Raw genomic sequence first — 254,294 nt, forward strand, 5'->3', positions numbered from 1 at the left:
AGTTACATTTCCTCCTGTTCGTGTGGCATTCCTGTTGCCTTCTGGGGAGGAGCAAAAACCCGGGTTCGACAGCGGGCCGCCTCATCCCCCCGACTGGGGTCAGGAACGATAATTCGCTGAGGTTGTTGTGTGGGCCGCCCGCTCGTTCTTTGACATTTATCAATCTCCCAAACTTTCCCAGCACCAGCGTGCGAGTCTGCCAAGTTCAGTTGTGTGAAGCACTTCTTTGCGACGGGGAGTGGAATGCGCCCCTCCACACTCCGCTTTGACCCGATCGTCCATAAATGTCAGGGGCAACTAATTGTTTTTATCAGTGTATGAAATGCTCCCGCCCCATGCCCTTGTGGGTGGCACAGGGAAATCGGGGTCAGGCCGCAAAAGCAGCTGAAAAGGAAGAAAAACCAGGGAGGAGAAAAAGGGAGGCCCTGACCCCCCGCCCAGCCCAGATGCCATCTTTTTCAGCAGAGTTTGCCCTTGAAAAAGGCATACGTTCAAAATGGGTCAGGCCTGATTCGTAACTATTTTTCTTCACCAGTACTGGGGTGGCCGTTCCTCCACTAAAGAATCTGACCTGGAATGTTTTGCTCTCTTTTTCCCCATCAAATCCGTTTTAGCATAACACACCTCTTTCTCTATTCCTAATCTTCCCCCTTACTTTTCCTTTTCGTATGGCAAACTTTCTGGACCGGATGTTTGTGAAGTCCTGGGCGATCCTGTCGTGCAGTTCCGTTAGTCCGAGGGTCTGGATAGCACCTAGACAGCTGATCAATGAATGTGAATCCAAAATCCTTCTAAAAAGTTTTCAAGTTGTCTTTGCCTTACTGGTAAATCTTGCAGAGATGCAATACGTCTGTGTTTCTGCATTGGTCCATTTTTCTGGGATTGTATAATGCAGACGCGCTAAGCCATGAAAAAGGCTACAAGATTAGCCCTAACCATAATTAACCTCACTGAACAAGGATAGCCCCTAACTCTAACTACCTTGATTAAAGTGTGAATTGTTTGAATGGAGTCTATGCATCAGTAGGACTTGTAAAAAGGAACTTTATCATATTTACATAGCCCAGTTTTTCTCAACTTCCCCTGACACCTAGCCAGATTTATGGAAGGTGAAGTCCAAAACACCTGGAGGGCACCAGATTGGGGAAGGCTTTACAATGTACACATCCTTAGCTGCCAAGTTAATAGAACTGAACTGATCAAGTCTGTTTGCAATAATCTACTTTGATACTGCATCACTCTAATATCTCTTTACCATTTCACTCATTTTTAAATTTAGGAACTCATTCTCAGCATTAACATGCTACCAGTTTAGCATCCTGGCCAGTTGGAGAAGTTAATATCTAAGTAATCAAAAATCTAACGTTTTTGCCTTACTTTGCTAATGGGGCTCTTAGCGCTCCTTCGACAGAAATCCCCCTCCCCTCCCAATTTATAGATTTCCAATATAATTTTCCAAGTCATATTCGATTGACCCCTCTGCCCTCCAATACTTACGGAGGGCTTTTGCAGTAAGATCACCCCTCCTCTACTCCAGACATTCCCCAAAGCGAAACCCCTTGCCCCTACCCAAGAAGTGCACGTGTGTACGCGCCTCCGTGTCCCACCCAGGAGGGAGGGGGAGAAAGGAGGCGTTGCAGGCAAGGGCGCGTCCCCACGACCCCCAAGCCCTGGCCCGGGGAGGGGGCGGGAGAGGGGTCCTCTCTGCTCCGAGCGAGCAGGAGGCGGGGAAGGCGCGGGGAGGGGAAAGCGAGGCGAGCTCGGGCGCGCTAGAGGCGAGGAGGGCGGCGCGGGGCGGCGAGCTCGCCGGAGGAGGAGCGAGGAGGCTCCGCTCGGGGTCCGGGCCGGGCTCGCCTTGGGGGCCGGGCTGCAGCTGGAGCGGGGCCAGGCGGCAGCAGCGGAGGCAAGCCGCGCCGCGCGAATTTCCCCGCGCTGCGCTCTCCGCCCGCCCGCAGAGCTCGCCGGAGACGCGCCGCTCCAACGTACGGGCTCGGGGCTGGCGGGGCTCTTCCCGCTCGGAAGCGCGCGGCTCCGGCCGGGCCGGGCCGGGCCGGGCCGGGCCAAGCGCGGCGGAAGGGAAGGCGGGCCGGGCGGCGGGTTGGAAGCGGCGCTCCGGAGGGGTCGGCGGGAGAAGGCGGGTGGGCGGGCGGGAGCCGGCCCGGCCGGCGGGGAGCCCCGCGTCCCTGCGCCCTCTCCATCCTGCGCGCGGGGCACCCACCGACGAAGCGAGGCGCAGCTTCCCAGCGCCGGGCCGGGGGCAGCGGAGCCGGAGGGCAGCTGGGGACGAGCGGGCAGGCAGGGCGAAGTCGCCCAGCCCCGTCCCGGGCGCTTGGCTGCTCCGAAGAGTTTGGGTCGGCGGGGAGGGCGGCGGCGGCGGCGCGTCCCGGACGCCGTGCGCCCTGCCCTGGCGCCCGGCTCCGGCAGCCCCGCGCGAGGCTTGGGGGCCGGCGGGCGCAGTCGGGGCGCCGAAGAGGACGGGGAGCGCGTGGGGTGCCCCCTCCCCGAGGCCGGGCCGGGCCGGGCCGGGGAGAACCGTCGCCGCTTCGTGCGGTCCGAGTGAGGGGTCGGCCGGCTTCCCGGGACGCGTTGAGCCGGGAGCCGGGCGAGGGCTCTCCCGCCCTGGCCGGGGACGAACCCGCGGCTCGCTGCGGCGCAGGGCTGCCTTTGCCCCAGCCAGCCTTCCTGGGGATTGAGAAGCCAAGTCTCTTGTGAATGCAGCCCAGAGAGATGAAGGCAGGTCAGGTCATTCCTGGAGGGCCGGGGGGAACGGAGCGGAAGACGCGCACTAGCGGCTTTCCCAGATCCATGGAGGAAAAAAATACCGTTTCAGCTTGAGATTGTGGGGACAGTGAATTTAAGATTGCCTCCTCTCCCCGGTTGCCCCTAACTCGGTTCGCCTTCGGTGGGCAAAACCCAGAAGGCCCTGCCAGCACCTTTTCCGACTGGCATCGTCCCCTTGGGGGATCTGCCGCTTGCTTCCCGGGTTGCACGGAGCGGCTAGAGCCACGCCGGATTTAAATGCCAGGTTCTGAAGACCTTCCATCCCGGCTTCAGGTCGGCTCGCAAGGCAGAGCCTGAAATTCTCACCTCCGAGGAAGCAAGGGAGGTTGAATGGCAGAGGGGTAAGACCACCCCTTAGGAGCGGAGGGGGGGGGGGCTGCAGCGGTTGCCAAACTCCAAACTTCAGCTTGTGAGCAGGGCTGAAGATGACCGCTCTTTCCGTCCGTTCATTTTGCTATTGACCATCTTCTCTCGGAGAGCTTGGAATAGTGTTGGTGGGAATCACTCCTATTCTCCCCCCGCCCCCCAGGTTGAGCTGAGGCTGGGAGAAGTCATCCCCTGAGCTCCGGGGACTTGAAATGGAGTCTCCTGGGCCCCAGCTCCACCTTAACCCTGTACCGCATTGCTTCTGAGGGACGTTAGGAGGGCCACAGGCTCTCTGTCCCAGAGAAGGCTGGAGAAATTGAAACTTTATTTATGAACGTGTTATATCCCTCCTTTCTTCCAAGGGGCTCCAGGGAAACCCAAGGTCGGCCTCACCACAACCCTGCAAGGTAGGCTCCGCTGGAAAGGGCTGGCTGGCCGCGTCCCAACCACAATCTGTGATCTTTCCAACAGGGATCACCGGCCTTCCGAGGACCAACCGGAGCCCCGCTGGCTGGCTGAGGACCCTTCTGCCCCCCTCCTCTTTTCCCTCCCTGGGAGAGGAGGTGGATTTTCTGCAGCTCGGTGGCTTTTGTCTTCATTACCCCCTTCCCACCTCCCCCCCCCCCCAGTCATGGTGGGTCACCTGCAGTTGCAAGGAATGGAAAACAGCATCAAGGAAAAGAACCGGGAGAGTCTACTGGACAGTCCTGATTCGGGGCTGCCCCCTAGCCCGAGCCCCCCTTTCTACTCCTTGTCTCTGGGTGGAGCTGAGAGCAAAGCCGCAGGCAAGAATCCCTGCTCGGAAGCTGTGGACCATGGGCCTGTGAGAGATGGGCAGGAAGGGAGACCGGTAAGTTTGGCAAGCTTTTTTTTCTCTTTCTCCTGCTCTCTGTGTCTGTGAATTGGACGCTGCAATTTGCTGGCCTTGTTCAGAGAAACCCGGATTTTAATTTGGGATGTTTGCATTCGGTACACATATCACCTTGCAAGGCTGCATCCTTTCCTGCTACAGAACATGCTGTTATCATCAAACCCCTATCCCATTGTGGCCAACCGTACTGGCCAAGAATTGGGCCGTTTCTAAAGCGGGATACCTGCTCTCTTGACAGAACTAGGTTTTCTAACCTCTGTTAAAAAGATGGATCCCCCCACAACGTGACTGGACAACTGCTGACATAGGTGTCACAGTCAATAAGTTGACATGTTCCCTTTGCCTGGTGACCTAGCCCGGATTTTTACTCACCCCTGGCAACCGAGCAGATGGTTATAAACTGACCTGAATGGAATGCCAGTTCCATCTGGCATGAAAAGACCTACTAGGGACTCTAGATATTAAGATAAAAGAGAACTTTGTTGTGGCTGTTCTAATAACAATGGCAACTGAGTTAATGCCGTTTGCTTTTCTGGAATTAATTAGCTTGGAAGTAGATGCTATCAGAGGGAGTTTCAATCAGCCATCAATAGACACATAGAAATAAATCACATTTACACACCATTCAGAAGAGACAATAAAAAAAACTAAAAAGGAAACAGAAAGTCCAGAACACATCTCCTCCAGCAGCCAACACCCAGATAAGCGTGGATTAATGCCAGACAAACGATCAGGCAGAAAACAATACCCTAATCAAGGAACTACAAGGAGAAAACAACACCCCACCAACACTGGCAGGGGAAGCAACTGTATATTAACAGGGAGCAGACCCCACACTCACTAGCACTGATGATGTTACCTAGTCAGGTAATGAAACGTCTACAAGAAAACAACCCAGCTCAGAGAACTCCAAGGACTTCACAGTTTGCATACTGTGTTTTATCATAAACTAATTAATTGGGTGGAGTCACCTAACATGTTAAATTGCAAACCAACCGACTAGGGTGAACCCTAGTCAAGCTTGTTACGTTGAGCAAATGAATCTGTTAGCTCTTGACCACGCTGGTTACAAGTGTCTGTGAGTTTAGGTATGGGCAGGTCAAAATGTTGTGGGTGAGTGGAGGTCGTTGTGTTGTTTTGACACCCCTTGGTCTGCATGGGAACCAGTTGGCTTCCCTGGAGTTAATCAGAGCTGCACCCTTGAAGGGAGGAGCTAAATTCAGTGGATTTCTAAATTCAGAAAAAACAGCGCTTCCCAAAAATCCAGAGCGCGAACCTTCCTTGTTGCGGTGGTAAGATTAAAAAATTGGGAGGCCTTGTGATTTCTTTAATTTGTCTTTATGGCAGGCTTTCCTTGGGAAAAATGAGGTCCTGGCAGTTTTTCATCTCTCTGTTGGCTGGCTGAAACTTGCTAATCTTTCTCTCTCAAAACAAACTAGGAGAAAACAGAATCAGCAACAGTCACTCCATGTAGTACATTCACTTCCTGCGTATCGAAGGAACCCGGGTTCTAGGTTTGCACCATCAGCTAGCCCAGTGGGCTCGGTTTTTATCACACAGAAGCCACCCACCCACTTGAAAAAGCTAGCCAAGACTCACACTAACCAAGCTAAGAATCTGCTGGATTTTTACCCGACTGGGTTGAGCATCTTGTGTGAATACCCTCTGGATTTGCACACTTCTTGGAACCTTCTTAGGTGAGCGGCAGACTTAGGGAGGGCCATGCGCCCCTCGCTGCACCAGTTTTAGCTCCCACCGGGTGCAGAAGAGAAGTGGTGGTTGTGAGTGATTCATTATTCGCTTCCTTTCCAAGCTGCCGTCTTTGGACCGGGGGCCAATAAATCCCGTGCAGGCTGACTCAGACGCAAAGCAAGGAAAACGTTCTGTGCCTGATTCTGGAGCGGCCGGAAATCAGTGGTGGTGGCCAGGGTGCGCGCTTTGTTTTAGCTGCCCCAGCACATTCTCCCCCGGCACCAGATGATGGCCAAAGATGGCTTAGATTTTAAAAAGCCCTGCGGGTAGTGAGCTGTTGCGAGAAACGGTGGACTTCCCTTGGGAAAGTCACCTCGCCCGCATGCACCTTATCTGACGATAAATAGCATATTGATTATTCGTTCGATGCTCTTCTTCCTCTTGGAGAGAATCTGCAGCCCCATCAGGGACATGTCACCGTCTTGTAGTTCCAGAATGTTCTTGTTCAAGATGCCAGCCACCAGCCTGTGCCCTTTCCTAGGCTATTCCTAGAATCGTAGGGTGGGAAGAGACCTTGGGGCCTTCTTCCGGTCCACCCCCCATTCTTTTCCTCCATACCTTCTTTGTCCTGTGCGGCAAGCTGTGTTTGGTGGCCATGAGACCCAGATGCTGGGCGTGGAGGGTGAGGTGAAGCCACAAGAAGAGGTCTTCTGACCCCAAAAGGTTGCCTTGAGGTCAGAGAATATCTTCTGAACTAGGAGGAGGAATTCTCACTGATGGGACTGGTCACCTTTCAAGTCTGGGTGCTTGAGATGATAGGTGAGATGCCTGCCCCAAATTAGCACAGCTTTCATTGTGGATATTACCCTGTTCACTTTAGAAAGAAGGCTTCCACTTCCCGAAGCAAAGTACAGAGAGTCCTCGCTTAGTGAGCACAATAGGGACCAGAAAATTCATTGTTAAGTGGGATGGTTGTTAAGCGAGTCAAGCCCGATTTTATGATCTTTTTTGCAACGGTCATTAAGCAAATCACATTGATTTTGCTTGCCAGAAGCCAGCTGGGAAGGTTGCAAATAGCAATCATGTGACCTTGGGACGCTCCAACCGTCATAAGTGCAAGCTGGTTGCCAAGCACCCAGTTTGCGATCACGTGACCGTGGGGGTGCTGCGACAGTTGTAAGTGCGAGGACTGGTTGCAAGTTCCTTTGTTCAGCACCATTGTAACTTCAAACGGTCAGTAAATGAATGGTTGTTAAATGAGGACTACCTGTAATGTGATTTTCTACCATTTTGTTCTAACAGAGCTAGACCCCTTGGGTACCCTATCACGTGATGTGTCATAATATCACCGGGGGGGGGTAATACTTCAAGACTTTAATATGATGCCCCTGAAATATCTCTTGCTGGATGGGCACTTTCACACCCACAGGAGCTGTCAGTACCTCTGGCACGAGTCCATGGCCAACATACTTGGATATGCACCCTGGGTATTAAACCTGCATGAAGCAGGGGTGAAAATGTATGGGGGAACCTGTTTTTGTTGGCCAATAAATGCCCCTTTTCCGGCACAGTTGCCCCCTTTGCAGTGGTGGAGCCCCGCTGAGTTAGCTGCTGGTGGTTCTGCTCAAACGAGAATCTGGATGTTCCTTCCAGCATCCCTGTTCTGAGCATGATTCGAATGACCCGAAGATGCTCCCGTGTAAAGAAAGGGGGTTAAAACGTTGCTTACTTCTGGGCTGTTTTTGCAGAGGGTCCGCACAGAAGGACACAGAGGTCCGAAGGGTAGTTTGCTGGGTGACCGGGCTCCGAAGGTTTGCGGACGAGCCGCGAGTAGGTCAGGGAGGGGTTCTGGGCCTCGCTGCTGTGTTTATGCTCCTCTGATGGCTCCTCCTGGCTTTGCCAAAGAGGAGTCCGACGCTGCCAAACCTTGGCGGGAAGGCATTCCGCGTTGTAAGGAACGGGGTGAAACTTTGCTTGCCTGCTCTAATTTATTTGGAGTGCCACATTTCTGCTTCCTTGGCACCGAACTTAGATTCCTTGGCCTAGGTTTAAGACCTTCCCCCCCCCCATTTTTGGCCAAGGGTATGTATAACTTTGGCACCCGTGGCCACTGCATTGCTGAGATTTCAAGTCTTCGTCTGTTTGTGGTTACTGAAATTGCCTGTGGCAGCTTGCTTCAGAAGTGTGTGGTGTGTCTCTGCGTTAACCCATCTAGGTTAGTGCGATTCCCGTTGCGAAAACCAGAAAGCCACATGGCTTGGACCCCCTTTAGACCCCAGATTGGAGGGGAGGCCTTTGTCCCTGGCTCCTGGCAGCTGGAAGATCAGCTGGGAAAGATCCAGAACTGAATTAGAAGTTCTGCTTAACCCTCAATTTAATATTCAAGAGAGCCAGTTGCACCACGGCTTGGATTCCCCCCAGGGATCCATCTTGGAGCTGCTGGAACCTCTTCCCCTTCTCCCTGCCTCCTCCGTATCGGCAGGTAAACGTAAAAGGCGTGTACTCCAAAGCGAGAGAGAAATGCTAAAGAGAAAAGAAATGTTAGGAAGAGAAGCTGATTACTAAATCCGTACAGCAGCGGAACACAATCCTGGCGCCGTTTATGTCGACTTTCAAACAATGCCTCCCCAAGGCGCTAGTCCCTAAGAACTTTCCACCTCCAGATACCCTCTATTATTTCAGGGGTCAGCCCACAGGGGCACACCCCTTCTAATTCAGTGCAGCGTTCTCCTACCTTCTTGCAACAAATGGCATTCGCAATATTTTGTTCGTTCATACTCCAGGGTTTCATTTCCAGGGACGTCCGAATCTCAGGGTTGCGTTAGTGCCTCCTCTCTCTCTCTCTCTCTCTCTTTGCATTGCGCTGGGAAGATTTTTCTTCTCCGTGCAATTCGAGGGGAAAACACCTGCTGCTTCACGTCCTTTCTTTCCGTTTGCAGCAGAAATATTTAGGCACTCCTGATTGGGACACTGAACCAACACAGGCTGCACAGATCCAAAATATGCATTGTTCTGTGTTTTATTTGGACGTTCCCTGGAGTGTGCAAATAGCCTTATGCGTCTCTGGATACTGATAAAGGCTGCTATCCAGAAAGTTACCATCTGTTATTCCATAAATCTCACGCCAAAAGATCACGTTGGGGTTTTTTTTCATGCAAATTGCCCCCTGCAGCTGGGAATATTATAGTCCTTAAGCGTAACTGATTAAAGAGCAGGCCTTCCAGATGTTTTAGAACAGTGTTTCTCAACCTCAGCAACTTTAAGATGGGTGGACTTCAACTCCCAGAATTCCCCAGCCAGCATGGCTGGCTGGGGAATTCTGGGAGTTGAAGTCCACAAATCCTGGCAGGGGAATTCTGGGAGTTGAAGTCCACCCATCTTAAAGTTGCTGAGGTTGAGAGAGACAGTTTCAGACCACAACCCAGCCAAGAGGGCCAGTGGTCAAGGATTATGGGAATTGTTATATACCCAAACAATCAAGAGGATGCTCAGCAAATAGAAGCGTTTGAGTGATACTGAAACAATAACTAAAGATTTGCGCTTCAGGAAGGAAGGCTGTAATTCTCTTTTTCGTTACAGGAAGATGCTTGAACCTAAAAGCAAAGTAGCGTTGAAAGAATAAACCCTACATTCTCAGCATTGTCTTTTAAAGTCCTCTGCTGTGCCCCACAGATAGCTGGCTGAGATGAAGTTACCAGTGAAAGCAGACAGATTTGTGAATTGCCACTCCAAATGTACCTTCCCTTTTACTCGCCCACGCAAGAGCGGGATCGGGTGAAATCCCCACATACCATACTGTGCAAGAGTCACATCGGAAACGCTGTTCTCCGTAATATTGTGCACGCCCCAGCTGTTGTTGATCACAGCAGAATCGAGTACCCTAATTAAGAATGAGCTGAGTGTGCTTTTTCTTTTCTTTTTTTTTTGGTTTCAAAGTTCCTGGGAAAAAGCAAGTGTGGATAATGGGAAAATGGTGTGGTTCAATCTCGAACTCAGGGCTAGGATCCAGTGACTTGTAACTTTGGAGCGGAAGCTAAGAGTCAGGGTTTGTCCCTTGGGTCAGAACTGCGAACATCCCACCAGCCCAAAGTGGATAAACGGGAGTTTATAAGCATCATAGAATTAGATAAAAATGTTCAATATTTCACTGATTCCTTTTAAGTAACTGAATTATCTATATCTATCATCTGTCTTTCTGTACACACACACAAAGCTATGCCCTGTGAAATTGTGAGGCTCTGTCAGCATCTGCAACACGCTTGGAATTTAGGGCGGTTCCTGAGGACCAGAATGTTTATTTGAATTAAATCAGGATTTGCTCCTGTTCTTCTTTTACCCCTGCTGGTTTATTTTCCTTTTTTTTCCCCCGCCCCCTATAGATTCCTTATGTCCTTCTGAACTCCTCTGCTTCTGAAATCAGACCTCGAATGTACCCGGTGTTTTTTGGGGAAAGCATAGAGGTCAACCCTGAGCCAGCGCAGGAAATCAGGTAATGCACGGCTTGCTCTTTGGTGCTGCTTCTCTCTTTCTCCGTCTTCTGCAAGGAAAAAAAAATTAGCAGGGTTTATGAATGGATTGAGGGCTGTTGGAGTGGGTGGGTGGTGGGTGGTGGGTGGAACGTGATGGGTGGGCTTAAAAAAGCATAGCAGGGAGATGGAAGGGACTTAGATCCCGCATGGAATTCATCTCAGATTTGAAGCAGAAAATTGGGGCTTGAATCCTGGGCACCAAGATGGGTAAGTGGGCTTCAAGCGTGGCTCCTTCCCAGTTCAGTCAAATGACCTCCCACGCCGAAACGTCCCCAGAAGGTGGGGAATGGACCTCCCCGCTGAAAACACTCCAACCACATTGCGCAGGGTGATTTTTCTCCTAGCTAACCGGGAACTCCTTTTAAAGAGAATCTGCCAACGATGGGCACGTACGTATTTTTCCCAGTTGCCTCCACTCAGGCTGGTGTTTCCCCCACCAAACGCTTTGCAGGGCTCTGAACTGAACTGCAAAACTCATTAAGCAGATTATACACCCTCGTCGAGGGCGTCGGCCGGTGCCGCGCGCCACGCCTGGCGCTTAATCTTTTTATACCCGAGCAGCAGTTCCTACAGCTGCTGCTGGCTTCTCCCTGAGAGATACGGAAGCAGCAAATTGCAGAGAGCCGGTTCCCTGAAGACAGGGCTGCGTTTTTTCCGACGCGAGAAAAGCTCGCTATGCTACTTCGGAGGCTTTGCCGAAATCTGTCAAAAGGGCCGTTTTTAGCAACCAAGTGGCTGATTCCGGAATTCTAGAATCGGGAGGGGTCCTTGAGGCCATCTAGTCCAACCCACTGGTCTGGGCAGGAATCGAAATGAAAGCATGGCAGAAGGTTGTTTGGGCTCTGGTTGAAGATATCCACCAGAGGGGAGCCCATCTTCCCCCTAGACCAGTGTTTCTCAACCTCAACAACTTTAAGACGTGTGGACTTCAACTCCCAGAATTCCCCAGCCAGCATGGCTGGCTGGGGAATTCTGGGAGTTGAAGTCCACACGTCTTAAAGTTGCTGCGGTTGAGAAACACTGCCCTAGACAATCTTTCAGGATATTACTGTGGTCAAGGACTGAGAAACAGGATAGCAAAGGCAAGCAGAAATCATCATTTTTCAGAAAAATAGGCGGGTTGGCTCTTGCAAGCCAGAGAAATTTAGGGTTGTGGCCTACCACACGGGCAGGCCCCCAACTGAAGAGATTCTCAGGGGGTTGAGTTTTGAGGGAATCTTGGGGTCGGTGCAGTTGTCAGAGTTCAACGGGAAACCTTGATTGCCATAACCAGTGACGTTCCAGCAGTAGACGGATGCTGGCTTAAAGCCACCAGGATTCGTCTCCTACTGGCCCTCTCGCTTCCTGTTTCCCTGGCACAGATGCAATTCGGAGATCAAGTACGGCTCGGAGAGGCATTACCGGGACGACATCTTCTACCACCCCATGCCCACCATCACGACGTACCGAGAGACTGTCGTTGTGGCCCCCAACTGCACTTGGCGCAGCTACAAGTCTCAGCTGCTTTTGGAGCCTCGCCAGAAGCCCCTCAGGTTTCGGAGCACCACCATCATTTTCCCCAAACGGGCCAAAAACCTTTACCGGACCACGCTGAACTACCGGCTGGGGTCTGCCAAGAGGTGGTTTGCCTCCAGCGTGCAACTCGCCTTGTGCGAGGAGAACAACCCGGGCGTGATGTATTCCGAGAACTTGTCCTAGACCTCCCAGAGGTCAGGTTAGGCTACACCTCACCCTACAGTTTAGGACTGCCTCTTGGAGACACCTTTTCAAGCTTAGTCATCATCTGGCTGAAGGCATCTCTGGAACGTCAGCAGGGTTACGATCTTCTCTTGCCAACTTGATTGCAGGGCATGCAAGTGTTTTTCATGTTCCAAGAACCGGTTGGGAGAGAGAACCTCATCTGAAGAGGTTAAAATGAGGGTTGGATACTGGTCCTCCTTGGATCCAGCCTTATTTATGTAGCACTTAAATGCAATGTTAATCATGAAGTCTTGCTTAGTAGTTTGCTATTTAAAACCCACCCCCCAAACTATTCCTTTCTATACGTTTTTGCAGATTTCTCTGTTGTTGACCGGACGCTTAAGCATACGTTTCCTTGGAAAAGAATATTATTCAAGAAGCTCCTTGCCAGTTTGAGGAGCCTAAGTGTTAATTTCATCCATAGCATTTTGCTAGAAAGCCCAAGATATCAATGATGGGGTCAGAGTCTGGATTAACATATAGATGTGACCCCCAGAATGTGGAGGAATGTTTTGTAAGAATCATGCCGGCTAAACCATTTTAAAGTTAGCTTTTGAGGGGAAAAAACAACAGTTGTCTTGGACCAAATGTCTTCTCCCCCCCCCAAAACATTCTGTAAAAACGGTCTATGAAATTCACACTAAGGCTTTCTAAATGAAGAGTTTGCCTGTATAATGCCTGGGGTGTTTTTCCAGATGGGACAGGAAGTGAATGCATGGAAACAAGAAGGAAAATTGACTTAAAATTGCCAGCCATTGTGCAACTGAGGAACTGAAGAAAACTCTGGATATGCCACGCCACAATCTCATTGCTAGTGTATTTACTGCTTTTAAAGACTGGGATTTTGAGCATATTTGGGCTGCAAAAATCCAGACCTCCGTTAGAAGCAGCAAAAAGAGAGAGAGGCAGACCAGCACTGTGTGCAACCCTGATTTGATCTTCGTTGTGCTGGGTTTTTTTGTTTTTTAAAGCTTTTGAAAGGAAGACGAATCCAAATGAATCTTTTGGCACGATCAGAAAGTCAGAATTTTGGAGAAATTCTTACTCGGAACGATCTTAAAACAATGCCTTGGTGAGCCGTAGGAAATGCAGTTCTAAACCTTTTTTTGGTATTTAAGACTGGAGAAATCGAAGCACAGAGAAGGAATTAGACAAGTCGCTAGAAATGTTGCTTGGGGATGGCAGACTGTTGCTTAGAGAGGGCTCAATTGCACAGAAACGGTTAAAGAAGTAAATCGTTCTCGGAATATATATATATATATATATGGCATAGTTTGAATTGTCCGCCCAACGTTGAGCGTCGTGCCCGCTTTCTCCATAGGACGTCCGCAGCAACGGCTTCAACACGGTGATGCAGACCGGATGATCGGAGGTTCCCCTCTGCGTAAGGTGCGTTGTGCGTATTGTATGTACACGAAAAAGCGGTGGGGCTCAGACCGCCCATCACTTTGGAGCCTGTGAGAGTCACAGTGGATGCCCCCAGCCTAAGTGACACAATTATCCCGCCTTAAAGACTTAACGGCACCCAAAACCAGTAAAAGAATCTCAACCCAGCCACGAGTCTTTGCACTGAACGTTTTGCATGGCTTGGGGGCGGTAGGAAACACGCTCGTATGCATCGGAGGCCGGGCCTTTTTTCAATAAAGTCCTTCAGCTGCGGTGGGTGGTTTTTTTTAAAACCAAGCTGACATATGGACAAGACTGGGAAATCCACGAGTGGAACATCGACAAGGCTGGTCGCCAAGGAGCTGAAGTTCTGGAGATGGCTGCACTCTGTTGCATTCCTTCTCTTCCGTTTCTCACATGGAGCGCGCGTGCTCAAGCCCTACACCCTTCTCCAGGTGGTTTAGATTAGGGCCCCCAAAAATATCCAGAAGGAAAAGATGCAAACTGTTGCACGGATTAGACAGTGCGGAAGTCTGACGGAGGGACAGCCTTCGCCAAACGCTGATTTTTGCACCTTGTCGCGTCTTCCAGGGCCTGTTTTAAGCTGAGGTTTTCTCTTTGGCCAACGCAACTTAGTTGGACTTCTCCCAAATCTCATTATTCAGGACCTCAGAGGGTTGGGTTGGGGTGTATTCAACTGAAGTGGCTGTTGTAGCTCTAGAAAGTATGCAAGGTTTAATGCTAGGGTCATGGGAGAAACCGTAAGACGTATTCTTCAGAGGTAAATCAGTTACAGCCTGCTTGTAGAAGCTGAGATTACTATTCTCGTTTCAAGGAATGAGCTTCTCTCCGCGCAGGTTGGCGTTTAACCAAAGGCCATACATGTTTTCCCTCACGTGAGGAGTCACGCTGGTCATACATGTACCGTTTCTTCCCTGGTGTCCTTGCCTAAAGCAAGACCACCGTGTTGACTCAACTTGAATGCGTCCAATTTGAGTTTTTTATAGATATTTGAAGCTAAGCTGTTGCAGAGGAAGGGTTAATGACAGGTTTTTAATAGGGTCGTGTCTGATGCAACACCAAATTATTGATCCGACTCTGATCTACTCTAGATGGGACTACAAACCACCATTGTGTCTTTCGGGCACACAGGTGAACCCTAGTCGGTTCTCGTTCTTTACATCTTCCTCCGGATACGATCACAGACGGTAGTGACTGGTCTTCTGGTCGGTTCTCCTCTAAACCCCGAGGCAAAATTTGCACATCTTCTTTGTATGCTGGATTCAAATTACGCTTTGGACTTTGGCTGTTAAACGTTGTGATCTAGACAAGGCCTGTCTGAACAATTTGTTGCCCTGAATAAACTGGTAGGTTCGTCGAGCATCATTGTAGGGTCGGAAAGTTGAAGTTAAGATGTAAGTGTACAAATGTGGCGGAAGATGGTTCGGTGGTCAGACGTGGGGTGATTAGAGAATACCGAATGACTCTTGGGATCTTAGATCTGTCGTTATAGCTCTGCTCTTGCTGAACACTAATGAAAGTATTTTTGGTTTTTTATATGTTACAATAAAGCGGTGTTTTTCAAACTTGGCCACTTGGAGAGGGGTGGATTTTGCAGTCGCTTTTTATTTTTATATCTCTATAAATGTATATATTTCTCCTGATGCCTCTTCAATAATGCCTTCCTGTCCAACTAACAGAAATAATTTAAGGATTTCCAAAGGCGTTTACAAAACATATCTAACTTAATAAAACGAGGAAAAGATGCCAGTTGTTGGGAAGTCTGTTGTGATTGAATGAACACACCCCTATTCTTCATATCTAGAGCTGAGTTTGGGTTAGGGCTATCGCGTTGGTCTGGTTTTCCCCCCTTGATCTTACTGATTTATGCTATTCCTACACTGACAACTTCATCCAGACTTTACCACCATATAAAATCACGCAACCACCCCACATCTGCCCAAGCAAACAAATAAATACCCTATCAGACTTACACTCTGCCTTTTGTAACAGGAGCTCAAGGCATGGCTTCCTTTTCCTCTTTTTCGCCGTAACAACCACCCTGTGAGGTAGGTCAGACTAGGAAGAGCTGGCCCCAAATCACTCGAGCATCAGTTCTGTGGCCGAGGGGGGAATGGAGTTGCCCCCAAGAAACTGGACCAGTGCTGATTGCAAACCAGGTTTAATGGCTTGATAGGGCATCTAATCTCTACTCTACCCCCAAAATTTGGATGGCCCCGACTCGGCTAGGCTGAAAACCTGGGCTGTGGGGTCAGAACGTGGGAATGAGCCCATCCAGAAATGAAAGATCTTGCATACGGAATACACGATGGTAGACCTTGGTTATTCTGTTCTGGGTGTTGGTTGGGGTTATTAATTAATTAATTTGATTGATTGATTGATTGATATTTCAAATGTGTCGCCGCCCGTCTTCCTGAATTTTTAATGTTGTTTTTATGCTTCTGGCCAATTATAAGCTGCCCAGACTTGCGGGAGGGTGGCGTGGGGGCTGAAAAAAATCGAATCCATAACCAAACAGCCTGCAAACTGAGCCTGCTGGGACTGAGTTGACCAGCCGTGGATCCATTCAGCCAGAGGGGTGGGCTCACAGCAATAATAAAACCACAATAGGAAAAACGTGAAAACCAAGGGGAAAAACTCCAAGGGCCTGATCCATCATCTCCAGCATTTATCTATACCGGTGTTTCTCAAGCTTGGGAACTTTAAGACGTGGGGACTTCAACTCCCTCGCTACTCAAGGCTTTAGAAAAGCAGAGTATCTGATGATTCAAGCCTCCTTGCACGCACCTTATCCATTAAATCCCACCTAGGTTCTAGAGCCATGACCAGAATTTGGCTGTATTTGTACACCATAGAAATGTTATGCCTCCATTTTTTGGACGCGTACAATTTAGACAGGCTCAGGTACAAATCCAATTCGGAATTAACCCCTCCCTTTAGGCTTCACGGCAAGATCTGAAACATTTTTCTTTAAACTTCCTAAACGACACCACATGTTGCTGTATTAAATATCGCAATGGTGGTTCCCTCGTAGCCTGCTGCAGGTTGGCGGGGCTCAACCTTGGAAAAAGAAAAGGCGGCCCGTGAATTGAATTACAGCCTCGCGCTGCCTTGGGGGCTGGGCTGAGTTAAGGGGGCGACCCGTGTTTTAGATCAGAGGGAGATCCAGTGGGAAACGGCCCGGTGGTCTTCGCTTGGAGGTTGCAGATGAAGATGTGGTCCAGAATTCAATGTGTTTGCAAGAGGAGGGGGGAGGAGGAGAGGAAGGAGGAGGAGGAGAAGAGGAGGAGGAGGAGGAGGAGGAAGACAGAGACAAAGAAGGAGAAGCTCTCATTTCAAAAGCAGTTTTAACCATGAGGAGAAGGGAAGAAGGAAGGAAGAAGAAGAGGAGGATGAAGAGAGGAGAAGGAAGAGGAAGAAGAGAAAGAGGAGGAGGAAGGGAGAAGAAGAAGGGGGGAGGAGGAGGAGGAGGAGATCTCATTTCAAAACCAGTCTTAACCATGAAAGGAAGGAAGGAAGGAAGGAAGGAAGGAAGGAAGGAAGGAAGGAAGGAAGGAAGGAAGGAAGGAAGGAAGGAAGAGGAGGAGGAGGAGGAGGAGGAGGAGGAAGAAGAAGAAGAAGAAGAAGAAGAAGAAGAAGAAGAAGAAGAAGAAGAAGAAGAAGAAGAAGAAGAAGAAGAAGAAGAAGAAGAAGAAGTAGTAGTAGTAGTAGTAGTAGTAGTAGTAGTAGTAGTGGCATTTATAACCTGCCTTTCTGTCTGTCAGGCACGTTTCCACTCTTCCCTCCCAACCCTGAAGAGGAGAAACCAAGCCCTTGAGCCCCTGCTCTGGTTAATTAAAATTCTGCAGAAGTTAACTCAGTTAGTGGCTCTTCATCCAAGTTGGATAGGAAAGTGAGAGACAAGCAGCAGCAGTGGGAACCCTTCTGCAGTGAGCCACAGGGTTATTTTAATCTCCACCTACTTTTGCATACCCAAACTGTAGTCTACTGACTACAGATTCTGAAAGAGAATATTGTTCTGATCTTTCCAGGTGTGAACCTTTTAAATGACCCACGGAAACATTTTTTCTTTTAAATAAAAAGTCAGTCCTGAAAAATGAAGGCGTCTTCTTTAGCCCGTTCTGGGCCACAGCCTTCTTGAACATATTCTTCATTCATTCTCTGTTCAAAAGGAAGACTTTCCCACACCAAATGTATTTATTTTAAAGTTTTATACGGCCGCCCATCTCGTAAAACACGACTCTGGGTGGGCTCACAATAATAAAACCACAATAGGAAAAACGTGAAAACCAAGGGGAAAAACTCTAAGTGGCTGATCCATCATCTCCAGCATTTATCTATACCAGTGTTTCTCAAGCTTGGGAACTTTAAGACGTGTGGACTTCAACTCCCAGAATTCCCCAGCCAGCCCATGCTGGCTGGGGAATTCTGGGAGTTGAAGTCCACACGTCTTAAAGTTCCCAAGCTTGAGAAACACTGATCTGTACAATTCCAGGCTCCAACCTTACTATCTCAGGCCCTTTTTACAAAATTTACTAAATACAAAAATAGTTTGTATTTAAAAAGGGCCGTTGCAGGAGATGTTGGAAAGAATAAGCTACGTGAAAGAGCCTCTATTTAGAAAGAGTCATTCATGCTTGTGGATTTACCTTAATTATCATTGACTGATTGATTGATTGCAACCTGGCATTCTCATAATTGAAAACCTTCATCCCGCACTGTCCTGTTGAGAAATTGGATTTTTCTCACTTGAGGACCGCTCAGATGGTTAATTTTTTCTAAATGGCTTGGATGGAAAAACAAAATGCAGCTTTTATCCCTAGAGATTGGGACGTGTTTTTTTTTTAATGCAATCTTTGTCTTTGGCCACGGATCCTGTTGACAATTGGGTGAGTTCTGCAAACAGTGTAACAGCAGCCTCTAGTGACTGGAAACAAGAGTTAGAACAACCCACTTACTCAAAAGGAAAAAAAAAAAGACATTTGCTATACCTTCCAAGTTTGGTGTGTGTATTTCAAACCAAATCCCAACCAGGGAACAACACTGACAGCAACTTTAAGATGTGTGGACTTCAACTCCCAGAATTCCCCAGCCAGCATGGCTGGCTGGGGAATTCTGGGAGTTGAAGTCCACCCATGCTGGCTGAGGAATTCTGGGAGCTGAAGTCCACCCTTCTTAAAGTTGCTGAGGTTAAGAAATAGACTGATCCTGAACAATTGTTTAAAAAGGACACCAAGAAACTCTTCCTATTTATCCTTGATAAACTCCAGGGCTTTTCCCATCTTTTCACCACCATTTTTCACCGATCCCTGAAGAATTAAGGACGTGCTCAAGGTGTTCAAAACATCAAATACAGCATCCTTTGCGGCTGGCAGCTTTTCTTAATTAGCCTGTTCGCTGTTTCTTTTCTCCAGTCCCCCCCCCCCCCTTAACCAAAAACGAAGCCATTTTCCAGCTCGACCTTGGGGTTGTCAGACCTCTTGCTGTGGAAGAAAGCAAGCGGTGATTGTGTTTTATAGGGGAAAGGGGCTGAGAAAATCCAAAATAACCAAACCACAAGATCAATCTTCTCTAGCAACAGTTAAGACTTTCTTTCTCTCCCCCCTCTTTTTTGGGGTAAAAGGACCATTAAATGTTTCTATCTTGGCTTCAAAGAAGACAGCAAAGACCTCCAGATAGAGTTTGGCATTATTCGGAAGACAAAAGGAGCTTCATCAAGTTACACATTTACATCAAGAAAGGGGTTTGGTTGTTCCCAAAAGGTGGGGTTGAAACTGGAGACTAAGCTTCCCAGATCTGACTTTGTACAGAAAGAAAGGCCATATTTTCAAGGCTAGACTTCTGAATAATAAAGCCTACATCTCGATGGTGTTTCCCCCTCGTGTGTGATTATTCACACCTGCTCTGTGCTCCTTCCTATATGGGCCCCAAAGCTGGTCTCCTCCAGAAGTCACACACGGTCAGGGCACTGCCTAAAAGACCAGCTTTGTTCCTCCTTGGGTTGTGGTGGTTTAAACCCGATGCACGGGGCTAGCTCTGCCAAATATATCTCAAAAGGACAGATGCAGCGGGAGACGTTTGGTTGCGGTTGGACAATGTGTTCTCTGTGGGTCAAGAGATGCAGCTTGGTTCTGCTGCGGGAGGTGGCCAAGACCAGCTCTCAGTTTTGGCGTCTCTTGAAGGGGACGTGATGATTTCAATACCCTGTTCTCTGTGGGTGGAGAGAGACTGTGATTTTTCCCTTTTATGCTTGGATACCGTCTGATCCCATGTCTGAAAAATTCAGGCTTGTTGGATCTGGGGGTGGCCACTGACCGTGTCCCAGACTTAACACGGATTTACAGAATAAGGGAACCCTTTGCCTTCAGATGGTTGAGTTACAACTTTTCAAGTTGTCGGGGAAAAGAAGCTACATCTTGGTTGACCTGAGCCATATTGCGCAACAGCCCCACCATTCTTCATCTCAAAGTGATAGCTTGTTCCACCGGAACCCACCCACTTAACTGAGATGCCAAGCTGTGGCTTGCAGAGGTCCGTTAAACAAGGACTGCTTTTCAAGTTGGTCAGCCTGGTCGCAGAATCCATTGGGCCTTGGAGGGCTGAGAGGGACAAGCCAGATGTTGGTTGCCTACTAGCTCCTTTTTAAGGGGGTGGGTTCCAGAGCTAGATGGAGGCAGATGGATCTAAGGAAGTACATCAGTGAAGCAAGAGGGTTTAAGATGGCACTCAGAGCCAGAACTTCTAAGTCTTGAGTTTCTCCAGGGAGTTAGAAGCACCGTAAGTTTCAGGTTACCCCTTCTTCGGTACTTCCATCCAAATCTTCCTAGGGGTTATTGCTTCCCAACCTGGCATCCCCATGGGTATTGCTCACGGTTGGATGAGGCTCGGGGCCAACAATTCCAAGTCATGCCATCTTCATTTTTTATGAAATGGATACCAAGGAATGGGCAACATTTCTCTGTGTTTGAGTGAACAGTGCTGACACTAGCTTAATACCTCTTCATAATGTCTTGGGTTTACTTCAGAAGTCTTTATGAAGAACTGAATCTTCATTTCTTACCGGTCGATTAATTCAGAGATGTCACCATGCCTCCCACTTTGGGGGTGGGGACAAGGTTGCCCGTACCTTGCATCTGAAAGACGCTCCGAAACTTGATTTTATGCCAAGGTGGTACCTCAAGCTAGGGTTGCTGGTTCAAACAGGATTAGATGATCCTCTTCCAGAGATGTCATAATGGATTTTGCACCCAGCAGAGCAGTGGACTAGTTGACCTCTAATGTGGTTTCCCCCTCTGAGCCCAGGAATCCTGTAAGAAACAGCAAGCTGGATACACACATTGCACCAAGCCAAAATAAGTTGATTGGGTTTTGACATTCTTCTCCACAAACTGAAAACCCAACCGGCCAACGGGACCCGGGATTATGGATCTGCAACTGAAACAAATGATCAATAGAGCTCTTATCAATAGAGAACTCATGAAAGCATGCAAGCTAGTTAGGTCTTCATGCAGACATATGATTCAGCTGTTGGCTATAAGGAGAAGCTTTGGTTAACTATGGGAGGTGATTTGGGGAATTTGGAAACTCCAGCGTTGGGGTCTTTCTTAATGTAAACCAGTAACTTTGGAGCGCACCTCTGTCAATCTGTGGAATATAATCTCCCACTGAGTTTGTTCCTCCAGCAGTTTCTCTCTCTCGGCCTCTGATTAAAATTGACACAAATTCTGGGCTGCTTGAAACCCGAACCTTCCAACTTCCAGTCGGTGGTGAATGATTTATCTGTTGGCCAGATTCCCGAAGGAGATTCATTTCAGTCATTACAATAGCTCTCTCTGCCTTCAGAGTGAGAGGAATATATGAATTTAACACTCAGCTGGCTGAAAGAGGGGGAGAGCGCCCTTTTCTTACTGCCTCTGCGGTTTCGGGGGGCACGATACTGCAGATTCCCACCCTCCAGGGGAGACGTCAAGCCCCCCAAAGTCTTTGAACGCTCTGCTAGAACAATAGTCGACCTCTCCCAGCTGCTAAAACGGTTCTTCTCTGTTTCTTGCCAACCACCCACAGGCTTTTTAAGCCCTGCCAAAAACAGCTTTTTGGCCCGATGTATCGTTATTAAGGATCACATCTCAGGTCGTGGCAAAACCCCAGGAACTGCTGAAGGATTTTGTTTGGGATTGCAATTGTCCAAGGAGCAGGAAATACTTCCCGGGGTGAGGAATTTAAGCAATGCTACCTGCTCTTCTTGGGAGCCAAGGACACGGTTGACAAAATCCAGCCCACCTTCAAAATGTTTCTGGTTCAAATTCCGAGGCCGAAGCAGGTCTTGTGGGAAGTGGTTTCGCCGACATTCCTCTTGGTATTGCTGATTCCCTCTCTCCTGATATCAGAGGGGATCTTCTGGGACCTGTTTGGAAACCCATCCAGTCCTCCTCTGCTGGATATTTCCCAGAAAACAAGGTGAGGGAGCATCTTATGGAAATTCCTCCCTCTCCCCTCCCCTCCCCAATTTCAGATGTCCCCCAGAGTCCAGCCTGCCATCTGTCTGCAGGTGAAGGCAGATGGGCGATAGGTTTGGGGAGGGGAGGTTCGACTATCGCCAGATGGAGAGAAGCAGAGCTAGCGGGAAGATCTCCCCACCCAACGATGCTTGAGGAGCAGAATTTTCCCTGGAAAAATAATGCATGCAGAGCCCAACTGGTGCACCATTCTGAGATGAGGTCCTCTCACTTCTTCAGATGCACCAAAGTGGGGCTTAAATAGAGAAAAGGCTGGGTGGGGGGAGAAGGAAGGGTGGTTGGCAAATGTCTCTTCAATGTGAGACAGAAGACAAGTACCTTATCCATTTACAGTTGTGTTTAAAAACCCCTTGTGTTTGCTGAGACCTTCTGAGGTAGCCTGAAACTTTTGGCAGGACCTGAGGTCAGCCCTCTGTCCCTTCATTGTGGGGATGAAGTTTCTTTTCCCCTCAAAGAGGTCTGCAAAGGCGCGTCGTGGATGGTTGAAATGCTCCAATATCACTTGGTCCTTGTTCTGAGTCCTGATGTCAAACTTGCCTCTGTTGAGTCTTCTGCACAACATTTGTCCTACGCAGAATCCAGAACGGCACTGTTGGTGGTTGACCGCACGCATCACCTCCAAGGAAGAGCACGTGAAGGCCCCTCTGATCTTGGGTGTGTGCTTGTTGGGGCCTGTGATAATGCTGTTGGTGTAGATGTGGAGGCCAAGCAGACACCTGGGTTGATTGCACGGTCTGGTTCCCACGCTGGCATCAGGATCCTGTGGTTTCTTCTCGTAAGAATCTTCTTCAGGTGGATATTGCATGCAAGCATGGGCCTGCCACGCACTCCGGGAGAAAGTGGAAGGTCATTAGAGGTCTGGGAAAAAAAATGGGGGAACCTGCCCAGATGAAACCATGCCTAGCAATGCCTGGGTTTCAAAAGCCGCCTGTTCTTTAACTCTGAACCTAGTTCCGCACCTCAACCGGGGGGAAGCGGGCAGGGTTGGTAAACATAACATGGCTGGACCACCCCAAGCTAGACCAATATAAATCTCAGGTGGCCTCAATGAAGTTTCTGTCTGCATCCCCCTGGCAGGCGTCCCATCGCCTTCATCCAGGCTACCTTTCCCGAAAACCGAAAGGCAGCTGCGGAAGAAGTCAACAGCGAGATTTTGGGGGAGACGAAGAGGTGTTACCGTTCCCCTCGGAAAGACACACCAATGAAAACAGTCTACTTGTGTGCCGCGAAGGGCCCCATCCCATACAGTCTGTGGTCAAGCGTTTCCTGTTATTTATCATTGCCAGTAAAAACGGAATCTTTTTTTTTTTTAATTAAATTACGCTGGAGGAAAAGACAGGCTCGGGTGTTGAAAAGCTGGCATTTGGGGAGATGCGTATTTCCGTGCCCACAGGCCCAAATTTGCTGGAAAAGGGGAAATCTGGTTGCCTTGTCCATTCTTAGTTTCAAGCAAGGAAGGAACAAAGCTTGCTGCTGGGGTTTTGGGGTTGGCAGACATCCTTTCTGTGCAACTGTGGCGACAGATAACCACTAGGCCTTGCGTCCCCTGCCCTACCCAGGCGTATTTGTTTTCTCAGCTGTTGAACTTTACCTACCTTTACCTGAGACAACAGTTCCCAGCCCGCTCCTTCTTGTTAGACATACCCAAGCTGGTTAATCATCTTTCAACCTGGCTACGCTGGCAATGCGGGGTGCATTTTCTCGATAACAGACCACTAGGTCCAACCTGGTCCAGGTGGCACTGTGCCTCCGCCTGACTTCCAGGCTCACATTTGAGAGGCATTTCATTCATTCTTCCCTTGCATCTTAACCAGCACTGCTCCTCTAAAAGGCGAAAAGGCATCTTGAACGCCTGGTTTTAACGTTGTGGACACACTCATGTGGGGATCTGGGCAGCAGTACGAAACTGGCACGCCACTGACTCCTTCCACGATAGGTTTCTGATTTCTGAGGTCTCCTTGTGGTCTTCCATCCAAGTACAAACCGGGCCTGAAACGCCTGGCACCTGAAGCAGAGGACACCCCTTCCATTCTTTTAACGTTTTGTGGAGCAGATGTGGGGCCCCTGACGAGAACGTGAAAGCTGGGACCCTATTCTGTGATCTTTTCCTCAGCCAAATGACAATATGGTCCTGTTTTGGAAGCTTTCTAAAGTCCAAAATAGAATTATTTGTATTATCCGTTTATGGACAACCCTGGGCTATATCAGCCATTGCAAAACAAGTCCACGAATGGAGGATGGGGGCATTTGATTGCAGGGTTGAGGGGACCAAGAACAACACACGCCATTGAAAGAGCTATTTTGCACCTCCGTGTGATTCCAAAGTAAATTCCGCCTGGTCTGAGGTGGCTTTAACAAGGTGGAGCTGCTTATTTAGTTCATCTTTCTTGACTTGGCCAGTCTGAAAATCATCATGAAGGTGTCCCATTGAAAAAGTCCCATTTATAAAAAGTTAGCCAAACACCTCCGCGTTTCCTCTTGCGTCTTGGAGAGTTTGGGAACAGCAGAGTCTCTGTTTGTCCTGCTCTGAAAGCCTGCTTGAAATCGGTCCTCCTGGAAGAATCGCATCTTGTGTGCCTGGAAAGGGGGGGATTCTGCCAGGGATCAAGTTGGCAGGGCCCAACCAGATCACAGTCTTGGCGGGTCGGGTACTCAGGAGGGGAGGGAGGGCCATGGGTGGTTCTTGACACATCTGGAAGTGAACATGTGGGGGATCTGTGCATACCAAACCTGCCTGAAAAGGGCTGGGCTATCATAAATGATAAAGGTGAAAATTTGGGGGGCATCTCTGACGTTTTGGATGGGTGAAAAGGCTCAATATGGAATTTTGGGCATCAGGGAGAAGGAATCGGGAGTTCCTGGTTCTCTCTCTGGCTACTGCAATCTTCTGTCCCATTAAAAAAACACATATCTCCTTACAAAGATGAGCTTCGCAACTGACAAGCTTTCCTTGTTTCATTCCCATCATCCACTCCTTGAAAAAAGGATTTTTTCCCCTTGGATCACCCAAGTCTCCTGACTGCAAACATGTGGTCTACCTTTTCAGGAAAGTCTTTCTGTAATACAGACGTTTGTGCATGCCAAGAAGTTTGTCCACAAGGAGAAACAGAACTGGGTCCTCTGGGACCCTCATCTTCATCCCCAAAGCAATCCACAGACGAGAAGAATCTGCAATTTTCTAAAGCCGGTTGGCTTCATCTTCAGTTTGCAGCTTTTTCGAGCAGAGATTTTTAGAAGTTGCTTCTTTGGAGACCAGCATTCAATACATCCGGGGCTACTTGGAGAATGTGCTTCTCGGGCCCCCGTAATAAAATTAATTGTGTATTAATGAATGAAATGTAGAGTTTTGACCAGCAGGGAAAAAAAATTCTTTTTGGAACAGAAGGAAAACTCTGGCCTTGTAGAATGCTGCCCCTCGCTGGTCAGATCGGGAACGGCACCAACTTTTCCCATGTGCTCGAAAAGTTCATCTTTCAAGCAACTTGCTCGCTTCTTAGGTGACTTTGGGAAGAGCATCTGGAACAGAGCTCTGGCCAAAAGGCTGCACTGGGCATTAAACAAGCCAGGGCTGTGGCGTTCTACCCTCTTGAAACTTGGTTAGGGCGTAAAGTTTCGTCTCTGCAATCGATGGAAGGAAAATGTTTTAGGGAGGCAACTTTGACGCTGTGCTAGCGGGAAGCAGTCTGAGCATCTAATGGAGAAAAGGTTTGTCTGAGCATCTAGAACAGTGTTTCTCAACCTTGGCAACTTCTAGATGTGTGGACTTCAACTCCCGTGGCTGGGGAATTCTGGGAGTTGAAGTCCATCCATGCTGGCTGGGGAATTCTGGGAGCTGACATCCATACATCTTGAAGTTGCCAAGGTTGAGAAACACTGATCTATGAAGTCCTTCTCCCAGTTCATCTCTAGTCCTACGCATCCCTCCCTCTGGGCCGGAAGATTTTTAACAGGCTCAATTCCCCTGGACTGCCATATGCCATCAGCAATTGTACTCCGGTCCAAGGAGATACATAACTCAATTGCAAAGTCTGAACTTAAATGCAGAAGAGCATGCTCCTTTTCTGCACGCCTTGGCAAGATGAAGAAGCAGAATTGGCCTTGTGGTAGCAAAGATGTGGGTCACGGCTCTAGCCAGAGTGATCTTTAAACGTTGAGGGCTGAAGGAAGAGGGGGGTCAATGATAAAGGGATGTTGGAGAGCAGAGAGGGAGCCCATAAAGTCATAGAGAAGGGGGCTAGACTAGTGAATAGATTTTGGGAAACCCAAACACATATTAAATTGGAAAGGCCCAGCACAGGAAGCCCTAGAAGGGACTAGATATGGTGAGTAGTGGGTTTGCCTTAGGAGTTTACTCAGGAGAAGAATGGACAGGAGGTCGTTCCTCTTGGAAAAAAACCTCAGACCTCTTACCGAAGGATCCAATCCAAGTCGTTTTTGCAAGGAAGCCTGCTTTCAGAGAATTGCACTCCCAAGGAAGAAACGGCCAAGCCAAGAATTAAAACCGATTACTTTGGAAACGGCCACCCAAGGGAAGAAGCGACAGAGTAAATCGCCCAGACCGTGTCTGACAATGCAAAAACAAGGTGGGGAAACCACAAAAGAATTGTCTCTTTTCTACCACGATTCTCCCGCAAAGAAGGGTGGGGCTTCAACCGGGTGGTCATGGCCACCATCTTGACTCTTTTGACCCCCTCCCTGCAGACGCTCCTCCGGGAGAGAGGAGAGCGTCGCCGTTCTGTCGCTTCTCCTGCTCTCTCACCGAACGAACGTGACCGTCGCAGAGAAGAATCTGGAGAACTGCATTTAACTGGAAAAAAGCATTTCCCTCTCTTTTTTTATTCGTTATTTAAACAGGAAGGCAGTGCTTCGCCACTGCAAATCCGCAGCACTTGCTTTGTGGCCCTGTTTTGAGCAAAAAGAAACAAAAAACCAAAAAACCCCAAAATCAAACAACAATGAACAAAACTTCACTTTCAATAGAAAGGAGGAAAAAAAAAAAAAAAAAAGAACGTTTTAGAGCAAGCTGCATAAATATTTACAATTTGCAGTTTCTATGTACAGTCTGTTCTATCATACAACTCACTATGCACAGTTTGGTTGTACAAAAGATAGATTTCTTCTCTCCCCCCACCCCGACCCCCCTTGTACAGTTCAAACAATAACATTGTCCTTTTTTTTTTTTTTTAAAGTTCTTTTTGTGTGTTGGTACAAATTGCAAAGCTGAGAACACTTCCAACTTTAATAGGTTAACAGGGCTTCCTCTTTTCCGGATTGCACAATTAAAAAAGAAGTTATCGCAAATAGCACAGTAAGATCTATATGTCACTAAAACAGACATAAATTATGCAGACAATGTGCGTGGACAATGGCTTTCCTCTGAAGCAAACACACAGTGCTTGGCGCTCACCTAACGTAGAGCTAACAGTCGGCAGAGACGGTGCCTCTCTGCGTGTGATCGAACGGTACGAAGTTGGGTTTTAACCAAGATCGTCGCATCACGCAAGCATGCCTGTGGGAACTGTGCCAGGCCACTAATTCAGGCACTCAAAAAGGTGTGTCTATGTATTTCTTATACATGCACACGCAAACGGAATAATATGTATATACAGAACCCAAGAGTGTGTGTTTTTGTGTGTAGGTATGTGCGTGCGGGGGTGTGGACGTACGTCCGCACAACCCCCCACGAACATACAGAGAGAGAAATACAACTTTTGGTAATGCAGAAATAACCTTTTGAAAAGGAAGAGGGTGCATAATAAAATCCCTTCCTGGAATGTACACATCTCAGTTTGCAAACTCTGGCAAGGGGCGTCGACGTGTTGTGTTCCAGTTGTGAGTGTGTGCGGCCAAAGGCAGAGGAGGGTGAAGCTGCGTGAGTTCAGCGCGGTTTAATAACCACCAAGTGACCTCGTTGGCTACGAGGCCGTCCCGTCTAAGCTGAGCCAAGAAATCTGCTCTGGAGAAGATGTTATGGATAGGAAATTTATCGAACTCTGTGTGCATGTGTGTGTGTGTGTGGGTGTCTGTCAGTGTAAAGGAAAAGGGTGTGAAGTCTTGTGAAGATGAGGCAGATTGAAGTAAAGGGCTCGTGGCATTTTCTGCCCATCTGTCCCATGCTCTTCTATGAACATCAGGTACGTGTGGAGGTATCTGCAGATAACCTGGTGTATTTGAGAAGTCTGCATCTTCTTCAACAGTTGGACCTATCCGTGCATGGTCAAAAGCAAAGAAATTGTGAGAGTTACACTCGTGGTGAGTTGGAGGCCATCAATGCGCCTGAAGACCCGGAGTATTTCTATTGCGATAAGGGTCCAAAAAGCCATTAGGCACAGGGGCTTCCTGAATCTGGGATCTGGTTGCAAGATCCCTTGCTCTCTGGACATGGTCCTCCGGGGAAGAGCTTTGGGTTGGCCAAAACATAATGGCAGGCCACTTCTATAGCAGTGCTCAGGAAGGAAAGATAACTTCTTGGGCTGACCTCACAGTTGCTCCAATCAACTTGAAAGATCAGGAGATGTATCAACGAAGTAGAAGTCAAGGTTTGCTGATCTATCGTTGTGCTCCTCTAGGGAGACACAGTCTATTATCTGAGAATGGGTTAAAGATCTGGCCTTGACCGATGGAAAGAGAGGGACAATTCTACTGAAGAATAAAGGATAGGAACTGCAGGATGGTTAATTCTGGGTGAAAACCAAGCTAGCTTGCAGCTCTCCTCAAGATATTTTGACCTTTTCTTTGCCACAGCACAGACAACAGGCAACAAGATTTGGTTTGAAGATCACATGGCTGCTAAGTAGTTTTTCTGATACAGAACTAGGATCGGAAAGGCAAACCCCTGATTGGATGCCCAGGCTGAGGGAGCCTCCATTGCCATCACTCTCCCCGACCTTTTCTAGGCACATGTGGCGAATTACACTTTGATCTACAACAGATCGAGCCCCTTCCCAGCTACAACACTCAAAAGCAAGATAGGTAAGGGGAGGTTTTCAAAACAAGGCAGTGTACCAGCAACAGACAGGTATACAAAGATGCGATGGAGTGGGTGTTCCTTCTTTTCTACAATTACAGTTTTGCTTCCTTGCCTATGTCTCGGCTATCCTGGTTGAAAGCTTCGTGTCGGCGAACCAGCTATCGGGGCCAAGAATAAGCAACATGGGCACCCACCAGATACAATGAAGAACATCACCTTCTTTGTAAGGAAACACGTTGACTGTAGCTGACTGGAGTTTGAATCAGTTTAAGGCAGATGCATGACCTATGCTATAGAAAACTGGGTATGTGTGACGTACATGGGGCGTGCTTCATTTCCCCTGTCCCGAGAAAGCATCTAGGATCCTCGAGGAAGAAAGATGGACAGGCTTTTTAAGACGTAGCACAGCGCCACAGCCCTCAACCATCTAAAGCAGCTTCTACCTGCCTGCCATTGTAAGACCTTTGTTCCCTGTAAGACTGAAATCTGGTAGTATTTGCTACCAAAGTACTGAGCAACATCTGGGCTTGTCGCAAGGGGATTTCTGCACCCCCTGGCTCTGAACAAACCTCAGACCATTCCCTTTTAGGAGAGGCTGCACTGCTAGGAAGATCTGCTTGAACTCTGGAGTCCATTCCCTCCAGAACTTGTCTGCCACCAGGCCATCCCCCTACGCCGTGCTAAGGCATCTTCGTTTGCAGGTCCTTCCTTGCCACGACTTCACGGGGAGGGAGGGGAGGCACTCTTTCTAAACTGTAGCACCACTAGACCAAGTCCTTTAGCCTCAGAAATTCAGAAGTCTCAACAGGCGGAAAACATAACGGTTCCTCTGATTCTTTTCCCTTTTCCTTTTTTTGAGCCCTTACCCTCGCAAGTTTTGGAAAATGATGCTGGGGTTTAAAATACTGTAACAAGGAGCTGCATCAGCAGGAGGAAAGGAAGAGGTTTCGTAGAAGGGAGATGGCCGGGAAGGCAAACCTCACCGTAGAAACAAATTTCAACCACGCGACAGGGTGATGTTATCCTTGCTCAGCTACACAAACGTGGCTGTTGTCTGCTCCAGGCGAGACTCGGCTGTCTGGGATCCTTGTCTTCAAGTATAAGTAAGAAGTAAGAAAGTAAGGTATTTTTCTTCAAGTAAGAAAAAGATCTGAGGCTACCTGGCAACCATCGTTCTACGGTCTAATGAAAAGGAAAGAGAAGCGAAGGGGGGAAAGTGGGAATGTTGTGCACCCAACTGTAGCCCTGGTGGTCTGTGAGGGTTTGAAGGGGTGAAAGGGACTGCTCCTCGTGCCCCCCCACAAATGAAGAAGCACACGGCACGGGGGTCAGAAATCTACTTATTTAAACTCCCCTGCAAGGGTCTTGCCCTCTCTCCTTCTTCTCTACAGAGACAAATGTTTGAAAAGTGTCGCCCTCTCCCTTGCTGGAGGGTTACTCTACGTGACAAAGGCCTTGCAATTAAGATGTGTGTGTAGGTGTGTGCGTGTATATATGTATGTGTTTGTCTATATATATATATATTCACATTTCTTTTTTTAATAAAAGAGCTAAGTTAATACATTCTACTGAATTACAGAACCATTTTGCTGGAACATTGTTACCTCTTGACGTTTCCATACAATGGACAAACAGATCAAAAATCTTGCACGCAACATAGAAATCCTCTTTGTACAAGAGTAGAGACCAAAAAAAGCAGCATATAACACTGTTTTAGAGTCCTTCCTTGCCCCCGAAACCGAGAAACAAAAACAACCCCCCGAAACACCTGGCATAATTTCCCAACGTAACAAAAATATACCCTGTGGATGATACCAACGGCAGCGTTTTGAGAAAGCAGCGGACTCCAGCAGCTGTCTCTTGCGCTCCCCGGCTCTCCATCTACAGTCAACCCACGAACGCACAGAGGAATTAATTCCCATGATTATTCCAACTCGGCTTCTCTCCCCCCCACAAATGGCCTTTTCTGTTTTGGTTTTTCTCTTGGTTGTCGATCTCTGCACCCCACGTTCTGGCTACCTGCTTCTCACATGTTCCAAGTTCAGCCGGGCAAACTCCCACCCTTCAATGTCTACAGGGGCACCAAACAAGGAGACCACCCCACTTTGAATGACCAGAAGCCAGATCTAACTTTCAGTGGGTCGCCCTGGTTCATCTTCCCCAGATGAACAACATGCAGCTCCACCGAGGTGGTCTCTCGTAAAGCTACACGAGGCGATACGGAAAGGGCGGTCGAGTGATCTGTGTTTCAAGTACTAGATTAACAGCCCATCTCAAGAAGATGCTTGGGCCAATACGAGAAGCTGAACTCAACCAAGGTTGGCCAAGCCAACACGCTGCCTTCTCCCTCTTTCTCCGCTGGGCTGAAGGACAAAACTGATGCAGAAGATGAAACCCCCTGAGTATTGGTAACTGAGATTTAGCCATCTCAAAGCCTCTCCCTCCTGGCCATCCGCCCTCCCCGCAAAAGTGGGGGAGAAGATGGGGGTGGGTTCCATTTCCTTGTTGTTTTTAAGGCTTTAAACCAATGAGCTTTTTTGTTTGTTTCCTATTCCCTCTTTCCAGATGTAACAAAAAAATTAAACAAAAAACAAAAACAGCTGACGGGAACAGCGCTGCTCTGGCAGCTGGCCTGCGAGAGGCAGGCTCCCAGAATCCCCCAGCCCCGACCCGTTCCATAGCCACCACATCCATCTGTCCATTGGTCTTCCCCGTCACGGCCTTCCCTCTTCTCATTCACTGTCCGAGAGGGTCTCATACTGTGAGACGAGCAGCGGTTTGGGCTCCTCCTCCCAACCGTGGTTCTGGCTGTTGGAGTTGCCCTGTAGAACGGTGGCAGGGGGTGGCGGTGGACCAGTCACTATTCCTGTGGAAAGCCTCACCGTCAAGGGGTTGTACGGAAACGGCGTTGAACCTGCAGTGGAACAGGACAACGAAAAAGCGGAGGGATGAATGGCGTTGGAGTTCCGCTCCAGGAATTCTTCAGAAAGTAGCCTTGGTTGCCAGACCCCCAGCCCATCCCTTCCTTCACACTTCCTCGCACGCACGGTCAAGTTCACGCCGGTAGCTCTCCCTTCTGGGAAGATCTTCCCGTTTGGGAGAACTGGGATTAGCCCTGTCTGCTCCACAGAATTCAATCTATGGAAAGGCTTACATCTCTTTGGGAACGAGCGGGGAAGAAGAGAGCTTCTCATGCATGAAGTCTCTGGTTCGATCTGGGATGTTCTCAGGAGGGAGACATCCCGGATGAAACTCTAGAGTGGTGTTTCTCAGCCTCAGCAACTTTAAGAAGAGTGGACTTCAAATGAAAGTCCGATGCTATCACATGGGGAAAACACCATCCAGATCATGGCACTGTTGTTGGTTTATTTGATTTATAGCCCCCCTCTCCTCCAAGAGCAAAAGGCAGTGTACAAGCACACCCTCCTCCTTTTCCATGTAACAACCACCCTGGGATCTAGGTTGGGCTGAGAGAGAGTGGCTGGCCCAAAGTCACCTAGTGAACTTCCACAGCTGAGGAAGGAGGAAAATCCGGGCCTCCTTGGTACCTTCACCATCACATCACCCTACTTTCCCAAGGTCATTAGCTTTCCTGCCTACACGTACCTAAATTGAAATAGGTTGACACATCACACCTTCCAAAGCTTTCCCACAACAAACCTGCAGCAGAGTTGGCTGGGCCAAGATAGACAACCCAAAGTCACCGGTGACTTCTGTAGCTATAGGGAACTGAACCTGGGTCTCCTCACTCCAGGTCCAATCCTTCAACCGCTCCACCCTGACAGCTCTCTAACATCTGGGCCATGTTCTGCTGGCTGTTCCTGATAATGGATTTCCCAACCAAACTGCTGCCTGGCTGCACATTCAGGACATCTATCCCCACCCCCCACCCCCCAGGAATTGCAAACCCAGCATACAGAGACACGCCAGTACCTGCGGATGATGGCCTGTCCTCCCAAACCCGGTTGGTGAGAGGTGTCCTCCTGTTACAGTCCCCCTCCGAGTGAACGGATGAAACAGATGGTGGCCTCTCAGTGGAGGACAGGCCTGGGGCTGGAGATCTGGCCTTACGACTGTTAGCTCGGGCGGTGGCCTTTGGTTTCCCCCCACCTGCAAAAAGAAGCATTTTTCAAGCCCCTGCTGGTAGTCACACTACGTAAAATGGCACTGGCGGCAGGATGCTGGGTGCCCCACCAACACGTCTTCCAAGGGACTTTATCACAACAGGAGAACAACAAGGCTTAGCAGATAGCAGGAAAAAGAGAGAGGGCTGAGAAACGAAGGTAAACTTCCCCCACTTCACCCCAACAATTAGCCCCAAACTCTGCTACCAGCAAAAGGAGGTTGCTGTAACAGGCTCGGACTGTCATCTTGTAAAACGGAAGGTGTTATCCTGCTCCAGAGAATAACTGCTCCTAAAACAGGATCGGAAGGCCAAGCTTTTATGAAAATGGAGTTGTCTTCCCAAAGCTCTACCCAAAGAAAATCGGCATGTAGGGCACTGCTCTTTGGAAGAGGTGAGGACAAGATGCAGGTCGAAGACACCGCCATCTCTCTGCCCTGCTTCCAACGGGTCAGGTGCCCAGGTGCACAATCGATCCACGTGTCTGTTGACACCCAGGGCACGTCTGACTGACATCAGCCCAGAGACCAGGACCTGGATTTGCACGTACATTGGTGTCACTTCTGACCTAGCCAATAACTTTCATTCAAAGGCCTACCCTTGAAAGGAAGAATGCCAATATGTTCCAGGGCCACCTAAAAGTTCTGTGCACCCTCACCCTAAATGCAGAGTTTTTCCTTGGTCTCAACCACCGTCTTCATGCTTTTATTGGGCACTATCTTTTCCCATGGGGGGGGGGCTTAGCTACCCCGTGTCCCAGGCTGCCTGGAGTGGGAATCCCAGATGGGTCTCCCCAACCTCCCCGTGTCTTTAACCACCGAGTTCTGGACAACGTGGGAAGCGAATGATCGATTAAAAACGAGGATGAAAGACAGGACAGCCGGAGGGTCAGTGGTTTACGGGAAGCCAGAGGAGGTTTTCAGCGTATTTGCTAAGCGCTTATGCACATAAACAAACAAACAAACAAACAAACAAACAAAACCCAGAGATTAATGGGCATAATTAAACACTAACACACAAGGACAGGCCCAAAGCTGAACGGGAAGAGAGGCAGAAAGACAGAGGGGATTAATCACGTCAACGCAACCAAGATGGGAAGAGCTGCCAACCTGGCGTGGGAGACTGAATGTCGTCAATCTGTCCATCAGCAGAGGTTACGGGCAGAGCAGCGGGCAAGCTTGCGTTGGCATTCAGAGGGTTAAAAGCATTGGTACTAAGAGGAGCGGGATCGTCCCACCGATGGTCATATTTACCCATGAGAGCTTTCCTGATAATGGCCTCCAGCCCCATGTTGGAACTGGAATTTTCTTGGACCGCCTGGTTCCTACAACTGATTAACCCTGGGGGTACGGAAGGAAGAAAGGGGTTGGGGGGGCAGAGAAATGGGGAGCCGAGTAAGACATTGGGGAGGTGGGAGGAAGAGGGGAGGCAACAAAGGAACGGGGAGGGGGGAGAAACAAAACTGTCAGCACATCCTTGCGAAACGACACAACACTGTCGCGCCTGTTCTTTCCCCCAAACCCTGCAACGCAGACAACGCCTGGCCTGCTCCCAAGGACGTTGTGGAGATGTCCCAAGGGAAGCCAAAACTATGTATGGGTTTTTGTTTGTTTCTGGAATGCCACACTGGGCACATGAACCTACTACAGAGTTTCTTCCTCAAGGCTAAAGGCGAGGCGGTGGGAAGGATGCTGGCTCCTAATCACCCCTGGCCCAGTTTTATCTTGGCTTAACTTAAGTGGGTTCAGATGTCAAAAACACTCGTATTCCTTTCTCGTGGTGCCTCTCTGACAAAGGGTGGCTTCCGACCGCAATTTATGTTGACTGGAGGGCAGAAAAGGGGGGGAGGGTTCACCCAGATCCCCCGTCCCCAGGAAGCCACTCCATTGCAGCCATGGGTGGGTCATCCTCCTCAGAAATGACTTGTTCTGAGGTCTTTCTGATGTCCTTGTTCCAGACAGAACTAGCTGTATTTCAGTGAAGCACGCCATTACTGAAAGAACGGTGGCATTCATTGTAATACGTCTTCACCTTCTTCTATGGAACAGGTGACAAGCACACACTCTGGGAGGGAAGCCCAACATATCTGCAGCAGCATGATTTTATGGTTCAGAACTTCTTGGATGTGGCCCTGAATATGCTTGTCGGTAAAAAAATGGCACCCTAGCTGCCAGAGGTCATGAGAGGACTCCAATGGGCTTGGTCGGACCTCACAATGTTCCTTGAGGTACACTGAGATCAACATTTATGGACAATGCCATTGGCAAAGTCCTTCATCTCTTGGTTGATACCTTGGTTGACTGTCTTCACTGCAAATATGACTTCAATATAACATGAGGATTTCTTTCAATGAGAGCAATTTATCTCCACTTCTGCTTTCTCAGACACATACTCCAGCTTATCCTATTTCTGTAACTTGACCATGGCTATCTCCCTTACTGGGAAGATTCAAAATGGAGGAACTGGCCTACTCCCAACTTCAACACCTCATGGGACAAACTGCCATCACAAAGTCTGAGTGCCAAGTTCATGTAGCCCCAAGGGAGTCGTTCCGTCCACCAGCCATGCAAATTTCCCCTGATCCCTCCCCAGCTCCCTCCAGCCTATTTCCCCATTTTAGGGGGGAGGCAAAGAGGTCCTCAGCTGAGTGGGTGGTCCCTGGTGTGTATGTTTGCATTGGGATAAATGTCGGGGTGGTGTCGTGATGGTGGTTGTATCGCAATTGTGAGTCATCAGAAGCCATGCAGTTAAGGTGCGGCAGTGCAAAAAGATCAAAGAAGGCACTAAGGGGCGGGTATTTGCCCAACGTTCCCAGGGAAAGAGGAATAATAAAATATAATAAAATAAGGCTAAGAAATAGAGGTTGAGCAATAAGGAAGGGGTGATCTTTATAAAAAAAAATGGTAACAATCCAACCTACGACTGGTCTTGCTCCCCGTTCAACCCTTTCTGGACATCTGCCTCCTAGAAAACTTGGCCCTTCCCAAATGTTATAAAGACTTTTCACTCTTCGGTTGTACTGTGTGCGTTGTAGGATGTTCAGCTTTATCAGAGGTCGATAAGTCTCAATAAGTCGTGGTGGCTTGCAAAAGTCATCCCCAACCTCACGTGCCACGTGGACCCAAAAGGGCAACATTCCACGCTGGGAGAACCAAATGCAGGGCCCAGAAGAGTGTAGCTGTTACCTGTTCCTGTCATCGCTGGCATGTAAAAAATCTCTGTTCCGGGTTGTCCCACATCTGGAGGGGAGAAGAAAGAGAAGCACCTTAGAGGAGGCAGCAACATCACAAGAAGTCCTACTACAATTTCAGGACCTCATGTTTGGAAAAAACCCTGGGGCTACCATGGGAGAAAATTCAGATGAACTCTCTTCAAAGCCTACCCCCTCATCCTTGAGCAAAAACGTTGGAACTGGACTTCATAACCTCAAGATTCCCAGGGCAGGGTCAATTTTTCACGCGGAGGGAAGAACTAAAGCAAGGGGTGTTGGATTCAGCCCTTGAAAGCAATGGCAACAATTAAGAACAATCTTTATGTGCATTTTTGTCTCAACGCAATTGTTCTTCTGAAGGAGTCCCAGGCTGGATTAAGAGCAACTGCTGGAACTGGAGTTCAAAAGCTGAACCGGATTCAGGTGGAAAGGGAGGCTTGATCCAGGACATTCTTAGCAACCATAACTAGGGCTTTCCTCCAGTTTGGTTTGCATAAATCTCCATATCCGCAAAATAAACAAACAAACAAATAAATAAATAAAAACCCCAGAGCTTCCTTTCTTTGATGCAGGCGCTGCGCTGAAAGAGGCATTCCCTCTCGATGAGTTCATACAAGAAGGAAGGCCTCTTCTAATCCTGCAGCTCTCTGGCGTATTTGAAAAAAAATATAATAAAATTAAGATACGCTGAAGAATGATCAGGGCCACTCTTTTAGTCGCTCAATTGCAGCCCCATTGGAGCTGCTGCCTTGGCTCATGTCCCCCCCCCCGCCAAAAAAAATTACAGGAAAAAAAAGCCAAGTTAAATTCTCACTGTATTCTGCCTCGTTCCTGTTGCTCGTGCTGAGTTTTTTGATGATCTCTTGCTTCTTCGATTTCACCATGGCGGAATTGCTCTCCGTCAGTTTGCTGAAAAAAGCTGGCGGTTGGATGCTGTTTCCCGGGGATCGGGTGCCGCCTCTGCGCGATTGAAAAGTCGTCAAGTTGCTGGCACAGCTCCTTCTCTCTAGCTCGCTCTGTTTACGAGCTCTTACCACGTGATTAATTTCTAAAAGGACGCCTAGCCAAGCGCGGGTCACTTGGGGCCGGAGGCTAAACACGAGATGCGAGAGAGGCTCGCTTTGGGGTTTGCTAACTTCCTCTTAACCTCTTCAACATCTACTTTCCTGACAAACCAAATGCTGATTTTTCAGGACTTTTCAGATAAGTTAGAAGCCACAACCCTGGGCCATCCAGGGAAGATTTAAAAAGTGGGAGAACACCGAAGTGCAGACACACCGAGCCACGTCCTCCCGTGCTCCCGATAACGTGGCTAGCTACATTGTCCACCCTCCATTCCTTACCTCAGCTCCAGCTGTTCCCCTTCACGATACAGAATGGGGTAGGCGTTGTTCCGGATGCGTTCAGATTCCCCGGTTCCCTCGGGCGGAGAGATCGGCTCTATGCAGTTGTCCGAAGCAGAAATCTTAATTTGCTCGGGCGACCTGTGGACGTTAAGAGGGAGAATGTGAGACTTGGGCGACCACAAGCTCATGAAACCGAAGGAGGATGGGTTGGGGGCCTCATCTCGTGCCGAGCGCGGACGCTTCTCCCTTGTTTGCAGGTGAGATGGGAAAGAGAGGGGACTTTGGAGGAAGATCGGTGAGGCTGGAGTGCAGAAAACGAGAGTTGCAACAGGCTTTTTGCAGGAGAAGGTGGGAGAATAAAAAAACGTAGGCCAGATATGGAAGGTCAGGTGTCTTTCTCAGAGCTTACACCTTTACTTCAAGGGTTTGCTGTCACAAAGACACTTTGACCTTGACTCTCTAATCCCTGAATGTGACCTCCAGGATGATAAGTTTCCTGTTGCCATGGGAAAGTCAACTCTGCTCAATTTCCTCCCCCAACCTTGGCTTGGGCACCTCTTTCTCCTCCGATAGCCCATCCTCCACATTCAGGGACCTCTTTCCTAGCCAGAGGGAGAGAAGATGATCTCACCTTCGGTCTGCTTCACTTTCGGGGGAGATTCTAGAAGTGGGGATGTGCTCCATCGGTTGGTGCTGGAGGTAAGATTCAGTAGGAGCTCGGCGGAGATCCAGCACGGGACCGGCAGTCCCCAAGTAGGAGTACATGGGAGACTGGATATGGGGATTGAGCTGCTGGGGATGATGGCGCGTGTAGTCTTGAGTGATGACTTCCTGCAAGAAGGGGATATCCCTCTGTTTTTCTTTTGGGTCATTTCTCAAAAGAGTTCACTATCACTTTAGGGCACCATTTAAGCATTATATGTTCTGTCTACATTCTGATCCTGCTGCTGTCTGGAGAGACCCTTTCCCCCCTACTCTTTCCATCAGCAAAATTTCACAGAAGTAGCATGTCTGCACTGAGTTGTACTCAAAATCTCTTATTTGGAAAAGGATGGATTTTCTCCCATGCAGCCAGCCTTTATCTCAGCTGCAGGAGAAGAATTCTCTCTCTGCTTGGCACGACGGCAAAATACTCCAAGCACGCACTTGCACTTCAGTAGGGCAAGCTAAGATTAGCACCAGCGGACAAACTGCCTTTTGATGCAATCTGTCTCTCGTTATTACGAATCCCTCATTAACGTCCAAAGAGATACACGACTATCCGAAATGGACAATCTGAGCAAACTGCCAAAGTAGTATTTGACAATACATTTCCACTTCCCGGCACAAACGTTTATTTCCCATTTAGGGGTAGATGTGAAGGAATGGTTGGATGAAGGCCACGCTCGAGGAGAGAAGCGTTTCCTTAGCCCCCAACAGGAGCGTGGGAAGTTCAAGAAGATGAGACTGGCACCACCCTAAGGTGTTGCAGTATAACACCCCATCACATGCTAGGCATTTCTGTTAGTGCAGACTAGTAAAATCAGTCGTACGCGAACAAGGAAGCTAGCATGGAAAAGTACCAGCAACAACCTGGGGAAAAGCCTCAAATTTCAGGAGGCAAGCCCCCGCAGCTTGTCACGTGCTCAATCGGAGCACATGATCCCTTGCGCTTCATGTATTACCATATATAGTTATGAGCTTGTATTAGGTAGTGTGACGTATATATGCTTAACCCTGCCCTCTGATGTACTCAATAAAAGAGGTTTCCAGACTCCGGTCTGGGCGCTCTCATCCCCCTCGAAGGAGAATCAGTTTGGTGTCTTCTTTCCCCTCACTCGTGAGAGGCCCGCGGTAACTGCGTGAATGTTACACTAAGGCATTCACGGCGTTGTGGCTGGCTGGCTTGGGAACTTGGGTTCAGTCTGGGGAGATTCTGTCTTGAGGTGGAAGCTAATAAACGCAACAGAACTGTATCTGCACTGTCTCGGGGAGTTCTTTGGGCTGAACCTGACAGTAGAGAACGTTTTCCATGCTCCAGGTCCAGAAAGGAGAGAAACAGACTTCCCCACCCAAGCAGTACCCAAATGTAGAGTTTTACAAAGGGGCAATGAATTAATTACAATTAATTCATCAACCGGCAATTTCAACACTCATCCAAAGATGACAAATTAGCCATGATTCTCATTCAAAGTCCCCTGGGCTGATCTGGAGGGTTGAGACATACAGCGGTGAAGTTTGCAGAGTTTCTCCTTTTCAAGGATTAAATGCTCAGTAAGAGAAACCAGCCTGAGATGATTCCTGTTTGAGGGAAAGAGAACTTACATTGATGTGCTGAGCCAAGGTGACAACGCGCTGATGGCCTTTGGTGTTTGGGGGTCCTTGCAACGGCTGGCTTGGGGACTGACGACCTTCGCTGATCTGGTGGAGCTGCTGAATGTGTGAGATTTCTGTTGCAGAAGGTTTGAGGGAACCTGCATGAGAAAAGTGAATGGGTGTGATGGAAGATGCCATCACCAAACGGGGAAGGGTTCCTGTGGTGGAAGGAGGAGAACCTGACCTTTCTCCTTTTCTTGAGTAAGCTTCACCCCTTTCTCATGGAGGACAGAGGGGGAGTTCACGGGGCTTATGGCTTCAATGCCATCAGGACTGTAGCTTCCACGGAAAACTGAGGAACACAAAAGAGTGTCTTAAGTGTGGGGGGTAGACTTTCTTTCTAAGCACTGCGACAGCTGCTGGGAGAACCGAAAGGATGAGAGTCATCCTCAAAGGCCACTTTTTATGCCTGGAAAAGGGTGGCATTCTGAGATCTCAGCACTTGTATCCCTACGCAGAGAAGACGACTGAGAACGTTGTCTTTCCCATCCGAGTTCAGTCCGGGCTGGACTGCCCCAGGGGCCCTTGATGGAGGATGCCTTCGAGAGGCACGCAACGGCTTCTGATATGGCTTTTGGAACACAGTGTGGTGTAAAATGGTACAGTCACCCACCCCAAGCCATCCAACAGCAAAGCTTCAGTAATATAATCAAAACAGCTTCGGTTCTGGACAAGCAACGTCATGGTTAAAACACACCCATTGGCAGAGCCACCCTGATCATGGCTGCATGTTGCTGAGAGTTTGGGGATTCCTCCAAGTGTCACTTCCATTCAAACAACAACAACAAAACCCATGGTTCTAGTTCTAGAATGACTTCCCCAACCTGGTTGGTGATCTTGGGAGTTGCAGTCCCAACCTATCTGGGGAACCAGCGATTGGGGAAGGGGCGACCGAGGAACAATGTAGTAACCTCATTCTCTCTCCCAACATTGTTGTCACTCAACACCAGATACATCACTCATGTTGCAATCCACGCATCTCGGTCAACTTTAGTAAATATATGCAATTTGTGGTCAAACGGTAACATAAATGGTTGTTTCAGGTGGGAAATACAGCCCACCTGGAATTGGACGCAAGCACAGTGCCATAGTTCGTGACCTTACTTGTTCCTCTACATTTTGCAGATGTCCATGGAGGTGCGGGTGGGGGGGGGGGTGTTAAAAAAGTGAAGATGGCAGTTGCGACCATGCAACAGAACCCCGCACACCTTTGTACGTGCCTTGATAACACATGCATGGCCAAGTGGGGGGCTTCGATGGTGCAACTGTGACCCCACCTTCGCTTTTTTGATGCCCCTCCCCTGCAGAAGGCCTGTTTCCATGTCTACAGGTAGTCTTCGACTTACAGCCATTCGTTTAGTGACAGTTTGAAGTTACAACGGCGCTGAAAATAGTGACATGACTTGCCCTCGCACTCATGACCATCATAGTGTCCCCATGGTCACATGATCAAAATTCAACTGCTTGGCAAATGGCATGTATTTATGATGGTTGCAGTTTCCCGGGGTCATGTGATCACCATTTGTGACCTTCCCAACCAGCTTCCAACATGCAAAATTAATGGAAAACAGCGTGATTCACTTAATGAGCATGCAATTCGCTTAATGACATGATTCACTTAATGACCACAGTGATTCGCTTAACAACCGCCACAAAAATGTCATAAAATCGGGTGCGGTCATGTGATAACTTGCCTAAAGACTGTACTGTTTAACGACAAATTTTTTGGTCCCAATTGTGGTTGTAAGTCGAGGACTACCTATACTCCATAGCACTCACACTTTTGCATCAGAACTACATGCTCAGAAGGAAATCAAATGTATTGTGACTGAGAAAAAAAAAGTAAATGTTAAAAATGTAAGCCAAAAAAGGAAAAAAGGAAGAAGCATGAAGATGGGGGGAACAGGAGCTTTTATGCAGATGACGCTGAAAACATAAATGGGCCATCACCACAAACGTGAAAATTAAAACGTGGAAAAAAAATGATTCAGGGAAGGAGGGGTCTTTGGTAATGTCTCCGGGTGCGGGTTGGAAGGCTACCAACTCGGAGAGCTGCCCCGCTGCCCCCTCCAATGTCTTACCATCGCCATTGGCGTCGTTATTTAACGAGCTTCTCTCTCGCTTCCCCTTATCGCAAGAAATTTGGCGCATGATAATGACATCTATGAAGCTGGCCGCTGTCATGGTGGTCTTACCGAGTACTCGGAGCTCCTGTTCCTGAACTGAAAAGGGTTTACTCTTTTCTCTACTCAGCTGCTCAGGGGCCGAAACTGCGTGCAGCGATGGGTCCAGGGGTGCGTGATGCGGAGGATGGATTTTCCCCTGTCCTCTGCTAAACGGGTGGGTTGCACCTGACCCAGAAGAGGGCAAAGACTTGGGCTCCGTTGCTTTTACGGGCGAAGGTGTCTGTTCTAGGCCCGGCCCTGTGGACAACTTTGAGGTGAACAGGTGGTTGGTCTCAGGCTGAGCCCGTTCGCTTTTGACATCCTGGGTCCTGGAAGAAGAGGCCTCCTTCTGTACGTGGACTGACTCCACCACCGAGGCATAGCTGTCCAGGCCACTTACGGAGCTGCGCAACGTCGATGCCGAACAGAAGCCAGAGGAGCAAGCTGGGGACGTGGTGGCAGTGGACGAGGAAGAGGAGGAGGAGGAGGAAGAAGAGGATCTGCAAAGCAGAAAACCACATTAAGAGATCTATTGGGGAAAGAAGGAAGTGCCTTGTATTTTGCAAGGGGCCTCAAGGAGAACGTAGTTATGAGATTATTAAACTCCTTTATTTCTGTGGTGGTCCACTCAGAAGATCTTCCAAGTCCAAGATGGTAGCTGAACTGCAGATAGGCTGAACTACGGAGAGTCACAGCTGGTCTACGAACTGTCGCAACATTTACTCCAGACCTTCATGTCCAACATAGAAGGAACCCTGCCAGACCAGACCATTGAACATCTAATTCAAAGTGGGGTGGCCCCCAAAACACCTCCAGAAACCTCACCGCCAGACGGGGAAAGGGCTACCCTAATCTGCTTCTCCTTGGCAAATCATATTCAGAGCAAATCGAGTTTATGAACATTTAATTTAGCCGGGCTCTGAGAGGGATCCTCCACACATCTGTTGAATCTTATCAGCAAAGGCAGAGGGGCCAGCTGCCATTGGCGTGCTGAATTTTAAAAACGCAACTGCATTAGGAAAAGAAGCACATTCTCTTGGCTGCGTTGATCTTCCCTCCCAAGCAGATTTTATTGACTTGTCTCTATAACTAGCAAGAGAGGAGGAATATAAAATGCATTTCCTTCAGAGCTCAAGACCCTGCTGGAGGGCCTCTGAGTCAGCGGAGAGCCACAATTAAAATACAAATCCGATATATCAAGAAACAGGCAAGTAGAGCACTCAAATCAAGCTTTCTCCAGGTGCACAGATGGAGGGGACAGGCAGTGTTTCTGTCTGGGTTGCTGTGACTGAAAAAATGTCTTGTGCAGGGTTTCTCATCCTTGGCGACTTGAAGATGTGTGGACTTCAACTCCCAGAATTCCCCCAGCCAGCATGGCTGGCTGGGGGAATTCTGGGAGCTGAAGTCCACACATCTTCAAGTCGCCAAGGTTGAGAAACCCTGGTCTAGTGGGAGAATGGGTGAAAATTGTCTTCATTTCTAACCAATTCCCCTCCCTACACAAACACACAGCGTTTCCCTATAAGGCACGTTCGCTACAAGAGTTTTGCCCCTTTGAACCTTTGCAGGAAAGACAGGAGGTAAAGCTAGAAAACTAATAAATGAATAATAATAATAATAATATAATAACAATTATTATTAATAATAATAATATAATTAATAATAATAAACAACAGACAACCACCCTGGGTTCTGGGCTGCGCGCATTCCATTTCGTGCCACGAGAGGAACTCACTTCCCCCGTCCCGGAATTTGACATACCGCAACACGGAGGAAGCGAGGCCTTCCGGGGAGATCATATTGGTGTTATGTAGCACGCTGGGGCGCTGCTGAATGTTCTCCTGTGCCCGGGGGGAGACGGGGGAGTGCTTGTGAGAGAGCGCGGATGCACGGCCGCCACTCTGCTCGGTGCCTGCGGTAAAAGATGGAGGGGAGGCAAAATGAGATGATAAAACGGCAGGTTGCTGGCCCCCTCTCCTTCCTGTCCGAGGATCTGGCCCCAGCTCACCTGGCCGCCAGATGGGCGCGTGCTCCACTGTGGTGGTGGTGGTCACCACTGATTTTTTGCGTTCCTTCTCACGCTCCCGTTCGCGTTCTTGTTCCCGTTCGGAAACCGAGGGTCCCGTCTTGGGTAAGTGTGTGGGGGCACCTGTGAAGGACAGGCTGTTTTCCCATGAGCGGCTACAGAACAGGCACTCTGGACATGCTCGGGCAGCAGGATTTGTCCTCCTTGAGGATGACTCAGCTGCTCTGCTATTTCATCCACCAGTTCTATCCCACCCTCCAAAAAAGCATGCAGCTTGAAAGGGTGTTGACAAAAACCACGCTGGAGAACACTGGTAGGGCTCTCAAAAACCCTGAAGCCTTCAGACCCAAATAAAGCTTTGGCAGTCCGCTTCATCATCCCTCCCCTTTTACCTTGTTCTTCTATAGGAACCTATTTCTCTTTGCCTTTCCTTCCTTCTTTCCTTCCTTCAACATTATTTTCAAAACAAAAGAACATTGCAACACCCACATTCCTAACATTATCTTCCAGGATTATGGGGTTCTTGAACATGAGAATGGGGAGTCAGACTCAACCATCTTTAATTCTGGGCTGAACTAAACCACAGGCCTGTGGTTTTCTCTACTTGGGCACTGTCAAGAAGGCCAGGGGTGGCTCTGTGCATCTCAGGATCACAGAAGTGGGTCAAACCACCAGCAAATCAATACTTCCCAGTTGGTTTGGACCTCACCGTTTCCTTTCTTGTTTCGCTTCTCCAAGCAAGTTCTAGCTACTTCCTTGGGCTGATCTAGAACAGCTTTCTTCCCTCCAGCTTGAATTATCTTGTTCTTGTTTTTCTCCACCTCCCTTTCTTGAACCTTTCACCTGTCTACGATGTGGACCTCCTTGCCAGTCAGTTCCCAAAGAAAGAAATTTGGAAGCATCTAACCTATGTTAGGTTCTTCGTTACCTGCTGACTCACCTGGGGACAGTGGCGAGCTACTATGTCGGCTGCTGAAAGGCTGGGCGGTGCTGTGGATGTAGGTGAGCCGGTCCATGGAGGCTGCGGAGGTGCCAGGGGTAGGGGGCACGAGCACGGGGAGGTGTGGCACTTGAGACAGGTCAATTATCCCTGCTTGAAGAAGCAGAAGGAAATGCAGAAGATGGTTAGGAGTGGAAGGGGAAGCCCAGAACCAACTGGGCACTGCCCTCTTGTGGTGGGCCAAGGGGCTCAGATTTGTTCTGCTCTAAATTCTCTGGGTTTCTGTTTCCTTCATGTGGACTCTTCTCTTTAAGAGCCAACTTGTGCAATGGGGCCTCACTTCAAGAAGAATCCTTATGGCCAAGCAAGCCAACAGCTTTGCTCAGAATGAACAACTGGCAAAGAAAGAAGAGTTTGCTTTTTAAGATGACTTGAGACTTTTGTTTTAGGGAAAGGCTGGAACCATCAAGATCCATCAAGCCAGCATTGTCCTCTGCAGCCGGCAGATTCTCTGCCTGCGGTGCGCTCCGTTTTCATGACCCAATGTCCCCATCACAGTACAACCCAGAGCAAAAACAATTTATGGAAGTCACTCTTCTAAGCCATTTTGCCTTGTCTCTGACCCCACGTGGTCCACCATCTCATCCGTGTTCATGTGTGCTAGTGCAAATGAGTCTGCTTCCCCTCCCACCTGGGCCTGCTAGCACCCCATGGATTTCAGACCTGCTGCATAGTTGAGAGCCAGGGAGGGCTCTCGTGGAGACAGGCCCCGCAGGAGATCTACCCTCTGGGCCATGGTGGTAGCTGTGGCGGCGTTGTGGTGCATCTGTTGGGAGGTGATGTAATCATTGATGATGGTCTGTCTGTTCTCCATGGCGGCAGTGTCCGGATAACCACGGATGAGGTAGGGTGGGTAGAGATGAGGGTACGTAGGACTAGGAGCAAGGTGCCTTGGCAGGTAATAGGCAGCTGTTGAATCAAGCAGAGATGAAGAAGAGAGGGTGCATTTCCACATGTTCCAGATCTAGTATTAGAACATTTACAGCCAATCCTGCTAGATCTCAACTCCTTATCTTCTACATCTCTCCATAAGCTCCCCCTAAGCTCTTCCAAATGCTTCCCCCCCCCTTTCTAGTGCCAACCCCTAGGTCTGATGCAACCACACCACACTGAGGAACCCACTTTCAAAAGCTGCTGCAAAATTCTCCACGAGCTTCAAGATCTGCTAACATTTTGATTCAGTCCGAGTCCTGTACGAAGGTCCGTATTCTTAAAAACCAGTCCAACCTGCACCGGGACTAAACTGCACAACGCCCAATGGGTTCCAGTGATGGTTTGATGGACTTTTCATTTTCAGAGGTTCATACCTGCTTCCAAGGGAATCCCCCGGGGAATGACAGCAGGGTCAAAGGTCAGCGGAATGTGGCCTCTATACAGGTCCATGCCACTTGCTCCCCGGAGCAGATGCTCATATGGAGACATCGGGTGATGGTGGTCTGCAAGTGGGGTATGAGGAGATTTGGAGCTGGTGATTTCTCTGGAGGTTGGGGTGACCTTCCTGTCTTGAGACACTGGTTTTCCAGCAGTGATGCTCCCTGTTAAAGGAGAGAAGAGCTTTGGCTGGGTGGCTTGCAAGCAGATCAGCCCAAGGGTTTTTAACCTCTTGCAAACAGAATAAAGAAAAAAAAAATCATCCCTAAAATGGGTATGCGAGGAAATGAACTTTTTTGATCAATTATACTATGTATTCTTCTTTTTTTAAAAAAAAAACAACAAAACCCAACCAGTTGTATCTGGGACTGCAATCATCCATACCAATAATCAATTGCCACATTTGCAATGACAGATTTTCAAACACTTCTACATCTTCTCCACCCATAAGCACTGTTCCCATGACATTCTTGAACTGGGGGAAACTGAGCCATTCCTTTAATCCCCAAAACTGTATTTAATGTAGCCTGTTACTGACCCAGTCATGCACAGGTGAAACTAGTGCCACCGAGATGGGAAAAGAGCTAAACTCAGTGAATTAATAGGTTGGCCTGCTTATAGGTGGGGAGAAATGAAGGCTAAGCATCAACCTGAAATAAACCATCCTCTCCATCACATAACCCACGCCAAACTCTGACTGTAGAGCTAAATGTTCTCTCTGGCCTGGAATTTAAACAATGCTTAAGAAGGAGAAGAGAAGGAGAAGGAGAAGAGGAAGAATCATCATCATCATCAACATCATCATCATCATCATCTCTGGCCTTTTCTCTAGAACTTATCCTATAATCTCAGTCAAAGAATATTAGCTGTATGTCTACATTCCTCAAATGCCACCCAAGCAAATCCTCTGCTCTGTGAAATGAAGACATTGGGATTGAGGCTCTTGGAAGGGAGAAGAACACGTCCACAAATGGATATGAAGACCATGATGGTGGGAAGACATGAGCAATTTTTCTCAAGCTGGATTGGTTCTGGCCTGAAAGATGAAGTAGGCATTTCCTTCCTTGAAAAAGCAAGCCAGCCCAACAGGGATTAGAAGCAGGGCCCATAATTTCCCACAAACTGTCATGCTGTGCCTCAAACATCTCCAAGAATGGTGTCTGCAGAACATCAGTGCCTCAGAGCTTCTTCCTGTACAGAGTTGTGCTTAAATACCCTGATTTCTAGAGCCACGTAACCCATCTCAAAGGTGTCAAGAGAAAAAGCACTGAGCTCCCACACAAATCCCACACAAGTCCCTGGGAACAAGCATGACGGCTGACCTTCAAGCTGCCTGGGGGCTGACTCCCTTGTGGAGACGGGGGACCCTCGATGCAAGTGACTTCCGAAAGCTGCCCCATGGGCCGTCTGGTGGTCCTCGTATGTGAGAGGGCTATGGCGAGGCTTCCCTGGCTCAGGAATAATCATGGGGGCTCCCCTTGTGATGGAGCCACCAGAGTTTGTCACTGGGCTGGGCCTGCTTTTCAAATTTTCCTCGTAAGCTCTTTCCAGCGTCCTTGGGTCCTGCATAGCCTCCATCGGAAGCATGGGATGAAAATTTCTGCCCGGGCTCCCGATAATAGACCGGACGTCGTGCTTTTTGGTATTTGTGGCAGTGTTTGTGTCATATTTCAGTGGGGTACCCTGGAGGTGAGAGACAGAAAGAAGGATCAATAAGTTGGCAGATAAAGGACAGGAGCATGCTAGGTCAAGGCTGAGGTGTAAAGTTTCGTTGGCTGGTTTATTTTAATTCACACTCCGAGAGTTTGTTGGGTTGGATCATCATCTAACAGGAACTTCCTTTGGACATGATAGTCCAGAAGTTTTCAGCTTCCGGGCTGCAGCATCTTCCATGTTCAAGCCCAACTGAGAAAGTTCAGCTTTGCTTTGGCAACAGACTGTGGCCTGGAATGAGCGGGCAAGGCAGACCCCCAAGATGCCTTCAAACCACAGCTGGGCTTTGTCGTCAGGTTCCATACAGTGACAAACCACAATTATCATTTGTTCTGCTCCCAAAACAAACTAAACCCAACCTCGCCAATCGACTACAACGCCTCTCGCACGCCAGCATTCAAACTCGAGCTTGCATTCTAAATTAGGGTTCGTGCAAACCACGGGTTGCAGTCTAGAAGTGGAAGGTGGACCCAACCAGTGGGAGGTTAGGAATTTAAACTACAACCAATATTTATCCTGCAGTGAGAAAATCAGAGATGGAGAAGGATGCTGTCATCCAGCCTTGGCAACTTTTCTTTTCTTTTGAGAAAACCTGGGTAAGCTTTGAAGAAAACTGCAAAAATTCCAAGGGGGGAAAATCACTTTGTCTCTATAGACCAGTGTTTCTCAACCTTAGCAACTCTAAGATGTGTGGACTTCAACTCCCAGAATTCCCCAGCCAGCCATGCTGGCTGGGGAATTCTGGGAATTGAAGTCCTCACATCTTAGAGTTGCCAAGGTTGAGAAATACTGCTATAGACAATTCAATTTAGATGAGCTAATGTATGTTAGAGAGATGCTCTTGAGAAGACATATTCCGTTTCATCTAACACCAATCCCAGCATGAAAGCAGGGGGCACCAAGGCTCTCCTTGAATTTGGTGATCTGTTACCGCAGGGCCTGGGAACATATGGTATCCCTGTGATAGCCCCCATCCTGCTTCTATGGAGACCACCCCAAAAATTTACCAGCCTAGAGAGAGAGAGAGGACATGGTCCAAGCCCTGATTCAACATGTTGTAAATCTGGAACTACTAGGAGACCATGTGCTTGCAAACAGACGCAGAGGTTCAAGCTGGAGAAAGCAGAGGAGAGGCCTGGATTCAAATCCATCTAAGGCAAAGATCACATCTGGCAGTTTTGGAACAAGCCGGTGCCCTGGGTTGTGTGTAATGCCAAGCCATAATTTGGCACCGTGTAAATGCACTCGGGCAGGCCTCCAAGGAGAGGTTAGAAACATCTGTTTGCTCTACATGAGTGCAGTTCATCATTAAATCTCATGGGGGTCAAGCTGGGGTTAATTTAAATGAAGGGCAGCCAACCCAAGGCCCAAAGGAATGCACCAACCCCAACTGTGCTGGGGAATTTGGGCACCAGATTGCCAAGAAACGGCAAAGTAACTTCCAACTCTTTTCTTTTTTAGTTAAAAAAAAAAAAAAAAAGGAGAACACTTATCAATACATTTTTGTTTAGCTTAATGCACCCCGACACCCAATCACATTCCCTATCTTTTTATCCAGGGGGGAATTTCAAATAGGCTGCTCTATGACCACAATAAAGATTTGATTTGATTTATTTCAAGGGTTACAAGCCCCGTGAGATACCTGGGTAATCGAGCCTTCCTTAACGGGCCGGGCCATCAGAGAAATATCAGGCGTGTGCCGTAGATCCTCCTTGGGAATTTCATGGATTGATCTCCCGGCTTCTTTCACGGTGGTGACCAGCCCTTCGTGAACCGCTTTCAACTTCAATGGGGTGAGGTTCTCATGGCTCCTGACCTTGTAGGCTTCTGGCAACTCCCTTGGAGGTGTGTTCTCCCTCTTCAGCTGCTTGGCTTCCCTTCGGGGATAGTCCTCTGGAACTTCCACGTAGGATCTAGGAATTCCTAAAAGAAAACAATATGGAGAGGTCCCATCAATGCTTCTTCTCCTTCCTTCAGGATAAAAAAAAGAGACATCTTTCCACTTCGTTTCTTCCTTGACCTAGCAGAATCAAACCAAGCTAAGCCTAGGCAGAAAATGGACACCGAGAAAGCTCTCCTGCCTTTCTAGCATGATTACCTTGCGTGATGGAGCCCCGGATGTGATGTGGTTCTTTTAAGTTGAGTGGACTGTGTCTGTCCGGAGGGATGGCTCGGCCCATTAAACCTAAAATGAGTCCCCACCAAGAAAAAAAAAAAAGCAATGAAATTTCCAGGCATGTAGATCTTTATTCCCCACTCCAAAATGGAATGATTTGAGGCTTTGAATACCCTGAAAAATGGATGATAGAAAAGGACATGTTTTTTTTAAAAACACTTTCGGTGCACCGAGATCTCCAGCATCTGTTACCCCAAACAACGGTACGTAGATGAAACTTCTTTAAAAATCCTCACAGTGCCCTGTCTTTTCTATTATAAGGTTCACCACTCCCCACAGAAAGAAAAACAGCTTTTGGGCCTGTTTTACCTTTTCAGTGAACTAAGGTACAGAAAGGTACAGCCTTTCATTATTGAACTGAATTGCAAAATTGCTTCAGTGGTGCTTACGATTACATGTCGTTCTTAGCACATGAAGGCACCATAAACCGAATCTAGAAGAGCTGCACGCAGGCACCTAATCGTTTGATGGCAAAGGAGTCTGAGATCCTTCTTCCCCAAGGTGTATTCTTACGTACAAGGGAGCACGTGTGCGTACTGCAACCATGTGAGCTGATTGGGTGAGTTTTAGGCCTTCCAAAGCCATCTTTCCTTCCCATGACCAGAAGCTGGTAAGAACAGGGCACTGGGAACTTTCTGTGAAGGCCCCTCCTGGTTCGTTCTATGAGAGGAATCTAAACAGCGATGGCAGCTTCATCCTGTCCAGGAAATCCAAGCATCCTGTGACCCACTTTTTAACACTGACCCTATGCCTTGAGACTCCAGTTTGCACTTTGCTCCTACAGCAAACATACAGAAACGGAGAACGATCTGGAAAGTTTTTGGCCGGCCAAAGAAAAAATATACACAGCACAGCTTGCCAACGTTCAAGCCTGGCTTTGCCCAAGCTGGAAAAGCTGCTAATAGCCCAACACTTACAAGAATCTGGAGATCTACAGTCATCTGCTATAAGGGAGGTTCTACTCACTGATACGAATATCAGTTGAAAGGTGTCCAGTATATTACCGATCCAGATGTGGGAGGTATTATTTTTATCTGCTTTCCCAACACATACCTAGAAGGACTTGACCACCAGCAGAAGAAGGGGATTCCAATTCAGTGTTTTATTTATTTGGGAAATTTAAATGGCCACCCATTTTAAGGAAATGACTGTGCAGCTAACAATACAACCATAATCCTTATTATAGTTGAGAAGAACTATAGATCTACCTTCCAGACACATTGGGACTTCAAATCACAGAATTCTTAGCCAGGAAGAGGAATTCTGGGAACGTCAGCCCCAACACATCTTTCTTGGAAGGTCCATCATTGGAAATACAACTCTGAATTGTTTGGTAGTAACTGCCAACTTGGCTAGTTCACTCGGTATCACAAAGACAAGATCACCCTCACCATCAGCACCTCCAGATCTGGGCTGTAATAATCTGGATGACTTCTAGATGACATCAAAGTGTTACAGAACCTCTAACTTACCACCATCTGGTGGCTGTATGGATTTTTACCATCCAGACTCGGTAGCTTCCTCATAAGAAAGAATGACAGAAGGCAGACATGAATTTCCTTCTAACTAGAAAGAAATTTTTCCAGGGAAATCTCTACGTTCTCCCTCTTTCTATCCAGTAGAGGCAAAGATCTAAGAAAGCCCAAGCAATTAAATATTTTTATCAATATATGACTGCTTCCAAGGTGTTTGCTAAATCCCACCTTCTATATTAGCAGAGGAAAGTTCTCGTCCAGGTAACACCCTGGAGGTCCTTCCTTCCATCATGTCATACGTTCTCTTGGTGCCGGTCATCTCCTGTGTCCCTCCTGCGCTCCTGCTGTTCTCTTTAGGGCCCTGGGTAGCAACAGCACCTGGAAGAGGAAAAGACAAGGAAGAAGAGGAAATGCATCAAGGTGAAATGGAAGTCCTACAAGGCACTCAAGCTCTTCTCAACATACTTCCTTAAGGTTGTAACCCACCCTAACTCATCAAGGAGGAGCCAAAATATGTTTTTTTCCCCAATTGGCCATTTCTAATTTGATGGTCTCATGACTCGACTTCCTCCAACTTCTTCCACCACTCAGTCATGATCAGGGAAGGTTTGATAAAGGAGTACCTTCAAGGTCCCCTGCCTTTGGCTTGGTCTCCAGGACCTCCTGCCCTGAAATCTAATGGCCTCACTTATTTTTTTGGCTTCTTTTAGGAATTAGGAATCAAACTGATTGGTTGATGGTGAGAAATACGCCTTTCTATTCTTATTTTGAATCAACAGATGGTTCAAAACATCCTCCACATTTGTAAAAGTGGAAAGATGGACTTGAGGGAAAAAAAAACAAGACAAGCAAAGAAAACCTTTTCCTCTACTAAGGGAAAGGACTAGAAATTGACTCCATTTCATCTATGATTCCTCAATCAGCTGCATCTCCTGCCCCAACTTGAAGTGAATTTCCATCTTTTATCTCTGGGCAAGCTCTGAACTCTTCGCTTCCTGACCTTGGGGCCGGTTCATGCAACTGTTTTCATTTACCGAGGCTGAGATTTGGCACCAAGTCATCATTTTTTGTCTTTTGTAATCTGAAGAGATGAATGGCGGCAACGCAATCAAACCTTGAAAAGCGTTTGGAAAATTTCTCCTGGGCCGTTTTTTAGCGTTCATTAGGACTTGAACGCACAGCAAGAAACTGCAAACTTATTCTATTGTTCCCAAAAGCAGGAAAGATGTAAGCAGGAACTGAAGATCTTGAATCCAGATGATGGCTGGTCATATGAAACTTCCACAACTCTCCATCTTTATCTGCTACTCTGCTCTCCATCATAAAACAAAACCCTTAGGGACAGTCTGATGGTTTCCACCCTGCCTGTCCTTGAAGATCAAGAAGAAGGGCCCTTTCTGGTCCTTCCCCATATCAGAAGTCCTCTTCTGGGACCACTATGTAGTGGTGCTCCACATCCCTCAAACAGAACTCCCCAGAGATTAAATTAGCCCCAATCTCCCAAGTTTCAGAAAAGCTATAAAGACTTGGCTTTTTCAGCATGTTTTCGACATGCAATATGCTGTTTTATGTTCAGACACAGGATGCAAAGACCTCACTCTCTGGAGAAGGCTCTGATGCTGGAAAAGGTGGAGAGAAAGAGAGGATGAGGACAATCAGCAGCAAGGTGGATGGACTCAATTACAGCGGTGATGAGGGCACCTTGGAAGATCTGAAGAACCATGTTGGGGATAGATCCTCCTGGAGAAAATCTATCTATGGGGTTGCTAAGAGCTGACGCTGATTTGATGGCACATAATTAGTCAATCAGTGCAAAGACCCGGCTCTCTGCAGAAGCCTCTAATGCTGGGAAAGGAAGAAGGAAAGAGAAGAAGAGGACAACTAGCGGCAAGGGGGATGGACTCAGAGTAGCAACAAGTACATCATTGGAATCCTTGAAGGACCAGGTTGGGGACAGACCCTCCTGGAGAAAAAGCTATCTACGTCGTTGCTAAGAGTCAACACTGACTTGATGGCACATAATCAATCCATGCTGTTTTACGATTTGTCACCAACAGTGCCTGGGGTGTTTTGGACGATGCACATTTTTATATATCTGTTTTCTAATCTGATTACTGTGCCGGGGAGGCACGCAGTTCAGAGTTTATTATGACTGAAGTGGCATATATGCCCAGTATATAAAACAATTATGAAATAAACTCTCCTGTGGCTGCCCATTTGTCCATTCAGTTTTGTTTTCCTCCAGCAACCAGTCGAGGGAATTCCGGGGGACACAAAAGCTGTATTCTTCTTCCCTTGCCTGCCCTCGTTTTCAAATCACCCAGCCCGTATGCAGCAAGGAGCCAAAAGTTTTGAGACGCAGGATGTGTGTGCGCACCAGAAAGTTACCGCTGCATCCTGTCATCAAGGAACATCTGCTCCAAAGTGTTTCTAGCGCAAGAAGAGGAGATGCCCACCCCCCACCCCCTGCCAACTCCGGTTCAATCATGGCAAAGAGGTACGAAAAGAGAAAGAAAAAGCTTCTGTAAACACTTCCCTTCTTCGCAGACGAGTCATTAGCAGTAAGAATAACCAATCTTGTACAATTCAGCTCGGAGACGCTGCAAAATTTTGCCTCATTAGAGACCTTTTATTGGAAAGTATCATCATGGCATCCATGCACCAGCAGGGTGGTGTTCCCCGCTCCGCCAGCCCCCCCCCCCATCTCCTCCTTCCTGCCCATCTGAGCACATAGCCACAGATGTCTTTATTTCCAAATCTTTCCTTTCTGGATCTGACAGTTCCTTTCCTAGAGCCGCAGCTAAGAGAATCTGAAAGCCCTACCTCATTTTGGAAAAATGGGATTTTTCTTCCTTGGCACAGCAGATGTCCACGTGGCTACTTCAGGTCAACAAACCCCAGCCCTCCCTGGGAAAAAAGCCCTAAAGGGTCCTCTGGTTTGTTTGGGTTATTTTTTGTGATCTCCCTCGACATCTGGGCTGACTCTGCCAAGGGTCTCCTGGACATCTCTTGGCTGAACCTCCTCGTTCAACACTTGTTCTCTGGGGCAACAGTTAAACAGGAGTGTAAGAGGAGGAAGATTTATCTGTCTTGTCTGATCCCTGAGGACTTTACTCCGAGAGAGAGCTGGACAGGCAGCTTCTGTTGTGTCTAAGGCAGGCTTGGAGATCTGGCTGAAAAACCCCAGGGGTAGCCTGTGAATTTTCAGCTCTGTTCCATCTCCATAAAGGAAACAGCTCTTACAAAGTCAACCAGCGTTAGTCTGACACGCAGGCAGGTCTCCACCAGTTCAGAAAGCAAGGGGGTGTGCTCTCCTTGCCAGCACAACTCTTGCTCAACGTATACCTCTCGAGCAAAACTCATTTATGTATCTCCCATCTTTCATTCAGGAACTCACGATGGCGTACATGCCCTATTTCTATCGTTCCTTGCAATAACAATCTTGAGAGGCAGGTGAGGCTGAGGAGACAGACAGGGACAGGCCCAAAGTCACCCAGCAAGCTTCCATAACTGAGGATGAACTAGAACCTGATTCCCCTTCTTCTAGTCCAACCCCTTCACCATTACACCACCCCAGCTCTCTGACTGTTTAGAAGCACCCTACCGACAACACTCAGAACGGAGTGGAGCCAGAGAGGACCATGTTTCAACACCTCTTTTTTAGAGCACAAGCTGTGGGCTGAGACCTCTTGTGCTTGGCTTAAACATTCAGGATCCATAAACACACCAAGGTGGCTGCTTTGCTAGCATGCCCCACAAACGTCTTTCGGAGTCCTTGGAGAGAACTTAGGAGATGCCGTGAAAAAAGACGAAGATGAAGCTTCACGGTCAGAGGTCTTTAGCAATCTTCTTATCTAGCTCAGCTTACATCTGAAAGTTGCCCTTTGTCTGAAAAACAGCCGTTATGGGACTGCCTTTCTAATGGCCTGGCTTTGGCCCTGTGGTAAAGATAAGCTGCAACAGACGGAAAAAATGCTAATCTGGAGAAACAGCGTCCTTCCAAAGGGACACTCAACCCACAGGAGCAATGATTTGCAAGAGTGCAAAAGAGCATCTGAGGGCACCGCAGATCAAGATCTAGCACTCTTTCACCCCTCGGCTGTACTCAAGACCCAAATGACGCAGTCTGATAAAACAGATATGCACAAAATCAACTCTGCAAAGTTGCAGCTAATCCTGATGTGTCATGGGGGCAGAGAAGACACCCACACTAAATTTAAACTCTGATTTGCCTAGTCTGTAAACCAGCCTTCCTTTGCAGACCTCCAGTTCACATCAGAGGGCCAGAAGTACGGAGGGAAAATTTTACTCTGTTGGCCAAGTCTTCCGGTAAGCTGAAGGACGGGGGAGTCTCTTGATTTAAGTCCCTTTGGGAAATCAGTCTATGGTGATGGGAGCTGTGTTCCAAATATCTGAAGGGCTCTAGGTTGAGGAAGACTGGATTAAACCATGTTCTGTTTTTAAAAAGTATTAAGAACCATGCCTTGATCATGACTTGTTTAAACAAACCATACACTATCCGGTTTGTTCTAGACAGATGTAACAATAAATCACAGTGAATGTAATCCTAGATGCAGATGCTTCTCACTTCTTCCTTTAGGGTGGGTTAGAAGAGAGGGGTGAGTTGAGAGGAGCTCATAAACGCTGCTCAAACAGACTCGGTCCCACACTGCCAAGCAATGACTCAGCAGGCATCTGAAGGACTTCTCCATCACTCCAAAACCTTGCATTGCCTCCCCCTTGTTTTAATCCAAGGCACGGACCCACTGATATTCCCTTGGGAGATTCCCCACCCACGTGGCACCAGGCAGTGGGATTCCCGTCAAAGTGAGCTTCGACTCACCATCGTAGGTCAGGATGTGTCCTTTCTTCCCCTCATAAATGACATGTCCCTTGGGCAAGGCCTCCTCTCTTGCTTTCTCCGCTCTGCTGGGACTGTCTGCTCCAATTATTTTGGTAATGGTTCCTTTGTACAGCACTTCAGCCGGGGTGCCCTTGGAAAGAGACCAAGAGTCTTATTTAACAGTGTCACAAGCAATTAAGGCAGAAATGGCAAAGCAGGATTGCACACATGCGTATCGCAGGCCCAGGCAGAGGAGGGCCGTGTTCCAAGAAACAGACTGAACAGAGGAAAGCAATATCGAGCAAATACCAGCTCGGAACTCTGCTTCCCGTCACCTGCCACAGGCAGAAGATTACAGATTAATTATTGGAAGCACCAGTTTTGGGGTGGAAGTTATGTTTTCTTTAACATTAGGAGGAGACAAGAGGAGCAGAAGAGGCAACTATTGGATTCCACAGAGCTAGGAGCTAGTCAAGGACCCAGAGATGGAAACCTTCTGTGAAGGAGAGGGTTAAGATGAGGTGAAGGCAGGTATATTCACACACCCATAGAAACACATCCTGCATCTCCCTTTCGACACCCTCTGTTCCCCTCCACCATCACTTTTTATTTCTCTCTACCAATGTTCCAGCTTGTACAAGACTCTTTTCCTTTACTTTGGCCCTTGTGGAATGAGACCTGGGGATTTCTGTGCTTTAAAACAGGCTTCTCCTTTGTTTGAAAAACCAGGTCAGGTATACTTCTCAGATGCCAAAACAAATATCTGGTTGCAGAAAAGAGTGTATGTTCTCCTGACTTAGACCACTGCATTACCCAATGTCAATCTTGGGTCACAAAATCCATTCTTCAAGAATCAGAGGTGGATTAATGACATTCTGATCTTTGGATTTGCTGGGAATCAGGTCTGGATTATTTTGCATGCCAAATACATGCCTTGCCACTGAGTAACATCTCGCTCCCCCCAAATGACTGGGTGGGGCCAGCAAACTTTAGATTCCATCCAGCTGCAGGACCAGACTTGACAAACACATGACAAGCCCTCTGTTTTGTGGCGCCCCTGCCAGAGATAAGGACTAATCTGTTTAAAGATAAGAGATCCAACATCTAAATGTTCATAAGCATGCTCAGTGCACTAACTACCCTGTCTTGAAGTTGACTCACAATCAGGGATATTGAAGAGGGTGTTGCTTTTTGCAATTCTTAGTGCATACTTTAGGGATGAAACTACAGCTGCAATCATGTAAAAAGCGAGATGACAGCTTACTTCTTGAAGTGGGATGTGGCAAGAGGCTGAAACGAGTAAAAACTGAGCAACACTTGCAGAAAAACTGGAGGTAAAAGTAGTGGCCCTTCGTTGGCTTCTGGCAACTGATGCCCTAGGTGAACTATGCCATTAATCCATTTATCACTCTAGAATTTAAATGTGTTCAAAGTAGGCTGAGATTATGTCTGTGGCCTACACACGTCCTGTAGCAACAGCCAAGCTGCAGAAGTTTCACCATCACATCCTACGATGGATCTCTTGAGGGCATTAGTTGGACTAGTGCTGCTGATAGGACTGCAGTGCTAAACGGGTAATTGCTTGGATGCAGTGCAAATGTTCTTACAAGGAACTGAGGTTCAGAGGGATGGCTGAAAGAACCCGATCCAGCCAGAGAGTAAGATATAGACAGTCCTTGTTTAATTATTGCCTTGTTTAGCGACCATTCGCAGTTACAACGGTGATGAAAAAGTAACTTTGCGACCAATCCTCGCATTTACGACCTTTGCAGGTCTGTAAAGCAAAGGAAAGCTGAAGTAAGATCATAAGCACAGTCACGGTTTCACTTACTTCGCTTAATGGCCGAGTGACTGCTCCCAATTGTGGTCACTAAATGAGGACGGCCTGTACAAATTCAGAGGTGAAGAGCAATACAATTCCAGAATCTCCAGATCCAACAGACTGGCTCTGAGTTCCTCCACAACATAAACAGAGACACCGCATTACAAACACGGCACTTTGAGATGTGCCTGAACCGAAGGGCTTGGCATTAGACACAAAACATAGAGCACTGGCTTTGGATGAGCTTCAGTGAACAAGCTCACAGGAGAACTGAAAAGAGAACAGCATCAGATGGCTCTAGGGAAGGATTTCTCTTAAACAGCTGTCTTCGGCAGCCTGGGCTTGCAAATGGGTATTGCTGCACCCAGCAGGCCAGAAACTGCCTTTAGGCCATGTGGGGTGCGTGCTCTTTGCGAGAGAGACCTTTGGCAGTTGCAGTTCAAAAGCCCCCATGCACTGGATGCAAATCGCAGCTAGATCACCATGGGTGGTAACAGTACATGCATAGATTTTAGGCAAGTCTATACTCAGAAAAGTATGCAAATAAAAGCTTGATTTAATGAACCATTCCGAGGGAGGGGGCATGCATTCTTCCCAACTGCCCACGTCCCCTCCCTAAAACCACTGGCCCTGATTTTTGTCTCTTGTCACGATGCCAGGACTTAAATGGATGCAAATGATGTAATTTGGGCCATGGCGTCACGATGCAAAATGTTGCAAATTGATACAAATGCGGGAATTCGCATTATGATGCAAATGATGTGATTTAATGCAAAGGATGTATTATGCATCCTGACACAAATGACGTAAACCACCATGAATGAGATCAAATCCCAGGGGGGAAGGGTTGACTTTTTGAAGCGACTTGCCTGGATTATTTTGGATGCAACTATTTTGCATGCAACAGACTGGTTTGCTATTTCGCAGGGATGTCTAAATAGCTCAAGATAATTTCTGAATGCTGTCTTAAGGCCGGAAACCAGCCATCCTATCTGATGCTACCTAAACTGGCAATTGGGGAAGTGACGCTTTGCGTTAATTAAAGATTCTGGGATGGTATATTGGATACCTCCCATATTTCTTCAGGGAGGGCAGAGAAATGTGGCAGAGTTCTGTCCCTTCTGCTAGATTAACTCTTCAATCTTTGGGAACTTATTTACGAATTTCTTAAATTTATATAGCTAGCTGCCTGTCTCATGTATGTGGCTCTGGGTGGCGCACACCATTCAAGCAAAACACTGAAACCAAAACCATTAAAACCATTCAGAACCATACATCGAAACGACTGCATCTGGAAACAGGATCCTGATAAACAGGGATGTATGTTTCCAAGTAAAATATTCAGAACACAGTGCGAGGATAAATGTCGTCAAGAAGCAGCAAACATTAGTATTCAGGTGGTAGCAAAGTATTTTCACTGCCACACTTGAGTGGATATTATTTTAAACTTTTTTTAAAAGCTTCTAGCTGCATAGATGGAAACATAAACTACCCTAACTAAGATGATTATTTCAGTAATGTAACGTAAGATCCCTCAGAACTATCTCATGGCAGCCCAACCCGACATTTATCCTTCCGAGAAAAGGAGCTGAGAAATCCAGTGTTCTCATATGTATCTTTAAAGATCTGAATGTCAGCCAGGGGAAAAAACCCAAAGGAAAATACGTTCTCTCTGCTCTGTTTCCAGAGAAAGCAATAACTCGACAGTACAAAGCTATCACCCATTTGGCAGACCTTCTGTCTCGAGAGCTGATTGATGGGAACCATGAATTCCTTGCTCTGCGTGTGTGTGTGTGTGTGTGTGCGCGCGCGCCAGTGGATGTGCACACCAAAGTAAAGTGTCTGGAAAGAGCTCCAGGAGACTCAAAGCACAGTTCACACTCCCCAAGGAAGAGAAACAGCTTGCGTTTCCACCCGCTGGTTGTCTCACGCGGAAATAAGACCACATTCTGAACATCAGTTTACTTCTCCTGGGCCATCCCTTGACTAAGACAATATGGCTGACTTCAAGAACAGTCAAAGATCTTTAGCAAGTATTAACTATCCCACCTCTTCTTCACCGTTTTGTGCACTGGCCAATCTTTAGCGACACCTTCTGGAACCTCAGGAGGAACATTAGGGTCCAGTGACAAGCACATTCACTGTTATTTGCACCACTCGATTTGCATCGCTTTAGAATACGAATAAATCTTTGCCAAGGATCAAAATGCCATGAGACAAGTTGTGTTTCCGGCAACCACTTCAGGGTCTGCAATTTTGCCAGATTATTGTGCTGCCAACGAGATAAATAAAAAAATCCTGTCCTTCCTAGGATGATGAATAGCAGAAGGGTCTATCATAACCTAGAGATAAAACACTATGTTCTAGAGGATTGGTGGCGAAAAATGTCTGAATGGATAAAACCAAGTTCTCAGGAAAGTCTCGCCCAACCCCAACCCAGAGGGGTTGACCTTGGCCACTAGTTATGAAAGTTGAAGGCCATCACATTGGAAAGGCATTAAGTTTGGAAGGATGGTTGAGGACAGCAGGGTGACCAGAATGACTTTCAACTAGGCGAGAAACGTTTTTGCTACTATGTTTCATGGTAAGTCTACAGCAAAGCATTCTGGGATATGTATGAAACTGACTGTCCTCTATCTTCTACTGCCTAGGAGACAACTGTTAAGAGTAATGGGTTTCAAACTTTGTAATTCAAGGATCCCTTCCCACACCTGAGTCTATCATACTCAACTTCCTTGGGCAACAACCTTTTCATGTGTACTGAGAGTGTACAAGTCTACATGGACAGGCAAGGAAGACTGTTTCACACCACAGGTTCTTCTCTTCACCAAGACACCTCTAATCCATTTCTGGTGCGCTCCTGGAAAAGCCCCACACTTACATGTGTGATGGAACCCCGATATGTGATGGTGGATTCTGAGGGTGGCCTCGTGCTAGGAATGCCTTTAATGATGCTTCCACCTGACAAGGCGGTACCTGCAGGATACAACAAGAAGAGCTGATAGTTTCAAAAATCATTTAGTTGTTATGAACAACCGGCCTATTCCAGGGCACTTGGAGAGTAAAGGTAGTATTTCAGAAGCCAAACAGATTTATGGGCCAATGACCTCAGCACTGTTTCTGTGGGTTGGAAAGCTGCTGCCAATGACTTCAACAAAAGGACTCTGCCATCACCTGTGACCTTCCTAAAACCAGAGATCCATGTAAATTATGAGTTCCACCATGAAAGGTTCTTGCCCATGAAATCTTTTGATGTTTCGGGAGGCCCAGTGAGGCTTATAAACACAGTGTAAGCCCAACTTCACAGTATTTTTTGTCTGAGGAGGCTAAAGAGTGCAGAAGGTGACCGGTGTAGCCCAGAACTTTGCACAGTGCCTTCCAAGATACCTGTACAATGCTTAGCTAGAGCTTATGTTAAAAGAGAATCTTCTAGAAAAACTTCTCTGCTTCTGCAGTTCAAGAGACTTACCTCGAAGAACAGAGCTCTCCTGTGAAGTCTGCACAACCAAGCTTTCAGATTGACCAGCTTGGCTTCTAGGAGAGAGCTGCTCCTGTTTCACTCCAGGAAATGGCACTGGAAAACAAGAGGGCACCACCTTTACTTTACTGTACGAGGAGCAGAGAAAATTACTTGGTTGATTAGCTGGTTTCAGCTTGGCTGCTGTCCAACCAGGTCCCTCCCCTTCTTTGGCCAGCTGTGGCTCTGATAACATCTTCACGGCCACCCACCATGTCAGAACAAAGATCGGCTTCTCTCTTACCCAACTTCTTGGGATCCATAGTCAAAGGCACAGTGATGGAACCAATGGAGACTTTCGCATGCTCTGAACTGAACGGACCATGGAGCTGTAGAGGCACCCCCTGAAAATCCCATCAAAGAGCTTGTTATGGGGGAACACAGCAACCAAAGCATTGTTGCAACCATACTTTGAGCCCATTTCCTTGTTCCTCTTGATCTACTGGAAGTGGGCCAGGCTCAGAAAGTTGGGTTATAGTCTTACCTGGGCGATACAGCCTGGGGTTCTTTCAAGAACAGAGGGATGCTTGTTGGAGATCAGAGGAGGAGGATTGGAGATGGCTGACAATCTTGGTGGGCCAGTCCGAGAATTGTCATGAGCATTTAAGGAGAGGGAATGACCTGCTGTATAGAGGGAGAGGGAGAGAGAGAGGGAGAGAGAGAGGGAGAGAGAGAGAGAGAGAGAGAGAGATTAAAGCAATACAAGAGCTATTTGAAATCAGTTTTTTCTAAGAAAGATCTGCCTACTTTGTTATGAGAAACTTGGATTTGTAACTTACACAGCCCCAAGTAACTCATGACTGTCTGCATCACTTGTGTCCCACTGAGCCAAAAATCTAAAGATCCACATGGGATTTCTTTTACAATCCTTATTCTGCTGTTCTCTGCTTCTGTCCTGGATTTGGAATTTGGCTACCCCATGGAGCAACCTTTCAACTCACCATCTCCAAGAACTACAATCTGTCCAAAGCCATTGGCATTGACAACCCTGGACATTTCAGACCACCAACCTAGGAGCAAAGAGCTGGACTCACCAGAGGGGTTATACTGAAATGCATGAGACTCAGTGTGCGGAGAGGTTCGGATCACATCTCTTGATGATCCTTGGTAGGGAAGGACTGGTGGCCAACAGGTTGTAATGGCAGATTCCCCACCCGGCTTCTGCCCATCCGGAAGCGGGGTGAAAAGCACCGGTTTTTCTACAAGGGGAAAGAAACAGCAAGACAACTGGACGTCAGAATGGCCAGTTTAGGAAGATTGTACAGTATATTTCATGAGTAAATCACTGGATGTGTGTGTGTGTGTGTGTGTGTAATGCACTTGAGGCAGTCTTGACTTCTGGAGACCATATGGATGAATCCATGAAGTTTTCTTGGCAACATTTTTGGAACTAGCTTCCTATTACCATCTTCTGAGGGCTGAGAGAGGGACCCAGCTGGCTTTGAGCCTAAGGTCTGCAACTCACCGTCTCCTGGCCTCTAGTTCAGCACTGCACCAAACTGGAGGTGCAGTACCCAGATTGAAATCCCAACTGGCTAATTCAGCTGAACTGCCCCCAAATCAACCTCGTTGGGTGAATGGGCCATCACAGATCTAACATCACAGATCTACCTAGCCGGGTAATGAAACGTTTGCAAGAAAAGAACCAAGCTCAGAGAACCCCAAGGCCTCCACAGATCTAACAGGCAGGCAGAACTTTTACGATGAGCTTGAAATGCATTGCTTTACACCTGAACCTTTGAGTTACATTTTGAAATTTTAACTGCAATGGAGCCTGCTGCCATTCTGTTTTGCAGCCTGTTGTTGTTTAAAGTGGGCTGTTGGAACAGTATTTGGCGTCAGAATGAAAGAGCCTAACTTTTTCAAAAGTTAATTGCAAGAGCCTCCATTACCCTTGTTTTTCAGACTGTTGGTGTTTCTGCGTGTCTTATTTTGGAGTTGCCCTTCATTGGTTTTCATAGTGAGAAGCCCTAATAATATTTCATATGTAAAGAAGGGTAAAAAAAACTTTCAGTCCTGAGCTCAGTTTCTTTAGCTTGGAGTCAGAGAAGGGGGCAGAAAATGGAAGCTTGAAAGATGCCCTCCAGGACCTTCCCCAAAGGAAGGACAGAATGCTTGTGTTACTTTTGTTCATGCGAATGCAGATTTACCGAGTGTCCCTAAGCTAAGAAAAGAAATCAAGTCCTCCCACAGGCAGCTAACATTAAGTCACAAGGCGGGGCTTCAAGTCCTTGGCTCATTTTGCCATGGCAAAGGACCAGAGCTCTGAGGACTTCAATGGGTGCTGCTCCATCAAGGAAGGTCTCTGGAGGAATCCAACAGCCCACATTTTCAAGAGAGTAGCTTTCCTGTTGTGCTTTCTATGGGCAGAAAGTGGCTGGCTGGCCCTCCCCCTTCCATGCTGGTGCTAGGACTCCCACTGCAGATGTGAGAAAGAGACGGCAATGAGAGAAGTCAAGAACATCTGCACCTTCCGGAGCAGCTCCTTCAGCTTTTGGAAGGCTGCCTTGTGCTTTGAAGAAAGGATTCTAAGTGACATCCATGCTTTCCTTTAGCTTTCATGATTTACAACCTGAACTGTGGTTTTGATGCAGTTTCCCAAGGACAGCACCAGAGCAGACAGGCTGGTCAACTGCATAGCTTAGAGGCGGACATCGGCAGGGGAGAGGTCTCTAGCTGATACTCATTTTTCTTGGTAATTCCCTGTCTGCCACGCTGTAGATGGGAGCAGGACCTCCATGTCTCTCCTGCAGAGATGGTTAAGGCCAGGCCCAGGCGGAGATGTGGAAATTATGGCCTTTCACAATGCCTTTACAACGGAGAGGTCTTGAATCAGGCGAGGTGGCAGTCCAAGCCTTGATCCAATGGAGAAGATACATTCATGAGGAAGTTCTTCTTAAAAGTGACCATGCTCGGATAAAGAGATTGACTTTGGGCTTATTAGAGAAAGGGCGAGCATTTCTTTAGTGCTTCTTTCAAAGAAAAGGAACAAACTGAACCATCTAAGGCCCTGCCCTGCCTCCATGCAAAAATCCTGGAAGAGTTATTTGGTATGATAAAAGACTTTATGGCCTTCCAAGAAGTTCATAGGCATCTGCAAAAGGCCAGTATACCAGAGAGGCTTTGGGGGTGGTCCAAAGCCAGAGTTCAAGTCTATGCTTTGCCTTGTGGGTGATGCCACGTGAATGCAGAACAATAGCTCCTTGGTGAGCACCCAAAATTGCCATATCGAAAAAGTCCAAATGTTGAGTCCAGCAGGTGAGTCTTCTCCACTGAATCACCATCTGAATCACAGAACTCTAAGTTGGTAGAATCCCCAAGAATCATCTAACCCACGGTTTCTCAACCTTGGCGACTTGAAGTTGTGTGGACTTCAACTCCCAGAATTCCCCAGCCATCATGCTGGCTGGGGAATTCTGGGAGTTGAAGTCCACACAACTTCAAGTCGCCAAGGTTGAGAAACCCTGATCCAACCCAACCCTCTGCAATATGCCAGAAAACCAATTAAACCATCCATGAGAGGTGGCTGTTCAGCTTCTTCTTAAAAGCCTCCAGAGATGGAAGGCATCCAGACTGAAAACACATAGTTAACCAGAGTCAAGTGGGTGGGTTGAGGAGGATTACAGCCACTGTGTTGGAAAGCTTGCACTGGCGCTACATTTGGTTTTATGGCTCTCACTACTTGACCCAACCGGGGTTATCTAATAGGAGACAAGAAAGATCTAGAGCAGATCCCATTCATGACATGAGGAAGCCAGCTACTTATCCATGGTCTACCATCCGTGGTGGGTCTCTAGGCCTCCCGGGTCAAATGAGAGACGCTCTTCATGTATCTAGAAAGCCCTTCAAGCCCCAACTGGGGAAGAAAATGCTTTGAAGTTTAAACCATGGCTGACTTTATTCTGGCTTTCCCCCTCCCTTACGATGTACATTAAAGATGAGTCATAACTCAAGCCCTTCTTGATAAAATAGCACTTATCCCCAGAAAGAAGGTTACTACTGTCATTTATCAAGGCCCTGGAATTGGAGCAAGGGAGATGTTGTTTATACGATTTGTCATCCAAATGAATATTCTTGGCTCGGCAGCCGTCCTCAAAAGGCCAAGTGAAAAGGGGGCAACTAAATCAATAGGAAATGCGCAGCTTGCACTGAAGCTGTATGGCCCGAAAGAGAAGAAATGCCAACTGTTCTGAATCCATCCACTCCTCTTCCTGTCTACGATGCAGCTTTGCTGCTGCACACAGAAAAGGAAGAGGAAAAAGGCTGCTGGGGGGCGGGGGGGGGGGAGAAGGGAACGATCCACATGCTAATGTTTCCCAAACCTTCCAAAGCTTTTTGTGGAAGAGAGGTGAAGGTCTGCCAAAATATGCTTTGGCTGGAAGTCCAGTTCAGGAACAACATGGTTGGCAGATGGGGGCGGGTGTCTCGAGGTCACAGATGCAACATGTGCTTGCGTGACTCACTCGCCAAGTCTTTCTAGATTATCTGGGGTGCACCAGAGCAAGACTGACCTTTCTTCTCACGCTGGAATTCCCATCTCCAGCCCCCTCTGCTTTGCTCAAAAGGCGGGGAGGTTGCAAAGAGGGCATTAAAATCAGGAGGAGGCTGTTTGGGATGGGGGGGATGAAAAAAAGATGACCACGCTCTATCTACCTGGGGTGAAGGAAGTGAAAGGGGTGGGCCTTCTTGAAAATCCTGCTTAGGGTTGAGTATTATATTCATTAAGGGGTGGAGTCCTGGACGCACTGATGATGTTACCTAGTTGGATAATGAAACGTCTCCAAGCTCAGAGAACACCAAGAACTCCACAGTTCAACCCTGAGCTACAGATCTCCTCTTTTGCTGGAATCATTAAGGAGTTTTATAGGATCATATTTTGTCAAATCAGACAACCGGGGGGAGGGGGGGATCTTAACATTACCTAAGTATTTAAGTTCCTGCCTTGCAAAATGTGCCGCCTTCTCACGATTAGCCTATACTTTGCATTGTTTTAGATCTGCTGTCATTTGACAGAAACTGCTTCTGTCTTTCGAGGTGGGATTCATCGTTTTAACTGCAAAGCGGTTTATCGCGCTGGTCAGTGGCCGCAACAAGGGCCATCCCTAGAAACCTCTGCTTGGTCTTCCGACATGCGGCCGTAGCGGGCTTACACACTTCCAGGCTTGCCCACGTGTGCCCGATCCATACCTTGCCCCCAACTCCCCAAGAGGCCGAGATGCAGAAACAGAGAACGGCCTCTTTTCCGAGAACAAGAGCTTTGACGACACAAGTCAACCCGAAGCTGTTGTCCTTTGAAACCTGAGACGTCTCCGAGGGAGGGAACGGAAAACTGTAAATCCTACATGAGGAGCTTCACTACTTTCCGCCCTGAGTGCAAAAAGGACTCTTTTACAAGAAGCATTGCTCCGGCAAGCCTTGCAGCTGATTGCACGTGAAAGGTGGGGTCCAGCTGAGCATTAAAAGCCGTAAAGAAGGGCGGGAGAGCCGTCTGCCCGTGGCCTGGCGCTGCTCCTTTCCGAACACCCGAGTAGCAGGAAGGTGAATAAAAGTGATCTCCTGCCTCTGGGCATTGAAACGGGGCTGTCGAGACACCCCTTTTCCCCAGGTTAACCCTGATTCCCTACAAGGGGGAGAAAGCAGAGTTTTGCCCTGCCCTGAAGCGGGCTATGAAGTTCCTCTCCTTCCCGAGCATCTCTCCAAGCAGCCTGGTCTTGCACCCCAAAGCACACTCACCGTCCTTGTCGGCCTCGGCAGGGCTCCGGTGCTGAGCTCCCCGGGGGCTGCTGGCGAGCTGGGACTCTTTCTCCGAGGGGGGAGGCAGCTGGAGCGGCTTGCTGGGCGCAGCGTCCTCCTGGGCACACTCGTGGGCCATGGTGATCTGCTGCTGGTAGAGGGCCAAGGCGTGAGCCGGCACCGGGGGTTTCGCAGCCCCACTCTGCAGCGCTCCCTCCAGCACGCCTTCCGAAATCTGCGGGGAAAGGAGGAAAGGAGAAGCTGGGGGGCGGGGTGGAGTCATGTCCTTGGCAATGGCCCCCCCAGCCCACTTCAGGACCTTGGTGGAGAAATTTCTAGCACCGCTGAATTTCTTCTCTCCCTTCTTTCATTCCAAGAGCAGCTGGAGGGCAAAGTGCATGCAACGCTTGAGTTGGCGATGCTATTCCTAGAGCACGCCCGGGGCCCTCTTGACTTGGGGGCCCCTTGTCCGACTTGGAGATGTTGCAGAAGCCACCAACACCTTCCCATTCCACCCCATCCGTGCCCAATTCTTCAGCGAGCCAATGGTGGTCAGGCCTGTCTTCTTCCAAAGCACGGGTTTCCAGCGCAGCCAGGGGCTACGAATTCCTCTCGAGGCTTCAGCCAGAGCACTTGCCTTCTGGAACACCCTCCCACCTGCAATGCGCCTGGCACCCCACCCCACCCCGGCCGTGTCCCAAAGAGCCCTGAAACCCTGCTTCTTTCTCCAGGCCTTGGCCCAGAACGGGTGGTGGATCCTGCGTGTCTGATTGTCTTTTATGGGTTGTTTCCTTTCTGATGCTTTGGGGGGGGGGCGGTTAATTGTATTGTACGACTGCTTTTACCATATGCTGTCCAAAGCTGTTGTAGAGGTGGGTGACCTTATACATTGAGAGAGGGAAGGAAAAAAGGAAGGAAGGAGAGGGAAGGAAGGAAGGAGATGAGGAACAGGGAGGAGGAGGAGGAGGAGGAGGAGGAAGAGAGAGGGAGGGAGGGAAGGGAGGAGGAGGAGAAGGAAAAGAAGAGGAAGAGGGAGGGAGGGAAGGAGAAAGAGAAGGAGAAGGAGGAGGAGGAGGAGGAGGAGGAGGAGGAGAAGGAGAGGAAGAGAAGGAGAAGGAGAAGGAGAAGGAGAAGGGGAAGGAGAAGGAGGAGTGACTCACGATGGGCGGGATGGCAGCAGCCCTCTGCTTCAGCTGCTTCAGGTCCAGAGGCTTCTGAGGTGAGGAGCTGAGCCGGGCATCGTTGGGGGCATTGAGGAGACTCAAGCGGGCAGCCGGCAACCTGCAGGGAGACCAAGAACCCTGCTTGAGAATCCGGTTCCAAACACCACTTTGGCCCAGAAATCCAGACTGCTTCGCGATCAGGAGATTGGGGGACTTGTTCCGACCACACACCCAGAAGGCTTTGGAGGGGAAGGGCTTTTCTACCCCAACCCTAACAAGCAAACCAGGAGAGTGAGAAATATCTGATGTTCAAGAAAGGGCATTTTTTAAATCCCCCCCTCCCTGCTCCCAGAAACCCTGTGAGGTGGGTTAGGCGAGCAACAATACCAAGAAAAGCCATTGGGACGCAGGGCTAAAAGAAGCTTTGAACAGAGGCCTTCTCCTTCACTCTGAATTGACTCGTAAAGCCATTTGGAGGAGGATTGTGATATCCCTCTTCTCTCTGCCAAGGGGCGGGGGGCTCTTTGGGTCCATCCCAGCCCTGAGAGAAGTGAGCACATCCACCGTCAGGACTGGCCCACCCCCTGAATCCCAAGCCCACCTCCCCTGCAAGAGAAGAATCCGGGCCACTTGAGTCTTAAGGGGGCCAAAGAAAATCCAGTCAAAGTGAAAAACGGTTTCCTGGGTCAGACGCCAAGCACCACCAAAGGCCAGACCCACAGCACACCTTGTTTGCAAACTTTGTTTGCTCTGAACGCTATAAACTGGGGCTGAAGGAAATCTATTATTAGCCAACAAGACTGTGGTTTGTCTGTCTGCATGAACATAGCATTGTTCCAGGGGATTGGTAAACCTGTTAACTTGGAAGCTCTACCCCAGTTTCCAGGGCATAACCTGGTCTTTCCTCCCTGAATGTCACTGATCTGGTCACTGCTATTCCTGTACTGCCAACCTGGATTTGGTTCCACCGCAGACCAGTAACTCTGACCTGGCTGAAAGTTAAACTCTTTGCGTCCTTAGATAACTCTTTTGTCAGGCTTCCCCTGGTTTCACTTTGGGCTAAGAGATGAGGAAATCAAGCATCTTCTTGACCCTCAGGGACCCCATCAGAAGGGTTTAGGGTCTTTGGGGCTGATCCCACCAGGGCAAAACCTTTTGGTACATGGCTGACGGCCTCGTGCTCAGACCCATCCCCTTGATAGGTTGCCAGAAGATAATGGCATGACTTCTACGCTTTGGAGATTTATAGGAGAAGATGATCAACCATGTTGGAATGTCACGGTCATGCAACTGGCTGAAAGAGGAACAGACTCAACCATCCAAGTTATCCCAGGGGGCTTTAAACCACCAGGAAAATGGGATTAGATTTCTGCTTGGCGCATTCTCGCTCACTTTTACCCCCTTAACATCTTTGGCTTTTCCCTTAGCGATAAACTGACAACAGTTAATGCATGACTGTACAGGTCTTCTGTATTCATTTATATTTAGCATGACCTACGGTTGAACTTCTATTCCTAGCACCGCCAGCAGCCTTTATAAAATATATATGTAAAGATAATTATCTTTGAAGACCTTTTACCTTCAATTTGGCTTGGAAGTAGCCAGGAGGAGCCTACGAAACAGCTGAACGCTGTTAAAGCCTTCCCGGGAAGGCCGTGAAGACATGGCCTTCCCCCCAGGCATTGGGGCCAGGATGTTAATGGAACCTGGCATGTATGTATGGGTTATGTTGTTAAGGGGTTTTATATCAATCTGTTAAACAAAACAAAATAAAATAATAAATATACAACCTGCACACCACTGACCCTGTGACCCAGATCATCTAGGCAAGGTGAATCTCCCTCTTATTCAAGAACGTCATGGTGGAATCTTCCACACTTAGCTTGGATAATCTGATTCTAGAGCTGCAAACAAGGAAGAGCTTTCCTTGGCTTGTAACTCTGTTTTTGACCCTTCCAAAGCTACATCCAGCTGGGGGATCCAGGAGACACTTCTGGGCTTTAAAAAGATTCTTATCTTTTGAGCAAAGCAACGGAAGATAGACTCATTAGAGCAGTGTTTCTCAACCATGTGCTGGCTGGGGAATTCTGGGAGTTGAAGTCCACCCTTCAATCTTAAAGTTGTCAAGGTTGGGAAATACTGCATTAGAGAATGCTCAGTAGCAAACCAGAAGTAGATCAAGAAGTCTATGGCCAAAGTGTTGGTGAACCACCAGATATCTCCTGGGGCAAAAATGATTTGAAAGTGGTGGTGAGGTGCTCAACCTAAGCTGGAGGAGATGGTTTGTGCAAGGATGAAAAGATCTGATCTAGAAACAGCAGAGCAGAAGCAGCCTTTTCTAGAAGGGCTGGGCGTCCTTTTTTCATCAAGAGTCACATTCTTGGGGGAATCATCTGCTGGAGGCCATATTACATTCCAATGGGAGGAGGAGCCAGAGTCAAAAGTGGGTGGAGCTCTCCAGCATCTTTATTGGAAATATACATGTGTTTCCTTCCGTTCATCCGAACACGCTCTTTTCCTTCTCTTCCTCCCCACAAGAAGAAACAGCTTTTGGCAACGGTAGCAAATAAGCGTAACTCAGGATTGGCATATTGTACTTCTGGAATGGTCTGAGCTACATTTTGGGGTTGCAGAAGTTTTGTGACCATACCAGGCAGTGATGTTGGGTAACAACTGGTTTCAGTGCCAGACTGGTTTTTGTTCTATGCTTTTATGGTTCTGTGGTTTTATTGTTGATGTGAGCCCCCCAGAGTTGGGCAGCCGCACAAATCTTTTAAATAAATAAAAATGAATAAAGATGATGTTACCAAGCAGGGCAATGAAACATCTGTACACCCAAAACTGTGTTTGGAGAACCGCAACAATGGATCCAGACAGCTTCTTGTCAAGGATTGGAATAAACAGTGGGAAAAGTGCTCTTGAAATGAGGCTGGGGGCCACAGCATTTAAATCTCTAGAGTTATAAGCCCCTTTCTGGATTGACCAAGAAACAACGCTGGGTCTGTTACAAAAGCCCCCAACCCAGAGGGAGGAAGATCCCCTGAACGTTTGCAAAACTCCAAGTAAAACAAAACATACAGGTGTCCTTCTTGCTTTCGTTCATTTTAGAAAGTATCTTGAGCGCTTCCCCTAAATTGCTGGTTCCAAAATTTGCCATCACCCTTAAATTACAGCCAAAGCGTTCGAGTCAGAAATTGAGCAGATGCTTACCAGGGAGATAGCAGTTAATCTTCCCAGATGTTTAACAATATGGCTGTGTCTTTACTGTGTGGATTTTGGGGTGGGGGTGGGGAGTATCTGGCCGGCTTCCACCAAAATGAAATAATTTGTACTCCCAGAGCTCTTGTTTTTCCTGCCCTGGTCAGTCATTGCTTGATGAATGTCTGCCTGAGAATATGGAGGCATTTAAGGAAATTGACTGAACCTCTGCACTAAATCACCTCTCAGCCACGGGAGGCAGACAGTCATCCTTGCAGAGAACCGGCCAACGGTATGGGAAGTGACCGTCTCACGGCGCCTGACCTCCTTTAACCCCGGACGACGGGCATCGATCCATCGTAAAGCTGCCGTCACAAGGTGTCACAAATCATTAGCCACGTGCAAAATTCTCTGAGAATATCAGGGCAATAAATCAGCCCTTTGGAAGTCACCGGTCTGAACGGAGGCCCTGCTGAGGCAGCTTCCAGCTGTTCCGGAGAGATCTACAGTCCTTCTGATCCAGAGGAAGCTCTAGTTTTTCAGCAAGGAGACTCTATGCACATTGCCTGCCTTCCTGACGCATGGGACTCTGCAAGCAATAGCTCTCACGGTTGTAGGAAAAGAACAAAACACTTACCAAGACTTTACTATTCGCCTCTCCCTGTCTCTCATTTCCATACACCCCACCCAATGTATTCAGAAACCTGAATCATCCCGAAGGAAGCACCAGAAACTCAATGTTACGCATGCATAATGGAGCTCTTTGGCTAAACGTGAGCTTTGGGAAGGGCACGATCCCATCCCATAATGCCTGCCACGCTGCCACCTACAAAATCCCTCGCCCTCCTTGGGCCCAGCAGACCAGTCCCAGCCACTCTGGGATCTCTCCCCCTGGCGGCATCAGCCCCAAACGTAGACTCAAACCGGGTCCCACTGCTGAAAATCGGACAACTTCTCCGTGGAGAGGACTCGCCTAATCCCGCGCAGGAACAAGGAAGCTAGCCCGCTTGCAGGTGCTAACGCTACATGTTCAGGGGTGGCAAAAGCTTGCACCCTGAGATGGTGCGGGAGCTTTTCCACGGAGATATCTGCGCCCTTCCAGGGACCCTCTGTCTTTCTGCTTACTTGGTTTTGTCGGTGGGATCCTGCTCGTCCATCTCGTCCGCGCTACACGTAGCACTAGAATCACTGTCGGGGTGAGCACTCCCGGTTTTGCTGGCTTTCTGGCTCTCCTTCTTCTCCGGCTTGGGGGCTTCCTCTGCCTCCGTCCCCACGCCATTACTGCTCTCGCTCTTCTGGTCATCGGCCTTTTCCCCTTCTTGACCCTCTGCCCCTTCCTCCATTTTTATCTCAGCCCCATCCGGCTCTGCGTCCTTAGGATTTTCCTCTGCATCTTCTGTTTTCACCGCATCAACCTGGGGCTCCTCCTGCAGTTTTTCACTACAAGCTGGACCAGGGTCGCTCCCCTCCAGCGTCTGGCCAGTAGAGTCCACGGCGTTGGCTTCTGGGCAAGTCGTGGCTTTCTCCGTGTTGACCGCTGTTTCTTCTTCGGCCTCCGCATTCGGTTTGGACCCGTTTTCTGGGGGTTTTTTGGTGTCGAGTCTTGGAGAAGGAAGGCTCTCTGTGTCTGAGCTGTTATTAACGGCAACTGGAATTAAACAAAAAGACATACTGTTCATTTCGATGCCTAGGTTCCATTTGCAACACACAAACAGTAAGCCCTCCCAGAGGAGCCCTAAAAAAATATTTTATTGCAGCGAGCTAGTGAATTGCAATGCATTATTTAACTCTGAATAGTGGTAGCCAGAGAAGGGCTATGACTGTTGATTTCGGAGAAGAGAGGCTTCCTCTGATTTTTGCAAGCAGAATGAGAGAGGGTTCCTTCTCTACCTAGGTGCCAAAGAGTCACATCTGATAGGCCCGGCGCAAAACACTGCTTAGATGATTGCTTTCAACTACCATTACGGGCTTGTCCACCAAAGACCATCTTCTTTTCTTTAGGCCCGTTGGTTATTATTACACTAACTGTTTTTAGGAGGGGAACTTTTTGCTGCAAGCACACCTATTGCAACGCTACCACCATCTGTGGGGGGTCTTAATTGTGGCTATTCTTCTTGATCTGTGCACAGCTTTTCATCAAAGCAAAACCTCGCGGAGCCGTCTACTAAATAGAAACAAGAGAGAAATCACTAACAGCGACACTAAAACACGACACGTGCCAATCCACCGGCATCAAAACCCATCAGAAGCCCCCCCCCAAACCCATGGTGTCAGATCAGCAATTGATCAGCATCTTCCCTTCCAAAGGTCTTAAAAGGTGGGCATTCACACACACACACATGGATTTTTCTTGTGCTCCATACACAGAATTATCTGGGCCCTCATTATTACTTATTAGCTCATGGGTACAAGCTAGAAAAAAACATGGGTCCTTTTGTCTTACAAATGTATATATGCAGGAGACGAAGCACAATATACACTTAGCTGGACTGTTTCTTAAGAGGGCCAAATTAATCAGAGATTCAGACAGAAGTTCCCCGTTCTCTTTGTTAAATGATCTGAAACTGACTCCCCAACTTGTCTGCCTCTATGTTCAAACTCATAAATATACAACAGCCATCTCCATTTTGTCTGTACAGAAGCGGTAAGAAAAACTCATCATTTTTCAACACTGTAATCTGAAAGGTGAGCCTTACCGGAAGCAAAGCGACCTGTCCCACCCCAGCTCCTCAAATTAATATTCTAAAAGGTTCCAGATTAGGAAGGAAAAAAAAGTTGTTTCTAAACTATCCTACAAGTAAATATAAGCAAAAATATTCTATAAATAAATATATATAAGAAACAAAAGTAAGTCGTTTCTAAACTATTCTAAACTGTACAAATTGAATAAATAAATAAATAAGTAAGCTAGAACAATATCAGCATCTGCCGTGGTTTGCGGAAGAGAAAAAGAAAGACGAATATGTTTGGCCTTGGGACGCACTGCCCTCGGCCTGCCTGAGCATTTCTGCCTGAAAGCCAAGAACTTCTTGTTCCTATAAGCTTTAGTTTATAGTAGAGCTTGGTTAGATGCAAAGGAGTTGGTTTTTCTTTGTTTTCTTAAACCAGCGTTTTCAGTGATGTCCAGCCAGGAAAATTATGATAACATTATGTGGGAACTAGACCACATAACCAGCAAACATGGTTCAAGTTCCTGGTTTACTGTGATGTGTGAAGTCAGTCACTGTTTCTGGTTCAATGTAAGAATTTTACAACTATAGAACCAGCATGGGGAGAGAGCTTGTCCTTGGTCAGCAGACACATAACGTGCTAAGTCATAATTTTAGATTAATTTACCACTGGCTCGATTTCCCCAATACACACTGAATAATCAGATTAAAGCCACATAAGCCACTTAGTGAAAATTTCTGAATCTAGCTCAGCATGTTAAACCAGGATTGCTCTTTCTGAGTCAAGCCACGGATGGTGATTATTCAAGCCCTTATGCATCCATCTCCATTTACTCCCCTCCCTGGGCTATGAAGACCCTTCGCTCTTCAAAAGAACTCCCTCCACCAAGTTCCTGAACCTCCTTGAGCAACTCAGAATGGAGGCAACAGTGGATGCCACTAACACCAAGGGCACAGAAAGTCAAAAAGATGAGCCTGGAAATTAAGAATGAGTCTGCTAAGCATCCGATAACGGTTTCAGAGAATCTCTTCCTCTTCCTTTAAAATTAATTCCGCCTGTTCTGAAGCATCTGGGTAGATGGTCCCTACCTCAAGGTCACCCGCTTTAACACAGAAAGAGGAAGGCAACGTAATTCTGCCTGCCCTTGTGAGGGGCTGCCAACCCTACCCAACTAAAAAAAATTAACAGCCTCCCATCTGCCCATCTGCGAAGAAGTCCTACAGCCTTCCAATTTGATTTTATGTTCTTTACAGCTGCAATCCCACTGAAGTGAAATGCAGGTCAAGGTCGGTAGGAAATTAATAGCAGCAGCCTTAAAACCCACTCCACGAACCTAGCAGAGCTTCAGGATCAAGTTAATAATTACAACTTTGGAACCAGGGCTGGGGGGTAAATCTTGACGTTCTCCAAACAGGGACATGTCTCTAATTCTCCATGAAAACAAAGGGCGAGATGAAGATGACCGAAATGGAGCCAAAGAACCGCAGGTTTCACGCTGTTTGTTGGTGTCTGTTTTGAGCTCAGGGTGGTAGTAAAACCTGGGCACAATGCTCAGCGTGAACAATGAAAGGTCAAGAAAACTAGGGTTGAAGTCCTCTTTTTGGGGTCATAAACAACAGGGGACACCTTGCAACTCTGGAACCAGGTAACAGCTCCATGTGGTCCTCAGGAGTCAAGCTTGACATGAGGGGGATGGGACGGGGGGACATTACCCTAGATTTGGGGGGAGAAGGTTCTCGATGAGAAGTTCTTGGGAGTCAAGTGAACACGCCGGCAAACTTGTGCAGGTTCTGACCACGCCATCAGCACATTTGACTTGATAAGGAGGTGCAGAACTCTGCAGCAACATCATTATTAAAAAGTTGCCCGGTTGCATCATGACAATTTCCCCAGGTTTGTTGCACAATGCCCCGCACACATGTGAAACCAATGTTCATCTAGGTAGGCACCTTCCCCAATTTTAATTAAAACCGCCTTGCTTGTTTGGAGAACAGAATGTGTCTCGGCTTGGCGCGGAACCTGGAATTTCTGGCACAACGGAAGAAAAGCTTATAACGTGTATCTTTATATATCCTTTTTGGCTTGCCCCAGAAGAGTTTCAAATTCTGGTGGAGCAAAGGGAACGGAGTTCCATACTCCACCCCAGCTCCGGGATTGAATCCAAAAAGGCACCACAAGGATGCAGGGAATGTACGGGTGCGCTTTAAAATGGAGATTGCTGCAGCCGCCGCGAGGGGAGGCCGAATGGAGGGAGGGAGCCGGAGCCCCGGGCTTGGCAGTGGGGTAGAGGGGGAAGGAAATGATCTCACCACTTCCTGAAACTTATTTGGAAATCTTCAGGTGCTCAAGGATCCCTCCAAAGAGCAAGGCGTGTGAAAGTCTGTTGGAACCTGGTTCCAAATAAACTATGGGAGGGAGATGAAGAGGTCTTAAAAAGGATGGGGAGGAATTTCCCCCAAAGCCAGATTTTGGGAAAGGCAGAAGTACGGGGGCTGGGGGGGGGCTTTAGGTTGGATCAGTGTTTCTCAAACTTGGCCACTTGAAGACATGTGGACTTCAACTCCCAGAATTCCCAGCCAGCATGGCTGGCTGGGGGATTCTGGGAGTTGAAGTCCACCCAGACTGGCTGGGGGATTCTGGGAGTTGAAGTCCACATGTCTTACAGAGGCCAAGTTTGAGAAACCCTGGTTGAATCAACTCAACAGGGAATAGTAGCCACCCAGTCTGGGGAGGTCTCTGCCCGTTTCATACGTTTCTCCAACCGAATTCTGAGCATCGCTGATGTTTATTTCCCTGTCAAGATTTGCTGAAAAGCAATTCCCTTCTTCCTGTCCCCAAAACTAACCAGAAAGGAATCTGTCTTAGGTTGGGAGAGATTTAGCCCACATTTGGTTAGAGAGAGAAAGGAGAAAAAAAATGTCACTCTCCCCATTTCAGTTGGGAAAGCGTGCAGGATCTTGGGTTTGCTCCACTTTGATTGCTACTAAATTCTTAATTTTTTTTTGCACTTTTCAATCTGGGGAAATCCTAGGAGGGGCTGAGCGGGTCGCCGGGAAACAGCCTTGGGTAATTTGAATCCGTCGCAAGAGGCTGAGCGATGCCAACGGGAACGCTGAAAGGTGGCCCAGGGCAAGCAATGCTCGTGGGCAGCGCACGCTCACGACTCGGTTCCCGCAGGACCGACACACCTCCCAAATGTGAAACAACCAAGGGACGAGGCAGAGGGCTGAGTGACTCTCCTGATCTTGTGACACTTTGGCCACTGAAAGACCCCTTTCAATCCACTCCCTCCAGCTAAGACAGATGTCTCAGCGCCTGGCCTTAAATTATGACGAACCGGAGCAGCTGTCGCTCAGAGTGCTTGCAAAACACATCATGTATGTGTACCGGGTGTCCTCTGAACCAGCTGTTGCATTCCCATCTGAATGAGATCCCCCCACCACCGTTTCTGACTCACACCTGCTTCTCTGACCCAGAATATTTACCTGAAAACTGCTTTGTAATGAGTTCCTTTAAGCACTGCCTGGAAGAGATTTTCAACCGCCTCTACGCCACCGCCGGTCCTTCTCTTTGGAGCTGGGGGCGGAGGCTGTTAAGTTATTCAATCGCTCCCACGGAAGTTAAATGGGGCGATTGCGATAAATTACAAGCATCTTCTGCAAGTTGCTGGCTCAGTTCCCGAGGAAGAACAGGGACGACTGATCATTTCCATTTTCTGTTCTTATACCCTCTCTCTCTGATGCCAACTAGCCAATGAGCCAACACTTTATGCCACACTGACCTGGACCAATGACTACCAAAGATGAAACCAAGGAGCCATGTTAAGTAACAATTGGGAAACGTAATTTCTGGCCCCTTCTCCAGAAAATCTGGTAGTACTTAGTATTTATCAGCATCTTGTAGCATTACAACGCTCTGGTTTTTTCCTAGGGCCACCACATACTATTCAATGGAAGCCACTAAGGTTGGTGAAGAGAACCTGGGCGGGCTTCAAAGCATAAAGGTCAGCCCTTAGAGGCAGGCCAGCTGAAGAAACAGAAATATTAAGGATTACAGGAATGCTACTTTGTGGTTATTGGGTATCACAACAGCATCTTGAAAACCTGCCACAGCTTTCCTTTGTCTCCCCTTACACCAAATAGAATCAAGGCGGGCTTATCTTGAGTTTCTTTCTCACTCGTTCCCCTTTCCCAGGACTGAAATGTCATTTTCTCTCCCCTAACGGCTCCTATGTGCCTTCCTTAAGGTCATCCCACATTCTTCTGCCATAGGAAAGTCCTAACAAGGTGCTGGGGAGATAGATGGGAGGTTATGGGTATTAAATACACAAAGCAATACCAGGAAGGGAGAAAACTAATAATCAGGAAAGAACTGAGCAATGTTTGCAATATGCCACTCAACCGTAGCAAGTTAGAAAACAGGCCGAGGAGCTCAACCACGGCATAACATCTGCTCAACAGCAAAACATATAGTTATGGGGTTGTCCTTGCTGTAAACAGCAGCACATCTGCATTTAATAGGCAGTTTTCTCTTCAGATGCCCTGTTTCCTAAGAAAACACTCAGCAAGATAAGGGAGGGTGAGCGCCAGTTCTTAATTACAAACAGCCTGATAACAGCACAGTCCGTTACCAAACAAGAGAAGGTGGAACCCATTTCTCAGACTCAAAAGCCACAAGAATTCGAACCGTGATGTCGCTATAAACTGAACTCATGTTTGATAGACAGCCGTCGCCAGAATTCTTTCACAATGGCTTCCCTGCCTTTCTTATAATAAATCTACTTCTCAGAGCTTCAGGGTTCTTGCTATTTCTCCAGGCGAGCGACGTCTGACACCGAAGTTAGTTCTCGGGAGGTCCTGCATGACCAAAGCCTGCGTTTCTGCCCATCTGCTTCTCTGCCACGCATCTCTGGCGTGGGGTTGCCCTGCCCTTTACTCATCTTGCAGACAGTGACATTTAAGGCTACCCAAACTCTTTCCTTCAGTGGAAGAAAGATGCCGCCCATTTGCTTATTTGTCTAAGCAAAAACAGGCCAAGAGATTCAGCTTCATCCTGAGGATGAACATCTTACCTTCCGTCTCGACCTCCTCGGCCATTTCCTCCTCGTTGCCACTGGTGCCCGACCCATCTTGCCCCATCTCCTCGTCCTCAGCCACGGGGGGAAAAGGTCTTTCCTCGTTTTGGACCACAGGGGCCTTTTTCTTCTTTCTCCGAGCGTTCCTTTCTTTCTCCTGAGCAAGCAAAACAGAAAAGAAGGGTGTGAATCTTGGTAGAACACCATCTTGATGTCAATCGCCGCGTCAGCAAAGATGATATTCCACTGGGGAGGGGCAGCTGGGAGCCAAAACTGGGCAGAGAAAGGGACTGTTTTGCTAAAAAAAATTTTAAAAAATACCAGGCGGTCAAAACAATCAGAAAATGTTGTGCATGAGGGCGGGTATGCTAAGGGGGAGCCTAAAGAAAGAAGAGGTTGTGAGAATTGGCTTAACATGCACATCTTCAAAAGCGCTTTTTCTAAGGTCTACCTTCCCACCCTCACGACGTCTTACAGCATCAACTGCACCACAATAGGAAGGAGCACATACACAACCACACACACACACACAAATGCACACCTGCTGCTATTACTTTGGTCTATTGCATTAATTATGTTTTTGTACAGAGAATGCTTTGAAATATTTACACCGGCTTTACAAAGACCTAGAGTTCAGGGCTTGGCCCCCCTCTTTAAAAAAGGCCATTTTACCAAAACGGCCATTCTCTGCTCAAGATTCTGGAAAACAACAATCACCGAGGGGACAATGCAGTGCTAAATGGGCCCAAAAGCCATTTTGTATAACCTAACATGATATGTCTGGCGTTAGATATCAGAATTCCTGTATTACGAAGGAGAGCCATGCGTGTTCCAACCTGTTCTAAAGCCATTGACCCATTTTACGGACAGGTACCCACCATTTACCCAGGACCCTTCCCAAATGTTATTGCTGCAATGGGGAAATCAAGTCATTTTAGAGGCATCTGTACAGAAAACCCATTTCTTATTTTAGCAGAGAACGAAATTCCCAAAGCATAGAGCCCAAACTCACTCTAGGCTCCATAAAACGGTGGGGTTTGCTCCGGGACAAAAACCACGCAGGACAAAAAGCTACTCATTTCCTTTAAAAAAAAGAAGAAGTAGTATTTTTCAGGTTTTATTAGAGAACGGGCAGCCCCTAATTATGTCAGCAGGGTGGTCTGGGGGATCGAATGGATTTCCAACCACGGGGGTAGGATTAGAGCTCCCTGGATCATGGTCAATCATCAGACAGAAGCGAGGGTTTAAAAGAAGCAAGCAGATTTGAATTTGGTCACTACGGTAGATTCCTGAGATCATCCTGGAAAGGTGCATGACTCCAGATCAGATGGAAGATGCTCGCCTGAAACGCTGAAGGAGTCACCCGCTTCCATGGAACGTAAGAGTTGAAGGGGTCTTAGAAAACATCTAGGAAATCCCCCATGGGATTACAGAAGGGATGGGATGGAGAGGGTCATACAGTTTAAGATCAGGTGCACTCCCACCACGGCAGGATTTTAGCAAGTGCAAAAACCAGAATAAAAGGTATCAATGGAAGAGAACAGAAAATAGAATCGAGACAGAGAAATAGAGAGAAAATAGAAATAGAGAAACAGAAACAAAAAGGAGATAGAAAATAGAGAAAAGAAAAGGCTTTAACTTGTCTATAACTTTATTTCCCGCCATGGCCCAATCCCTGAGGTTTCTGTGACCTTCCACAGACGACTTCTTCTCTGGCCACTTACTGACCAGTCAAACCATTTCTTTGCCTGTTTACGTGGTGGACTCCCAGTGCCAGTTCTTTTTCGGGTCCTCAAACTTTTCAAAAGTTCCCCTGCCAAGAGGCCGGAGGTGCACTGAAAGGGAGGGGGGTCTAAATTCAGCGGACAAACCCAGAGATGAAATAATTCCACAGGTTGGGTCTGAGAACTGCACCTCAATCCCAGGGGGCTGCCCCCAAAGGAGGGGTCGGGAAAAACATGCTGCTTTGCCATAAAGCCAAGGGTGGGTTGGCTTCCCGGCGTCATGTGGTGGAATATCATTTTAGGGTTTTGCAGTTTGGATGGCCAACGGCCTTTTGAGAGCGGTTCCCGTGCTGGCATAAGGGAGAGGGGAAAAGCGATGCATCGGGCCCCCGTTCCCCAGCTGCGGAAGGGGAACGTCAGCAGCCCCACCCGCAGACCCGTGGCAGGGGGACACAGCCCAACCAGCAGCCCAACCAGCAGCCGGGAAGTCCTTGGCACGTCGATCAGGCGGCTTTCCTCCGTGGAGGAGAGCCTTGGCTGGGTTTGGACGCCTGCCAGGGACACCATTTGCATAAGTGCCCATTATCGGGGGAGAAACAGCCTGCCCGTCGCTGGGGCGCTCGATGATGTGAATACAAGCGCGGCAACGCTCCCGTTACTATGGCAAAGTGGTCCTGGCCAGGCCGCCTCTTCCGTGCGTCCTGGGTGACTCATGCAAACCGACGGAGCAAGAGAATAACCTGGGGTGGGCAGCTGGAAAACCAGCTTTTGAGTGCGCTCTGCCCTCCCGCTGACAGATGTTCTCCCCGAGAGCTTTCCATTTGGAGAACGGGGTCAAGGCAAGAGAGGGAGAGGAAGAGACTCGAGATTAAAAAGCACAGGGCTGCCGATGTGCCACGGGAACGTGAATGCAGACGTTGAAGATTATGGAGGAGGAGGCAGATCTTCCGCAAGATCAGGGCGGGTGGAAAATGGTCTCGCCAGGCTAACCAATCCTCACCAGAAGATGGTGATGGACATCTGGAGACCAGGCAAATATTTGCAAAATCTGGAGGACTAAGGCCGGGCCAAAGCGAGTTCATCCCGAGGCACGTTTGCAATCCTTGGCTGGTGGTTTAACCATTACGCCAGACTGCTGGCACCGGGCAATCAAGATAAAGTTGAGCTTGACTCCTGGATGACCCCATCGATGGAGCCAGGCAGTTTTTCCCAGCGAGTGTGTCGAAGTGCTTTGCTCCAGGACATGCTTTTGACTTCCTGGTCTTGCCTACAGGGTAGAGATTTCGTCGTGGTCTCCCATCCAGGCACCAATCAGGTCTGGCTTGCCTTGGCTTTCAAAGATCAGCCAAGGTCAGCCGGGGGATGACCGCAGGAGATGTTTTTGTCAACTCCAGGCCGATGACGTTTTCAAGGACGGAAGGACGTCCTTGTCCTTGAGCATTAGCAAATCCATGCAAATCCGGGCTCCCCCCAACATTTGAGAACATCAGCACAAGAGACCCAAGGCCGTAAACTCACCTGGAATGATCCCTCAGCCGCCGTGGAGGTCTCACATCCTTGGTGGCATTTACAAATATTCTCAACATCGCGTTAGCTTTTTCCCCCCTTCTCACTGGCCTTCAGATGCTTTTTTTTTTAATACTGAGGCTGTCTAGGCACCTTTCAGTCAGTTTGATCTCTCCAGAATCGTTCAGTGGGCTTGGGGATTCTGTTTGCAAATACCCCAGAGAGGCGGAGGACCGGGTGGTGCAAAAATGCAACAAGGAACAAATTTAAAAATGCAATGAATTGAGTTAATAATGTAGGTGACTTGGGGGGACTAAAACCTCTGAGCAGAACCCCGTCGGATGGCGGAAACCCAGTGGATGGGTCTGCCCGTAGCCCTAAGCCATGATGTGTTAAATCCGGTTTGTTTGACAGCTGAATCCGAGCCTTGTAAATCAAAACCAAGCAGTTCCAGTGAAGGCTCTGCTTATTGCACCAACCAGGCCCCATTTTTAATTCTTCTCCCAAGCTTGTCGGCTTCCTAACTTTCCCAGCGACCTTTCTGATCAGCCCAACATCAAAATGCCTTTGAATTCTTCAGCGCACCCCCGCCCCTCCCCACGACCCAACCGTCCCGCCTGCTGTGTGCACGCAAAGTAGCAAATGTTTAGGAAAACGGGATGTTGGATTAACCGCAGCTTTTGTTCTCTCCTCTCTACATTCAGATTTATGACATCTGTTGTTGCCAGCAAACAATAGCGTATTTTTTTTTTAAAGAAAAAGAAAAAGGAAAGAAGAATGGCAATACGAACCAGCTGAGCGTTCATTGTTCTTTTGCCAAAACAAAAGAAAGAGAGAGAGAGAAAGAGAAAATACCCCAAAAAAACTGCTGGTCCAAAGAAAATGACCGAATCAGGCTAATGACATCAACCCGGGAGACGCAGAGGCTAAAGGAGGATGATCAAGGAGCACAGAGATCCTACACCAGAAAGCAGAAACCGGGGAAAATGAACTGGCACCCGGAGCAGGGCTAGATGCCCAAGATATCTGAAATGCCAAAGAGGAAGAAAACGGGCACCGGCAAATGCCCAACTAGCTAGGGTTTCCTGCAAGGGAGAAACATAAGGGTGAAAGAGCATGCCTAGGCCGTAATGTGTGAATGTGTCGACTCGGAAGGGGATTGGCTGAGCTGCTGTGAGGTCACCGAAGGGCCGAGCCGATGGCTTCTGCCTCCTCTCTGAGGGACCCCTGAGGTCGAAGAGGAAGTCCCCAGATCAAGGCTTGGGGAGCTCAGGAGATTTGGATTTTTCTGTCTCTTACACACTCACACACATGTTTAACGTTGAAACAACGCCACCGATATTCAATGGATACTCAATAGGTATCCAAGACTTTCTCTCTCTCTTTTTAACGTTTCGCCCAACGTGGCATTTTGCTATCCTCCGGACTGGCCTTCTCTCGCCATTTTCAATTCATCAATGGATTGTGCCTTGCTCGCCACTGATGAATCGATCCATCGCCAACGAGAAAGAATGCTGGCGCACAGGGCAACTTCAGGAACTCGCCGCCGCAAGGGGGGACGCTGGCATGGGATTATGGCGAAGAACAGGGGTGCCCAGTGGGGTCCTGGGAAAGTAGGGTTACGGGGGATTAGCTGTGATCCAGCAGGATCACTCTTGGGGAGAGAAAGCCACCGCCAGCATCCGAAGAGGAAGAACGGAGAAATGGGAACGAAAGGCAGAAAGGGCAGAGCTGGAAAGTGGAGAATTGAAATCCTACCCTCCACCACCCTGTTCCTTAAAACTGACCCATTCTGCCTTTGCCCATTGGCACCCCTTCCCTCCAGAGATCAGAGGAGACACTCATATTCCCAGGGGCACTAACAAGCAAACTGCAAACTCTTGCATCAGTACACCCACTGGCACGAGCCTGGCATTCAGCTGTGCTTTGTGATGACTGCAGAGCCCCCCCCCCCCCCCCCGGGCCAAGCTGAAGAATTCGATTAGCGCAGGACCCAGGGATGCCCCCGCAAAGTTTTCCGAATGAAGGAATAATCATGGCGGCGCTCAGTCGTTCCAAAGCAGCCTGCTGGGCCCTTGAAAGGACCGGTGGGACATCAGTGAGCTTGGTAACATCTGCCCAATTGAGGCAGCATCTTTCTCTGCGTGCGCGTCAATTCTCCTTGGTGCAGAAGGGACAGAAGAGACGCCAGAACGACACGTTGCAACTGATGTACCTGCAGGGCCCAGGACTGCCACATCACGTTTCTTTTCTTCCCTTTGCCGTTCAGCAAGGAGGCAACCGCCAAGGTGGAGTACACCCACCCTCACCATGACTGCTGAAAATTGGTGGAAGGATGAGCTTTAAAATAAGTTTGGCTTAAGGATGAAAAAAGATCCTCTCCCTGCAAACTCAGGAAGAAAAGGGAGGCACCACTGATATGCATGATATATTTTACAAGCAGCCCTTACCTACCCACACCCTGACTGACCGCAGAGCCATCAGCAGCCAGAACGCTTGCTTTGGAATGGCAAAAGAGATTGAATCAGGACCATGAGAAGGGCCACCATCAAAGAGAGAAAAAGAAAGGGGGAACAGCAAAACGCCAGGAATCCTGCTCACTCTTTTGCCCCAGCAGGTCCACGAAACTAGGAATCGACCTGGGCGACAAATGGTGAGACCTACCTCAGTACAGTTAAATCTGCTTCATGCCTGTATCTGCCATCTGCTGCCTCTTTCTCTACTTTTCTCTTCTCCCTTCTTTCCCTGCAAATTCCATCCTCATTGCTAAGATTTCTTTTTTTACCTCGCTCAATTACTTTTTCTCTGCCTTGCCCTGTTTGATCCTTTTGATAAGATTAGGCCCAGGGGGGGAAAAAAAATAAAAAAGAACAGCAGCTGTTGCTGTTCCTCTCTGCTAGGTAACTTTTTAAACAATGGATAGGTGCGCGCATGCACGCACATGCACACACACACACGCGCGCACACACCCAGTGCCTCTGCCCTACTGCTCATCTCCACGCCACGAATAGTTTTATTGGGGCAATTCCGGTTTTTTCGCAAGGTTGTTCAAGAGACCCACGCGGGCTTGGAAAGGGGGAAAAAAAAAAATAAGAAAAGCCACAAAAAGGTGGAAAAGAAAGAGGCATTTGTTTTTGGCCTTATATCAAACGCAGCTGAACCAGGCCACAATATGGCTTAACGTCATGTGCTGTTTGGCTTAGCTGAGGTCTGCCAGATACCCACCTCCTTCCCCTCTATTCCAGCTTGACCCTCTACACATTCCCATCTTGACACCCTACACCAGTGTTTCTCAACCTTGGCAATTTTAAGATACGTTGACTTCAACCCCTAGAATTCTGGGAGTTGAAGTCCACATATCTTAAAAGTTGCTAAGGTTGAGAAACATTGCCCTACGCATTCCCAGGACTCCCCCCTTCCCCTCTATTCCAGCTTGACCCCTTACAGCTTGACCCCCCCTTCCAGAGCCCTTGATTAGAGTGTCCTCACACTGGGATTTGGGGGGGACGGGGGGGGGTTCCCAGGACTATCCCCCAGCCTCTTGCAGAATATTCCCCCAGCACCTACTTTATCCTCTTTTGGGTGTTCAGTCCTCTTAAGCTTTTCCAGCATCTTCCATTCCTGCTTCTACCCTAATATTTTAAAGAAGTTTTATCCTGAAACATCCCAGGCCTTCAGCCTCTGCTGCCTCGGGACAGAACTCTGCTTTTAATTCATGTTGTTTCACCAGGGGTTTTATTTGTGCTGTTTTAGACTTGATTTACATGGCTTCCTTTATGTTTTTATTGAACGCTGCCCTGCTGCCGCCCTGAACTGGAAGGTGAGAAATAAATCTTTGGGATAATAATTATGAAAAAGGGGAAGATTTGGCAGCAGGAAAGTAACCATGACCCAGTGGTTTGAGCCAACGTTCATCCAAGGAGCAGGGTGCCCTAAAACACCCGTATCAACAGGGCTTAGGGGGCTTAAAAATAGCCACATCTGTCATCACAAGCTCACTTTTCCATCTGAGCAAAACTGGGGCTAAGGATTAAAGCTTTCTAACCGGCAATCAAAGATCACTGTTCCCCCTCTGCTGCTTTCACACCACTCACCTACACACGCAAATGCTTCCTGGTAGCGAGAAATACCTCCGCGGGTCAGAAACTCACCTGCCGCGTACACTAAGGTGCACATGACCCACAAACGACAGCTGCCCGCTTTGCCAATGCAAATATTTTTTCCTCTGGACTAAAAACATTTGGATACAAAGCTGGGCCACCATGGCTGCTAGACACACCCAGGCACACCGTTTTCGCACTCACTCCAAGCCATGCCGAAGGTAAGAGCAACCGCTGCGGAGAACGAGGCCGCGTCGGAGGACTCGGCGACGCGCTGCCGGCAACCCGCGGGGCTTACCATTTTCAGTTTGTGCTGCTGCAGAATCTCATCCAAGTTTTGTCTTTTCTTGTAGTTGAAGTAGAAATTTTTACACTGCGAGACGCTCTTAGACCCCACCATCCGGGCAATTGCTGACCAGTTGCGTCCATGTTCAAGAAGACCTGTGGATCGTACAGGTAGAACAGCACAAGTCACAAGGGTTAAAACCCGATACGGTGTCAGAACGCTTTGCGTTTTCCTGTCTGGTTTTAAAAAGAAAAGCACGCCTCTAGCCTTGATGGCCAGCTTTCAGGGCTTCCCAAAGGTGGTTGCATGGGGGCTTAACATCTGGAGATAAAAATGGAAGAGGTTTAAAAATGGAAGAGGTTTAAAAATGGTTTCAAAAGACCAAGATGAGTGGGCTCTAATTCTCACTGGCCTTGTTCTCCTTAACAGAAAGCCAGCAAGAGCGACGTAGTCACAGAATGGGGCCGTGCATCCTTTTTACACACACCTCGTTAAAAAAAAAAACAACCCAAACCTTAAGTGTAACACGAGACAAATCGCTGGGGGGAAAAAAAGTCACGCTGGCCACCGATGTTGTATTAAAGCTAGCTCTCTGAAACAGGACAAAGTCAAGTTCAACTGTCAACATTCTGGGTTAGAAAGTGACAACCTGCTCCTGCTTCCTACAGACTTGAGGGACGGAGCTCGGTGGGCCTTTCTAGGAAGGGATGAGATGGCAACCGATGAGAGACGCTGGGTGGGAACGGCCGTTCAGTATCTTGAAAGAACCACCTTGGAGCGCAACCTATCAACTGCTAAGAAACATAATACCCGGAACAATGACCATAAAAACTCCGGATGTTCCTGTAGATATCTGGCCAGCTAGCCAACCCCTGTGCCATTTGTGATAGCATTGTATTTATCGATTTGATTCAGGCTCTGCTTTTCTGCTCCAGCCAGCAATCTATCTTCCCACTGACATGCGGAATAGGTTGATTTCAGACCTAGCCTTATTTAGAAGAGTCCCGTTGATTTCCATGGGCTTAAAAATAAAGGCTGGATCCGGTCCATCATTTTGACCATTGTTCTTAGCTGGGACGATGTCGGCAGGGCACCCACCGAGATCTAGCAATCTGGACCGCCCCCCCGAAAGTGTCAAAGCGACTTATGCCATCCGCAGGAACATTAAAAATGCCTCCAACCCCGCTGAAGCCCCAAGATATTCCTTGATAAAAACGAAGCGCTCGCCAGTGAGGAAAACGGCAGAAACCGTCCGAATCTCAGCGGGAGACCGTGCAGATAGGTTTCCCCCTGTAAAACCTAAAACGCAGCCAACCTGACTCGCTCGTGCGGTAATGCCTTTTTAATGAACCAACGCTAACACTGCCAAAGGAGAAACAATTCTCGCTCGAAAGGGGAGAGCCGTAAAAACAGTTAATCTTCTCCAGATTAAAAATAAAATAAAATAAAATAAAATAAAGACGAGGATAAAAATAGAAGTAACGAGGTTGGGAAAACTGCCTGAGAACTTTGCCTTTTAACAGGCCCCGTTTGAGGATCGGATGCAAACCAAATTGCTTCATCTGTTTGTCATCTGACTTGGGAATAGGGAAGGTAATTCTTTGCGACACTGTTTTTCTTGGCACCCGTTAAGGACTAGAAACTTGTTTTTTTTTCTCCAGCCCGCTGGGCCTGCACCAACACCAACGTTCCTATGAAACTTCTGAGAGTCTGCAAACACTCCCTGGAACACGCCTGCAGTTTGAGCCTTCATTTTGAAAGAGAGGAGGCTAGCAGCCTGGAGTGGATGGCCCTGAGGTCTTTTTATCACTCCCGGAAGCACTAATCTTTGGGGAGGTCATGTCACGTCTCCTCTCCCTTTCGCTTGAATGAGGGGTACTCCACGGCCTACTTCACAGGGTTGTTGCAAGGCCATCTGTCTGTGAGCAGACTCGACTGAAAGCAAGCGAGTGGCCGGCTCCATGCCATCAGCTCTGCGGCCGGGGTAAGATCTGAACTTGTGTCCAGTCCTAATCTGCATTCTCGCTGCCAGGGTGCTTGGCTAAAGCGACATCTCACCTAAGTCTACCTTTTAGGGCTGTTAGAATCAATGTGGAGGGGGGAGAGATGCTCCTCCCGAACTCTGAAAATCCCTGCAAAGGTCTCAGAAAACTGTCTTCAAACACGGGAAAACAGAGGCAAATAAAATAAAATAATTGCAATCCAAACAGTTGATTGAAGGGCAGGAAGCTGGTGGCTGGCAAAACCACGGGGTTCTATGCTCGGTGATTGTGCCCAGCAGAAAAATGCCCAGGCTTTGGAGCCTGGGCCTTCAGGCCTGGCTGGCACCACGCTGGCCCACCCCCGTGCGGCCCCGCGTGTATTGCCCGTGTACACACCCGCACGTCTTCCCTTGCAGCCACCAACTCGCGTGTACACACACTGTCCTTATCTTTACAGCTCCTCCGCTAAAAACACCAACACCTGCTTTCCAAAACTATAATTACACACACAGAGATACACACACACACACACACACACACACGCGCCTGGGGAAAGAAATGTCAGCAGCTACCTTCTTGCCAGGAAACACCCAGGGTGTCCCACCACCGGGAAACGCCGCCCCCCACTAAGGAGTCCTCCCCCAATCTCCCCATTGAACTCCACGCCCGCCTACCTGCCTTAGGTTCCCCGTGCCCTAGAAGTCCCCTGCGAAGTTGCAAAGGGCTTTTTAGGGAGGAGAGCGGGAAACCCTAACCCTCCCAGCCAGATCTGTGCGCGGGGAGGTCTGGAGCAGAGGGCACGGCTGCTGGACATCACCCATCTGGACCTTTCCACCAGGAACCGCGCCAGCAGGACACTCCTTCCCTCCCTCCCCCTCCCTCTTCCTCCTTCTCTTCCACACACCTCGCACACTCAAAGCAGCTCAGATTTTCCACTGCCCGCCCCCCCCCCCCCCGCACGCCCCCACTTACATCCTCTTCCAGATTCACCTGCTGGTTGCTCGACAGAAACCATGCGGTGAGGGGACGATTTTCTTTTTCGGGAGCCGCAGGGAGGGAGGGAGGGAGAGGAGGCCAAACCCGACAAAGCAGCCCGGGTTCAAAATAAAAGAAAATGAGGAGGAGGAGGAGGAGGAGGAGGAGGAGGAGGAGAGCCTGGCGGGTGGCTCAGATGCCCTCTTCCCTGGCCCGTCCCTTGCGCTCTCGCCAGCTGCGGACGCTCTCCTCCGGGCAGTCCACAGGAAGAGGCATGCTGCGCCCAGCCTCTGATCCGGGGAGGGTTTTCTGCTGCTGGCGCCCGAGTCCAAACTGGGGGAGAGGTCAGCTGAGATCCCGGAAGGTTTTCTGGCCGGGCGCTGCCAATGCTCCAACTCGGTCGCCGCCTCTGAGCGCAGGCTCCCACCTGCCTGGTCCCTTGGCACTCTCCAGCCGTCGGGGAGGCAGCCTCTCACGGCGGAGTCGCTTCCCTCCCTCCTCCAGCCTCCACGAACTCCGTCGCCAGCCTTCTCCCGCCTGCCTTTCCGAGAGCGGCTCCTCCGGGTGCCCGGGAGGGGAGGAAGGGAGGAGAAGCAGCAGCAGGAGGAGGAGGAGGAGGAGGAGGAGCAGGAGGAGGCAGCCCAGAGAGACAGATTTCGGGAGATGCTCCAGGCCGTGGCCGAAAAAGCGCAGACGGTGCAGCCTCGGCGGGAGCGCAGTGGGAGGGAGGGAGGGAGGGAGGGAGGGAGGGGGGCTGGCTTGCAAGGGAGGAGGCAGAGCGCGCTGCGGGGAGCTGGCCCCCTCCGCTTCCCCGCCCGCCCGCCCGCCCTGCCCCCGGGTGACCCAGAAGTTTGCTTCGTCTGAATGTGACCTCTAGACGGCGTCCACAAGCGGCGTGGCACCGGCCCAAGACGGCGAGGGTGCGGCCAACTTGGCAGCGCTCCCCCCTTCCCTCTCTCTCTCTCTCTCTCTCATCTGAATGTCAACAGCCGGGGAAAGAGATCCAGGAAAACAAAGCGTTTCTTAATAGCTTCCTTCTCTCTGATGTGAATCAAAGGGGTTGTTCTTGGCAGCAGCTCCGCCGCGAACTGGCCCCCCCTCCTGTTGTTCCCCGGTTCCTCCCCAGAGGGTGGATTTGGACCCAAACCCTTTGGCTTCTTCGCCGGGCTACACCAGGACGCTGGAAGTGGAAGGAGGTGGGTAGAAAGGGGACCCCCTCCCCAGGAACGAGTGGACGGAGAGCCCCGTTCATGGGGGAGAGTCAAAGACCCCTCCAAATGCAGGAAGTTGAGAGAGGCACGCTCCCCCCCATGCACGAAGCTGCATCTTTCCTGCCCCCCAAATGCGTCAGAGTGTGAAATCACCTGTCCGAATCTTAGCTCTGGCCACCGACTCACTCGCCCGCCTAAAGGGGCACCTACAGCTTTGGTGGGACGGAGCATCTTCTCCCCTCCCCAGCTTCCTCCAGGAACATGTCCCCCTTCTCCTCAACCCACAGCACCTGCACAGCCCACCCAGGGGTCAGCCCCAAACTTCAAAAGGTCGGCAGGACCCGATGTTCTGGATTAGGCTGGGCCACCAACCTTCAAAAAGCCTGCGAGCCAAAAAAAAAAAAATCAAAGAAGGAAGAGGAGGCGGCAAGTAAGGGGGGGGGAATCTGAATTCTGCAGCTGGTATAAATTATGCAAATTAAATTCATTTGCATACATGTATGAGCCTCGATTAGACACTTTCAGTCAGCTACTGGAGATTGAGGGGCTGGGAGAGGGGGCTAAAAGAGCTGGGGCATCTTTGTCTAAAGTGCCTCTTAATCCAAGCAAGACCAGCTAGTCCAGGCTAAATTCTTATGGAAACATAGAACAGCCTAGAACAAGGTCCTCTTACGTTCTCCGACTCTGTGAAGGTCATTAAGGAGTAGAAACATGGACTGGCATTATTTCCAAGAAGCACAGTAAGTCTGGGAATAATCAAGTCTTCAGTTAACAGGTTCCTAAATTCCAGCAAGCAAAGATCTGGATGCAGATGGAAGCCTGGAGACCAGCCGAAATTTAGATCTCGAATAAGACTTCCAACAGCAAGCTCCACTCTGCTAAATTTATTTATCGATTAACGCCAATAATATATTAATTAAGCATGGAGGTTCTCCAAGATTGGAAAGAGTTCTCTTCTGCAAGGCCTCCAGGTTTTATGGGAAGGTGGGAGTTTGCGAGGGGGAGTGGAGGGAAATGTTATCAGATTGGATTCGGTCTCCAAGAACGCCCCTCAATGGGTTGACCCAGGAGTAAGAGCCAAAAAAGTGGAGGAAGTCAACACAAACAGACCCCACCGTTCCTACCTACATGGTTGCTGTTTGAAACAACACATATTTCCTTGCATTGAGAAAACGCCAGAGAACATAAAAGGATTTACTCCTCAACGCGCTCAACACACTCTCCTCAACGCACAACTCCCCAACGTACTGACCGCACACCAAACTGATTTTTTTTTAAAAGGCAGCATCCTTAAAAAAAGAAAAAAATCCAAGCTAAGAGAGCATGCATTCATCGAAAACTTTTTTTTGCATTCTAGCCTGCCATCAGAGGATATACCAACAACAGCTAACAACCACAGATCAAAATAAAACAGCCGACAGGAAAAAGGAAACAAGGCGCACACTGTAATAAAAACACCCCAAGGGAGTTCCTTCAAATGCTGGTAAGGTCAAGTACTATCCCAAAGAGTGGTATTTTAAATCCAGGCCCTGAAGGCAGAAGCAGAGACCCAAAGGAGTTTTTAAGGTTCCCTAGAAAGGAAAATGCCCATCACAAAATTCTCCAGAATTTGCATTCCATAACAAGCCCATGGAAGGGGATCCGGAGAAGAATGTGCCCAGAGAACCACAGAGATTTCAAAACAGGATCTGTTTCTCCCATGAACTCCAGATCGCTCAGGTGTCCTGGCCAACGGTCCACCAACCAAATCCCAGATTTCCAGATTCCAGGAATGCTTCCCCAGGACGTTCTGTTCAACTGTGTGAGAACATGAGTTTTGCAGAGCACATGGAAAACAATTTGAATCTCAAAAGGGGAAGGTGATGATGCTTAAGGAGATGACCCCCACCACACCAGGACACCTCCCTGAATTGAGAGGGCTTCTTTTCATGAGGAGCCAGGTCTAAAAAAAAAAAGAGAGAGAGAATGTTGCAGAGAAGTAAAGCAACTTCTTTTTCATCCCAATTCTGGAGTTTTTGGAGCAGCTGATTTGTAGCATGCAAATGTCCCATTGACCACAAGGGAATGCAGATGTGACATTGGACTTATTGCTCAGTTTTGTAGCAACGAATCTGTTCATTTTCTCTGTTTGTGGGGAGGGGGGAATGTCTAGCTAAAGAACATTCCATCATATAAGCTCATCTCTCCTAATGTTGCTCCTTTCAGCTTTGATGGACTTCAACTCCCACAAACATCTGGTTGATGTGAGTCCTTATTTATAATCTGAAGCACTAGAGCCTTGGCTCAGCTTTCCCCCTGGCACTCTGCCAATGCAGAGAGGAGACACCAAGTTACAGCTCAGCTCCATCCTCTCTGCTCCATCCAAAATATAACAGCCAGTGGCATGATGAAATGGGATGGAGAAAATAGAATTGCATTCATTACAAACCACCAGGCCTTCTCATTCCTGCTTCCAATGCTTAGTAAGCACTTGTGTTCTTCTCCAACGGAATGTAAACAGCCCGGCTCAGTTCCATAAAACTTGTCACGTCAGACAGCCAAGCGTGCAGGTGGAAGAGCAACACGGTAGGTGAGGCACTGAGAGCAGCGCTCAACCCTTGCTCCCACACCTCCAAGGCATTACTCAGGTTGCTACAGAAATGCCTTCTAAATGGCAAGGGTGAGAAAAATGCTGGGTGGGAGGGCAGAGTGCCAGTCCCATCAAGTCGCGAGCCAAGTCATTCCTGGATCTCCAACATGGAGAACAGCCATGTAGTCACTTCTACACATTGCTGGTAGGACACTCAGTCATTCTAGCAACAGCTGGAGGATGATCGATGGGGTGGCCGTGAACAAAGACCTACGGGAACCCGAGGAGACCTGGAGCTCCAGATGCAACCCAGGAAGCCATAGTGTGGGAGATGACCCTCCTATCTGGACATCATCCAGATCTGACAAAGGCAACTCCCAGAACTCTAAGCAGCCTGGTGCATGCTGGGAGATGAAGTTCCTCCCCGGTTGGAGAGTGCCCAGCTTACAGAAGAACTGCCTTAAATAGCTGCCAAGGTACGCCAACTCTCCAATGAATCCCATTCTCCTTCGGGGCCAGCCATTTGGTTGGCTTCCTGCAACTGGGAGGCTGCTTTGAAAAACGAGAAGGAAGAAGACCTCCGAGAACAGGACCCCAGCCCATCATTACAGCCCCTGCTGAATGTGTCGACGGCCTGTTGGATCGAGGGTTTCACGATAAAACTGTCACTGTGCAAGAACTTTCCTTGCGCTTGCCTTGTCTCTCCTTGCTTCGGCGTTAATTACAGGGCGCGCCCTTCTTTTGTCTCGCCAGCGATACATAATCTCTCCTCCTTTGCTTCAACCTCCTGGTCATAGCCAGGGATTCCACAACTACTCACTTCTCGCAAGGGACTACACACCGACGCCGCCGGCCACGAGCCGAGCAATTTCTCTGCCATCAGAGTCACCCTGAGCCGCCCCGCTGCAAAACACGACGTGGGGGCTAAACTAAAGCCTTATTCAGACACCCACCTCCCACCCTGGGCACCGTTTCTTCCCTGTTTTTGCCCCAAATGCACGACACAGACTGCTAGACTTCTCCTAAGCTGGGCCACATCCTCACACACAACGGCAGCTCTTCCTGCCTCCTTGCAGGATTTGCAACTTCCTGCATTTGCGCAGTGCAAAATACGCTATTGGGCCTCACAGACGACCGCTCACAACTGGAAGCGGCGTGAGCTGAGACGGGATGCTTCCATCAGCCGTGCCAAACCCCTTCCATCCCGTGGTGGCCCACCGAGCAACGGACCCTCCAAGCACCGAACGCGCTCACTCGAAACGGGCGACATGAAAAGAGAAAACCAGGACGTCACCTTTCTTAGCCGTTTCCATTTCCTCCTCCGTCCAGCGAGAACTTTCGTTCATCTCCAAAGAAGCTGGTGGAAAGAAAGGAAGAGAAAAGCAAAGATTACAAGAAGAAAAAAACAGAGTTCTCGGAGACGTGTGTGTGCATGTGTCCGCACGCAAAAAGCGTGCAATTTGCAATGGCCTTCCTAAGCCTTGACGGTTGCAGCCTTCTCAACCTGCAGTCCTGTTTTTCGTCCCCTCCTTTCTGCGGGGGGTCTACAGCTAAGAGAGCCACCATCTGCGTTACCCAAGGTGGCCTTGACATCCATCTCCAGCAAAACAAGGATTTCAGATACAAAAGAAAAGTTGTCAAAACAACAGGGCTGCTTGCTGCTGGACAGAGGTGGGCGTAAGAAAATATATTCCAGGTCCGGTTTCCAGATTCTACAACCTGTCCCCATCATCTTTCCAGCTGTCCTCCTGTTTGCATGGGGGCGGCGGGGGGACACAGCCATGGGAAGAGGCTTGGAAGGGAAATCTAGCTGGAGGCCGTGGGTTGGGCGCTCCCTCTGGGGGGGCTTCCGTAGCCGAAAGTGAGTTTCCGCGGAGCTGGAGCGGGGCCAGGAGAGTGCGTAAGTCCCTTCGGGGCTGGGAAGCAGAATTCGCCAATCTCCCGGCCAAGTATTTACAGATCCAGCATCCGAAAAAAACATGGAAGGGTGACAAATCGTCCTTCCCATTGAATGTGGCTTTCTCCAAACCAGGAATGGAACAACGGGAGTCAGGATGTCTGAAGGATCGGAGCAGCCCCAAGGTAAGTTTGGGAGAATGATGGAGAAGAGAAGGTGGTGGGTCTGGGTTTGGCCTGAATGCCTTTATTCTGCTCCTCTTCCAGTTCTTGGAGGGCCATGGCTGTGTGTGTGTGTGTCTGTGTGTGTCTTTGGGCAGCTGTGATCACATGACATGCAACCAGAAACCACCTTAGCCCCGTGTGTGGCGTGACCCAACCCAGGGGGCTTGTTTTTCATCAGGCTACCACCCAAAATGGGGTTCACTGGCTTAAATGAGGTTCCCTTTCCAAAACATTTTATTGCACGATTTTACTTCTCAACTCAGCCTTCCAGCCTGAACAGCAAGGGGCATTTTGGCAGGGGACGATGGGAGCTGGGATCAGCACACCCCGAAGGTGCATGGCTGGGGAAGGTGGTCACGTTTCTCCCTTCCACAAGCACCTGCTGTTTTCACAATTTTTTGCTTGGGGCTAACCCGACTCCTTGGCTCGAGCGGATGCTGAAAACCGGATGGGGAAGGCAAAGACGGAACAGAACCTCCTGCCAGAATGTAAAATTCAAAACTCTGAACCTGAAACTGCTCGCACGTGTCCCTGTTTGCTAACCCCGGGTGCCTACGAGAGAAAAACCCGAGTCCAGGAACACACTCATGCACACACAGCCAGGCACATACACACATCTCCTGGTCACGAAGGAGATTTCTGTTCCATGAACGATAGCCCCTAAACCAGTGTTTCTCAACCTTGGCAGCTTGAAGATGTATGGACTTCAACTCCCAGAATTCCCCAGCCAGCTATGGTTGGCGGATGACAATTTTCAGTAGGCTGCAAACATCCGGGAGGCACTGAAAAGAGGGGAGAGTTTGGTTCCATAGTCTCAGCCCCAAAGCTTCTGCAAAGGATTGTGGGGGGATTATCAGCGCCTTGGAACTAGAACATGAGCAGAAAGGGCACCCACAAAGACCCACTGAGTGTCTGCAATGCCCCCCACTGAAATGGAGATGTTCTCTCCCTTCTGCACTAACGCACGAAGCTGTCTTCAAGGGACACCCCAAGTGGAATGCGTTGTAGTAGCCAAGTCTGAAAACCACACAAGGGTAAATACTAAAATAAATAATTAATTTTCAAGGGGAGGAGCGCCTAAGTCCTGGAGCCGTAGAGGGTTTGGATCTGAAAAGGGCGACGTTGCTTTGGATACGGCGTAAGTGCCCTCACCGTACCGCTACGAATAGATTATCTTCAAGCTTAAATCTGGAGTTGGGAAACAATCTGGTTTCCCATCTCGGGCCTTGATTCACTCATTCAGCTGGAAACCTGGAAGCAGCTTGTAGAAAGGATGTTTCTACAAAGAGGAGTGTTGCCAAGAAGTAAAAAAAACAGAAGCTCTATAGATAAACTTCCTTTTAGCAGCATTTTTATTACCTTGAAGCCAACACCAAAGATTGCTCTCTAGCTGACTTCTCTAGCTCTGTAGGCCCTTTGCTACATTATCATCACCACCACCACCACGTTATGATTCCTAAACACTTAACAAGAAGAAAGAAAAAAGAGTGGTTTCATTCTTATCTTGAGGCAGACGTACTGGATCAAGCAGTTCAACCATTCAATTCCACCTTACTCAGAACACCACCAAGTCACCCAAAAGTATTAAAATCATCTCGCACTTTAACAAGGCGAGAAGCTGCTACCGTTAACCGTCTATTCTGATCGTCGTATCTTTGGAAATCAAACAAGACCCAGAGGACATGAACAGAATCAAACCACAAACACCAGATGAGTAGGTAACCACCTCCAGAGTGGTAGAACCAGCTCTCCACCAGTTCCTCAGCTGAAGCCCTAGTTAATCATCTACCAGTTCTTCCCATTCAAGCTAAGCCTAACTAGGTCTAGATCCCAGCTCTGCTACACACCATCTCTTTCCAAGACAAGATTGCTCAGTTCTCCGCAGCCCTCAAGTGGCCATGAAAGGCAATTTCCCACGGAGAAGCCTGCAGAGAAGGAAGTGGCTTTGAAAAGAATTTCAGTCCAAAATTTGTCATCTCCTGTCCTACTTCTTCAACTCTGGCTCCACCCGTGTTTTGAAACAAGTCTCCTAGCACGCCCTTCCAGGTTGTCCTAGAAAACCAGCGCCGTTCAGGGCAGTTCTGACTTCCCCACCTATATTGTCTGTCGGTTAAAATCTTCCAAATCAAAAGAGGGTAAGTTGTGAAAGCAATGTTTTAATTTAATTAAAAAAAAAAAAAGGTCAACCACTCCACTGTGGTTTATTCTTCTCCCTAGCTGAGGTTAAAGACTAACACAACCACCTCTGCTGAGAATTCCAGTCGCTTGTTAGAATAAAATTAGAGTCGATAATACGGTATTTTCTAATGGCTTCCGTTCTTTCCCTGTTTATGCGCCCACTTGGAAAATTTAGTGCAGTGGGTCCAGTGTGTGTGTGTGTGTCCTTTTCCAGTACCATGTAATTAAAAAAGAAGAAATTCAAACACCCAACCGCACACATGCACGCCTTGTTCTTTCAGCCCTTGCTCTGATGGGTCCCCACCTTCGTTCTGCCCACGTGAATCCCCGAATCCGTTCATCCGTGCCACGACGGGGACGTACCTAGCTCCGAATTCTGCTGGGGTACCGCCACCTCCTCGTGGTTGGCCTCGTTGGCCATAGATCGAGTGATGCGCCCTTTGCGCCAGCCCTGGCTATTGGCTGTTTTGCGCCCTTTGGAGGCGACGGCTTCTTTCTCGTCATTGTCCTCGCCCGACGTATCCTCGTTCTTCTCCCTGATGGAACCGGAACAAGAGAAGCAGACATGATCAGCTTGGGTTTCCTGCAGGGCGCTGTGGTTTCTTAGTTGCAGCTGTGGAGAGACCCAGCAGAGACAGGTGGAGCATCACGGCAGCCAAATCGCACTGGCTTCTCTTTTTCTAGTTTCCCAAAAGTGGGAGGGGGAGAGACCTGGCTGAGAAACACAAAGGCAACCGAGCCAAATGTTCCTTCCAGCCAAGGCTTAAGCTCTGTTAGAGAAAGACGGCCAACTCTTCCATCAAAGTCTAGAAATGCTCATTTCCCCTCCCTGTTAACTCAGAGGCACGGCCTTTCCAAGTCCTTGTTGCAACCCTCGACTGCCAGCCTCAACTCGGCTGCTCTGGTTGGAAGCAGGAAGGGTTCTCACACTTCCTTCAGCGCATTTCAGAAAGACCTTGAGAATCAGCCCCGTGGCCACCACTTGGAGCAACACAATGTCCAGGAGCAAGTTTTTTCATGGAGGGTCAGCTGACATGCCCCCAGTTCTACAGACTCAAAATCAGACCATCCACAGAGCCCAGCGGGTCTCCACTGAACGTCCAGCCAGATGCGGACATGGCCTGCAAGAGATCTCAGAGGAGAAATTTGTCCCGAGCAGCTTTAATTAAAAAAGGTAAAGCTATTTCCCTAGATGGTGCTCCTGAAGGGCCTTCCCAAAGCAACATTGTGTGAAATCCCCAACTAGGACATTCACCGAGTGCCACCTCTAAACGCGGAGGCTCCATCAACCTTGTCCTCTAGGATGACCTTCCTCACCTTCCAGATCGGCTGACTTCCTTTCCCAGAATTCCCCAGCCAGCGTGATCTTGACGAACAACTCTGGGAATGGAAATCCCCACCCTCTGCAGAGCTGCGAGGCGGCGAGGGCCGTTGATAAAGTCCTCCCTCGCAGAAGCCAAATTCAAGTCCATCTGCCAGATTTTGGGGCAGAGGGTTCCACATATACGAGTCCCGCTCTTGTCGGTCGTGAAGCTACGAAACCTCCGTGGCATTTACTGCATCGGAAGGGTAAAATAGCAAAGGTTTGGGGAGGAAAAATATTCTCTCGGCAGGAGCTCCACAGCACAAAACTGCAGCAAGCCCAACCCTGGTAGACGAGAAACGCTCGTTTCAACCCAAGCTCCCTCGAGTTTAAGAAGAAAAGAAAGCCATCAACATCCTCTTTCATCCTTGTCAGAAAGGGAAATGAGGAACATACCCAGCAAATGTAGCGTTTTATGGTTTTACTTGGAAGATCCATCTCCCTGCCTTGCCCCAAATGGCACCCAAGCCAATTGCATGATGGGAAGGCAGTGGGGGAGATCCAGCTGCGTTCTGCAGCAAACTTCTGGAGAAGGAAACAAGGTGGGTCACAAAGACCGAGACGAGAAACAGATGCAGCGCGAGATCCACCTTGGTTCCTGGAAAGCAAACCCCATCCAACTTACTTTGTCAGTTCCTCTTTGTCATTTTCAGATTCTGGTTTCTCCTCTTCCTTCTCCCCATCCTTCTCTTTTTCTTCTTTTTCTTCTTGATTATTCCGGGGCATTTGCTGCTGCTGCTGCTGCTGCTGCTGCTGCTGCTGCTGCAAGGTGGGAAGGAGAATCAAAAATATGGAAGTTGAGCGCCCGGAGGAGACTAAAACATCGGAGCCGTGACTTTCAAGCCAAGCCAGAACGCCGCGTTGTTGTTTTTCCCCCTGCTCAGAGGAGAAAAAAATCGGACATTTTTCGAGAAAAGCATCAGCGCGCCTTCGTGTCCGGATTTCATCGGATCACCCCGTTTTATCCGTCGTCGCGCCTTTTGACTTGGTTTTAAGTATGGGCATCCTGCCCATCCTTAAGCAGACTTGCGACAGCTTACCAATGAAAAGGATACCGTTCAGGGCATCCTTCGCTCCTGGGCCATAAGGAGGAAAAGGAGGACCATTTGCAGAGAAAGGAAAGAGGGTGCTTTTTTAAACCCCGATTCCCTGGGGTTACGAAACAAACCCACCTCCTTTCAGGTTAAAAAAAAAATCTGGTAAGGGGGTAAGGAGGATTCAGGAGGGATAGAAAGCGACAATTCAAAAGCCTCGGGGCATAAGTGTAAAAGCGGGCGTGAATTTGCCCCTCTTCTGAATCTTGCTTATTAAATTTCTATTCCACCTGTCCTCCAGGACATGAATACAAACTTTCGTGGTTCTCCTTTCTCCCTTTTATCCCTACAGAATTTTAGGAAGCTCTGCGCTTTGCCAGTTTTAGCGCAGGCACGAGGCTTCTTCTACTTTCTCGTAGCCCCACGCCCGATGCACACTTACACACGCAAACACGCCTCCTAGAAGTCCAGTCTCCACACCGGCTGCAAAACAGAGGCCAGCAAAGAAAAAAAGCCTGCAACGAAAAATCTCTGAGAAAGGGACCGAGCTGGCATCGCCCGGCTACAGCCAAGCCTTTTCCTAAAAAGGGGGGGCACGCTGGCAAGTTTTCAGTCCGGGTGACTAAACCGGTTGGCCACCGTTACAAAGGGGCCAGGAGATGGCCATAAAAAACAGGCAGCCACCATCTTGACTTTTTTGACCACCCAAGTCAAGCTGTGCCGACCATGGGCCTGTCTGCATCGCTTCTGGATCTGCTTCAGCAAAAACAGCACTCTCTGCGAGAAACCATCGCTTTTAGTGCCCCTTGCGCACGAGTCCCTGCCACGCACCAAGGCACATATGCCAGCCGGCTGGATGACTTTGAACCAGCCCCTTTTGGCCCAACTGAACTTGCAGGGTCGTTGTTAGGGAAGAAACAAGAGGAGGGGGCATTCCATTCACTGCCTGGCGTTGTGCCAATCGAGGCACGATCTTGATCCAACTGATCAAACTACAAATAAATGCAGATCCAGCCCCATATCAATGCTGTTGGTGTAATGGATAAAGGGTTAACGCGCTTTGATTTCAACCTCAGTTTGGGGATTGTGGCCAAAGGCACCGTGCAAATTATTATCTGCACATATAGGGCTAGACTGCATGATTAATTGGGCTTTACACCCAGCCTGTCTTCCAGGGATCCAGAACGCTCCTTCCTGTAACATCATCCCCATAACACCCCTGTGAGGTAGGCCAGTGTGCTGCCGCGGTAGGAGGAGGACTTCCCCCTGCTCTCCACAGTCACGCGAGGACCAGCTTTTGTTTCTCTAACGCCCTGAGAATTCGGGGGGGGGGGAGGGAGGGTTGAGCTTGGCAGGCTGGGAGCAGGCCGTTCCAAAGCCCCTGTGACACATCTCTTGGACAAACACAAGCCTGGTGAACTTCTGCCTAAATGAGTCAGGCATCCCGCAGGATGGCCCTCCTCCAAATCCGCACAGAGCATTGGCAAGCTTTTCCCCTTGGAAAAGAGTCCCAGCCCTTGGCTGGATTTCTGCGCCACGCAGGGGGTCGTCTGGGTGGCCTCCGGGCGCCCCGCTGGACCCGTCGTGCTGGTCTCTTGCAGAAGAGAATCTGCTGTTTGGCCCCGTCTCCCCCACCCACTCAGAACGGAGCGCGCATTCCTCTCCGGCACTATCTCGTCACGCCTTTCCCCTCCTGCCTAAATCGCTCTGCAGGGTTGCAAAAAGCCTGCCGGCGTATTCCCCGTTCTCGCCTCGCTGGTCAGGAGCCGGGGGCCCCGCCAGCCTGACAGTCCTCCCAGGGCTCGGGACGCCTGGCGGCTGCTGGCACCATCCTCCTCCTCCACACACGAATTATAAACAGCGCCCGACCTTTGCTCTGATTTCCAGTTGCATCCCGTACGGCGCAGCTCCTCCGCTCCCCCCGCCGAGGGAATCCGGCGTCCCAGAAGAGTTCCCCCACCTACGCCACGGTGCAAGCCCACACCAGTGCACCGCACGCCCACCGATCACCAGGGAAACACCAGCCCAGCAAGATAGCTTATCTGCCCAACAGCACGCGGGCTGCTGGAAACGGCGGGCAGCCGTTGCAGCGTTGGCCGGCGCTCCCAGACCGTGCCTCTCCGGGGCCTGCCGTGTTTCCCCTTCTCGGGACCTGTTCTTGGCTCCCCTTCCTGACACACTTCGCGCGTACAAGGAGCAAGGCTCTTCTTGCTCCCTGCTTGCCGTCCAAGAGCGGGGAGGGGTTGCATTTACATCCCCCCCTCCTGTTTAGTTCAAGGAAACTACTGACGAATGGGGGACGAGAGAGAGGACTTTTCACGTTGTTCAGAGACGGTCCCGGACGCATCCCCAGAAGCTCCCCCTTTCCCAACGTGGGTGTCCGACGGTCCCTGGAAGAGGCCCTCTTCCTCGGAGCAGAAAAGGACCGGAGAGAGACGGCCCTTTAGCGAAAAGCAGGTGGGGCGGGGGGATTTTCCCGGCCAAAGGTTGGCCTTTCGCTCTCGGGACCTGCTCACCTCCCAGGCCTGCTCTCCCAAGGAGTTCAACACCACCAGCATCTCTTCTGCCTGCCGTCCCCGAGGCCTCCTCATCGCGCGGCCATCCCCGTGCGGCGTGCTTCACGCTCTCCGGCTCAAATGGCTTCCTGGGGATTTGCATAGCTGAGCCGTAGACTCGCCACGACATTCCTGTTATGATTTTGCAATCGCCTGGAATAACACGGCTGCTCTCCGTCGACGAGCCGAGATGAGTCATGAGCTATAAAACCACCACGCTCGTCACCGGGGACCTTCTGCGTTGGCTGCAGCCTTGGCGTGATTCATCTCGACGGATGCCAACCTTAACCCCGTAGCCCAATTCTCTCCTGCTGCTGGCCGCTGACTTTTGAGGCCTCGTGAGGGGTTATGCAGTCCTCCCAGGGAGGGGGGCGTGCACATACACACGCGCACACGTGGGTGTGTGTGTTTGTATGCACGGTTCCCAACGGCAGAACAACCAGGCCCTCTGAGTCGTGGCTGATGTTTGTGCCTGTGGTGTTTTAAACCTTCGGGGCCAAAAGGAAACACACAGACACATTTTTGTCCTGGGTCAAAACAGCCTTCTGTTCAAACCACGAATGCGGGTTTTCCTCAAGCCTAAAATGAGTCAAACACCAGTGGGGGGGCCTCTCCTGCTCTCCCTATTTGCCAGTTGGTTGAAGGAAGCAGAGGTGGGGTTATTTGCCTTGGTCTACAAGTGCAAATGTCCCTAGAACAGTGTTTCTCAACCTTGGCGAGTTGAAGGTGTGTGGACTTCAACTCCCAGAATTCCCCAGCTAGCCGTGCTGGCTGGGGAATTCTGGGAGTTGAAGTCCACACACCTTCAACTCGCCAAGGTTGAGAACCACTGCCCTAGAGGGATACTGAAAACCACCTGCATTCACGTAACACATTCTATCCTAAACCCACATAACTGGAGATCCACAAAACAGCCATCCTACCTACCTACCTACCTACTGTGGCTTAAGGAATAGACCCAGATCACACTATTGGCTAAAATAATGGCTGGGTTTTAACAATGCTAAGCCACAAACAACCCATCTAGCCTTCAGTCCCACGCTGCGATGACCCAAGCGTGTTAAATGACCCAAAGCTTCATTAAAACTAACTTAACCCTAACTCAACTATTTCTTGAAAGGTTTTTATATACTCCTGACTTCTGAGAAGATTCCTACCTGTTGTCCTCCCTTCCTTTTTAATTCTTTTAACTTCTTAAAAATATCTACCGCTGGCTTCCAGAAGGACGGCCAGCTATTTACAGTATAATCAGATAAAATCAATGGAGCACATACATAACCAAGACAACACTAATAAAATCTTCAGAGGTCCAACGTCCACCCAATGGGAGATGAAGACCTCCATGGAAAAGCTCTACCTTGACCATCTTCTTAAACACCAGCAGAGAAACAACCCCAAATCTCTCATGTCAGGCAGTTCCTGAAGAATGGTACAATCAGAGAGAAAATCATGGGTCTTCCAGGCCCCTCTCCCACTTCATCCCTGGAAGGGACCTTCAACATCACATGTGGGGTAGTTCTGTTCCCTCTGAAGGAGATGGTCTCCATCTTTTGTGAATGACAGCTCCTGCTATCCCTTGCTCCTGGCCACGTTGGTTAGGGCAGGGAGGAAGTGGGAGTCTCAACCTGGAAGAATGTTTGTGTTGCCAGTTCTGCATTAGTCACCGTATCGTGTTTGTTGGCTAACCCAGTGCACATAGCAACATGTGGTTATCCACCCATGGTTTTTCACTGGCTTCCTCTGCTCTCCCAGTTGGCTAGTAGAGGGGCCGTTTCCAACTCATCCAGCCTCCAATGAAAAGTAAAGCCTCTGCAACAATTGTCCTTCCTTCAATTTTTCCTTAAAACCACAAAGTTAAGGGATGGAGGAAGGCTGGCCCGTTCATGGATTCCCCCTGCACCCCGGCAACTCTTGTACTTAACATGAAGCCCACGTGCAAAAATAGCCTAACTGACCCAAGAAATTTTGGCGATTTCTGAGAAATGTTTGGGATGAACCTCTAGGGAGCAGGAGAGTTTTTGTAATTGTGAGCCAACTCACCAAGGAACATGCACGACCAAAAGAAGAACCTTGTGGGTCAAATAATAAAGGGCAGTCTAGAGATATGAAAACTCAGAGGAAAATATCTTCCCCAAAAATCAGGGGAACCCCCCCCCCCAATGATTCTGTTTTTCTCCTCTACACACGTCTTGGCCCAATTATTTATAGGAGGTGAGTTGTCCTGATTTCTACAAGTCAATCAGATGCCAAAATGCAAGGTATATAAGGCAGCAGCTGTGCCTACTGTGTTCACCTTCCCCAGTTATTGTTATTCCATAGCCAACTATCTTGGAAAACAGGCACCTTCTAACTAGCTTGGCTACAGACTCACATTCCATGAAACTGTCTCATCCTGCTTTGAAAGTGGCCACTGTTGCATCTGTTCCACTGAATTCCACCCCCAAGTGGGCTTGCTGGGCATGGGGAAAAAATGCCTCTTGTCGCCTTCTCACTGCAAGGACACAGATGGAACAGCTAAAAGGACAGATCTTCACAATCACAGCATGAGAAGGAAAAACAAGCTGGCATCAGGCAAGTAAAGAACCCAAGACGTCTTATTTTAAACCAGCATTATATGCAAGAGACAGCAGAAAGCTGGGTTAGATCTCAAGACGGTATCTGCAGGAATTTGAGCCAGCTCCGATGTCAAGTACTTGTACAAGAATCTACCTTTAAGAATAGGTGTGTGCAATTTCAGGCACTCAGATTTGCCTTGACCCATCTAGGTGTCTCACACTACTTCTACCAACCAGAATAATCAACTGTCTGATCGTTCATCCTGCAGAAAAGTCTGTAACCTGAACTCAAGTTTCCAGTAGCTCCATAGGTCAGATTTCAATCTTGGATAGGAACAAACAACTGTTACAAAGTGAGATGGTCTGTGATTCATCTAGTGTTAGCCCTTTGAGGTAGACCAGACTAAGAAACCAAAGTTATGAATACTAAACCTACTGTTATTACAGGGTTACAGTAAAAGATTCTTGCAAGTCTAAAGAGTCACCCCTCCCTGTCTTTACAAGAGAACTAGGGAGGGTCAAGTCTGAGGTGCTTCCTCAAATTACATTTCTGCTCCAGACTCAGATTTCTCTTATCTGACCACTGTTTTAATTGCAGCTCTCTTTCCTGTTCCTCAAGGTTATTCTCACATCCCATTACATCTAGGTTAGCACTGCTGCTACTGATACTTTATGTGTTGGGTGAAGCCATGGTTTCTTTAACCATAGTCAGTCAATTAATCTACAACGGCTGAGTTCACACAAGACACGCACTATGTGTTCACGTGACTGCTTAGTTTGGTTATGGAATTAACCCATTTTCTGAATGAACCCACATTACAGGCTTCGCTGAGTTTGGAATTAACCCATTCAATCAACCACTCCACTTCCAAATAGCACAAAACGTATCATCAGAAATGGTTCCAAACAGGCTGTTCTAGCTCGAAAGAAGTCTAGAAGTGATCCATCCAACTGTGGACAACCATCCTGTTCTAGGATGGGCCATTTCACTCCCCTCCCACCAACGTCAACGGCCTTTACTCAACCTATCAAACTAGTCCAAGGGCAACTAACCAGCTTTGGCACTTGTACCAATGCAGTCATTCCGGTTGAAATTCACTTAAGGAAGTGTGTTTTTCTGAACACAACTGCCAAGCTAAAAACAAACCGAATGATAGCTTAGTCGCCACTGATGGTGGCTCTCCAAGATTCCAGCAAAAGGATACCCAAGACTGAATAGAATCATGCAAAGCAAGGGCTCCTTAGGTTTGGGTCCCTCCCTATATTGACTATGGGTACAGTGACCCTATTTTCTTGGAAAGAGTAAAGGATAAACCTGAAAAGGGGGCAAATCTGAAAGAGGTTCATAAGGATTAAAAAAAACAGAACTGTTTACGTTTGCAACTTTGCTTTACAAAGGGAAATTCAAGAGCAAAACCAGGAAAATAAAGAATTAAATTAAATCAATCTTAAAGGACAGCTTTCTGAAATAAAGGACTGTTCTTTATAAGAAAGGGCGGAGGGTCACTGTAACTATGGGTCGCACACTCACCATAGTATCTCAAACACGTCCTTACAATAGATTAGATGCATTCTAAAGGACACAACAACGTCCCTTGGAACAACAGAGTTTTATGGAGCAGCGGTGGAAACCAAGGGAGGGGAGGGGAAAAAAGAAAACAGCTAAACAACCATTTTGGTGTTCAAACCTCCCACCCACGCAGACCACAAATGAGAATGAAAAGAGCCTTTAAAAGCAACCTCCGCTCCTTCACAGGTAAAAGCAGAAACTGCAAAGTAAGTGAGACGTTTCCTCACCACTTGGACACCCTCCAAGTCTCAGGGTGCAGTGAAATTTTACAATATTTTTGCCCGCAACGCCAGTCTTCATAGCACATGTTTTGCAAACACGACGGTGGTCCATCTCTCCCTCGTGAACTCCCGGTTTTGCCTGTCTGTTCTCCAAAGCCACGCGACGACGTAACGCTTTAATCTCTTGACTCTCTTACATCAAAATTCTTAAAAGCAAGCTAGCAAACTCTGGCACCTTAACAAACATCTCAGACTATATAAACCAGCTCTGGAAGCAGAAAATTAAAAAAGGCAGTTCCAGGAATAAACAGGAGGAATCACAAAGCTGCCTTTGCACTATACAGGGGGAAGAAAAACAGGGGTTTCCCATGACTGTTGTTTTTTTAACACTCAGCAACCTCATTTTTGGCCATACTGAACAGAAGCACTAGAAGTTATCATTTAGCCATGTCTAGAACAGGATTTTCCCATTCTTTTCAGGCTGCAGAACCCTGCTCAAGAGGCAAAATTAGAGCTATCCTTTCTGTTGTTGTTACAGCTTCCGTTTTTTTTTTTTAAAAAAGCTACAGCTTTGTCAGAAAATTGGTGATGTTCAAGTGAACATTTTCTCCTCCACTTAAGTCTCTCCAGGAATCGTGGAAGTTTAGAGTTCTGCAAAGCACAGATTGGAAAATCCCAGTCTAGAGGCTCTGCGCCCCTGCACTCTGGAGAAAACACACAAATCAGTGGCAAAACATGTGTTTTGGATTCTCAAAGGAGGACTCATAAAGACCTGGGGCACCTCCGATGAAAAGATCCCACAGACCAGGCTGGAGAAGGCAAAGAACCGAGGCCTACAGCCCTGCAAAACGTTGGCGCCCACTCCCAAACCATCCCCAGGCGCTTCCTGCTTCCAATTGGGTTTCCTTACCTGGTTCTTTCCTCGCCTGCGATAATTTCTTCTCACCAAGTTCTTATAGTTCTCATTCTTCTTGGTCAAATAGTAGTAGAGAACGCAATCCGCCACCGTCTAGAAAAAACGAACCACCACACGTGTTGGTGATACTTGATAACAAGGGCGTGGAAGAGAAGCACACTTTGGATAACACAGTATGGAACTTGGGCTGCAATTGGGGAGGAGGAGGGCGCCTTTCGAAGCATCACAACCCACAAGAGGATCACCAACCAGTACGTCCAGCTCTTAACCCAGGGATGGGCCAATTCTCCAGAGCTTCCTTGGACAACAGCTGCCACCGGCAAGGTTTCTGGTTTCATAGGGGACGTGGGGAAGACATATAGCCAAATTTGAGGACGAGTTCTTAAAGAGGCTGAACCCAGTCTCTTTTGAACAGGGAAAAATGCCCCCGTAAAGCTGAATAAAAAAGAAAAATTCCAACCAAGCACGTGTACTTGATAAGAAAATTCCCTCTTTGCAATCATCCCTTGCTGGGGTCTTCGGTCCATTTCCCCCCTCCACCTTAAATTTAAGTGTAACTTCTGGGCCCTAATAATGTCTTGTTCCTATTGTAAGACATTTTCAGTTTCAATTTATTACAATCCACTACCGTAAGAGAAATGCTCTTTCCGGGGTTCCAGGCAGAGGGGTGAACCTGGGCTTTGTAAACCACAAATTGCAACTTGGATTTTTGTACAATTCAATAAACTATGTTTAAGCAAACCACGGTTTGGTGTGGTGTTTGAACTAGGCCATTGGGCCGTCCTACTGTCCCAGAATTACGGTTTCATAGTGTTGTCAAACAATGGCGCTCTTTTGCCTGTAACTGACAAAATTACCCAACCATTTTTGTTAATGTAATTTAATTTAGGGGCCGCCTGACAATCAAATGATTCTGGGCAGCTTATAACTCAAAACCAACTTATTGTAAGAAAAGAAAAATACAATGGATCAGAGGAGCAGAGTACTAAAATCAAACTCAAAACCACGCAAAGCAAAGCAAAATAAAATAAAATAAAATAAAATAAAGCAAAGGGAAACACAATCAATCCAAGAAGGGGCCCCAGAATCATCCTGTCACCAAGCCCTGGAAGAACCACCAGGTCTTCCACGACTTCCTGAATGACATTATCTAGGAGACACGCCATTTTTGGAAGCTGGAAGGCCTGTTCTCAGAACACAAGTTTCTTGTGTGGAAACCACTTCACAACTTTATCCCAGTCTTCTGTTCTTTCTGGCCTTGAGTTTGCAGGCTGAGTTACTGTTTTAGTAAGCAGAATCTGGGGTACTGACAAAGAAGATCCAGCAGCTTCTTCACATTATGGAAAGAAGGAATTGTCTGGGATGAGCTTTCTTTGATAAAAGACATTAATGGGAAAGGATTAAAAAAAAATCCACTTACTTTCCTGTCCAGAAAGGACGCAATAAGACCAAAATTCTTTGGATGTTGCATGAACCTGGAAGCAGAGGGACGAAAACAGTGATTAAGAAAACAATCACAAAGACATTTGGTTCATTTGGTTGGAGTAACCAACCAGTACTTTTATCTAAATAACCATCAGAAGCAAGAGTTGGGCTGAAACATACACAGCAGAGGGTGTCCTACAGGTACTACAGATACTCTGTAGACTACAGATACTCTGAGCTATGCTTCCCCAAAATCCCTCACCACAGGCCATGCAAGTTGGGGACGATGAGAGTTAGAAGTCCAAACCACAAGGGACATCAGGTTGTCTACAGAGGTTCCACACTTCTTGGAGTGAAGAACTCCCCATCTTAGCCTGCACTCAACAATTCTCAATGACAACTGCTCTCCACTCACTTCTCCCGGAAGATCTCTTTCTCCTGCTCGCTCCACATGTTCATCACCTGCCGGTCCTTGTACACCTTCATGGGGTCATCCATAAGGCCATTCATGTTGATGAACTTGATGCGTTGCTGCTCAGCGTCATACAGCATTGGCGGAATGACAGCAAGCTGGCGCATCTGTTTCTCCAGATTCTGTTGGGGAAGAGTAAAGATGACAGAGGGGTCTTGGGAGGGAGCAAAGCACGGGGAAAAAATAGCCCAAGACTTAGACAGAGGACAAACCAGAGAGAGAGATTTTTGGGACTGCAAGAAGATGAACTTTCATTCATTACTCATCCATCTGTTGTAAGCCTCACCCCACTTTTCAGATAATTACTGTCTTGTGTTTCCTTGGAACCCCAAAACACAGCTCAAATGGTACCAGATTAAAAAATTGCGCTTCATTTCATAAACCTATGGGGTCTTTTGGGATTGATGGTGGATGGAGTATAATCAAGGGCTAACTAATGGTTAATGGTGAATTTCTGTTAGTGTCAGTTTCACTGAGGAATTTGGGATGATAGAAAAATACTGTAAAGCAAATAAATAACTCGCATGACATCTATGTGGAAACCTCCACAGTCAGAGGTAGCCTATCCTTGAAAATGATGTTCTGGAGGGGACAAACAATCAGAGAACACCTGCAGCCTGCAGGCCCAGCTTGTGAACTTCCCAGAGGCACCCACAGGGCCATTTTGGGAAGTCTGATGCTGGATTAGATGTTCCTTGGACATGACCCAGCTTCTTATTTTATATTAGCTAGTGATGGAAGCTCCAGATATTGAGGAAATCCACCTCAGAGTACTGAGGACTATGGAAAAGGAGAGGACCACAGACCTTACTTCCTGCTTGAAGGCTTCTTGGAAACATCTGGTTGGCCATGAATGAAAAAGGTGTGTTGGATTCGACTGGCCTTTGGCTTGATCCAGCAAAGCTTTATTATACCGACAATCAGTACCGAAACAGCAGACTTTGGAGAACTTAGCTCCATCTGATTTTTCTATCTTGGGAGAATCAAGCTGGGCTTTTGCTTTCACCTTACAAAAGGCTATCTGGGAAATGAACAGGGAGGCCTCCCAAAGAGTTACAGAACAGGGTTGAGCCCCATCAAGATGGCAGTGCAAATGTTTGTGGGTGGTGTTTGCTCATAAGGGCCCAAAAGCAGGAGACCAGGGAGCCCAAAGTGCAAGGCAGGAGAAGCTCTTGGTCCAATCCATCTAGACCAGGATTTGCTGGACCGTTGGGCAGCAACATTAACAACCAGTTCCAGTGTCCAGATCGGTTGCGGCTGCATCGCTTCCCCAGAGAAGAAATGAGAGCTGAGAAGGACAGGACGTGAAGCATGGAGGAACTGGTGACCCAGCCTCACCTCTTGTTCCGAGAGCCCATCAATAATCTCTGACACCTCGTGTTCGCTGCGTGCTGCCGACATGGAGAGTCCGCTGCCTCTTTGTCCTCCCCTGCTGAGAAACGGCAGAGAAAAATGCTGAAAAAGAGACGTTTGGTTCCTCGCTCCCCATGGTCTCCTCTGACAACGTTGGCGTCCGTAAGGGCCAAGGAAGAGGAAGAGAGATCAATGCTGGGAAAGACAAAGGGTGTGGAAAAGTAGACCGGGGGGGGGGGTTATGGGAGCAGGACCTAATGAGCAGAACGCAGACCTTCCCAACGATTCAGCCAATCAGTTATGCAAAGAAGGGCTTAGCTGAGCATGACAAAGTGTTTTGACCATTTTTGACACAACATGCATGTTCTGAGGCCACACTGGCTCTCTTGAGAAGCTACACGCTCCAAAAAACATTATTGGGGAGGGGCCTCCAGATAAAGAAATGGATGAGGATGAGCCTCCGGCCTGATTTAACTCCAACCCAACTGAAGCTTAATTGCAACGAAAACAAATCAATAACCTGCAGTTCATAGGGCTATTCCCCTGTGTATTTTTTTTTTTTTTTAATCCTTCTCTCACATTAAAAACTGCAATTTGACAGCAACCTCTTGGAGAAAATGCTGTAATTTATTTCACAGTAGGATGCTAAAGTAACCAAGATGGTCTGAGATGGTCCTATCTTCTCTCTTCAAAGCTCACGCTGGCAGAAGAGAGGACGTAACTGGGTTGACATGGATGGCTAGACCTTGGTCTCAGGGAAGGACCAAAAAGTTTCCTAGAGGGAAGGAGGAAATGATCTCTGGAGCATAAATCTTCTTTTTGGCCACAACTTGTCATACCCTCAAAGACCACAAATGGAGCAGCAGATTCCCTTCAAACAACCCACATGCCTCCAGCTGACCTTTGCATTCGCTCCTGAAGTTCTCTCTGCTTTCTGATCTCAGGGAACTGTTTCTCATAATATTCACGCACTCTGCTCTCCTTGGCTCGGCGCCGGGGGTTATTTTCAATACGTTCCACCTTTTTCTCCCAAGCTTCCATCAGCTGGTCATACCGCTGGCAAAACTTCTGCTCCTGAAGAGCCAGGGCAAGTGATTGTGAGGGAAAGAGAAGCAGAGAGAAGTCATGAAGCAGGTTCCCCTCTTCTCCCCAAATCCAATTTCAAGCCGTATCTAGTCAGGGAAAATTAATAGGGATTTTCAGGACCAATTTACACCTCCTGAAACTCATCCAGATAACAACTCCTGAGTTCATTCAACATGCAGCATCACACTTTGATCTGGGTGAAGGGTATTGTGTGAGTGTAGCTACTGTATTTTGTCAACGACGGTGTGTGGCCTGGCATGAACCTAGCCCACTATGGTTTCATCAACAAAGCGTGGTTTTAGGGTGGACTTAGCTCCACAAGAGTCAGAATTCTGCACGAACCAAGATATATTCTAGGACACTTCTCACATCCTTTCGCAGCAAGCAAGATTTCCCAGGAAGACTTGGTGTGCAATATGGCGAGGGCATCATTTTTCAAGTCTGAAAAGCAAGGCCACTGAAATTCACACAACACAGCACACACGAACACACAGAACAGAAAAGCAGAAAGATCAAGACACAGAGCCCTGCCGTCCGCGTATGATTCCTCGTTTTGTGTCCTCAAAATAAATAAATAAAGATCTGCAACCTGAAGGGACAGGAAGAGAAATCTTTCTATAAGTGCACCTCCAAAAACGGAGATGTGTCTACGTAGAGATGGAAGCCAAGAAGAAGATGTGCGTTGAAAGTAGCGTGACCGACTAAAAGGCACCCCTGAAGAAAAAGGACTTCAGAGGACCAAAAAGAAGGTTCTGAGAACGTAAAGAACATCTCTGTGGGAACCATCTTGGCCTTTCATAAAGAAAGCGCGCTGGTGTCACACCACTTGTTTTGGGCCTACAACAACTCTAATTCCGTAGCATCCAATCTTTAATTCTGCTGTGTTTGCTTTGTCGGGCACTTCTCAAACACAACAGTACTGTAGCGTTTTGGCCTGGTTTTCAACCCAAAATCCATTTGTCTGAATGACCATTGTACCCTTCCTAATTTCTGTTCCAGCTCCAAGAATCTTCTTCCCCTCCACCCCTCCTTTTTGAATATAAAGGACTACTGACACCATTCATTCCTGGAAAAAAAAATCCCCTTGCAACTTTTATATTAGAAGGAGATTTTTTAAATTAAGGAGAAAAACCCTAGATTGATGTGGTCTCCATTCTTAGCAACCGCCCTACAGTGCTCTAATGTCGGTGTGCTGTATTTCTTCTGTTATTTATTAGGTACACCAGGAATAGGCAACTGGAAACAGTACAGATACAATAAAAATAAAACAAAACACTGTTAAGTTCAACATAAGATGCCGGCATGTTGATACTGCTAATTTTTCCCAGCCTCAAAACTGCAAACACGACTATAGAACAGCCTGGGAATTTAGTGAATTCATAAATTCAGTCGCGGCGTTTCTCAATTTCTGCTTCCACCTTTCTGTACACACGCAGCGGATTGATTTATTCATCCGCCGTCATTTTTAGCCATCGACGTAACGGTACAAAAAAGCATTCGTTTCCAAAGTGGCAAATTTTTAAAAGTTAAAATCAAGGCAAAACCCACAGAAATACCCCAGATTGAAACAGCGGCTGAGGGCCGGCGCAGCCTCGATTCAGAAGGAACTCCACCTGACCTGAGCGATAATCGGTGTTAATAATTAATGTTTCATTATTGTTCCTGTTACAAATTACGCCACCTTTCAAGGCAAAGTCTCTTCATAATTGGCACCAGCAGCAACCAGAGTTATTTCTGGTCTTCAGAAAGACAAAAGAAACGATGTCCTCAGAGGTGAAGAATCCAGGACCAGGTGTAGGTAGAAACCAACATTGCTAACTACTCCTAAAATACTACACAGGGCAAGTAAGAAACTTCTACGAGTAAAATAATGCCTGGAGGGGCAGGTGGGGGGAGATCTATTCTGAAAAATATGCCTCTCATACCCCTTGGTGGCAATTTCCTTGCAAAGTCATGCTGGGAAAGAGAAGTCCCCATTTTCTTGCAGAAGAGAAGAGATTCCTTGTGCACCCGGCCAAAGACACGGCCTCTCTCCTCCCAGGTAAAACCCATAAACCTTCCAAGGGCAATTCTGATGCAGCCAAGAATAAAACCTCCCTCCGTTCCAGCTGCATCTGACGCCAGGCCAGAGGGGAAACAAAATGACCATTCAGGATAAAATGATCTCCAAGCCATGCCGTTATGGATCTGGATGGCTTTTAGTTTCTGTTTAGCTTTGTGGTTTGAACCGATGGGCATCTACTTGGCACGGAAATTGCGGCACCGTCTTTGCGTTATTGATTCACCCGCCTCTGCCTTTGATCCCTTTCGGGAATGGTTTCAAAGCCACCCCTTCAAGGCTTCTTAGCAACGGGGTGGGAACGAATCCAGAAATTCTTGCAACAGAGCTCCTTTGTAAGTCCCCTAAGGTTGGGTAACGTCTTGAGCCATTCCGTTTTCTAAGCATCGCACAATTCAACCCGCTGCACCAAGGGCCTCCCGAGGCCACAGCAGGTGTGCGAAGCCTCCAGGGACGCTGGAGATGGACTGCTCTGAATTGGGCTGCTGAATTTTGGTGGCCAAACCCCGTAAACCGAGGAATACCGGTCAGCCCTACCCACAGAACACCATTCTGTTTGCGGGGGGCCTCGGACCATGCATCCCCAAATAGGGAAGTGCAAATATGTCTCAAAGCAGGACGGTTTTGAATTTAAAATGTCCCTCACTCCCCTTTCCAAAAGTGGTTTCAAACACTTTGGCCCTCAAAACCCCTCTGTTTGGAGCAAAAAGACACTTCCAAAATGCTCTACGCAGCTTGGGCTGGGCCTGAAACAGCTCTCGCCTGCGCAAATCCAGGTGTTTTGTGCTCAAAACCGTGGTGGTGCTCGTGGTAGTCTGAATTCAAAGGGTTTTGCACAACCCCACCAGACACTAACTTTAAAAAGAGGCGTCCCAGCCACTGAACACCCCCAAGGAAGACGGGGATAGCCCCGTCTGGGGTTTCGAAAGGAAGCAACATTTCTTACCCACTGCTTACGAGCATGATTTCTCCTCTTGAAGTATAAAATCAGCTTCTTCCGCATTGCCTGATTTCTGCAAAGGAGATGAAAAGCACAGTTTGACCACGGGCAAACCAGATTTTCTCTGCACCCCGAATCGCCCGCTGCAATGAAAACAGTGCGCCGTCATGCCAGAAACCCTGGGCCTTTTCACGCACGCGTTGCAACGTTGCCCGGGTGTGCAAAAGGGCTGGCGCTCGCACAAGACCGCGTCATACTTTCGACAAAAGCATCGGCCGCTTCGGACGCCGAAGCGCAGCACCTTCAATAAAGTCGGGGCGGTGGTTTCCGTCTGGGGTCATCATGGTCACCGAGCACCCGTTCACAACACGTGCTCCTCAACATCTACAACCTTCTTTGGGCCCTACACGCTAACTCAGTGTTGTCCAAACTTGGCCACTTTAAGATGAGTGGACTTCAACTCCCAGAATTCCCCAGCCAGCATGGCTGGCTGGGGAATTCTGGGAGTTGAAGTCCACTCATCTTAAAGTGGCCAAGTTTGGACAACACTGCACTAACTCAACCGCTATGGGAAGAAGCTGCCGCAAAGTAAACCACAGCATGCAGATGCCGTTTGGGGCTCAGGAATTTAAACAGCTGCAGAAGCTTAAATCTGGCACAGGTTTGGCGTAACTGCACCACGTCACGGCAGTCACTCAATAAGGAACAAGGAAACACCAGCCTCAAGAGAAGACGCGGGGGCTTTTTGGAAACGCTAGCGTCGGAAGAGAAGCCCACGTAGCGTTTGGAGCCCAGGCGGGGAGCCGAACCGAGGGTCTGTGAAGTCCTTTCCTTCTTCCATTGAGTCGCAGAGGACTATTCTGAGAAAATTCGCGGCAGACGTAGATTAGTTTAACAGGCATTCCTGGCATTTGAGGGAAGACTTTCTGTGGAAGTGGGGCAGCGATATTTCAACACCCTTAGACATTTCTAAGGAAAATGAAGTAAGAGAATAGAAAGCCAAGAGCAACATTTGCAAGACAGATATTCCTAGAACGAGGATGGGAGAAGGGCCTTCTTTGCAACCATCTGCTTGGATCTTCCTTTCTCTAGTACTGTTTTAAATTTTGGATGTTTTATGTCTTTTAGATGTATTTATAGTTTTCATGTTTTTTGTAAGTCGCCCAGAGTCCCCTATTGTGGGGGAGATGGGCGGCGGAGAAATCCCATAAAATAAAATAAATAAAAATAAAATAAAATAAACCACATACAGCTGAAGGTAGGACCTCTTATTCCCACCCTGCTCAGCCCTGTGGATAAACAGACGACTCATGCAAGTAAGCCACGTTACAGATTGCCCTGGCTTTTCGAATTCCCAATAAACCAGCTTCACGGGGGAGCTTCTGGACCCCCAGCTTCTCCTGGGCCTTACAAACCCCTCTCTCATTAAACCTGAGTCTGCTCCAAAGTTTTGGGGGTCCCTGATAAACTCTGATTTGGTTCACAAAGCTCTTGGCTGTATTCACAGGACCAGTTTAGCCCGGCCAGTTCCAACCCTTGCAGCTTCATTCGCACCACACACAAAGCTTCTTTTGTTTTTTTCTCCATAGATTGCAGGGTGTAGTTTTTGGTTCAATATACTGCATGAAAATGCTGATTCGGGAACTAAGTCAAAGGGGATGCACACAAGCACAATATTACTACCGTTCCCCTTGGCAGGAGAGCAACATCTGTTTGTTATAGAAGAAACCAACCTGGTATTTTGGCCTCCTGGATTTAAAACATCTGCATAAAACAGGAGCAACAGCATCACAGCGTTCTCCTCTGCTCTTTTCCAAAGTAAATAAATAAAAAAAACAGCGTCTTGAATGGCCAGGCAAACTCTAGTGAGTTCTCAAAAGAAAAGGGGTCAAGCTAAATTCCATTTTGGCTGGAAAAAGGGCTCAGCTGTAAAAAAACAAAAAAACAAATTTGATTTCTAAGGTAGCAATCGGCAGGTGGTAGCCACTGCTTTTTTTCAGCAGAAAATAGCAGTTAATTAGAAACACAACCTGCCAACCTTACAAATAAAGGTAAAAGCAGACTGAAAACCTCTCCATTGTGCTGAGATGCGGAACAATAATGGGAAAAAAAGCTCACGGGGAAATTAATAGGCCGAATTACTAAGTGCTTTCAAAAGAGACCTGCTTCACAGTTGGTAAATTTTTTAAAAAATCCCTCCAACGGAGCTCAGAATTAAATCTGACCTGGTAGCTGAATTTCATTCCTATGTAAGCCAACTTCCATGTTTCTAGACCTTATGATGGGACCAAACCACCACCTCCTAAAGCTTAAACCCTTGGAAGATGCTTCTGGTGCACTTTCAAATCCACAACAACCAAGGATCGGTTATAAAGTCAGGAATTGGGAGTCACAAATCCACTTTCTGGAGATGTGGGCAACTGGGGGGGAAAAACCCTCATCTGAAAACAAAGAAAGGAACTGGGTGAATTTATGAGCCACAGAAAGCTTCTGGAAGCTGCCAAGGATCTCTTAAGCTCATTGAAAAGTCTTTAGAAGGAGGAAGAAACAAGGTGAAGTTCTAAATGTCTATGCGATCTTCAGAAGATGAACCCAGAAGGGGCCGGATTGCTCCCTCGGCCTTGGGAAAGTCAACAAAGAATTTTGGGAGGGACACTGGGTGCTGAGACCACCCCCTCCCCAATCTTCTGGTTGCTCTTCCTCCATCCCTCCCTTCTTTCCAATCTGGTAGCTCCCTCTGCAATCCGCTGGGAATGGCCCCTGAGAACTTCAAGCGTGTGCCAGCGTGCTTCGGCTGTTAGTCCTTGCAACTTGCAGTTAGTCTAAGACGCAGGAAACTGTAGAAAGGTTAAACCAGGCCAGGTCCTGGAGGCATCACACGTCTTGTTCCCGGGGAAGAGCTGAGGCAAGCACAGGTTGGCTGCTGCAGCTGAGAAAGAAGAGAACCCCCCCCCCCCCACACACACACACACAGAGGGAGGAAGGAGGCACGCCGTGTTTGCAAGCAGCCCTTGGGGACCATCAGGCCCAACTTCCTGGCAGCAAACATCTAATGGTGGATGCCAAGAGAAGGAAAATTAGAAGCTTAAAAGCCACCAGGTTGTATGTCAAAAATCTCACGTTCATGCACACGGAGGAATGCCTGCTTTCTGCCCGAACAAGTTTTTTTTTAAACAAAATAAAACAAAACCAGACACACACACACACACAGGGGCAGCCATCGAAAAACACTTCAATTTTTCCAGTTGGCACCATCGATAGAAACAGTATCAGCCCCTTTCCTCGGGGGACGCTGGCTGCACTCGCAGATCTCATCTGAGAACAGATTTTAGGTCCTCTCTTTAGAAGGCTCAGCCAGGATCACAAATTGTAGCTCAAATGGGACCAAAGTATACCAGAGGCCATACACATCCTTTACTCTTAGATGCAGATCCAGGGGATGATCTACGTTTGTATTTTCCCCACCCGGTGTGTGACTCCCCCAAGAGTGGGGGAATGGTTCTCGAATCATCTGCCCGTGTTTTCACTTGAAATGCAGACATGGCTGCCAAGACATGGATTTCATTTCCATGTATCTTTCAGGATCTGAACACCAAGTCAGCATTGGCTAGGGGCCGTAAACTTACTTCTGGACCTCCGGAGAGTTCACACAGCCTCTCCAGCGCAGCGGAAGACCTGAGCACAGAACCACTCCAAGGCCACACCCAACTTAACCAACCACAGTGTGTCTTCTCCAAACAAGATGGCTCAGTCTGGTGGTCCAGTTCATGCCTCCTGAATCACAAACCTCTCAGCCTCACAAACTTCCCAGCCTTCCCTAGTTGTGTTGTGTAGGGCAGATGGTTGCTAGGGGGTCTCAAAGAAACCTCTCTTTGTTGCTGCCTAAAAACCATTTGAATTTTTGCAACCCCGCCTTGGTCATTCCACTGATGACTCCCATGTGGGGCTCTCTGTTTCTCCTGCAGCAGGTTTGGAAAAGAGACTTCGCCAGGAAAAGCTAGGGGGACAAGAAGCTGGGCTGCCATCGACACCTCCAGAAAAGGAGGTTCTTCCCTTGGGCTACGGCATCTTCCCAACTATTTCCCTTCTTTTTTTAATTATTAAAGATTTTTTAAAAAATGAAGATAAAAACAAATATGACCTAAAAAAAGAAATTGAAGAGAAAGCTAAAAGTGCAAGAAAGGAAGAAAAGGTAAAAGAAAAATGGAAAAGAAAGAAAAAATATATAAAGAAGTAGCTTCCGATCTTCGTAGCAGTTATTACACAGTCATAAATGTACCTCTTGCTCTATGGTTATAACATCATTTTCTCCTTTCTATAATCTATCCTGTCTAATCATCAAAACCATAAATCATAAGTTCATTTTTTTCTGTTTCATGCAAAAAGTCCATAAGGGGTTTCCAGTCAGCAATAAACGTAGATATTGTCTTTTCTCTGGTCAAAGAAGTCAATTTGGCCATCTCAGTGAGTTCCATCATCTTCACCAACCATTCCTCTATTGCCGGTAGTGCCGAATCTTTCCATCTTACTTCCCAACTATTTCCAACCATCACTCCGCTGGCAGAGACAAAGACCCGAACCACAACAAAGAACTGGGCCACATAATAATTTATTCAACTTGTATTATGCAAACCCACCCAAAATTATTAAGCAAACGCTAGCTTAGTATGATGTGATCTACATTCCCAACCTAGGAGTGAACACCTAACAAAGATCTCCAGATGATTTTAAGTACCTTTGTGAACACACCAAATTCTCATCTTTTCCAGTTCTCCTTCCATCATATAAAAATGCAACTCTTCATCCCTTCCTGTATGCTTGCCCTCCCTCTCTGTTATCTCCAAAGGATGAATCACTTGAGGCACCTCATCACTTCAAGCCTCCAAAGATGTCACGCTTCCTTTCTCCCTTCACGGGAAGAGGAGAACCAAGGTAAGGCAAGCAAAAACATTTTCTTTCTTTCCACTGTGGCTTTAATGTCCTCCTTGGGTGGACCTTTGAAAGACAGGAGTAGTGAAGCACAGAGACGGGAGATTTTTCGCTGCTGGCTACTTACATTTTAATGTTTTCATGGTATTGCCTTGTGTCCGAAGGCTGGTTGTACAATGGCTGAAAGAGAAAAGAACATTTGAAGTGTGAAAGAGAGCAAGGACAAATCTTTCGAAATGGGGGCATGCTGGCGTTCAGAAGTTCTTGACTGCTTGGAAGCATCTAGGTTCTCCTTCCAACCAGGAGCGATGCCCCCAAAGATCCACTTTTTGTCAAACATCCAGCTAACACCACTGCCCTTCTGCCTCTCTCATTCATGTTTCTCCCCTCTGGATTCCCTTCTTATGTCCTACTTGACCTGTCAAGACCATTTTTCAAAAGGGAGAACCTACTCTAAAACAAATGATGGCAACAAAACACCACTGCAGATCACAGCAGACTGTTATTAATTTGACCGTGGAAGGAGAAATGACCTAGGAATGAGCGCCATCCAGCAGCAGACCAGGAGCTTCCTTCTCTGAAGATCCCAAAATCAACTCTAAGCTGAAAACAGAATCAAGTTGCCAAGCTGGGAGAACCTATTTTCAATCTTTTATGAAATACAACTGAGATCAAAGTGCAAGAACACATCTTTTCTATATTCCGTATCACTGAATCATAGAATTGTACAGTTGGAAAAGACCACAAAGGTCATCTCCTCCAACCTTCTGCAATCTTCAGGAAACCTAATTAAACCATCTTCCAGAGGTGGCTATCCCACCTCTTCTGAAAAGCCTCCAGAGATGGAGAAGCCACCACCTCACTAAGTAGATCTTTCCAGTGGTGGGCAGATCATCAAGAGGTTTTCTCTTATCTTTAAATGAAATCTAGGAATCTACAACTTACACCATTTCTGGTCCCAGTTTCTGTGGCTATGGAAAATAGTTTCTCTCCATCTTTCCTGGAGCCTCCCTTCATGTACAGGTAGTCCCTGGGTTAAGAACACCCGGTTTACAGACGACCCACATTTAAGAATGGAGCCTACTGTAGCAAAATTCAAGTTAAATACACAATGGTTCAAGTTCATAACACAATACTACTTATACAGTATTATACAATAATACTGTTCTGGCCTACATACAAATTTGACTTAAGGACAAATCTTGGGAAAGGAATTCGTTCTTCAACTGGGGACCACCTGCACCTGAAAATGGCTATCACGTTTCCTATAAGTCTGCTTTTCTTCAGACTGAATATCCCAAGTTCCTGTCCAGCCAAGTTGGCTTTTCTCCTATGACCGTAAGACAAATTTCCATAGCCTCCTTACCCATTACTAACATTTCAACTGATTAATCATTCATTACAGTTATGACTCCTTGGGTTCTTTCCAGATGAGTCACACAGCCAAGGCTTTCAAAGCTGAACATAACTCATGAGCTGGGAAGCTTCACAATAGCTTTGGTTTTACAGGGTCAGCATGATCATCTCTCCCAGCCGACTGTTCAAGTAAGGACAAGCAAAAGATGAGGAAGTCTCTCTCCACACAGAGATACTTCTGCCAGACTGCATCACTTCAGTCAGTGTTTCTAAACCTTGGCAATTTGAAGATAAGTGGACTTCAACTCTCAGAATTCCCCTGGGGAATGGCTGGCTGGGGAATTCTGGGAGTTGAAGTCCACATGCCTTCAAGTTGCCAAGGTTGAGAAACACTGACTTAGGTCAACCATTCCATACTGAGTAATACAACTCAATCCCTGGTAGGAGGCCAGCAAGGTAGGGGGAAGGATTTGAATGCTATCTTTTTCCCATGCCATATTTTTTATCCTAAGGGAGCTTTTTAGGAAACTGAAGAGAGAGATTTGAATAATAGGAAACTGCATCTCGCTGTTGCCAGAAATTCTCCTTAGAAAAGGCCGTATCTACCCTATCAGCTTCAACTGTTATGAAAAGTGGGTCACAGCCACCTGAGCACATTTCTGAAGACTACATCCCCATTCATGAAGACTCAAAGGTCTTATCCCTTTGTGGATGAGACCACTTACATGGAATTAAAATTAAATATTATGAACAGATTGCTGTTCACTGGGTGCAACACCTGGAACAACAAAGAAGATGATCAGAGGCTACCAGCAACCACGGGACTCTGAATGAAGACCTTTGGCATGGAAGGTCATCACGAGAAGAACAAGTTCTCAGATTCAACCCCAGGCAACCAAAAGGTCTCTCAGAAGAGATCTTGATGATCTGTTTGCTGATCTGAGGTGAAAGCTTTCCCCACCCAGTATGCTGTAGGTATGATGACATGTGGATGGGGGTGGGACGATGGGAGTTGTAATCCAATATATTGGGTGGATATGAAGTGACGGTAGATAATTGTGCAGCAAATAAATGAAGTCATGGCCGCCTTCTCGGCCACAGTTGTCTGCCAAGAGTTTCCCCTAGTCTTATTTTTTCCTCGCACTACACTTGGTCACCCTAGCACTTACCCAACCGGAAGTGTCATATGGAAATTAATCACAGCTGCCACTGCTAGTGAACTTCTCCATGTGCAGAAACTTCTTGAAAAATAACAAACAAAAGCTATCTAGGCCTTGCTCTCAAAATGGATCTCGATTTTTTTCTTGATTTCCAACAAGGTTTTGGAAAACAGGGTGGCTTGGAAACCCTTCTGTTCTACCGTCACTTCTCGATGTCATCTTAAGGACCCCGGATTGTCAACACACTCATTCAACATCTGCACATTAGATGGACCCAACAGTGACCAACCATGTGCATGAACTGGAAGTTTTTTTCACTTTGAGAAGAGACTCTGCTCTTCATGCAAGCTTTCTGACCAGGACTAGTTGTCGTCGTAGCAGCTTTAAATCATTTCTAACTGTTTATATTTTATTTTAGAGCCCTGAGCAGCCCAGGGGCAGAAACGCAAGAGATAAAGTAAATAAATAATATAAAAGAGCAAGGCTCTTGTTCCCGAGGCAGAAGACGCCAGGTTTAGCTTCTCACATCTCAAATTCAATGGCCCTAGATCCGATTTGCCAACCTAATGGTTAATTAAAGTGGTTTAACCCCCCACTTTTTAACATGGCAGTTTTTATTTACAGATAAAAATATCTGCTTCATTGCCTAATAGTAGAGCCGGCCCACCCAACCCAAAGTCTTACTTCCAAGGCAAGGCCAGCTCTACCATTAGGAAAAGAAACTGCCTAGGAATGGAGAGATTCTTCTCAAGCCCTGATCATTTTCCTTCCTAAACTAACTAGGTCTGCCAACCCCAGTCTCTCCTCCACCTCTTAAACTAGCTTGATACTTATGGGGGCAATGGAGAACACCGCCCTGCTGTCACTGCAGATGGAAGTCCACAGCTCATCTTGTTTGCTTCTGGAGAAAGGGGGCACCATCCTGGCTTAACACACCTGGCCAACCCTGCTCTGGAGTAGCTCTTAAGCTGGGTTTGAAAGCAAACGCTCTCTGCTCGCGCCTACTTCCCAGCAAACCACAGACCGTGAGATTCCTTATACTGGTTGTCTAACAGTCAAATCCAAGGTGGACAGGCCCAACGCCTTGGCCAATGCAACGGGAGGCCGCTCAGATGACCCTGGCGCCTTGCTCCACAAACGTACATGCCATGCACCCTAAGAGGACTGAAGGACGCCCTCCAGGCTGAAATGCCCACGGGCCTTTTGCGGGCACTCACCCACCTGGCAACTTCACCGCTCTCCCAGCTGCAACCAGGCAGGGAGGTTGCCAAACCATCATTTATTTTAAAGTGGAAAGAGCCTCGGGCCAGCCTTGAAAAACAAGGGCTCTTATCGTTCTACTTTGCCCCAATTTGCCATTCAAACCAGGAAGGGCAAACCAACAGATGCCCGGCAGGGTCGGCACACTGCTTTTCCAAAGAAAGGTGTTCTTAGGTGACCCCGGGAACTGTACCGTCAGCTCGGCTTCCTGCTTTGGCTGCCAGCCAGCAAGACGATGAGCCAACGCTTGGGGGGGGGGGCTTCCTTGTTGCTGCCCTCTGTCCCAGTTTGCAACCGCTCTCTTCCCAAACTAAGGCTAGCCGATAAGGGGGGACACTCTGAATGCCAACCCAGGCAAACCCTCTTCACTCCCGGGGGGGGGAGAAACGGAGGACCAAACGTGGACTCCACTTACCAGCTCCACCTGGGGCCCCAATCCTTCCAGTATTCTGTGAGCGGCTTCTGCCTTTTTCTGCAAAAGAAGGGAGGCGGGGGGGCCAGCGGGCACAGGAGGGAATTGGGGGGGTGGAGGGGGCAGGGGGGCGGGGAGAAAGAAACACACAGAAAATGAGGATTCCCAACTGCAGGAGAAGCTGCTCGTGGGCTTCCCCTCCCAGCCGCCAGAATCCCGGCTCCAATTTCTCCTTGCGGAGATGACAAATTAAAGCACACTTCCTTCTCCGCCCTTCCCCAGGGCAGGAGAAAAGTTAGCAGCGCAGAGAGACGGGGAGGGAGGAGGAAAGGACGCGCGCGCATGCACTCCGAAGCCTTCCCCCACCACACACCGCCTCTGGCTGAGACGCCAGCTGGAACGGCTGCCGAGCGAGAAAGCCTTTAAAAAAAAAAAAAAATGATCAGAACCACCCGCTGCGGGCATCCAAGGGCGAGGGGAAATAGGAAGGGTTGGACGTCCCTGTGGCTGCCGACGGGTCTTCTGCGCCCAGCGCTCATGCACCGAGGTCTTTTTTGGTGCCATGAATAAAAGCTTTTTCGCTTTCTTCCCGGGGATGGCTCGGGAGGGTGGAGAAGAGGGTCAGAAGAAGGGGGAAAGGCGGTTGTCAAGAGGTCCTTCCTTTGCACACGTGCCGGTGCCATCCACCCCACGGCTCTGGGTCCGTCTCCGAATCTTCCCTTCCCACCACCCTGCTTCGCCCACCTCCTGCCCGTCCCGGGAGAGACCACTTCGGGCTCCTAAGAAAGGTCCATGAACATCAAAAATGCCCCCCCGCCGAAGACCCCACTCAGAACAGGGCAAGGGAAGTCAGAGGGATAAACGCGAAGATGACTTTTGCTTGAAAAGTGGGAGATTTCTCCCATGGGTCCCGCGACAAGCCTACTTATTCATTTATTACTTCCATTTACAGAGCCGTCCCGCACTGCTTCGTGACTCTGGGCCACTAACCACGTTAAAAGAACATATAAAAAACTTTTTTTAAAAAAACCTTCTATTTGAGTACTGACATCTGCAGGACAGATCTGCTCTGGGGTCAGAGGGTCATCTCTTTGGCCCAGAAGAGAAGGCCTGGTCTTTGCTCCCACTCCTTGGGATCTACACGTGGTCTCCACTCTTTCTTCTTCTAAAAGAGCAGCCAAGTGTTGAACAAGTCATCCATGGTTATGTAGCTTTTGATTATATCACTTTCCCCCCCCCCCCATTTTGCATCTGACTGAAAGTTAGCTTTTGGGGCACTCAGATCAAGTCCAAGGTGATGATCTCAATGTTTCTCAACCTTGGCAACTTTTTAAGTTTTGTGGACTTCAACTCCCAGAATTCTCCAGCCAGCCATGCTGGCTGGGGAATTCTGGGAGTTGAAGTCCACGCGTATTAGAGTGGCCAAGGTTGAGAAACACCAAAAATCATACACTTGTGTCCAACAGCCTGGCTCGTTTGAAGACAGAAGGAACAGAGAGTAACCATCGGATGCCAGCAATGTCATTCAATGGGAAAACAAGGAGTCGCCTTCTCCTAGACCACAGGCCACATGCCGGGTTGCATTTCACCAGGGAGGCCCCAGGGAAAAGCAGTTCGTAGAATCATTGAGTTGGAGGGGACCTAAAAAGTCATCCAGCCCAACCCCCTGCACACGGCAGGATTCACTACACCAGGATTACTAACCTTGCTAAGAAATTAGAATGGGTTTTTCAGACACTTGCCTGCCTCTGTGCCACTCAAGCTATTTCAGGTTGCTCAAGGAAAAGGGGTGGATGGGGGTTTATACCCTGCCTCCCTTGCGCACTTAGAAAGATGTATTAATCGAGGTCAGGAATTGGAAGAGGGGACCACACAGAACCGGGAAAGTCATTTTGGCCTGGAAGGACAGGACCTGCCTTAATGGGTAGAAACCGAGGGGCCCAAATCCAATTCAAAGCCTGTCCAGACCAACAGCTGCATCTCAACGCAGCCTCTGAAAATCAAAGGACTGTTTTCCTGCAGCTGGAAACCCAGAAAAAGCCTCTTCTGTTTTCAAGGACTGCCGATGGGGTTCGGCGAAGGGGTCTACAGCCCAAATGCTGCAATGTCTACCAAAATGAAGGGCAAATCCAGTTTTGTTCTTGCAAACATTCGGGTGAACCTGGGGCTTTTTGCTTTGCAGGTGAGAAGATCAAAAGCTGAGGTTTTATTTGCAGACAACTGTACCTCCTTTTCCGGGGGTTCACTGAACCATACACAGAAGGATGCTGTGGATTCCATGAAACCATGATGGCTAATCCGGTAAATATTCTGGTAATTTCATGGCTTGGTAGATGGTAGCCTGTAGCCAACTTGACTGCTGGGGAAAGCCAAGCTGGGTCAGAGCTGCTCAGATGGGACACGAAGAAGAAAACTCCAAGGCTGGGAAGTCCAAAAAATAACTTCTATCCTGCTGCAAAGAGGACCACACCACCCTTCCTCCAAGGAACTGAGTACACCTTGAATGCCACTCTTCAGCTTCAGGACCATCACCGAGAAGACGTGGTGGAGAACACTGGAGCACAGTGGACAACCTGGAGGACCCACCGAAGGTGATGCAGAATCCCCTTCCTTAGAAAATGGGGACATCCTTTTCAAGGGCACCTGAAATACCCAGGATATTTCAAAATATCTCCACAATATCCAGCTGAGAACCAGAAGGGGGCTGCCCAAGATCCCCCAAAATACGTGAACCAGAAGAGTGGCTTGCATGCTCCTCAACACGGCACCTTGTCTCACGCGTGTGCAAAAAAGGCATTCCTACAACAAGGAATGTAGGGGAAAAAAGGCTTTGCTCTGCAAGGGTGTTGTACCACCAGCCGCAGATGACTGGAGGGCTGCGGGGAGAGGAATTTGGAGAATGAAAACGATGCATTCCACAAGGATCCACAAGGAACCCGCCTGCTGCTTCTAGAAGGAGCCACACGAGGGGTCAACCCCGAGTGGAAGCCATCCACGTGGACGTGCTTTTGCCCCCTGCTTCTGGATGCACGAAGACTGCACGGTGGCTTAACAGCCAGGAAGGGAAACCACATTACAGTCACTCTGCAGTACCAACCTCACAGTTGGCAGCCTGGAATTACGGCGGCAAAGACGCTGCAAAAAATGAACGTTCGGCCCCACTTTGACCTGGATGACCCACCCCTTGACGCAGCCATGCAGAGCCCCAAAGGAGCAGCTTTTTCTGGGGGATATTTACACAACCAGAGAACCACCCAGTGGCTGGCTCTCGCATTACCAGCCGGGCTGCCTCTCTGACGCAAAAGCCGGGTGAGAAAAAGAAAGCGAGAAGGGGAAGGTTTTTGCCAGCAGCCCACAGCTGTGTGGGAGCCAACCACGGGGCGTAAGAGGGCATCTAGCCTGAAGAGCCACAATGACCCAGGACAGTCCTGCCTCGCTGGAAGAGGGTGGCCCAGGAGCATTTGCTCCAGCTGTCCTGGGCAAAGCTCTCCCACATGCCCGCCGATGGGACCCAGAAGGGTCCAACGCTCTCAAGGCGAAGCAGCCAGTCTGCTCTCCCAAGGGTTGCCAAAAATCAAGCCAGATTTTTAAGGCATCTTGTCAGAGGGTCAGGAGCTGGACAGCCCGAAGGCGGATTTGATCCCCGGGGTGCCCGCTGGAATGTCCCCTCCAATCTGCAGGAATTCCTCCCGTTTGGGGGCAGCCTCGTTTTCAGAAAAATTGATGAGTTGCACTGGCTCTGCTTGGGGCAGGGTCGTCTCCCGGTGACCCATCCTGGGAACGGCGGTCCCTCGAAAAGCGAGACGGTTCAACGACTGAAACGCTGGGACTCGAAACAGCCTCCCTGCTGGGTGCCCCTCCAGAAATCCATCCACCCACCCAACCCCGCTTCGCTTCGATGAAGGGGTCACCGCCAGGCCCTTCCGCCGTGTCCCGAGACTGCAGCGCGTGAAAGCACGCATTTCTGCTGCGGTTCATTTTGTCCGCAAAGGCCAGGGCTGGAATGTAAACAGGCCACCCCTTTGCCATTGAAGCAAATATTTTTAGCCTACGGTAATATGAAGGACAACTAGTTTGCACCAGTCCCAGCAGTCCCAAAGCAGTCGTCCACAACTGGGGGCCATATCCAGCCTCTTGGCTTGGATTCCTGACAGCTCCCCCCCCAAGATTATTCACCTCTTTGGAGTCCTCTGGAAGAAGGGGGAAACGCACACCTAAATCCTCCCCAACATAACAGTCAAAAAGGTCCGTTTAAGGTGGGGGAAGAAACAAACGACATTTGGAATTGAAATGACTCGATAGCAAACTTGTTATGTACACCAGTCAACGAGGGGTTAGCAAGAATTAAACAACTTCTCCTCCTCCTCCTCCTCCTCCTCCCTATCCCTTTAGCAGCTCAAGGCTATACACGAAACCCTCCCTCTGCAACCTGAAGGCTATATTTTTTAACCCCCTGGGCAGAAATGCAGGCTAGAAGGCAAATCGTAATCATAATTGCGACAACAACCCCACAAGGGAGGCCGGGCTGGGACGTAGGACCTGATCTGGCATCCTTCATCCCGTTTTCCGCTCTGAACGTCCCTGTTTAGCATCCTCCCCTCTCCATCCCTCCTGCCCCGATCCACGGCCGAGAACCCTTTGCCCGAGGAAGAAAAAAGGGAGTAGCGTGATCCACTCTGCGGATCCGGTTTCTGAAAAGAAGAGGTTGCTGCAGTTCAGCTAGATCAGCTAATGCCTATCGGAGGAGGAAATGGGTTTCCTCCGAAAAACCACCGTCACAATTCTTGTGCAAAGAGATGAGAAAACAGGTTTCGTTTCCTCTCCAGCCTGCATCTACAAGCAGCTGTACTGAAAGTTCCTCCTTGGCTTTTCAAGAGGTGAGTCTCCATTTCGGCCATAAAAGGCCATCCGTTGAAGGGGGGCTCCAAAACCCAAAAGAAAACCTTTCTTTGCTCTTCTTCCTCCTCTTCTTCCGTCCTGCGTCGACTATAACCGTGTTTGAAATGTCTGCTTGATCCAAGCCACCAATTTCAGAAAAGCTTCTTCTTTTCTTTTTCTCACGCTTTCCTCTGAACAGACCAGCTCTTGAATTTTCGCTCTCAGCTGGGATTTCCATCATTAGTAGGGTGTTTTTAAAGCTCCGTCTTTTTAGCTTTCTTCACGTTTAGCTTTTTGTTCCTTTCAGGCCAACGGCTTCCAGTTTTGCCTTTCCACCCAGGCCTGCGTGGTGGACTTGTAAAAAAGCTAGAAAATTCTGGGTACAAATACCTACAGTGATTCAAGGAATTTCAAAGACGATACAGCTGAAGCCAGAACTTTTCTTGTTGGGAGTTATGAAAAGTCAACTGGAAAAGAGTTGGGGGAGATTATTTTCGTACATGGCAGCTGCAGCGAGATTATTGTATGCACAAAGATGGGAAGATTCTGAAACATCCATGACGGAGGAAGGGTTGGTGAAGGCGACAGAACTTGCAGAAATGACAAAATTGACTTGTTTGATTAGGGAGAAGACAGCATTTATTAGTGACTGGAAATCCTTTACGGACTTTTTGCTGGAAACTGAAAAGAATGGTGATTTATGGATTTGATGATTAGGAAGAGAAAAGTATGGGAAGAAAAGAGTTATAATGTGGTCACATTATAGAGGGAGGACAGACGATAAATTTATTTGTCACTGCTGTAAAGAAGGCCAGAAGCCGATCCTTTATATATTTTCTTTTTTCTTTCTTTCCTCTATTTTCCCTCTCTCTCTCTCTCTCTCTCTCTCCCTCCCTCCCTCCCTCCTTCCTTCCTTCCTTCCTTCCTTCCTTCCTTCCTTCCTTCCTTCCTCTCTCTCTCTCTCTCTTTCCCTTCCCTTCCCTTCCCTTCCCTTCCCTTCCCTTCCCATTTGCTTTTACTATTGCATAAAGTCTCTTAATAAAAATTCTGGAAAAAAAATGGTCCCAGGCCAACCTTGCCCTGCGGTCTGTCTAGTTTGAGGATGTTTCCACAAATTATCAGCCTGGATTGAGTGCAAGTTATCCTTGGCAGTCTCTAGCCAGACTGTGGCAGACCTGAGACTTTTCATACCTAAACCCTCTCCTGTCTCCTCCAAGCCGCAGCCTCTCCAACCCATTGCTCCCCTGACTGGTACACTGCCTCCAAAGCTGGAGGTTCTATTTACCTATCCTGGATCCTAGTCGATGACAGATGAACTCTCGCTGCACGGGCAAAAAAGGGGCATGACTATCTGCATGATTCTGTCAGATTTATTGGCCGCCTGATGCAAACTGTACTCTGCTGCAATTAATTTCTTTTTTTAAAAATGGGGCGGGGGGGGAAGTGCTCAACTTTCCATTTCTCAGCCTGCAGCTGTGTATTTATAGACCGTCAGCAATGTCCTTTCGGAGGTACAAGCACCGAGACAGAAAACAAATTAAAATTCAGCCTTATTGATTGCTATAGATACTGTCCCAAGAGCCCAACAGCCACGGCGGCCTCTTTTCTCTGGCTGAGCTGCATCATACTTTTCCTTCATTTAAAAAAAAAAAAAAGGAAAGGAGCAGGTTCTCTGCCCCCCCCACCCCGTTCTCCCCCAGCCCTGCTCCCTTCATCTGAAAACCAAGGGGCAGAGAAGGGATGACTCTGTGTATCCCCAAACGGGGACCCTGCTCTTTAATAGCTTGCTTCATCCCAGCCCTTTGCTTTTTCTTGACACAGCAGAAGTGCAGAAAGGGGGGGGGGGGGAAAAAGACGTTGCAGTGGCTGTCCTTGCATGAACTCGACAGCAAGCGAGAGAGAGTGTGCGCGAGCACCGGAGAGGAAAAACTGGGAGGGAGAGTGCGAAGGGGGGAAGCGATGAGGTCAACTCTCAGAAAGGAAGCTGACAGGCGTTTGCTCCGAGGCAAGCCCGCATCAGAGGAGCAACTGCAGCGCTCGGGGACAGATGAAAAATAACCTGCTGGCGAGAAGGCGAGATTCGCTTGGCAACGCCCCGCCGAACTCAGGAAGGCGAGCGCCACGTTTGACCCGGTTCGATCAGCAGCGTTTCCAAGGGGACGAGGGTTTGTAAACCCTGCAGAGCTGCTGTTCGTCAGAAGAGCAAACCCCACGCCGGGTGGAGTGTGAGGGCCATATTCACACAATCCCGGCTGACCCACTTAACTCTGCCCCTGGGGAAGGGACCTAGATCCGTGCCCTATCGGCACATGGGCTACCCCAGCCCAGTCAACCAGGGATTGGCCATTTTTAAGTCCCCCTGCTGCCCCCAAGGTGGTGGGGGGCTCTCGCAGCCCCTCTGTCACAGGAACCAAGCAACATTTTTAAAGCATCTATAATACCCCAGTTAGAGTCAGGGGAAGAGATCTTTTTTTTTTCTGTCTTCCTTTCTAGCCTTTCAGCACCCCACTGTTTGGGGGGTGAAAACTCCAACAGTGAGAAGGAAGGCGCCCCAGGCGTTTGTGGCTCTCTCAAAGGAAGGACATTTGGTCCCTAAGAAATGGTTTCCACAGACAAGGGAAGTTATTTAAGCCCACCCCCCACCCCGCATCGCCACAGCTATTTGGGATGAAAATTTGCCCTCTCCGGTCATCACAGAATTCACACCCCAGCTCCCCTCTGACCGGCCCGTCAAGCACATGGTGCAAAGGAAGCCAATGTTTTGATGGAACCGATTTAGCCAAGATAGCTAAACCAAACTCCGGACCAAAATACCGCTGATAGAAAAGCAGAAGCTGGCTTATTAATAGCCCAGCAGCCTGAGAAGTAGCTGGCTAGGATTTCCCAGAGAGGAAAGGAGCCCACTGTCCCTCCAGCTTTAACTAGGAACAAGGCACCGGTTTCAAAACTGTAAACCCGGCTGAAAAGAGGATTTGCGAGAGGAGCTCACCCGATTCTCATCGTAGATGATCTGGACCAGGCTGCGGTGCTTCGACTCCAGCGGCGGGGGAGAGATCGACTTCTCGGGCTCCAGGGGCTTGGCTGCTTCTTCCTCCAGCTGTTGCTGTAGAATAAGGAGAGAAATGGAAAGGAAGAGGGGCACTCTTTGGAAGACCCGCTCAGAGAGACAACTCCTCCCTGGACTGCCCGAGTTACCTACGGATTGCCATTTATGCGGATCACAGCATGTAAAAAAGTTCTAATGCAACCACTGACTGCAAAGGGTTGGAACAGTGTTTCTCAACCCTGGCAATTTTAAGATGAGTGGACTTCAACTCCCATAATTCCCCAGCCACCATATATTAGTGTCTCTCAACCTTGGCAACTTTAAGCATTCCCCAGCCAGACAACTCAACTCCTGGTGATTTTATGGATACACCCCTATCATCCTCTTGGCAACAGCTTGGAACCGATTTGCCCTTGCCTCCTTCCTGAATATATTTCACTTTCTCATTCCAGCCTACAACACTGGATTTCCTAGTGGTCTCCCATCCAAGGACTAATTAGATCTGGCTGTACTTAGCTGTTTGCAGTTAGCCAAGGTTGGCTAAGGGCTACTGTTTCTCTGGGCCCTTAGAAAAACCTCTCGTCTTCCTAAAAAGTGGAAATTAAGGAGTTTTGCCGATCTGATTGAATTGACGAGCCTTGGTGGTGGTTGCAGAAATGTAAAGAAAATTGGTTGGTGAGGTCAGAGAACAATGGATTTTATTATAGAGGTCCACCAGAAGGGAGGGAGGGAGGGAGGGAGGGAGGGAGGGCGGAAGGAAGGAAGGAAGGAAGGAAGGAAGGAAGGAAGGAAGGAAGGAGAAGGAGAAAGAAGAGAAGGAGAGGAAGAAAGGAAGGGAGGAAAATAAACAAGTGCAGAATGTGAATCCAGCCAAATCCAGCTTATTCAACTAACCATGATTAAATAAACCACCGCCCAGGATCAGCAGCACCAGGCTCAGAGTGCGAATGCTTGTGAACTCAGATTTATGTCAGGCGAAGCTTTCTGTGCAAGAAAAAGGGGTGCCCCAAAGCAAAGGTCCTGGATGGTAGGGACGGGGACAACACCATCCCCAAACCATGGCGTTCTGCAATAACCGAGCTGAAAAACGTTGGGACCACGTTCCCTCCGCCACCCCCCTGCAACCCGCGAGAGAGTTTCGTCTTCCCCCTTCCCCTTCCCTTTCCCATTTTTGGAAGTCTCGAGGACACTTGCTTTGCTCGGCCGGGCTAAAATGTAATTCATTATCTTCTGGAGCCCTTCCAGAGAGAGAAAGAGAGAGGCGAGGCAATGTGCCGAACCCAAGACGCCCAGAGGAGTTCCACAAGGCCTCACGGCCACGACTGGCTTTTGTTTCCTCTCCCCTTCTCTCCAACCGCCCGTGATCGTTTACGTGCTTTCGGGTGCCAGCTCTCGTATTCTCCAAATATCTTCCCCGGGTGGCTAATCAAGACAATATTGTCTTCAAGGGGTGGGCAGAGAGAAAGAGGAGGCAAGAAAAGCAGCGTGAGATAGCCGCTCTAGCCTGAATCCTGGGCCCAAGGGACCGAGTTCAGATCCACACTAAGCCACCAGGAAGCTGGCCATGGCGCTTACTCTCTCCTTCCCTGTCCTACTTAGTGGGGCGAAAGGGGGAGCACCACGTCTGGAGCATGCTGGGCAAACTTCTCATTGTTATTCTTGGCAACCGAGATATCAGCAAGGCCCGTTTAAGGGGTTGGGGATTTTCATTAATTTTTTTTTTAAGCACACCTGATTTTGCCCCGTTCCATTGGCAAAACAGTGGGAAATCGCCCTGCCGACATTCAGCGCAGTCCTGGGACGACAGGATTTGCTGATGTTCCTGACTGACCCCCATCAGCCTCCAAACCCCCCCTTTATTGGAGGGTCTCCCTGTCACCCTCCGAGAAATCCTCCCTGGTAGCCATAGCAGTTCAGTTCCTATTATGGTTGCCACCAACACTTAACTGCCTACACCCTCCACCACGCTATGCTGGTCCCCGTGTTCTACCTGGCAAAACGAAGTGGTCTAGTACAGCTGGAATCCGGTAAAAACGGATTCACGTCTCTGACTAACTCCACTTTAGACCTCCTTGAGTTGAAATCTGGATGAAAAGATCTCAGCCGATTTCCGCAATGTTGGTTTTGGGAGAGGCATTACCTGCTTTTTTCTCAGCTTGGAAATCTGCTGTTCCACCATGGTGATTTCTCGGTCGACACGGTCCATGTTCTGGATCAGCTCCTCCTTCGAGAGCCGGGATGGCAGAAGATCCAGGTCCGAGTCAGGATGGGCAGAGGTGATGGGAGAAACAGGCTCCAGTTTACCAGTTATGCCTCGATCCTGCAAATGGGAAAGGGGAACGGAAGTTCATGAGAAGAAAGCTTCTTCTTCCTGTCTAGGGAGCCTCTAGGAAAAGGTACAGGATGTACTTCATGAACATCCAAAGCTTCCGTTGTCTGAATGTAGCCAAGGCATCTCGTTTGGACCCATTTATTTGGCAACTGTCCTTAACCCCTCACACAGATCCTCCTGTCTTTCCCCAGATGGCTCCATCTGTAACCTTAAACCAGGGAGAAACTGCCGAGCTGGCCCTCAAAACAGCTGCTTCACACCAGGAGACCTCATCCAAGTCGGCTATCTCAATTTCCAACTAGTGGGAAGAGAGACAAGACCTTCATTGTTCCGTAATACCAACTGTCACTCCCTCTGGGTCCTCCAGAAGGTTCCCCACCTTTATCCTCTCCCCACAACACAACTTCCTGTCTTTAGACAGCTGGCTGGGGAGGGGGTTGCCTTCTTTGAAGGCACCAGGAGACAAGTCCCTCCATCATCTTGGCAGGCTTATGACTTTCTTTGGACAGAATGCCTCAGATACCCTATTCAGCCCCCCGACCCCAACTGCAAAAGATTAACCATCTCAGCTTCTTCCCAGGTTGAAGCATGGCCAGCTTTATCATGGCTAAAGACTGGAACCCTAAGGGCACACCTTCTGCTTTCCAGCTCAAACACGTCCCCTTTTCTGTGGCTCCAAAAACAAGGCCCCTTCACCTCCCAACGGGGACAAGTTAAAGGTTGCCAGAATGCAGCATTGCAGGATCAGTTACACCTACTCGGCCTGCACATCTGAGTAGCTTCAAGCACTCCAAGTGGGTGATTCCAGCCGAGACGCACCCCAAATGCACGGAAGCCCAAAACACAATCAAGATGAGACAAGGCCTGCTATTTTTAACCCTGGAAAATGAGATGGATGAATTCTTCCTCTCTTCCTAGCACTGCTCTGGCTGCTAGAACTTCTCTGAGCTTTTGCACATCTCAGGATGAGGGGAGGGAGGGCAAAAACTAGGTTAAATGAAGCCACAGATGTGCAGGTCTCAGAGCAGTAAGTGGAAACTCCCTCCGTTGCTCTCTTACTGTTTCGACTGCAGTTTCCAGCAGTTTTATGGCTCTCTTTCAGGATTAGCAAACCCTAAGACTAACCTAAATCCAGGTGTTACATCTCAACTCCTAGAATTCTCAGCAAAGGTTACGCAGGCTGGGGAATTCTAGGAGCTGAAGTCTTAGGAAGGCACTCCAGGTAAGGAAGGGCACCTGAATGTTTGCTAACAGCTAAGAAAAGAATTCGAGACCCATTCAGGTCAAGGGAAACCCATGGCTGAACATCTGGTCTGCATGCAGGAAGACCTGGGTTCAGAACTTGAGATCTCCAGGTAGGACTTGAAAAGATACACCCCCCTGTTTAGATGATCTCTGATTCATGCAACAGCTTTCACAGGCTGCAAGAAGCCACAGCAGTTTCGTCAACTGTGACGGGTGGCACGTTACCAAGCCTTGCTAGAGTAAGAAAACGTCCTGCGTTCACACTTAGCACGACAAAGCCAACGCTTCCCCTTATTCCTTATCGAATTCCATTTCCCCAAGAAAAAAATGCAGCCCACAAAATGCGTCTGCAGTTGGAAAGGAAGACCATTTAAAAATAAAAGCCCATAATTCACTCTTTCCACAGCCTTCAATCAGGAGCAAATACCCCGAAGAGAGACTCAGCAAATCTCTCTTGGCCTTCTTCAACCAAGTTGGGTCACGAAAACGCAACTCTGAATCATACGTCCTGGAAAAGCTCCCTCAAGCAAGAGATCTCCAGCTTTGTGCCACCACCCACAACAATTCTTGGAGAAGGCTGCTGTGGCGGTTGGGAAAAGTTAAACCCAACAACGTCTTTCCATTCATCAACTTGATCTCCCCTTGGGGAATTTCATCAACGTGCAAAGAGCCCTTTTGGAAACCGACAATCCCCAACAGGCGCTTGCTGTTCATTGGGATTTCTTTGGTGGTGAAGTTAATTATATATTACTAAACACAACCATTTTGTGCAAAGGGTGCTTCCCTTTCTAAGAGGACGCACAGATGTGATCCAGCAGAAGGCCTCTTCAGAAGAGGCATTCCTTCTCTAAGGAAGAGGAATGCCTCAATTAATGCAAAAAAAAAATCATTAACTGACCAGGGGAGGTAGAGTAATTCTTTTTAGATAGATCTGGCTTTTTATCCTAAGCATTTTAAAAAAAAATGTTCAAGAGTTGTGTTGGGCATGGAAAGGTTCGACACTACCCACAATGGAGGAATGAAGAGGATGGAACTTGCAGAGATGGCTAAATTAACTTCTTTGATCAGAGAAAAAAACAATATCTACATTTATGGCTGACTTGAAACCCCTTACAGATTTTTTGCATGAAACAGGAAAAAATGCACTTATGACTTGTGGTTTTGATGATTAGAAAAAAATTGGATAACAGAAAAAAATGAGCTTTTTTTGTCATCATAGAGTAAGAAATAATTTTGTAATTGTACTTATATTTGCTGCAAAGAAACTGGAAACTGGAAAGAAACTAGCTTGCTTCTTTCTTTCTTTCTTTCTTTCTTTCTTTCTTTCTTTCTTTCTTTCTTTCTTTCTTTCTTTCTTTCTTTCTTTCCTTCCTTCCTTCCTTCCTTCCTTCCTTCCTTCCTTTCTCTCTCTCTCTCTCTTTCTCTCTCTCCTTCCGTCCTTCCTTCCTTCCTTCCTTCCTTCCTTCCTTCCTTCCTTCCTTCCTTCCTTCCTTCCTTCCTTCTCTTTATTAGTTTGTGTTAGTTTTTATGTTCTTGTAAAGCTTTTAATAACACACATATATATAAAAATAGAGCGTTGTGTTTGGTTTATCGATTTATTTGGATTTAAACGGCTGCTGTGACAATGTGCCTGACATTTGTTTCACCAACTGGATTGTGCCAGGAGCTCAACAGAGATGAGCAGGTAAGAAATATTTTAACTCCCAAACAACTGTGTGTGCACATGACAAAAATGCAAACAGTCTCTGCTTGCGGAATACGTCAACCGCTGTGGCTTTGCTGTCGTCATCAGCCTTGAGAGCTTGGAAAACATCAGCAAAGGAAAATAAACTTTGCTGGAATTTTGTTTATGGGAAAAAAGGGTTTTTTTTTTTAAGGGGGGGAGAAGGGAGGACATGGACAGCCCAGCGTCATCAGAGGGAGGACATTAGATTTCCAAAGCCTCCATCCAAATTGAAGAAACAAAACGAAGGTCCGCTTGAGATGGGCACTTCAGCCAATTATCCTTTGACGTGGAAAGGCCAGTCTTTGGAAACCCTCGGATTTCAGAAAGGGATTGGAAGAGAGGGGGAAGGAAAAAACCCTTTGCTTGCAAGGAGTCTTTTAAACGCTGCCTCCTGGGTATCCTTTTGGGGAGGGGAGGCAAAGAAGGCGGGGGGGGAGAGGAGAGAGATTTTTCCAGCTATTAATCCACAACAGAGGATAACACTGGGGAGTAGGCTTGTGGGGTTCCTGGGAGAAACAGTCGCTTTTATTCCATATTTTGGCAAGCAGGACCTCCTCCCTCTCCCAATTCCATAACTGCGGATATCAAGGTCCCAACTGTACAAAGAATTTGGCTCCAGGAGAGCATGTTCTCTCAACGGGGCCGGGAGACTTTGCAATTACTTCTTTGCGTGGGCCCCCAACGCTGAGACCGGCTTGAACCGTGTTTTGCTGGATCGATCACCTGTCACACTAAGCCAGCGGTTCTCAAGGCTTTTGGTCTCGGGACCCCTTTGCATTCTTAAAAATGAAGGAGGACCCCAAAGATTGGCTTGACGTGGGTTCTATCGATCAATACTGATGGCCTTAGAAATTAAAATTGGGGAACTGGAAAGTATTTATTTGTTTGACTTCGCAGACTCCCTGAAAGGGTCTCAGGGACCCTCGGGCGTCCCCAGATCACCTTTGAGAATCACTGCTCTATGATTCGTTAGTGGGGAAAAACACAATTACTTGGGTTCCCACTCAAGATACAGCCTGCCTTGGGGTTTCCTGCCAATGCAGGAGCATCCATGCATTTTTCTCAGTCACAATAGAGAAGGTACTTTATTCTTTGGGATATTACAAGCCTGGGATCTTCCAGTGGCCTCCCATCCAAGGGCAATCTGACGCCAGGGTTAGCCAAATGCCACCTACCGCCTGCTGGTGGGACGAGCACACGATCTCACGACTAGACCATTCCAACTCTGAAGTCATGCTCAGACGCGTGGGGTCACAACGTCGCAACCCTGAACCACGCAGTGCGTTTCTACCCACACCACAAGCAAAGCCCAAACGACACAAACCACAATTTCTTATTGCTTGTATGAACTCAGGTCTTGCAATGAGGAAACTGATCCTGCCCTTTTCCCTTTTAACATTTAATTCCTCCCCCCATTTCCTAGCATTTCTTTTGCCCTGAAAATGAATTTATCACAAAGACAAATCAGGAATAAAAGGAGGATTCCCATATACAGGAACAACCTATGGCAGTGTTTCTTAACCTCAGCAAGTTTAAGATGGGTGGACTTCAACTTCTGGCGTGCTGGCTGGGGAATTCTGGGGGTTGAAGTCCACCCATCTTAAACTTGCTAAGGTGGAGAAACACTGACCTACAGCTACAACAAGATTCCCAACCCAACAACAAATGCCTCTGAAATGATGGTTTACTACCCTAAAATAAGGGCATGGTTTGTTTCCTGGAGTGTACACGCATTATGCAAACCACCATGCAAAGAAGTCACCTTAAGGCTTAGCACGATGTGCTTCCGGTTTAGCATTCCACGCAACGTGTTGACCCTACCACCTTCCTGCGGCCCAAATCCCTGCAAGGTTAACTTGCAAAACAGAAAGACCCCTCCAGCTGCCATGCTGTTTTCTTCTCTAGATTCTGGCCCTGCGTCCGTCTCCTTTCTGACGGCCGGAGGCATAAACAGGCGCTCCATTTTTCAGCCGACGTCTCAGCCGACCGACTCAGACGAATGGTTTTCTCTTCCCCCCCATTACGGAGGTGGAAACTCCTGAAGGAAACCGTTTCTCTTTCAGTGGATGGGGTGAGGTGTCACCTTGTAGAATGGATGGAAGACAACGGACGGCTCTCGTTATGCAGATGACCAGCCGGCCTCGCTAGGCACAGAGCGGCCGCCGTAATGGGGAAAACCGGGGGACGGAGGAAGCGTCTTTCAAGGGTAATTTAAACCTCGGCCACAATGATCCATCAGAAAAACAGAGCATGGGATGCGCACAACCATTTCTAACCCCCCTGCAGAAGGTCCAGGGGAAGAGAGAAGAAGGGATCTCTTTCCAACGTGCGAGTTTGGAAATTTGCACCCTGCAAGACGTAGCGGGGAGAGGGATGGGCAAATTAAGAAGGGCGAGGATGGAGCTAAAGACAGGGTTACTTCTGGGCATCGAATGGGCCATCTTTGGCTGCCCTCACACCCGAGCCCGAGCCTGCAATGAGCATGGGCAAGCAGTGGGGTCCAGCTTCCCCCAACCTCAGCCTTTCCTTTTAAAAACGGCACAGATTTGCAGAGGCAGGAAGGAAATGCTCGAGTTATTCATCACACGCCTGGCTCCAGGACAGAGCACCGATCTAGATGATTACTGCTAACCGTCCGTTGCTATTTCCTAACGGAGCTTTTCCCAGGCTAACGTCCACCAGAGGTGTCGAACACTACAACTCCCATCACACCCAGCCCCTAGTTATTCCATCCTTCATCTCCCCACGCCAAACGAGCACTGCGTCCCTGCAAGATGCAGAGGCATTGGGCTAGGGCTTGATAAAATTTACAGAACCACCAGCAGGACAGCCCAACTCTTGGAAGTTAGCAGAACATTTCCTCGGCTCCACTCCGAATCTCGTCGGGTCGCATGCAAGAGCGTTGGGATCCCACGGGACTCGGCAGTCTGCAGGAATTTGGGACCTTCGTTCTCTGGATGCTGCAAGGGGGTCACCCTGAGTACGTGTTGCCCACAGATGCCCGACACAGCCAGCTCATACTGCAGGTTGGCAGGGCCACGCACAAGGCACAGAGGACGGGTCACTTAGAGTTAGACCCAAAAGAAGAAGAAAACAACTGCTGCCCTATATTGCAATCAAATACTACATCAAATGCTCTAATACTCCAGCCCGCTGTAATGGTAGGTGGGAAAGACCTTGGGAGACGGGGCCAAGAGATGCTGCAAAGGGAATGGTCTGATAAGAGAAGGCATAGCCCACAGCTGCACAAGGGGTGGAGAAAGAGGCTCAGAAGGGACCCTCCCTAGCTTCCCAGGCTGTAAAGGAGATCCGGGGAGGGGGGGTGAATTGTATTTTCAGACCTGCAAGATTCTGTTAATGTAGCCTTACAGTAATGTAGAATTAGCTCATCTGGTCGTGTTTCCCGTTTGGTCTACCTGGGAAGGCTGACATCCACCGAGAACTAGCGTAGGATGTTTTTCTCCTGGATCTTCCTGCCAAGCCAAGACACTTTCTCTTTTCAGCTTACCCTGGAGAGACCCTCTGTGCCTCCCTGGCTGAGCAGAGTTGGCGGCCTCAGCAACGGCTCCTGTAACAGTTCCAGCCGAGGTCGCTTGATCTCGATGAACTCCATTTCTGACTGTTTACTCAGGTCAGAGAGATAGGAATGTGTCTCCGTCCGGGCGTGTGTCTCCTGTGACCTGCAAAGAGATTGGGTCAAGGATCTCCGTGCAGAACGGGTTAGAAAAGAAAAAAACACCTTATATGGGTAGTCCTCGCTTAATGACCACAATAGGGACTGGAAAATTGGTTGTTAAGCTGGGTGGTTGTTAAGCGAATCGGACCCAGTTTTGTGACCTTTTTTGCGGTGGCTGTTAAGCAAATCATCACGGCTGTTAAGTGAATCACGTGGTTTCCCATTAATTTTGCTTGCTGGAAGCCAGCTGGGAAGGTCATAAATGATGATCACATGACCCCAGGACATTGCAACCGTTGTAAGTGTGAGCTGGTTGCATCACAATCAAATGACCGGGGGGGAGGGGGCTGCTGAGACAGTCATAACTGCAGGCACCAGTCATAAGTCACTTTTTTTAGCACTGTTGTAACTTTGAACAGTCACTAAACACGATTGTTAAGTGAGAACTACCTGTGTTTTATACTTATCAATAGTGGCTGGTTCCTTAAGGAATTCACTACAGTGATAGGAACGATACAAAATATTGTTGTACAATGTCACAACATCTCTGCCATAGTAACATAGACGCTTTGTCATATTGCCGCATCCTTAGATTAGCAGAAAATATTGCCTCTTCCTTCTTTTTTTAATCATTTTTACTGAAATTTGTTTACGCGAATAAAAGAAACATGGAACAAGATCAAGCAGAGAGTTAAGAAAAAAGAAGAAACAGTGCAGAAAAGAAAAAAGAAAAATAGAAAAAAAGAAGCAACTTCTGATCTTCTTTACAGCAGTGACAAACAAGCTTCTTTTCTCTCCCCCCCCTTTAAAATTTCATACACAATTCCCCTCTCCCCATATTCAACGCTTCAAATATTGCTTTTTCCAAAACAGATAAATCGGACGTGGTTCCCCGTTTACAGGACCCCCTTCCCTCCCCGAGTTGTCACACTTCCCTTGGATTCCCAAAGAGCTCCAACCCAAGATCACGGACACGTCCCATCTCTTTAGCCTTACCTTTCATTCCCTGGCTGGAATTCAGATAACAAGGACGGTCTCCGACGTTGTGGGTGCAAGAGAGATCCTGGGGGCAGGTGGGAAGGGTATTCTCTGGGATGGTGCTGATATTCCAAGAGACCCACATCCTGCAATGGACGGGACGAAACCAAGTTTAGAGCTTAAGATCCAAACCATTATCATACAACCAATACTTTGACACGAGCTACAATGGTTCTTTTTTTAATGTTATATTTTGCTTTGGATGAAAAAGCCAAACAATTCTACGCTTGTAACGTCGGCATCCTAAATGGTAATGAATATTGATAGATTTTTTCCCCCTTTCCTTTCTCTATTTTCAATACTCTAAGCTGGCTCAATAACAGACTGTTCATCGTCCCTCATTGTATCATATTAACAACCCTGTAGGGAAACCATGCCCTGTATGGAGATTGATAACCAAAGCATAAAAAGGGAAAATAGAATTTAAAAAAAGAAACTGTGTTGAGAAAGAGTTAGGAACTCCCCGTTTGTTTTAAGCGCTCACATTGCCCGGAGCGAAATCAAGAAGGACCAATCTTCTCTACACAGTTTGAAAACCCAGCTCCCCCGTGATCTTTCCAGCTCCTATGAAGTTACCCTGGGAAACCTTTTAAACCAACAAGGGTTATCAATACACTTTTCTACAAGTCTGGATTTGCATGGAATGATGACCATCCAGGTTTGGGAGTCTGTGCTATTTCACAAGGACTAGAAGCTTGTCTTCCGAGATCCAGCCCACCATAAAAGGAAGGAGATGTTGAGGTCAATCCTTCCATTCACTTCAAGCATTTCAACCCTGCCTTTTCAGGGAAGGGTCTGGTCGCAGCAAGCAAGGATCCTTGAACAAAACAAATCATTTTTTTTTCCTCTCCTGTCCCCAGCCTACCGCTGGGCCAAAGTCTAGAACAAACATCTGTCCTGTGCATTGCTGGTGTATATAGTGAAATGCCAAGATGTTTTCCTGGCCATCAAGTCTCCCCAAGCTCCAGCCCAAAAGCCCACCAAGGTAGACCAGACTAAGCAACCAATGCCATGTAGGTCCAACACTACTTTAATTGTAAAGTTATAGTAACATAATCTTGCAAATCTGACTGCGCTTCCCTCCTCCCTCCCTTTATCTTCATGAGAATCAGGGAGGGTCTTATCCGAGATGTTTTCTCAAGTTACTTTCTTAGTCTGGGCTCAAGCCCCTCTTATCTAAGCGTTGCCTTGGTGCTGGTTCTTCCTTCCCTTCTTCAAGGCCATTCCCAATTCCCTCTACATCACCTATCCTTGTCCAACTACACTAGCTTCTGGGGTCTTCTGGAAAAACAAGGGAAATAAGAAATTTTAATTCCCAGCCACCTTATTCCCAAACCTTTTCTCCTTTCTCAGTGTCAGAAGTGGAAACAAAGGGGCTCTGGTTTTGGCGAGCTACTGACTGAGACTCTCTGGAGACGCTTAGGGTTCCTGATGCAATAAGAGAAGACGCTCCCAATTTGAGGAAGCATCTTCATTCTTGTATATGGGAGAGTCTGGAGAAATTTGAGGCACACACAAGGCTCCAAAATATACACTTACCCATACAGGTCAAAACTACTCAGAAAAAAAAAGGAGAACTAAGGAAAACCCCTAGTCAACCACCATTTGGTCAAAAGAGAAACTTCCCCAAAATTAACTGCCATCTTTAGAGTAAAAACCACATCAACTGCACCAGAATATTCTCAAGATGTCAACATCTTGGTTGGGATTTCCTTCCTGATCTGAGCATTTTTTCCACTGCTTGATTATTCCTTTTCTTGCTTTCATGTCAAGCCACTGTAACCTGTGTCTGGACACCCCACTCTCCGACTCCGGTCTCCCCCTCCCACTGGGCCTGACCCTGTGTCTGAATCTGCATTTCAGATCCAGCCACAGCTTGCTTCAACCATGCTTCCTTGAATAAGCTACGACTGATTGGTTTTGCAGATCATCTGAACCCCCCCAATGGCTGGATTCACCCAACATGCTAAACCAAATCAAGATGCAGGTGGAATCAGACCTTCTCTGTTGCCCAGTTAAGCCATTCCTTAATTCATACACTCTCCCAGGGTGGTTCTAAATGCCTGGAGGTGCAACCCCCTTCATCTCAAAAGCTTCCATGGATACCTTTCGAGGTAGGGCTGAACTACACACTGTGTCGTGTGAAAAGGGGAAGAGGAAAGTCAACCAAGGACCAACCACAAGACTTTCTATGCTCAGTTGATACTCTGAACTCATCCCCATGAAACAAACCTCCTCCTACAGCAAACAGTCACCTTCTCCCGGTTTGACAACGCCAACCTTTTTGATAAACCACCGTCACCATACAGCGATCCTAAAGTTGATCCCCAAAGCAGCCTACAGCCCACCCAGGCACCCACCAAGCGCACATGGTGCCAGTGGGGCTAGAAAAGATGTTTGGAGATTGAAGGAAACACCCCATCCACCATGTCAACCCACCAAACTGGCCCAGCTTGCTTCCCACCGCTGTGAAGTCCTTGGCTTCCAGCTCTAGAAGGGCCCATTTTTTAAATGTCATGTCTCCCTTTCTCTAGACCAGCGTTTCTCAACCTTGGCAACTCAAAAATGTGTGGACTTCAACTCCCAGAATTCTGGGAGTTGAAGTCCACAGATCTTCAAGCTGCCAAGGTTGAGCAACACCGTTCTAGAGAGTTACGGGCTTCCCCTCTCAAGAACCTCCTAGCCTGTTGGATTTCAACAGCTCAGAAAAACTGCTGGCCGTGGCCTTTTCAAGCGCCACAAACCGGCCAGAGAAATTCCAAGCAACGTTGAGGAAACGGGCGGCGGACAAACGCCGGCAATAAATAAAAAACATAAATAGCCCAATTCGCAGAAAAAAACAAGTTACTCGGAGGTCACGAAGGGCAAAAACACCTTCCTGGCTTTTAAGTGGCGTTCCGAGGAGCCCTGCTCCAAATGAATGAGCGAGCCACGGCAGGCCCTCGGCTCAATTTCATTTATATTCAACCGAAATTAATTTCATCTACAGACGTTTACAGAAGATGGCACTCTTTGGGTTTATCCACTGGGTTCCTTTTTTCCCGACTGTGGACGTTGCATTGAACTTTATCTTGTAAGCCGTGGAGAGTTAGAATGACTCAAATCGTCATCATAATACCTCTCGCGCTTCCCAGCCTTCAAGCTTCTTAAGTTCCTGTGATAGATTGCTTTGTGTGTGGGTTTTTTTCCCCCTTATTCATCTCAGGGGTTATTTTTGGCAAGTCTGAGATTACAATGGGCTTGTTTTGATGTTTCTTTCTCTGCTCCCAGTGGGAAGAGGCCCTGTTTCACTTCAGATCTAGAAAGCCGAGCCGAAAAACAAATATTTTGATGGGACTCGCCTGCCCCGGGCATTACGCTTCTCAGAGCAGAAGTCTTTCAGCCCCAAATTGTGGGTGACGATGACGACGATGCAGAACGAAGGTGAAAGCGCGCTGCAGACAGCGGAGGAGCACCAGTAATTATGGTTATTTTATGCAGACCTCCCGCCTACAAGGAGCCAGTATCTTTGGTCTTCCACTCCCAGGAGATTTTAAACCCAACTCTGACCTCTGAGCGCATTTCCGTTTCCAGAGCTTCATCTCTAGCTGACTTGAAAGCAATCTGACTTCGGGGAGACCCTTTTGACATCCGCTCAGCTGAGCTGGCTTTTCCTTGCTAATGTAGAACTGGAGACCTTGGACTCGGTCAAGACTTCGTAGAGTAATCTGTAAAAGCCACGCGTGCCAAACGGAGGACAGGCTGGGCCAAGGATTTATGACAAGGGGAGGGGGCACAGCCCCATTTCAGTGGGGTAAACTCTGCTCTAACACAAACCGCCTGTTCAAGGTACGTCCCTTCGACGGCTGGAGGACCTCCAGACCACCATGCAAGATTAAGAGATGTTGAATTTCAATCCAAATAAAATATCCTCGGTGGTTCCAAAAGCATTCCGGGATTCTGCTGAGCTTCAGGAGAAAATAAATTCCACAAACCAACCCAGCCAGTAAGAATCGCTTTCTGGGTGTCCCAAATGCTCTTCTTCAGCACACGGAGTCTCTTGCCAAGATGGATCAGGTCAACCTCTTCATTTCAGGTTGTATCTTCTGCTTCCCACAATTGCAGATCCCAGAAACGAGGCCCGAGGTGCAAACTGATAGGCTTAGTTCAGTGTTGTCCAAACTTGGCCACTTTAAGATGAGTGGACTTCAACTCCCAGAATTGCTGGCTGGGGAATTCTGGGAGTTGAAGTCCACTCATCTTAAAGTGGCCAAGTTTGGACAACACTGGCTTCGTTTCTCGGATCCTGTGGAATTACTCCGCTCTGGCAAACTAATCCTCTTCTGGCTGTTTGGTGGAATGGGAGGTAGCTTAAAAGTTTCTGGGCCTTCAGAAATGGAGAACGCTACCTAAAATGAATCTAGATTTGTCTCTATAAAGGCTCTTCGCTAGCTTGGGAACATGGCTTCGTTCACATGGTACATTTGAGGGACGAGGAACCAGGCCTTTATGGTTTCACAGGATCACCTGTTGTACCCGAAGTGTGAGGAGCAATTGGTTAGTTTCTGAAGAACCCAGGGATTGGTGCATTTAGTCTGCAAAGTCCACCTTGAAACCAATTCTAAACGGTATATCTCTGGACCAGTGTTTCTCAACCTTGGCAGCTTGAAGATGGGTGGACTTCAACTCCCAGAATTCCCCAGCCAGCCCTGCTGGCTGGGGAATTCTGGGAGTTGAAGTCCACCCATCTTCAAGCTGCCAAGGTTGAGAAACACTGCTCTGGAGTAAGATTCCAAGCTGAAAGCTTTAATCTCTCGGCTTATGCTGCAGAATTTCAAAACTTCTGGGGTGTTTTCGGTGGTTCTCCCGAAGAGAGAATTACTGAGAAAAATTCCAACGGCTTTCAAACAAGAGACCCACGTTGCAGGTTGAAATCAGGGAAATCTGCTGGACTTCTGGTGCATATGGGTGGTTTCAGATAAGGGCTCGGCCGGGGAGAAAACAATTCTTCGATTCTTCGTGACCGAGTCCTTGCTGCCAAGATCCTAACCTGCATAGTTAAATACTTTTTTTATTCTTATTCTTTTATTTTCCAGGTAGTAACTAAAGTATCAGTGACCTCGTTTATCTTGGCAGTTTGCAGAGAGTTCCAGGAGCTAATCATCTTTTCCGTATCAGCTGGGGTAGGTGAGGGACCCCAGCCTGATGCCACGGGAGGGAAAAAAATAATGCAGAAGGAAAATAATTCTTTTGCTTTCTGGAAGGAAAAAAAAAAGATGTCTTGCTCATTCTCTATAATCCTCTGGATGCTGGGGCGAAAAATAAGAATGTTGTCCAACTTTTTGGCGGAGACACCATTAGAGGGGTCTGCAGGAGAGAAAACGGCGTTGCACCATTGTGATGTGAACCCCACCCATTTTTGCACACGCATCGTGATGCCGGGAGGCCTGGGCAGAAGGGGTGTGGCTTGCACACGGCTCCACGACTCACACTTAGGAATAACGCTGCGCGGACCAAGGTGTGCAAGGCTTTCTGCCTTCCCCTTTAAATTAGGGGCTCGCTAATTGAAACCCTAAAGCTAATTTAAAAGTAATCTCCTGATTCATGCAATTAATTAAGCACAGTTAATAACATTTGCACGCCTAAGCCTTTACCAATATAACGCTCCGCTCTTTTCTAAGCGCTTTTCTTCTTTCTGTTTTGTTTGGTTCTCTCTTTGCTTTCTTTTCTTAAATAAATAAAGGCCCTTTTTAAAAAACAAGCCAACCCACAAACAAGTGGGGTTGTTCTTTCTCCCCCGCGGTTTATAAGTCCCCCCTTTTTTGCACTGTTTCAGAAGGAGGCGTCCCCGGGGCGCGTTGGCTGGAGCTGAAAAGCCAAGCAGGGCGAGGGCAGGTTGGGGGGCCGAGAAAGAGAATGAATGAGAGAATGAAAGAGAAAGAAGGAATGAAAGCAAGGGAGAGAAAGGACAAGAAAGAGAAAGAAAAAGAATGAATGAGAGAAAGAGAGAATGAAAGAGAAAGAAGGAATGAAAGAGAGAAAGAGAGAGAGAGAGAGAGAGAAAGAAAAGAAAGAAAGAGAGAGAGAGAGAGAGAAAGAGAGAGAGAGAGAGAGAGAGAGAGAGAGAGAGAGAGAGACAGAGAGAGAGAGAGAGAGAGAGTAAGAAAGAAAGAAAGAAAGAAAGAAAGAAAGAAAGAAAGAAAGAGAGAGAAAGAGAGAGAGAGAGAGGAAGGGAGGGAGGGAGGGAGAGAGAGCAAGAGAGAGAGCAAGAGAAAGAGAGAGAGAGAGAGAGAGAGAAAACATGAATGAAAGTGAGAGAGGGAGGGGAGGGGAGGGGAGGGGAGGCCCGGCTTGCCATGCCAGGGAACACATAGTCCCGCTGCCCTGATTCAGCAGGTCCTAAAACTGGAGTGCAAGCGACACAAAGGGAAGGCTCGTTAATCTGACAATGGTGGTTAACCGCATTTCCCCCCTCTCCTAACGCTCGACGGCCCCTTCAACCCAGCCCCTACGAAGAGGCAAATTGCACCGTTTGTCAGAGGCCGGCAATGGCAAGCCCCCCCCCCAGTATTGCCTGCCAAGACAACAGCCCGGCCACCGTGGCGCTTTTGCCTCGTGCACTAAAAGGGCACCAGCCACAGAGCTGACTGGGTGGTGTGCCAAGCGATGCCCAAGGAAGCCGGTCAACCGACTCTTGCCTGGCAACTTCCTTTGAAAGACCACCCCAAGGTTCTAGTCCTCATGGCCCAGAGGCCCGCTCTGCCCCGCCCGCGTGCCCACAGGTTAGAGCCAGCCCAAGGCAATTAGGTTCAACTCACCACATGAGGCTGATTTAGCGCCACGGGGTAGGACATGGCGTGAGAAGGGTAGTGGGTCTCTGCCCCCCGCCAGGTCTGGGCTGCTGGTTGCGTAGATCCAGCCATTGCCAAAGGGGGGGGGCGGTCTTCTCGGCGGGGTCTCTCCTGCCAATCAGGGATGCGGCGCACTAGGGAGTCCCGGAGCTGGGCCCCGCGATGCCCGTCTCGGCCATGTCACGTCGCACCTGCAAGGGAAGCAAAGGCGGCATGAGGTTATCATTGTCATTTATTTATTAATTCATCACTTTTATGCAGCTGCCCGGCTCACCAGAAGCGACTCAGGGCGGCGCAGAACCATCTCGTAAAGCCACAGTAGAAGAACAGTCGTCATAAGACACCCACAACGGATGAGATTCCCGTCGACAAAATGGGGGGAGTTTGAGAGAGTGAACGGGGGGGCATCTCCCTCCCACGCAGAAAGTCCCAACTTTAATTCCCGGTCCCGAGAAAAGGGGACCACAGTCCGGCAAGAGCACCTTGAGGGCTACGTCATTTATTATTTTATTTATTTCCTATTTATGATTCTAATTTTGTCGTTTTCACTGATTTTAATTGTTTTGTAAACCGCCCGGGGTGGTGTGATGAGATGGGCGGTGACCAATTCGATATATAAAAAGTAAATAAATAGGCCGTGCCTTTCCCGGAGATGCGTCCTGTACAGCCCGTGGGGCTGCCTGCATAAACCAGGGTTTGTTTTAAGCTTGGTTAATTGGTTCAATTTTCTTTTGGACGCACCCGCGTTGGCCAGAGGGGCAAACGCAAGCCTTTGGCTGGTTTAGGATCTGGCGCACGGTGTGCACTCGAAATTAATGTTAGCCGAGAGATTGCGCGGGTTGGGGTCCAACAACAGTTGCGTGTGACCGTAGGCAAACCTGAGTCGGCCGGTGGACTCGGGCCAGGGTGATCCTCTGCACTAAACAATGGTTTGCTTAGCCCTGTAAAATGCAGTGCGCTGAGGATGCATAGCATCCTAAACCAGAAATCAGGGTTGACCAACCGCAAGTGCTCAGTTTATGAATCCCACAGTGTCAGTGTTTCTCAGCCTCAGCAACTTTGAAACGGGTGGACTTCAACTCCCAGAATTCCCTAGCCAGCATGGGTGGACCAACTCCCAGAATTCCCTAGCCACTCATGCTGGCTGGGGAACTCTGGGAGTTGAAGCCCACCCGTTTTAAAGTTGCTGAGGTTGAGAAATACTGCACTACCCCGTAACATGGTTAGGTTTTGGAATATGGTTTGCACAATCTGAGCATCTGGATAGCTCCAAGTTTTTAAAGCCCCCTGGCAACTGGAAAATTCACCTTTTTTATCCAGATGCACGATGATACGAACCCTGAAGCCTTCCAGATGTCACCTTGGGGTCAAAAAAGGAATCGTCTAAAAGATCGGAAAGGGGCCAGATAAAAAGCGGCAAAACCAAGCTTCCAGTTTCTTCCAGAAATTCAGAAAGGTAATGCTAGGAAGCTGTAGGACGCGTGTCACTTCCATGCTGTCGCTATTCAGCAACAGATAGACTGCCACTACACCTGGAGGTTCTACTTCGCCTCATCATTCACAGCGGTTTACCAGGATTCCCTTTTCCTTCCTCCTCCTGCCCGTTGGCCAAACCCCTGGCTTAAAGCCACGTGCGTTTTTGCATCTCGGGGGAAGCAACTTTCTTAAATTAATTATTTCTCTCTCCCGGCTCGGCTCTCACATCTCCATTCAGTCCCTCGAGGGTTGGTGGTTTGTTTGCTTGGCGCCAGCTGTCATTTGCCGAGTCCCTCCCATGCGCCCCCCCAGCCTCCCCTTAGCCGGCTGCCAAGGATGATGGAAGCTGGAGTCCAAAACATCCAAAATGCGCTGGAGGAGATTTCCGTTTCAAACATCCAAATAAACGCACCGCTGCTTTGGCCCGTGATCCCAAACCTCTAGCTGGAAAGCCTTTCTTAATGACACAGCAGGATTATTCCTGCAAAAATGGAAAGAGGGGAGAACGGCGTAGCCCCCGTTCTGAGAGGTGCAAAAATAAAGGTTTTTATAACCTGCTGTTTTTCACAGACCCTTAAATTACTTTGCTGGCGGACGATGGTGCACTTTGCTTGGTCAGGACTTCTATTAAAAGCCACCCAGCTCTCCAGGTGCCCCCCTCGACCTCCAGCTGCTTAAATAAGCATTAAACCCAGATCCTGAATTAACTCTTAATGATACATCGCCTAAACTGGCCACAGGGAGATAGAGCGGTTGACCCACACTCTGCTCTGCTCCATCTTTCAAAAGCACGTCTCCCGTTTTTTTCCCCCTTCCGGTGCATCACGTCGCGGCGTTTAAATGCTTTTTTTGCACGGTTTGCAAAAGGGAAGACCGAGGGGAGGCCAAACCTACCGCAAACAGAACTCTGCTTCCTCTGCTTTGCTCCCTATTATTGCACAACCCAAGGACGGGGCCACCCTCTGCACCCCGTCCCCAAATCCATTCACGAACATCTCAGGTTTCCACCAAAGATGGGGTAGTTGGAACAAGTTCCCTCGCCGGTTGAACTTGCGCCTGTTTAAAGAGCTTCCTCTGGAGTCATTTCAAATCCGCCCCCCATCGTTGACCGAGTTTGGCAGCGCGGCAGCAACTTTCTCCATCTTTTAAATCGGTATATATTTTTGTAAAGGTTTCTATCGGTTTGTCATCACTTTCTTACTTGTCAGCCGCCCAGAGTCCCTTCTACAGTGAGACGGGCGGCGTATAAATTTGATTAATCAAATAAATAATCAAATAAACCCCCCATTTTCCCACCCAAGCCCCACAATGAAATTCCATTTTTTCCCCCAGGCTGAACTCTCACAAAACATCTCACAAGAGAGAGCAACAGGCAAGGTTTTAACCTACTTTAAACACCAAACGGATTGTTTTTGGCCACCCAACACCTCAATTGTAAGCTTGGTGCCGTTGTGCAAACACATTCTCGCTTCATCAACAGATCATGATTCAGTGATTCAGTAAACCGCAGCTGTGTGCGTTACCTATTTGCCCCTATAAGGCTCTGGATAAAGGCCCAAGGACATACAATTTCACAAGAAGTTCGCAGTGTATTTACTTCCACTATTTATATCCTGCTCCAAACGTTATGTTCTCTGGGAGGGTAAACTACAGAAGTTCACTGTTTCTATGCAAAGCAGTAAAACCCACGCAGGAGGAGGAAAGAGAGAAAGGAGTTGGGGGGAGAGAGAAAAGAAGCCTATCCAAGCATTGATTCTTCACAAAATTACGTTACGCCAACCACGCTGAATTTTTAAAAAACTATCAGGCTCCCCCTCCTTAAAAAATGGTGGGTAAAAGCTCAGTTAAAAAGGAAGCAGTTAATATCCTCTGAACACCAACTTCCACACGTAAGAAACACAGAAGAGAGAAGGGACAGTGAAAACAGAGTAGCTACCTTGCTAAACTGGAAAAAAGAATAATCTAAAAGACGTTTACCAACCGAACTGCAGTCCTTATATACTTGAGGAAGCACCATCGTTGCCTTCTATGCTCAGCAACCCTCCTGCCCCCACGGATTAGGATGAACGGCATTTTGCCACTTCCTTTCCATTTCAAGAACCTGCAAGGAGACTTCCTTACAAAACTGCAGTGTTTATTTTTGCATTCTCCCACCCTCCGACATATTTCCAGGAGAACACAGATTTTATCAGGGGCACCCACAGCCTCTGATTCCTCCAGAATATCATGAAAACGGCCTGCTGGAGATCCTTTTGTCAAATCTAATTGCCTGGATCACAAAACACCACTTTCAATGACTGAATGTCCTGAACAAAAGCAGCAAAATAGCGTGACTGGATTACTCTGAACTCACCCTACCTCTCTAAATGGCTTTTGTGATTTCCCACCTCAAATAACTTCAACTAAAAAATAAGAACCTCCCGCCTGTTTTAAATTCAGGATATTCTTTCTCCTGCTACTGCGGTATTCCGTTTCTGTTTCATCTTGCACTTCATAACACATCGACCCACCTGTAGTTCTTAAAAGGCCGAGAAAACTCTTTTTACAAATGCCAAGTCGCCTCAGAGAAAATCCTACTCGCTCTAGGTGATCAAGATAAAGGCTGGCTGTTCGCTTGGCTTTGAGGCTAAAGCCATGATACTAATTATGGTCAAATATTCTTTCTCTTTCAACCCCACACTTCGTTTAACGTGGAATTGATTTGGTCCATTCCTGCTTGGTGTCGTAACAGGTTGGCACGTCGTCCAGCTGCAAGGTGGGCCTACGCTGAATTTACAGCATCAGTGAGCGATTGCCAATTATGCTTGGACCTATTTATTTTCTATTTATTATTGTAATTTTGTCATTCTAATTGATTTTAACTGTCTTGTAAACTGCCCAGAGTCATTCAACGAGACGGGCAGTGACAAATTTGATATATAAATAAATCAGCAACCAGGGCCACCAACAGAAATCTTGCTGCAAATCTAGGAGGCTCCATCCAGCAAGCGACTTCATTCTTCCTGATGATCCAAACAGCTTTAAAGCAAAATGCATTGTCCACCAACAAACCACTCAATGGATAAGTCTGTACAATGTACTAAAAAAAGAAAAAAGACTCAGAGCATTGTAGAAATCCAGATTGCCAGCCAAACTCAATAAACCTGACTCAGTTAACAGCGGGTTAGTGGGTTGTGTGAATACAGCCAACCGAAGTCCAGAAACTCAGCAATCTTAGGAGTGGTTGAGAGATGGGATCTTATTCCATATTTTCCAGTCGTACGCGGGAACAAGTCTACCATTGGACGATGGTGTTTTTAGATTTTTTTAAACAAGAAAAACCATCAACCCCTTTTCCCCCAGGGTGGGGCTTGTTTGGAAGCTAAACCAGGATGTGTCCCATGCCGAGAGACTCAAAAGGTCTTTAGAAGGTGGAGGTTTAAAGAATAAATCTGCGCCTTCAAGGACAAACGGCTTCCAGGGGTCACAGGCCAAGATTCAGAAGTTATGAACTGGAGAAGATGCAGAGAATTCAACCCGGGAGGGACTTAAAATTGCTACTCCCCTCAAACAGAGTCTGAATTTCTGATCTAATGTGGCGAAGTCAGGAAAAACATTGTTTTAGAGCAATAATAGACATCCGAGCGCAACTTCTTCTGAAAGAATCAAAGGGAAACCAACAGACTTCTGTGGTCAGATATTGTAAATATATCCACATTATTAAGAAGGATTAAGGGGTCTGCGTTGGCCAAGTTGGGTTACTGCAGCACACTCTCCCAGAAATCATGGTTTATAAGCTGGCTGAGTTTGGGTCACCTGCTAGACCACAAGCAAGGCTACACATATCTTAGTTTCATTCATTCATTCATTCATTCAATCTGTATAGCCGCCCATCTCAACAGCTGCCTCATATTTAGTGCAAGAAGGGTGAACCCATCCAATGATGGCTTATAAATGTCTTGCCATTTGGGGGTGTTGCTTATTAATCTAGTGAAGGGGAGCAGCCTTTTAACTGTCCCCTTGTGGCTACTTCTCCTCTCTCTTGCACCCAGGTCAGGACCCCCCATCACCTAAGCCACCATGGGCTTGTGCAAACTCAACCAAGAGTGCTTTCTTCAACAAACCACGCTTAAGCAAACCACTGTTTAGGGCAGCGTGCAGAGCCCACCCAAGAACGGCTGAGGAATCCGTCAAGGGCCCGGAGCCTGACTCCGAGTAACGGCCCTCCAATCTTGAAACTCCTACGAAGGGGCTACAAGGAGCCCACATCTGTCCCCTGTAAACCTGGATTGGTTCAGCAGCTGGCTGAGGACGATGGGAGGCAAAATCCAGCCTGTGTCGGAGGATGAGGGTTGAGGAAAACATTGAATGCACAAAAACAGTTTAGGCTAAAAACAGAAAATAAAGGCAACTCAACCGCATTGGCTTTTGAGCGCAAGGCATGGACATGAGCTTGAGGGTTGATCAACATCAACTCCAATTCCAACATGCCCCCACGAAACCAAGCCACTCACCAAACCTAAGATACCCACCCTTTTTTCCCAGCCTGTGTCAGCCTACCAAACGTTCAAAAAATCGCATCAAAGCCGGGGCGGGGGGGGGGAATTCAAAAAGAGGATCAATTCACCCTCTTTGCCTCCTGTAAGGTTTCTGGCTGCCAACAATTATTCTTTGTAGCTATGGAAACTCTGGTTCCCGTTCAAGGCGACTGTGGGCGAACCTCTGCAGCCCCTTTTTCACTGCTGTTTTTGTAAAATAAATCCTGCATCTTCAGTCTTTTATAGTTAAATCAGCCCTACATCCTCTCTCTTTTTGCAGCACGGAGCACCAGCTTAGCAGAGAAACGGGATTTGGGGAGCCATCCTATTTTTTAAAAATCTGCATTTCTACATTCCTAAAATGCATGGCTTAACGTTACGGCAGGGGGCTCTTTGCTTGCAGATTTTCAGTAGGGTGGTGCGGAAGCTTTGCTGAGTTTGAGAAAAGAAAACCAAAATATTAAAGTTTCAGTTTCAGGACATGTCCAATATTACCCAACGGTGAAATCTAAATTTGCAAGGGAACAAAAACAGATAAAGCTGTAACGTGGTTTTTATTTTGTTCGGATTTAGTGGTTTATGGCTGAGGGTGGCTTGTTAACTCGGCTTTTCTGCAGTGAACTGCAATTAAACAAATCAATGTGTGAGCCAGGTTGCAAAGGAGGAGCCTGGGGGGACGAGAAAACATAATGCAATTTATTTTAGCATAATGAGATGTCAAAGAGGGCTTAGAGTGATATGCAAACCAAGTCCCTATGCCTTGCTCATCAAACCATGGTTAAAATCCTGCTTAATGTTATGCATGAACATGGCCATTATTTCTCTGTCTAATCTACCTTTACAAAATGAGTATGGAAAGGGGAAGTGAGAAATAAGTATGTCATTCACAGTCTCTTGGAAGAGAGATGGGAAAACATTCAAAGAAAGATTCTGAGCCAGCATCAAGATATTCAAAATTGCCCCGTTATTCTGTACTAAATAGCAACAAAGCCATTTCTCCCTTTGCTAAATGGCATTTCACCCAATATAATATAATTTATAGTGCCCATATGCCAACTTAAACAAAAACAAGCTTTTACATACAGTGTCTGTGTTTGCTTTCACATAACCTGTTTTAGTAACACAGGAAACATGTAAACTAGGTTACCAGCTTTGGTCATGCCCCTGCCCTATGCAGCCTAATGTTGAGGACACAGTATCGGTCAGTTTGGGCACATTTTGGCCAGGAGGTTCCAAGGTCAACCAAAATCTAGTTGACCCCAAGCTCCCTCCTGCTATTTTACACAAGCCAGGATCTCTCATCAAGAGGCTACCTTACAACCCAACACACCGTGACTGCATCTCATCAACCAGGCAGTATGCATCTGGGACTGAGACAATCTCTGAATGTTAAAGAAGAAGACAAAGCATGAAGAGATCTTGGACCTGATGGAAACAAGAACAGTTAGCAAGGAAAGGTATTGAGATACACATGGATGAGGTTGGCATAAACTTGATTGACTGATTCTTGATTATGTGCTATCAAGTTGGTGTTGACCGTTAACGACCACATAGATGGATCTTCTCTAGGAGGGTCTGTCTCCGACCTTCACGTCTTCAAACCATGGAGTCATCACCGCTGTGACCAAGTCCATCCACCTTACTAGTCATCCTCTTCCTCTCTTTCCTTCCACCTTTCTCACCATTATAGACTTCTCCAGAGAGCTAGTCTGATTTAGTTTTTTCTTTTTCACACTTCTATTTCCTTGCTTCCAACTTACTTTTTTTTCCTGCACTTTGCTTAATGTGACTTTTCCTGAAAAGGAATATCATAAGGGAGAGAGATGGAACATTTGCAGCTGGAGATTATTTATATAATGAACTTTTCATAGTTAAGAGATTCCATAGGCAAGATCTTCACATTTCCACCCCAGCATGGACACCACTAGAATCTCACATCTAATCCTGAAGACCAAACCTGGATTCCAAACACTCACCAAATTCTCATTTGAAATTGTTCTAAAACACATTTGCGCTGGAACAAGATGTGAGAACTTTCTGGCTGTAACCCAACCAGTGTGCTTTGGGTGGGCTTAGAAGGTGAACTCAACTGTGATAGTTTATTCAACAAATCCCGCCTGAAAAATGATAATTTACGAAATCAGCAAATGACTCCCCAAGGTTAGCTAGTGATCTTCCTAGCTGAGCAAGATTTGAACCTCTGTCTTTCCTGCCTTGAACAAGCCAACACATACATCTTGGATAAATAGAGCTTGAAGCCAACTATTTGTTTTTGAGCAGAAAACTGGAGAAGAGGATTCAAAATTGGCTCTTTCTGAGTTCCAGAAGATTCCCAGGACATGTGTTGGAACCTCCAGCTGATGTGGTGGCCTCCATGAGCTTTGCAGCAACAAATAGCATTGTTCAAAGGTTTAAAAATAGTAAGCAAATACAAGAGTCCAACAGCATAAAATGGGTAATTGCTGTTGCCTTTCTTGTTCACATCTTGGAGCTTTTCCAACCCCCACTGTGGAAACAGAGAGAAGGGAAAGGGAAATTCCATTTCTCTACAATGGCTGGAGGAAGCCCCCAACTTCTGCATTCGCTCCACCAACATTTGAATTTCCTTTTCATTTTTTTCTTCACAATGAACTATGTGCCGAATGCTCTCATACGACCAGCCTATTTCCAAACCCTTTTTTTTTTTTTAGCTACTAAGAATGATCTGAAAACCACACCTTTTCTAACAGAGAAATACGCACAGAAGCGGTACAAACTCTCAGGGTACAAAAAATGCTGAGTTACTTTTTCAAAGAAGGAAAATCAAAGCCATGCTGTTCTGGCACACAGAAGGAGCAAACGGCGTAGACGTAGAAAGCTTGCAGATGTCTTCTGAGCCGTTCATATCTATAAAGAAAATCTGGGCTGTAGAAATCAAGTTTTAAAAAAACAAAAAATCTTTCCTGTATATTCTGGAGAGAGAATCCTTTTTCTTATCCTCATTAGCAAAACATAATGCTGCTAAACTTGGCTGGCTTCACACCCCTCCCTAAACCAACATAGCTTCTTTGGGGTTGGCGTGTTGTATGAACTCAATTTTTCGTGGTGTGCAAAGCTGACAGCTTAGGCTGAAGTGTGAAGGTAGAGCCGAGGGACTTATTCAACAGACCATAATCAACATTTCCACTGCGCGCCCAACGTGAAATCAGCCACTCTCGCAAACCATGGATAAACGCAACTTTTTGACGTGCTAAATAAATTCATTCAGAGGTAAACCTAAAGGCTATTTAAGAGCTGGAGTTCAGAGGGACATTTTTCAAAACTGATGCGCCCAGAGGCCTTATTCATGCATTATTTCAACTATTATTGCTTGATGGCCACTCCTGTTTGCGGCCAAAATATTGGCTCAGAAGATGAGGATGAAAACATCAGTTCAGGGTACCTCCCTCCTCCCCAAACCAAAAATGAGAAGAAATGAATTTCAGTCTCACACATCTGGAGAAGAAGGGTCTGGTTTGAAAGAGAGGCAGAGACGTTACCCCAGGAGGAGGAGGAAATTGCTGTTCCCAGTTTCTGAGAGCAAACTTTATGACTGGGTTGCATGCGCCACCCAAGAGAGCGATCAAAAAAGTTTCTGAACTAGAGAAGGGGAGAGTGGAAATTCAAATTAGCACACCCTGGTTGAAATGGAAGATTCCCCCCACCCCAGAGCAAAACGGATCCCAAATGAACGATGGGAGAGCTAATCATCAAAGTCATGCTTTGCCAAAGGGTGAATCTTTCCAGGTACGACACTCTCAATGCTTTGTTGCAAAAGGTGCAACAGTCATAATGTCTCATTTTGCAAAAGCATGACTTTTTTTTAGTGGAGGGATTCCACTATTCAGAGGGTTAGATCAGTGTTTCTCAACCTTGACCACTTGAAGATGGCCGGCTGGGGAATTCTGGGAGTTGAAGCCCACCCATCTTCAAGTGGCCAAGGTTGAGAAACACTGGTTTAGATAAAAGTGGGTCAGGAAATCTTATCAATCAGGGCCCTAACATCCTGCCCTTCACTGCAGGACTCCTGAAGGATCTTTGATCACCAGGCAGGCTGAGACGGATGGGAGTTGTAGTCCCAGCCCCTCTGGAGGACATCACACCGGGGAAAGCACCCCCGTTGAAAGAGAGAGTGACGTATTTTGACCTCCTCTCTCTCCCCCAGGAGTGGGAGAAAACAGAAGCGCCCACGTTGCGGTGGGCAGGACGTTTCGCCTTCCGCCGAAAAGTGGAGACCCAGACCTGGCAAACGCCGTGCCCCAGATGGATAAACCCACTTTGCAGAGACGGAAAACCGGCCAGGGACATCCGAGTCGCTTCTCTTGGAGACTTTGCTGGCGAGGCTCGCCGTGCCCCATTTAGACTCACGAAAGACGGCTAAAAATAGGCGCTGTGAGTCTGGCACGCAGGGCACCGTAGCCAAGAATAAAGGCTCGCTGGCAGGGCGTGCTTTAAAAAGGGATGTGATTAGAAACCCAGAAAAATAAACAAATTGAAACGGTTGCTGGCAAGGAAGAAGACACCGCCACGGCTTTGATTTACGGAAATGAGCGTCCTGGAGCCCAAAAGCCACCTCGGTTGAAAATGGCAGAAAGGGGAGATCAGGAGAAAACCCTGAAAATCCGAACGCGCTACTGATCCCCCGTCCCGTTCAGCCAGCGTTGCTCTAGCAGTCGGGGAAGAAGTCAATGGGGGGGGGTCCCCATCCTGCCCTAACGTGGTGGGTTTGGAGTGGGCTGTGCAAAACCACCCATCGTGGCTTTTTTAAAATCATGCTTGAAAAAGGAAAGCCTAGAGAAAGCAAAGAAGTGCAAGGAAAGAGGAAAAAAGTGGAAGAAAAATAGAAAAGAAAGAAAAAAGAGACGGAGAAGTGGCTGCCGATATTCTTCACAGCAGTGATCAATACATCAGCTAGCTAAACTTTTCCTAGAAAGACAGAGTCACGGCAAACACAGGCTGAATAAAATCAAGGAAAAACAGCAACTCCATTTGGCGTAAATTCCAGATTTTAGCCAAAGAACTCGGTTACATGGTTGAAGCCATTTTTCCCGTTCACCCTCTTGGGCCTTTCTGTTTCTTCTTCTGATTTTAGTCCAATTAACTTGGTTTGTTGTAGAACCAGGATTCCATTTGCTATCCTCTCTTTGCAAATCCAGCCCTTGGGGGACAGGGGGGCGGCATCCTGGGTGTGAGAAGCAAACGCCACCAAAAGAAGAAGAAAATAGAAGAAAATCAACACTCCTTTACTCCACTGTCCACATTTCCACCTCATTTTTACGACATGTCAGAACTTGGGATCGAACGGTCTCAAGTCTTCGCCGCCGCCGGGAGACAGCCGAGGCGAAAGGACAACTTAATTACTGATGGAGACCGGGCTAAAAATAAAACACAACACGGTGTTCTGCAGCTACGTTAGACAAAGCGCCAAGCGCAAGCGAGCTGGCAGCCGAAAAAAGAAATAGATTCGTGTACCGAGACATCAAGGATTTGAGAACATCACTTCCGCCCCCTTGTCTCGCTTGAAAATAAAAACTTGGCTTCCCCTTGGAAGGGAAAAAAGAAAAAGAGAGAGAGAGAGAGAGAGAGAGAGAGATTGAGAACCCATCGGTGAATAAAAATATGGGAAAAGAACAATTTCATGGGTTTGTTAGAAGACTTTGGAAACACGGTGATTTCATTCCCATGTCCTGAATTTCTGGAAATCTCCCCCTTTTCCTCCGATTTTCTCCCAATGTTTTTATTTTTTTCCCCCCACTATTAACTTTTTAAAATTATCTACTCAATTTTTTAAAGTTCTTCTCCTCACGAAGGCCATCCCAGGCCTTCACAAGTCCATCTGGAAGGCCCCCGTTTAAGAAGAGGTTAACTTTTCCCTGGAAATCCTTGGGGAAAAAAAAGACAAGCACGTAAATCAAACTAAGAAATCTGTTTTTTTTTTAAAAAAAATAAGCCTAGCACATGAAGGAGGGGATGTTTCTCAGCACCCATCCACTGATTTGCCAGATTTCTACATGAAGGGAGATGCACAGAACACCGAAGGGAGAAGAGAACTCGCATAATCCGAGCCCAGTTTAGCATCCTTCCTTTATAAGTAATTCGCCACCTGAATAATTTGAGGTTCCTCTTATTAAAATAGTAAGAGGCGGAATGAAAAATCAAGGGAGGCACGTCATCAAGAACTCTCCTCTGCTAGACCTCTTGCAAATTTCAAAACAGTTCTCCTTTTGCCTCTTCCCTCCCTGACACCCTGGATTTTCTTCTGACAGCTGAATCAACAGCTGCAAACCCACTCAAGGTCTCTCAGAGAGGCTGCTCTGTTAGGCTCAGAAACTGAGCTCTGGAAATCACACATCACTATCTACCACCACCATGAACAAAGGAGAAGGCGAGATAGGATTCTGAGGAACCACAACTTGGAGTGTCCCAGAGGGAAACAGTGGGTCACAGACAGTTACCCAGGCAAAGCTGGACCCCCAACCCGTTCATTAGATCTGTAAGGTCAAAAAACAACTCACTGGCCCCACTGGCTCGGGTGACTACCAAGGTCCAAGCTATCTGGAGGGAACCAGACTACTTAGAAGGTCATCTTCTACCTCCAATCCATAGTCTTCTAGCAACATCTTCCCCAGACCAGCCTTCCTCCATAGATAGGTTTCCACATTGCACTAAACCAGGGTTCCTTTTAATCCAGGCTTGCTGAACCATCTATAGTGGATTCACCCATGGTGCTAATGCATGAAACACACTTTACAAACCACAAATGCTGGTAAAATACTGGGCAAAGCCAAAACAGAGCAAGGTGGGAACCCAAAATACTTCAACCCATAACATAGGGAAGTCTTGCAGATGTGCATCTGATTGTGGTTTGGTGGGATTATCAGGAAATCCGCAGGGAATCCCAGGGCCATCTCGCAACCATTTATTACCCAGGCCTGATTCTGCTCATATTCCATGCCCAGACAAGGCATCTCCAGCAGACTTGGATTGCTTATTGGATGTAATTTAGGGTGTTGGTATCAACCTAACCAGTTTAGGGGTTACAGGTTGGAGGGACCACATGATTACAAACCTCTCCAGCCATTTAGGTCTTCAGGAGATGCCCTTCAGAGCAGTGTTTCTCAGCTTTGGCCATTTGAAGACATGTGGACTTCAACTCCCAGAATTCCCCAGCCAGCATGGGAGTTGAAGTCCACACGTCTTCAAATGGCCAAGGTTGAGAAACACTGCCATAGATGATTTCCCCACCGTCTTTCTGGAACAGACAAGAACATTTTCTCCCACATGACCGCCTCAGCATGGAACTTGCTCCTTCAACGCAGAGAAAACCCACCGAGCTGCACCCCCAAAGCCCACCTTTCGTTGACTTTTAGCATTTGCCTTATTCCATTTTTAAATGTTTTGCACTGTTGTTTTTCTTCTTTCCTTTGCCGCACCGGAGCAGGAAGGCAGGACAAATCAAATAATTAATGAGAAATAAGCTGGCAAGGAGAAATATCAAAGAGAGGGACCCCCTGGGAAACCTTCTGCGAACTGGTGAAGTCTGTGCAAGGCAGCCACCAAAATTGTGCAAAGCTGTGTCTACAGCCGTTAAGAGCGTCATCAGACCCCCTTGGCCAAGTTCCTGGTCCCGGTCTCCCTTCTCTTTTAAAATTAGCTTTCCCTTTCCTCCTCTTGTGACACAGCCTTTGGGTTCCCCCCCCCTTGCAGACCCCCCCAAACTTGCCCTTATCCAATTCCTTCCCAGGATCCGATTGCTGGGTCAAGCCAAGGAGCGAACCCAAGATTTTTTGCATTCATCTGGATCTGTGCCGAGTGCAAGAGCAAACAAGGGGATCCCTCGGGTTTTACTGCCCCTCCAGACCTCCCCCAGGAGGACACCCATCACCAAGCGTTTCTCCAACCCCGCGATGCATTTTTTAGCCCCTGTAAAGCTTCACAACCCCGCCACGCACGTCCGCAAGATTCAGGAAGAGGAAAAGTAGTGGCTTTTCGCTCGCCGGCCAACCGTCAGAAAAAGAGAGCCACGGTGGGGAGAAAAAGGAGCAACAGCCAACATCTAATCAAGACGACAGCGGTTGCAGGAATCTTAACCTATTCCCTTCGTTCTGCAGTTGTGGTTTTTCATCCCAACTCCTCCATGGCTTTAGGTGGGTTTCCTGTTCTTAATCAGGTTTACGTAATGATTTATGTTCCCCAAATGAGCGGCAATTGGCAGGACTCGGCTCACAAGGGGGGGATTGAGGATGGAGATGTCGCTCCAATACATTGCATTGCCCCCCAGAACCACAGCTGACATGCTAGAATTGGGGTGCACAGTCTGGGAACATCCAGCACCCTGTTTGCATCACCCCAGGACCCCAGACTGGGCTGTTAAATGCAACCTAGCCAAATTTCAACCATGCCTTTTTGGTTCATTTATCAAGGGGAGGAGGTGAAAGGATAGGGAAATAGATCGTTGTGTGTGTGTGGGGGGGGGGCTGCCATACTCCTCCAGTTCTGTCTAAAGCTAAAAACCAAGTTCAGCCACACGCCCCCTTCCTATGACAGCACAGCACCATCAGAGGTCTTCTGTGCCTCTCCAAAAAGTCAAGAGGGGGGCTTGTGACCCCCAACCCTCTGAAGCTGCACATTCCTGCACTTATAATAATAATAAATAATTTATTAAATGTATTTGCTGCCAGACCTCTCAGTGACCCTGGGCAGTCAGTAAAAAAAATAAAATAAAATAAAATAAAATAAAATAAAATAAAATAAAATAAAATAAAATAAAATAAAATAAAATAAAATAAAATAAAATAAAATAAAATAAAATAAAGGCAAATAAAGCCTACAGCTCTTTGCATGTTCAGATGGCCTTCTGGGCAGCCAATCAATCAATCAATCAATCAATCAATCAATCAATCAATATAATGCATAAAATAAAGGCAAATAAAGCCTATAGCCCTTTGCATGTTCAGACTGTCTTCTGGGCAGTCAATCAATCAATCAATCAATCAATCTAATGCATAAAATAAAGGCAAATGAAGCCTACACCTATTGCATGTTCAGATTGCCTTCTGGGCAGTCAATCAATCAATCAATCGATATAATGCATAAAATAAATGCAAATGAAGCCTACAGCCCTTTGCATGTTCAAATGGCCTTCTGGATGCCTCCAGCCTTAACCCCGTAGGCTGTCCTGGAGAAAGTATCGCTTATCACCCACTGTGTATCTTTTAGTCTATTTTCTCTTGTCTAAATAAACCATGCCATTTGGGTCTTCTCTATTTATTTTTCCCAGCTCGCCTTTCCTTTTCTGTACTGGAATGAGCTTTGCATCACGTTTGACGTCGTTGTGGGAAACGGCTACCCGTCTATGTCACTCGGTCACTTCTCCAGCGGTAGATCTGATACTGATAGAAGCTGCGGTGTCTGCAGGGGAGGTCAAGAAAGACAAGATGGCAGATGTGGCCCAGGATGTGTGCATGAAGGTCCAGAGGAGCAGATCTGGCATTCTGAGACCACGTCTCCCATCTCGCCTTCTCTGACCCCCTTCTGAAGACCCCGTTGGATGGGAGACCTCAAGCCACCAAACATCTTGAACTCCTCCAATGAAGTGAGCGAAATCACCCCACATCAGTGAGCTTGCTTATCTACAGATCCAGAATTTCCACTTTGGATAGGACCACCTCAGTGTTCCCCAACCATCGAGGGCTCCAAACAGTTAGTTCCATGCTGTCCCTACCCCCAAACCTTTGGCATCTGAGACCCCCGTTTCCTGTATTGGTAGCTTTACACTGAAAATTACACAATGGCTCACCAGGGAAACTGCAGCCAAGATCCAGGTCCAACTGCCAGTCCCGTTACTTAGATGCAGACCGTGTGAGAACAGCTCTTCTGTCACCCCTGAATTGCATGGTGGCTTCACCAACAGGCATCTGCAATTCATTTACGTTCATATGAAATCGGAAACTCCCAGTCCCACAGCCCTACAATTCCTGTTGCCTCATAACAAGCTTTCTCTGGAAATTGCACACTCCACCGACATACCGCCTCCAAAAGATGCCACCACCACATTCTTCTTCTTTCCGAAAAAAAGATGCAATTGAGAAGGACTCTCACCGAGCTGTCAAAACCTACCTTTCCCCTTGCAGAACATTGCACACAATGCTCCTAAACATCCTGTCAAGAGCAAGGTTGTTTTTTTTTTAAAGGCAGTTCCTGACATCAGCTGATGTTAGCAATTATGTCCAGATCAGGGCTACACTGTTGACTATTGATCCGTTTCTGGAGAAGAAGACAGACTCTCCAGTTTATACATATAAAAGCAACAGAATGAAAACCCAGAGCTATGTTTTTAGGGAATAAGAGTATGGATATCAGAGGACAAAGGTCACAATTTCTCACCCCACATATCCACCTTCAGCAAAGAGGCTTCTTCCCCACCCTGACCCCTCTCCAGATTATGTAATGCTCCCTTCCATGCCTACAGCTCAAGTTTAAGACCCATCATAACACAAGCCACCATAATCCCGTAAGGGATTCTCTCCTGTCCCAGCATGAACAGTCCTGACAAAGGGAGGCCAGAGATGCCACCAGTTAAAAAACAGGAAGAGACAGATAACACTTGTATTTATAGCCTGGGAAATAAAAATCATGGGCCTGGATACGAGGTGGCTGATGTGACAAGACTGGTGGCCGTTATCGCACAGTACATACGATTATCACCCCTTCAAGACAACCAAATTCCTTGAAGATCACAGAAGCAAGAAGGTGTTCCTATTTTATTCTTCATGGACGTGTCCTTATTTGAAGACCACCTCCTTGAGAAAAAAAATTGAATTTCCAGGGGTCAGACAGGGTTTGTGGCTTCCTAGGTTGAACAAGCCACCCAAACGACGTGGTTTGTTCAACAAGCTCTGGCTTAGTGGGATCCACGCATCATATCTCAGCGGCAGATTCAATGCCGTATTTGAACCAGGGACCTGATCCATTTCTGGGGTTAAGGGAGGATTAGTTGAACAAACCACAACTGGCTGTGTTCACACACCATCCCAAACCAAAAGCCCTGGAGGGTTTACACAATAGCCCAAGGTGCAAACAAGCACTTAGGGTTTAATGCAATAAACCAACTACTGAACTTGCAAACGCTTGAGTGACCGAAGCAACAGGCAGTTCTGCCTAGAATAGAGGAACCCAATTCTCAGTATGTTAAATTGAAGCGAAGGGGTGCAACAGATTGAAAAGAACGGAGGACATGCAGAGACACAGTGTCTCCCGCCCAGAATCCTTGGGGTAACTCTTCTTCCCAGATGTCCTTCTCCATCAGACGACAGTTGAAGAAATACATTTAAAAACCACCCACCCATCCCAGATGCATTTGTTTCCCAAGCAAGGTCTTTCTCATTCATTCATTCATTCATTCATTCATTCATTCATTCATTCATTCATTCATTCATTCATTTTATATAGTTGCCCATCTCACATACGTGACTCTTGGTGGGTCACAAAGTTGAACCACAAAAGAATAATACCAAAAATAACCCAGATAGCACACGTCAGAGATGAGAACGAGAAGTGCCAACAGCATTCCAGCTACTTGGCCCCAATTACCAGCTACAAGACAGAAAGAGCAAACGCCTTGGCATACTTTCAACCAGCCCCCCCCAGACATTCTCTTTCTCTGGGTCAACTCTGCATATGCTCCCTGAGACAATGCAAAAAATCCAGATGGTGTTTGGTCCCAGAATTGATCAGATTGGTTAAGGCACATATGTAGATCAACCGATCAAAACAACACATCCAGGAAGAAAAAAACCCCACATATATGTACCAGAACTTTGCCTCCGTATCCATTCTGCAAATGGGTGAAATATATACATTTTTAAAAGGTTTATTTTAACTCTTGCACCAGATTAATCTCATGCAACAATCAGCAAAATTTTTGGCTGGGTCTACCCAACACACAAAGCCATCCTTTGCTTAACCATAGTTGATGGAGTAAACCGCATTTCTCTAGGGCCATACAAGTTGTAAATTATGGTTTACAAATCACAGTGGCTGGATTCACCCAACATATGAAGCCAAGCACACATAAACCTCCTCATGGCTTAGCATTTTGGGTGGGCACCCATTCTGTCTTGAAAGTCTTCATCTCTTTCCTTGACCCTTCTGTGAGCTACAGGGGCAGGGCAGGGTCTGGACCTTACTCATTCATCTGGGTTCCCTCCAGTGCACAGATTTCAAAACCTACCTCTCCCTTGTTACCTTGACCACTGCTGAGCATTCTTGGAGTTGAAGTCCAAACATCTGGAGGGGACCCAGTTTGGAGAAATTTGGGGGGGGGTTGTACTCACTAATTGTGGAAACTGGAGCCACCTCCAAGATCTCTAGATGATTTCATAAAGAATGATCAGCAGTGGTGGACCAGCTGTGTTAAGAAATTTTGCAGCTGGATAAGTTCTGGAAAGTTTCAAAGCCTCTGATCCAGTAGTGTTATCTAGATAACTTAAAATATTTTTACAGCTCTACCACCTTCTGCAAATTATTTCCAATCAGATCGTTCTCGGGCAGAATGTCCAAATCATGCTAAAGCATCATTGGGTTCGTCTTCCTTCTTTCCAAATTTGGCCAAAAAATCCAACAAAACCACAGCGTGGCCATTTTTAGAATAATGTGCATCATACGAACAGTTTCATCTCTGAACGCATCCTGCACAGCCGAAAAAAAGAAAAGAAACCACCAGCTACAGAACAAGGGGAAAAGGGCATCTTTCCACAGAACACACACACACCCCCATGGCAAAAGCATTTAAGACATTTCAGCTTAGAGAAGACACGGGAGCAAATGAAAGAGCTTTGCAAAATTACAAACGTCATGGGGACATATTTCTCTGCTCCTTGATAATACCAGCTTTTGGAAACATCCTACTAAGGTGATTTTCCGTAAATTCACAGCCAAGGAAAGCAGACATTCTTTATGCAAGTCATAATTAGTTTGTGGAATGCATGACTAAAAAGAGGGGGTTGAGGTCCACCGCTCAGGAGGACCTCCAGAGGAGGAGGACCAACGGGGATTAGAAGAAATCCAAGGATCAGAAGAAATCAGAAGAAACCCAAGTGCTTAAACCAAATCCAGACATCCCTTCCTTTTCCTCTTTGACAGGTTGAACATTTTGCCTGTACATGAAAGACAACTCTGCAGCTTGAAAATTGCCCAACAAAAGAATTTCCACAGCCGGGCTAGGGGCCAGGAATGCAAGATGGCGCCCGCCCCTTTCCAAGCCAAGTGAACTGACATGAACTTGCCCAGGCTTAAGGAGAACATGGCTGGCATGCTTCTAAGGAGGCCAAATCCTAGGGCATCAACAACCATCTCTTCCATGACACCTTCACTGGAGACCCAGGCCCTGAACTCTTTGCAGAAACGGATTTCCAGGGCCAACTCCAAATTGTACAATCAAGAAATGGATTTAACCAAAAGTGATGAGAAAGCACTTTAAAGGAAAAAAAAAAGACCATCAACGATAGAAGATGCTTACTTCAATAACTGGTTCAGAAAAGGATGGTTTAGTTATTCAATTTCTCAGCCAGTTTTATGCCCCAAGAACTCGGTCACTAACAAATCAATAGCATGAGGAGAAGGGTTGACCATGCTCTGCCTTAAACCATGGGCTATAAACCACAAGATGGCTTAAGGTGTGGTGGGATCCTAGTTTCTCTACATCTTCCATGAAAACGTTATTTCAAGTTTGTTCAGCCAAGTAGGAAATGACTTCCATCAATGCTGATCCCACCAGCACCATGATCTACGTCAGGAATAGGCAACTGTTGTTGGAAACCCTTAGAATGGTCCACGATGAAAGATGGTGGGAATTTCTCCATCTGTGATGGGTTCCTGCTCAGCTTTCCTCATGGCTGAGAGCCCTATATACACTTCTATGGAAGGATATGCACCAGTACAGAACCTTCTAGTTGCTCTGTATTCATGTTTTGCTCACTATGCCAATTCTACAACTTGCCCCAACAGGGTTTAAGCCTTAAAATTTTAAAAAACCTTTACCTAGTCACTGCCTTTGCAAAGATGAAAGGCCAAGTTCTTAATAACAACACCAAACCTGTCTGATCCAGGTTGGTTATCCTACTAGGTCCTTCTAGGTTCTCCCATTCAGATCCAGAATCCCAGGTAAATTCTTTCAGGTAAAACAGGTTCTTTGTTTCAATCCCTGAACTTCAGCAGTAAATTAATGAAGCCCAATGCAGAATTCTCAATTACATCTCTTGGAGGAGAACCATTCCCCTCTCTTATAGCAACCCATGGAAATCCTCTGATGTGCACAATTTTCTTCTTTACAAGTCAGGAGATGAGCAAAAACCAAGGCCATGAGCTTAGAACAAGACTCATTAAGAAGGCTGGGGCTGTCTGGAGAAGCCTATGACCCACCAATGCTTCCAAACCAGCCTGGACTGATCAAGTGCCAGCAAATCCCCCTGTGCTAAAATGAGCACATGCAATCGAAACCCACAAAAATGCAGCTCCGAGAAAGCTAAAACAAGCTCCCTGCAGCCTTAAAGGGGTATTTTCTAAACAAACCAACTTGGCTCATCCATAAATATTTTTTCAAGTCTTTCAGATCAGCAACAGATTGTGTGTTTAACGAGCAAATCATCTCCACCCATTTAGCCCAAGTATCTCAACCCCAGCCTTGGTCCTTCCATCATCAACTGCACACAACTCTTCTAACAGCAGCCACCATCATCAGCCTCAAACTGAGGAAGCAAACACACCCCATCCCAAACAGACCAATTAATAGCCATGCAGGAGACTGCTTCTACAAGGATGGTGATGTCCTAGAGTCAAAGAAGGGAACAAAATAATACAGAACCTTCTGAAGATGGAGAGGACGTTCTTTGCATTTTGGAATCCCCCAGGTTTCTCTAAGAATCTAAGAAACTGCTGAAGCAGGATGACAACCCATCAGTGGCCTGCATGTTGCGTCCAAGAAGAAAACCAGCAGGACTTCATCTCTCCTCTACCACTGCTCTCAAGAGTTGGGATGCAAGACATGAGGTTTATCATTCCGGAGGGAGCAAACAGGTATCAAAATTATTGGCTGTTGATGGCCTTCTCTTCCATTCAATTTATCCATTCCTCTTGACAACCCTCTAAAATTGGGGGTCACCATCACAGGTGGAAGTGCCGTGGTTTAACCATGGTTGTGGAAGGAAGTCTGCTCAGATTCAGCTTTTAAAAATGACGCCAGGTCTTAATATTATGAGAGACCTCAAAAGGGTCCCCAACATGTTGCCACCATGCCTGGTAGAATCTCTCTCATGTTTCCCCTTATTCACTTTCACACCATGCTACAAAATCCCAGGGGGTTGTACAGTCCTATTAAATTGCTTAAATTTTTTTTTAAAAAGGATAACCTCATTGCACCCAACTATTTTATGTCCGAATCCCACAAACAAGATCATAGAGAATTATGTGACTGCCTGATTCTCCAGCACAGAGGTAAACACAGATTTTAACACACATGGATCCCAACCTCTGAAGAAGCTGAGAATGGGAAGGTGAGAAGAGGAAGTTATACAGAAGACCCAAATCAAATCATTGTACAGTTGGAGCTGATCCTGCCCAATGATTTAAAATTCAAACACAGCTAGGCTATTTTTAAAAATAACCTGTAAAACCAAGCAGGGAGCAGTTTTGGCCATAATTCAGCCCAAGATTATTTATTATGCATCCTCCTTTTCTTAAGTGCGCAAAATGGTTTCTCGAGCAGACTTCTCGGTTGTTACAACTCTCCTGTAAGGTAGGTTTGCATTGTTATGCCCATATTATAAGATGTGGGAAGGACAAGATAGAGAGCTCTTAGCCAAGAGGCAAAGTTTTGACTCCAAGCTACCGAATAAGCGAAAGAATCACGTAACCTGCTTCCTATAACACAGTAAGCCACGATACTGTTTGGTTTTTAGCACAGAAACCATGGCTAAAGCAAACTAGGCTTAGCACCAGAAACCAGAGTGGGTTTCTCAATTCCAAACTCTTTCATTATAGCTTATGAAGTAGCAACAGCATCACTCCAATCTGTTTGGGTTTCTTTGCACTCAAATTCAAAATATAGCCAACAAAGGGCCATTTTGTTCAAGCAGCCTAAAATCCATCTTTCCCATCTATCTCCCCAATTTTGACTACAGAGACAGTCTGGCGAATGCGTTGCTGAAATCCAGTAGACCAAGTCAGCAAAGTTCAGCCCGCAGAGCGAAAGGCACTGACCTGGAAACCCAGGGGAAAATCTAAGACAGTGCTTTGGGAAATAAAAGTTGTATTGTTTGCACCCCGAGGAACCTTCTAGCAAAAAGGGAAGACAGGGTGGAGAAACTGGACCCAAGGCAACGAGATGCATGGAACAGAATTTCGGCAACTGGGTTTTGAAAGCCTCATGCAGTTTTCTCCTCAAAATACCTGGATTTCAGGCATTCCCCTTCTGCTGAAGTCTCTCCTCCCCACCCATGTCCCTGAAGTCATGAAATTTGCAAAGACTTCTGGGAAGCAGTTTCCAGGACATAGCACCGTACACCAAAATTGAGCTCTCCATGAACAATAACTCGGAAAGTTTGACATCTGAGTTCTCCATGGATGGAGCTGGGCCATCAACTTCCCAAATTATCATTCAGGGAGAGCTCAATTTTGTGTTATGAGGCAAACATGTTCGGAGGCAACACTGAGGAAGACCTGACCTCAAACAGGATCACAGAACTGCAAAGTTGGACAAGACCACATGGATCTTCTAGTCCAATTTTCTGCAACGTGCAAGAAAACAAGAGGTGATGGTCCAGCTTCTTCTTAAAAGCCTCCTGAGATGGAGAAGCCACAATCTATTCCTTATATTTAAATGAAATCTCAGTAGTTGCAACTTATAACTTTTTCTGGTCCTAGTTTCTATGGTCATGAAAAGAAATTCCATAAATTTTCCCTTTATGGAATTGAACATGGTTATTATGTCTCCCCTTCATCTTCTCTTCTTCTGACTGAATATTCCCAGTTCCTCCAGCCTGTCCTCACAGGGCATATTCTCAAGTCCATGTATCATCTTCACGGCTCTCATCTGAATCTTTTCTAACCCATCCATCTCCTTCTCCTGCTGGAAACAAGATGCACAGGACACCAAGTATGGTCTCACCAGTGATGAGTGGAAACAAACAATGACTTCATGTGTCTCTGATATACTTCTAATGCAGCCCAGAAATGCATTAAACCAGTAGTTCCACACTGCTGGCTCACGTTCAGCTTGTTGTCAACAACCACACCCAAGTCTTTTTCAGATCCAGTGTTCCCAGCCACGAATCCCCCATCTTATGCGTCCTACATTTTTTCCTCACTAAATATAATAGCTTCTATTTTTCCCTCTCGGCCCAGTCTTCCAACTGGACCCAACCTACTGAGACAGGAGAGGGGCAAAATTTGGCAGGAGGAATGAATCCACTACCCAGCTGTCAGTTTCACATGATTTGTGAAGGTCTTTCTTCCAGCTCAGGTCCTGAAGGGAGAACTTTCAGCGTACCAATCCATACACTCTTCCATTGAGCCAAGCAACCTCAAAGAACATGCCCACCCATAGTTTAGTCACAGTTGACTCAACGCACCCAATTTTCTGGATTTGCAAGACATTCAGAAACAGACAGCCCAGACTGAGCTCAAACTGGGTTAAAAAATAGGAGGTTAATTATGTGCTTCTGTGTGCAATGCAAACACACTCCAGAGTTGGCCTGCAAGCCAACGTTACAAGGGATTCCTGAGCTGTTTTCGCAGGACAGGAAGAAATGTGCTTCACGCAAGCCATGCGCAAGGGGAGATTGTGGGCTGGAGGGGGGGAGAACAAACATTTCTCAAGAGTTATGATGTACTGGCCTTTCCAAGGTTAATGCCACTAAACCATCTGTACTATTTTCTTCTAAAGAAGAATACCTTGAAGGCAAACATTCCACGAGATCTGAGCCTTGACAAAACAGACAATTAAAATGGGGTTCTCTAACGTATGCAGGCCTTACCCACACCTTACAAGCTGTGCAATGAAGTTTTTCGGCTCTTTAAAGTACATCAAAAGTAAACTGTGCCTAACCACAGGGAGGGTCTGGATTCCAGAACGAAGAATAATTTTTTTCCTAGCAGAAGGGAACCCCATCCTCTGCTTTTGCTCACTTATGTTGCATTGTTGATCACGGCTGATTCTAGAAATTAACACACTAATATCTGTATCACAACCTTATACATTATCTTGCAACAACGGCCAACGTTATTAGTCTAATGCAGTTTCTCAACCTTGGCAACTTGAAGATGTGTGGACTTCAACTCCCAGAATTCCCCAGCCAGCGAGGCTGGCTGGGGAATTCTGGGAGTACAAGTCCACACATCTTCAAGCTGCCAAGGTTGAGAAACATTGGTCTAATGTCATGAAGGAGAGCACCAAAAATGGGTAAGAAGAAAGGGACTGGTAAAGCTGACATTCGCTGTATTGGTTCATTGACTAAGCCATGATTTAACCACTGTTAATTCAAACAAAAACCAAATGTAAAGCTTACATATTTGTTCCCACTTATACAGATGGACTCAGTTTATGAGAACTTACAACTAAAGTTCCTTGGAGCTGTTCATAATGCAGTGCAAGATTTCTTCTGTCAAACAAACCAGGACTCGTTTCATTTAAGCCTGCCCGAGTCAGCCTCACCGACAAGCCAAAGAATTACGGCTTGCTCAATCATTTTCCAGTTTGCTTCGTCTTCTGCCCAACACCCAGCAGAAACGGATGCAGCATAAAAAAGGAACCAGAAGAAACCTGGATCCTGAAAGGCTAGGATTAAAACAAGCCAGGATCCATAAGCCAACCAAGATATCCAAGAGCGTTGCAAAAAAGAGTCATGGTTTTGATCCCGAGGCAGGTTTTTATGTTTTGCTGAGTCAAAAGATGGCTCCATCCATTGTCCCGATGGCCCTGGGCACTTCGCTGGATCTGCCAGTTCAAGCCAGCATGTCTCATTATCTTGGCTCAGGGTTAAACGTTTATTTAAAGATTTAAGGAGCTGTTTTGCATTGTGGAGTACAAAAGGGAAGTTATTACCTCAATTAAATAGCTTCCAGGTATCACCTCTGTAGGGACAGAAACCGCAGTATTTTAGTTGGTTAATGAATCAATTAAAAGCAAGCGTGTTGGAGGCAAAACTCCTATCTGTTTTTTGAAGACCCAAGTATTTGTGTATCCCTGCAGATCGCTCATCCGATGTCCTTCGCTTCCCAGATCTTTTCGATGCTCCGACTGCTTTTTAATTGGAACTTACCTGACGAGCTGTTAAGCAGGGACGATAATTTAAAAAAGATGGAAAAACGAGACGGACAATCTCTTTCCTTATGGACAACCATAGGAGACTACGGAGGAAGGAGAATTACACAATGCTAAAAGTTCAGCCGCATTGGAGAGAGACCAGGAGAACATGGTGAAATTCATCCCGATCCTCAATTATTCCCCAAATATGCATGAATCTGGTTGAAATAAACCATTAATGTAAAGTACGATTTAGACCAGTGGTTCTCAACCTTGGCGGCTTTAAGAGGTGTGGACTTCCACTCCCAGAATTCCCCAGCCAGCATGCTGGCTGGGGAACTCTGGGAGTCGAAGTCTGCATCTCTTAAAGCTGCCAAGGTTGAAAAATACTAGTTTAGACACTGCAAGGATTGGGTGCATATAACATAGCCATGGTCTAGCTTGGCGCAGTGCATGAGCACAGCTAATTGTGGCTTATTCCACAGACTACAACTAAGGCCACCACAGCTTACTCCCATGTGTAAACCCAACCACTGATCTGGGGATTAACTTAGAAAAAAACTGATTCCCGGATGAACAGAGTAAAACTTGGCATGGAGATGTAGTCCTGCCTAGTTTCTTAACCATCTTGGAAAGATGGAGAACATTCAACTCTGATTTCAGAATCCCCTCTCGTCCTTCTGATTCCATCGCCTTCCAGCTTCAGCACCATCCAAGTTAGTTTAAACCAGCTTTAAAGTCCTAGTTTTGAACGAACCACAGCTGGAAGTTCAATTTATTCTGCAACCCCCCCCCCCCCCAAATTCAAAAGCCATCTTCGAAACACTGAAATAATGCATCAACTAGGGGTTGGGGCTAAATGGCAAACGCGGAGTCATCTCACTTCCTGAAATGCAGGAAAAGAAAGGAAAACACTGTGTTTTCTACCGCCTAAAAAGAGTAGGCAATAGGAGAAAATTTTCAGCAAGGATGACAAACTTCTGGAAATGCAAACTCAAACCAGCATTTCAAATTGCCAAGAATTATTCTCCGGCCAAGAGAGAGGGTATCTGTTCTATCCAGACTCAATAAAACTAATCGTGCAATTAAATTTGCAGCACGCTCAGGCCTCCGACACCTTGGAACAATTCAACCCCCCACATTCATCTTTATTAATATGATGTTCCTCTACCCGTTTTGATTTATTAAGGGTCGTAAAATAAAACCACAAATCCACAAAGCTGTCTTTTGTTTGCGTTGGGGGAAAAAGCCGTAGGGAAAAAAGGCAGAAGTTATCTTAGCAACTTCTGAGATGTGATCCTTGGCAACTCGGCGCTGAAACCTTTCCCGTCTTGTCTTCTTCTCTGGGCTCTACTGCGCGCAAAGTTTGATGGTTTTGTTGGCTAACAAAAAGCAAGGCGGTTTTTCAAAGTAGTAATTAATCCAAAACCATTTCAAGAAGGAATCTGACAGACACACCTCTTGGCAGGGCGATGGTCAAAAGAACAATGTGTGCATTTTTGCAAAACTGGGATCAGGGCAGAAAAATTGTCCCGTTCCAACGGGGTGTGAGAAAGTTACCAAAATGTTCCTGCGTGAGTCTTTTGGAGAGGGGAGGTGTTTAGGACCTTAGGGTGCCAAGACAGATGTTGTTTTCAATCAAGGATAAGTCACATTTGGACATCACACTATGCTGTAATTGAATGGGACACGACTGAGCTGAAGAGTTTAAAAGTTTTCACTTCCAACCACCATTGACTATTATGTTCCAAGAATGGGTTGTTGGGAGATGTTGACTCTGCCAATTTAAAGTTAGCTTGTTTCAAGAACCCTGCTGTAATCAATCAAGCCTTGGTGGCTTTTGTGTTTTCTGGGGAGGGGTCTGTGTGTGTGTAAACCAAGCCACTGTAAGCCATGGTTTAGGGCTTCATGCAATGTGCAAGCACAACTAAATGGGGCTTGCTGAAAGCATGATGAACCCAGAAATCAACACCATGTGTGAACTGGTCTCTAGAGTTGATCCCCACTTTCTGGACTACGTAGCCCTCTGCTCCCCTGACCCTACTCCTCCAAGCAAAGGAAGAGAGCGCAAGAGCAGGCTTACCAAACCCCACTCGGGGGTGAACATGGAACCAAGTCTGTTATTCCAGACAGGGAAGGTCCAGAGGAGAGAGCAAGCTCTCGCTCACACCCTGAGCCAACCATCAATTTTGGGAGCCCAGACACAACCCTCTAGGTTTCCATCCCCAACGCCCTTTGCACAAAATTGTAAACCAGAGGCCACCTCCTTCCCAGCCGTGACATTACTCAATCTGCGCGGAGCCAACGCTCACCACTCTGGCAACCGGTCAGCCGGGGGGAGAATAGAAGTCATCCTAGAGTTCAAACCCATAAAAGCAGATGAGGAATTGCAAAATGTGATGTGGGTTTGTTTTTCTTCAGCAAAATAGGAAGACTCAAGGCACCAGCCCAAGAGAGGCTCCACCAATATGGGACGGCCAGCACCAAACACACTGGAGGTTTCACGGCCAGATTGTGTCACACCTGGGGAAGCACACTCCCTGGGCCCAGGGTCAAAGGTTGGACATTTCAAGCCGTGTCCTGATTCAACTTGCGTCACCCCAACTGTTCAATCTGGTTGGGCTTGGCATACTGTGCGTGAACCTGGTTTACATTACCAGCTGTGGTTTAGTCAGGGTTTGCATTCACGGGACTCAGCCCACCAAGCCACAGGATAGTTTAATGCAGTGTTTTTCACACTTGGCGACCTGAAGATGCGTGGACTTCAACTCCCAGAATTCTGGCCACAATATCATTTTAAGGGTTATTTTCACAGATGCAAGGAGAAAAGGGTTGGAAAATGTGTGGTGCTAAAATACAAAAAGCATTCTGGCATAGCAGTTGTAGCTGAATTTTTCGTGTGCCTTTAACGAGGCGTTACAGAAAGAAACAAAACACAGACACAAACGTTAAGGCAATAACTCATTACAGCTTAAAATCGTAATTAAAATCTAACGGTTTCTACCCTTGCTGGCCTGCCGCACGTCAAGCGAGCAATAAACCTATATCCAAGCAGCAAACGTTTCTGTATAAACTTCTACGTGTACTTCTACCGAACAAGATGTTTTAAAAAGCAGACAGCCCCATCCGAAAAAAAGCATCTTAAATGCATTCAACAGAAAACAGCAAGAACCCTCTGTTATTTTCCTACAAATCCGGGGTGCCCTGATTTCCAAAACGGTTCAGCCAGCCAATATTTGCACATCCGCCACTGCAGCCAATGTGGAAACACAGCAAACCAGATTGATTCACGTTCCAGTTGTCACCTCCAAATGTACTTTTTTTGCACACGATCCTACAGAGAATCCGGGGCCAGCCAAAAGACCCGGGTGCCAAACCACCGTGCCAGCAGGAACTTCAGCTCCGGTCGGTCCCGGTGCCAGTTCAAACACACGCCTTGGACACCCAGCTCTTTCTCAAACTTCACGAACTCAAGTTCCCAGCAGCCTCATCGCAAGCTTGCGAGGGGAGGAAAAGTGAGCATTTCCGCAGCTCTCAGCCACCAAACGCAGGGAGCAAGCAGGGGAGGAAGAAACCACCCGCAACAGGAACTAATGTTCCCGAGACCCAATGACTGGGAAAGATGAAAAAAAGGACAAACATCACACTCAAATATCATCCAAAACAAGAAACGCGGGGCGGCTTGGATGACAGTTGTGAGGCTCCCTTTGCAATCCGAAGCAATTTTAAGCTTGGCGCATGGAGGACGCTAACCCTACTTCTCTCCTTCTAGAGGCCGTGCATTTCAGCATGGTTAAAAGGGGCCGTGCAGCACCCCATGATTAAAGGGGGGGAGCAGGGTGAAAAGCGGGGGGTTTCCTAGCTAAGAGTTGCAACCCCCCACCCCCAACCCGAGGATCCCAAGTTGGGGAAGTTGTAATCGCCCCATTCCCTGGCCAGGTGACATTTCTGCAGTGACTCCCTCTCCTTGAAAAGCTTCAAGCTGTGTTCATAAAAGATGCTAACCAAGGTTAGCTGATTCATCGTTTGCTCCATCAGCCCCCTCGGCAGGATGCAGCCTGATCTACGAAAGAACCACAGGGTCTGGGTTCTCACGCTCACCCCGCGCTTACCACCGCAATGCAAGCCCCCGTGATCTTCCCCAACTCCCAGTCCCAACCGAGCAGGCCCATTTGCATGCCAGCCAACCCCTGGAGCTCTGCCGGTCCAGCTGCAAACCGGTGGTTCGATCCGACTCAACCCAAGAGGTTCCATTCACACGAACCAGCCAGCCCCCCCCCCAACGCCCGGGGCGCTGTGCCAACTAGCCTGCACGGCTTGTGCCCGAGAGACCCCGGACCCAGCTCAGCTAACCAGGGTCAGGCGTCCTTTGTCAAATGCATCCGGTAAGATTCTCCAGGCGCTGGGTTAGGGCAGGGAAGGCTGGCTGGCTGGCTGGCAGGAGGAAAGGTGAAGCAGGGCCCATTCCAGACGCACAACTCTTGGCACGCCTGCTCCAAGTGCAACGGAGTTCAAGCCCTGGTTTCACTGCAGTGAGCCAGCCCCGGATTAAGCCTGGTGCCCCAACAGACCCTCCAGAACTTTTCCAGGGGTCCAAACCAGGCCTTTGCAGGGAAGGGGGGCATTTAAAGGAGACACAGGTCTTCTCCTTCCTAACAAGCGGGCACCCATATTAATTAAAATTACTCAACGATTCAGCCGTCCAATCCAAGCCAGTCTAGACAAAACTTCCTCTTCTTTCGGGCGGGGCGGGCACGAGGGGTGGAGAAACCCTTACAAAAAACAAGCGTGTTTTCCTGCTGCGTGGAGAGCCCCCCCCGAAACACGTGTGCGCGCGTACACGCGTGTGGTTTCCACGCTCGCTTTGCCCTCTGCTCCTCCCTCTCCCTTCCAGGGGCGCCGGCTTGCAGATGAAGCGCCGGCCCCCTCCCTCCCTCCCTCTCTCTCCCCCCCGCCGCAAGTGCTTGAAAGGAGTCACGGCTTTTTTTGCAAGCAAAAATCATTGATTTTTTTTCCCCAGGAGGGCAGAAGCCGCCGATTTCACACTGCCTTTTCCGGTTTGTTTGCTTTTTTTTGAAGCCTTGGTAAATATTTGGGGGGGGAGTGAAGCCACAAAAACAAAGAGAAAGTGGGGGGAAGGGGCCCGCTCGTCTTCCGCCCTTACCTTACTGACCGAGCCGCTCCATGGAGGCCGCGGGGGCTGACCCCTCTTTTTGGGAACAACAACGGCAATAATGACGGCAATGATAATTCCTTTTCGGGGCGCATCCAGACGTCTCCAAATCCGAGGAAAACTCCCGGCGGGGCGGATTGGGGGGAGGGTGTGCACAAAACAAGCCAGAAGCCCGAAAGCCCCAGCAGATCCACAGCGCCGGCGCCCCCCCCGCGGCGAGGCGATCCCGCGTCAGCGCCCTCCGCGCAGCAGCGCCGGCGAGCGCGCCCGGCTCCCCATCGCGGCGCGGGGCGTGAATGCGAGGGCGGCCGGGCGGGGAGGCTCGGTCCGCGGCGGGGGCCCGGAAGCCTCTCGCTCCTCCGCCTCTCCTAAGATGTCTGAAGCTCCGAGCCGGAGGAGGAGGAGGAGGAGGCGGCGGCGAAGGAGGAGACACGGCGGCCCCAGCCGCCGCCGCCGCGCGCCCCGCAGCCCGCGCTGGCTCCGCTGGGGCGCTCTTTGCGGAGCCCCAACTTTGCCCGGCTTCGGCTCGGCTCCGCGGCGGGGGAGGAGGAGGAGAGGAAGGGGACGCGGGGGGGCCGGAGACGGAGCAGGCAAGCCGGGCGCGCGCTCCCCGCTGCAGCCGCCGCCGCCACCGCCGCAACAGCAGCAGCAGCAGCAGCAGCAGCGCCCGGGCTGGGCGCACCGAGCGACGCCGCCGCGCTTGCAGCAGCCCGACTCCTCTCTTAAAGGGGCCGGCGCCGCTGGAGCTGCGGGGCGGGGGGAGGAGGCAGGCGCCCCCGGGTGGGCAAGCAGCCCCCCCGGCCGGGGAGGGGAGGGGAGGGCTGCCCGGCAGGCTTGCGCCTCCCCTGCAGCCGCGGCTCTCCAGGGTTAGGGTGCACCGCCTGGGTGGAGGGGACGGGAGGGGAGGGGGCTCGGTGGGGTGGGAGGGAGGGAGGGGCAGGGCCAGGGGGACTGGTTGGGGCAGGAGGGGCAAGTTGTGGCTGGCGAGCTGCAGAGGGCTGGGCTGGTGGGGCATCCAAGCCAATGAAGTGGGCACCTGGGTTATGAGGGGGGCGCAGTCCAGGATCTGCCCATCGGTGGCCCCGAGCCGTGGCTTAGCGAGGCAGACGGGGCTGGACCCCCCCCCCCCGCCAGGTTCAGTGTGAAACCCTGGTTTCGGCTCCCCCCACCCCGATGGTTGGCTTTAGCACACAGGCTCTAAGCCCGATGCACACTGCCCAGCAGCTTGGGGCTGTGCGACTAAGTTCACCCCATGCACCTAACCCGGACTGGTTTAACCAGCATTTGAGAACAAACCTCAGTTGGTCGGGTTCACAAGTTAAACCAGGGATGCGTGGCTATTGGTTTGAAGGACGGCCTGACTTTGCACGGTGTCTCAAGAGCTGCGCTCCTGGGCTCTTTGAAAGGAGACTCGGGAGTATTAAAGGCCAGAAAAGGTAACCGGAAAGGTCTACCAGCTTCAAGACCTCCTTTTTGCCTTCTTGCCCCCTCCCCACCCCCTGAGGTCCTGCAAAAAGCCCAATTTTGGGTCCCAGGCGCTGCACGCCTTTGCACCTGTGGGCCAAGCCACATTTCAGCTTCCAGTTCACAAGGAACAGATTCAGCGCAGACCAAGCCAAACCCTTAATACTGCACGGTGGATCCAGTCTGTGTTACGTAAACATTAAAATATATTTAAATCTGGGAAGCCGTTCGCTCCAACTAGGACCGAGTTCAGCAGCTTTCAAGCCAGCCCCACAAGCAATCCAAAGCATATTTAAGATTTTTGTCTCCTAAACATGTGCAGAGTGCACTTCTCTCAAGAAAAACTAGATTTCTTCCCCATGCGAGCAAAGTTGTCACCCAGGAATTCTGTTTTTTAGGGATTTCAGCGGGCGACAATGGATTTTTGGTTGCATTTGCGCCTTCGGGGTGAAAACAACCATTCCCAATTGTTGGTTACGCCATAAATACGTTCTACGTAAATGTGAACTCATGAGCAAACATTGCATGTTGTATAAATATGGCTATTGGGGTTTATAAACCATGGTTTAAGGCTCAGTGTGTCAGGTGAATTCACACGAGGGGGCTTATTAGATAAATCATAGCACAGCGTGTCAACACAATCATGGAGAATCAGGGTTCATGGCTGGCTCACTGAGTTTAGTACGTTTTGGTTTTAGTATTTGTTTTCATCTGGCCTGGTGATTTTTTTCTGTTCTTCCGAGATTTTTAAATTTCGTCTGCCGCATTGCGAGCTCACTGGAGCAAAAGGTGTAAATCCACCAACGAAGTGGCAGGGAAGACTTTGATTTTTCCAACAAGCACTATTCTGGTTCTCTAAAATGAATTAGACCAGGATTCTTCAACCTCAGCAACGTTAAGATGGGTGGACTTCAGCTCCCAGAATTCCCCAGCCAGCATGGCTGGCTGGGGAATTCTGGGAGTTGAAGTCCACCCATCTTAACGTTGCTGAGGTTGAGGAACCCTGAATTAAACCAATGTTTCCCAAACTTGGCAACGTTAAGATGGGTGGACTTCAATTCCCAGAATTCCCCAGGCGGCTGGGGAATTCTGGGAGTTGAAGCCCACACGTCTTACAGCCGCCAAGGTTGAGAAACACTGAATTAGACAAACATTTGGCACAGTTACTCATAGTTCTTATTTTGGTTTCCTAAATGGGGAACTGAGAATATAACCGAATGACTTTCTTAAGCCTTGCAACGAGTCGCTTCTTGCTCTCTTCTCATGTTTTTTCCCAGCTTACCCACATTTATTTTCCCAGCTGCATTCAACAGAGCTCCTCCGACTAACATCTGGTTCGTGATGCCACCGTGCGTTTCTCCTGCAGGGCACACACCTTCTCAGACCAAACTCAGCTTGGCTTCCTGCAAATTCAGCCATGCTACAGGTGAAACATTCCAGGTTCTGTCCCTCTAAAATAGCCTAATTTTTATATTTTATGGTTTGTCTTTTCTCTGAGAGTTCAAGGTGGCTTCCATGCACCATTTTATTCCACAATGACAACCCAGTGAGGTAGGTTGGGTTTCTCTAAAGATCTCTGGAGTCCTTGGTGCTCTCTGAGCTTGGTTGTTTATTTGCAGACGTTTCATGACCCAACTAGGTAACCTCATCAGTGCTAGTGAGGGTGGGGTTTGCTCCCTGTTTCTATACAGTAGTTTGCCCTGGCAGTGTTGGTGAGGATCTGGTTTTCTCCTTGGTAGTTCCTTGAAGATCTCTAATGAGCTTCAGGGGTGGAGGAAGATTTGAATGTTGATCTTCTACTCCAAGACCAGCACCTTCACCAATACATCACCTCTGCTTTCATCAGCACATTAACCACATTTCATGCCGGCCCAGCCAATCCGTCTTAAATATTTATTCGGTATCTTTTTTTTATTGCATTCGGTATTGTTTTGCAAACTTGTAAACGTGAGACTTCACTTGGAGATACAGGGCAAGACATGAGAAGTGCTATAAATATTTGGAGTACAGTAAATAAACACACTTCTTTCCGTTGTTGAGACACTGGTGGGTTGCCCGGCGTGAACTCCACCGAAGTCTAATTCCTTTGAAGGAGTCTATCTCAGATTTCTTTGCCGAGGAATTTGGCTAGTCTACATCCAATTCACTGGGAACCCCAATTGTTCACACAGCATACTAAGCCATGGTCTGTGGCTTAGCCAAGGGAGCCGCAATGGACAAGACTGGCACGTTATTCGAGGCCATACATTGTGGTTGATGAAGCAAGAAGGGTGGTTTGCCAGAGATCCAGAACCAAGACAAGGGTGGGTGGGGTTCACACACTGTATTAAGTTGTCTTAATACACTGAACCACAGTTAGCAGACCGTGATTTTGCTGAATTATTATTATTAACCCAAGCGCCTGGATTCATATAAGACGTTGAGTAATGAATCACATCATACAACACCATTGTTGATTTCACCCTGGCTTACGAAATAAGTACAGATGGCTGGAGCTGACACAACACTTGGATCCAAAGTTAACCTGCATTATGGCTGTGAAGGTATTGAACCTGAGTGTCTGCAGGGTGTGGTCAAAAAAGTCAAGATGACACCCCCATCTGTTATTTATGTGCAATCCTGGTAGCAAGTCACCTTTTCAGCTAGTGTGATCTATGGGAGTGAAGCCCTTCCCGCGTTCCACCATGGTTAGTTGAAGAAGGCACAACGGCTAAGCCGTGGAATACCACTTGGATACCTTAGCGTGTTTGCTGGTTCACACGGCACGGTAAACCAAAGCCACGTATGTTTTGGCTCCATACATGAACGGTGCCTTTGCTGATCTCAACACGCCACGGCCCGGAATTCTGCACCCTCGGCCTTAATTGCTTAGCTTCATTAAATCAGTATTAATTTATCGTCTTTAACGCACAAGTGCAGTTCTCTCACACACAAAACCAACCTCTCTTCAGAACCTCCCATCTGCCAGATATATAATTAGTGTATTACTGTCCATATATCTGCTAATAACTTTTGCCTGAACCCCAGTGAGGTGAATTAAAGAGAGCTAATAAGGCATGTCTGGTAATCCACTTACGAGCCTGCCTTATATTTTTGTTCAAACTTCAAATTAAAAGACATGCAAGGGGAGGGGGAGGGAGACCTAGGATCTTTCCTTCACATACCTCAAATGTGTGTTCATCCTCTCCGGAAAACCCTTAAATGCCAGAATTAAGAATCAGCTCTAGGCACTTGGACATGGATGCTTCCAAAACGTTGGCACCTCCTTCTCCCCCTTCCCATTTTAAGTACAAATGAGTAACAGAAGAGACCTGTAGGCGGACAGGTTGGTTTGGAGAATTACTCATTTTTTAGATGCGTTTGCCAGCCTGCCAGTACTTCACACACACCCCACAAGGCATGTTAATTTCCTAATATCCACAAACAAGAATTCCTGGTTGCCATTCAGCCGTGCAACCACTTATAACTTACAGGAGAGAAAGTGCCCAATCTTAAAACAGCCCATCCTTGCTTGGCGGGATTTAGGAACTGGATTATGCTTTAGAAGAACCAAGTTTGATCTGTCCATCACATTAAGCCACGTTTTCCTTCCCCATGGTTGGAGGAAACCACAGTGCCTTCAGTCCTCCACTATGTTTTCTAAACCGTGAGGAACAGGCTCACCCAACCAAACCGAACTGCACACTTAAAAGGACACTGTTGGATCGATCATCTTCAAGCTGTTGAGATTTCAAGTCCAAGAAGCGCAAGAGGTCAAGGACAATGGTCCTACGTATGAACCAGCCCCACTGGCCACTGTTCCTTTTGCCATTCGGACAGGCTGAGAATATTCTGCTGGGTTCCCAGGCTTAAAATCTGGAAGCCAACAGACGTGACCCTTCAAACTCACCACCAATGAAGGAAATCAACCCTCTTTCATTTTGGATCCAGATCGATCGGCCAGATGTAAACTAGAACAGGGCATCTGCGCTTCTAAAATTGTGCTGAAGAGAGGCTGTTATCTGGATATGACACATCTCAGCAACTGTCCCCCAGCCTAGGAGCTGCCTTCAGACATCATTGCTAAGTGTGGGTGGTGGTAAGTTTGACTGTGGGGGGGAGGGGGGCAAAGGTGATGTGCCAACCTGTAAAATGGTTCACTCTGTAACTAGGTTAGATGTGCAAATGCAAATGATAGCAACTATAATTTGTCAGGCAAGCAAAACATCTCTATGGTGGCACTTTTTGACCATCACCATCATCTTTACGAGGTACATACCTACCTAGACTATGTATTAGGCACTACAGGACCATAATTTCCCCCAGGGGTCTTCCCTGCATGGATATTGTGAGTTTCCTGCCATCCTTTCCCATTGTTAAATATTTTAATGATAAAATGACTGGAATCGATGTGATTCTACCCTCAGCAAATTTTCCCGGACAGGAGTTTCATTTTCTCAGGAAGAACCACCTCATGTTGGTCCAACAGGTCCATTCTGGGAGTTACCGCAGGTAGAACTTCTTTATATAGAGAGAGCCAGCAACCAATCAGAAACCTCGCTGGGGTTCTGTCCAATGAGCAGCCTGGAAAGTGTGGCCACGCCTCCTTCTCTCTTCTATAAAAGCACCCTTCCTTGGTTGGCGAAGCCCAGGAGGTCTTTGTGATCTGGTTGCCCGCCAACCCCAACACAAATTAGACATGGTCCCACGAGGAATAATAAATTATGATTTGCCTTAATGTCAGCCAGCCCATTTATCTCTCTCTCATATGGTTTTTCTCACCCACCTGTGGGAGAAATCCAGTTTTTCTAACATGTACAAAACGGTTTCCAAATCTGCACCCACCATCACAGACGACATCACCATTTCGAAGTTTGGAGGGAGGGACGGACGGCTGGAATTGTACATTTTAGAGATTATTGTGGGCTTCAGAAATGGGGGTGTGTGTGCAAATTTTGTGCATGATGAGCGCCATGGATCTAGAAAGAACAGGAACACACTGGGAAGAAGACAAGATATCATTGTGTCACATTTGCACAAGCCGTTTTTTATTTTACGTATTTCTTGCAAAGCCATCCTGTTTGTTTGGCTGTTGTGTGGGCTCTGGCCATAGCAGTGTGTGGAATAATACATTGCATATGCCCAGCTCATTATGGGTTATTCAACCATGGTTAGACCAACATGGTTTGCACCAGCTATGACATGCACACTCCATTGTTCCTTAATCAGGACCTTGCGGGCCACGCCAAAACTTGGCCCCCAACATTTTGCCGTCCCTTGATTCACGCAGTACCACAACCGCAAACAACGTCCTCAGCTCTGCACTGTGACTCCCCAACGCCTCTGACATCCTGTCTGAACCAGGCCTTGCTCTCAGTGGTAACGTGGCTCGTTTGCTATGGGTTCGGCGGAACACCACGTGCGGTTGCTCAACCAGGCTTCAGGCTCAGCGTGTGCGTAAAGACAACCGACGTCCACCTGTGCTAAGGTGCACCCTGGCAAGACGTTGCTTCCAGGAAGCCGAAAGGCATCCAGGTACGCACACCCGTGCACGCAGGCACCCCCTCCCAGGAGTCCGGCCCTTGGGCAAAGCATGAATTCCACGGCTTCATGCTGTCCACAGCCCAGAGCAGCGACTGTCTCAGCTGTTCTGCCATGGAGGGTGGGTGGGTGGGAGGCGTGTTTGTGAGCAAAGGGGGGCCAGAGGGGAAGGGGCTGCGCATGAATGCACCAGCAAACATGCCGCCTCTGCTTTTATGGCCAAGGCCGCGTTACAGACCCTTTGATCGACCTTGGCGCAGCCTGGCCGAGAGAGAGAGGGAGAGATGCTCTGCCTTTGCTGATGGGGGCCGGGGTGGGGGAAGCAAGGACAAAGGTGCCTTTGTGGGGGGGGGGTGCATTTTTCCCTATCTGGCTGGAGTCCAGCAGAAGCAAGCAAAAAAAAAAAAACCCCAAAAAACCCCTCCAAAACACTGGAGGGGAGCAGGGCATGGAAACTTTAGAGGGAGAAAGCTCCCATTTTTGTTCTCCGAATAGAAAGAGAGGCTGGCTGAGAGGGAGGGCCGTGAATGCAGGTTGGGGACACTTTTGGGGATCCGGCGGAACGCAAGGAGTGGGGAGGGAGGGACACATCGGGTGTTCGTAGCGGTTTCTTGTACTGGAGCGGAAGGTTTTGTGGTAATAAGCACGATTTGGGAAGGAAGGGAGGGAGAGAGAAAGAGAGAGAGAGAGAAAGGGAAAGGGAAAGGAGGGAGGGAGGAAGGAGGGAAGGAAGGAAGAGAAAGAGAGAGAGAAAGAGAGGGAAAGAGAAAGAGAGAGAAAGGGAAAGGGAAGGGGAAGGGAAAGGAGGGAGGGAGGGAGGGAAAGAGAGAGAGAGAAGGGAAGGGAAGGGACGGAGGGAGGAAGGAGGGAAGGAAGGGAGGGAGGAAGGAAGAGAAAGAGAGAGAGAGAGAAAGAGAAAGAAAGGGAGGGAGGGAGGGAAAGGAAAAGAGAAAGAGAGGGAAAGGGAAAGGGAAAAGGAAGGAAGGAAGGAAGGAAGGAAGGAAGGAAGGAAGGAAGGAAGGAAGGAAGGAAGGAAGGAAGGAAGGAAGGAAGGGAAAGAGAGAGAGAAGGGAAGGAAGGGAGGGAGGAAGGAAGGAGGGAAGGGAGGAAGGAAGCATTGCTTGCTTCAGGATCACCCACTTAGACCCTCTGTGTACTTCTGCATTTAGAATGACAGGATCGAAAATGGCAGGGTTGGAACGAATCCTGAGATCATCTAGACCAACCCTTTGCCCCGGCATGGATTCCTCACTAGCCAGCATCCCCAACAGACATCCAGCCAGGCTCTGCTCCAACCCCCACAAGCCAGCAAAGGAGAGCCTCTCCCACCTCCCGAGGCAGAACAGCTCCGACCGTACAGGAACCTCCTGTGATGTCCAGCCAAAACCCATTTCCCCCTTGTTGCAATTGCTTCTGATGACATCGTATCTTAATTCGACGAGCTCCTGGCCTGGCATCTTCACTGCTTTCATCTTCACACCGCAGCAGCACGACTGGGGTGGCCACGCACTTCCGGCCAGAATGCAAGTTGATCGTGATGCCAGACGTCCCTCCGACTGGTGTTTTGACGGATGGGCTGGCCAGCTGACCGAGGCTGATGGGAGACGGAGTCCTAAACATCTGGGGGGCACCAGGCTGGAGACGTTTGCAGGAAACCAGGCAGTTCTGTTTGCAGAAATGTCAGGGGTGACACACAACCTCCACTTTTGCATTTCTGTTTTTTGTTTTTTTTAATGTAGATATATAAACCAGGGTTATGACCCTATCCATAAACACACAGCAAAGGGGTCCACATACCCTGCAATGCATCTGCTTATTTTGGCCCCCTCTTAGTCATTCCAGATCAAACATTTGAATGACTTTTTGCCCCCTCCCCACCACAAAAATGAATCTCCCCTCGCTGGCAATCCGTTACAGCAGCGAGGCCCGAGAGGAAAATTATAATTGCCACCAAGTCCGGGTTCTGATCACCATTAATTAGATTTCGTTGGGTGAGAAAGAGGGAAGAAAGGGAGCAGCTTAATTATAAGGTTCTGGCGAGAACATTAATTACCATGATAATGCAAAAAGGAGAAGAAATCGGAGTGCGCGTTCCTCCCCTGCGCATATGTCTACGTGTGCGCACGCATGTTCTCCTTCCTCTGCCGTGAAGTCTGTCGTTTTCACATTTACCCTGGTGCTGCGGGAGATCTGAAAGTCAACGCTGAAAATGATGAAAAAGAAAAGTTAATCAGCGCCAGCCGCCTCTGCACATTAAAATGGGCTAGTCGTAGCCAATTTAGGGTTCTTTTATTTTAAGCCTCGCCAGGCAAAATAAGACAAGGGTTGATGGAATCACAAGAGCCCGAGGGCATCCTTCAACGCAAAGCAACTCTCGGAAGCGGAAAATCTGCTTCACGCACCGTGCTACGCTGGAGTAGCATTTAGGGGTGTCCTCGGTATGGTCAAAACAGTCAAGATGGTGGCTGTGGCGGCATGATCTCCAGCCATTTTTTAATGTATGTGGATTCCAAATGGGCGGGGCTTCAATCACCCTGTTGGGGCCACCATCTTGACTTTTGTGACCATACCGTGCGGACACTCTTCCTAGTATCGTTTGTTTCGTTGCTGGGTTTGCGTGGCCCAGGGACAAAGCTGTTACAGTTCGTAAATGGTTTAACATGACATTTATGTTAGGTCATTTCGGGTTGTCCTACAAACCATGATTAGGAACCAACCACAGCTTAGTGAGCCCAGCTCCCACAGACCCTGGTCTGCCATCCCAAGCCCAGGCTATCAGTTCGCTTAATCCTCATCACCATCTTCATCATTATTAAATTTAGAGGCCGCCCAACACCCAGCGACTCGGCGAGAAACGTCAGAAAAGGGGGACGGTATTGAAGATCTGACCGGAGTAGAATCAGAATAACATTTCATTTTAGTTGAATTTCACTACCCATGAAACGGATTCCAATTTAGGTTTTGTCACGTTTCAGCGGAGGAGGACGAGCCACTGGAAGGTAATCCAAAGATCACGTAGTGTAAGACGAAGCACAATGCTTGGATTATAAAAAATGTGCATGCTGGCTTAGCGCCATGGGTGAACCAGGGTCATCAGTCCAGCTTCCTGGGATTTGAGACTTGGGATTTTCATTAAGGGTGGGCATTCCAGCTGCCTCTCTCTGATGCCTAACCCAGTTGGCAATCTTTTCCAGCTAGCACTGGATCAACATTTTCCACTTCGCTGCTTCCAGTGGTTCAGAAATTGCAACCGTAACCCCGTCAGATTTTCCTGCCTTTGCGCATCCCCAAGAGGGGTGCTTTTCTGCAACTTTAACATCTGCACGTCGAACCAACAGGAAAGAGGGATCCTTACTAAAGCCGTGCAGGGCTTTGGAAAGAATTTGGGTAAAGCGTTTTGGAGCCCTTAACCAATGAATCATCTCTCGTGAGGAATGTGCAAAATCAGACCGGTAAAAAGAATAATAATAAACCAATTCGGTTTCTAAGGACCCGATTACCTTCCAACTTCCGGCTTTTCATTTAACCTAATTAATTTCTTTTCCCATCATTTCACAACAGGCCACATGGCGACTTAACCATTATAGAATTAGCCACCACGTGTTGGGTTTACACAACGTGCCGTGTCAACACCAAGCAAAACCCAGCACGCCTTTGTGCATGGTGTGAAACAGTTTAGAGTACATTTTCTCATAGCGCAAGGACATTTCCAAACCTTAGTCTGGACAAGAGTACAGTTCACCCACTCCCCAAAGCTTTCGTTAAAATTTGTACAAGTAAACAAAAGCAGCAAAACATCGAATTCTGTGTTTAAGTGGGCAATTTTTCTTTTCTGGATTCACTGTAGCCTTTCTGATCTGGCACCAATATCGGCTGCCAAAGTTTCATATCCATCACATTTGGCAGTGACTGGAGCTACATATATGGAAAAGAGGAGGAGGAGGAGGAGGTATCAGCCTGCTTAAAAGTTTGCAGAAGTTCCTTTGCAAAAAGGAAAGGTGGGACCCCTCCCATAACAACCCAGCACACTTTTATATAAAAACCAGAAGCCGAATTAAGACAGAATGCCCTTTGCAGCCAGAGGCTGCTGAATTCCCATTGGAAAAGTAAAATGGAAAACAGGTGAAGGTGGAATCGTGCATCTGAGAAGGCAGAACCTAAAACAAATTCCCATCCCTACATTCTCTTGCAGTTCCAGAAAATACAGCACGAAACCTTTATGGAAAAGGCAGAGCCAGCTGCTTCTTCTCTGGCTCCATTTGCACGAGTCACCTTAGCCGTGGTTTGCTTAATCCAATTTTCTGAGTTTGTACCAGAACCATAAACTCAGCCCATGGGCTGGATTCACACCCAGGCTAAAACGTTCATTTGTGATTTGGTGCATTGGATAGAGGGTCAACCTTGTATTCCGATCCCCCTTGTAAAGGCAGACGATTAAGCAGGCAAAGCATACTGCTATTATTAGAAAGTGATTTGATTTGATTTTTTCTTCCCTTTCTTCTCCTTCCTCTTCCTCCAGCGGGTGGATTTTAGAGAAGCATCACCACTCTTCAGGCCAACAGAAATGAAGCCAGAGTTGAATTCCCGGGGAGAAAACCGATGACCTTTTCTTTTAATGGAGCAGGCAGATGCTCTCTTTTTCTGGCTTTATCATCAAAAAAGCCCAACGTGCGTGAAAAGCAGCTGAGCATGAAAAGAGGCCAGATTTCTGGCTTAGTCAACGGCTGTTCAAGGTGAGCAGATAGGCAAAGTGTTTGACGGAAGAGGGGCAGGAGTCATGATGACACATGTTGAAAAACCACAGGTCCGAAGCCAAGAATGGCTTTTTTTCTCTTTTTTTAAGAAGGGAGGTTGCCAGCTCATAAGATGACCAGGGTGCAGAAGCGTGAAGTGTTGGAGAATCTTTAGGACACCAAAGATCGTAAATTCACTTCCTGCCATCTTCTGTGTAAGAGATTAAGCTGAGGCCAAGAAGAAGAAAAAGAAGAAGAAAAAAAAGAAGTATTTCTGAACACAAATAAGCAGCAGATGGGAAAATCCCATTATGGGCTCATCACATAAATCAACTCTTAGTCCATTGTGCAAACTTTCTGGGGGAAAAAAGAGATTTAAAAGCTTCAGAAAGAGCCTGGCTTAAGGATCTCCGTTATAAAGAGGGGTTGGAGGCTTCGTATCTCAGATCTCAAGATTCTGAAGTCTAACCCCTAAGTTTTGGCATTAAAAAAAATGTCTGGGCGAAACTCTCGGTTGGGCTTTGCAGTTCAGGGGTCTGAGATCTTGGTAGAATCCTGAAGAACCAGGGGATCGGAAAGGTCTCTTTTCGCCAAGAACCTAGAGAGCATCCATCAGTCACGGAGAACCATATTGGTTGGGATGCATGATGGATCTCGCTGAGTGGTTGGGCTTGCCAAGCCAGCACACAGTTTCTTTGCTTTTGATTTCTTGCGTCGTATGAACCCAATTGTTGTGGTTTGTCATTCTAGCTTGTTGCTGGCCTGGTTGCTTGAACCCACCCATCTAGGGTGGTGTTTCTCAACCTTGGCCCCTTGAAGATATGTGGACTTCAACTCCCAGAATCCCCCAGCCAGCATTAGAGAACTTCTGGGAGTTGAAGTCCACACATCTTCAAGGGGTCAAGGTTGAGCAACACTGATCTGGGGTCAATAAGCCACAGTTAAAACAGCCTGCAATATTTAGTGGAAGCAGAAACGTCTAGGGACCAGGACACATATGCAGGATGGTCCCTCAAGAATTGTGCAGGTCTTTTTCTGCACTTATGACACGTGTCCATCCGGCTCTTTCAACGTCCACCACCCCTCCGCCCTTGGCACCCTGTGCATACTTCTCTTCCCTCCTCCCAGCGTGGCGTGTTTTCAGCATTCCACAGATGCTTGCGACCGCTCGACCAGAACCCCAAACAGCCCTGCCGGCTTTGTCAACTTTTACAAAAATGATTTGAAACAGGCCTCTCGCTTGATCCTTGTGTTTTCCCGAACCGAGCAGCTGGGTTTTTTCTCTCTCTCTCTGCAAAATTTTCCTTCAGCCACCCCTGTCTTTCCCTGCTGGGTTGCTCTGAGCACAGCAACCTTGACTTACAGCCACTGTCCAGGGAAGGAAAAAAATAAAGTCCAGGTAACTTGGCTTCCAAACCCACATTTCCTTCAGGTTCAAAGGGCTTTGGCATGTCAAGTTCCAGCCTTGACACACTGGCACTGATGACTCCATCATAAGGCACCGCCAAAGCCGGACTGGACTGGGGTATGCCCAATCAGGGATCCAGGCAGGCCCTGGCTCCCTGATTAACCTTCCCCTACGGCCCACCTGTTTGCAAACCGCCCATTCCGTGGCATTGCATTGGCACGCTTCATTTTTTTCTCCCCCTTTTGGGCATGCGCGGGGAAGCCGTGCACCGAAGAATGGAATGTGCAAAGCAGTGACCCCTTCAAAGCCAATGTGTTTTCCAAGCGGAGGGACACGTACGCGGAGGGACACGTACGCTCTCCGTAGTAAATGCATTACTCAACATTCCATAGAAGTGAGCCAAAGTGGGGTGGGGTGGGGGAATATTCAGGCAGGGTGAAGAGATGAATTAGTAGCTGAAACAGCCCCCACCCCAAGCTGTGGATTAGGCTGACGTCCAAAGCCCCGAACAAAACAGACACAGCTTTCTTCCTGTTGCTCTGCCAACAAGCCTCCAGATTCCGTGCTAAATTCATTTTCCAGAAATGGGAAAAGCTTACAGAGATGAATGGAATGCAAGCCCTGCTTCCCAAAACCTGCTTCCAGCACCTTCCTGACCAGAAATGTTGACTTTCTCCAGGTCAAACAAAACAGAAGTGGAGCAAAGGGGGGGGGGGGCGGGTGGACGAGTTTATAACGAAAAGTTCCAATTCCATTTCACAGACCTGGGGCCCCTCTGGAAAGCTTACAGGGCAACGTGAAGGCTTTTGGTTTAATTTCTTTAGAGAGACTCAGCCGTTGTTTTCGGGAAGGACTGTGAGAAGAAAAGCCTTCCAACAGCAAGGCTCAGAGAAATGATTCTCCAGCGAAGCTTCAGTTTGTTGGCATCCTGAATATGAAGGAAATTTGACCCATTTTTCCCTCTGTGTAGAAGAACCATCCACTTTCTGTAGTCGCTCGACTGCCAAAATCTTTCCACAGCTCCTTCGAACAGCTCCCTTGTCCTAGCAGTTTCCGACAACCATAAGGACTAGAAACCTGACTGCTGGACATAGATGCAACATCTAGCGTAGGCAACGGCTTCGTAGTTTCCTTGCTGGAGGCCCCATTCTGTCTTGCGTAACTGGACTTTGCTCCAGGTCCCCTGGACCAAACCATCTTGTTATGCAAAAGGAAGGACTTTCAGCCATTGTGAATATCGTTTCAGTGATCAGCATGGGTTGTGCTGTTTCGTGTGGGGAGAAAAACACCATTTTTCTGTCCAAAAGATCTATTCTTAGGGGAGAAATAAATAAAAAAATGGCCCATAATGAAAGACAGGCTGGTTACAGATATATTTTTAAAGTAACGCGAAGGACAAAAAGATGTCAGAGTGACCTGCAAGAATCTTCAGGGAGGCATTAAATCTATCCAGCTGGTCACAGCAAATATCTCACTGTCCCCCCAGCCCTTATTCCTTCCTGGCCTTTAGCCTCTTCACACACACCCCCAACTGCAGTTTTCGCCCCATTGAAAGGGCTCCTAGAGGTTGTTGGATGTTCTTCCTGGCCTCCCCTGAGAATTCATTCATCACTTTGGAAGACTTTCGGCCACACGGTCAACTTAGACGAGATGCAGACTTTGCTCCGATTCTCCTGCCAAAGCCAAATCAGGTCCCCTGGATTGACAGAATCCTGACCTTCTGTCCTTTGGAATTTGAAAGTCGCTCGACCAATATTTCAGGATGGCAGCCTGAACTGGGCGTTTGGAACCAAGATCTTCCGTTTCTCCTCCCGTCAAGCGTGTCCGTTTTGATGTCCAGAGAAGCTTCTTCTAGGTACGGTCTTTTGCAAATCGAAGACCAGGGTTGTATTCCAAAGTATTTTGTGCTGGCAGAGAGAAAGCAAACACTGGTTTTCTTGACCCCAAAACGCTCCTTTGAAATGAGCTGAAAACAGATCCCTGGGTTAGCTTTTCGGAGCAAAATGGTGGGGATTAACTGTTGCAGCAACCCAAGCCACAAAGAAATGAATTAAGTGGGTTGGGCACCGCTACTGTTATTGCAGGAGTAAGTCAGCAAGCAGATTGCGGTTGTGTCACGCTCACCATACATTGCAGATTGTAGGAACTCCTCTCTGCAACCAAGGGATCTAGTCTATCAGCAGAAGGACTTGCTGGTGGGCTCCCTGTTGGGAATCTGGAAGCATCTGAAGGATCTCTGAGCATAGACTGGGGAGAAAAAAGGAAAAGAGGAAGCCAACTCTGAGTTTACAAACTCAAAGATACAACATAAAAGGAAGAAGGGCTGGGGAGGGCAGAGGAAAATATTCGACCTCAACCTTCTCCAAGCTTTCAGCTATGCAAACCTTGTGCTCATTCTCCTGCCCTTGCACCAAGCTAATTGAGGACAGAAAAGAATGTCTTGAATCCATCCACACCAAGATGCGTAATACCCTAAACAACCAGCTTGTTCTTGCCATTCCTGGCAATACCATTAACAAATTACAATTTGTTGTCCTTTCTTAATGGTCAAAATACACTGCCAAGGGTAGAGCCTTCCTTTTACCTAATAGCCGGGCTGGCTTTGCTTTGCCATTTATCATTCGATGATAGATGGGACCAGGAGGTTTTCATCTGGCCCTATAAAATTCAATTACACCTTGGTGGAAGCCATTCTTCTTCTGGGTAAAGATTAAGCACCACTGCCCTCTATGAATTGTTACTCCAGTCAGAACCGTGCCTTGCCTGAGGATGCATTTAGAAATCTCTCCGAGCAAGGGGAGCTGAAACGTGCCCTGCTTTCTGTATTTATCAGACGTAAACCCTGCTTTTCATTCTGAACCTGAATAATTCTTGCCGAGGAAAGAATCAGCTTCGGTTCTGCTTTAGCACAGCATTTTTTCAAGTCAAATGTCTGGAGGGGAGGGAAAAAAACCCTTCAGGAAAGCTTTTAATTCTTTCCTTTTGCAGTCTTGACAACAGACTGGTGGCAATTTGATGTCCTTAAAAAATACTGACGCCACGAAACCCCCTTCTCCGTCAGAGAGATGCCTCCCTTCTAAGCACAGTGGGAAAACCTTCGCCATCTCTTGTCAGATGCAATTAAGGAAAAGCTCAACCCGCCATACTTCTCGCTTGAGCGACGTCCCATCGGTTCAGCCAAGCTCGAGAAGAACGTCCTGGTTTCTCTTCCTTGCACAATTCCTGGAAGGAGGAACACAGATGGAAATGCTTCAGGGCTTGTTCGGCTGTTTCACCTACCTCCTTTCCCCTCTGGGTCTCCAGCTTGCTTTTGCATCACCCCCCACTTTTCCCCTCTCTTTCTCTCTCGGCCTTTTGGGGATCCATTCGTGCATAACAGTCATGAGTTGTAACGGTCTGTGGGAATAACCTTGGGAGACAGGAGGAAGAGCCGCAGCCAGGGCAACAGTCGGATAAGAGGCAGCTGAGCCCTCAGGAGGAATGGGGCGGTGGAAAGCGTCTCGGAAGGGACCCTCCCTAGTTCTCTGGAGAGTAAAAGGAAAGGAGGGGAGAAACACTTTCAGACTTGCAGGAGTCTGTTACTGGAACCTTACAATAAAGGTAGTCTTAGTACTCAGAGTTTTGATTTCTTATCTGGACTACCGCAAAGGGCTGGCACGCACTCTCCTTTTGCAACAAGGCAGGATCTCCACAGAGCTCCTTCTGCAGATGAACCTCAGCAGAGAGGGTTGCATTTTGAAATGCAGTTGTTTACAGCAGAACGGGCAACACTATGTGAGGAAAATGCTTCATAAGTGTGGGGGTAGGAGGGAATAGTTACGCACGTGGGTGGCCCAGAGAAACAGTTGCAGGTAGCACTTTCTCCCTTGTTTCTTCCTGCTCTCATCCCGTTTTCTATCTGCATTGCATGCACCATTCTTGCATCCTTACATATTTGTTGGAGGGTTATTTACAAGTTAGCAAATCCTTTTACCCTTTCCTCTCTCGATGGGGGGAGATTCTCCCTCCCCTCCTGCCCTTTGCCTTGGCCATTTTGCCATAGTCTAGTCAGTTTCACAACCCAATTGAGTCAGTTTCAAAATGCTTAGTCACTCTTATCAGGCTGATAGAAAACACCCCACCTTGACTTTTCTCCTCTAAAAACATGAATTTCGTAATACAGCAGAGTTAAAATGCCTTGTTCCTTCCAGCATATAAAAGCCACACCTGTTTGAAAGACCTGCTGTAAAAGCTGGGGGAGAAATCAGGACATTTGAGGGGGAATAGCTTCAAGACAGGTTGGAGCACACACCATCTGGTCCAGAGGACAGTCTGATAAATTATAATTTACATATAACTCTGAACCTGGACGCCTGCATTTTGCAAAGGTAGATCGTTTCTATTTTTCCACTGTTCTCATTGTAAGGAGGAATGAACTCGCAAGAGAGCAGAATTCTAGTCATCAATGGTTCAGCATCTTGGGTGTGGCCATCGATTATAGCTGACAAACCATGGTTTCTGGCTTAGTGTGTTGAATGAATCCATCTCAATGTTCCTTACTGGATAAACATGAGTTGGCGCCATGTATGAAGCAAGGCTCGGTGTTCTCAGAATTTATAAAAAGAAAAGATTCACATTCTAATATCACTCCAACCTTTGGCACCAACGAAAGGCCTTCTAAGAAAATGGTTCTGTTCAGCGAAGACATAGGGAGCCCATACAACTCCCGCCCCACCTCTACTTTTAAAGTTGAGGCGTTTTTGAAAAAATTGGAATCCACCATGCAGGGAGAAGAAGAAAAATCCTCTTTTCTCCAGCCAAGAGTTTACCAATAATAAATAACAAATTTGCAATAATGGAGCTTGGGCAGGGGGAAGTCTCCATTGCTACCATAACTTTTGTAAGCTATCAGTGAGGATAAGGAGGCGATTCACCAGAGGGCAGAAAATGAATCAGAATAGGCCCCAGGCACACAAATTGGGGGTGGGGGGGGGAGTGCACTAGCTAAATCTTCAGAATAAAGTGTAGTTTGTTGGAAAGACTACATATTTAGATTTATTGTTGGCTTTACTTAGCTGGACAGTAGATTTGGTTTAGGTGTTGCTTCTTACAGACATCCAGCTTCAGCCCAACAAGACAGAATGGCATAAATTCTGACATTACGCATAGCCCCCAAATGTCCCGGCTTCAGCCAAATTGCTAATTCATGCTCAGCGCTGCAGTTCCCAGCTGTTTGGCTGGCCTGGATTCTGAATGTCATTGCCAGCTCTTTGTTTGTAATCTTTGCATCCAAAGGTTGTGGGGAGGGGGGGAGATAGAGAGAGGCAGTGCCAGCCCTATTGCTGCACACAAATTATCTTCACTTTCACGTTGAGCCTTAAACCTTAGGGCTACTGACCCAAGATGGGAGAAGAAAGGGCCTATTCATTTCCCACCCACTGGCTGTCAGATCATAATAATCATAACTAAGGAAGAAGAAGAAGAAGAAGAAGAAGAAGAAGAAGAAGAAGAAGAAGAAGAAGAAGAAGAAGAAGAAGAAGAAGAAGAAGAAGAAGAAGAAGAAGAAGAAGAAGAGGAAGAAGAGGAAGAAGAGGAAGAGGAGGAGGAGGAGGAGGAGGAGGAGGAATCATCTGCCACCAGTTGCAAAACGAGTCTGTCCGACAAGATGAAGGCTATAAATTGCAGATTTATCCCTTATTTATTCTTATTTAAATAAATACTCTTGTATCTTTATTGATTCCTTCTTGGAAGGAATGCTCAGATTTTGTGGTGCACCAGAACAACGAAATTAGCCTGGAAGGAAACGATAGATACTGACACGTGTACATGTGTGTGCGTGGGGGGGGGCTGCGTGTGTCTGCCTGGCTCTCCTTAACAAAGTATGTTGGTGTGCAGCAAAGGCATCCTCGGTGACAAGCCGCGTGCGGAGTTCCCGGCTTCTGCCCCAAGAGCGCGCGACTGGGCGATTGGCACACCCAGACGCCGCTGTTTACCCAGCACAGCTGGAGAACACAGCTCCCCTTCAGACAAACAGAACAGCCATTGAATAAGCTTGGTTGCCAGCGGCCGGCGGTGGTGGAGAAACACCGCTTGCTGGAAAGCAAAGAAGCCACTTCGGGAATGCAGCACCGGGCTGATAAGAGGGAGGAATGGAGCCCACAGGTGAGGGGAGGCTCGCTAGCGGCAGGACCAGGATGCAGCATTCTCAAGAGGCTAAATCAAGACAGCACGGCGGGCATTCAGAGGCCGGCCTGCAGCCTGTCAAGTCCCACGGAGCAACATCGCAACCTGGATTTTCCCAAGACGTTGCACCTCGCCAGCCAGACCCCTCTGCCCCCTTCCTCAACTCTGCCCCAGGCACTCAAGATCTGGGGGGAAAAAATACACCCTCCAGAGATGCTTTTCCAAAATGCTCCTTCTGTTCTGCGGTTACCAGGGAGCAGGCTGATTTCTGTGGCGGTATTTCCGCATGCTGATCTAACCAACCCCATCGATTTATCTGTACAGAAACCAAACAGGCATCTTTGAAGTTAAGCTCAAGGAGGGTTCTGCCCTCTTCCGTGTGTTGGGAAGAAAGGTTCGACTGCCTGTCACTTTTGCATGGGCAGAACACGTGCAAAAAAGGCCGGGGCTTCAGTCACATGGTTTGGCCGCCATGTTGATGTTTTCGACCCCTCTATGGTCACTCTGAGCTCAGTCTCTGCAGACTGTGCTTGAGGGACAAAGGAGGAGGAGGTTAAAGCAGAATCTAGCAAATTTGGTAGGGTTTATATTTGGTGCTTCTCCAACAGTCGTTCCAAAAATTTGGGATAAGTGATGTTACCTTCCCTAGCCCTTCTACTTTATTTTTACAACAGTCCTACAAGGTAGATCAGAGCACACTGAAATAGACTATGAGATCTGTTTGTTGTTTCATTTACCCAGTCCTGGGCTCTCCAGAAATGCAAAAAAAGAAATGTGCCTGGGGATCGGGTCCAACTTGCCAGCATCTCTTTGATGGATGCTGAAAACCCTCTACAGCGGAAAAGGAAGGAGCCAAAACATTGCAACCTTTTTTTGCATTGACAGGAATGAAAGAAAACTCTTAAATCTCCTTTTCAATGGGTGTTGGCCCCACTGTAATGGTATGTGGGAATGACCTTGGGAGGCGGGAGGAGGAGATGCTGCCTAGGGAGTGTTTAGATAAGAGGGGGTGTAGCCCGCAGCTGCATAACTGGAGGAGAAGGAAACTCAGAGAGGAATCTCCCTGACTTATCAGGCTGTAAAAGAGACGGCGGGAGTATTGTACTTTCAGGCTTGCAAGATTCTGTTAATGTAGCCTTACAATAAAGTAGAATTAGCTCATCTGGTCATGTTTCCAGTCTGGTCTACCTGGGAAGGCTGACACCCACCCACCTTGAGCCCAGGAGTCTGGATGTACTGCACAGATGCTGACATGGCCCTCGAGCCCATGGAAATGGAGCAACTCTGGTAGCTTCTCCAGGGCTTCAGACGAGGAGATAGCCTGTTCTTCTGGAGAAGTCAAGGACTGAAGCTTCAGTTCCCGTTTGGGTACAACATATATTTCCAGACTCCAAAACAAACCCAAGGCTGGCCTGATTTCCTCTAGCTCTTAAACTGAAAATCACTCCAACCCGATTGTGCCAAAGGCCCTTGAGGGAGAAAGCACTCAAGCTCCTGGTTGTCCCCTTCCTTGATCCCAGACAGAGGCCGGAGAGAGATTTCTTCTTGTTCTGAGTCAACAGCTGAGCTACAAATAGACATGTGCCTGCGGGGGATTTCTCGAGAAAAGGCAGCTGCAGAGACACGTAGGACTCTTTCATACACAAAGCAGGTGGAGCGAAAGCAGGGATTAAAGAGCAGCCATGGGAAAACCGAGGATATACGGGGTGTTTTATTAGTCTGACCGAATGCAAGGTAATAGTAAGGACATTGAAGTCTGTGGCTTTGTTCCCTACAGGCACAGAATTCAGGAGATCTGGAAAGATTATGCTGGAATTGTAACCCGGGTTAGACTTTCTACTCTGACTGGCAGGTGGGGTGTGAAGAGATCCCCCTTAGGGGATTCATTCATCCTTGCGTCCCCTTGTTTTTCCTTATCAGAGAAGAGAAGTGTCCCACGCCCCTTAGGTCTGGCAGAAAACCAGAGCAAAAAAACCCCACAACAGGACTGTTGCCAACCAAGGCAGATCTATCTTGAAAGCATGCCCAGTACAATTCTACACCCCACCCCGGTCTCCTTTACAGCCCGAGAAACTAGAGAGGGTCCCTTCTAAGCCTCTTTCTCTACCCATTATGCAGCTGTGGGCTGTGCCCCCTCTTATCTGACCATTCTCTAGGCGGCATCTCTTCACCCCGTCTCCCAAGGTCTTTCCCACATACCATTACACCCTCAGAGATGTCTTTCTGAGCGACATGGGCTGTAAATGGGTTTCTCCGTCCCGGATTGTCTTTGTTATTTATGGATCCGGGAAGCTCCTGACAAAAGACAACTTGTGTAACAAAAGGAGCTTTATGTTTTGGGGTGTGGGTGCTAAAACCGAGAACAGGCTTTGAACACTCTCGTCTTTGCTTGGGCTGGAAAAGATAAGGCTTCCCTTGTGTCTGAAGTCGGGCTCATGAACCCAAGGACACTGTTGTCCTTTGTCCCAACGAAAACATGACGATGCTGTCATTCCAGGCCCAGGAGAAACGTCTCGGCACAGATGGACCTGGTGTATAGCTTTTTTAATTGGGAGCCTGGATGTGGAGGGGGGCCTAGCAAGGGCCTCCGTGCTCCCCAGTTCCCTTGGGGTCAATTCATAAGGGTGGGATGGGGGGGTGTCTATGAATTTAGAGAAATTAAACTCCAAACTCAGGGGCTGTACATTTCGGAGAAACCCAATGTGACGGGCAGCAGGAATCAACCTCCCCTCCAAACATTTCTTAGGAAAAAGAAGAAAAGACAAGACTGTAGCAGATTTTGATCCCAATTCTAGATTTTATTACCGAAGAGACTCTTTTAGGCCCCATGAAAATTGGATTTAAAAATAAGAGTCTTATTTCTGCTGTGTTGTTTTCCAACAACTGGATCGCGATGGTTTTGTTTAAGCTTTATTATTAAGGTTGGTCACACAGTCAGACAGATGTTTAGACTGGGTTTGGCATTTTTGTCCACCTATCGAGTCTTTCCCAAGGACCTGGGATAGGCAGATGTGGTCGTTTGATGATGTTAAAGGTGGTGGTGGTGGTGGTGGTGGTGGTATTATTATTATTATTATTATTATTATTATTATTATTATTATTATTATTTGCAAATTACCCAGGGAGTCTCGGGAGATCAAGAAGAGCTGAAAAGTAGTTTTGCAGAAATCTGATGAGGTTGCAAGATGAAAACACTGAGCGAGCGTGAGGTTTTATGACCTCATGGGATTTTCCTGTAACTACCTATTTATTTTACTCCAAGGGTGAGGCGCATTTAATGCTAAGCCCTTGGCCTTAGTCCTTGACTAATTTCATAATCCACTGCGTGAGATCCAATGTGTAAAAAGAAGGGAATGGTGAGATATCAGGGGTCCCCACCCACCCCTGACTCTGGCCACATCCACTCTTTGCTTCAGCCCCAATCACTAGGCCACCTCCAACGGATTACAACGTTTTCATCTAAAATGTTTGGAAAGGGGAAAATATTTGGATTTTTTAAATCAAAAAACAAACATAATGAGGTCCATTTGGATAAAAATGGGGGCTCAGATTTGTTGGAAAAGGGGGGAATGTTCAGATTTCTTTAAAGGCAGAGAGAAATGGGTTTCTTCAAATAAAGGGAGCCCAACTTTGCTACACCTGTTTAGCAGGTGGGTTCTCCAGGAGATCAATACCGAGGTGTCTTGCTTTAACCCCCTGAGATTAAATCTTACAGACTTCAAATTCTGCAAGGCAATCGCCCCTTCTGAGCCATCACCTGGGGGAATCCTCGCTGGGACATGGGCCAAAACTTCTGCAAAACTCCCTGAAGTCTGCAGACGAGGGTTTCTCACCCTTGGCGACTTGAAGATGCGTGGACTTCAGCTCCCAAGAATGCGCAGGGGAGTTGGGGAATCCCTGGGGAATTCTGGGAGTTGAAGTCCACACTTCAAGTCTCCAAGGTTGAGAAACCCTGCTGTCGATCTCCTAAGTACATGGAGAAAAACATCTGCCTTTGTTAAAAGAGAGAGGGAAAGGTTTGGATTGGATTGGACTGAAAGGGGGGAACCCCCTCTGCATCAGGAAGGAAGGAAGGAAGGAAGGAAGGAAGGAAGGAAGGAAGGAAGGAAGGAAGGAAGGAAGGAAGGAAGGAAGGAAGGAAGGAAGGAAGGAGAGGGCTCGGGTGGGTTGAAAGAGGGGAAAGGCTTTTAAAAAGCAAGGAGGAATGGCGATCCTAGACGTTCTTACCCCGTCACTGCTGAACCTTCATACTTTTGAATAACTTTCCTCACTCGCAGGTCCTTCATTCTGGCATTCTGGTGGTTCAACCCGCCTGGAAAACAAAGAATGGAAAGGAAGCGAGTGTTAAAATGCAGCTGGAGTGGGGGAGAAATACGATAATCACACTCATTCAAGGAGGAAGGTTAGCACTTCCTTTTAAGCTGAATTGGTATACCCACTCAGATCAGTCTGATTTTCTTAGATCTTTAGGGAGACCCAGCTATTTCGGAGGCTGTATTACTAACATCAGTGGCCTTTCAGGAGAAAGAGGGATGGAAATTGGAAGGGGGGGGGGGAGATGAATCAAAATGCCTACTCTTTTCCTTTCCTTCCTCACTGAAACAACGGCAACATACAGGAGGCAGCGTGCATTATCAGCAAAGGAGATTGACTAGACCCCACTGTGACTCAAGAGCATTGTAATTAGAGCAGGAAAGGAACGACACACAGTATCATTTGCCCAAATGAATTCACTTTTTCCACGACTTCAAAAAGCAGATGGGAAGGAGAGGAAAGGGGGGGAGGGAGGGAGAAACACCCCACCCAAATCCTAGGTTTCCCAAAACCATGGAGAAATAAAATACAACAAGAAACAAAGGGAACGAAAACAGTCCCCAAGGAACTGATTGGTCTGTTATTTAGGAAAAGTCAGGCAGATTTCCAGCTGGTTTGGTTAAAGTGCCATTATACTGGATGGGCCTTGTAGCTAGGATGAGACTGGAGTGGTGTCCGTACAGTAACCTAAGCCATATAAATCATGGTTTGTTGAACAAGGTAGAGTGAGTTGGGTTCCTGCTCTTTGCAGTTGGGAACCCAGCTCTCCAAAGGTAGGTACAGATGTTTTTCAATCCTGAAACCTACCGCAAGTCTAACCAAGAGACCAAGAATGGAATTTGGGATTACCTATGACTGATTAGAAGATGTCCCACGAACAGAATGGCCTGTCTTGTTATGTGGCCTGTTTAGGAGGCAAAAGGGTATCAGAAGCGAGAAATTAGAGGCTATACTACACGGCCTCATTGTCTCTCCTCTTCTTAAAACTGACATCTGGTCTCCACATGGCTTTTCAGTAGCACCTCTGATTCCACCACTGGATGGAGGCTCTTCTCTGATGGCATCTAAGGGCAAGTCTTCGTACAAAGGAGGCTTCTGTCTCTTTTCGAGAGTCCTTTATCTCACTACGGCAGAAATGTTCAGTCAACAGCTCTGCACATGCAAGGGTTGAGCTCTTTCTTCTGTTACCTGGAGAGAAAAAGAGACCACAGCAATTTGTTATGTGCTGAACTGATTAGTTAGACTTTAAAGAAATGTTCTCCTTATCAGCTATGCACCAACTGGGCTCAGAGGAACAAAGGTTTTCTGTTAGTTTCCTTTTCATCTTTATCCATACTTGCTGGGAGGGTGTTCTGTCTCTCTCTCTCTCTCTCTCACACACACACACACACACACACACAACACACAATTTGATTATCTTGGCACACCTAAAAAGTTTGTGTCCATTCTGGGCACCAGCTTTTAGGAAGGACATTGACTAAATGGAGCATGTTCAGAGCGAGCAAGATGATAAGGGGCCTGGAAGGAATAGTTGGAGCCACTGCATATGTTGAACCCAGAGAAGAGAAGACCTCAGGGAGACATGAAAGCTTGCTTCAAGTACCTGAGGGGCTGTCGTGTAGAAGAGCAGCAGAATTGTTCAGAGTTGTTCCAGAAGACAGGACAACTGTCTCCCAAAGGACTAAATTTTGGTGGACATCAGGAGGAATTTCCTAACAGAAACAGCTATGGATGCAGTCATGTGGATTTCTGCTCTGGGCAGAAGATTGGACTATCTCCAATGTCCCTTCCAACCATTATTTTTATGACTATGCCACAACACCTTGATCTCCGTCATCCACTTGCTGTAGAAAAGGAACCTCGTAAGAGCATGATCTGAGGACAACAGTGAACTCCACCAAGGCAAAAGACTTTCCAAGGCCTCTCATTATGTCAGGGCACCCCAAAACCTCCAGTATAGCAAAATCTGTCTCTGTGTTCAGAACTCTGCACACGGCCCAAAAAAGTGCTGCGGGAGAAGAGTTGAACCTGCAGTGGCAACAGTATGCAGGAATCATCTTATCTTCTGCACCATGCTAGGCTACATTCCCTATCTTGGTGCTCTCCAGATGGGTTGGGAGAGGGCTGCAACTCCCAGAATTCCCAGAGAAATCTGGAGGACACCAAGCTGAGGGCAATTCCATTTTGAAATGCCAGAGGACCTCCATGCTGAAATGCTACTGACTGATTCTCAGAGCCAATCACAGTACAGCAGGTCCTATTAAATCCCCAGCACATCTTTCATCATGCATGGCAGTCACCCTGATTTATAGCCACCCAAGACTTCCCAGCTAAAACAGACCATGAGTTTGGACTCTCCTGAGATAACACTTGAGCAGGGAGAAATGTCACTTGAAGTGGATTAAGCCTGGAGTCAGTTGTGGATGGATGTTGAATTAATGGTATCTCAACTACCGTATATACTCATGGATAAGCCCATCCATGTACAAGCCAAACCCAATTTTTGGGTGTATGCTGGCACCTAAGATTCTCAGCTTATCTATGAGTATATATGGTAAGTCATCCTTTTCCTGGCTCTAATTCTGTTAGAAAAAGCAGAGCAATTGCATTCAAAATCCCCTGAGCTCTTATGGTCAAAAGAGGACTCATCTCTTCCTATCCAAAACCATTAGTAGGAGATGATTTGGAGCAAAACACAAGGAATTCATCAATTCCATATGCTGGCTCCTCTCTCCCTACACTCTTTGAAAGAAAAAATAAAGACATTCAACGAGAAAACGAAGTTGATGGGGAAGGGAAGGTTCACTAGAAGCTTTCAGATACTGAAGTTACCCAAGCAAACATTCATGAGCCAGCTTTGGCCTTCCAATTAAACGAGCCTTTAAAAAAAACAAAAACAATCTGCTAAATTGTCTCCCATTTCTGAGATTCCCCAGAGTGTGTAATCAGGCGCTTTCTAGCCAGAATTGTATTAGGCAATGCTAACTATTGCTTCCCACTTACAACAAGATTAACAGCCAATTTGGGGCCTAGTTGTGGTAGAGTTTAAATCTATGGATGGGATGACTTTGAGGAGCTGGCGTAAGGAGGAGGATCAAAGCTTTGCACAGATCATACTTCTGAGACTAAAACCCAATTGGCTTGATTCACACAACACTACCAACTTGGAAACGATGGTTCATAAACTCTGATGGAGGGGGTTCATGAGGCATGCAAGGTCTCAAGCAGAACACATTGCAATTTGGTTGGCTTTGGGAACCAGGTCTCATCCTCTGTCCACTTCATTAAAAAGCTTGATTAATGAGCCTACTCTCTCATTTTATCCCTTAGTTATGTGCCGCTCTTCACTCAAGCTCCGATGTTGACTGGGTCATCTGAACCTCCAACATCTGCCATGTACAACTAAACTTTGTAACCCACCACAAGTCTGGAGTACAAGGTCCATTTTGCCCAACCCAAGATGGTGGCCATATTACGTTGCCCCTAGGGCAGAGAAACTCAACTTGCAGAAGTGATTCCAAAGACTCTGTTGCCGAATTAGGTTTCTGAGAACAAAGGGTACCAAAGTGATCAACTAGATCAATGCCAGTGCCTCACTCATTTCAGACTTAGGAGAGCTACTACTGAACATGATGACCCTGCTCAGCATGAGAAAATCCCCAGAGCAGGGTCTCCAGAAATGATCTTAAGGGTTTGGGAGGAACACAAGAGAAGGGATGCCCTTTCAGATATTGTCATGCCGTTGGCAGTTGCATAAGCCAAAAGGACATCTCCTTCTGAAACACAAAGGTCATAAACTTCTCAGAAGACTTGCAGCTTAATTAAGATGAAAGCAGGAGGGTCGTAAGAATTCTAGAAAGGGAACTATTTTCCGCTGAGAACCGAGTATAGTTTTGTACCTTACTGTGAGGACTTTCTGATTCTTTTTATCACAGTCCTACGATAGGTTGGGGACAAGAGAGTCTACAGTTGTGGATCATTTAGGTAACAGTCACCTGAAGCTTTATGGTTCACGCGCGGCAGTTGGATGGACGTGCTTAATCAATTTCACAACTAATATTAGTTTTATGGATGCAATCTGTTGCTCTGGACTGGCCACTGGCTGTAATAAAGAATCATCAATCCATCAGCCTTGAGCATGCTAAGAACCCACTCGGGCAGATATTTTCACAGACCTTGAAATAAACTGGGAGCCAGCAAGGATGACGTAACACTGGTTAAGCCCAGGAATCCGGGGGTGGAAGGAACAATTTCCCAGCTGGAAACCTCTGAACTTGATGAAGTTTGCAAAGCAGAGTCATGGAAGAACGATGTTCACAGATCTGCATGATTTTTATTGCATTGATCTCAGTGGCTCATTTCTGGGTGAGGTCATTTATTTATTTTTTTTCCCCCACTGGAAAGATCATGTCCTGGTATGAAAGACTTGTGGTTTGTTGGGAGGTCACCTCTCCCCCTCGCAATGGGATTACAGCTCTTCAGAAAAGAATCTTAAAGCAAGTCCTCTATAATACAACCTCTCATTTTGCTATTTCCCCAAAGGTGTGTCGAAATCCTCAGCAAAGGTAAGAAAGATAGCGTTATCCTAGTCCCTCGATTCTCCCCCCCCCCATTTTTCTATTCATCTTTAAAAAGCAAACAGAAGAACAGTATTTTTCCTTTCGGCTTTGGAAACTAAAAATGAGATAGATATTTCAGCTTGCATTCAGATGCCAGATTAAAAAAAAAAAAATTACCTGAAATGCAAACAGGTAAACAATGCCAGGCAAGAAATGGAAAGATATGCACGGGACAAATTTATATAGGAGGGGGGAGGCACCCTTCCCACTCCCCCAGAGAATCCTGGGAACTGTAGTTCAAGAAGGGTAAGAATTTTCCACTAAAGCTTTCCTCATCCAGAATGGCAATATCAACTTAATTGAAGTAAATTTAACTAAATTTAAACTTAAACCCCTGAATTGAACGGCCTGTTACCAAGGGGGTGAATTGGAAGGAAGGCAAAATTAAAGAAACCAAGATGTCGGCATCACTTTTTTAGACACCGCTCTGGCATCTCTTCCATGCCCCCTTCCTTCAGAATGATCCGTTCACAGCAGGATTTCTTTTCAGAAGGTTTACAGTGGCCTTCCCAAGCTGAGAAGAAGGATGGGACAGCAAGGAGAGTAGATGGAAGGAAAGCGGCGTTGGGTGGCCAAAACGTGGCCCTGTCTCAACGTTTGGGGTTCCCTCGAGGGTAACACCATATTTGCTCGGCCCACAGTTTCCTATTCTGTGATGAATTTGCACAGCCCTCTTTTCATCACGTAAGGGATAGCTGTCTCATTATCTTATGAAGACATCTTGGATTCAACCAGAGGACCATTTATGTTCATGTTTCCTGAGTGGGTCCAAGGGAACGGCTGTAATCATCATCTTTCCTCTGCAACAAAATTGCTCATCCGTCCCTCTTGATGTTTTTATGAGCCTTGGCAAAGGAGAAGAAGGCTGAACTCGAACAGAAACCAGACCAGACCAGACCAGACCTGGCTGGTGAGAATCCATTCTTGCAGGCAAAGAGGCGGTAATCTTCCAAGGAAAATCCTCCTGTTCCCGGCCTGTTTGGGCTTTGTGCCCTTGAATGTCACTCAGAGCGAGTGACGAGGAAAAGCGTTTTGTATTCTGGGTCATGCGAAAGGATTTGGCCGCGACCCAAAACGTTTGGCTCGGCGGAGAAAAACATTAAAATAAAAAAAGGCAGCTGTTGCTAGAGGGATATTTCTGGCACAGCCTATTCTGGTCCCCCAAGTTTGCACTAAATGCAGTATTTTGAAATAGATTCCTCCTTGGAAAAGGGGGGAGGATGAAGAATTAGGTTATTTGGTCCCATCTCTCTCTCTCTCTCTCTTTAAAAGAGTTTTTATTAAAAGGCTTTACAGACAGAATAAGAAATACGTTCAAAGAAAAAAACTGAGTAAAGTTGAAAAAGAAAAAAAAGGGGAAAGAAGAGACAAAGAAAAAAAGAAGATAGAGAAAAGAAAATAAATGAACAGGAAACATGAATCAATCAATCTATCTATCTATCATCTCTATCATTATCTATCTATCTATCATCTCTATCATTATCTATCTATCTATCTATCTATCTATCTATCTATCTATCTATCTATCTATCTATCTATCATAATCTTCCAGTCCTCTTCATGGTTATACATACAATTCTAATCAAACTTCTCTAAGACCATATCATAATTCCCTTCTTTCTATAACCTATTCTTCCAAATCATCAAAACCATCAGTCACAAAATCATTCTCTTTTTTACTCAGAAGGCCCATAACGGGGTTTCAGCCATCGATGAAAGTCAGTAATGACCTTTTTCCAGTCAAAGGTTATTCGGTCCCATCTCAGGAAAGAAGAGAGAGAGGAAAACACCCGATCCCCATGTCAACTGCACTACAAAACCTTTATCTACTCTGCCAGTTGGACATCTATCTCCTCCAATAGGCCAGGCTAAACTTGGTTAATTTCAGTCTTGCTTAATCTGTTGGTGGTGATATGAGAACCAAGCCTGGTTAATCCACAGGCTTGGTTCCCATGTCACCACCAACCGTAGGAACCCCGAAGGTGAACCGTGTGAACCCAGAAAGTGGAATCACTCAGTCGAGAGCACCAAGGACTCTACAGGCCACTTTCTTGTCTGCAGACTTCCTTACTGCCAGCTTTATCTCAGGTCAAGCACTGCAACCCTGATCAAGCCGTAGTCACTGTCAGGGGCTGCTGTTGCTTTTCTGAGAAAATTCAGTCTGGCTCAGAGAAGGAGGGTTCTCTGGTTTAAAGGCCACAGTGCACACCCCACCCCGTGCCATACACCCCACAGCAAGGCAATCTTTCTTTCTGGGAGTCTAACATTTGGTGATTCACAGCCTGCTGTAGGTTTCTATGGTTTGCATGAATCATCTCATTAAACAGTCAATGAGAAATCTGTGGCTTTCTCGCAGGCTGCAAATGGAGCAATGAAGATGGTTAGATCTTAAGCTGACATGTTCCTCCTAGCTCTTCCACTTCTAAAACGATGCAGATTCCAACAAGACACTCTTTCCCACCTTGGCAACTTCTAGAGGATGTGGACTTCAACTCCCAAAATTCTCAGCCACAGCCATGCTGGCTGGGGAATTCTGGGAACTGAAGCTCAGGAAGTTGAGAATTGCCATGGGGGGAACCCCTTGGGGTTGCAACTTTTGCTTGATTGCCAAACTGTGAGATTGCAATTTCACATTCTCTGTGTTTGCTTAAATTGCTGGGGCTCTGTATCAGGACACAACATTTAAGACAGGCAACCCTGGAAGAAAAAGCCACATTCTAAAAGCCAATATTCCTATGTAAATACTCCAAGGGAAATAATTCCTATTCCAGCTGCACGTTCCTCACTCACCAAAGTGGCAATTGTCGTAAGCTTCTAAGCATCTTGGTATGGACTCGTAGCCAAAGAACAAGATTGCTTTCCCAGATGGACTTTGCAAATCAGATACTCCCTCTCAGCCAGATGGACCAATCACTCCATGAAGTCAAGTAAAAAGAATCCTTGGAGCCAAGCTCAACTTTTTGGACAACTCCCATCTAGAGAGAGAGACTTCCACCAGCCTGCGGCTCTCATTTTGACACAGTTTGATGCCTCTAGCTTAACACAAGCATGGAAATCAGCATTCAGGTTCCAAATATGACCTCCCTAGCTTCGGTCGATGGATGTACCACCTGGCATTTCTCGCAGGAGTTGAGAATAAAGCTTCGCTCAGAGTAAACTTTAGTGCAAAGTTGGTTGGGCAGGAGAATCAGATGTCTCCTCCAAGCACCCACACAGCCAGCTCAATACATTTAACAAGCTATTTTTTACAAAATGGAGAGAGACCAGGAAGCAGAAGCTGAAGAATAATCATGGGGTTCAAAGATTCATGGAGAAAATCTATCTACGTGACCACTAGGATTCGAAAACAACTTGATGGCACATAATCAAAGATTGGGGTGTTTACCTCTGGTTTCCTTAACCATGATTGGGTGAATAAGACAATGAACCACCTCATGACTGACAGTCCAAAGTGGCTGGATTCCCCCATCACGCTTTGAAACCAAGCCATGTCGTAGCTTGGTGTGATGTAAGAACCCAGCCATCATGGCTTGTAAACTATTGCTAAATCGCTGAGGCTGTGGATGGCTGTCCAAGCCGATTCTTTCCAAACCATGATTCTCACAGAGTTTTCTTTAGCAAGATTTATGAAGATGAAAAAGTCAGAGTTACAAGAAGTCCAGCAACTGAACTGATTCCCGTTGAAAACCAATACATTCCTGTCTCCATTATGGCGGAGACTATTTGAATCTTCTTCTTGCAACCTCATGGGGCAGTTGGTAGCAAAGCAGTCTGCAACTGGGTGTATAGATAACGGCTGCTCAAACGGCGGAGAACCAAGCCTTACCTACTACGTTGCAAGACCCTGGCCATCGGTAGTGGACCAAAACCTGGTTGAGGATGTTGTTGGAAGCCCAGTGCCAAGATTCAGTGACGCTTCCAACTCGGACTCTTATTCAAATGAAACCCAATTAGATGATCTGACCGCTTTACAAAAATGTCATTTGCTGGGGACCGACAAAAATGACAACCTCTCCAGGTTCAATGACATTTTGAACTGTAAACAAGCCACAGAAGAAGGTGTCACTTTCGCTCTTAATAACCCGGTCAGATGTTTTCTCTCCTGGGCAAACGTTGTTTTGTCTGAGCAGTCAAGGAAAGGGCAAAACCCTTCTCTGGAAGGTTTTTGGGTTGGTTTTTTTTTTGCTGAGATATCCTGCCGCATTTTCATGCAGGGAGGATTTGTCATCTAAAGGCCGGTGCTTCCCCCCCCGCCCGTCACCTGGTCTCACTTTTGGCTGCATTTTTATATATCGGTAGCATCATTATGAATCACAAGCACGCCAAATGCCGCTCCGAAATGATTCATCGCCCGAGGAGGTGAAAGGGGAAGCCGGCAGATCAGCAGAAGATTAAAAAAATCCCCCAGTAACAATTAAAAAAAAAGAGAGAGGGAGAGAAAGAAACAGGCTCATAAATCTGTTCATTCTAAAGCGGGTGGATTAATCTTTTCTTCCCAGAACCCTCCGACGCAGCTGAGAAGGCGGGTGAGTTTTAAAACGAACTCACAAAATAAAATTCATCGTCCAGTCCAGGGGGGAGAGGGAGAAGAAGGGTGTGGCCAACTCAAATTCCAAGTCAGAAGCGTGACTGCATTAGAGACAAGAAGTTTCAAATTCCAATTTAAAAAGAAAAAAAAAAGACTTATTGGCCCCAAATTGCCAGCCCCCATCGCCTCGGTGGCCTGCTTGAAATATTTTACGAGTAGAGCTGAACCAGAATGTTCACAGCCATAAAATTTAGCACGGGGGCCGTCCCTGGGCTTCGCAGAAGCTGGTGGCACCTGCAGATCCTCCTCTGCTGAGATTTCGGCTTTGGATTCCACCTCAGGGGAGGATTGATGAATTGCCTTTAGAAGCAGGGCCTTTTCAATAGCAGCCCCGCAATTGCGCTGCAGGGCAGGAAAAAAATTCCCATCATGTGTTTATTATACTGCCCTGTTTTAAGACTCTGGGCAGTGTGCAGAGATAAAGATGAAAGACATAAATCAACCATCAGAATGGGAGGAGGAGAAGGAGAAGGAGAAGGAGAAGGAGGAGAAGGAGGAGGAGGAGGAGAAGAGGAGGAGGAGGAGAAGGAAAAGGAGAAGGAGAAGGAGAAGGAGAGGAGGAGGAGGAGAAAAGGAAGAAGAAGGAGGAGGAGTAGGAGGAGGAGAAAAAGAAGGAGGCGGAGGAGGCGGAGGCGGAGGAAGGGAAATAATTTGGGTTGAGATGAAAGTTTTGGGTAGAGCAGAAAAATATCTTATCAATATTTGAACTACTGGCAAAAGACATCAGTTACTGTAAGGCAAGGATTCAGAACAAGTAAATACTAGGCTGGGTTCGTATCCCGTGCTAAGCCATGATTTATTTTAAATATGGTTTGTTGAAGAAACCTTGGGAGGCCTGGTTTACAGGCAATGCTAAACCATAAACCATTTAGACTAGCCAGCATAGATATCATGATCAATAAAGCAAAGCAAGCAAACCACGATTCAGAGACAGGCAGTGGTTGGATCCACCCGTCATGCTAAGACAAACCCTCTTGCTAACACCTGTTTTGGGATCTTAAAAACCGGCCCACGATTGCGTGAACCTCCAGTCCGCCTGATGCAGTTGCTGTGTGGCTCCATCGAGCCCACTAAGCCATGGTTTGTATACCCAAAGAAACCACCATTGGCTGGTTTGCAAAAGTCAACAAACCCAGGTTCATCCAGGTTCACACAGTGCTGAAGCCAATCCAAGCACTGCTTGAATGCAGGTTTTGGATCGCCTGGGGAAAAAGGGGGATTCTCCTTTCTTGCTTTGGCCACAAAGATGGAAAATTCCCACTATTGGAGGCCAGAGAGCGGGTGAAAAAGGAGGCCATAGACTGATTCTTCCCCGGCTCTTTCCATCACGGAGCGAGGCTCAGCGGCTGTGGTTTCCTAGAAAAAGGTTTCTTGTAACAGGGACGTGGGGACTTCATTACTCTTTCCATGACACGGGGGGGGGGGGGGAAGTGGGGAGCACGAAGAAAGAGGTTGCCGTTCGCCAGGGCTCTTGGCAAGCTGCGAACGGAGATTACGATGCAATTTTTCTTCCACACAACTAGAGCGTTCTACGTCTCTATTTTAGCTGTAGGCTTCTTGCTACATCTATATTTTAGCCCTGTCGTGGGGATTTTTAGATGTGGCAGAACAAGGGGAGTGAAAAAAGAGGCCTTCTTCTCTTCCATGACAGGCTGCTTGCTTGCTCTTCTCTTTTGCTCTCTTTGAGGAGGGGGAGATGACTGAGTTTGGGGGGAATTTCAAGCTAGGGGAGTTGGGGTCTGGTAGGGTTTCCTGCACCAACCTTCACTGGGTCCTTTCTATCACCAAGGGCAGTGTTTCTCAACCTTGGGAACTTGAAGATGTCTGAACTTCAACTCCCAGAATTCCCCAGCCAGCCATGCTGGCTGGGGAATTCTGGGAGTTGAAGTTCAGACATCTTCAAGTTCCCAAGGTTGAGAAACACTAGCCAAGGGGCTTCCTTGTTTTAACATTCTTCCCCGTCCAAGTTGGTCTTGGTCAGGAGAAAGGGAAGAACATCTTCAAGGGAGACTCGGCAATGTGATCATAACCAGCTTTGTAGGTATGGCACTTCAGGGACGCTCCTAGCCCGGCTGGCTGTTTTATTTATGCCCCCACTTCTCAAGAAACTTTTGGAAAAGCATCTTAAGGGCAAGGAGAAGGAAGCAACAGCTGTAGTCGTGATACAAAAACAGAATCTCTCCCAAGGGCAGAAATTCCTCTGAACATGGAACAGAAGAGTTTTCGAAGAGCGACTAAAAATGGGAAGAGAAAGGACCTGGTGGGCCTCACTGGGGAGAGAACTCTGTAGCAGAAGCATCATCACCAAAACATCCCTGACTCTGCCTCCTTTTGGAGTGGGACAGTCTGGTCAAGTTGTGGACTTCCAGATATTGAGGAACTACAGTTTCCAGCATCCTCCGTCAACTTTGGCCATTCCAGCTGGAGTTTCTGGGAGTTGTAATCCAGCAACATCCAAAGGACTGGAGATTCCTCACCACTGACCAAGTCTATCTTCCTGATACCCTGCCAGTGGTCAACCTGATGCACCAAACAACCCACATGGCAGGACAGAGTGGTTATCCTTTTCTTATGGTTATTCTCTGGCAACTAGGATTCAAAGGTAGATTGTCTCAGCTGATGAAGGTCCCATGTGGTCAACATGACCGATAATAACCCCATCATAAACAAAGCCATTTCTCAATGGAAGACATTCATCTGATCTCCATCTCTACCATCTTCTGATAGGAAGTTTTCCATGATACGTTTCTGTCAATCTTGAATCCGCTGCTAAAGGGAGGGGAAATTCTCTTTCCAGTTTCTCTACCTTGTTGCATAATTTTTTAAAACTTTGGTCGTGTTTGTCTTTGGACATCTTTTCCTTTTTTAAGCTAACATGTTCCAAATGTTTTCCTCCTGCTTTGGGGGTTGGAACAGACTTCTACTGCAAAAGAAGAAAACAACAGTCTTCTGTCATTTTCAGGATAGCCGTACGAGACTCAGACGGGGTTCACACATCCCACAAAGCCATAACATGATTTATGGGTTGTAAACTCCGAGCCAAATTCAATAAAACGACAGTTAAACAAACCACAGCTTTGTGTGATGCCCAAACCAACATCGTGTATAACAGTCTTCTCCCAAATGATGTCTTCCAGATTGGTTGGGATCACAATAGCCAGAATTCCTAGATCGGCAGGATTGCCGATCCCTGGATATTGTTGAAAGGAAACAAGGAAGAACTTTGTAGTGGATAAATGATCTGACTCGGAATGAAGATGCTTCTCTACTGACATCCAGGCACGAGGAAGCCAGAAGACAGCTGGGGTCGAGGGCAGAGACAATAAAACCGGATAGCCATTGAGGGCAGGTCAAATTTGGTCCACAAATCAACTGCCAACTGGGGTGGGGGGAGCAAATCCACATTCCTAACAGGGTATCAAAGTGATGTTGACAAGAGCAGCAGGGAAGGATGTGTTTGGAGCCCCTGAAAAGCCAGGCAGTTCTCAAATGCTTTGCATTCCCCACCTAATCTTCAGTTTACACATACATCTATCTTCAAAGCAGGCCTGCAAATTAGCTTCCAGGTCAATTCTCCCCTTGCCCCCTTGCCCCCAATTAAGATGCCTTTGCAGAAGGATTAGCCAGCCAGGAGGGCAGCAAGCCCCAGAGCTTATATTCTCCTTCTCCTGTGTTTCTTCTGATCCACACAAAACCTAGTTCACCACTTTGAGAAAAAATCAACATGAGAAAAACTTGGGTTTTGCTCAACAGCTGGTTGGGGTCTGTGATTTGCAAGCTCACCTTTAGAAGAGAAAAACTTGGGTTTTGCTCAACAGCTGGTTGGGGTCTGTGATTTGCAAGCTCACCTTTAGAAGAGAAAAACTTGGGTTTTGCTCAACAGCTGGTTGGGGGTCTGTGATTTGCAAGCTCACCTTTAGAAGAGGTGAGCTTGCAAATCACAGACCCCCAACCAGCTGTTGAGCAAAACCCAGGTTTTCTCATGTTGACTTTTTAGGACACCAGATTGGAGAAGGCTGATCTTGAAAAGAAGACATTCCAAAGAGTATCCTTCTATCAGTGGGTTTTGGTATCCTGGTCCCTTCAGTGTAAGGTGGAGCCTGGTTCACATCACAGAATAAACCATGGCCAACTGCACTTTGTCAACTACACTTGAATAATGTGCTAAACAAAACCAACCCAACACAGATGTAACCTGGTGCATTGTGGGGAGGTGGGCTCGCCCAGTGAATTAAGCCAGTTTGTTTTAAGGGTGGTTTGTTGAATAAGCCACAACTGGCTTGATTCACGCATCATGTGAAGCCATCAATCACGATTTACAAATCAGAATGGCTTGCATACCCCAAGTCAAAAGCACACGAACCATGCTTGGACGTGGTTTGTGAATGAAGCTGAAATCCAACATACAGTAAAAGAAAAAGTCCCCAGAGTCCAAGAGAATTCATATTCAGAACTCGTGCAAAATAAAATAAAATAAATCCCAAAGAGAAATATAAGACTGTTCAAATACATTGACTCACAATCATCACACCTTTGGTATGATGGGAATTGTAGTTCAATACACTAGGAGATCATGACGTTGGAGAAGCCAAGACACCAGTATGCATATTACTAAAAGGGGAAAAAGTCCTATTTATAACGGGAATATTTTGGCATCTTCAGGAAAAAGGGAGAACGCCCTGCCCTTTGAAATCCAGATGCATCTGTCATTCTTCTAGTCCTCCTTTTAAGCCTCCTGGTTTGAACTCAGAACAACAACAACAAAAATCAAACAATCCATCTCAGCCCTTTTATGTTGGCTCACATTTCTCCAACGCTCAAAGAGAGGCTGCTTTTCCCTAAAAAGGTCTCCCCCCCGGCCCGCCCCACCCCACTCTAAACACAGAAGATGGCCAAACCATCTGGAAAAATAGAGAACTTGGCGAGGCCCGTCAGCAAACCTTTGCTTTAATCTTTCCCAAGCACCCTACAGTAGCCAGGAGATGTTTCTCTTTGCCTCGCTGCGCAAGTAAGAAAATAAGAAAGCAGTACAAGTGAAAAAGGCAATGAAATAATAATAATATAACCCCTCCTATTTATACCGCTGAGAAACATTACTTTGGGTTTGAAGGTGGAGGACATCAGAGGGGCCTCCATCTCAAGCTCTCTAGATCAGTCTGTTGTTTGGTTTGTTTTAGCATGGGTGTCAGAAACCCAACCAAAAGAATTGGGGTGTTTCTTCAGAAGCTGGCTGAGAAGCATGTGCGGTTGCCAATTTGGATATTTGCAATCACAAGTGTGTCAGATGGCGGAGGCACTGTTCTCTGGGCTCAGCCTCTCAGTAAGCCATGGTGAAACATAACCCAATTCACCGGATGGCAGAAGGTACTTTGAAAGCCAAACGCCCTTCAATGGGCAGAAGAAACAGTCATCCCCAAGTAGCTCCATCAGGCTCCACGGCCAGCTGGTAATTAGGATTTCATAATTAATTCACTGGACATCTGAACTTCGAAGTAGAACGTGCCAACAGCAGTGTCAAAAACACAAGCACCTTTGGGAGAGAATCAGAATTATTCTAACCATCACCTCTACCCTAAATGGCCATCTTCTTAGAGAGGCTGAAAGCTTGAGTTTGAAACCATCGTGGGGCTATGCGTCTTTGGCAGTGGTGAATTGCCCTGGAGACAACCTGGAAAAGAAGTGAGGTCAATGTTCTGAGGCTTGCTAAGAATCATTAAGACCCAGTTTCCATAGTACATTTAGGGTATTTATCATCAGAGAAGCTTTTAAGGAAATGCTTGCGTCTGGAGCAACGTTGGAGTCTTAATTACATTAGCATTGAGCTGTCTCAGCTTTACAACTTGAGACCAGCTGTCTGGGAGGTCATGGGTTATGAATAATGTTTCTGAGGAGGACCTGGCTTTCAGGACTGGGCTGGAGTAGGCAACCCAGTGCCCTCTGGGGGCTGTGGATTCCAGGTCTGATCAGCTCCTGCCAGTCTGCTCAGTGACAAGGTCACCTTCTCCTGGACTACAGCCAAGACAATGAGTAGAACCCTGGCAAAGTGTGATGATGGTTAGGAAGACCCAGCTGGTGGTCTTGCTCAGAAGCTGTTGCTCCAGCTGCTGGATCATAACAAACCTTGAAGTTTCCTATAGGATGGAATAAGGATTGTTTGCTCCTGATTATTTCCACCTCTGGCTCCAACGTTTCTCAGCACTGGAGGACCTCTCATTTAGCAACATCTAAAGATCTCATTCCGTGATCTACGGAGCCCTCCCTGCTGGTTATATTTGCTTTTGGTAGTACTACTTGCAAGGGAGAAAAACACTAGTACCAGATCTCCTAGATTCTTGGTTCAAGAAACCTCATAGTTTGCCAGGTCCTCCAGACTTAACCTTCTCAGTCCCACCCCACCAGATTCCTTCTCTGCTGAGCAGAAGTTCGGAGTTCTGCTCAGAAGAGCTTGATCATTCCTTCCAGCTCTCAGTTCATTAACAAGCCAAATTCTTCCCCTGTAGCTAGATTATGTTTCTTGAGCACTATCTTCTGGGGACTCTATAACGATCAGTTCATCAGGGTGTTCATTCTCTACTAGCTTTCAAAAGACACACACCCCAGGACATTCCTGTGCAGAAACCAAGCCAAATACGGTTCACCTCAACCCAACCCTCCCACAGAATCCTTGTTTTATTGACACAGAAGTCTTTCCATCTTGGCTACCCTTTGGAGCAAGTCATGTTCAGGAGATGGGACCACGGCTAATTCCTAGAGTAACTTCTGCATGGTGGGCAGGTGAAGATGAACCTGTCAGTCCCAGAACCCGGATCCATTCATTTTGGGTGAGTGCACTCAGACACAACAGCCCTGTCACGTTATTACACCAGCCTACCCAAAGATGCAATGAAGTGACAGGGTTCATTAAGATAACAGATGGCTTTCAAAGGTCAGATCACTTTGGGGACAATTAGGGAGGGGGAAATGCGATGGAGGAAACAGGAGGACATTCAGAGGAGCAGCACGTCCTGAAAATGGCATTTTGCACTTACTAAGTTGGTTTGCAAATTGCATGGCGGCAATTAACTGCCAGGCAGGATCCATTTGGCAGGAGGAGGAGAAGAAACCGAGGCCACAGGACTCCTGATCAATAAATACATTTCGAATTTGGGCAAGCAAATATACAAACAGTCTCAACTGTCCAAGTAACTAAGTCTCTCCCTCTGTGCTTGTGTGTATACAAGAGACAGTGTGGCATAACGTTAAGATGTTGGGAGACCAGGTTCTAGTCTCTCCTTAGCCATGGAAACACCTGGGGGACTTCGGGTGTGTCCCTCCATCTCAGCCCTAGACTGGGAATTCAAAACACATCTGTCTGCTCCTACAATGGAAGACTGGATTATAAAATTAACTGAACTTGCAGAAATGGTGAAGCTGACCAGTTTGGTCAGAGAAAAAACAAGACTGGAAACCTTATATGGACTTTTTACTGAAAGAAGAAAAGACCAAATTGATGATTTCAGGATTCAGGGATTATAAGGGGACAAAGAGGATGGGGAAAAGATTAGATGATAATTACTCAAGAGAAAGAAGGGCGGAAGGGATCATTGTATGTATTATTTTCTTTTTGTAATTTCCTTCCTTCCTTCCTTCCTTCCTTCCTTCCTTCCTTCCTTCCTTCCTTCCTTCCTTCCTTCCTTCCTTCCTTCCTTCCTTCCTTCCTTCCTTCCTTCCTTCCTTCCTTCCTTCCTTCCTGTTTGTTTTGCATACTTTTACTATATTGAATACACACACACACCCCTACCTACCAAGCTGCACTGGACCAGTATCACTGATCATAGTCCATAACCTTCACCGAGAAGCCTTCATCCTGCAGTAAAATGATTTGGGTTGATAATCGCAACATATATGTGTGCATAGATATAGATGTGTGATTGTGTGCATGTGTCTAAACACACATCTATATGTATGCACACAATAATAATGTTATTATTATCTGTTTCCAACCCACCCCATTTCTGGCTGGCTGTAAAGTTTCCAGCAGCCCCCATCTGTCTCCTCACTCTCAGGGTAATTCCAGGCTGGTGCTCATGAGGAAGTCTTCTTCTCAGCTACTTCCTCCGCCGGGTAGGAGGCTCACGGTATGCTGAACACAATGGACGTGAACCCTGATCCCCCAACTGTTCCTTGGGCCATAAATCAGAAACCTGCCAGGGAAGCCCAATGACTCTGAAATTAATTATCTGATAAGGCGCTCTCCCCACCACCTCCAAGACACAAAGGGAGGGGAGACAGACCCCCCATGACAATTCTTCCAGGAGCAAGGTCAGAAATGCATGCAAAGGCATCTGTTTGTGCCAACATGGACGGTGGTTGAACTTCTTCCAGAGCTGAGTGGCTCCAGAATCAACAATGGGGCAGGAACATCGGCTTGCAGGAAGTGATCCGCAGCCTAGATTGCTGCCACGGCTAGAGCAGTCCCATCTTCGACCCAGCATCTTTCTCCATGGGTCTACAGAAAGTGCTTTGTAAGCAGTTGCTACTTTTAAGTTCTCTTTCCCAAACCTCTTCTCCTTCTCCTCTCTCTTCCGAACCACTCCAGAACTGGGATTAAAAAAAGTAGATGATCAGAACACGAATCAGGGTTCCTGGAACCTTTGCAAGGTGCACCGAAATAAGAAATGAACTGATTAGGCAAAGACCGTTCTTGGTGAAGACCACATGCAAACTGGGTTATATTTTTGAGTCTTACTCATTCTGAGGAAAATGGCCCTTTGAGAAGGTGGAGGGGGAGGCGGAAAAGGAAGAGCAAATCTCCGATTAAATTGCAAAGCTGGCTCCTGCCAAATTGGAGATCTTATGTACATGACAAAATTGAGTTGATGAGCAGACAAGATAGTGCTTGCTTAAGGATCTTGAGGGTGAAAGTGGGAGATGAAAGAAAATGTAAAAACCTACTGCATGAAGGAATCAGAAAACTCTTCTGAAAGGCTGAGCATTGTTGAACCGACGTCAGAAAATTACCTGTATTATTTTCCATAATTAAATCAGAGTTCTTCCTGGAAGCTATTTTAAACACACGTTCTCCTAAGATACAGCTTTATTTTTTCCCACCTCCCCAAACTCTCACCAGAAATGAAATATTGCAGCTACTGCCAAGTAACTCACACAATCGTGAGGCCTCTCTAGTTGCATTCACACCATGTGTTATCTTGGGCTGCTTTTAACCCTTGTTTGTGGAATTAACCCACTTTCTGGGTTTTGCACAAAACAATGGACTGAACGCTAATCGCCCTAGCTACATGAAACACATCACATTAAAAAAAAAAATGAACTGAGGTCAAAACTAACCAAGTTTAGTCTTTTGTGTGAATGCTTCTGCTAGGCTTGTATTTCATCTGAATGTGTCCTGTGAACACAGCCAAAGTTGTTATGCACATACAGCCAGGGAATCACACAAGGGGGTATTGGACTGGCATCAGGAAGACCCAGGTTGGAGTCCACCCTTAGTCATGGAAGTTCCTTGGGTGATTTGGGGTCAGGCACTCCCTCCCAACTCAACCTACTTCATATGGCTGTTGTTGTTGTTGTAGAAAAACACTGGAGGTAGGAACATTATGTAGGACACCTTCAACTCCTGAATGAAAAGCAGAATAATAATCCATCTAACTTTTTTGCTTGTTTCTGGCCAACTGAGCCATCCTGGCCTGTATTGTTGATGGCTGAGAGGGTTTTGAAACCAGCCAAGTGATTTGGTCAACAAACCTTGTTTACAACCTGCAGTGGCTGGCTCACCCAACTTGCTAACTCAAAACCGAACCATGTAACATGTGGCCAAGCCACCAGAAGAACGTTGAAGCAAATCTCCCAGCTAAAAGAAACTTGGAAAGGTTTCTGAGGATGGGAGCCGTGCTCTGCCAGAAGCAGATTTCTAGCAGTCGAAATGAACTTTCCACACTCAGCTGAGAGATATCCAAACCTGGACAATTACGTAAAGACCTTGGATAGACAAATGATTTGCCAATATTTCTCTGAAGGCTGTTTTTAGTTCCAGCTGGCTGATAAACTCAGGGATTGCTAACTGCAAGAGACTAACCTTAAACAGAAGAGATGGAGAACGGGCAATGTGGGTCCAAAGTCACTCCTGTGTGATCCTCAGAAAGCCATTTCTCATTCCACAAAGACTGATCACTGTAAAAATCTATCTCTTTGACTCACACCATGGGAAATTTAAAGGAACAATGCTTTGGCCCCAACTCCCTACCTGAGATGTGGCAGCAGGTCTTGGGTTGGACCTTCTGATTCCACCAGTCGGGCATGGCACAGCTCAAGTGGAGAACTAAGGAGGGATCCCAGGTAGACCCATATGGAGAGGTTGTTGGAGGCAAAGAAGAAAGACACTGTCAACAGAGAAAAGAAAGAAGCAGAACAGATCAAAAACGTTGGACATCTTTTCTCCTGTGTCATGGCTAACACAAAAGTTGATGATCCAGTCTGAAGTTCCTTACTTGTAGAAAACCTCAAGCTTGGTCCATTCACCAATTAAAGGCCTAAAGCCTGCAGCTGACATCAAGAAAATCAAGATGTCAGCTGCAGCCACCTGACCAAAGCCCTGCCTCTTTTTTACATGTTACACACACACACAATACACTAAAAAGGGACAAGGCTTTGATTGCGTGGTCACAAACACCATCTTTATGCTTTTTGACCCTCTGTGGACGTACCGGTGCCCCAGGATTTCTAGAATAAGCCTATCTTATATCATATTGGCTTACCCATGTTATCTATCTATCATTTTCTATTATCTATCTATCTATCTATCTATCTATCTATCTATCTATCTATCTATCTGGTCAAGTCATTTTACTATGGGTCACAAATCCAGAATCAATCAATCAATCAATCAGTCAAGTTATTTTATTATAAGTCAAATCCAGAATCAATCAATCTATCCATCCATCCAAGTTATTTTACTATGGGTCACGAATCCTGAGTGAGTGAGTGAGTGAGTGAGTGAGTGAGTGAGTCTGTCCGTCCATCCATCCATCCATCCATCCATCCATCCATCCATCCATCCATCCATCCATCCATCTATCTATCTATCTATCTATCTATCTATCTATCTATCTATCTATCTATCTATCTATCTATCTATCTATCATCTCCTTCCCAAGTCCTCCAAAATAAGAGTTGGCTTTCTATATCATATCATATACCATATTTATGCTCCCGTACGTATAGCATGTTATCTCCTCTGTCAAGAGGTGGGACTAGGATACCCAGCTGGGAACAAACTATAGGACGTTCAGACAACATCTCTGTTATTCAGCTGTTTTCATGTTGATCTTTGAAGCCTACACAAAGCAGAATTTTCCCTTACATTGGCAATTTTTCAACTCTGTCTTCACTGCCTCACTCCCTTTGACTCATTTTATAGCAGTGGTTGGACCAAAGTGTTACAAGAACACAGTGGAAGACAATGTTCCACTGTTAATCATAGGGACGATTACATCTTCTTCAATGGGGTGTGTTTGTGTGCGTGTTAAAGATAAACTTCTCTCGGCAGCAAGAGAGATTAAAGATTCAAAAAGAAGGGAAGCGTTTCTCGGGGAAAGCTTATGGGGACCTCTACCCCGAGATTTCGTTTCAGATGCTGCTTTGAAGCAAGACACACGGTGTCCTGCCAACAGCGTATTTCTTTCTGATCATCCACCAAGGTTCGCTTAGGGCCAATTAGCAAATTGTAAATTATGCAAACTGGACCGCTTGCAGCCAACTACACAACCCCTCCACCCAGTCTCTTGGCAACCACTACATTGTGCCTGGAGCATCTCGGGCTACCTGTGAAGACTTCAAAAATGGCACCTTATCCACAGCACCGGTGATATCCATAAGCAGGGCTTTATCATACCAGCTTGCCATTTTTTTGGGGGTAAATGTTGGCGATGAGTCTTCATGCCTTCAAGGGATCAGCTCCTGATGTTTTGGGGATCACCCCTTCCCATGTCAGCTGGCCCACAGCTTAAAATCGGCTGTGATGGAACGGCTCTTCCTTTTACCTTAACCGTGATGGTTAGAAAGGCGAAAGAGGGACTTTTGGCGGCCACATCTGAATGCAAATCTGGCACCTGATCAGCTGGTCTTTGTTGATTCAGAGAGAGGTTGGCAACCTGAAGGTTCAAGGTGTTTTTCCAGCCTTCAGAGACAAGTGAGGAAAAACAGCATCACGGCTCCCACCCTCTTGAGGTGCAGAACAGCATTAACCGTAACCTGATTTCTTCCTACACAGAAAACAAGCTAAGCGAGTTTAATTAGGCTAAAACAGGTTTGCAGCTCAGCATGGGTCTTGCATGTTTTGGGAACAAAGCCGCTATCTTTGGTTAGGACTAAGCAGGTTGTGTGAAACTAAATTTAGGCTCTTCCAGCTCTGGAGAAAAATTGGCTTATGAATTTCCCAGGTTTCTGCTCCCAAGAACTGGAGCCTTGTCAGACTTGCTTGACAAACACCAACGTATCTTTACTAGTTGCTCAGAACTGGACTGCTTTTAAACTGCTCTGCATTTCAATCGACTTGTTTAATAGGACTTGATTTTGCTGCTGAGTGCTGATTATTGACTACGACCTTTATTTTTCTTTTGTACCCCATTCTGGGTTCTTTGGGGAGTAAGAATGGGATCCAAACCATCACCATAATTTTTTTTTAAAAAAGCAGGTCCAGTTTAGTATCCTACCCCCTTCCCTGGTGTCCAGAATCAAAATGCACAGTATCATTTATTCATTCCTTGCTTTTTCTCTAGGCTAATGTCAGTGTCTTTCCTTCAGGATGTCAGTTGCAAAAAACCCCCCTGCAAAACTACAAATTACTAAACAGTGTCCCACACTTTTTCCAACACCTTGTTTCCATCTAGGTAATGATAAAGCTGGCCCGGACGAGAGCACATTTTATTCTTGCCTCCTACTCCTTGTTCGGCTTGCATGCTTTATTCCGTACGCTATTATACAGCAAACCTTTCTCCCACAAGCACACTTATTCCAAGGAAAAGAAAACATCGCTGACTTTATGATCTGAGAATAAAACCTGACCGTTTGGTTGAAAACCTCAGAACTCAGCCAGAATAGCACAGAGGCAGAACACCGGAAAGGATGACCTTGGAAAAAATAACAGGGATGTTGGTCAGGGCGTTAGCTCTAATCATGGCACTTGCTGACCTTCAACGTTTCAGGAAAGTCGGCAATGAAGGTGATGAGCAGGGCCCGAAGTATGAAGTAAAAATCCTCTTTTTTATGAGGTTGGTTTCGTCAGGGTGACTCTGTCGCACAGGCCTTGGGAACCCCAGAAAACGCTCGAGAGCAGGAACATGGATTTCAGATGAGTCAGTGCTCACACGGAAGAAGAGCATTCTCCTTTGAGGATAAAGCATTCCTACTCGATGCTCCGAGGTGTTTTGCGATTCCACACGACCATGCCTCCTGCTCCATGGCTCTGGTCCAGGAGCTGGCATTACTCAGCGGACGGAAGCCGGCGTCTCTGAATGCCACCTCTGCTATGAATTTGCTAGCTCAACCCTTCTTGCTCAGATGTTCTCCAAAAATGTTGGAGAGCCTCTCCCCAACTTGAGCCAGAAGAACCAACACATTGCAAGGGTACCCGGGAAAAGGTGGTTGCCGTAATCATGACGCTCACCTGGTCCACTTATTGTGCTAAGCCATAATTTGTTAACCACGGCTTAAAGTCAGAAGGTGTCTGGTGGCATCTTTTCCGACCAACAAATGTTATTAAAAGGCATCAGCGACTCACTTCATCAGGCATCTCTTGGAAAGGGTTTAGCACAATATTTGGCTGCAGACTGTAGATTATCCTTTCAGTCCTTGAGGAATGACATCATGCTGTTTGCATTTGGTTAGAAAAATGAAGCCTCTTTGCATCTGGGCCAGTTTCTTACTATGGTTTATGGGTTCCCACTCCATCTGGCTGAAACCTGGTGCTTCTTGTTGTCAACATTGTAGGAGGAGAGCTGTGTTAGTTTATGGTGGCCAAAAATTAGGAGTCTGGTAGCACCTTATTTTATTAAACCGCGTCAGCCTTCATGAGCCACAGTTCCCTTCATCAGATGCATAGAGTGGCTAGACCTGTGTTTCTCAACCTCAACCACTTTAAGATGGGTGGACTTCAACGTCCAGAATTCCCCAGCCAGCCATGCTGGCTGGAGAATTCTGGGCGTTGAAGTCCACCCATCTTAAAGTTGCCATGCTGCCTGGGGAATTCTGGGAGTTGAAGTCCACCCATCTTGAGATTGAGCAACACTGGGTTAGACTGATGGGGGATTTAAATTGGGCTGTGGGGGGAAGGGAAGGGAAGGCGGGTTGGTTTATGCACATACAATTAGATATGAGCCAGATTGCAGATACCTCATCAATTAGCAATGCATAAAGTCCATCACTCTATGCACCTGATGAAGGTTCACAAAAACTGACGCCTTTTAATAAAACCGGTTAGTTGCCGAAGGCGCTACCAGACCACTCTTGATTTTTTGGCCACCATAGATGAACACACCTCTCCTCCTACAATAACCGTGGTTTACTGACTCAACCAGAATGGACCAGGCTCACATCAGGGTCCCAGACCAGGGCTCACAGACCACAACCGTTTGGATTCACACAACACGCCAAGCCCCACCACCCAAAGGGGACGGTGACTCAGCACCCGGTGGGAGTTGGACCACCGCGTGGCCCGGCCTCTGGAATCTGACCTTGGTGGGCAAACGCCTGCTGTTCACAGCTTTGGAAGACGTTGCGCAAGGCAGGCAAATATTTTTAGAAGCCGGTCACAAGAACGGCATGCGCTTCCCACCCAGTAACTGTAATCCGGGGAAGCAGAAAATAAACAGAAGGGTTGATAGTCCAGATGGCCACACAACAGGTCGGCCAATTCCCTGGTGAAGCCATCCGACAATCCGATCGTTGGGTAGACCCCGGCGTGTGCAAACGCTGCCGTGTTTCCTCACCTCTGTGAAGAAGGCGGTGGGCAGTAAGAACCTTTTACAGTGGAAAAATGGTGGGACTCCAGATCTGCAGCCTGACTGAAGAGATGTGTTTGCTCTCCGCTTAGGAGCTGGCCCCATATCGATGTAACGGAAGGGCTGAGCAGTGTCATTGCGTGCAGTCAAGGTTTAATGCTGTTTACATATCTGCCTATCAACCTGTCAAATATCTGTCTGTCTGTCCATCATCTATCCATCCATCCATCCATCCATCCATCCATCCATCCATCCATCTATCATCCATTTATCAATAATCTGTCATGTTATTTGTCTCCGTTATCTACCGTATACCTATCAATCCTCTATCTATGTATCCATCTGTCCATCTGTCCGTCCGTCCATCCATGCATATACAACCTCCAAAATAGTCTGCAAAATGTCAGATTTCCCAACTATTTATACGCGTGGCTCAAGCGGAGGGGAGTGGGGGAATACGGGCTGGAATTTTCTTTTGCAGAATCGGTATTTATCGTGGGATGGAGGGGACTAACAAGGCAGTTACCCCCAAACTCGCCTTCCTATAAATCCCACCAACCTCACATCCTGGGGTCACACCACCACCCACCGAGCATTTCTTAGGTGCCACGAGGAAGCACAAGTATTTTACAGCAGCTTTGGATCCCAGACTTCATGGCAGGACTACAGATCTTACTGTTCCCAAAGATCCTGCAACGGAGACGTTTTAATTTAAATCAATGAGTTATTGATTCATTTTTCATGCCCAGGAAGATAAAGCAGAGGTATTATTTCAGCCTGTACTTATAATGATCTGAGAACATCCCCGCTGTAAAGTATTTCCTTGACTAAGGGAAAGCAGCTTTAAAAGAGCACAAACCTGGATAAATAAAAAAAAATCCCAGGGATGATCAAATATTAAGAGCGATTGGGGGCCGAACAAGGCTAAACCATTGTTTAACCATGGCTTGTTGAACATACCACAAATGGCTGCATCCACGGGTCTCGCTCAAGGCAAAAATTATGGTTTAGGACCAGAACGGCCAAATGATAGCTTGTGTGAAGCTATTTTCAGGCCTTCCTCCCACTGAGTTAACTGAGTTTCTGGTTTAGGTTCTTTTAATTCCCAATTTCCACACTGTCGTACAACGGCGAATCTGGGGATTTTTCCCAAGCCTGTTTATGAGAGCCTCTTTGGGGACACTGGTCACAGATCGGAGACTCTGAGTCCTCTCTCTTTCAACACTTTGCGACCCAATCCCCTCCATTGTAGGACTGTTGCCCAAAATAAAAGACAATCCAAGATTCGTTTTCTTCCTTTCTTATCCAAGTAATAGACACCGTTTCCTTTGGAAAATAGGACAGTTCATAATGCTAGGAAGGCAACCGTAAATTTTTCCTCTTTTGAATTTGGAGAACCCTGATTTGTAATCTAGCAAAGAGCCCATTTCAGGGGGCGGGGCGAGGGGACAATTCCTGCTCCGAAATATTAAACTAGGGGTTGAGTTGCCAGTTTTCCCCCCTTTAATCTGTTCAATCATGTCCGGTTCTCGGAGACTGCCTGGTCAAGCCCCTGCAGTTTTCTTGGCAAGGTTTTTCGGGAGTGGTTTGCCCTTGCCTCCTTCCTAGGGCTGAGAGAGTGTGACTGGCACAAGGTCACCCAGCTGGCTTCGTGCCTAGGCGAGACTGGAACTCACGGTCTCCTGGCTTCTAGCCTGGTGCCTTCACCAGTGCACCAAAGCTTCCTGCTATTGACCAAGGGGATTTTGGGAGGGGGGGTCTTTTCGAGGGAGACAACCCAGGGCTAACCCTACAGTCAGGTTGCCCCTTCGCGACAGAGAGCCCAAAGGGAAACGGGTTGGGGCAGCGTTTAACAAATTGGGGATGCTGGGAGTTGAAGTCCACCCATCTGAGGTCGAGAAACATTGGTCTAAAGCAAGCCCAGCCCGGCTACATCCAATGCCACGTTATGACATCTAGCCGTGAGCAAAAAAACGCCCAGCCAACTCCTGTCAAATAAAAGGTGATAGAGCTGAGGTTTCAATGGTGCCCAGTGACTTTCATTTGCAAGGTAATGCAAACGCTGGAAAGACTCGGCGGCGTCTGATCAGCATTTGAATGAACGACGGGCAGAGTAGAAATGGCACTTAACCCATTAACCTCTTCACACAAAATGTTCAAAGCATCCGGAACCGCTCTATACAACCGTTCTTTTCAGGATGCCGCCCGGACCGCAAGACATAGGCGTGGGGAGAAGAGGACCCACCTCCCCCTAAGTCTGCCATCCTGTAGCTACCTGTAGAATAAGGGTGTGTGTGTATATGTGTTTGTGTGGGCTCCAAGTGGGCCGGCTTAACCACGGTTTGTGCGATAAGCTGCAAGTGGCTGGGTTCGCAAGACCTAAGGAACAAATCATGGTTGGCCAACGGCAAAGGTTGGGTTGGCGTAGCACAAATGGAAAAATAAAATTAAAAAAGGGGAAAATAAAAAAGGGGAAAATTAAAAAAGGGAAAAATAAAATTAAAAAACCCAACTGGGTTTCTTTGGTGGCCAACTCAAGAACTTTCACAGAGCAAAGAAATGTCTTCTACTGCAGGGTTCCTCAACCTTGGCAACTTTAAGACGGGTGGACTTCAACTCCCAGAATTGAGAAAAGCCAGAAAGCTGGCTGGGGAATTCTGGGAGTTGAAGTCTACCCGTCTTAAAGTTGCCAAGGTTGAGGACCCCCGCTCTACTGTATTCTTGCATTCCCTTTGCAGACCCAAACTGGCCATCCTAGCCAGGTATCTTCCAGGACCCCGTCTGAGACCTGAACAGGCACGGACAGCCCAGACAGTCCTAAAGACTTCAAATATTTACAAAACATTAAAAAAAAATCTATCCGATGAATTTTCCCCATTCTTCTCGGGCCTTTGCTTTCATCGTCCAGCTTCCTGTGTCTTTTTGTTTAATCTCAGAGAATACGCTAAAAGCATATGGCAAGCGTGTTTCTTTTGCACACAAGGAAATCGAGGCTGCCTTCACACGCATCCTGCGGGCATCCAAGCGCAGGACATTATCACAGCATTGCTCTCCTGCGTGACGGGCATGACTCATTCCTGTTTCGAATACCCTGCTGGTTAGAAAAAGAGAGAAGCTACATTTATAGATTTGCTCATTGAAGAGATTTACAGTGTTTTTTAGCCATCAATGATGATGATGATGTTAAAAAAAAGGACAGGCAATTGCTCAGAAACGGAGCACATTCATGCATACCCCCGCTATAAAAAACAACAGTTTGCAAACTAATCAGCAGGCTCAGAAGAAATTAGCTAGGGAAAAAGAAAAAGGCATGAATTTGGGTCATCTGCTGCAAAACCAGCTCCCTCCCCTTTAACGTGTGATTTCCTTCCCCGCCTGGACCAACTTCAACCTTGAGAAACCACTTCTGTGCGTCTGCTACGAAAACGACACGGCCGGGCCTGTGAAACCACCAGACACCGAGCACCGCTCAACGGAGACAGTGCAGATTTTAACGTGGAGGCGGATGTGAAACAGAAGAAGAGCGAGCCCAGCCAAAAATATCTTTTTTCAGAGATCTGCAAAAGACACCTCTTTTCTCAGAGCAGGCCCCCAACTTCTAATAAAGTGAACTTCCTCAAAGTCTGAAGTCCATCAACGGGAAAGTCTTCTTCCAGCCCAACTTGAAGGACAACATAGTCATGCAGATTTCTGATTTCTCAGACTAGGCAAGAAACTTGGGGTTCCCTGGCACTTCAGGTTCTCAATGGGGTCATCTCTGTTTAGCTACCAAGCCCAAACAACATGGGTGCTACTTGGGGAGACCCGTTATGGGATCAGTGCAAAACCACAGGTTGTGGGCTGAAGCCAGTGCTCCATCAGCATTTAGGAGCTGATCCCCAACACCCATGTGCAAATTAACATCCAAGATAGTTTCCTTTAGGTAGGAGACCGAGGGATAGGAACCCTAATGCAGATGTGGGTTAAATATCTGGCCCATTTTTCTCTCTCTCCCATCCTCCCCCCCCCCCCCCAGTTTTAACCACCATCTCGGATGAAGAACTGGAGGCTCTGAATCTCACTTCCTTTCTCAACCTAAAAATTAGCTACACTTCGTCTGATTTGGCTTCACTTACCCACCCTTCCTGGAGAACCCAAGGAAACGCAGAGGTGAGAACTCCTCCCAGTTTCTTCCTGGTTCCCCTGAAACTGCGAAACAAAACTACGGGGTGTATCTTGATTGCGGCCAACAACGCCAACATCTCCTAGTTGGTGGGATGCAGGTCCCAAGATGCTGGCTTGCACGGTAGTTTCTAGATCAGAAATCCTGGCTTGGCCATCGTAGGGTGAGCTTGGTTGGAGCAAAACTTGGGTTATGACGGTGCTCCAGGCACTCTGGCCCAAATGTGCGCGATCCAGTATCGTGTCCTTAACAGTAAGGAGGAATCCTGCGCAGAGCATGGGTTTGATCAAGACTGGCCATCTAGTCGACACCTCTAATGGAAAAAGCATTATGTGAAAGCCTCAGTTAACCAAGGCCATGATGGGTGACACAGGTTGCCATCCTTGGGGCTATCTGAGGATCTCATGAGTTCTCTTACTGTGTTTCTGCATTTGGCATATTGTCGTTTAACCCAAAAGACAGCAGCAGGTACGGGAATACAAAGGCGTGCAGGTAAGTCAATAAAGCTCTTTTATATTCTACTGAACTCAACTTTAATTAAGCTGATTTTTGTGAATGAATTACAGTTCCAAGCCACCCCTGAAAACTAAAATCTTCACTCCCTGGCACCCATCTATCAACCCAATTTGCCAGAGCAATTATCTCATTAAAACGAAACGCTGGCTCATTGGGGCTGGATTCCTTGCTGAATCCATGAGCTAAAATAACTAGATTTTTTTCCCGTCGTACACACGCACACCTACACACACCAGCTGGATCCTTCCAAGGGCGTATCCCGAGAAATCGCAAGGGAAATCTAGCCAATGCCCAACAAACATTTTTCTTTCTGATATCTCACTTTCTCCAATACACCAGGACGGGACATTTCTCAACCCAGATGAATCTCCCCTTTGTCTCTCCAGGCTCTGTTTACGTTACTGTACAGTAAACTGTGATTTAAAATCACAACACAACACCTCCACCCAGTGACGGTGTGCCGTATTGCTACTGAACTCAAGACGACGTCAAAAGCTGCAAATATTTGACATTTTCCCTCTTGGCAAAATGAGGATCGGTGGCTAGAATAAAATGTCTGATACAAAAAACCCTGAAGACTAGACCTCGTGGTAGATAAAAATCGACACCCTTTACGGAACTTTGTTTCTCTATATGATAACAGCAGCAAGGCGTTTATGTCCCCCGAAACAGAAACTGATATTACCCACAAGGGAAGAATGGACGGTGAAGTCGATGGAGTTGGCCGAGATGACGAAATTGACGGCGTTGATTCGAGAAAAGACACTGAGCAATTTTAATGCTAACTGGAAGCCATTTTTGGAGTTTTTGCACGAAACAGAAAAAAATGAACTTAAGTTGCATGGATTTGATGATTACAATCAATACTGTACGATAGAAAAAATGAAAGTTACGTTGTCCACTTAGAGTAAGACTTTAGCGTAAGCCGTTAGTTAAATTCGTGGTGAGGACACGGAAGTCATTCTTTTTTTATTTCTCTTTTCTTTCTTTTTTTCCCTGCACTTCTGACCTTTTTCTGCACTTTTCCTTCCTTTTCCTTTCCCCCCCCTTTTTTCCTTCTTTCCCTTTCATATTAGTTTTTTGTTAGTTTTTCATGTTCTTATTTTAAAATCTAATAAAGTTATTTGAAAAAAAAACCCGACGCCCTTTACAGGAGGACAGGGGAATTCAAAATCCAGCGTTCATTAGTTCCCAAGGAATCATATCATAACAAGCCACTTTTCTTTGTCCCCGTGATTGCTGCTCCCTCCACTTGAACTGAACTTGGATTGACATAAAAAACCCCATCTCAGCCCAGATTCAGAGAATCATCTTTCTTCTGCTCCGGGCAGATATTTAAAACAACACAGCATGTGCCTAAGCGTTGTGTTTCCAGTTAAACTTCAACACAAACAACAAAAAAAAGAAGGCGATGTTCCATCAGGAGGTACTGGCTGAAAAAGAACAAAATTTGGAGCCCAAAGGGCTCCCAGGGAAAGAGATTCACGGGTTGGTTTCAAGAGCGCGCAGCGGCCATGTTTATTCCCTGCACGCAGAGACCCTCCACAATGCCCGTTTCCAGCTGGTTTGGCTGGGCACGGTGCTGGTGCTTCCTGAACCCTGATAAGATGGTCAGTGAAAATGAGATTGTTTTGGGGCCCGGACCAACCAGTGCTGGGTCATCTGGAACCAGAGTTTGCCTTCCGATGATGATTCTGACTACATTTGCTGGCAGAATGGCAGTTGTGAAGCTGGTCATGAGTGAGCTCTTGTTTGAAAGGGGGAAAGAGTCTATGTTGAAGGTTCTTTTGCAGGTATGGGGCCCGCTGAATAGCCCCATAGGTAAACGCCAGCAGGGAATGTACACCTTTCGTCGTAAAGGGGTAAAAATGTGATTTTCACCTTTAAGAAGGATCAAAGGACTTTCTGGGGATGAGAAGCAGGGAAAGATCCAGGCTTTGTTGGCAAATGGTGGGAACAGAGTGGGGGCTTTGCTTGGCTACTCCAAGTGTCCTCCAATGGTCTTCAAAATCAGATGGCGTTGATGTTCTTCATGTCTTTGCATGAGAAAAACAACTTGGAGTAGGCTGGCTGTTTTGGAAAGTGGGTCTTAACTTCTTCCCGGCTGCAGCACGGTCCTCGAGTTTCCAATGGGGACATCCATTCCCTTTCGTTTTTTCCTGCCCACGAATAAGTGGGATTGGTAAAAGAACTCAAGATCCTTCGCGAGGAGGAACCGAGGTTTATTATGTGTTACTGCTACTCTGAATTGTGTTTGGGTCCTCCTGCAGAAGTGGGGTTGTTTCTGAAGCTTCCGTAAGACTGGGTGTTTCTGAGGTCCTCGTTGGAGCCTTTCTCTGAAAAGAAGCCAGAACATCTAGTTAGAACTGCACCAATCCTGAAGATATATGGGTTGGGTTGACCCTCAGCTGAGCCAACTTCACTTTCTGACATCTCATCCTTTTCCATGTGGCAAGCATTTTCTAGGAACCAAGAGACTAGCCTGGTTCATCTGCAACTGAATTCTGTGCTTTAGCACAGCATCCTCCAACCTGGTGTCCTCCAGAGACAATGGACCGTACTGACATTGTTCCACCAGGGTGAAAAACTGCAGTGCCAAGATCTCTGCAGAGGCTCCAGGTTGGGAAGGGCTGGGTGAACATGACACGCCTGAATCTTACCTCCTCCACCTATTGTTTAATCAAATAAACCAAACTCAACCAAGCAACCGGCAAGATATTTGATTTGATTCAAATAAACCATAGTTGGAATCTGGCCTGCTTCAATAAACCACTGTTCATGCTAAACCAATATTTAACATAATATTAATTCATATGAACGTATTCTAAAGAGGAAGCCAAAAGTTATCTCCTGCCCTTTCTCTAAAGGTGGCGAAGGGACAGGTCTGAGTCTCCTGCATGCAAACTAAGACCACACTTTGGCCCAGGATCCAACCTGGTCTATCTTCCAAGCTTTCTTTTCCTTGGTTCCTGTACAAGGTCTGGTGAATGTCAACTATCGCCACAGGAGGGCGATCGTGAATAAGGTAGCAACTACACAGCGATGCGGGTTTAAGAAATGTGCCAAGTGGAGGAACATCTAAAGCTCTCCGTCTGGTGTAACCCAGAACAACTGCTCTGCGTAGCCATCCTTGCTGGGTTTCCATTCTGAAAATGCAAAGACCTCCACCGGCAGGAGATTCTGGATGAACCACAGTGCTTCTCTGCACCATGCAGAACGCTTATCGACTCACTGCTGCAGGATTGTTCCAGATGCCACATAGAGGGAATACTGGTCTTTTTTCTGACGGGGCAATTCCACCCAGAGGTCTCTAAAGGCCAGGAGCTGGGTGTCATCACCTTAACCGATACTCATCCCACAAAATCTCATCTACGGTTTAAAAGCGGGCGCAACGGGAAGTTAGTTGGATCCCAAGAGTTACTGTCGTCGGAGGCTTAGCAAAGCAACGGATTCTGCAGGACCGACTGGCTCTTTCAAGCTTCCGTCGGCCTGTATTGAGGGAAAGGGGAAAGTCACAGTGGACTGAGTGGTTATACGGGGAAGGAGTGAGTGGGGAGGCACAAAGATGGGAGATAAAGTTAGGGGGCCTGTTAAAAGCAGGAGGAATCGTGGGTAGGTTAGCCGAAGGAATTGTGGGTAGGTTAGCCGAAGGAATTGTGGGTAGGTTAGCTGCCGCGAAGACAAAACATTTAAAGCAACGAGCCGTTCCAGCAGCTGTTTTAAAACCCGAGGAGGTTTTAAAATGGAGTCGAGCTACGTTTTGCTTTTTTTATTTTATTTTTTAACGCGAATTTGACGTTACCTGTTTTTTTTTTCCGGGAATCCACCTAGAGTTTCATCTCCATCCATTGCAAGCTGGTTTTTTTCCTGACGGCTGGGATGGCCCCTTTAGTTCCTGAGCTCTTACTACTACGGCAAAATAAAAAGCTTTTTCCCTAGAAAATAATTAGCCTGGTTTAAACGGTTTAGGCTACACTTTTAGGACATTTATGTTATTGGTTAAAGGAAGAACGAAGGAAAAGCTACTGCTTAATTGAACAGTTTTATTTCTGAGGTTATTTCCTTATTAAATTAAGGAGATCAGAGTAATTGTTTGTCCTAATTTAGGCAAGCTATGTTTATTCTTTTAAATGTGATTTAGAAGTGATTAAGAAGTGAATGATCAAATTAGATAGTGGGGCGCGCAACATATTCTCAGTCATTTGAGCACCGGGCTGCTGCACTGAAAGCAATGCTTAAAAACCACACAGATACACACACACACACACACACACACACACAATTTGGGAAAGAAAAGCTTTCGGTTGACAAATATTGCTAATACTGTAAAAAGATCCCTGCAGCATCCAACAATTGGGTTAGAGCGCTTGCAGTATCTGCTCCAAATGATGCAGAGAGGTAAAGAGAGAAGAATTCTTTGTTAGACATCTGTCTTTTTCTAGCTGAAGATGATCCACTGAAGGATCTCTTACCAAGGGCTTTTGATACTCATAATTATTGTCAGATCCAGATGGAATCTGTACTGCAACGGATCCATCCTTCTGGCATGAAAGATTCAAAGTCTGTTGAGGAAGTAAAGAGGTCCACATGAACACCACACTCACTGGAGGACAAGGTTTAGAAGTTTTGCTTTACTTTTTAAAGTATCTTGTGATCCGGGAGAGAAACGATTAAATGGCAAGGATTTGGACATCTGCAGAGAAACCTCTCTAAAGCTTTAACGCCCACCCCAAAGCGCTCTGTGATGGGGTTGAGCGTGTATGAACGGGGTCTCCTTTTTTAAAAAGTCCGGGAATGCAACTGGCGTGGAAGCGGGAGGTTTCCCACGAATGAACTGCTGAGGTTACACATGTGCAACAGCATGTGCACATTGCTGACTCACCCTCACGTGAGATCAGATGGGGTGGGTGTTTCTTAAGGTCCCTCGACCCCTTGTGACTTTTTCAACTAGCAGCTTCCAAAGAAGTGGGAGGTGTCAGTTGGAAACTGCAGGCTCCAGGGGGAGTTTTCATCCTTCACCATCTTCTTCTGATCCAGATGTGGGGCTGTGGGCCACCATTTATGCCTTAAATGCATTCACTGCGTGAAGGACTCTACTTGGTCCATTGAACTGATTTAAACAAGTAGGGATGACAAGGGTCAACTAACCAGATTTAGAAGGGAGATCCTTCCTTAGGGGTTCAACACGGAAGTACTTCATCATTTTCTCTGCTGAAGACGAGAGGACTATTCTGATCACTCTCTATCAGAATCTCAAATAATCCGCCCATTTAAAGTTAATTTATTTGGGGGGGGGGAGAAATCTTAATTCGCTTATTTTACTAAACTTAAATGCCACACCAATCAGGTTTAATTCTGAATAGCTTTCTTTTTTCTTTCAAGTCTGTTCAGTAACCTAGGAATATTTGAACTTTATGGTGTCACGACTCCTGAAAAGGATAAACGAATCTGTGTGAATTTGTGTTCTCACTAGGATTAGGGTTGGGCAAGAAGTAAATATGCTCCTTTTAACACAGGAACCTGCAACTTTACAATTTTCTTTTCATCTGAACTAACTAAGCAATCATGTTTAAAACTATAATTTTAATGGGAAGGATGCACTAACTTTATACTAATATTAATTTATTACGCTTAGATGCCATCCGACTGTCAACGGCGGCAATATTAGTCCTGTATTAATTCCTGAAGTCTGGGTTTTATTCTTGAGACAGCTGCTCCTACTTCTCATTCCATGTTGATCTGGGATTGGTATTTGCTCTTTATAGCAGTGACGGTAGAAAATCCTGCCGTTGTTCGCTTGTCCAGGCAGAATGGGAGTGAATTCTGACCGTGATCCAGCTTCGGGTGCACATATAGGAGGCATTTGCATGCAAAGCTGAAGCCCTGTAACAACATGCTTTGGGCTCTGCTTGGTGAGCCAGATGCTGGCCTATCCAGGCAGAATGAGAACATGTACGGATAACAATCCAGATTTGCTACACTCTTGTTCTCTGCCCTGCTTGGGCAAGCTGGCATCTGGGTTTCCATACAACACTCAAACAAATCTGCACTCCCTCCTTGGCAGTACCATGAGACACAGTCTAAGCATTCCTGCAACAACTGACAAAGTTTTGGACCGACTGACAAGAGACAGCAAAGACCTCAAAGAAATAAACGAGCAGGAACGGAGAGCTGTTTTGGGAGAGAGCAGCATAATCCTGAACTGGGAGAGACTCATATCAAAGACATCCTACATAAACAAGTGCATGTTGGTTATCTCCGAGACAGGATCATTATGACAGTTGATTGCCCATTGATATTTATTTATTTGCTTGATTCATATCCTACCTTTCTGCTCTGGCAAACACCTAAGGGAGCTAAGAGACATTCTCCTGTCTTGGAGCAACTCAGAAGAAGGCCTTTTTTCTCAGGCCCAAAGTCTTCTGATGGTAGGAGCATCTTCAAAAGGCCTCTCCTGATAGTCCTAACCAGCAGACAGGCTCCATACAGATGTAGAGGAAAGAGGGAATGGCCTTGAGGGACAGGAGGAAGAGCCGCTGCCAAGGCAACGGTCAGATAAGAGGAACCTGAGTCTAGGGCAGAACTGTAACCTGAGAAAACATCTCAGATGAGGCCTTCTCTATTTCACACGAAGATGAAGGGGCAGGCACATTCAGACTTGCAAGATTCTGTTACTATCACTTCACAATTAAAATAGCATTCATCTACACAACTTTCCTCTGAAGGGCTGACAACAGGAGAGGAAGTTCCTTAGCTAGTCGGGCGTAACCCATTTTAGAGTGTTTAAGATCTAGACCATTCCACACCTCAAAGATTAACTCTTGTCAGGTAAAAGAAGTTAACCAACATGTTCCAGATCACCCATCTACTGCTAGGCCACACCAAAAAATCCAGAGATTACAGCAGTGTTTCTCAACCTTGGCAACTTTAAGATATGTGGACTTCAACATATGCTGGCTGGGGAATTTTGGGAGTTGAAGTCCGCATATCTTACAGTTGCCAAGGTTGAGAAACACTGGACTACAGGTGTGATTTGAAATCAATCTCAGAAGCAGGGTTTCTCAGAAGGAGGAATTATACGCCTGGAATCCAGGTTGATCTGGGCATTATTGAGAAGGAGCTAAACGGACAGAGCAATTTTTCAGTTTGTTAGTAATTCCCTCCTCATGAAAAAAAAAGAAGATGATAGATAGATAGATAGATAGATAGATAGATAGATAGATAGATAGATAGATAGATGATTGATATATAACATGGGTAAGCCAATATGATATAAGATAGGCTTATTTTAAAAATCCTGGGGCACCAGGATGTCTACCAAGCGTGAAAAAAATAAAGATGGTTTTTGTGACTGTGCAGTCAAAGACTTGTCCCGTGTAGTCAAGGAAGGAAGGAAGGAAGGAAGGAAGGAAGGAAGGAAGGAAGGAAGGAAGGAAGGAAGGAAGGAAGGAAGGAAGGAAGGAAGGAAGGAAGGAAGGAAGGAAGGAAGGGTTTGAACATTCATTCAATTCCTTAAACCAGTGTTTCTCAATCTTGGCCACTTTAAGGTGTATAGACTTCAACTCCCAGAGTTCCCAGCCAGCATGCCAATTCTGGGAGTTAAAGTCCACCCATCTCAAAGTGGTCAAGGTTGAGAAATATGGCCTTCAACCAGCACCAACTGCATACTGTTAAACCACAGCTGCTTCTTTGGAGTTACATGAACCCCACCTCCCCTTAAAAAAAGTCAGATGCACTCTTACAGGCCTCCCAAAGGCATAACTACTTATAACCTGTGAGAAGGGGAAAACTACTAATTATGCAGGGGCATAATAACCTTAAATGACATTGTTAACCCAATTTACTGCTCTTTAATTAAATACGATGTAGCCATCTTTCCATCTTTCCTTTCTCTGCCACACTGGGATTGGATTCAAGGTACAACATCTCTCCTCCCTTACCTGCAGCCCCAGGTTACGGCAAGGCAACTGTTCCTTTGCCAACGCGTGCTTTACAGTGGGTGCTTGCTTGTACCTACAAACCTTGAATGCCTAACAGATGCAACATTATGCAAGTTAGTTCATTAATTTTCTTGGAGTTCTACCAAAACACTTTCTACCTTCTTCTTACAATCAACTCTGCCTCTAAGGCTTTGCCGGAGCAGGTTTGAGTCAAAGGAGTTGACTCGAAAAGTTGACTTGACGGGTGGCTCGGTGAACCTGGTCCCGGTGGAAAGATCCCAAAGAATCCAAATGCAGATCTGCACTGAAGACCACCAGATCTTCTTGTTTTGGAACAGCTCTCTTGGCTTTCAAACAACTAAACAATCATACTCTGCAGCTCTGGAGATTGTCCTTAAATATACAATCAAATGCACACAAGGGTGTCTCCAACCAGAGCAATCTATTCCTTTTGATCTGGAACACCTATTCCGCCAAAAAACACCAACTGCACTTATTAAAGGGTTCTTTCAGGGTCTGAAAGACATCTCAGAGAACAGCTTGGAACTCAAAATGTCCTGGTTAGTGAGCCAAGCCACTGTTGCGAGGGCAAACGAGGCTGCTCCACGTCTTCTAGGAGTTCAGAACACCTCCAGGACAATCCATCCAGCCTTCTTTTGCCCTTCAAATGGCCATTTTGTGCTCAGAATGAAGTACTTCAAACTGAAAACATTTTACACACCTCTTGGGAGGTTTGAGCACTGTTGCACTGGGGTAGTGCAAAACTCACAACCAAGAGCCCTAAAACAGCTTGAAGACTTTTAAGAAAAAGCATTGTCCATGGAAACATTTGCAACCATGAGTTCCTATCCAATGTACCCAAAGGCAACATCTACTCTTTTTGCTGTCCTTAACACCAAAAATGTAACACAATTAAAACTGCTGGATTACAACTTGGAGATTTGTGTGGGGTTCCTAATATTGACTGGGGAAAAGAAAACTCAACAGGAAGGAACATCTGCTAGAAGACTTAGCATTAGTGCTCCTGGTTTTGATAGCTATTCCAAAAATGCAATCTCAGTTTCCAGGTCACAATTGGCATAAGAATTGCTTCTTCCCCACTTGGTGGCCCTGGATTGGGAATCTTCTACTACGTTCTCTTTGGGGGAAACAAAGACACCTTGAATCTTGTTGAGCTTCCTGGTTGAGATGTCTTCTAATCTGTTGGGATATCCATATCTTACTCCTGTCTCCAGGTGGCCTGAAGAAAAGCTGAACTTCAAGCACGAAGCTTCTCTCCTTGTCCTGGGCTACCTCAACTCAAAGGGAAAGAACTTGCACAGTTTTTTTTCTTTAAAAAAAAACACTTTCTGTGCAAACTCAAGAAGGTTAGAAGAAGAAAACAAGAACCGCCCTTGAATGAAGAGAACAGGAATGTTCTGACTGACTGCAGGGAGGGCAGAACCACACAGAAGCTCAATAACGATATGAAGGAAGGAGATCGGCAGTTCCAAAGTCACTTTGTGCCTTACCTTGCTCCTGAGCCCAAGGAAGCCAGCTCCCAAGAGCAGAAGACCTCCCAGGGCCACCAGGCAGTACTTCAGGTATTCCAGCAATGAAGGAATAATTATTAGATGGATATAGAAGTCATTCAAAAGATCTCCTTCAACCACTGCGCTCTGCTCAAAAAAAGAAACCAAACAAATGATCAGCGTTTCTATTTCCCCACGGGATTTGATGGCCTGCATCTAATGGGCAGAATTCTCAGCAGTGTGGGAGAACATTGCTTCCTTCTTGGGCTCCATCAATCAACATCCAACTGGCTTTCCATGGTTTATCTTGGAACACGTGCCATTTGGATCCCTCCCCCTTCCCCATCCAATCTCATTCTTGGCAAAAGGACACGGAGTTTCTTTTGCTCCCAGGCTTTGCAGATTTCTCTGCTTCTCCTCTTCATGAATTGTCCTTCCAGATCCCAACGCCCATCAACAGGCAGTCCCATTTTGCCCTGATTGGATTTAGAGTGCTCAAATACGTTCTGTGACATCACAGCAGTTTAGCCAATGGCAGACCAGAGTGACACAGAACTTTATTTTTATTTTTTTTAAGTCCATGATACAGAAAAGGGGGAAAGGTTGCATGGTTTCTTCCCACCAACCCAAAAACCTTCCCCCGAACTTAACATTTACTTTCTTTTCAAACAGCAGGACAATTCACAGCAAAATTCAGCTTGGTAGCCAAGTATGAAATAAACCATTACAAGAAGCAAACCATTGTGTAAGATTGTCAATTTAAGTACTGAGTATTTTAGATTGAGAGGGAGGGAGGGAGGGAGGGAGGGAGGGAGGAAGGAAGGAAGGAAGGAAGGAAGGAAGGAAGGAAGGAAGGAAGGAAGGAAGAGGGAAGGAAAGCTTAACTTGATTAAAAGTTACTGCAAACTATATACGTCCTTCTCAGAAGGTGTTTGTGTGGGTGTGTATCTGTGTATGTGAGCATGCACACAGACCCACACTTACCTCTGAAAACCAAAGCAGGGGTAACACCACAGGCTTTATATGTCCAGTTTGCCTGAAAAATCAGGAGAGAACGAGCATTTTAAAATCTCATGGTCAAAATTTGTGCACTGTTTCCTAAGCCTGAGTTTTGGGTTATGTAAGTGGCCTTGTGCCACCAACTTGATCTTTTCTGCCCAACTCCCTGAGGAGGGATTAATATGACTCAAAGAAGTGCAAAGAAACCCATTGTTCTAAACCCAAGCCTCCCCCCCTCCCCAACTTGGCAATCAGGGCCAACGACTTACCAGACACCAGGGACATGTTTTATTAAGAGATTCAGTTGTATTTTGACCGAACAGTTCATGGGAATCCCCGTCAGCTGCAGAAAGAAGAAACAGATTTACTGTGGTTGCTTTTTTCAAAGATCCCATTTATTTTCCCTTTGCTAGGCTTCAAAAGCCTCTTTAAGCAGCATGTGGTAGTCAGTGAAATCTTTAAAAAAAATAGGAAAAAGAATGTAATCAGGCAACAGGAACAAGACCAAAAAAAACCACAACCATTTGCACGCGCGTACATCTACACACACACACCAAGTGGGCGCACTGACTGCAGAACAAGATTGGCATTTGTTTTATCCTTGGGCCCCACTGGGATTAGGGTGGTACACGTGACCTCCTGTTTATATCCTCAAAAGAAGGTAGTTCAGAAGATACTTCACTGCAGAACAGGGAGACCAGTGTTCCTCAACCTTGGGAACTTTAAGATGGGTGGACTTCAACTCCCAGAATTTCCCAGCCAGCCAGAGTTCTGGGAGTTGAAGTCCACCCATCTTAAAGTTCCCAAGGTTGAGGAACACTGATTTAGACTTCATTTTATAGTCTAATAGGGGCCTTCTCAAGTATGTGTTGGACTTCAGTTCCCATCACTTCCAGTCCGGAAGCACCAAGCTGGAAAAGGCCACATGCTGGCTATTTCCAATGGTCACTCACAGGTGATTTGCCCCGAGAGCCTCTGTGTGATGTGGCATTCTTTGTGTGCATTGGCCGAACACCTCTCGCATCACACCACGTGATGAACTACTAATGTCAATCCAACCGATAGCCTCTCTCTTCAAAGGTGTGATGTGAGCCAAAATATTAGGAGGAAGGGGGAGTTTGCAAAGTTCAGCAACTGAAAATGTTTCCCAAGAAGTATATAAAATTATCTAAAGCCTCTGGAGAACCGTATCTGCAAAAATCATCTAGAGAAGAACTTTGTGTAAGTACAGAAGGGAGGGTAATTATCACATTCGTTGAGCGCTCTTCCAACGCTTTCAAGTTGTGCCAAAAATCGTGCATTGGTGGTTTAAAAATACCCTAGGAAAAGAGTATGAGTGTAATCCCCCACCACCCGGCAGGGCATTAGGGCAGAAAAAGACAGCAGCTCCTTCTGTGGTGGTGCCCAGATTTGTCCCATTATAAAAAAAGAAAAAGAAAAGATTTAGTCCCAGTACAACTGTAGGACATTAGGGGTTGTGCAAGGTCACCCATGGGCAATTGCCTGAAACCACAACTGAGTGGGATTCAGCTTGTTACATGCTAAATAATACTTCTCAACCTTGGCAGTTTTCAGGTAGGTGGACTTCAACTCCCAGAATTCCCCAGCCAGCAAGCTGGCTGGGGAATTCTGGGAGTTGAAGTCCACCTACCTGAAAACTGCCAAAGTTGAGAAATGCTGTGCCAAACCATCAACCAGGTTTTCCCAGCCACAAGGGCTGCAAAGCCAATATTAAAGAAATCATTGGCTGTAATGCTTATGGCGTGAATCCAACCGTGTGGCTAGGAACTGGGCCATTCGCGGGCAGATGAATCCATAGATGAGTGCAGGATCTCTGCCACCTATCATCGCTGTGGTCATCACATGCTTTCTGATCGGAGAAAGAACCGGCAGATTAGATCCTTAATCTTTCTCACACCTGGACCATGGGCAATTTCCCTGCTAACAATAAAGGCCACAATACTGGTTAGTTTTGAAAGACGTTGGCCAGGATCCCACAGGCGCAACCGAGCTCTAGTTTTGCCCCAGGCAGGTCCACGTTGTCTTATGCAAGCCAGGATCTTGATCTCAGAGGCTTCCTTGCAAGCCAATATACTGTTGGCTCTCTCCTACCAACAAAGAGGCAAAGGCCACCTGCTGACATTCAGCCTTTAGCATCCCCCAAATACAAGAGCCATTTCACTTCTCCACATGCTGCTCTTCTCCAGCCAAAATGGCACGCGGGGCGAAACATTCTTCCTCGCAGCGGGAAGCCACGCACCCATGGGCTCTGAGCTGCCGACTCACAAGATGCAACTGTTCCCCTCCCACTTGGGAAGGGCGGAACGGCCAACCATTAGGAGACCGACATATTGCTACTCCGCTCCTTCTTGTTTAAAAGATCACCAGAGGCGATATGCTGAACAGGATCTGCCCTGGTGAAGTGGCTTCTCCAATTAAAAACGCGAGAGGGAACAAAACGTTCAAGCAGCTTGGCCTTTAAAGGGCACCAACCAGCACATCGACTGTGAGATGCCTGCGAGAGTTATGTGGGAGAACGAGAACATTTCAGAGGAGGCATTCATAGTGGCTCAAGATCCCTTCAATTCCCATGGGAACAGCAAGAAGATGTTGGAAGTCCAGAGGCACCAGAACATCACGCATTTGTAACCACCAGCTTTATTACTAGAAACGTTGAACAACGGGGCCTACAGTAAGCACTAAGAAATCCAGATGTACCTTCATCTCCAATACTTTCCCAACTGTTTTGTTGACCCAAAGGTCAAAGAAGGATTCCAAAATGGGAGGAATGTCAGAGTTGTCACTAATCTACTGTTAGGGTGAAGTCTAGATTGAGCGTCAAGGCACCCATATAAATGCACAGTTTGATGGCAGATTAAATGTGGCTACAACGGAATCAAGTAGAAATAATTTCTTTCCATATACGAGACAGAGCAAAAAGGCACATGACCCCAAATCACACTTTCAAATAATCCCTGCAAGTCAACATATGCACACACAGGGTTCCCTGCATCAAGAAAGTTAGCACAAGAAAAGCAGGATTGGGCTAATGTTTTCCTAAGGAATTCAAAAGCAAAACTGTTCAATAACTGGCTGAAGATCATACTCTTGTTTTGGGGTAGTGAAAAATAGGCAACATGTTGTCTAAAAAAAAGTGTGTGGGGGGGGAGATTATGTTGGCTATTTTCCTCCTTTATTGTCTTTTTAAAAAAAAGAGAAAAAAAAGACCCAGAAAATTACAGCCCCAATTAGTCTAACACGCTCCAGATAAAGTGGTGTGAGAGTTATTGATGATTATGGAAATGTATTCATTATTCTTTGAGCTGCCCCAACTAGTAGAATTTTCTAGGTAATGTAGGACTATGTGGAAATCATCCAATATCTAGCAATAAGCAGTGAGGGAAACAGGAGGTAAAAGTGATAAATGAAGAAATGAAACTGCAGCACCTAAAAAGCTTACAATGAATAAAACCGGCAGTCAAATTAAAAAGGGCGGTTTTTACCTCTGCAAATGGCTTGGTGCTTGGCTTCCCAAAACTTTTGTGGATAAAAGAAAAAGGAGAAGAGAAGAAGAAAGACGAGGAGAAGGAGGAGAAGGGGGAGAAGGGGGAGAAGGAGGAGAAGAAGAAGACAAAGAGAAGGAGGAGAAGGAGAAGAAGAAAGACAAAGAGAAGGAGGAGGAGGAGAAGAAGACAAAGAGAAGGAGGAGGAGGAGAAGACAAAGAGAAGGAGGAGGAGAAGAAGACAAAGAGAAGGAGGAGAAGGAGAAGAAGAAAGACAAAGAGAAGGAGGAGGAGGAGAAGAAGACAAAGAGAAGGAGGAGGAGAAGAAGAAGACAAAGAGAAGGAGGCAGACAAGGAGAAGGAGGAGAAGGAGAAGAAGAAGACAAAGAGAAGGAGGCAGACAAGGAGAAGGAGGAGAAGGAGAAGAAGAAAGACAAAGAGCCATTTCTTTTTAGAATACAAATGCAAATGTAAGCAGCTGTTCCTTTTAATGCATTCTTTTGTTCTTCTATGATGCTGTCAATAAAGGAATAATTTCTGAAATAGCAGAGCCATCGCTAAAATAAGTTCTACGGGCAAGTGGAAATCTGTCCCCCGACTTTTTTAAAAAAAATTCTTTTTCAATCCATCAGACCTAAGAGGTAAATAGGGCTAAACAAGATTTCCTGATTAAATGTCAAGATTTGAATTTAAACATTTAAATAAGGGGGCAGGAAACCATGCTAAAATTGTCCTGGGATATTGCAATGTACAATTACCTGGTCATGATCATAACCAGAGAATGAGGGTGGAAGAGGTGAACTCACCGGATGTATATTGACAAAAAGATCGTGTTCTGCTTCATTTGGATACAGACCCTCTACCGTGTCCAGTAACGCTGGATCAGCATTTAGGAAGTGAGGTTGAGAAATAAATATTGGTGCATCTTGAAAAAAAAAATACAGACGATTATAATCAAAACAAAACCAGCTCTTTTCCCCCCCTCCTTTCAAAACACGTGCAGGATTCATCCTGCTGACTACGCCACTTCACAGGATCAATGTGATTTTGTTGATCGACGGGTCATGAGAGAAGCAATGCTACGAAGTTCAACGGATCACGAGGACCAGTAACTTGTCTGAAAAAGCAAGAGGAGCCGTTCCCCTACGGGTAAAAATCCCCATTGGTGGGACAAGCCAATGTAACCGAAGACACCATTTTTCACAGGCAGCTGCACATTTTTATAGGAGCACAGAATAGCTCAAAAACTTCCAGGGCGTTCAAGTTAGGCTGAAACCTCTCCTCCCGGGGGTTCTGCACACTGCAAATTAAAAAATGCACCGGCTATCATCGAGGACCTAAAAGATTTCTCTCGATGGGAATGAACGAATGGAACTGCCGAGAGAGAAAAATACAAAGGATTGAAGTCTGCATGCCATGTTTATCTACTTCAGGCTTGACCACGAGCCAAGTCTAAAAACTATTTGCTCTAGCAGGCCACAAGCATGACAACAGGAAGCTGACAGAAGCCAGTTCACATCATTCACCCAGTGAAGAGGAGGAGAAAAATGCTGACAGTTTCCTTCAATGAGTTCCCACTCCCTTGGTTTCTAAGGCCAACTAATTCCGGCATGCAATGAAGAAACTAGGATCTGGAACACTCCCAGGCTATCCAGGTAGAGCAGTGTTTCTCCAGCTTGGCCACTTGACGATGGGTGGACTTCAACACCCAGAATTCATGCTGGCTGGGGAATTCTGGGTGTTGACGTCCACCCATCTTCAAGTAGCCTAGTTGGAGAAACACTGAACTAGAGGCTGGAAGACACACTGTTCATGTCAAATTAACTGAAGATCAGGAACATGAAAAAAAAAATGATGCAATTCTGTAGGCACAAGTAGAATTAAACATTTGCTGTATTGCACTAGCCAGGACTGGGGCAAAGAGGTCATAACATGAGAGACCGAAAGCTTGTCCTGTTGGCCTAGCAATCTGTATTCAGCAACCCCATTGGATTCTGCCCCTGTATTTTCAAAGGCTTCTTAAGGCAGGATTAGGCATTTTAGTAAGCCACCAGCCGGTTCCTTTTCAGAAAACTCTATAAATCCAATTGAACCCTTTGTATATATCCTTTAGATGTATTACTTTGATTAAGCATGTATAATTCCAACTTTAGCCAAGAAGGAACAAGATTGATAGCTTTCCTTATGTTATTTTAACAATATTAAATTATTAATGCTTAGATGCTAGACCAGTGTTTCTCAACCTTGGCAGCTTGAAGATGTGTGGACTTCAACTCCCAGAATTCCCCAGCCAGCCAGGAATTCTTCAAGCTGTCAAGGTTGAGAAACACTGTGCCACACTGTTCATCAGTTTCCAGTCAACATGTGGTTGGTCCAAATTCAAAGCCAACCTCTTTTTGCAAAGTGCAAAGCTTTAGAAAGCCTTTGTGCAATCAAAATTCCAGCAGACGTACTTGATTGACAGGGGCTAATGGCCTGGATCCCGGATTGCCGACACGGACAAAAGCCCTCATTGGGCGGATAGACTGTTCCATTGGCAAACAGGGTCTTTGGAAATGTGTAGCGATAAACCGGTATGCCTTTGAATGTTCCAGAACCAGTATAGTTCAGTTTAATGGACCTGAAAAAGGGAGATTAAGAGGGAGGTCAAATGAGGCAGAGGTTCCTTGAAAGACCAGCGTCCCAATGGATTGTGAATGAAGAAGTTCTAGAACAGTGAAGCTGTTCTGGACGCTGACGTTCTAGAACAGAGATGGAAACCTTGGGTGGCCAGATGCTGGCCTTAAAACTGGGAGGGTAAGGGGTTGGAGGGTCCACATGGAGCGACTGACAGTTGGATAGTTGGCCATTCATCCATTGCATTGAAAATATATTTGAAAAGTTGCATCGGTTGGGCCGAATTCTAGCGTAGAACGACGTCTTGTAGAGGCAAGGATTTTGTAAGCAAGTCACCTGCAGGCATCTGGCGAATAGAGTTCCACAGGCGAAGAGGGAGTCATGAATGGTGGCCACATTTCTCCGGAGGTTCCATTAATCATGTTACATTGCTCCGAATGCCAGTATGGTAACTGTAGGAGAGATGGCATCTTAACATCCAGAAGCCAGGCTGGTGTAACAACCCATTTCCTCCTCTAAAGCTAAGAACCATAGCCTAAAACAGCTTCTCCGATACGTTCCATTACAAACTCACCCTGCCATTAAGCTATCCTTTCCCATGCTATTTTTTTTCCTCTGTATCAGATTGGCCACCAAGCAAAAATTAAATCAAGAAATCCCACCAGGAAGATGGTGGACCATGAGGAAGAATGAGTTCTCCAGCAGAAGATTCTCCATAGCAGCAGTACCTTGAACAAAACGTGTTGCCCTGAACAAATCTGGTTGGAGACAGTTATGAAAACGAAACTCTTGAGGACAACATGCCTCCAAAATCAAGACTACCTAAACAGAGGACGGACCTCTTTTATATAAGACCATTTATGGTCTGCTGCTGATGTGAATGTGAAGATGTTACTTGTTCAACCTTGGGTCTTCAGAGATTGTTGGACTACATGCCACATCTTCTTCGGACAAAAAAGCCTAGAATCAGGGTGATGGGAGCTGTAGTCCAATAACATCTAAGGTTCCAGGAGTAAGCATATTTGTTGCTTATTTAATGGTGAGGACACTGTTTCAATCATTTGGAAAATGCATTCACTTTTGCAGATTTTATGCGGAGACTCACCTCTTCTGTAAGACTTGTTCCAGAGGCTAATTCATCCTGACACAGTGAAAGGAAAACACTAGCTGCCTGTTATCAAAACAAGCGAAAGATGGAAATAGGGCCCCCTACCTAAAAGATTATTCTAGCTCACTGCATTGCTTGGGTGGGAAAAAGCAGCACAAGAATTTGACCCTTGATTTTCTTATAAATAGGGCTCGCGTTTGATACACAGCAGTCACTGGAATTCTTTCCATATGGCTTTTTAGTTTTTCTACATTTAAAAAACCCCCGATTATTAGAAGTCCTTACTGAAAAGAGCGATTCGTTTTGTTTTTACCTTTTTTAATCCATTCCAAGTATCCACCATATAGGCTTTGGAAATATCGTCCATGCCCGTATTCACAGTAAAGAGACCCGAGTGGGAATTGTTTAACTGTAACGGAGAAGAACAGATTACACACTCTTAGCAATATATGGGGCTCCCTGTTAACTCATTTGTCAGAGAGGGGAGTAGATGAAAGAAAAGGCTTCCATCTTTACAAGGTAGGTCACAGCCCCAAGGCAGAGAGGTAAATGCCTATGTATCTTTTTGCTTTTTGGCCCAACAGCAAAAGACATTTCAGGGAAGCATTCCTGCTGGAGTTTTTAACTAAAGCCAGTTCCAACCTTGGGACTCTAGAAGTGGACTGTAACTTCTATCCTCCTTGATCTCTGGTTAGCCTTGGGTCTCTATGTTCAGGGAATGATAGCTGCCATTCTTCCTGACCACCGGTTATACTGGTTGGGAGGAGTGTTGGGGAACTGCTAACATTCCCTGGTTAGGACAGAAATCCTAGCAGGATGCCCAAAACCGGTTTCACCTCTGCAGCACCTCCTGCATGTTAATTTTGAAGGTGACCACGGTGCAATGTGTAAGATCCGTGGAATGTCCACCACTCAAAAATCATGTGCATCCCTCAACTTGGCTAAAAAACGGTGGTAAAAGGCAGTTTCTGGTTTCTTCCTCCACTAAATATGATAGATGTGGCTTTCTCCTGGGAAGTCTCTGTTCTTTGGGATTTCCACCCACTTTGTCCCAAAGATGACCAGGGCTGAACCGATGTCCCTCCCCCAAGGATCTGACTTACATCAACAAATAAGCCAAATTTTTGTTTGTACGGAACGAAGGTGAGTCCAAGGCTGTTCAAGAACTGGGTGAAGGGTTCGTCATATCCCCATATGAGCTCCTTGACAGTTCGGTTTATGAACGTCCTTTCTTTGAAGAAAGATAGAGTGGTACTGAAGGTTAGCTTCACGGGAAACGGCATGTCTTCCAACATTACAGCTGCTCCCTTGAAAAAGGAAAAAAAAAACAGAATAAAAAGATCATTGAGGCAAACAGAAATAATAGTTTCCTATATTTTAGAAACCAGTCAACTATTATAACGTGTAGATGCCTTTCCTAACTGCTATTCAGTTTGCGCTCCAGCGAAGAGAAGCCATTGAACTGGTTGAGCCCACCATTGTGGGAGTGTGTCCGAGTCATCTGTGGCGAACTCCCTAAACCACGTTTAAACAAAATCATGGCTTAGCATGACGTGTCAATGCCTAAGACTCACATCTTATCGACATCCAGTTTTGAGAGTTGGGGGACCGTCAGAAATAACATGGAAATCCCCTTGTATAAATAACATTTCTCTTTCAGATAAATAACTCCATATCTTCCATTTGGCCTTTAAAGAAAATGGCGGTTGTGAAGCATGCCGTCAACAATCCGTGTTTATTGCTAAATATGCGAGGGTTGACCTTGGACCTTTGGCATTGACACAAATTCTGGTAACTGTCAGTAAGCAATGAATCAGTTCCCTGAATTTCATGCTGGTGATAATGACTACAACAGTGTTTCTCAACCTTGGCGACTTTAAGATGTGCGGACTTCAACTCCCAGGATTCCCCAGCCAGCAAGGCTGGCTGGGGAATCCTGGGAGTTGAAGTCCACACATCTTAAAGTTGCCAAGGTTGAGAAACACTGGACCAGAAACTTGGATGTTAGCTTCTGAAGCATATAAAGAGATTCTGAACGTATCCATCTGTGGGTTTTCCTGCAGAAGAGCGCAAGTACTTATTTACTGATTTCTCTACAATATTTTCAGACCACTCTAATCAGCTGAGACTTTGAGCGTACATCAAAGAGGAAGCAAAACCAACTGAGAGTCAGTCTGGTGTAGCGGTTAAGGTGTTGGCCCAGAAACCAGGAGACGGTGAGTTCTAGTCCTGCCTTAGGCACGAAAGCCAGCTGGGTGACTTTGGGCCAGTCTCTCTCTCTCTCTCTCTCTGCCCAACTCATCTCACAGGGTTGTCGTGGTGGGAAAAAAAGGAGGAGGAAGGAGTACGAGGCATGTTCTCCACCTTGAGTGATTTATACAAATAATAAAGGTGGGATAAAAAAAATCTGTGTAATAAAAAAAATCGAATGCAATCGTACAATGGTGCCTAGCTACGATGGTTGTTGGAATAGAACAGCCTTTACGAAAAGCAAGTCGAAAACGGTCCAACGTACTTCTGGGAGAACGTATTGCTAGATCGAGTGCGCGCCCGAAAAGCAAAATCCGTGAAAAACAGCCGTGTAATCCTCTGCCGAGAAACCCAGCACTGACGCCTGTTCCGTGAAGATGGGATGAAAATGCTCAGAGTTGTAAGCCCACTTACCAACACCAAGATATTCGGCATGACGATATAATCGGACTCCGACCCGTTGGAAAGGTTCGGTTGGAAGAAAAACGACCGATAATTCAGAAAGGAGACGGTATTGTTGCTGTGAAAAGTGATGTTTCTCTTCTGCCTGTGCTCCCTGCAAGAGACGCAGAACCACGACGGAAAGAATCAGGATGGAAAATTGGACTTTTTTCTTTTTCGTCGGAAATGGGTTACAGTCAACTACAAGTTGCCCTTGACGAATCTGGCCATTCCATTAGGCAATGAGAAAAGACAGAAGCCACCATTTAAACAGAAAAGGCTTCCTTTCAAACTGCAGTTCACCAGCAATTTCCCTCCTTCTTCCATTTAAAGAAGGTCTACAGTCACCCGTGCTTGTATGAACCCCCCTGCAATTAAAATAAGTAACGGGTGCTTCAAACAGTTTTAATCCACAGAGCTTAAAGGCTGCTTTCAACACCAGCCAAGGCTGAGTGGCGTACAATTGTTTTTCTATGCAAATTTAATGCATGGACTTCATACATCTGGACGTGAGCGGGCTGCATCTTCTCTTCCTTTTCAATTTAGCTAAATTTTCAATGTAGCTCACACCCTCCGGGAAAGGGATCAGCCCTCAACCTCAGTCCAAACCTAAGGAGCCAGGCTGGAGCTAGTCTTGCATCCAAATTTAGCAGCTGCAACCGCCTGCTCTTATATAATGTTCAAGTTTTCACCAAAAACGTTGCTTTGTTTTCTGTCTTTTTTTGGGGAACTGGAAAAATCATGCATGAGTTACTTCCTCTGACCTACAGAACCCTACAGATTCCTCCACCCGTTTTTCCTCTCCTTATTTGAACCTCATAGCAATCTTGACATCTGCCTAATTATATTGGCTTGTCCTTGTAAGTGTTCCAATAGAAGAGAATATCTGCAGCTCAGGGTTGAACTGGGGAGTCCTTGGTGCTCTCTGAGCTGGGTGGCTGGCTTGCAAACGTGGTTTAGGCAATACATCTTCTCCAGCACCCAGCAACCAGATAGATATACTGGTCTAAACCACATTTGT

At 47.2% G+C, this 254,294-nt stretch overlaps 3 protein-coding genes and 1 long non-coding RNA gene across 22 annotated transcripts in view; 1 reads left to right on the plus strand and 3 right to left on the minus strand.

Annotated features, from left to right (window-relative positions):
• The first annotated feature begins 1,805 nt into the window (after positions 1 to 1,805).
• Positions 1,806 to 15,135, plus strand: RFLNA (refilin A). The gene is made up of 4 exons (XM_088135269.1): positions 1,806 to 1,982; positions 3,619 to 3,997; positions 10,090 to 10,199; positions 11,601 to 15,135. The coding sequence occupies exons 2-4, from the start codon at positions 3,779 to 3,781 to the stop codon at positions 11,935 to 11,937; spliced, it is 666 nt and encodes a 221-aa protein (XP_087991395.1). The 5' UTR covers positions 1,806 to 1,982; positions 3,619 to 3,778; the 3' UTR covers positions 11,938 to 15,135.
• Positions 15,136 to 26,704: 11,569 nt separating this feature from the next.
• On the minus strand, positions 26,705 to 181,085 carry NCOR2 (nuclear receptor corepressor 2). Of its 17 annotated transcripts, none has more exons than XM_088135275.1 (47): positions 180,418 to 181,085; positions 149,910 to 150,133; positions 143,071 to 143,198; positions 141,907 to 142,078; positions 135,236 to 135,415; positions 133,039 to 133,152; positions 125,175 to 125,231; positions 121,111 to 121,163; positions 116,061 to 116,127; positions 112,871 to 113,043; positions 111,955 to 112,045; positions 110,560 to 110,738; positions 110,140 to 110,194; positions 108,714 to 108,812; positions 100,494 to 100,627; positions 98,869 to 99,041; positions 95,501 to 95,563; positions 87,482 to 87,624; positions 79,851 to 80,010; positions 73,235 to 73,757; positions 68,909 to 69,029; positions 67,749 to 67,983; positions 63,050 to 63,214; positions 62,500 to 62,639; positions 62,260 to 62,359; positions 61,968 to 62,072; positions 61,380 to 61,474; positions 56,677 to 56,827; positions 52,062 to 52,211; positions 50,281 to 50,367; positions 49,825 to 50,105; positions 47,792 to 48,152; positions 46,406 to 46,633; positions 45,762 to 46,007; positions 45,039 to 45,191; positions 44,081 to 44,221; positions 43,834 to 43,984; positions 41,989 to 42,572; positions 40,092 to 40,199; positions 39,857 to 40,005; positions 38,184 to 38,383; positions 37,550 to 37,690; positions 37,021 to 37,166; positions 36,181 to 36,234; positions 34,105 to 34,335; positions 32,806 to 32,982; positions 26,705 to 31,786 (listed from the first exon to the last, which is right to left on the minus strand). In XM_088135275.1, the coding sequence occupies exons 2-47, from the start codon at positions 150,012 to 150,014 to the stop codon at positions 31,605 to 31,607; spliced, it is 7,551 nt and encodes a 2,516-aa protein (XP_087991401.1). In that variant the 5' UTR covers positions 150,015 to 150,133; positions 180,418 to 181,085; the 3' UTR covers positions 26,705 to 31,604. The 17 variants fall into 17 exon arrangements, with proteins under 17 accessions (XP_087991401.1, XP_087991409.1, XP_087991398.1 ...); XM_088135283.1 differs by having other exon boundaries at positions 45,039 to 45,188; positions 100,494 to 100,630; XM_088135272.1 differs by having other exon boundaries at positions 100,494 to 100,630.
• A 7,208-nt stretch (positions 181,086 to 188,293) lies between these two features.
• Positions 188,294 to 204,025, minus strand: LOC148216581 (uncharacterized). Its single transcript, XR_015795143.1, has 5 exons — positions 203,941 to 204,025; positions 196,698 to 196,773; positions 195,676 to 195,798; positions 189,464 to 189,613; positions 188,294 to 189,075 (listed from the first exon to the last, which is right to left on the minus strand). It is a non-coding gene; the product is annotated as an uncharacterized LOC148216581 (long non-coding RNA).
• A 29,878-nt stretch (positions 204,026 to 233,903) lies between these two features.
• SCARB1 (scavenger receptor class B member 1) overlaps positions 233,904 to 254,294 on the minus strand; it is a 33,507-nt gene continuing 13,116 nt past the window's right edge. The window contains exons 3-13 of one of the 3 annotated variants that reach the window (XM_015890723.3): positions 253,247 to 253,388; positions 251,686 to 251,889; positions 250,896 to 250,991; positions 249,811 to 249,926; positions 249,312 to 249,478; positions 247,665 to 247,783; positions 243,625 to 243,698; positions 243,341 to 243,392; positions 242,357 to 242,503; positions 237,378 to 237,467; positions 236,708 to 236,840 (exon numbers count right to left, since the gene is read on the minus strand). In XM_015890723.3, coding sequence (XP_015746209.3) covers positions 236,733 to 236,840; positions 237,378 to 237,467; positions 242,357 to 242,503; positions 243,341 to 243,392; positions 243,625 to 243,698; positions 247,665 to 247,783; positions 249,312 to 249,478; positions 249,811 to 249,926; positions 250,896 to 250,991; positions 251,686 to 251,889; positions 253,247 to 253,388 — 1,315 coding nt within the window. In that variant the 3' untranslated portion in view covers positions 236,708 to 236,732. Of the gene's footprint in view, positions 235,242 to 236,707; positions 236,841 to 237,377; positions 237,468 to 242,356; positions 242,504 to 243,340; positions 243,393 to 243,624; positions 243,699 to 247,664; positions 247,784 to 249,311; positions 249,479 to 249,810; positions 249,927 to 250,895; positions 250,992 to 251,685; positions 251,890 to 253,246; positions 253,389 to 254,294 lie in introns of those variants that run through there. The other 2 variants (XM_025175844.2, XM_088135286.1) reach the window with 2 other exon arrangements.

The sequence above is a fragment of the Python bivittatus genome, unplaced genomic scaffold, assembly GCF_059951505.1.
Source record: "Python bivittatus isolate LINGU-HERP-01145 unplaced genomic scaffold, Pbiv_v1 ctg000100_np1212, whole genome shotgun sequence".
Classification (NCBI taxonomy): domain Eukaryota; kingdom Metazoa; phylum Chordata; class Lepidosauria; order Squamata; family Pythonidae; genus Python; species Python bivittatus.

Bases quoted from the DNA above. Each gene is read 5' to 3' on its own strand.
- NCOR2 (XM_088135270.1), bottom strand. From the start codon at position 150,014: ATGGCTGGATCTACGCAACCAGCAGCCCAGACCTGGCGGGGGGCAGAG. The intron at 63,215-67,748 runs GTGAGTGTGCTT...TTCCCCTTGTAG, and splicing joins TGCCGAGGCCGACAAGGACG to AAAAACCGGTGCTTTTCACC. The intron at 56,828-61,379 runs GTAAGTGTGGGG...TCTCTTTCCAAG, and splicing joins ATCGGGGTTCCATCACACAT to GGCACCCCGGCTGAAGTGCT.
- RFLNA (XM_088135269.1), top strand. From the start codon at position 3,779: ATGGTGGGTCACCTGCAGTTGCAAGGAATGGAAAACAGCATCAAGGAA. The intron at 3,998-10,089 runs GTAAGTTTGGCA...CGCCCCCTATAG, and splicing joins ATGGGCAGGAAGGGAGACCG to ATTCCTTATGTCCTTCTGAA. The intron at 10,200-11,600 runs GTAATGCACGGC...TCCCTGGCACAG, and splicing joins GAGCCAGCGCAGGAAATCAG to ATGCAATTCGGAGATCAAGT.